Genomic DNA, 256,908 nt, shown 5'->3' with positions numbered 1-256,908 from the left:
TGGCCACTGAGACGACTGGAACCTTTCAAGGGTGACTCAGTCCCAGTCCAGATCCAAACTGAGGTGAGGGGGAAGGCTCACATCCATCCACTGGTTCATGGGCGGGACTCCCAGCCACCTAACCCAGGCCTCTCCATGCCATCTCAGTGCTTTGCTGGCTCAGGAGGGCGCTTTCCTGACATCTGTGGCAATCCGTGTGCATTCCCAGCCCCTTACATCTCTCGCCCTCGCTCTTACCATATAATTCAGCAAGCAGGAATTTCTCGCTTAAGCATTTCTTTCCAGTTCCTGTGTAGCAAGCAAGTCTCTGTGAAGGCTCTAGAGCCGCAGGCTGCCAGGGACAGCCGGTAATTCGATGGCATGGCTCCTTTGTAAATAGCATCCCCTGTAGTCTACGCGCTGTGTACGGCCCGCGGGGACCAGTTTCAGTGGCCTCACCCAAGAGATTGTGAAAAACTAAACAATAAAGTGGATGTTTTATTAAGTAAACTGAAGTCCACGGAGTGACTTCATGTAGCTGCCCATGGGCAAAGTTGGAGCAGCCCCTGGGCAAGCTGTCCACAGGAAAGCAGGGCAGAGCTGAGAGAATTGGGAAAACATTTCCAGTGACGTTATTCAGCATGGGCCTAACCCTGCTCCACGGGAGCAGAGATCCCACCCTACACCATGGGCACTGGAGGAGTTCAGCACCAGGGACAGAGCCCTCAGGAGAAGGCTGATCTAACCCTGTGCGCGCCAGGGCTGGTTCAATGCTTCTCAACTTTGCTGAGAACTCTCTTGCTCCTTCCCTTTGAGCTAATTCAGGCAGCAGCCTGTTCGCAACACCGCTGGGCACGGGGGTGAAGAGCAGGGACCATTTTTTCCCTGCTGTATTGGGGCAGCACCTAGCACATTGGCATCCTGGTGCATGAGGGGGGTGCCTCAGTATGACCACACTATGATTAAGCCCTTGGGGCATCTGTGGGGGTGCTGGCCAGGAGGAGCCCTTTTAATATCCCTTGTGCCATCTCTTCTGAGTTCCTTGGTCATTTTATCCCAGCTGTTCTCTTTGCCCATTGAGTCTGCGGTGGGGCATGAAGTCCTCGTAGACACTGAAGGCGACAGGGTGGGCTGGGAGTCCAACACCATGTGGACCGGTGTCAATACTGTGAAGTCACTGCCACCATCCCTGCCTCTCTGCCAGCGAGCACGTTGCTCACGGTTGCCTCGTAGCCTGGGCACCGCAGAACCCCAGAATTCCAAGTGCATCGAATCACAGAATCCTAGAGCTGGAAGAGACGTCAAGAGTCATCGAGTCCTTCCCCCTGCCCAAAGCAGGACCAACCCCAACTCAATCAACCCAGCCAGGGCTTTGTCAAGCCGAGACTTAAACACATCTAGGGATGGAGATTCCATCACCTCCCTAGGGAACCCATCCCAGTGCTTCCCCGCCCTCCTAGGCTAGGTCTACAATGAAGTCCTTTGTCGGAAAAATCTATGCAAATTGCACTCTGCAACTTGCGTAGCTTTTTCAGATCACTTTTCTGCCATTTGGCCCAGTCTAGAACGAGGCACACAGCGCTCTCCAAAAGAGCGCATTTGTTCTTCCACAAAAAAAAAGCAGAAGAGCAAACGTGTTCCTTGGACGCGGCGGAGTTCTTCTGGGATACCTAGTGAAATAGTTTTTCCTAATATCCAGCTCTCCCACTGCAACTTGAGCCCATTGCTCCTCATTCTGCCATCTGTCCCCACTGAGAACAGCCTCTCTCCATCCTCTTTGGAACCGCCCTTCAGGAAGTTGAAGGCTGCTATCAAATCCCCCCCCACTCTTCTCTTCTGCAGACTAAACAAACCCAACTCCCTCAGCCTCTCCTTGTAGGTCATGTGCTCCAGCCCCCCAATCATTTTGATTGCATACTTCACACATATCTCTCCTCTCCCACCCTGATTGGGTGGGTCCTTGGGATTTATACTAAACCCGGGAGCACCCATGCCCCTGCAAGCACAGATGGCGAAATGATATATTTTTCCCACCAAGGAGAGAAAAGCAGAGGTGAGGGCAATACCAGGACCACACTGGAGGATACAACACTTCATTCTCCTGGATCCAGAAACACCAAGCCTCCTGCAGCCACTGGACACTTCTGTAGTCCCTGGGCGCTCGGTCTGTGTGTTGTCTCATATGGCTGACTCAGACAGATCTGCCGTTTGCAGCGCTAAAGGATGAGGCTGCATGGTGGGACGGGGTGTGAAGAGGAGGGGGCAAGAAATGCCAGAGGTGACTGAATGGAACCAAGTTGTGGCCAGCGCAGGAAGAAATGGAGCAAGGTGGGAACAGGGACTTGCCTCCCAGGTCGCTTCCTAGTGTTTTCATTGTTCTTTGACTCCACCTAGCACCTATTATTGCCTGCACATCTGGCCTAGTTCCTCTCCTCCCATCCCCCCATTCGCCTCAGCTACAGCCCTGATGGTGTCCCCATCACACACAGAGTTGCTCTCACTATCTCCATCAGCATTGAACAAAGCACTAGGGGCCTGGGCCTGTTTCTGATTCTCTCTCTGACCTGTTATTTCATCAGAACCAGCCACATCTCTCTTTTCCCTGCCTGCCCACATTGCGTGCTTGGCCGACAAACCTCCCTCAGATTCTCCCTCTGCTGCCAGTCGCTGGAAGGCACTCATGGAGAGATGACAGGCTAAGGGGAAGAAATCAGTGGGCTGACAGGATTGCTTGCCACCTCCTCCAGGGCCCAGGTGTGAACCTGCCCTGGGCTAATTCCACTGTGCACAGCACCAAGGGACAGCGCTGTACTAAGACTCCAAAGGAAATGTGTCACTTGGTGCTTTAATTTTCTGGGCCACTTCCCATGGCCTTGTGCAATTTGCGTTTACCGCAGGGCTCTATTTACTGTGATCTTTCCACACTGAGCTGTCCACTGCACTACTAGTCTCCCAACCAGTTGGCTAGTCTCCATTCCTTCGTCACTATACAGCAACTAACTACCGCTCCATTCTGCAGAGCCTTTTATGGGCCTTCCTGGCCCCTTATTGGCTGCTTCCCATGCAGCCACTCTAGCCTGCTTGGAGGACCTCTCTACTGTCCCTTTTCTGGGGCAGAGTGTGGCAGGACTCCAGCAGGGGGCCTCAGGGCTTAGTCCACCCTGTCACAGCTTCCTACCAGGGGTCTGGTGCTGACTGTTTCAGAGTCAGAGCTACTGAATTGTAATTAACTAATTAAAGCAATTTTATTTACATAAAATGTTTACCCCACCCCTCTATTTAAAATATTCGAGGCGGCTTACAAATTTTTAAAAAATGCAATACAAATATATATACAAAGTCAAAAATACAAGACCTCAGAAGGACATAAAACCTGCTAAAAACATCTCAAGAGGAGGAATACACATGTAGCAATTACTGCTTGCCAGGAAAACACAGTGCTCCTGGAGAAAAGCTCTGGGTTCCCAGAGATGCTGTAACCTTCTGAATGCCATGCGGGGCACAGGCAGGAACTGGGGAGAGGAGGCAGCAGATACTTAGCTCAAAACTCAGAGCCATTGCCATCCGAACCCCATAGATGTCTGACTAGGACAAGGCCATGTGAATCTTCCTCCCACATAAGAACATAAGAACGGCCGTACTGGGTCAGACCAAAGGTCCATCTAGCCCAGTAGCCTGTCTGCCGACAGTGGCCAGCACCAGGTGCCCCAGAGAGGGTGGACCGAAGACAATGATCAAGCGATTTGTCTCCTGCCATCCCTCTCCAGCCTCTGACAAACAGAGGACAAGGACACCATTTTATCCCCTGGCTAATAGCCTTTTATGGACCTAACCTCCATGAAATTATCTAGCTTCTCTTTAAACTCTGTTATAGTCCTAGCCTTCACAGCCTCCTCTGGCAAGGAGTTCCACAGGTTGACTACACGCTGTGTGAAGAAGAACTTCCTTTTATTAGTTTTAAACCTGCTACCCATTATGTAGCCACCCAACATCCATTCCCCTTCTTCCTCAATTCAGCCTTCCCCTTTATCTCTCACCCAGTCCTCAGGGTCCGTGCGGGTGTCCCCCACGTGCTCATGTAGTTCGCTGTCCTTGGGCAGCAGTCTGTCCAGAGCAGCCTCCCCTTCACCCGGCAGAGCCGTGAGAACCTGCACTGAGCAGGTATCATCTCTATTTGTGGGCCGGCGGCTGGCCTGGCTCCAAAGCTTAGGTCCAAGTCTTCACCTGCAAGAAAACTCAGCCATGAGTGGCAGCTGGCGACCAGGGCAGGGCGGGATCTCGGCAGCACGACCCGTGTTAATGTGCCGAGGGCCGGTAAGTGGCTGGCTATTGATGAGGTGTCCAGCTAAAGAGTTAGTAAGACACTAAATCAGTCCATTGATCCCGCTGAGATCGATGGTGCTACAGATCTGATCACTGCAACGGGCAATTAACATCCTCCGGAATGAGCTGCCTTCATGTAACATCAAACGCTTCAACAGACAAATCCAATCGGCCCACTGAAGTGGCCCCTCCCCGCCGAGGGGCTCACGTCGGCACGGACCTCGCCGGTACCCGGTGTGGGCATGGGAATGCTGCTTTCGCTGCTGGGTGCACAAATAGCCCCCGTCTCACTCCAGTGCTAGGTCTCCCATTGCAACGGGTTGAGCTGGGATGCAGGGGGCAACCTTTGCTACCCTGGGAGAGGAATTCGTACAGAATTACCGTCAGAGCGAGTCCTGGAGAGGCCTGGGACTCGCCCCGCTGGAACGTCTCCAGGTGCTGCCTGTCCAGCAGAGCCAATGGCTGTGGGAGATCCTGGGGTCAGGGGAACTAGTGATGTAAGACTGGGTAGAACCCAAAGGACCATCCCTTTAGCCAGTGCAACGCGCCGGGCAGATCTTGGGGGGCAGGAATGTTTGGGAGCAGGATGGGAAGCATGTTTCACTTGCTGCCTTCGAATGCTAAGACCAACTTTGTGCCAAGCCCTTGATGGCACCAGGAGAGCCACCCCAAATAATCGCTACTGTGCTTACGCAGGCGGCATGCACCCCGCTCTGGGGCGAGGGAGGGAGTGTGTCCCAGCAGCCAGACAGCACTGTGGCAACAAGCCAAGCCACAGGCTATGCTGAGGTCAGATGGGCAGACGACCCCTAGCCAGACTCTACTCCCCCTGCCTGCAGAGGCAGCTCCTTGGTCTCAGAGAAGCTGGCCCTACCACGTAGGTGTGGGCGGGGAGGAGAACGCGGAGGGAATTATGTCCCTGAGGCTTTGCCCCAAGACCCCTAGAGGGTGTGACCCCACCCCAGAGAGCTGACAAACCACACCCACCTCCCCCCCCCCAGCTCAAGCTTCCAGAGAACCAAGGCTCAGCCGGGACCCATCCCCGTGCCCTGCACTCGCTCCTGCTGGGACACCGGGGCCGAGCAAATGGAGGAGCAGGCGCACAGGCACCACGGAGCAACAGGACGGCTGGCAGGGGTACAGCTGCCTGCTGGGTAGTCAGTTACGTGGGGATGGAGCCGCTTAGCTGTATGGCATGGCCAGGTCTACAGCCACAGTCTCAGTGCTGGCCCATGCCTGGTGCACAGGCCCAGCAGGCAGGCGTCCACGTTGGACACGCCATCTCCCACCCGGCCCCCTCTCAGGGTGGACAGGCCAGTGGCCAAGTGAGTCTGAACTCCCCTCTGAAGCCGGCACCCGTCGGCCCACTGGGGCCCACAGGGATGAAGCGAGCGTGCTAAACGTAGCCGTGTGGATGTAGTTGCACCTGGGCTGAGCTTGGGAGCTGCCACAAGCCTCCGCTGGCACTGCAGGAGCAGCCAAGCTATCTGGAGTCGGCGTCTGCCTGGCTGGGCGCCTCACTGCCCACAGACAAACCCACTGAGGCCAGAGAACAAGGGCAGGTGAGGCCTCTGGGGTAGGCTGGAACTGCCCCACAGATCAACGCATGCTGGGGTCTAGGCTAAGCAGCCTGCCGCCCTTCCTGGGATCCCTGCCTCGTCCCAACCACCAGGCTGGGAACCGGCAGGCAGCAGAGGAGGGAGGCAGGCCAGAAACAGCAGGCAAGGACATAGGCGGAGAGGGCAGGGCAGTCACAGCTGCAGGAGGCAGGCCTCTGTCTGGCTGCAAGAGGAGGGGGAAGGAGTTGCAGTGGGGGATTGGGACGGGGCGCTGGGTGCTTCTAGCACAGGCTCTGAACCCCAGGAGTCCCCGGGTTTCCAAACAGGGCTGCAGTGGCAATGGTCCCATGGCATTTGATCAAACACTGGCAGGGGGACCCTCGACCTACCTGACTTCTAACCTGCGCCTATTTTCTTACCCCTCCCAGCGACTGACCTTCCTCCCCTTCTCCTGTTTCTCCACCTGGCTCTCTTGTTCTGTTCTGGTCTGTCCTCCACCCGCCCCGATCTCGTCCCTTGCATCCCTCCGCCCAGAACTCATCCAACAGCCCCGCTACAACCATTGATCCAAGGCCTCTCCACTAGCACCCCCGCTCACTGGTTCCAGCAGAACTATCCTGCGTGACTAAGGGCGCCCGAGTGGCCGGGTGGTCAGGCTCTGCTTTGACTGTGGTGGTCCCCTCTCTGCCGTGTCTCCCCTTCGGCACAGGGAGAGAACCACCGACCGTTCTTCAGGAGGGCACGGACTCAGATTGCAACCCCACGTTAGCGGCAGTGCGGCAATTAGAACCTAGTACTCCGGAGTCTTACATCAGTGCCTGAGCCACCAGACCTGGGTATCTCCCTCAAAACGAGGCTGAAGTATTATCGAAATACTGCCTGATCGTTCAGCTGTTCACACACGTCTACTCCAAGGGCAGGCGCCAGGGTTGTACAAGAGGCTCGGGTGTCTCTCTTCGAGGTTAAGATTTCCCCTTCTAGTCCGTGTGGAGAAGTTCAGAGTGCGGGGAAAGTTGGAGAGGTCTCCTTGAGATCGCCAGCCTGGATCTTCCCCTCTCGCTCTCAAAAAAAAAATCAATAAATCTGAATCTAATCTACTAATAAAGGTTTAATGAGGACATAATGTTGATGGAACAGAACATTGTCACCGAATAATAGCTCCCAGCTGCTCCGTGGATGATCAGACAAAGCCTTGATCCTGTAACAATGGCCCTTCGCTAATAACTTCCTTTCTGTTAGGCCAAATGCTCAGAAGGATTTCATCTCCACTCCCGTTGAGGGGTGGCTGCAGCAGTGAGCCAGTTGTGCCTAATTTAATGCAACCACTGCCCCATTCCAGGGGACAATTTTCTAACTTGCCCAAAATGCTGGTAGGGAAAAACTTCGTGGTAAAGCAGCTCCCAGAGGATGTTGGTCAAGGTTAGAGCTCGGACCATCCTCACCTCAGCGACCTTGGCAATGGGTCTTAGCCCGGCGTTTGTGGACAGGGTATGCTCCATGCTGGCATACCGGGTTTTGCCTCTGCCAACGTGAAACAGCCGTTCAAAAAGCCTTTTGGAAAGTTCAACGGGTTTCTGACTGGCCGAGCGTCTGACCGTTCCTGAGTAAGGCTGATTCCCGGCGGCGTCCGACTGGCCCTTCTGGATGCCATGGGGTCAACGCAACGCACGTCGAGCTCGCCCTGCTGGCCAGGGCTGCTGCACAGTCTGTGCCACGCTCGCCAGAATGCAAAGTCAGCATCTGTCTTCGAGTACAGCATCTCGTGGACAACTTCAGCACCCGTCGACTCCAACATATTGATCAGGTGGGACTGGCCCAACTTGGGCTTGGCCGTGGTGGTGGGGGGAAGACTTTCAATCTCTCTTTGCAGCAGAGAGATTGAAAGGCCCCCCCCCCATCACCACCACAGCCGAGCCTCTAAGGGCCAGGACTCTTCCCCCGCCAAAGTCACCAGCAAAAGTCTAGTGTGTCTCATGTCACTGCAGCCCGGGCCCCGTGGAAACGGGGGTGCATCCCAATTCTCTTCTCCTGCGCCCCAGAGATCCTGCTCCTTGCTGCTCACTGCCAGACTTAACACCCCCCAGCGCAGCGCCCTTTCTTCGGCAGCGAGGGGAAATGAATTAACTGCCCACAGCTGGCTCAGCCCCTAGGGAGCCTCCCTGCCCCGGGTCGCAGGGCCAGGCTCGCCTCTGCAATCTGAGGGAGCCCAGGGGAAGCTGGGAGACGCATTCATTTCTCTGGCTGTGGCAGTCGGAGTTTAGCGGCCCAGCATCCGAGGCAGCTGGTGCTAAGCCAGAAAGCAGAGCAGCAAGGCCACTGGGAGCGTTATCGGCGCGCTGGGTCAGTTCATGCTAATAAACACCTACCCACGGGCCTGCTCGGCTCCTGCTGGGCCTTCGCCAGCCGGCGTTTCCACACCGCTGCTCTTCTTCCCCACACGGTGGCAGTGGAGTCTAGTGTTTCTCTGGAGCGGGACAGGGCGCATCTCAAAGGAGCAGCTGCGCCGAGGAGAGAAAACACTCGGGACCGGGGCCGTGCGGAGACGTAGCCTGCGGGCACTGGGGTGACACGGCCCAGTGGCCACGCCTGCACCTAGCTAATGCAGCTCAAGTAGCCCACAGGGCGACCCCCCCCATAGCAAAACCAACTGGCTCGCCGATCCCAAAGGGCGACCCTACAGCTTTGGCACAGCCCACCGTGGAAGCCCACAAGAAGCAGCCCCGAGAGGCCTCAGCATTGCAGGGGGAGCCGCCGGGAGGGCTCGACCCATGGCGTTCACAAGGACCTGGGCGTTTAACCTCGCCTGAGCCCCCTTCCTCAGCGCCCCTGCCTGTGCGGAGAGCTGGGTGGTCTCCGGGAGGAATGTGGGTCACTCCCAAGGGAGGATAAATAGTCCGCATTCCTCCCAGCACAAGGCCGCTGCGCTTCGGTCCGAAGGGCCTTCGCTAATAGGCCAACTAGCCCCCAGGATTTTATAGCTATTGTGCGCGGGATCCCAGTGGATTATGGTATGGGGGGGGGAGGAGGGGCATGGAATTAAGGGGGCCTGAGAGGGAAGGCCGCAGCCAGGATAAACCAGGGATTAAAGCCCACGGAGCAAGGCTTGCTGCAAACAAGCCTGCCTAGCCCTTTGCTCCGGCTGGAATCAGGCCCCCTCAGCCGAAAGCCCTCATGAGGACAGTGGAAGTTTTCTTTGAGGAACCCCGGTGAACTTTGAGGACTGTAGAAAAACCTTGGAGATGCAGGGGGCCAGGCGGGGGCTCCCTCCTCGCTGTGAGGCAAGATGCAGGGCCGGGGCGAGGGGGGGCTATCTATCATGCAAGATCACCGGTCACCCTTGCAAGGCCCAAAGCCCACGCCCGCGGGGGGCGAGCTCGCTCCACCTTCCATTCCCAGCAAGGGACTTATGTCTTTTCTCGGCTAGAGACACTTAAAGGGACTCGAGAGACTGGGCTCCTGCCACTGATGCTTTGTGAGACTTGTTCCCATTTCGCAGACTGCAAGAGGCGGGGACCAGGCCCTTGGGCCGAGATGTTTCAAGAATGACTCATGATTCTGGGCACTCGACTCGGGGACCTGCTTTTCCATGCATGATAAGTGGGTGTCCCCTTTGCTAAGCGCCCAACCTCACCAGCCTTCCCTCCAGGGCCTGATTCGGAGAGGCGCTGGGCACAGGCCTCCCGTGCGGAGACAAATCCGTCATGTTTCACCCCCAGCACCTTGCATGGGCCGTACCCGCCAACACCTCAGCGTGAGGACAGGGGGCAAGCAGAGACAGGGAGAGGAGAAGAGGAAGGTCCTGAGAGAGAAGAAAACAAGTCAAGCCGCACTGGGAAGGGGCGAGTAAGACCGAGTCGATGAAGGGAGGTCAGGCCTCAGAGCGTGGCGGGACACAGGACTTTGCTGGCACCCAGGATAATGACTGCGCCTTTCATCAGCCATGTCAGCTGGAAACAGCACCTTGCATGAAGTGATACTAATTGCACTGGGGCGTCCCCATAATTAACCTTTAACTGTATTGGACATTTTCCATAACGCCACAGCCTGGCCGGGCTGTCCTGGCGGGGGTTGCAGTAGGTCATGCAGAACGGCAGCGGCGCCCTCTGCTGGGAGAGCTCGGTGCTAATTACCCACGAGGCAGCTTCTGCTTAGCGGCACGCTTGCGTGTGTTCAGCTGGGGTTTAGCCCTGCGAAGGGCAGATGGGCGGTGGGGGGGGGGGTTGTTTGCATGTGGGGACACTGAGCCCCATCGGTGGAGCAGTATAGAGGGGCTATTGGAGAGTCAACTCCTGCCCCCCCCTCCAAACCCACATGGGCAGGGGGCTTTTTAACCAAGGTGCTGTCACAAGCTGCTCTTGCTTCCCAGGGCCTTGTGCTGGAGGAAAGGGAGGGAGAGGGAGGAAAAAGCAGAGAGAAAATATATTAATTACAGCCCCTGCCTCACCCCATGATGGGATTGTATCGCGCCGCTAAATAAGAGCATGAGTGCAGCATGCCATACAGTTTGCAACTAGATAAAAGGAGCGCAGGCTTTGCTGTTAATGTAGTCAGTAAATAAATAAAGGAGGGTTTAAGCTTAGTGTACAGCAATCAGTTTAGAACTACAGGATAATTAACACAGCAGGGGGCCGGAGTACTCTATAGTCAGGTTTAAATGAACGAGTTCACTTTCATTGAAGCAAACTTGCTCAGCTCCCTGGTGAGCCCAGAACACATTTAGAAGAGCCAGCAAAGGCGGCGGAGATCCGAGGCGCGTGCAGGCCTGCGGGCACATGCACACACGAAGGGGGGAAGAGAACCAGCACGCAGACGCGCAGGCTGGGCAGAGACATGCACACCGCATGTGCATGCTCCTCTCCCCCACCCCCTAGAACCGGCATGCACACACTTAGAGGACAGACACACACACACACACACACACAAAAGCCACACACCTTCTTCCCTTCTCTCCAGTGCCTTCCTCCCTCTCTTCCCCCTGCTATCTTCCTCTACCAGTCTCCCCTAGATTAGATCCGTTACCTCCAATTCATTTCTCACCTCCATCTCCCTGCCCTGAAAGGCCTGTTTTGCCTTGCCGTGGCTGTTTCCTTGCTTCTCTGTTTACTCTGTAAGTACCAGGATTCAGTTTATTCCGATACCAGATTACCCAGATTCCCGATAATCCTGTTGGATGGGAACCAGGTGGGTGCTGTTTGCTCCCTATTTGGGCAGAAGGGGCCAAACCTTTCACTGGCCCAAGGCTACTGCCCAACGGTGAGAATCCCCCATGGATTTCCTCTCCGCAGCCTGCTCTTGTGTTGACTTAAGTCTTGTGTGCTAGGGCGAGGGCAGACTATTCCCTGCCCCCAGGAGTCGTGCTGATGGGAAGAGTGCAGCAAAGTGGTTAGAGCCATCCAAGAGGCTAAGGGGACTGTTCCCAGCTCTGCCAGGCAGCCTTGGTGACGTCCCAAAGTCTGATTTCTGGGGCACCCATGTTCCAGGGCACCGCATCGGCTCCCTGAAATCCAGAGTTGCTGAGCATCTGCCTGGCCAATCAAAACTGATGGCAGCTCCTGAGCTGAAACCTCAGCCCTTGGGTGCATAGGCTTTCAGGATGCCCGGCTCGAACACCTGAAAGAGCGGCGGCTTCCTGCCTCAGTTTCCCCATGGTGTGGGAGGACCGAGGGCGGCACAGTTTTACAAAGCACTTCCAATCGCTTTCTAGCATGGCAGAGCCCCAACGGGTCTAATTTAAAAGGGAAAAAAGGCTCCAATGCACAGACTATTTGGGGTCTGATGGCCCTTCACACCAGAGCCTTTATGGCACTCAGGCAGCGTCCAGGGGACTTCTGAGGGCAGTTCTGTAACCCCCGACGGTTTCATGGGAGTGCTGTGAAGGGGCTTGCGTGTAAAGCAGCAACCGGCCCTGTCTGCTTATTTGCAGTTTTCTCTTAAAGCCTCCACTCTCGGAGTCCTGGGACTCTCTACGGCAGACAACACGTTTCTAGCCTTCAGGGTGCAGAGACAAGTGAGGCATGTGACTGCAGGGGACTCCTTAGGGCAAATCTTAGCAGCTCGACTTCCATTCCTTGAGTTAAAAGGGTCGTGATTTTGAACCATCTTGTGATTTCCAGTCCCAACTCATGCTAGTTGGTGACTTGGGGCTGTGAATACAGCTTGCACAGGGTGCATGAGATAACTGGAATACAGGAGCCAATGGACACTGTACATGCACCTGTGTTCTGTCTTCTGGTGGACCTCTTTGGGTCCACCCATTTATCCTTTCCAATTCAAAAGAAAATTTCTCTTGCAGTCCCGGGGATGGGCAGCTTCTTCCACTCTTCCTACTACCCAGCAGCACCTTGCTCCTCCCCAGAGCTGTGGCACGAGAAGCAGAGGAGTTTGGGGATTTTCTTTTGTTTTTAAAGCCAGCTGCCAACTTTCAGCACCAGGGGCCAGCTCTGTGCTACACACCAGCGGCTCTTGCATACTCTACAGCAAGCCAAAGTAAGAGGAAGAGGAATTCTGAGGTGGGGGAAGCGGGGGGGGCGGGGGTGTCGCCTCGCTCACTCTTTCCTGCTGGCTCATCCCGTCGAACAGGGCGCAAGTGACTGTTGCAATGCAGAGGTCTCGCCGCTTACCTGTCCTCCTCCCAAAGCAGGCAGGAACATCGCCTGTGTGTCCCGGCCACGTCCCCTGGACATGTGTGAGGTTGGTCCCAGTACTCCTTGCACAGTCCAGTGCATTCCCTCCTAGGGTTACCAGATGGTTTTAAAAAAAAACCAGACACACTTGATCTCAGATGGGGGGCGGGGGACCAACCAGGAGAGGAGCAGGGCTGGTCAGGAGGGGGTCGGGGGTAGTGGGGCTGGCTGGGGGAGGGGGAACCAGCTGGCGGGAAGCAGGTTAGGGGAGCAGGGCTGGCTGGAAGGAGGTTAGGGGAGCAGGGCTGGCTGGGGGGGAAACTCAAGGGGGAGGGAACAGGCCGGGGGGGAAGCTCAGGGGGGCAGGAACCAGCTGGCGGGGAGTCGGGCTGGCTGGAAGGAGGTTAGGGGAGCGGGGCTGGCTGGGGGGGAAGCTCAAGGGGGCGTGAACTGGCCGGGGGGGGAGGCTCAAGGGGGCGTGAACTGGCCGGGGGGGGAGGCTCAGGGGGGCGTGAACTGGCCGGAGGGGGAGGCTCAGGGGGGTGGGAACTGGCCGGCGGGGAGTGGGGCTGGCCCGAGCACACGCAGGCCCCAGGGCACTGCCTGTCCCACGCACGGTCCCGGTGGGGCGCACGGACGAGTCCGGCCCTGGCAATTCCAGCCCGCCCCGGCCCCGCCCCCCTCCTCTCTACTGCGTGGTTGCGTCCTGCCCGGTTGGTAGACACGCTGACGCAGCGTGAGCATGTCGAACAGCCAGGCAGTTCGCAACTACGTCCCGATACTCATGATAATAATAAAACGTAATTAGAGAAGACCGGACATTTCTACGTCTGGTATTTTCTCAATTTGTTTCCCGGACAGAAAGCTCAAATACCCGACTGTGTGGGTCGAAACCGGACACCTGGCGACCCTATTCCCTCCCCCAGCCCCAGACTGGGCCTGGCCACTGCCTGCACAGCCGCTGGGACTGTATAAATATGGCTGGGGGGATTTAATGACGAGCACAAAGCTTTTTCATGCTCATGCTGTCAGGGCCCCTTTTTATCCATTAGATCATATCTGGGTCAAAGAGCACATAAGGATGGGAAGCCCTCACTGTCACACAAAGCCTATTCAGCAGGGTCGCTATTCACTCACCTCTTCTCACCCATATCCATGGGGCACATGACCCACCCGGAGCACCTAAGCCTCTGCTTTGATGTCCGTTAGCAGAAAACTGCTATTAAATGTTGTTTTAAAGACGGAAATCTCCCTCCCCTCCCATCTGTCAAGAGAAAGCTCGGGCTGGAAGCGTGCATCGGAGATACGCACTTGGCCCGCTGGAAGGGGCTGCAGAGAAAGCTGAGCCAAGGCTGGAGGGGGTGGGGATTGCAAAAGAAACCCCCTCCCCATAGAAGCACGCACTAGCCCTTTGAGACAAACAAGTGTGCTTCGGCCGCCTTCCAGCACTCAAGAGACCCCAAAGGAACCACAATATCAGAGGTGACAAGCAATGGTCCCTCTCCTCTTTTCCATCCACGTGTGGATTTTTTTCCCCCCCATTCCAGTGCAGAATAAATTTGTATGGGCACCGAGGCGTGTGCAAATGTGCACCACCAGTAGACACACAAAACCAAGCTGTGGGCACGCTGCTCAGTAGCGGGGCCGTACCGGAATCTCTCCTGAGCAGCTACCCAAGCACCCAGCTCACAGGGAACCCGGGCGGCAAGGCATCAGCAGCGGCAGCTCCCATGGACGCAGCCCCGAAAACAAGCCGCCCATGGACCCAGGGCACAGGCTGTGCTGTGAGGGGAGGTTCCCCCCTCCCCTCCTACAGCCCTGGCCTCTTGGACCTACGAAGCTGAGCCCCCAGGGCCAGATGAAGGCGTGCGCCCATATGTTTTTAAATGGTCCTTCACCTTCATTTGCAAGGGAGGAGGGACAGTTAGCATTTCACCACACAGAAGTTCAGCAGCTTCTTTTTGCTCCTCCTCACCAACCTGGCCCGCATTGCAGCCGGCCTTCTGTCTAGGAGAGCGGGTAGCATCCACCCGGCTGCTCCGAGCCCTGTGGGACACGGCGATGGAGCAAAGGAGAGGGAAGTCAAGTCTTAGACGGTGAGCTCATTGGGGCAGGAACCCTCAGTGACTCTGGGGCAACCCTTGGCTCCATGGAGGCTGATGCTGGTGGAACCTGCTAGCTGCTCGTGATCCATGAGTGATGCTCAAGAACCTTAGAACCGAAGACCTGCTCTGTTTCAGTGCATTGGCAGGGGCTGATGCCTGGTGCAATTAGTACTGTTAATTGCCATGGTAACGTCACTGTTCAGGTAGTTACATCAGAGAATAACCTGCCAGCTCTGTTTTACTGTAAGATAAAACCACGGTGATTTTGATCACGAGTTGATCCTCGTTCTCCGACCTGGATGGGTGGTCAAGGTATCTCTATGGTTTGAACAGCTGCACCCGCTGTGTGTGGTAAGCCATCTTCTCTGCAGCTGTGGGGCATGCTTTCATAGCAATGGAGAGAAACATTAGGAATGGCTACCGTGTTAGCTGATGCACCAGGAATTCACCTTCCAAACTAAATGCTGGAGCTGCTACAGGTTGAGCGGAAGCTCCCAGATTCGGCAACAGGAAACGCACCCATTCTCTGCTCTGCCTTACTCTGTGTCTGACCCACCTGTGCTTTCTTCAAGGCTCTGGGCAAATTGTATGGGCCAAGACTTCTAACCCAATTTATGGCACCCATCGTGAAACACAAGGGGGTGTGCACAGAACATTGGGGAAAACCAGGCCCTTTTAAAAAGCATCTCATATTGGGCAGCCCCCAAAAAGGAGATCATTGGCAGCTCTGGAAAATCTTGGCTTAGGCAGTGAGAGAGACTCAGTTTTTCCACCCAGGAAATGGGAAGAAGTTTTAAGTGGCCACACACATAGTACAGTGAACATGTGGGTGACCAGAAATGAAATCGGAGACCCAACTATCATTTCTCTAATTGAGTTGTCTTGAAATGATTCATGGCGATTGTTATATCGGAAACACTTGGGTCAGGGAAGAGCCCTTAAGGTCATTCACATACTATCTCAGCTAGTTGAAAAGGGAGCTAGCAGTAGTTCCAGCTGCCAACTTTAGCTCTGTTTGAGGCTGACATCTGCTGGTATAAGGAAAAAACAAAAATCTCTCCTGCACTCTCTGGAAAGTGAAGGCCATTTGTATGGAAATCGCATCAGCCTTCCAATCCTGTCCCTTATTTCAGTCCTGTTCAATGGGGATCAGGTAAGGTTTTAGCTCATGCAATGGATTTCTCCTCTTCCTGGCCAGAGAAACATCCGAGTAAAGAATAGGAGGAGGAGACAGCAGGCAGAGACGACTGAATTAACTTTATTATTTTTTTCTAACTGCAGATTCAAGGTATACAACTGAACATTGCTATTTTTCTTATGAGACTTATAAATAAAAATACAAAAAATGTTCACTACAAAAAAATCTACTGTTAGTAGGATGTAAAAAATATTCTCTTTGCTATAGAAGGCACGAACTTCACTTAGTGACACATGGAGAGAAAAAAAACCTGCAGCAGTAAATTCTTTTTTTTTCTTTTTTTCTTTTCCTCTGTCAGAAACACTGAAGTTTAACAAAGAAATGCATCTGAATCTACACAGAATGAAGGCAGATGCGGAGAGCTGCAACTAGGAGACATCACAATTTTGGGATTTTTTTTTCCTTTTTACATTTTTCGCTAACTGCATCTGTGGCTAGAGAACAGACTCACAAGCAGTGCTGCAAAAGAAACGAACAGAACGAGAAAACAACAGATTTGTACAAAAAATAGTAACCAATAATCTGAAAAAAACCAACAACAACAAAAAAATTGGGCACCTTCTAAAATTAGGCTAACAGGAGGTGCTGAGGTAGACAGAACTATAACATCAATTAATTAAAAACACTATTTTTAATACAGAGCAATCTGACTGGCACTTGTGCTGTCACGACATAAAAGACAAGCAATGAAAACAAGCCTTCGTTTGCTTGGTCCAGCAGGGCAGTTGGTCCTCAGTGCTATAATATACATATATATAATTATATATATATATGGATAGAAGTCATGGAGCTTTACCATGGCTTCTTAGCCTTAGAAGATCATGCATACGTAACACTATGTGAAACAAATACTATGATGCACATCAAAAGTCTGGTACGCTGCATGGAAGGTTGTCATGGGACCAGAGACTTCTCATCAGCCACAATCATTGGAATGATATCTGAAAGTTGTATGTTGGAGGTGAATTTGCTGCCTTTTTTTTTTTCCAACCTCTTTTCTGTGCTATGGTTAAAGCAGTCTTGGAAGGACGGTCACAGAAGCAGATGTTCCAATGCACGGGTAGGGGAAGAGGGGACAAGGGGAGAACAAGACACGAGAAGAGTGAACAATTAATATGTTCTCATCTTGCCTGAGGAGTTTTCACTCCACAAAATTTCTGGCCTTTACATTTAGAACATCCCAGTGACCCGATTGGACACTTTTTGGGTCTGGTAGAAAACCAGCTGGTGGTGAAGTCAAAATGTGCCAACACCTAGGATGGGAGGAGGAGAGGGTCCTCCAGTGGAAAATAAATCAAGCTGGAAAATTAGTAGTTTGTTCCATTGTCCCATGACACGCCCCCTCCAGCCAGCAGTACCAATTTACTGCCAAAAGGTACCATATACTTGTAAGAAATCGCAGCAATTTTTTTTTCTTTTAAGTGTGAAAAAACTGTTTCCAGGCACAAAGATTCAACAAGCCTTTCTCCAGAGTTGCATCCTGGATCATACTAAATCAGCATCTATCCTGCTTCCCCTTCCCCACACAAAGCAGCAAAAGATATCATGCATGTATGCATTTATATATATATAATGCATAAAAAGGGTCTTAATGCTGTGAGTTGAGAGACAACACTGATATTATTCCCAAAATGATATCAGACACAGCCAGGTGTAAGTTCAAAATGGATGATGTGAACAGCGTAACGTGTGAGTGTACAACCAGCTTTCTGCTTTGCATCTGGAAAAACGTGTCGATAGAACCATGTAAGGCCGTTTCCATTCGAATTCACAAAGAACGATATACTGTAGTGAGCAGTGCTCATAATGGTAACCGAATTATCCAACTGACCAACAGCGCAAAGAAGCGATGTTGATCTGAAGGTGAAACTGCACGCTATACTACCCCCCACCCTGTAAGACTGCGCTCTCTAATGGAAGGGGTAGTGAAGGGAGAACACGGATAGATCCCTCCTAATTCTAGACCTGCTTATGTTTGCCTGAGCCCCATATTAAGCCTGTAGCCCTGTCTACTTGTGTGTGTGTGTGTGTGTGTGTGTTTGTGGTGTGCCACTGAGTCACTGGACACGCATCCCAACATTCAACAGCAAATAATATCTTTTAGATTGGCGGGTTGAGGAAGAATTTGCTTCTCTGCTGTGAACAGTAAACACAGATGATGGTTTCCCAGGAGTAGTGAAACTCCAAACAATAAAAAGAAATTATTGTTAAATCACCAACATCTACAGTCCTGCCTGTCCCACCCTCCCCCTTCCCTACACCTCGACTCTTAGCAGATGGAAGCAATCTGCACTTGACAAGCACGTTTGCATACATTTCCTGCATGTGATTTTGAAGCTGCATGAGTTTGATTTAGTACCATCCAAGGCTGCAACACTGGATTACAACAATACTGCATGATTTAATACACAACCGCACGCACAAAAAGCATACACACGCACACGCACGCACACGCACACACAATTCCTGTTCACATTACAAAAGGAAGGGCAAGGTCCTGTGGAAACCGACACAGGGACTAACAAATATTACAAAAATATTACACTTTGTAAATATCAGTTCAACCCTTTCAGCTCGGTGAATGGGGGCCAGGGTGGATGGGAAGAATGAGTTAATTTTGTGGAACACCTTAAACATTTTTGACATCAGTTTTAGTTTTGAGATAGAGATTATCTCATGGCCATCGCTGGCTAACGCAAAATTGATGCGTTAGTGCATATTTATTTCTCTGAGTTCTGCCCGAAGTGATTTTATACTCACATTTTTCACATTATAAACAAGACTCTACTGTTCTATTCACATATTCAAGTTTAACTCTTTCCTTTTCAAAGCACTAAATCTTCACTAAACCTTAAGTTACCTTGCTCCACTGTCACATGAAATTATTTCCCCCAGTTTTAAGGCCTTCAATTTTTTTCCCGACAGTTGAGACAAGGTAGGGGATAGGGTGGGCACAGCAGTATAATACCCCTCTTTTTTTCCCTTTACTTCCATCTACAAAATACTTCCCTAACTTTTTTTGTTTAATATAAATGCAGCTAAATTACAACATAATATACAATTGCAAGTAAAGCATGAGATGAAGATTGAAATGACATCACAAAGCGAACACAAATATTGCAAAATGTGCTTTTCATAACTGCAAAATAAAAACAAAAACCAAAACACAAGAGGTAGCTTTCAGAATCAACGACCCCAGCTCCGTCAAGGCCGGCCGTGAAAAAAATACCAATTTTGGTAATGATAATGCACAAAAAACACCGTAAAATTGCTTTTGCGGCTGCCATGGCACTTTTGCACTCTCATCGAGCACGCGATTCGTATACCGCACGTCACCGATCTGCGGCATGGCCTTTTGAACAACCTGTTCATTTATTAAAAAACCCAAAAAAACTCCAACCCAACAATAAAAGCTCATGAGGTCACAAAAAAAACGAGGTAATTTCAAGTAAAATGTGCTAAATAGAAATATTCAAAATTAAAACAAAGACAATAAAACCCCAAAGTCATACACAAAGAAAAGCCATCTTTTAACCATTCGCTCCTTCATAGCTTCCTGGACAGAGGGCTGGGCAAAAAAATTAATTTCTATGATCTTGTTTTGGAACGGGGGGGGGGAAACCAAAACCAAATGAATTTACCCATTCAGAGCAAAGCCTCTGCAGTCAGAACAAGGATGATTTCTAAAGGGCTCTTGCTTTAAAAAAAGAATACCATTGAATTGCTAGGCGTGGCATCAGCAGAGACAAAAAAGTGAGCGACCCAGCAGCATGATACATACAAAATCCGACACCTGAACTTGTGAATTACTCCCCATTCTTCAAAATCGGACAAATTTAGGTCAAACGGACAGGTAAGCATTTAGCCAGCCTGAGTCGCTGCGCCGCACTGCAAGCCAGGAGATATACTGCATGTGTTTGCAAGAGGAGCAGATACAAGCTCGGCCATCATTCCTTCAGACCCCTGACAATACCCAGGCACTAGGGGGCAGTTGAAGAGCATTTGAAGACACGCTTGTCCAATCGCTGGGATTTGACAAACCGGCTGGAAGATTTGCCCTTTCCATCTGGTTCTAACTCCTTCCCCTCAAGAACAAGCCAAAAAGAATGAAACACATGCACAGAAAGGTCTTTGGTCAGGAGAGAGGGTCGCAGCCTAGAGGCAATTTTTAGAGCCAAGTTGTAAGTTCTGGAACAGACTGGCTTCCGCCTAAAAAACCCAAGTAGCTTGGATTATAGTGGTATTCCCGGCAGCACTACTTGGCTGTCAGAGGAGTAGCGACCATTGATCAAAACATCCACTGCAACTTTCTGTGCATGAAGAAGAGGCTCAAGAGCTGTCAGCATCCCATCGGACTAAGTGACAACGCAACCACAACTTTGCTAATTGAGGAGCGTGATCGAGGGGGGGCTCTCTGACTGCATCCTCCACGCGAGGCTGAGAAGTCACCCTGCCTGTCCTATGCAGCAGGATAATTATATCCTAGTCTAACTCCCCAGCCTGCTTCCCACTACCAGGCATGCAGGCCATCCTGGGCACACTTCAATTCCATCACTGCAGTTATTTAGAATAGTTTCCTTCCAGGTGAATTTTTCTTCAAATTCATTTTCTCCAGAACAGGTTTAGTTTTGTTTTCAGATGTCATGAATAACCTGGAAACATTTCCAGGAATCTCGTTGCCATCGGAAACACGGCAGCCCAAGGGGCAGAGGGGGAAACACCTTCTAGCCGAGTCCAGATTTGTTTTACTTATGCCCATAGGGTGTGATATGGAACAGCCTTCCCTTAGCTGGAACGGAGCAGGGACCCAGCAGCCTTCTCCCTTGCATGTCAGAGCAGGGCAGAGTAACTCTGTGGCCAGGGACAAGCCTCCCACCCAGGAGGTAATGGGTGAGGCACCTGCATCCCCACCCCTCAGTCCTGGTGTTGCTGGCTGGGAGAGGAGGCCCAGCACATCTCAACCTGAGGGAAGGTGGACTTCCATCATGCGGCATGGTCTTTTCACAGGGAACGGGGGCACAGGAGGCCCATGGGCAGCATGGCACCCCCTGTGGCTATCTGGGCTGCATCCTGCCCCAGCTCTAGGATGGCCCAGGATGGCACATTCTATTGCTTTCTTCCCGGCTGCTCTCTGAGAACCATGCCCCGCCCTGAACTGCACTGTACCCACCGGGCACCTGCAGTCCACCTGGCACGGGTGCCCTGCTGGGAAGGCCTCCTCGCACTCAGGCCCTGAGGAAAATTCTGGTGGTGCCCTTCACTTCCGCCAAGCTGTGCCAGATGGACTAGGAATTCCGCATGCCCGACGGGAGACACCACGCAAGGGTGATCAGCATGTTCTGAAATTCAGGGTGTCTCCAGTTGGGCAGGCAGGAAAAAAAAACCCCAAACCTCACGGGGCTTCCCAAGCCACTAGCAACTGGAAACCTCGACGGCAACACGGCCTGCCACATCGTTAGCGCAACTAGCAAACTTCCAGTCACCCACCTGCCACGCTGCACATCATCTGCCCTGGCTAGGACGTATTTCTGGGTACCCCAAACAGGGACGTCTGAGCTAATTTGCAGGGGAACTCCCCGAGGGGGGTCTTAACGACAGGCATTATACTGCCACCGACTGGGGAGGTTGTTCAGGAGGCAGCTGAATGAAGGGAGGTGCCTGAGTACATGTCTACACCACAGTGGCTGCAACAGCACTGCCGTGCCGTCGTACAAGGGGTTTTCCCGCCATACTCAATCCATCTCTCTGAGAGACGAATCCTGCCAACCTAGCCACCTCCACACCTCAGGCCAGGTCCCTCTCCCCACAACATTCGGGGTGCAACGTTTTTCACAGCCCTACGCAACCTCGGGAGGCGGCCATTTGAAATGTACACAGGGCCTGAGCAAATTCAACGTACGTGGCAAAAATCAAGGGGGAGAAAGTCAAACCTGGAAAGGAAAACCTCCCACCATCTCAGACCCTAAAGCCTGCCCTGGACGGACCCTCCCCTTCCCCAGAGTGTCATTTCACCTGCTCTTTTCCGAAGCCCTTGGCGTGCGTAGTCACAAAACACTGTGAACATTTGGCTGTGGCTCGATTCGGAGGTGTTGTCTCACCGACTGCACGGAGAACACACAAAGTAAAAGAGGGAATCATTCCCCCCTCCCCCGTACAAACACCTCACAAGCCAGAAACAAAAGCGGAGAACCCTTTCAGTACACAACAGAATTAAAAGGCCATGGATGATGCATTTTTTTGCCCAGTCCTTCCTGACTTAAATCTCCCCCTCCTCCATGTCCCTTAAACATAGCAAAGGTAGAGATAGGTCTTCTCTATCCTCCAGTCGGTGGGGATCTCCTCTGGCTTGTGGCCCTTCATATGTTTCTGCATGGCAGACAGGCTAGGACAATACTCCAGGCAGATAGTGCACTGGTAGGGAGAAGCGCCGTTGTGGGTCCTGAGATGTTTGATCATGGCGGAGTAATCTCGGGACCGCTGGTGACACAGCTTGCATTCAAAAGGCTTTTCACCTGGCAGAAAGAGAGAGAGAGAACAGAAGAGTGAAGCAGCAGCCACGCCGACTTGTCTGCGATACTTCCACGGCCGCCCGCCGCTGCAGTATTAGCAGTGTTGTCTTCAAGTCGCCATTGTCAATTCCAAGTCGAGTCTCAAATCACTACAGTTCAAGTCTCAAGTCGAGTCTCGAGTCCCTAAAGTCACTTTCGAGTCAAGTCCCAAGTCAAGTCTCAAGTCTTAATTTAAAAAATGTCAAGTCACTTTTGTACAAGACATCAATATCGGCATTTTTGGACCAAGTCAATTTAACAAAATTAGGAACTCTCAAGTCAAGTCTCAAGTTTAGTCACCTCGACGACTTAAGTTGGACTCGAGTTCAAGTCGTGGGAATCGAGTCAACAACTCTGAGTATTAGGGCTGATTAGGCTGGAGTCGCGTGTCCGTTTCTGGGCGCCACGTATCAGGAAAGACGTGGCAAAACTGGAGAAGGGCCCGAGAAGAGCAACAAGAATGATGAAAGGTCTAGAGAACTTGAGCAATGAGGGAAGGCTGAAAGAGGCTTGTTTAGTCTGGAGAAGAGAAGACAGAAGGGAGGCTGTGGAATCTCCATTGTGAGAGATATTTAAGAACAGGTTAGGCAAACACCTGCCAGGGATCACGTCACTGGTGCTTGTCCTGCCGTGAGGGCAGGGGACTGGACATGATGACCTAGAATCATAGAGCTGGAAGCGACCTCAGGAGTCATCAAGTCCAACCCCCTCCCAAAGCAGGACCAACCCCAATTAAATCATCCCAGCCAAGGCTGTGTCAAGCCAGGACTTAAACACCTCTAGGGATGGAGATTCCACCCCCTCCCTAGGGAACCCATCCTAGTGCTTCCCCACCCTCCTAGGGAAATAGTTTTTCCTAATATCCAACCTAGACCTCCCCCACTGCAACTTGAGACCATTGCTCCTTGTTCTGCCATCCATCACCACTGAGAACAGCCTCTCTCCAGCCTCTTTGGAACCTCCCTTCAGGAATCATAGAATCATAGAATACTAGGACTGGAAGGGACCTCGAGAGGTCATCGAGTCCAGTTCCCTGCCCCCGTGGCAGGACCAAATACTGTCTAGACCATCCCTGATAGACATTTATCTAACCTGCTCTTAAATATCTCCAGTGATGGGGATTCCACAACCTCCCTGGGCAATTTATTCCATTGTTTGACCACCCTGACAGTTAGGAACTTTTTCCTAATGTCCAACCTAAACCTCCCTTGCTACAGTTTAAGCCCATTGCGTCTTGTTCTATCTTCAGAGGCCAAGATGAACAAGTTTTCTCCCTCCTCTTTATGACCCCCTTTTAGATACCTGAAAACTGCTCTCATGTCCCCCCTCAGTCTTCTCTTTTCTAAACTAAACAAATCCAATTTTTTCAGCCTTCCTTCCTAGGTCACGTTCTCTAAACCTTTAATCATTCTTGTTGCTCTTCTCTGCACCCTCTCCAATTTCTCCACATCCTTCTTGAAATGCGGTGCCCAGAACTGGACACAATACTCCAACTGAGGCCTAACTAGCACAGAGTAGAGCGGAAGAATGACTTCTCGTGTCTTGCTCACAACGCACCTGTTAATGCATCCCAGAATCATGTTTGCTTTGAAGGAAGTTGAAGGCTGCTATCAAATCCCCCCTCACTCTTCTCTTCTGCAGACTAAATAAGCCCAAATCCCTCAGTCTCTCCCGGTAGGTCAAGTTCTCCAGCCCCCTCATCATTTTGGTTGCCGTCTGCTGGACCGTCTCTAATGTGTCCACATCCTTTCTGTAGTAGGGGGCCCAGAACTGGACACAATATTCTCGAGGCCCCTTCCCATTCCAGCATTCTATGATCCTGGTAGGACATCTGGGATAGTGTATCACAATGAAGTGGCTGGTCCATGTGAGCAGCAAGAGCAGGGGGATCCCATTCCCACATAAGCAAGACCTCCATCCCACAGGGAGCTGCGGGAGTTTAGCACCTTGGAAGCCCAGCCAGCGATGTACAGTGCCTCGGACAAGATGGGGACACTCTAGTCACTGGAAGAGGCAGGGAGACGGAACTGGAAGGGACCCCCATTTTCAGCAGAGCCATCCTCATTTGCATTCCTGCACGAGGATAGAGGCCCACCTGCCCTATGCTGGCAGGTAGGTGCTAGGAGTGGCTAAACGAGGTCCCTCTTACTAGGCCGAATGCTAGCTCCAAGTGGGAGCTGAAGTTGAAGTTGAAGTTTCAGGGCAGCTGCAAGTCTGGACACTAGAGAGTTTTCTTCTCCCTTGGGGGTTTTCATCCAGCATTATGGGCTAGGCCTTGCGCATTAAACCCTTCCTTATTTCCCGCACCCAAAAGCTGCTGGACTCATGGGCATTTGCTGCGGAAAAGCTGCTCCAATTCCTTAGAAATCCAGGGTGGTTGCTGGGGAAGATGAATCACTGAATGCATCAGCATGTAACTATTGTAAATAGTGGATCAATATTTAGATCACTTTTGCTGTTCATTACTTCATTATTCGCTGTGTCTGTGCACAGAGCAAGTATCAATATCAGGAAGGCCAGGCAGTTAATTACTGCATCAAAACAAGCCCCTGAAATCTCAGCTCCAGCCTCGTATGCGACTCACAGGCTTTGGCGGAGATGGAATAACTGAAAAAGGAGGACAATTGAGCTGGAGCCGAGAGGAGTTTCTCAGTAGCACTGGGGAACGCAGCCGTTATCAGACCCAGGTCCATCTAGCCAGCATCCTGTCCCCAACGGGGTACAGCTCCAGCTGCTTGAGTGGAAGGTGAAAGAAATACTGCAGTGACAGGATACCTTGATGGGAGAAGTTACTTCCTGACCCCTATAAGTCAGAGTTGGGCTCATGTCCTGAAGCAGCTGCAGGTTTTAGCTCTCCCAAAATTTTTGTGCTTTAAAAAAAAAAAAAAAAATCTTTCACAAGGCATGGGTGTTTTGTTCATGTAAAGGCCCAATCTTTGGGGGAGGGGCGGCTGAACCTGCTAACCCCAGTATCTTGTGGCAATGAATTCCCCAGGTTTATAGCACACTGGGTCAGAATGCCTGCCCCATTCAGGTTGATTTAAAAACATGCAGTGGGGCTGGCTACAAAATGCATAACTAGAGCTTATATAGAATTTTTCATCTGTAAGTCTCCACGTGCTTCAAAGAGAATATCAACATCATTATCCCCCACTGCACAGAAGGGGGAACTGAGGCATAGAGAAACCAGTGGAAGTGCTGGGATTTAGAATCCTGCTCTCGAGTCCCAAATTCAGTGCCTTGTCCTCTAGGCCACACAGCCTGTAATGCCTGAAAATCATCTTTTTCCCCTCCCCATGGCCGGAGGCTATAACCAGGAAGGATGGCCCAGGATTCAGGGAACTCTCTGGAAGTGAGAGAGATCCAGGTTCAATTCTCCGCTTTCCAGCAGACTCCTGGAGTGACTGATTTAACCTCCGTACGTTTTAGCTCTCCGCAGAATGGGTCATTCCCTCGCACAGGCACAGTGAGAATAAACACCTTGAAGAATCCTAGAACACTAGAACTGGAAGGGACCTCAAGAGGTCATCTAGTCTGGCCCCCGGCCCACACAACAGGACCAACCACTGTCTAGACCATCCCTGATAGATGCTTGTCCAACCTGCTCTTAAATACCTCCAGAGATGGAGATTCCACAACCTCCCTAGGCAACTTATTCCTGTGTTTAAGCACCCTGAAAGTTTGGAAGTTTTTCATAATGCCCAATCTAACCCCCACCCTTGCTGCAATTTAAGTCTATTGCTTCTTGTCCTATCATCAGAGGCCAAGGAGGATAATTTTTCTCCCTCCTCCTTGTAGCATCCTTTTAGGTACTTGAAAACTGCTCTCATGTTCCCCTCAGTCTTCTCATTTCCAAACGAAACAAGCCCATTTTAATCATGTTTGTTGTTCTTCTCTGGATCCGTCAGGCAAGAGGCGGGGAAAGCTGAGGAAGAACTGTGAATGGAGCAAATGTGCAGTCACACTAACCACATGGTCCAATGACAGAGGCGAAAGAGGTCTGCGGTCCCTCTTCAGCGCCTTCTGAGCTGCCCCACATACAAGGCAGATGGTGGCTGGAAATGCACCATTTGACCGCTTCGGCATGGCAGCCAGGTCAGCGCCTGCGTACAGTAGACGCAGGAAGAGGGAGCAGCACTGCTTAGCTCCCTTTATTCTCTCTCCAGAGGGAGATGAGGGGAATTGTTACTAATTGGCCCAAATAATTTCAATAGGATAAGGAGCCTGCCCTATTCCTTCCCAGCCTGCCCGTGATGCCTGCACAGCTCTTGTTTGGCTGGGCCAGGGGAAGGAATCATTTGGAGAAGGGGCTGGTGGCTCAGGGGGATGGAGATGGGAGCGGTAGCAAAGAAGTGGAAAGTCTCAGGTGTATTTTCAATTGTCCCAACTTCGCCCGCCCCTCAGCTGTCAAACGCCCAGGCAAACCCTAGTGACTCCTACTGCACCTTTGGTCTCTACGGATCCGGGAGTGATACTTCAGCTAGACCCAGGCATCTCATCACCCTGCCCTGGCCTGGGGCCCAGCAGCTCCAACAGTACCCAGGGCCCGGCAGGAAGTGAAGATACCTTATTCGGCAGAAGCTGCAACTGCCAGCACAGAACTCGGTCAGGGCGCAGGAACGAATGCCCCGATTCCAGGGCAGAGAGCCACGTCTGAAAGCTGGGACATCCCACCACACCACTGTACTGGCTCTGGGGTCGACCCTCCCTCCCGAGCCCCTCCCTGCCACCCTGGCTGTTCCACAGAGGACACCCAGCTGAGCCTGGCTAGCGTGTGAGGCCGAAGGGGATCACAGCCCAGGCTGGCGTGGCTGCAGGCACGGCTCACTCACGCGCTGCAAAGGCTGCGAGGGATGCCCGGGAGGGGGTGGTACCTGTGTGCACCCTGTAGTGGGTCTCCAGCTGGTGCTTGAGGCTGAACTTCTTGCCACAGCCGTTGCACTCGTATGGTTTCTCTCCAGTGTGGATGCGCTTATGGCCTTTCAATGTGCTCTCGTCCCGGAAGCAGCTGCCACAGAATTCGCACTCGTAGGGGTGATCACCTGGAATGACACCAGTGCGTGGTTAGACCTGGGTGGGACCCCAGCACAGCCTCACGCAGCCCTTCCTCTACTGCCCCCCACACCTGACGTCTCACGTCCCTCGCCTCCCAGGAGATCAAGGGAAGGACTCGTCGGTGGTCACGTCGCACCCCATGATGTGCAGCTGGCTCATGGGTGGAACGCAACACTCGGCCAAGTAGCACAGCACCTTCGGACTGGAAGGGAAGAAGAATCCGCCATCCAGTTAGAACCTTACGGGGAGTAAGCATCCATGTGCCCACGTATGCAAAGCAGGGGGGTTAAACAACATTCCTTGCGTAGCTCAGTGCACCCTAAGGCCCAGGAGCATGAAAGACAAGAGACCACCTAAGGAATCTCCAATGCCACCTCCTGCAGTATGGTGCCATTACGAGGCTTCACTTTGGACTGTCTTTTTATTCGGTTTGTTCAGTACCTGGCTTCTGATGTGTAACACGGTCTCCTTCGCCCTACAGTCATACCAACCAGAATACCACCACCATCCAAAGGTCCCCATGGGGATCAGGGAGAGACAGTCCGTGCTGGGAGAGGTGTGAGGAAGAGGGGAGTAGTGGTAAGATCCAGCTGTTAATCCCACAATAGCCATGATTCGATGACTCCTGCTTGTTTGTTAGGATTTACTAGGAATTTACTGCCCCTGCTGTGGCTGACGGATTCCTTCAAGGTACTGTGGGTTTAGGGGGCAGAAGAGGACTGGGTCAGATGGACCAGTTCCAGGGAGCAGACCAAAGGGCTGTCTAGTACAGCAGGATTCCTCCCTAACTCCTCTCCACCCATCCCCATGTCTGTCCCTCGCCTTCCTCCACCCCCGGAAACAGCCTGTAAAACGCAGATGCCAGAACGCCGGCCGAGCCGCCCGCTGCCCTGTGCGCACAGGAGACCCTCGGCCTTGCTGACTGGGTTGGGGAGGTGCAAACGAGGTGACTGGCTTCACCACCTCGGGGCGGCAGGCAGAGGAGGGACGCTTGGCAGAGCGAGCCGCCTCTGACTGGCTCAAAGGAACAGCACCATGGCAGAGAAAGCAAAGGCTCTCCATCACAGACAAGCAGGCGACTGCTCTGCCAGCTACTTCCTCGGGCACTGTGCCCCATGAGCAGAGAGGGGGAAGCAAATTGGAGACCCCACTCACCCACCCACCCACCCATCCCTCCCTCAGCAGGCTGCTCTGAGGCATGAGAATGCCAGCAATGGAGAAAGGGGACTGAAAGCCGCCTGCCCTTTCCGCAACGGAAGGGTCTGTGGGTTCATTTGTCTGCCAGAGAGAGCACCAGACACGTATGTATCAGGGAGCAAACACAAACCACGTCCACCTCGGTCTCCAGATCTATTCTGCGATGCCACCCCGGGCCCAAGAACCCCGGGAGCTGGAGAGGTGTTTAAATACTCCAGACTGGGTGGCTGATAAATGAACTTCAGTGTCGCACGAAACTCAGAATTATTTGAATGAAAGGTGAGGGCTCCAGCTACTTATTTATTACAGAAGTGAAGGCAAGGACAATAAAGATAGATTGATTGCCCCAGACTTTGTTCATGAATATTTAAATATCCCTGATTTGTCTTGTCACTGTAATTACAATTTCTCTGTGCTGCATATCCTACAACCACAGTTTATGGTAAAGAATGGCCAACTGTATTTCACTTGTCCTACTGCAGATGTGCAGGGCTGCCAAGCGTGTAATGTTCCTCGCATTTCATACATTTTCTTCAGCTGCTGAAGGCTTAAGTCATCCACAATGACCTACGTTTTTTCATTATCCCCATGTCAAACTGCACTCGTGCTTGGGCATAAATTGTCCTTCTAGTTATATACTCAGATGGTTGTGCTTTCACTTCCTCTTTAAAATGATATTTCACTCTCTTTTCGCTTTAGACCCTCCCGAATTAAGACCTTCATCACATAAATTCCAATTTTACATTAGAGTTTCCAAATCTTTCAGGCAGCACTAACTGGCTTTTTTTGTAAAAGCATTGTGTATAATAACTCTGATCTCTCACATTATTTTCTGATTGCAGGAGACTAGCAGAGAGATCACAGGGTTTAAATGCATTTGATCCTTAAAAACCACTGCATACACACGGCTCAGGAGATGGCTCTGAGGCACGGATGGCAAATTCCCCTGTGGCAAAAAAGGGAGGTTTCCCTCTCTGAATGCTTTTTAAATGTTCATTTGTACACAGAAGCTGAGCCCAATCTGGTATAAATGGGAGTTGCTGCAATGAATCAAGCAGGATTTACTCTTCGTTATGATTTGGGCCACAATGCTCACTGGCATCAGTGTGCCAAGTCAGTCCATCTACAAAGGATCTGACAATTCTTGAATTTCTAAACCAGACTCAATATGTTTCACTATGACGACGATCTCCAGATGCACCGACACTAGGGTGATGGGTTCCATATATGCATCTATCTTCCATATATGCATCTATCTAGTAATATACATGGGAATGGTGGGGGGAAAAAAAGGGTGAATTCTGGGGATAGGAAAATGGGTCTTTGCTCTGAAAACATGCAGCCAGTTGGTGGAAACAGGCATAATTTGCTGATTTACATCAGCTGAGCATCTGATCTATTTAATGTTGTCTGACAGACGTGGGACGCACGGAGGTATTTACATTTCAGAATTACTGTTTCAAAATTCTATTCAGTGCCTTGCTTGAAAATGAAAGAGACTGGAGTATCTGGCCAGGCCCCATCTAAGGAATCCCAGAATTTGCATTTATTATATTAATTTTTAGAAGAATGTGTGAATGGAAACCGGGTGAATAATTCACGTTAAGACCCAGCCTCTAGTCTGAGTAGGGATTTATCCTCTCTCCTCCCCCCCCCCCCCGCCCTGCTGTTTTAAATGAAGTGTTAAACTCAGGAGCTAGTTTGACAGAATCTTAGTGAATTTCATTATCAACCCAATCACATGTTAAAGGAGTTTAAATACGGAATCTTGAGAGTCGGACCAAATAAAAGAACCAAGAGAAATATGCAGCACCTGGCCTGTAATCCCAGTCAGACCCACAGCCTTGCAGCATGCACAGAACTGGAAGCAGAACTTAAAAAAAAAATCTAATTTGTGGCATGTTGATTAACTTTGTAGGGCCCCTTAATGAGCTTGACATTAAGTGCAGGACAAACGGGACTAATTAAAGCCCCCTCTGGCCAGCTTTCTGCACCTGTGACCCTGGTTTTATATCGTTACCTGGCGTATTTGTTAGTCTACTGAACAACCAATCGCAGGGCTATAAAATGCCTTTTCTACACAGCTGAGAGTTTATTATATGATCAGCCGTGTAAATCAGGGATCCATCACTGCCAAGGACTCTGCTGGCCTGCACTACCAAACACAGCTGCTGATGCTAAACATGTAGCATTGGTGGCAAACGGGCTGGGAACAACGGAATATTAATGAAGTGAAGCACTGTGTGTGTGTGTGTGTGTGTGTACATACGCATGCGAGAGAGTGCGAGCGAGAGAGAGAGAGAGAGAGAGTCCACCCAAGACCATGCACCAGGGTTTATGAAAATCCAAGTATTAAATAATGTATTTTTTGCGCATCTTTAGTAAATAAGGGCATGTCTACACTAGGAAATTATTTTGAAAGAACTAACTTCAAAACAACAACTCCTGGAATAACAATTTTGAAATAAGCGTTATTCCCTGAGGAAAGCAGGAGAACAGATTTCGAAATAACCAGCCCGTGATTTCAAAGTGGGGCACTCCACTTATTATTTCTAAATAAAGGGGATGATTTTGAAATAACTCCCTAGTGTAGACCAGGGCTCAGAGGTCTGATTCAAAGGCAAAAAACCTTCTGGCCAGACCCTCAGCTGGCAAAATTGGAAGTTGATGGAATGATGCTACTTGGTACCAGCTATGGATTTTGCTTCACCTTTTCCATCTCGGGTGATGAAGGGCGATTATAGGGATGTTTTTGAAGGGAAAAGTAGTTTGGTTTCCTGATGTTCACAAGAGACGAGAAAAAGGAAGGAAAATGGCAAAAGACCCTGAGATAATTCACACTGCCTCTGGAAAATATTGTAAAAAAGATTTTTAATAAGAGATGTAGCAGATGCAAAAGGCCTGCTGCGTCATCACACTAGTATTAAACACCAGGCTTGCAACCTGTTGGCCAAGTGCCATACATATGTATTGCAAGAGAGAGCCCTCGTGCCAAAGTGTTGATTCTAAGTACCTGAGACAAAGAGTAGGAGGCTGTGTGTGTTAATTATCCCCATTTAACAGGAAGAGGGCCGAGGTCCTGAGAGATTAAGTTGCTGGCATAAGATCACCTGGGAAGCCTGTGGAGGAACTAGTAATGGAATGCAGACCTTCCGAATCCCCACCCAGAGTCAACCAAAAAACCGCACCATTCTCTCTCCATCATCTAGCCCTATTCTCCCTTATCAGTAGAGGATTAGTCCTTGAAAAATTGTTTCCCTGAATGGAGAGAAATGCTGCTAGATATAGTAAGGGCTGAATCTATTAGGTTTGGTTGAATTTAGAGTGGGCACTCCACGGTCCTGTGATTCTGTGTCACAGCCATCTGTGTATCGCCTGGAGGCTCCAAACCATTGCGTGGATTTTCCCCAGTACTCAACGTTGTGGTGGCAATGGGTAAAGTGCCCTAAGACTGGAATGCTGCTGTTGGATCTTCTTTAACCTTGAAAAAGATGTGCGAACGCACTCCTATTTAGAAAAAATGACCACGTTGTACATTAGAAGTACAATTTAAGCATTGACGAGGCTAATAAATGATTAATAGTCATTTCAATTAATGGATAAGCAATTATAGATTGAGAGAGAATCCAACAAGTCAGCAGATGGCTTGTTATACCCACATTTTATAACCCTCTAAACACTTTTTATTAATACGCTTTAACCATCTATAGGCTATGCCAAGATCTAGCATGGGTATATCATCTATTAACCATCATTTATTCATCCCTTATTCCATTTAAATGTGACCAAAACCCTTTGGCTATGTCTACACTGAAGGCTTCTTGCACAAGAAGCTTTTTGCGCAAGAGTTTTTGCACAAAAACGTCTTGCACAAGAGCACGTCCACACCTCAAAGCGCATTGCAAAAGTGATGTGCTTTTGCGTGAGAGCGTCCACACTGCATGGACGCTTTTGCACAAGAAAGCTCTGATGGCCATTCACAGAATGGCCATCAGAGCACCTGTGCTTTTTCCTTCTGGAGCATCCACTCTTGCCTTTTTGCACAGTAGCTGTAGTACGAAAGGGGTTATGCCTCGTAGAAGGAGGTTTACCTACACCAGCAAAAGCCCTCTGTTCTGCCGTTTTACTGATGATTTACTTGCGCAAAAGTGCATTTGAGGTGTGGACACTCTGCAGGTTTCTGCACAAAAACGGCCATTTTTGTACAACAACCTTGCCGTGAAGATGTAGCTTTTATGTCAAGCTTTCCTAATGGCAAAAGAGGCCGTTTTCAGAGGGGTCTTCACAGTGACTGTCCCTTACCCGAAATGAATGCATCTCCGGGGGCACCTGAACTCAGGAAGACCCAAATGAGATTTCTTACATCCTTGATTTGTCCTAACCAAAAGGTCAGCAAGGACCTAGTTGGAATTGGTCCTGCCTAGAGCAGGGGGCTGGACTTGATGACCTTCTGAGGTCTCTTCCAGTTCTATGATTCTATGACACTTTGAAGGGGAAGGGTCCCAGAGCCCAAACGCTTACACGGCGATTTTATACCGCACAGACTGAGAGCCACGTCAGCTGTTTACTGCAGAGTAGCCATACCCAGGGAATCTAGAATAGTCAGGGAGCAGTTGCTGATGCTCAGAATTTCTCTTCCTTCCTGGGCCCATAACTGTGTTGACTTTGAATTTCACAGCAGCCAACAGTTTTCAGGCTGACTCTGGTGGTGGGGTGTGTCAGCCCTCCTCTGCACTTGGGCTATGTCTACACTGGCATGATTTTCCGAAAATGCTTTTAACGGAAAACTTTTCCGTTAAAAGCATTTTCGAAAAAGCACGTCTAGATCGGCAGGATGCTTTTCCGCAAAAGCACTTTGTGCAGAAAAGCGTCCATGGCCAATCTAGACGCGCTTTTCCGCAAAAAAGCCCCAATCGCCATTTTCGCGATCGGGGCTTTTTTGAGGAAAACAGTACTATGCTGTTTACACTGGCCCTCTTGCGCAAATGATTTGCGCAAGAGGGCTTTTGCCCGAACGGGAGCAGCATAGTATTTCTGCAAGAACACTGACGATCTTACATGAGCTCGTCAGTGTTCTTGCGGAAATTCAAGCGGCCAGTGTAGACAGCTGGCAAGTTTTTCCACAAAATCAGATGATTTTGCAGAAAAACTTGCCAGTCTAGGCACAGTCTTGGAGTTTAGGTCTAACTTAACTGCATTAGGTTTATTTTGTAAACAACGAGTCCACCCCACCAAGCCCACCCCACTTACACGCCGCCTCCATTAAATTAAGGTTGAGAACTAGGGCTGGATAAGACACAGCATGATGGCCAAGGGGTCTAGGAATCATGTGATTCCAGTTGGGTCCAGCAGACCCAGCCCACGCAACCGAATAGATAGCCCTGTATTTGCCCAACAGCCAGAGCGTGTCAGCCTGTAACAGGCTAACGACTAAAGAGGAACCTGAACAATGGCCCTCAAATTGTCTATTTGCTGAAGAACTTCCATGGACGACACTATGTTTGGGTCTTCCAGAGTGACAAGCGATTTTGGGTGCCTGACTGGACACAGCCTATAGACTCCTGATTTTCAGCGGCTGGATGACTCAACAGATTCTGGAAAACAGGCCCCTTTTACAGCGTCTCAAGCTGGGGAGCCAAACCTCCAATAAGTTTTGAGGATCTCGGCCTTTTAACTCTACTTTGAAGGTTAGGGATAAGTAAGTATCCCCTTCTTGAAGGGGAGTCGCTTTTCATCTGTAGATGCAGGCTTTACAAATTACTGCCCTTACCGTTCTCACATCCTGGGAGTTTTCAAAGTTGGGACAAACTTAAGGTACCGCTGTCAGGATGCAAGGGCCGAAACACGTGTTCTAGGTACTCAAGTGCCTTCGGGGATGCTTAGCTGTAACAGGGATGCCCTTTCTTGAGCGCTCAGGTTTGAAATCGGATCCCTCTGTCTCTCCATAGATGCTACCACAGGCAGCCCACCTGTTTTATATCCCGTTTTTACCAGCTTTGGGTAGGAGGATTTGCCTAGTGGAGTCTAGCAAGCGGCTTATAAAAGTAGAAGCAGCAGCGGCGGGTACGGTGCATGATCTTCTAGCATTCAAAGAGGCATCTGTTCTGCACGTTGGGGTCTCGGACTCTGAATCCACCATACGGCCCAGTCACATCAGCAGTTTGTCCCACTGTTCTTCCCACCAATCCAAACTCGGCTGGAACATTTCCCGGTGCCGTTTAAATGCCACGTACACATAGCAGAGGTCACTATAATCCCATTAAGGCAGGGTACCAGGCCGATTATGTGCATCTAGTGCTGTAAGTCGATGCGGGACATTCACACCCCTGCTAATAAGGTCACGTGGCACGTTACACAAGATAGCCAACTTCCTGCACACTGCTTAAAGAGCCCAGGTGAGTTCTGCTGGGGAGCAGCGTTGCCTTGAATTTATATCTCAAAGAAATCAAAACAGAAACATCCCCCCTCCAACTGCCCCACCATTTCTCTGTATCGCTAAATCTCACGAGGAATCCTTCCTTAGACTTTCCTTTTCCTAGTCACAAGCCGAACCCACCAAGCCCTGGAATGCCTGCGTCCACTAGTATCAAAGGGTATGTCTACACTAGCCCCCTAGTTCGAACTAGGGAGGGTAATGTAGGCATTCGAAGTTGCAAATCAAGCCTGGGATTTAAATATCCCGCATTTGATTTGCATCTTCCCATTCAGTCGCCATTTTTGAAATTTACAAGTCCGGACTAACTGCCCGCATCTACACGCGGCAGGGACCCGGTAGTTCGAATTAAAGCCCTAGTTCGAACTACCTGTTATTCCTTGTGGAATGAGGTTTAACAGGTCGTTCGAACTAGGGCTTTAATTGGAACTATTGGGTCCCTGCCGCGTGTAGATGCGGGCAGTTAGTCCGGACTTGTAAATTAAAAAAAAAAAAAAAATGGCGACCGGATGGGAAGATGCAAATCAAGCACGGGATATTTAAATCCTGGGCTTGATTTACAACTTCGAATGCCTACATTACCCTCCCTAGTTCGAACTAGGGGGCTAGTGTAGACAGACCCCAAGGCAGTAAAATACAGTGAGAGCCTCGCCCAGCGCTGTATGAACCCAGCTAGGATCGTTTTGCTCTTGTCTTGCTCTAAGCTTCTTTCTTCTCCCTCCAATTTGTTTGTGGCATCCTCTTGCTGTAACCTAGAGTCTGTTCATGCTACAGCAGTTCAGCTACAGAGCCGAGGCTGTGTCGCTACCACGCAACAGCGTAGATACCTCTTGCATTGCCTGCAAGGATGTAAAGTCCTATTTCATTGGTTAACTGGTTAAAACATGATGTTTAACCGGTTAAGTGAGTAAAGAGGGCGAGGGGCTGTTCCAGCCCGGCCCTCTCTGTGGTGGGCCCAGGCGTGTTGTGATGGGCGCTGCTCCAGGCAGATGGTACCCGGATGACAGGTGGAGGGGGCAGGATTCGCTTCCTACCTCTGGCAGGCAGGGAGCTGCTTCAGCCCCCACTGGTTAACCGGAACCAGTAACCATCGCCCATTAAAGGTGATGCTCACCGGTTAACCAGTTAACCTTTCATACCCCTAATTGACAGGAGGCCTTTGCCACTGGTGTCGTTAAACCATCTCTCAGAGGTGATGGGCTGACAGAAGGATTCTTCTGCTGACCTAGCTACCTATGCACTGGGAGTTCGGTGAAGGGAGGTCAAAGAGGTTGTGAAGTTTTTCACAGCCCCGAGTAACACAGAGGGGTCCACCCAAGTGTAGACCTGCCCCACGGGTCTCTGGGGCAGGGATTAGCTTTTAGGAAGAGTGCGAGCAGTCTTGAGCATGCCTGGATGCCGATTCCTGACTGACATCCTCAGGGACCATCTAACACTGGCTGCCCAGCAACGACGCTAACTTACTTAGGGGAGGAAATTGGGAAAGGTGATGCTAAAGAGCAGCCAAAAAAACCACCCTGAGAGTTTTGTTAGGCGAGGGAACAGTCCCATCAAGGGAAGAAACAGAAGCTTCATCCTTGCACACAGGTAGGTCTACACTAGAGAACGAAATGGGGATGCACTTTAGGGAACAATCCTGTAGCATCCACCATTCCCTATGCAATGGCTCATCTTAAATCCGACAGATTGCATGAAACCCTTCCCCCTACAACCCTCGCAGGGGCCGGCAGCCACCTCCGGGAGCGTCCCAGGGCAGCTAGTGCCTGCCACGGTTTACCTGTATGTGAACGCAGGTGCCGCTTGAGGGCCGTATGGCTGGGGAAGGTGCGGTTGCACTCGCTGCAGATGTAGCTGCGCACTCCTGCGTGCACTTCCATGTGCTGCTGCAGGGCAGTCTGGGTCTGGAACCGCTTCCCGCACAGCAAGCAGAAGACGGCCATGTCAGTCCCTGGGGGAGGAAGGGAGAAATTCTGATCAGCAACCGTGCCAGCAGATTCCCCCTGCCCGCGCGACTGCCCCTTCCGGAGACGGGACGCTGCGCTGGTTGGGCCACGACGCCGATGCAATTTGGCCATTCCTTCTTCTTTGCAGCTGCCCGGTCCAGGCAACCCGCACAATCCAAGGACACGGTCCCAGGAGAGGACAGACTGGCGAGAGCGTGCCAGCTCCAAAGCTCAACCCGAGAGGAGTCACTGGCATGGCTCCCCAAAGACCAGTGCTTCCTGCAGCGCTTGCCTGTCATGTGGCACGTTAGCGCGTAACCTCTCGACAGCCAAAACAGTCTCCGTGCATTTCCCCTGCTGCGGGGGAGTAGATGAAATGGCTCAAGTGGACTGACAAAAAACTGGGGTGTCGCTCCCGTTCTGTCAAATGGGAATCACGGCTCACCAGTGTTCCCTCTAATCTTTCCACCCATGCGCAGAATAATATTTTCATATGCACCAAGGCATGTGTGAATGTGCACCACCAGTTGAAACAAACAAACAAACAAATAACCCCTAGCTATGGGTGCTCTGCTAATCAGCTGGGTGGCATCAGAATTTCTCCTGAGTGGCTGTACAAGCAGCATACAGGGAACACTGCTACACACCCATTCCTCATCGCAGCCCAATGCCTTCTCCAAACACACAGAGCCATTTAAAGGTCGATTTGAAACTCACTATTTTTATGCTCCCAACACAGACTCAGTGGAAACATGACATCTACAGTCCTACCAGGCACTGGAAACTCGTAACACATGGCAAAAACAATGTCAATGAATTTCCTTTGCTAGGAAACAATACAAGGCCGCATTTCCATTCTCTTTCTACAGCAGCCTGGCCTAAAACAAAGGAAGACTTCAACACGTTCCCATCTAGGCAGATACCAAAGTGCTCTACACAGTGCAGCAACTCCATGAAAGCTATCAAATGCAGTATCCAGACTAGATTATCACAGTAACCCTACCTGATTAAACTGGCTGAGAAGCAAATTAAAAAATAAAGGTTATGAATGTATATACGATGGCTTTCAAATTGAATCCGTTTAAATGGGAAGAAAATAACTTGGTAATGTGCATCTGGAATATGGAGGGCAAGAAGCAATTTTTTTGGCGGGGGGAAAATAGAAGAAGCACTTTGCTATTCTGAAAGTGCCTCATTGGTGATCATGGACCAAGACAGAAAAGTGCTTTTGGTTCATCTTTATCTGACACTAATCACGCTATAATCTTTACATGAAGATAAAAACGCTTCCTCCGAAAGAATCCTACGAGAGCCGCACGTGCTATGCAGGAAAAGTAGCTGGATGAAATGCAGCTAACTGAAAGGCAGGTGGGGCAGTACCGGTAAGTGGAAGGGGTGGCCAGAAGATGAGGACATGGACTCTTCCCTCTTGAGTGGATGAAACAGGTCTTGGAATGTTCTCCAGAACCCTTTTTATGGACCTGTCTCTTCTGGATGATACAGGCAGCCAGTGCTGTGAATGGTGATTTTCACAGGGCAAGCTGGTGTCACTGTCCTCGTGCTCTAGATGGAAGAGAGCGGGTAAGTGACACACCCATGGTCACATCAGCAGCAGAGTCAGAAGTAGATTCCTGCTCCATCCATTGGGCCATACCTCACGTAGAACAGATGTAGGCTCCGGGAACGGTGCAACTAGTTCAGGGGCTTATGGTGCGCTGGATACAGCCAGAAAGATTTCCATCTAGAGCCTGGCTCTGTACCAATAGGCTCTGCAGTCTCCCTCATCTGATGCCTCCTTTCCCCCGCAACTACAAAGTAGCTGTTTTTAATAATTTTCTGCAAACCTTCATGCTTGAAACACGTAGCCTATACACCTGTGACATCTAAACAGGAAGTTCTCCCAAGGCGCTGAGCATCTCTGCCCTTTTAAGCCCTGATGTGAGTTCTAGGCACACACTGTAAATGAAAACGGCTCAGAATTTTGCCCCAGATGCTAAAGCGTTGACTAGAATAGAACAGGGGTCTCCAACCTTTTTTAAGCAGGAGATCACTTTTTGAATTTAAGTGCAATCCAGGATCCACCTCAAACCCAAACACCCTGGCCCCGCCTCCATCCCGCCCCCTTCTCCAAGGCCCCGCCCCTGCTCACTCCATCCTCCCGCCCTTCCTCATCCTCACTCACTGTTACCAGGCTGGGGGCAGAGGGGTGAGGGGCAGGGTAGGGGGATGAGGACTCTGATCCTGAGCGAAAGGATCTGGAGTGGGGGAGGGGTTCTGAGCTGCGGTAGTTGAACAGCAAGGGGTTCAGGGTGCTGGCTCTGGGAGGGAGTTTGAGTGCCGGGGGACCCAGGGGGAGGGCATGGAGCAGGAGGGGTTCAGGACTGGGGCCAGGGTTCGGAATGCAGGCTCCAGCTGGGCACTGCTTACCACAGGTAGCTTTTGGGTGGTGGTGCAGGGGACCAAGGCAGGCTCACTCCTCCTCCCAAAGTAGCCAGCAAACTCTCTCCATCGCTGCCCTTCTGCTCTGTGGAGATGGGGCACAGGTGAAGGGAGGGGCGCCCTGACATCAGCACCCCCCTCTTCATCCTGTGCACTGTGCAGCAAGAAAGAGGCTACTGCAGGTGGGGGTGGGGGGCAGCTCCAAGACAGAGGGCAGGAGCAGCGTCGCAGTGCTGAGCGGGGCAGGTGAAGCGCTGGCACTTGAAAGCTTCCTGGCCAAATCTGTCAAGATCACCTGCCAAAGACTCCAAGATCCACCAGTAGATCCCAATCAACTGGTTGCTGATCACTGGAAGAGACTAACACTGACAACCCTCTGTAGTGCTTGGGATGCTTAAGAGAAATACAAACAGAAACTCAATCCTATGAACCACAGACAATTATAAAGTCGGCTGCATCAAGAGAAGAGCAGAAATGAAAAAAACCACCCAGATATTTACAGACTGCCAATAAAAAAGACTTTTGTGTTATTAAACAATTTGTTTTAGTTTATGCATAGCTGATTGTTCTGAACCTATGAGTCAGTGCAAATTGTATTGTGCCGGGAGATTAAGCCAATAAACGCTACCTTTTTGGAGACACATTAAAATGTGGGGACTATGGAAATAAAATTATCTAGAAAATTGTATTAGCAATTCATTAGCAGCAGCAAGATGTGCAAGGTAACCACGGAATGTGCATTGCCCTTAAACAATGAAAAGCACATTTTGCTTACGGTATGTGCCAGAAATGAACTCGGCAGGAAGACCGTTGCAAGGCAAGTAGTGTCAGGCAAGCCTTCTTGGGCAAAAAGGCCACTGCAGCTGCCTGTTAAAAAGTTAACATGCAGGGTGGGGTAGTATACTAGCGCATGCCCGTGCCAAAGCCACAAATCTGTTCTGATTCCTGGTCCAGATGGCTGGGTAGAGACAATCGAAATGGTCACAAAGCAGCAGGTTTCTCTGCCAGGCCTCAGACAGGGCTGGCTCGGCATCCGTAAGGGAGTGTGCTGGCAGGGGGGGGGGGGGTCCGAGAAAGCCAGTGTCTGAAAAAGTGAAGCCACATCAGCCACTGCAAGGACAGGAGCTCAGAGAGCAGGCCACTGTAGCGCTAAGAGTCGGCCATGGGTGTCAGAGCCAGGACTCCAACCTCTCAGGAAAACAAGCTGGGTAGCGCCATCGGAACAAGAGGAGCAGTGATGAACACACCGTGAAACAGCAGAGCCACCCTCCTTTGAGACTTGAGGATAATATGAATGATGCAGCATATGGCACCAGGCATTTTTCTAGCCCCTTTCACCTGTGGATCGCAAAGTACTCTGCTAATCCTAAACAGGCCACCCTTCTGTGACGGCGGGGAAAGAGAGGCACAAATATTCCCATATGACCATGGTCAAGTTGGGATTGGTCCTGCCTTGGGCAGGGGGCTGGACTTGAGCTCCTGAGGTCTCTTCCAGCTCTATGATTCTAAAATGCGAGATGCTGGCCATGTTGGAAACAAATAGATCTTCCCGATCTTTAGGGAGCATGCCCCTCCCAGAGCCAGGAACAGAATCCACAAGCTCTGTCTCTCCTTCCTTGCTTGAACCACACACTGCATTCAGTTAGTTATTTAAAAGACATCCAAAGTGAAAATAAGCCTTCCAAGTTATCTCACTAGCCACCCTATAAAAGTTTATCAGTGGCTCCTGGCAACAGGACCCCACCGTACACTTCTCCAAGCTTGACTGGAATGGCAGTGAAGGCAACAGCCATGCTAATTACTCATGAAACGTTGCGATTTCATTGGAGAGAAGTCATCCTTGTGCTTTTTTAAGGAAATCCTGCTTAAATTGAATGGATTTTTTTTTCAAAATCTAACTACAGGATGACAGGGAGAAGAAACTGAAGGGACATCATGTAGCTGTTAACGTTTTTGGTACTCATTTATACTCAATTTCCCTCAATTTTCTTTCAAAGAATGTTCTTCCAACAGCACAAAGCACCCAGCAAATACATGAAAATTAAAGGATGCCCAGGGTTAAAAGCTGTAGTTTTTAACCTTGCATTGTACTCGTTTATACTAAAACATTTCTGGAGTCTCCCACTAGTGGTTGATTTTCAGCACCCTGAGCTGGGAGAAATCTTGGCCCCACTGAAGTCAAAGTTTTTGTTGAAAACAACTGGGTCAGGATTACAGCTCTTCTATTAAAATCCCAAGTACTTTTTGTCTATACTTTTTGTTAGGTCATCTAGGGTATGCCTAGAGTTTTTTTCGAAAAAAGTGGCCTCTTTTTTAAAAAAAAAAAATCACCTACATCTAGACTGCCATCACGTTCTTTCAAAATTAAATCTAAAAAACGCGGTGGTTTTTTTCAAAATCGGTAAACCTACTTTTACCAGGAAGAATGCCTTTTTTTTTTGAAAGAGCTCTTTCAAAAAGAGGCGTTTTTTACCACAAACAGGGCTTTTGCAAGAGTGTCTCCAGATTGCTTGGGTGCAGTCTTTCGAAAAAGCGGCTTGCTTTTTCGAAACCCTTGTGGCTGTCTAGATGCTCTCTTTCGAAAGAAGCTTGTCGTCTAGCTGTACCCCTAGTGTCCTGCATGGCTGCTAAAGCATTGGTCCCTAGAGTATGTGTGTTTGCTTCCTTAATGCTTTGCCTGTCATATTATTTGAAGCAACCTAAAATCAGAAACTCTTTGCTATTGTGGCTTAAATTCAGGCAATTACTCCCTGACATGAAATGTAATTTTGCACAGGGGAAGGGGCATACGCACATGCTGCATTACCAGGCCTCAGGACACGGGGGCCTATCTTTCTGGAGTATGCCTCCCACCTCTGCTCACCAGAACAAAGACATTTTAAAAGTTTCCTACTTGTTATCCACCCAGCTTGTTCCAACATCCTCCCCGGCCCGCTGTACCCCTCTCTCACTGCTCCCACAGAGACCTGGCACTTGAGCAGCATCTGCCTGTGCTCTGTGAGGCACTAGTCTTGGATTCTTCCCAGAGGGAGGCGCTAAACTCTTCCACTGAAAACACTTAAAAAAAAAGAAAGATGCTGAGTCTTAGGTAAAGCCAGGGGGCTGTCAAAAAGGCCAAGGAGATTACAGTGCTCCCAGGTGACTTTCTGGCTCATGAATTACAACAAAATCGCTATGTTTACACCTGTGCCGCTTCCATGCCAATTAGATCTGTGAGGGAAATAACAGAGCGCATCAGGGAGCTGAACACAGCTGGAGACTATTTCAGGTGCAGCACCTTTCCCAGAACAAGGCACTTATTATCTTGAGCTCCGAGCCTTTGCTGAATCAAAGGAGGAGAATCTCTAAATATACAGTGTCCTTTTCAGTAACAGTACAACAGTTAGCACGTGCACTACAGAGCCACCGAAAGGGTCAACAGACCACTGAACGATCGGTTACGTGACTATAACCATCTGATCATAGCTGGTGTCCTAACCAGACGCTACCGGAGGGCTGGCTCCCCTCTCTGTGTGCAAAATAAGTCCCCTCTCACAGCCTGCATTCATGCTCCCAGGACACAGTCCTCATAAATAACGAGTCGTCCCCACGTTCATCAATAACCGTCACCACGTTCAAGGATGGGCCTGCATCCTCCCAGACGTGATATACAGGTGCACGCTGACTCACAAGGAGACAGGTGTGTGTCTGCATCTTAAGAGGATGTAAAAGCAGTTGAGGGAGGACTGCGGACATGCAGTTCCCCTTCCTCCCATCGATATGTGGCAATACGGTCTTTTACTTCGGATTTAAAACCCTTGATGAATTCGGTCCTTTCCCTCTTTTCAGCCCTTCTGAAGGAGTTGCAGCAAGACACTGACGAATTTCAGTAGATTTCTGCCATGCATTAATACCAGATAGTCTCTAACACATACTATACACATCTGGTAAGCTCTCCACGTTCAAGCTCCCTTTTTAATGTAAGCTTGCTACAGATGGCTCTCTCTTTCTAAGACTAAAAGTCTTCAAAGAACCTTACAGTTGTATAATCTTTAATGTAAACACAAGCAAGAAGGAGGTATGATATTCTCTCATATTCATTAGTCAGGGCACCAGTGAATCCTCAAGAAAGAGACCCCTTGTATTTTGGATTACATTAAGTGCCAACAGAATGATTACATTTCAAAACTCTAAATGGAAATGAATACGCCAGATTCCTGTCAGCATGTTCCTTCCAAGAAAGACAAGCGCACCCCGGCTGCCTCCTGTATTTGTTCTGCAGTGAGCAGATACAAGTGCATTTCATTATATAGCACCTCCAGCTACAGTAAACAAATTTGTCAGCTCACTAGCTCATTAAGGTGTGTGCCCTGCTACATGTGGGATTTATTGGTACTTGTACAATAATAGTTACATGAATGGATTTACTAATTTTGTCAATCACTTCCAGGGAGGAGGGGAAGGGAAAAAAAAAAGTTCTGGAGAAAGGACTTTGGGAGCGGAGGCAAAAAAACAAACAAAAGCTTGAATGGAACGTTCTTGGAACATTTGGACGTTGTAAGTCGCGTCAGCACAAAGGACCGATAGGAGAGTGCGCCTTTTTTGGATCTCTGCCACAAGCTCAAGTGACACGGTGGCCCGTGTGTGTGTGTGTGTGTGTGTGTGTGTGTGTGTGTGTGTGTGTGTATTAAAGTCTCACTTCTGCTGCCTTTGGCAGCGTCTATGTAAGGCAGGCAAAGGCTGCGTTTTGAATCCGATGCGGGGCGAGTTTATGAAGTGAAGAATGAACACGCACAAAGCGACTCCATCCACCAGTAGCCAAAGGCGGTTTCCCCCTCTCCGTTGCTTTTTTTTTTTTTTTTCCAGGGGGTCGGTGGTGGTGGGGAGGGAAAAATGCCAATCGGGCTGCTGACAAAACTCTCCGAAGTGTCCCCCAAACCCCTGCAAACAAAACAAAATGGGTCACGCAAAGTAAATCCCAAGAGGTATGCAGCCTTCTGGTCTGTAACTTTCAAAATGACAGCAGGATTGGGTCAGAGGTCACTGGGTCTGAGGCCCTAAGTACCACAGCCAGCTGTGGAGTGGAGGCCCCGAGCCGGCAGGACGCCTGCCCATATAAATCTGCCATAAGCAGCACCCGCTGAGGGGGAGAACAATGGCCTCCAGCAGGGGTGGAAGGGAGGACAAAGGAGCCAGGCCAGTGCGCAGGCCCGTAACAAATCCTCGATGGCACCACAGGGCCCTCATTTGTGAAACTAATTGGCCCCCGATTGAAAAATTGGACTAACTTCAACAGCAAGAGTGTTAGAGAGGAGCTGCCTTTTGGAAGCGGGGGGAAAGAAATCCCCACTCGGGGCGACGCACCCCGAAAATCCAGGAGGCTATTGGGCACATTCGCGAAGGGGGAAACGCACCCCCGTTTCGAGCGTACCCCACGTCCTTACCCATTAAATTATATCGGTGGGAAAGGAGGCTGGCACGCGCTCATACACACTGGGAAGGCACAGAGCTCACAGGGACTTGGGACTGTGTGATCAAAGGAGGTTCCTTACATGCTTGCTGGAGGGGTGACTTTCTGGAAAGAGAGAGCACCTGCAAGACAGAGTTTAAATCACACCCCTTCCGTCTCTACTCCTCCACCTCTGTGCCGCTGCGCTTAAAAGTTAACAGCCACTTCCCGGCTGCCTTTAAAGAATACTGAAGTTGGGGGAGTCATTCATGAAAACAGTGAAAGGAGGCTATAAATTAGGAGCAGAGGAGCCTGAAAACAGACGCAGGGGAAATTTTAAGTGAAGCATTAGGGAAGAAGAAATGTTTCTAACCAGGAGGTCACTTAGGCAATGGAATGGTTTGCAGAGAGAGGTCAAGGAGGTTCCTCATCGCTAGAGGTCTTCAAAGAGGCGGCTAGATATGACACAAGCAAAGGGTTTAAGTGCAGAAGACAATCCAGCACTAAAGCAGAGAGACACAAGAGAAGACCCAGGAGGTCCTGTCCAGACCTACTGACTATAATTCTAACAGGCAGGATGCAATCCATGTCTAGAGCAAGGGGAAAGGGGGAGGGGCGGTAAAAACTTGTTTTCAGTCCCGAGGCAGAACTGAAACACATTTTCCAATGGCGAAGGACAGCACTGTACGTAAAGGGCTCTCGTGTGGCTCGGCGGGGCTCTCTCCGCTGTCACTCAGCAAAAGCGCACAACAGGAAAGCGTTTGATATGAAAAACTGCTGTTGAACGACGGGTAAATCTGGAGGACGTGTGTGGAGGGTGGGTGACCGAGGAGCTGGCAACAATTCAGCTTCCTGAAAATACATTGCTGCATTGTCCCAAACCTACCTGCCCTTCCAGGCTGATTTGATTATTTACTTATGATGCACAAGCCCCCATGTTAGGGGTGATGAGCACTGTACTTTGATATTCCAGCAGGGCTGGAAGCCTCAGCAGAGACCAGGGCTACACTGTGCAGGAAGCTGCACATCCGCATTCTGAGAGCATCCTTGCCCCGAGTACTTTCCATGCTACTGAACCAGGTGAGAGAAAGGAAGTATTGTTATTCCCATTGTACAAGGGAGGCAAACAGACTGGGCCAAAGTCTACCTCAGTCTGTGGCATGGCAAAAGTTGCGCTCAGATTTCCAGCATCCCATTTCAGTGCCCCACTTCCTCCCTGCTTTGCCCTAAAGAGCCTAGCTTCCATGTTTCCTCCCTGGTACTATTTACATAACAAAAGAACAGAAGAACAGCAGGACTGGGTCAGACCGAAGATCCATCTAGCCCAGTATCTTGTCTTCCAACAGTGGTCAATGCCAGATGCCCCAGAGGGAGTGAACAGAACAGGGGATCATCAAGTGATCCCTCTTATGTCACCCATTTCCAGCCTCTGACAGACAGAGGCTAGGGACACTGTTCCTACCCATGCTGGCTAATAGCCATTGATGGACCTAACCTCCATGAATTTATCTAGTTCTTTTTTGAACCCTGTTAAATTCCTGGTCTTCACAACATCCTCTGGCAAGGAGTTCCACAGGTTGACTCTACGCTGTGTGAAGAAATACTTCCTTTTCTTTGTTTTAAACCTGTTACCTATTCATTTCATTTGGTGACCTCTAGTACTTATATTATGTGAACAAGTAAATAACTTTTCCTTATTCACTTTTTCCACATCAGTCATGATTTTATAGACCTCTATAGTATCCCCCCTTAATCTCCTCTTTTCTAAGCTGAAAAGTACCAGTCTCGCTAATCTCTCTTCATATGGGACCCGTTCCAAACCCCTCCTCATTTTTGTTGCGCTTTTCTGAACCTTTTCCAATGCCAAGATATCTTTTTTGAGATGAGGCGACCACATCTGTACGCAGCATTCAAGATGTGGGCATACCATGGTTTTCTAGAGTCAATAAGCTATTCTCTGTCTTATTGTCTATCCATTTTTAATGATTCCTATCATTCTATTTGCTTTTTTGATCACTGCTGTGCACTGAATGGATGTTTTCAGAGAACGATCCACAAGGACTCTGAGATCTCTCCAGGATTTCCATGGCACTGGCTTTAGTGAAGGCCTCTGATGCAAGGAATTTACAATCCACAGAGACCAAAGGAGGAGGGATGTGATAGAATAAACCGTAATGGTTCCTTCCCCCACTTGAAATGATTTTGAGAGTTTGTTTCATCCCTCCTCCCCCCACCACACACGCGCATGCGCGCACTGTCTCCCTGAGGCTGGTTGGGTGGATAATTACTTGAAGGGAGAGAACCACATTTTACAGGCCTCATGAAACAAGTGTGTTTTCAGGAGAAGTGAGCGCAGGCGGGTGGGCGGAGAGAGGGCTTGGGACATGGGGGTTGCATGGGGGAAGGCGCAGAGATCCTGGGGACACAAAAGGGGAACGGTTAGTCGCACGAGTTAGATATAAATAAGTAGTTTCCTTCCCTGACGCTGGCAGATGCTCAGGAGAGCGCGAGCGTGTGTGGATGAGTAGGGGCTAGCTGGCATCCCTCCAGAAAACAACAAGCTTTGTGTAAGGAAAGCTACGCAGTGGTGACACGAGGACTCAACCCAAGTGCTGTCTAGTTCCCACGTGATCAGCGGCTGCCCGCTCCAGTCCCCTCTGGAACTGCAACGCACCCTGCAGCACATTTTTCAGCATAACCCGCCCTCCGGTAGGTCACCGCCACGTTCTAACCCAGACTGGGCCAAACAGACCATGGCTGGCACTTGGGCCAAAGTTCCAACACAGCTTAGACACCTAATTCAGCAGTGCTGAGCTCCCTTCATGGTGCTCACGTCCACATTTCGGAAAGCGCTCACGATGGTGCACTCTGAGAAAAAAAATCAAGCCACTTGCTGTGCTGCCTCACTGAGCTGGTTTGAGAATCTGGCCCCTAGGACTGAAACACGTGGCCACGGGCAGTGAATTGGCTGAGCAGTGCCAGAAACAAAACACCAAAAGGCTGAGGAAAGTTATTTAAAAAGGCACCTATAATAATAATAATAATGGAGATTGCCGATCTCCTAGAACTGGAAGGGACCTTGCAAGGTCATCGAGTCCAGTCCCCTACCTTCACAGCAGGAGCAAGTACCCCTGATGAATTTTTGCCCCAAATCCCTAAATGGCCACTTACAACCCTGGGTTTAGCAGGCCAATGCTCAAACCACCGAGCTATCCCTCTGACCATAAACTACACCGAAGCCTCCGCCTGCCATGGTTTGGAAGCTAAAGGACAACAGGCGTTCGGAACCAAAATGCAACAGATGCACCTAAATAGCATCATTTACCACGGATGCTGGTACATTGTCGGTGCTGGTATCCAGAAGATCAAGACTGGAAGAGCAGTACTCCCTCAACTGTACATCAGGGATCACTGGGGACTGGCCGAGTGCACACGGACAGAGCACACTGGAATTCCGAGTTGAATTCTACACTTGCTTTTCAGTCCTCAAGTTTATTGTTAGTGGGGTCCCCTCCAAATCCCTCGCCTAGGACGACTTCGAATGCAAATAAAACCAAAATGCCACACAAAATGCAGCACTATTGTTTCCAAGCCACTTAGATATTTGAACGCTCCAGCACTGAAAGAAAAATCACCCCCAGATAAATAAGCCACCACACGGGGGGGGGGGGGGGGGGGGTGAGAGAGGAGGGGGAAGAGACAGAGACGAATTTATTCATTTCATTGACATTAATGGTGTTTCTCTCCTTTTTTCCAGGAAGATGATTACAAATTAAGCAGCATTTAAATGCTTTTTACTGTCAACAATTAAAAAGAGAGAATATGGAACAGAAAGTATAGTGGCCATTCATTTCCACGGTAACGGTGCTATCAGAGAACACCAAGGGGCCTTTCCTGTACTGTACGTTGCACAATGGCAAAAAGTATACCATTAATTTTGTAGGACATTCAAAAGCAAATTAAAATATAAAAAGCTCTAGGCACAAAGATAGATACCAAGAGAGAGGGCAGAATAGGTCAAGCTTGTGGAATTAAAGTCTTAGCAACAGTAGAGATTTAAGCATAGCCCTATTACACGACATTCAATAGCCACCTTCTCTCTTTTTTTTTTTAAAGGGGGGGGGGCGCTATGCACTGTTTTCTGAAAGCCTGCAGTAGTAAACAATTAATAGTGTGTGTGTGTAAATGTTGCAGACTTCAAAGACAAGCTATAGCCTGCCATTCAGATCAGATTTTGGATCAACTATTTGGAAGAGAGAGGTATCTGATGTGGGCAAGACTCTTAAGGAACAAGTGTTTTGAAAGCTGATTTTTAGTGGATTGATACATACTTTACAGAGGAAAAGCCTTTAAACCAGGGAAGAGATTTGTGGGGTGTAGGGTTAAAACTATTCTTTACTCTCCCAAAAGCAGCACTTTTCACTTATCTAATCAACAGGGATTTAAAGACAAACTCGGCATTTTTCAAATACACTTATGAATATTTCTCCCTTTCCAAACTCCTGGTGAAGAACATGCAATTTTTTTACAAGGTTAGTGAAAACTAGTAATCCACACTCTCTCCCTTTGCATCTGCAGAGAATGGAATAAAAATAAGATCTGTTTGGATACTGGCATATGGGAGGATGCAGGATTTAAAAAACAACAACACAGGAGCCATGTACATTTCTGTACGATAAAGTTTAATATGCAGGAGGTACGCCAAAGAAATAAAAGAGACACGTCCCCTTTAAAAGGAAATATAATTTACAGTGTGCAGCCAGGCGGTCCATAGTTTCAATCTCGTTTACTATAGAGAAAACTCTGCTAGCTGTTCTCTATCCCACAAATCCGATTTAATCAGACAAGCCAGCCAGCGTGGCATGAAGTAAAAACGGATAATTAGTAAACAGAGAGCTACTTCAGTGCTTCATTGGCATTCGAGCCGGGCTAGTGTGTCGCATTTAAAATGCAGTCTGATGAAGTTTACAAAATCAAACCATTTGTTACTCCTATTGAAGAGGCTTCAGGCCACTTGCAATTAAATTGGAATTAGTGCTCAGAATGAGATACAGCAAATTCATACTAAAAAGGGATCTGACTTTGAGACATTTGACTTCAAGCGCCCCCCCCACAACGCCGTATGTGTGTTTTGCAGAAGCACTTCTTCCTTACCTTCTATCTGCTGTAGCTCCCTTACTCCAATTCCCACCTCCTTCTACATTTGTCTGATGTGGTCTTGTAAACGGATGGGGGGCGGGGGGGACACTGCTGACCCTAAAGGCACAGCCAGGTGAAGTGTGTCTCATTAGCACGTCAAAATGGCCAGAGCCACCACAGAGCTTTGGACCCTCATCGGGGGTTCCCAACCACATGGTTCGAAGTGATCAAAACCGGCCAACGATGGCGACTCCAATTGCAAAAGGAATTGAAGGGAGAGGAGGGGCGGGATAAGCCAGGGTCCTGAGCAGGTTATGGTTTGGGAGATGGATAAGGTGGGAGGGGGCTGGCTCCATGCTCCCGGAAGGGGCGGGACTACAGGCAGAAGGGGCGGGGCTGGAGGCAGCCAGCCCTCCATGCTGCCGGGAGCGTGACACCTCCTCTCTCCCAGTCGCTCCGGCGGCAATTTAAAGAGCCCGGGACTCCAGCTGCCAACACAGTAGCAGCAGCCAGGAGCCCTGGGTCTCTCTGAATTGCCACGCCTTGCAGCAACAGCCTCCTACCCATTCCCCCCTCCTGTCGGTGGGCATGGAGAAGAGATATCATCTCTCCATGGGCTCTGCCTAGCTTTCATCAATGCAACAGCTAGGTTGCCAGTCTCTTCTGAAATCTGGCTGCCTCCGTTCAACCCACAATGATGCTTCTCTGGAGAGAATCTGGAGTATTGTGTCCATTTCTGGACCCCCCCACTACAGAAAGGCTGTGAACTCATTGGAGAGGTCTAGTGGGGAGCAACCAAAATGATGAGGGGCTGGAGCACATGACCTAAGAGGAGAGGCTGAGGGGTTTGGGTTTGTTTAGTCAGCGGAAGAGAAGAGTGAGGGGGGATTTGGGAGCAGCCTTCAACTTCCTGAAGGGAGGTTCCAAAGAGGATGGAGAGAGGCTGTTCTCAGTAGTGATGGATGGCAGAACAAGAAGCAATGGGCTCAAGTTATACTGTGGGAGGTCTAGGTTGGATATTAGAGGAAAACTATTTCCCTAGGCGGGTGGGGAAGCACTGGGATGGGTTCCCTAGGGAGGGGGTGGAATCTCCATCCCTAGAGATTTTTAAGTCCTGGCTTGACAAAGCCCTGGCTGGGTTGATTTTGTTGGGGTTGGTCCTTCTTTGGGCAGGGGGCTGGACTTGATGACTCCTGAGGTCTCTTCCTGCCCTAGGATTCTCCCAGCAGACCATGTAAGAAATGTACACGAGGGGAAAGGGTGTGAAAGTACACGCCTGCCTACAAGCCGAGACATGAAATGGCAGCATGGACCCTCCTGGAAAAAGCGAGAGTTTGATGGGTGGGGAGGCAGCTTATTTTGGATTTTGAGGCCCTATGGACCATGCTGACCAGGCACCAGTCATTAGGGGATAGATGCAAGAGGAAAACGTTACTATGAATACAACAAAGAACGTCTCCCAGGCTCAGCGAAAGTTGGGACTACGCAAGCCGGTGTTCCCTGCATTAGCCACTCTGACATCAAGTATCCCCCAGAGCAGGAGAAAGCCTGATGCATGCTGGGCTGGCCCCTTCAAGAGCAGGGTCTCTAGCTATGCAACGTGTGGGGCTTTCATCATGGAGCAGCTTTTCTCTCCTTATCAGCTACTGGTTCGTACATTTGGAAGCGGGTTTCGCTCCATAGCGGGCACTAGGGCCAGAGGACAGTCAATGGTTTTCCCCCTTCTCCTCCATCCCCCAAAACAACGAGGCTCAGCCTTTCTTTGAAGAGGCCTCCTTGCTTTCAGGTCCACAAACCCCACATCGCCTTACCTCTCTGGGTCTCTCAGCCAGCTGGAAGCTCCCAAGTCTGGAGTGAAAGGTGCAAACAGCGAGGGGATAGCGTGCTGCTCTTGGGATAGCCCCATGCATTTTAACCCCCCAGGTTGGACTTGAATTAGAGCTATCGACAAGCCCATTGTTAATTTTTTTCCACAGAGTGGGGGAAGCAAGAAGAGTCTAAAATGCAACAGTATCATATTCAACCCAGAAATTCTCCAATTTGCTGGGGATATTTCCCATGTTTATTTGTTCGGTGCGAATACCTTAGGAGTTTGCAATTTTTTACTTCTCCCCACAGGCTAAGCCTGCTCCTGCCATACCCAGGTCTTATAGCTGTCATCATTGTATTCTATTGCAAGGCCTTGCAAGTTTCCTAGGGCAAATTACTGGCCGTTTATATCTGAATTGTCCTCTTCATGCAACTTCAAGTCTGAATTAATATTAACAGCTTTTGTCTGTACTAGTTGCCTAGTGATTCCTTTAAAAAAAAAAAAAAAAAAAAAAAAAAAGCTGGCTGATCATCTATTTGATAAGCCTGTTTGTTCCAAACTCCAACAAATCACCATATAGCATCCAGGAGCCTTAATCAGCACTTTGGTAGGATGAAAAACCAAAAAAGCTTCTACAATATCATTTAAAAACAAAGGAAATGAAACCCTATAATACACAGTAAGCATGAGTGGCATTGAAATCCCTACAAAGTCATGGGTGGAACTGCTACTCAGTCCCAAGACTATAAACGCTTTTGTGAATAAAACAAAGGGTTCTACACATACACACACACACACAAAAAGGAGATTCTGGCCTATACTAGGGGCATGCTGCTTGAAGAGTGACTTTGAAAAACTCAGAGCAGTTTGAGACACAGTTAGCAAGATGCTATACACACAGCACTCACCAAAACACCTCAAAGTATTTTACCCATCTTCTGGAAGTATCATTTGCCCATAAATGGGGAAACCGAGGCACAAAGAGGCAAGGTGACTCACCCATGGTCCTACAGTGACTTTGCTGGTACAGTCTGGAATAGAATCCCATAGCTCCTGAATCCTGTTTTCTATCACTGCACTATGCCATCTCTTGTACACGGAGGTTACCTTTTTCCTGCCACACTAATAACCTAAACATGGTGAAATGGATTAAGCCAGATCTACATATGTACACCTCCCCACACCCTCTCTGGGGCAGGAACACTGTACAAGTTTTCAGCCCTGACTCAGTTTGTATGTCTAACCAAACTTTTTAAAACTGTTTCATAACAGAAATGCCAAATATGCACTCAACCACAGTTGGCACAAAACAAAGGCTACAACATAACCCTGTCAGGACAACAGACAAGATACCAGGGCCTTGCAATGCTTGATTTCAGAGAGGTTTAATTTATTTATTTTCACGTGGACTGCTACTATATAGAAAGCATCCCATGCACAACTTCTCTCCTCATTGCAATTGTACAATGCCCCAGTGGTTGCTTAGACGGAAAAGAGATATAGGAAAGTAAAAGTATTTTAGCAGTCTTAAGGCAATGCAACAGCTGGAAACAAGTAGCAAGAGCCAACACCATGTGTTCAACCAGATGTCCATCATGGACAACTAGTGGTCCACAGACCACAGCCTGGGAACCACTCAGCTGCAAAATAGCCCGTGTTTCAGACTGAACCCACAGCAGTTTATAGATGGTGAGAATGCTTATGGAGACACAGATGTTTTGCTTGAGGAGTTTACATAACTCTTAAATGACCTTAGTTTAGATTTTGCCTGGTGTGATGCTACCAGTCAAATTGGTAGGGTCTTGCTCCTGCCCCCATTTTATTAATCACTTTTCAATTTTGTAATAGTGATGGTGCTTACTAGGCTCATGGTAATGGGCATTTTACTTCTAGGTTGTCCCTACAATGCTGGACTACCAGGGCATGTCTAAACTACATCCCACTTTCGAAAGAGGGATGTAAATTAGACAGATCAAAATTGCAAATGAAGCCAGGATTTGAATTTTCCATGCTTCATTTGCATAATGGTGGCCACGCGTTTTCGAAAACGGGTCTTTCGAAAGTGAAAATACCGTCTAGATGTGGTTCTATAAAAAAAAAAAAAACAACCTTGTTTGAAAGATCCTGTACTCCTCAAAAGATGAGATTTACAGTATCTTTCGAAAAAGGCTGGTTTTTTTTTTTTGAAGGAACCAAGTCTAGACCACAGTTTCACTTTTGAAACACCTGTTTTTGAAAAAACGTGCGGCCGCCACTATGCAAATGAAGCGTGGGAAATTCAAATCCCGGCTTCATTTGCAATTTTGATCTGTTTAACTTACATCCCTCTTTCGAAAGAGTGATGTAGTCTAGACATAACCCCAGTGTCTGATCCAAAGCCTACTGAAGTCAATAGGTTTTCCTATTGACTTTGATAGATTATGGATCAGGACTAAGACGTTATCATTTAACGTTATGCCAAGCCAGTGTCTTAGATGAAATGATTTACTGCATCCCCCGATACTAAGGGGGAAGACGATCGCAGCCCATATTTAGCAAAGCACTTACACACATCTTCAAACCCAAAGTTAGGGGACTTGAGTGCTTGATCGCTTTGCTCAATCAGGGTCTTCACTGGTGAAATCCATTTGCATTTGCTGCCCTACTTCTTGGCAGTTTCAAAAGAAGGTGCCAAGGACTCCTCCAGCCTTGGAAACAACTCCCACTCCTAAAAGTTACCTTCCAAGAGACGCCAGAAGCAATACAGAGATGAGCGTGTCCATCACCTATGCTCCGATTGTTCCATGGAAATATGTGGGCCTTCAGTCCCTTGATCTCCATCTTTCCCCAGCACGGAGCTAAAGCCATAAAAAAAGGGCCTTGGCATTTAAAAAAATGTGAGCAATGGTGCGTTTTCTACCATGCTGCCATTACAGGAAATACAAGCGTATATCCAACAGAACAAGACGACAAATGTGTAGCCACGTAATTTTTTGCTGTTGAAACCGTACCCGGGCTGTCTAATGGGATGATCGTTCCCAGTCAGTGGCTCTTTAAAGCTGCCCCTGTACATCATAGGAAAGACTGTATTTTGCCCCAGACCTTTAGTAGATCTGCCCTGCTAAGTCTAAGAAGATTAACTTGATTTCAGTATCTGTTCCTGCGATTCGGTGAGCTATGATGAAGACAAGGACGACATCTATTAGTTGGCATCATCAAAGGCAGACCGTATGGAATGCGTGAGAGAGACCTACGCTAATTGCAGTTTTTCTGAAAACCACTTTTATTTATTTTTTATTAAATAGTGTGTCTTCCCAGCACTCAGGAAACACATCCTTTAACAATTCTCCCCTCTCATGTCACTGCAGTGCAACACTTCTGCATGAAACAATGACCCTATTGAGAGAGGATTGCTGTTTGTTAGTACTGGAAGCAGTGCTGAAATGCTAAAAGCACATTCTTTAAAAAAGGATACTGAATTTAAATAATCTTTCTAAGGCAGCACCACACCACCGTTCTGGAGTTGCTGAATAAACAAAGGACCGTGGGGCACACCAAGGCTATGTCTACACAGCAGCATTATTCCAAAATAACAGTTTGCGTCTACACACAAGCAGTTATTTCAATATAATGTTGAAATTATGTTGAGCTGGAGGACTGCTTACTCCGACTTCTGTAACCCTAACTCTGGAAGAGTGCTGTTGTGTAGATACAGCCACTCCCCGAGTTGAGCACTCCCCGAGTTGAGCACAGTCGAGTTACGACTGTTCGCACTTACGACCAAAGCTCCCATGGAGCGGTCATAAAGGCGGTCCCCGAGTTATGAACACGACCTGTGCTTACGAACAGCACGGTCGCGTGTAACTCAATGGGGTCCAAGTTACGAATGGATCGAGTTACAGCCAAGTGTTTGGTCCGTAACTTGGAGAGAGGCTGTAGCGCCAAAAGTCAAAATAAGCTACACAATTACTCAAAACCCCCAGGAGCAAGAGAACGGATTGATATCTAGTTTAGCTGAGCTCATGGCTGGGAGTCAGGAGATCCTGAGTTCTAATCCTGGTACAGCCACTGACTTGCTGGGGGATCATACACACACCACTTTACCTTTCTTGTCAGCTTCCCCACTCTTAAAGCAAAGATAAATAGGACGTCTGTACAATAATTTGGGCATTAGAAAGCATGGCACAAATGCTAAATAGCAGTATAATTATAACGCAGCGTTGTAGTTTTCAGTGACCTAGCCTCCAAGGACTGCAATGGCCTTTACAAACAAGAGTCAAGCTTCCAATGCAATTGACTCATTTGGGTACCGCCTTCATTAGCAGAACAGGAATGGAATGCGGAGAGCTCAAAGTGACTGGATTACGGTCAGAGTGGGAGTCGGCGGCAGAGCCAGGGGGATGGAACCCACATTTCAGTGGAGTGCTCCTGGACAAGAAAACCATCTTTCAATGTTCTCTTGGCAGACATACTTTGGTTCAGGTCCTTAGTGAAAATGGAATTTTGCCCAGACAAAGATAAGACATGTGACCAAGCAGGAACGTGTCTAATTTCCCAAGGGGGGGGAAACCCAACCAAACAAAAAACCATGCTTAAGGAGATGGGGAACGAACACACGATAAACCACGGATGATCCAATTCCTTGTATGCTAAATCACCAGTCATCCAAAACCAGTTTCAGAGCCTGCCTCTGGATTCAAAGACTGAGCGCTCCTACTAATTAACATCTTTATAGAAGGGGAATTCTCTCAAGGGGGCATTTGCCCGATTATTATTATTATTATTTACTTAGAGACGGCACCGCTTTCGTCCTAAGTTTAGCAGACTACAGAAAATTAATTCTTAAAAAGCAGCACGGACCACCTCCTATTTAGCTACTGATTTCCCTTCCTTTCTTGCTTGTTTGATGCTGTTAGCGAGTGCAGACGAGAGCCCCTCTGTGTAACAGACACTACCCAAGTGGAAACAACTCTCTTTCTACATCAGTCGCCGCTATGTTGCCCTGTTGGCTTTTTTCACTCAAATTATAGTTTAACTTCCATAGGGTGGTTGGGGGGCTCCTCCAGTGGTACAGATCATAAGATACCTACCTCTGTAGCCAGAGATCAACAGCTTGAGTCCTTCCCTTTCCCTGCTCCGGGACAGCCACCACCAGTTTGGTGATGGATGGACTAGGAGGTGGGGTGGGCCATCACCTGGTGAGCATAAGGGTGGTGGGCTTGAGTCCCCCCCTTCCCCACCAGCATCCATAAGAACATAAGAACGGCCATACTGGGTCAGACCAAAGGTCCATCTAGCCCAGTAGCTTGTCTGCCAACAGTGGCCACCACCAGGTGCCCCAGAGAGGGTGGACCGAAGACAATGATCAGTGATTTGTCTCCTGCCATCCCTCTCCAGCCTCTGACAAACAGAGGCCAGGGACACCATTTCTATCCCCTGGCTAATAGCCTTTTATGGACCTAACCTCCATGAAATTATTTAGCTTTTCTTTAAACTCTGTTATAGTCCTAGCCTTCACAGCCTCCGCTGGCAAGGAGTTCCACAGGTTGACAACACGCTGTGTGAAGAAGAAACTTTCTTTTATTAGTTTTAAACCTGCTACCCATTTGCTATCCCAAGTCCTACAAAGACTCAAGAGCTGGCTGGACAACCATCAAGATTTTTTTATTCTCAGGGGAGAGCAGAATTCCTATAATTTTTTAGGGTAAAATTTGTTTTTTTTCTACCTATGTTTTGACTAGTTCTTGTTGGGAGCAACCTCCACCAGAAACCAGGAAAGATGCCATTTGCAAGACCTATATTCAAGCACACCGTTATGGTTCTCGTTCTGTGGTCACCAATGTAAATGCCACTGCCACGGTGCTCTCCGCGAAGAATGGGAGAGAACGGGGCAAAGGGAAATTCTGGCTGAATATTAGGATAGTTTCTTGCCTGTGGGAGAAAAGTCTCCTTTGATAAAGCGGAGGTAAAAGCCTCATCTCAGAGGTCAGGCATTGCGTGGGAGAGTAAGGGGACCAGATGCACTAATATTTGTACGTGGCCATAGTAAACCAGTAGGTTTCTGAACCTCCTTAGGCAAGGCGCTGTAAATGCACATACAAATCTCCGATTCATTTTTAATCTCAATTTGCTCTCAGGCCACATCTGCGGGGAAAACTGACACTGCTGTGATCCATCTTCCAGCATTCGATTTTGCAGGTCTAGTAAAGGAGAGAGTGCTGAGTAAGGAGGCATTCAACTTTTCCTCCTCCCGCTGTCCATGGTTGCATAGCCGAGAAGCTATAACCAGATGCCCTAGTTGCAGGCAGGGTACGGTGTCCACAGGGTAGTTTAGACAGAACTACAGCCAGGATAAACTGGGGGGATTTGGTAGACTCGAGCACCTTAGAGTCCGTGAGGGAGACAAAATCCACCCTCAAACCTCAGGACTCCCAGCACAGAAAACGGAGAAAGGAGAAAATGATGTCTTTGTTAGAAGACTTTACAGCATAGATTTTGGAATCTGAATGGCCATTATTCCAGGAAGGTACTTGGTTATGTCATTATGTCATACGAGGCAAGCAATTGAACAAACATTCTTGTACTGGAAGTTTGCTTATGCCTGAGCTGATTAATTCCAAGGACCATCTGGACATTGGGAACAATGTGGTCCCATATCTGAATGACCGGGCACATTAGTCACACCCTCTTCACTCGACCTCTCAGTCCCTAATCTTCACACTTTCTCTCATTCTCTTTGAGTGAGGCAAAATGACCGGATCCGTTTCTCACCTCTCCTTTGGCTGGCGAAGTTCACAGGAGACAAAAGGCCCCGAGCCCCAGTGCATGTTGGTCAAAAACGACAGGCTGCATAAAAATGACATATGTGGCTTTCCTCCCACCTCCCATCCTCCACCTCAACGTCTGGTTTCAAGATCCCCAGCAAAATATCCCTTCGCACACATCCATGGAGCCCAAGTGATCGCTGTTCCTTCTTCCACCTTCTTGTAATGCAGCAAAGTAACACCCGCTCCAGAAGAGACTTTTACCTTCCCTACTCAGTTGTACCACACTGCTGAACTTGGGTGTTAAAGAATGTCTTACTTCCTTTATTACTGGCTGGGGGTGTCTTGTGTGCTTGCTTTTAAAACAGAACAAATGGAGTCGCAAGTGTTTGCAAGAATGGCCAGGTCCAAATAGGAAACCACATATAGTTTTAAGGTTTCACAAAACTTCATTGTCCCTTCCGGACAAAGCGTCTCCAATTCTAAATCCTTTGTTTGACATGCATTAGAAAGTCACTACTGCAAGCAGCTCTGCATCCCTCTGCTACCCATCATCATCATCATCATCAGTTTACTTCTACTTTATTACACTTTTCTGCAATTGCTCAAGGAAGAATTATTATGAGGGAGCAGAAGAAAAAAAATCAAGTGACTATTAGCAGCGGTAGCTTTATTGCAAGAGGCACAGAACTCATTCATTTCATGTTTTGCAGAATATAAAAGCACTGAAACATTTTAATTTTAAATTCTTATCATTGAATTTACTGCTTTTCTCTCGCAATGATTTGTGTCGCTTTTTAATTTTTACAGTCTCTACAGAAGCCAGATGCTACAGCCTAGGGCCAAAATAATAAAAACCCACTGCAGTCATGAGTTACAGAACAAAAAAGAAACGCGCAGTTGACAGAAGCTAATATCTCAATTTAACAGTGCTGCTTTGCTAATGATCCTTTGATATGTGTTTATTTAGAAAGGTCTGATCTTGACCTTGAAGGCAAACTAAACCACAAAGTCTTTATGAGAAAAAGAAAAAAAAGACTATTTATAGAACGGCTTTGTGTCAATCACTGAAGCAGCTGGACTCGAGGTGAAAAATCACTACGGAGGAGCAGGTTCATATTAAAAAGTGTTAATTTATGGATATGATTTTGGGGGTGAAAAATTAAATTTCCACTAAGGACAGGGTACATGTGCTTAGCCGCCTTGTGAGCGAGGCTAGAACACAAGACCAAAGGTTTGAAATAAGCTGCAATTTCTATTTGCAAACGATAACAGAGATTCGGTTCAAAACCATTATTCCAGATAAGCCCTAAACCACTTCTGTCCTTACTGCACAGAGCACTGCCTGCTTTTGAAGACAATAGCCTGTAAAAGATGAACCATGGGATACAAATGTGACTGATTTCAATGCCTGGAGCTGAAGGCTGCAAAAGAAGTGACACCACAAGCATGGCTACTCTTCAAGCCCAAAGGGGAGTTTGCAAGAACTCCTTCCACTCAATAGACTAGCCACGGCAGGCCAGACTTTGCCCTCTGAAATGCTCACAGAGCTGAAGCTAACTGCACTTGGGGCTGTACGTACACATCGAACACCACAAAGCCATGCAAGTCTTGTGTGCACCCTGCATCGGCCAGCTTGGCCTTTTCTGAACGTCCGGTAGATCTAGGCATAAGATGCCCACAGGCCTGCCTTCTGTGTGAGAAACAAGAAAGAACAAGACGCCAGCTACAAATCAACATGTTTGTTCTCCCTGGAAATTCTGCAGTCTCTCAGGTTTTTGTCTGGATGCCCATTGCTGTATCTGAAACACCAGATTGCAAGAGGTCTTCATTAGCAGGAAATCATTTGTATAGTGCCCAAAACACCCACCCCAAATATGCTAGGCACTTAATGTGACATTTCCTGGTTATAATATCAGAAAGCTCCGTTTGAAAGAGGATGCAGAATTAAGAACACTATGCTGGTCGGAAAAACCACAGGGCTTTCTAGCAGCGCAATAAAGGCTGGGAAACTGTTCCCTAGTGTGCTTTTCCTTCATCAGATTCTCACAGAAACACGTGTGCCCAAGATACAAAAGTAGGCTGGGGAAGGAATTCACACTGTGCTCCTTCACCACAGAAGTGGGTACCGAATCCCCCCGGTGCAAAGCCTCTTTGTATAACACGCAGCCTGAAAAAGGGACCCGGCCCTACTCCCGAAGGCATAACTGGGACTTTGGTGTGAGTGGAACTCAAGCATCAGAGGACACAACTGGACCCCCCAGAAGAAAATGGGGACATGGAGACGGAATCTGTCCTGTCCAGGCCACCAAAACCTTTGTGCTGGATGCGAGGGTCAGCCCTGGTGAAGGCGGGCAGTGCTTTCACTACTGCCTTTGCTGCCAAAGGGCGGGTGAAGGAGAAAGACACTTGTAGCACATCTCCATCTCAGCTAGTATCACCTGGTTTCCTTGCTGTGCTGCCGCCCCTTACACAATGTTATGCAGAACAAAGTAAGAGCAACTAGTCTGCACTACTCCATTTTCAGCGGATAAGGTTAATCTAGGTCTGTAATATGGAGTCAGGGAACATATTTAACGTGTATTTTTAATAGGATGTACACATACACACCCAGTAATTACACATTTCTCTCTCTCAGGAGACCAACCATCACACAAACCTCACGTGGTGAAATGAAAAGAAGATAAGCTTTTTTATGGCCCTGTTACATTTTAGTGCATCTTCACCATTCAACTGAGAAATAGGAGTTTCCCAAATCCCAAATGGCACGGAAAGTCTAAAAACCACACGGGGCATGGAGGAGCCATAAGCGTTCAAATTCCATTCATAGTTTAGGTCAAAGCAATGTCAATAAATGACATTTACAAAAAATTAACTGGACCCAATGCGCCCCTCCCCCGTCTTAGATATTTTGTTTTAGGAAGCTGGCAAAGGCGGTCAGCTACTCAAGATTTTACCAAGCAAAGGCCAAAAGCCCGGCAATGCTAAAGCATGTTTCCGTATTAGTCCCAATTAAAAATTCTTGTCCCATTTAGTTTAGAACCACCTGAAGAATTGTAGTAACAGTAAGACAACATGCCTGCAGAGACTGGGTTACTACTTTCTGGGGAATGATAAATGTCAGAAAGGAGTTTGCATGCTGGCACTGATAACCAATGCAAACTCGGAACTGAGGCTATTATAAAAGACTTCTGTCAAAGTTGACTAGAGAGTTCTCAACTGAAATAAATGTGTTCCAAGAGTCTCATCCGGCCACGTGGCTAAACAGGACAAGCTTAGTGATACTACACAATACTCACAAACTCATCTAAATGTAGATCATGAAGCACACTATTTCAACTTTTATAACAGGTATGAAAAACAATAGATCAACTGATCACAGGTTGGAGATGAAAGATTTTATCTCAGAGGAAGGACAATTCTTTTGTGCATGTAGTTCACTGAACACACACACTGGTGGCACAAAAGTGTTTCTGTTATTCGAGGACAGCCTTCCTTTGGGCAATATTAATGCAGAAGCATGGTCAAACCATGTCTCTTTATCTAGGTTTGTGTGTCCACAACTTAACAGGATAGTGATGAATCTCCCCTGTAAAATCCTGTTCCCAGTCTAGATAAAACAAAGTGTGAGGTGGGAACTAATGTAAACCAAAGCCATTATCACCTCTTATCAGATTCCAGGTCTAGACTCTGGCTCAGTAAAGTGTGACTTGGTGCAATACCCCACAGTTTAGCTATAGGCCCACTCATAAATTCAGCCTTCGCACCATCAGGATGAGAGACTTCTCCGGGGATCTGTACTGTTCTGGAATTACAAGTGATTTATTCAATAACAAGCATTCTCCTTGATGGACTGTCTAGTTTTAAAACAAAACATGCTCGTTTTTTAAGTATCAATATAAACACAAACTCTGCATGAAACTACTTAGGAAATATTTTTTACTACTGAGAAGTGGAAGAGAATAATTTGCCTGTCTTATTTCTCTGCACCATCTACCAAGACAGGAGAGGAGGATGGGCATAATTTGAGCTCAGCCCAAGAAGCACAGAGTGGGAAAGCAATGTTAGCCTCACCTGGACATTGTGGGTTTCTTCAAAGCCCTTTCGATCTGGTGTTTCTCTTGGGCAATATCTGGATACTGCTCCAGTTTCATTGCTTTTGATCTCCTGGTGGCTGAGAAAGGACAGCTGTCCATGTTGATTCCATTCCAGCTGTCAACACCTTTGGGTACCATTGCTCATCTCAAGAGGTGTTGCTTTGCCTATGAACTCTAGTTGAGGATGGGGGAAGGGGGAGAAGGGGGCATGGTGTAGCATTTCAATAGCTATGCAACTTCTGGTGAAGTTCCCAAAGATGCTACAGGCAACTGGTCATGAATGCATAACATCTCCTCTTCATCTTTGGTCTCACAGAATTCATTTGAGATATGAGAGCAGCTGACTTGGGCTACAGAACCTTCAATATGTTGGAGACTTAGGGGATTTTTTTTTAAATGGAGGTTAAGTCCATTAATGGCTTTTAGCCAGGATGGGTAGGAATGGTGTCCCTAGACTCTGTTTGTCAGAGGGTGGAGATGGATGGCAGGAGAGAGATCGCTTGATCATTCCCTGTTCAGTTCACTCCCTCTGGGGCATCCGGCATTGGTCACTGTTGGCAGACAGGAGACTGGGCTAGATGGACCTTTGGTCTGACCCAGTCTGGCCGTTCTTATGTTCTAAGTGTCTGGAGAATTTGGATTCACATTTTTTTGTAGTCCCAGCTAAAGGACATCTTGATGGGGGTCTGCTTTACAGGTAGTGCGTGTGCACAAAATCTCTAATCAGCTTTAACAATCATGGCTCTTTGTTAGAAAAAGATGCTGGAGGAGTGTTCTGATGGAAGTGGTTTGAGAGTGGGTAAAATGGAAGGGAAAAGGCCATCCTGTGTCATCTATGGCAATAGAAGTGTTCATTTTTAATTTAGAAGCAAGTGTCCTTTATTTTAAACAAGATATCACAGGTGAAGGCCTGGAATTTGTGCCAGTCTTGTTCACAACAATGCTGGCTGCTGGTTAAAGTCAAAATAGTATACATAAAAATCAAAATTACCACTTGTTTTTAAGAGCACTCAGACAGCTTAAAAGGTTATGCTTCCAAGAATTTCTGTGCTGAAATACAAGCCATGGATGAGCCGGGGAAGCTAATGACCCAATGGACCAAATTCAGTGATGAATCCTGGTCACATGTCACCTAAGATATGTGTTGCATGTATGCTAAGCAGTAGTAATGATACTAACTGGGCAGCACATCCAAATTCTCAAAAAAAAATCCCATGTATTTTATAATTTTAAGGCCTACAGAGCAACAAGAAAGTGATCAATAAATCTGATGCATGCAAACTTCATTATTTAAAAACAAACAAAAAAAACACTCTTCCCTTTCAACTAAATTTTTGTCAGCAAGGAGATTGGATTCCATGAACTGCTCTGAGTTGCATTAGAGAAGAACCAGAAAAAGTACATACAGAAAAAGGACTATCAAGACATCTAATCCATCCCTCCACCAATGCACTATTGTTCCATGTGGTATAATTTTCAAAGATGACCTTTGTCTGATGCTGAATGGCTCAAATAATGGAGTTCCATACCTTCTCTCAGGAGATCGTTCTTTGATGAAATTGGCATTTCTGCTAAGTAGTTTTCCAGTGAGCTACGGAAGCTCAGTTACATATTGTCACACTGCTCAGAGACAGTAACCATGAACGTCTCTGTGGCCCTCTATCAACTAGCAAAAGTAATTTGGTGAAACGATCTATTTACATCTTTCAGATTGGTCCTTTCAGCTTCGATTTCTGTTGAGCTTCTCAGACCTCCACCCAGTACGTCATCTCCCTTGTATAAGGATGTCCTGAACCGAACATCACTAGTATTTAGGTTATATCACAGTTACATGAAGCGCTAACATCACTTTTTCATCCATAGAACACATTCGTCCCTGCTCAACCAAAATCTAACTGTTGTGTCATTTTGGGCCATCATGTTACACTGAAAGCACCCTTCCAGTCAACTGCATGCTGCTGTTAATATGGCTTCTACCAATTAAGTATATCATGTAGAGCAAATTGGGAAAAACTATTTTCTATGAAAAATTTCCAATACAATTTTTTTTAAAATCTTTTATTTGGCTGAAATTTTCAGATTTTCTGCTGACTGAAAATGTGTTGGTTTTCAAGATGACAATTTTTCCCCCCCAAAATACTATTCAATATTTCAGTTAAAAACAACAAAAAAAAATTTTTAGTAAAAACATCAACAAGCTCTAATGTCTAATTACATTTTCCTCAGGGGAATTCGAAAATTGAAGTCTGTTCTTCCCTGCCCATTTCTAACTTGTCTGGAGTTTTGTATTTACAGCCTTTTAATAGGGATTGGAAAACCTTCCTGATTTAACACTTTCAGCCAATTACAAATGGTGCGACTCTCCTATTTGAAGTTGCATAAAATTAGGCCCCACTATCATGCCTTCGGCCTCTCACCACACACCTCAGCACAGTTTAGCTCAGCAATGGGCAACCTAGGCTAGTGAGTGGGACACACTTCTCCAACTGAATAGGCCGTAAGACCGTTGTAACCAAGTTGGCCTCCTGGGATAGGGTAGTATCGCTAACAATGCTTGCATACCTAGAATTTGCAAGAGGTGCCTACTGAACCGTAGCAGTTTTTGATTGGATGCGGAGGGAGTGCCTGGCTCTTACAACGTTGTGCGCAATCAGCACGCCCCTCACGTTACGTGCCTTTGCATTGTGTGCATGTCACCTTAGTAATACTGGTATGAAAAAAAATAACATGGACTGAATCTAGCAACCCTGCGCATGAGTCATGGTAACTAAATGTCTTGCTGGCCGCACACAGAGCCCAGATGGGCCTTCAGGTCTCAGACTGCCCACCACTGGGGTAGTTGGTTGTCATCTGTTTACAGTTCAGCAGCAGCGAGCGTCCAGCACACGCAACGTATCCGAGTTTGCTTGAATTTTTCCTTTGAAGAAAGATTTCCGGAGACCCCGTATGCACCAGCAGCAGACACGATTGTCTACATTCTGGGTCCTAGTGGCGCCCTAGGCACCTGAGGCGGCACCTGAGGCGGCTGCCTCAGTTTGCTCTGGAACCTGCTGCTGGCTGTTTCTGGGGAGCAGCAGTGCCAGGAGAGGCAGGCAGCTCTCTTAGTCCCCACCCTGAATGCACCACTGATCAGGAGTCACTCAAGGTAAGCCAATCCTGCCCCGGGCCTGATCCTCCCAAAGCCGGAGCCTCCTACTACACCCCAAAGCTCTCCTCAGAGTCCACGCTCAAGTCAAATAATGCTGGGCCATGAGCATCAACAATTTTCTTCAACTGGATCATGAGAAGAAAAAAAAGTCTGAAAACCCCTGGTGTAAAGATGTTACTTCCTGCCCGATGTGCTGTTAAGCAATGGGAGCATCCTACCCCAGGGATGAGAGCATATCAACGTCAGAGGACGTGATCTTTGCATGCAGTTCAATTCAATAAAGCACTTTGAGATCCTTTGGAGGGAAGAGGATCGTAATAACTTTTGCTTGAATCTTTTCCGCTAGCTGCAACGAACACACCCGAGGGGTGTCCGCTTCCCGCCTCAGCAAATAAGATTATGCGGTGAAAATGTTAAAGCACATTGCATTTGTTAGTGCTAAAGAGCTGAGCAGACTAATAGCATCCGAATTACAGATGAATTAATAATCTGTCTAAAAGTTTTTTCCAGTCCAAGTCCTGTCTTTTTGAAAGTGATTAAACAAGACCTTTCAGAAAAAATCATAAAGACATTAATTAGTAACGGAGGGGGGAGAGCTCTATTTTTTTTTTTGGAGGAGGGAAGCAAAAATCTGAGGACACAAAAGTAACTGTTAAGGTAAGTTAAACCTTGTCAAGATGAACTTTCCTGCTACTTTTAATTAAAAGTTCTTTAGATTTAAAAAGGACACTATTCAGAAAAAGCTGAAAAAAAATTTCATTGACACCAACCCGTCCCCCTCCCCTTTTTCCCAAGGAAAAGAAAAAAGCTGTTTTTGTGTGTCTGTTCACCCAGTCCTCACTGTACAAAAGGAAGCGGATTTGCAGCAAGACACATGAGATGACCCTTTGACCCTAAACTGCTGAAAAGTCCTCAATGGCATAAATACCAGATAATCAATCACATACCAGGAGGGCTGGTCTCGCTGCCCTTACCCCAGTGGCCGAGTTTATGAGAGATGCACTGTAAATGGACACCAGCTTCTTTCGGGAGGCCCCTTTCGGCATTCCAAGATCAAGCTGGAATATTTTACTGTGGACTGAGAGACCCTTGACCATCTAGTTTTACACATTTCATCGCTAATTTATAAAGGGCTTGCTTGGAACAGCTGTGTTTCAGGCACATTAGACAGTGCCTACTACCTAGTGACCACTGCCGCTCGCAGAGGGAAATGTAAAGATGTAGTTAACAGCCAGTGGACATTGTTAAAAACGAGTTAATAAAGTCAACGAGGGCTTGGTTATCTGAAGGTGGATAGCGTAACTTTCACACGCCCAAAATAAAACATATAATTAGAGGCTCGCTAGTATTTCAAGCTGCTAGTACTCTGACTCTGTGCTTTGGAAAACTGAAATCAAGATATCAATGAGCATCCTTTATTGTCAGAGAAAATGTAGTGTAATTACAGCAGGCAAAAAAAAAAAAAAATCAAGATATGGACACTTGTTCTCTTTGCTAGAGCAAATGCTATGAAATTATGACAAACTATTTAAAGCCTCCCAGAACACTGGAGCATCACCCACAGGAAGAAAAATATAATAAAAAGGAGGGTAAAAAAAAACCTAGTCTAATCTTTCCAGACCACCAAAACTTTTGTTTGTTTGGAGTGTGTTTGTTTTTTGAATCCTTGGCAAGTTCTAACACCAACTGTACAGAAGTTGGTTCTCTTATCTGTGCTCTGACAGCCATCTCAAATCTAAATAGAAGAGAGTACTGCTAAGTCTCTGAATGTAAGGTAACAATAGATTTTAAAGCTTTGGTTCGGGGAAAAAAAAGTTCTCCGAGATACTCAACTAGTTCAGCTAAATGGGGAGCCACTTGGCAACTAAATTTGATAATGCTTTTGTTTGAAGGTCAGAGGTTAAATATGTTCACACTAATCCCCTTCATCTAGAATTAAAGGACAAGAAAGATTTTTCTGTAGCTTAGCAAGAGGGGCTTTCTCATCAGAGTTTAAATAGTATTTGCACGGGAAAATTAAATGTAAATCATTGGTCATTTAAATATAAGTTCAGAGATCTTGTATATTTTTATTTGTTTGTTTATTTTTAGGTAAACATGTCTGATCAGGTGAGCCTCACTCTTGTTACAGTTCCTGACAACTTGATCTTTACAAACAAACTTGCTTTGAAGTTTATTTTAAAAAATGGTTTAAAAGCCACAGAGATTCCCAGTTTTAGGAATGTGTTTTCAGACTCAAATTTCAAGCAGAGTCACAGAACATTACTGTCAGACAAAGAGGCTCTGTGCTAGATAGTGAAGAACCAAAACACTCGCAAAACCCAAGAAATTCTGTGTTAAAAGGAAGAATAAAACTCTAACCTAATCTCACCCTGGTGCAAATACAGCACATGATACAATATAAATGTGTACTGTGCACTCAGACACCTGTAATACCTAAGACTCATGACAAACGGCTGAAATTCCCAGTTCTCCCCAGCTACTCAACAGGAGACCCAAAGATTTCCACCCCATAGGGATCTTGGTAACATTTCTGAATTAACCCTTGGGTGCAGAAGAGCAAAGTCAAACAGCAGGGTGAAGTACTAGAGGAGTAAATATTTTAAGTGTGAGAATATTATAGCCATGCGACTCTTGATGATCTTAATAGAATACGACAGAGTGCAATGCTTTGAAAAAGTTTGACCATTCATTCCTCGTCTGGGCAGCTCTCTACGTACCGTAGGTTGTTAGTATAGTTACATACTACAGGCACTTATGCAACCATATGAGTGGATGCTATCAGCTCGTCTAGTGTGGAAATATTGAAGGCCATCACAAAAGGTAATTTACCATACTTCAATAGGACAAGTTACATACTTTCCCCAAATCGGGTCCCATTGCATTGAGCACAAGAGTCAGGTTTCAGAAATTAAGGGATGACAAATTGCAACTCTGATATAGGCAAGTTGTTAACATTTTATCATCAGCTGTTGGTATGTAGCTTAACCCCACTAGAAACTCAAGTTCGGATAATCGCTGCCTGTGAAATCACATGTTGGGAAAGATGTCAGGGATGGTACTTGGTCCTGCTGTGAGGGCAGGGGACTGGACTCGACCTCTCAAGGTCCCTTCCATTTTTATGAGATAGGTATCTCTCCATATTTATTTTATTTTATTTTTTAGATGCATTTGGATTAGAAAAAATATGTTCTAAAGCCAATTAGAAGTGTTTTTTTTAAATGCACACTTGTTTTGCTAAAACTTAAAAAACAACAAATAGTCTGGTAGCACTTTAAAGACTAACAAAACATGTAGATGGCATCATGAGCTTTCATGGACACAACCCACTTCTTCAGATGACCAGGTTGTTTTGCTTTCCTTCCCGCAGATAAAAATGCCCCAAACACTTTCCCAAAATATGAACAGTGAAACCTTTGTTATCCGGCACTCTGTTAACCAGAAAACTTTGTTAACCCGCATTATCACATCTTCAGGTGCACAGGCCTGGCTTGGTTTACCATGATTGGCTTACCATGATTGGCTTAACAATTTTTTATTTAAGAAGTACTAATCATCTTTAACTCAAAATAGCAATGTGAGACCAACTGCCTTACACTACAAAACTACCAATATTAAAAACTTGAGTTTTACTATTATTGTCCATTGGTTTTTCCTAGGCTGATGGGACCCTCAGATAACCGGAATTTTTAGATAACCGGAACGCCCTAATCCCTGAGTGTGCCAGATAATACAGGTTTTACTGTATATTTAACAGCAAAAATGAACCGGCACCAAGACCATGTACTCATCCTTAGCGTGCTGAAAGCGCAAAGGGCTGAATTGTACCCTGAAGGAAGGGGAAAAAAGAGAGTGAGGTTAATAAAGGAAATGCCGATAGCAGCTTTGCTGTGACCCTGTTGGCCAGTGCCGCACATCTCTCGAACATTGCTCTTTTGCTGATCCATTTCAATCACTTCAAGCCATGAGGCCCTGATAGGATTTCTGCCCTAACACCTCAGAGTTACAAGCGTCAACTTCTCTCCTTGGGAGCATCACATCAGTGTCTAGATCTAGAATTTGTTTTGCTTTGGGGGGGAGGGGGGAGAGAGGGAGAGTAGAACTGATTATAGACTGGCCCGGCTTTGACTTAGGTTTCTATGTGGTAGCTTAGTAAATGGGTGAATCCACCCCGAACATAAATGGTAACTGAGCCTGGGGAACGGACTTGTCCCATCAGGTGCATCACATGACAGACTTAAGCTTGGTAGGAACACAGGTACCATACAGCAGCCACAAAGCATGGCTGAGCTGACAAAATATATTACTCCAATGTAAACCTGTTTAGGTTGTCAGCTTTGCAGAGCAGGGACTCAGTTTATGTCTAGACAGTGCCCAGTGTAACTGGGTCAGACTCTCAGATGGAGTTTTTAAGTACTACTGTAATTCACCCGATCAGGACAGAATTAAACTGAATGCACCCCTATGGAAAGAAGTCTGTAAAAATTAATATGCATCTCGAGTCCTGCAAGTCCCTCACAAGCATCCGTCTTTCAGACTGGCTTTGCTATAAACACACATGAATCCTTCAGCTCTGTTGCCTTAAGACAACACGCACTATATTTAAAAATAAGATTTTGCTGGCCGGGACTGCCTCAGGAGGAGTAGGTTTTCTTTTCACGAAGAGACTGCTAGGCATTTCATTTTTAAAACAAAGCCAAAGTACACAGCAAAACATTTCGGCCGTACATCATAAGGCTCTGATTATATACAGATGCTTTCAAGAGACCCTTGCTTCGGTACTTTCTGTTCTTCTGTAAACACATGGATGGCACAGCTTCAAGTACATTATGAAGATTCTGTTACACTAGGCAACACTTAAACTGCACTTGTTTAAACAGAATGCTGAATATGGCAAGGCCATGATTTAAAGGCAGGCTCCTGAATCCATACTTAGGCACTTAAATAAGTTTTCAAGCATTTTTCGTAAGAGCTGAGAGCTTACTGTCCTCAATAGGAGATGCGGGCCGCTCAGCCTCCGGCAAAAAAGGAGGCCACATAAGTACCTAAATATGGATTTAGGCTCCAGCTTTTGAAAAACTCAGGCCAGTTGCTTACGAAACAGACTGTGTTTGAAACGAAAGGTTCTAACAAAAACAGATCCCTCTTCCTGTGTACGCTCACATACAGCACACCAAGATCACAGGCTCCCAAAGTTGCATTTCAGTCAGGGACTTAGAAAACGTCATGGAAAAAACCTACCACCTCACACTCATTTTTCTCTTTAAAGGCTGCCCGTTTGTTAAACTGTCATTGTGAATTATGCTCCCAAATTACGAAGGCTTCCGATGGGAAGTTTAGCTGTCACCCTCATTGTTTTTATAGAAATAAACATTTACCCCCAAAAGCATCCCTTTGAAGAGGTTTGCTTAAGTATAGAGTGGTTGGGAGGAGAGAGGGCAAAAAAAAGAACAAATTCTCTAATATAAAATACGCTGTTATTTCTCTCTCATTTGTGCTGCTTTCAGTCCCTTCTACTAATAGACTTTGTACAAAAAAGTCTTTTGCTACTCATTATGTTGCTCACTACCAGACTAGTGCAGAACTGCTGGAATCTGAGATTGGAGTATGCAGCTCAGATCTGTGCAAAAAATAATACGGGGGAACTTAAGGGGGTTTTGAGTGTGTGGGGCTTCTGCAAACAGACTCTGCATTGTCACAAGAACAACCCTGCAAGACTCAGAAGTGGAATGGAAAGAGCCAGAAAAAAAATCACCCCATTGGGGACAAATTTGCACAGCTAAGAGGTTTCCAAAGTGTGGTCTGTATGGGTCACCCATGGTTTGCAGAGCACGGCTTGGTCACTTTGTTTGGTCTCCACTTTGCTCTTCACTGCAGACTCCACTTACTGAATGCAAGGTTGGTGCTGAATAAAATATCAGCCAGCCATAGCTAGGGTAAGAAGGGAGGCCGCTTGTTTCGTATGTGCGCCTAGAGCTGGCTTTTTGCGGGAGTTACTTTGTATGAAAAATTGCCTGTCACAAATCAGAAGATTTTTTTCTTCAAAATCTTCAATTTCTTTGATGAAAAATATCAGTTTTACAGCTCCTGCTTTTCTTTCCCTCTTCCTTCTTCCCATCCCCCTCCGTTGAGCTCCCAATAAATGTTAGGTTTTAAGGTATTTTTTCCCTCCCTTCTGAAAATTTCAGAAAAAAAAAACAACCACCAACTTTTCTAATGTTTGTTTAGCATGCTTACCATTATTCTATCAGCCCTGTCTGTAAGAGACTGGTTGCAAGCGAAAACGGGACCAGTACAATTGGCTCCTGCTGGGTGTTAGCGGCAGAAGCTAAACCTTGGGTTATACTGTTTGCCATCTGAGTGCAGGCAGAGGTCTCCTGCACAAATTCAGTTTCAGAGAGTCTCTCTATTTGTCAAGAAAAAGGCTTGGTAGAGATCGCCTCCGCTGTGCTATGAAATCTCCACGGGAGTGAGGCATTAAGGCACGTACTACTCAGTAATTTCACCGTCTGTGTCCCCAGTGGTTCTTTTGGGACCGCTCAGGATTGGACAGCCCTCATGAGATAGTAGGTAATCCCAGGCCACACTGGGGATCCGGCATTTAGGTTTGATATTACATGTCACAGCCCATGCCGGTTGGGCTGACATCCGATGTTGGTGGAACTGGATTGTGAATCTGAGGTTCAGGATTGTTCATAGGATACTCTAGAATGGCTGGGTTTAAAAACTGTTTTATCCCGCGAGAGAACTTCTGGTTTTGGATGCTACAGAACATCGATGGGCAACCGAGGCTGAGGAGTGGACCTCTATCTCAGTGGCCACAAAACTGTCATAAACAAGATGTCTCCTGGGATAAGATAGTTTTGGCAACTGAGTTTGCATGCCTAGAATTTACAGGGTGCCCCAACTGAACCACAGCAGTGTACGGTCAACAAGCAGATCTGAACCCGGAACCTCCAGGGCTTAGTGCAGGAGCCTCCATGGCCTGATCTAAAAGCCAGCTGGCTCTCAGCTCAGGCTATAGAGCAGACCCATTGCTCTCTTTCCGTAAGTGCTCTGAGTGCCACCCCAAGGGACAGTGAACCCCACCCAGGAGGTGTGTGGGTTACAGCAGCAGTTTGGATGCAGAAGGAGCACCCGGTTCTCACAATCAAGGCTGCGTGCAATCAGTATGTACCTCCCTTCACACGCATGCAGCTTTAGTAATACAGGTAGGGAAAAAAATTGCACAGATGGAAACCAGTGGAATCTGAGAACCCTGTGTGGGCATTCCCCACTGCTCCAGAATATACTTTTAATTCACTCCACGGAACCTTAAATTAATGGAGATCGCCTGTCTCCTAGAACTGGAAGGGACCTTGAAAGATCATCAAGTCCAGTCCCCTGCCTTCACAGCAGAACCAAGTACCCTCCCTGACAAATTTTTGCCCCAAATCCCCTCTGCAAGGATTGAACTCACAACCCTAGGTTTAACAGGCCAATGCTCAAACCACTAAGCTATCCCTCCCCCCTTGGGATACAATGTAACAATAAAATGGGCTAAATTAATAAAGCCACATTAAAAGAAGCTAAAATGAATTAATATTGCTTCCTTCAAAGGACTTTTCCATTCAAGAAACTGTGGGAGTTGCCAGAGGGATATTATTTTATTGGTAATATAGGTGGTCCAGTGCACATAAGCAAGCTGGGAAGCAGTTCGAGAGCTCCTAAACTAGCTGATCCAGAAAGCTCTTTCCCAGCTCTAATTTCTAGGATGCTGCACAATTTTACCATGAGGAAAAGGCAGTTTTCAACAGGGCAAAATGCTACAAGCAACATTTTGCCCAAGTAAATTATTTCACAACAGAGACTGGAATCTTTGTAAGGGACTGGGATAGTGTCAAATAAATTACGTGAAAGATTGATGGCTTTGCACTGAAACACTTTGGTGTATGGATTTTGGAATGTCTGTAGATCGGCAGCAATAATTTCAGACACTGGATGTTCTACTGATTCTGCCCAGCTCCTTAGATATTATTTTCTTCAGTTTTCCAGTGGATGTTTTGTAGGAGGGAACATGGAAGTAGAATTCAAGATTACACACACACATACGGTGCCCGCACACAGAGGCACAAACATACACAACCACCTATTTATTTCTCACCCCTCCCCCAGCAAGAAACCACAAAAATCAACCTCACAATTGTCTGTTCTTGTTTTTAGAGATATCTCTGTTATTGAAATAGAACAAGCTCCAGGAGAACCTCTGTGCCTATTTCAAATTTTTTCTTTTTTGTAACCTAGTAAACAACTCATGGGGAACATGTATGATTCAAGACATCAGGAAAGACATCCTCTGAACCATCACATGGTGGTGGTGGTGGGGGGGGGGGGGGGTAAAATTTCTTAATCGATGGTGGCATCCCACTTCATACCAGAAGTCCAGTTCATATGCTAAAGATTATCAATTCAGTCTAACCTCAGGCTCCCACAAAGGGAAATCAGTTTTTCCTCAGTCTAATTTATTGTGATCACTCTCCTATTTAACACCAGGATCAAAACATTTAGGCCCTGGATGTGGTCAATTCTTTACTTTCCTGTGGGAGTGCTGGAAGGATCAGGAATTTGGTATAAAAGAAAAGAAAATGGCACAGTGGCAAATATTTTCAGTTTTGCCAAACCCCAAGTTTTCAAAATCACATATCAGATGCCAAATCATCATAAATTCAGCTTAAAAGTCATTAGACTTCAAAAATATGTGGGGATTTTTAGTTGACTGATGGGTTTTGCACGTTTAGCGTTCATGCTTTCCAGATTTTTTCTTTTGCAACTCCATGGGTTGAAAATATGCTTCCCTCCACTTCTTTCTAATGATATCTGAAATTTCAGTATATCCACAGGAGGACTCCAGCTTTTTGAGGGTTTAGAACAACTCCCAGAATTTCAAAATTTGCAGTAAAATTGCAAGACTTGGCAACATGATTTTAAGCTTTCTTCATTGGCATAAAAAAAATCCAAAACGACAACAAGTTTGTTACCTTTGTCTGCAATTTTACCTTATTCTCCAATTCCTCTGTTCAGGGTGGGGTTTTATCTTTCCCATTATTAGTTCAATTGTGAAATCCCAACAATGAGAGTCAGAAGATAGGACCAATAATAAGGAATTAAAAAGCTGTAAAAACAGTAAAGAATTTTCATGAACATTTTCACAGGGAAAGAGGACATGGAAGTGTAGGATGGGGAGGAACTTCGAGACATTTTCTAGTCCAGTCCCCTGCCCTCAAGGCAGGACTAAGTGTTATCTAGACCATCCCTAACAGGTGTTTGTCTAATCTGGTCTTAAAAACCTCCAATAACGGATATTATACAACCTCTCTAAGGCTGTGTCTAGACCGCAGGGTTTTTTCGAAAAAACTTCACCTGCGTCTAGACTACAGCCACGTTCTTTCGAAATTAAATCGAAAGAACGCGGCTTTTCTTTCGATGGCGGTACTCCTCATTTTACGAGGAAGAACGCCTTTTTTTAAAAGTGCTCTTTCGAAAAAAGGCGTTCTTGAATGCAAACAGGGCTTTTTCGAAAGAGAGCATCCAGACTGCTTGGGTGCTCTCTTTCGAAAAAGCGGCTCGCTTTTTCGAAGGTACTGCTTGCAGTCTAGACGCTCTTTTTTGAAAGAGGCTTTTTCGAAAGTATCTTTTGAAAAAGCCTCTTTCGAAAGAGGCTTGCAGTCTAGACGTAGCCTAAGCAATTTATTCCAGTGCTTCACCGTCCTGGCAAATTGGAATTTTTCCTAATGTCCAACTTTAACCTCCCTGCCTGAAATTTAAGTCCATTGCTTCTTGTCCTCTCCTCAGAGGTTAAGAAAAAATGTTTCCTCCCTCCTCCTCCTCACAAGCATTTATATATTGCAAACTTTTCTCCCCTCTCAAACTTTCTCTTCTACAGACTAAACAAACCTATTTCCCCCCAGTCTTCCCTCATTAGTCACGTTTTCTAGATACTGAATCATTTTTATTGCTCTTCTCTGAACCTCCTCCAATTTCTCCACATCTTTCCTGAGACATGGTGCCCAGAACTAGATGCAATATTCTAACTGCGGCCTAATCAGCATACAGGAATTACTTTCTGTGTCTTGCTTAGAACATTCCTACTAATACAACCCAGAATATTAATCTCCCCTTCCAGCACTGACCACTCATTTAACCTGCGATCCGCTATGCCCACCAGACCCTTTTCTGCAGTGCTCCTTCCTAGGCAGCCACTGTATGGCTACGTCTACACTGGCATGATTTTCCGGAAATGCTTTTAACGGAAAAGTTTTCCGTTAAAAGCATTTTCAGAAAAGAGCATCTAGATTGGCACGGACACTTTTCCGCAAAAGCACTTTCTGCGGAAAAGTGTCTGTGGCCAATCTAGACGCGTTTTTGTGCAAAAAAGCCCCAATCGCCATTTTAGCCATTGGGGCTTTTTTGAGCAAAACAGCACTGTGCTGTCTACACTGGCCCTCTTGTGCAAATGATTTGCGCAAGAGGGCTTTTGCCCGAACGGGAGCAGCACAGTATTTCCACAAGAACACTGACAATCTTACATGAGATCGTCAGTGTTCTTGCAGAAATTCAAGCGGCCAGTGTAGACAGCTGGCAAGTTTTTCCGCAAAAGCAGATGATTTTGCGAAAAAACTTGCCAGTCTAGACACAGCCTATGTGTGCATTGGGCTGTTCCTTCCTAAGTGGAGTACTTTGCATTGGACCATATTGAATTTCATCCTGTTTACTTCAGACCATTTCTCCAGTTTGGTATCATCTGCCAACTTTGTCCAGTTTGGTATCATCTGGCAACTTTGTAGTTGTACTCTCTATGCCAATATTTAAATCATTGATGATGCTAGCAAATAGAAATGGACCAGAACTATTCCCTGCAGAACTCCATTCGATATGCCCTTAGAGACTGATCTCATTTTCAGTGGCATTCGTTAGGTTCAAATGACCAACTGCTGCTCAACTTTTTGGTCAAAACCAAAACACATTTAGTGAAAACCAAAACTTGTCTGCCACGGCCACAGAATGAGCAACTTGTAAACCAAGTAAGCAAACAACCCCCCGCCTAGAAGGGCCAAAACGGAAAGGGAGTAAGGCTTTCCTTAGCCATACCCCAAAATGTAGAGTCCAACTCATTGCAGCCTCGTAGAAGAGGGAGTGCTACCGATTCTCTAGAAATCCTGCTTTCTTTATAGCACCGTGGTCCTATATTCTCCAAGCATTCCTCTTACAAAGAGTGGGATGAATGAATTTTCCACAGCTGGCTCAATTCCGCTACCTGCATTCACTCACAGTAGGCACCTGTGTTCCTTCCTCCAGCCCCAAAAGATGGCCAACCCCTTTTCCTGCTGACCTCTGGGCTGGTTCTATGCATCGTCATACCCCTACGACACCCGATGGGAGAACGATTCAAGAACTCTGGCGTTGAACTCCAGGGTTCACATGGAATAGAACAAATGTCTGATCGAGGGAAGAATTCTGCCCAGTGGTTTCAGGGAAAAGTTTTCTGCTCTTACTGAAAAGCAAAAGGGTGTTGATTGCTCCCTTGGACATGTCTACATCTGAAATTGAAGCAATTACACAGCAACCGGGCCTATGCCGCACACACCAAAGCCTTCAAGAACAAATCTCAAATGTAACTGTTTCAGCCATAACTAGGATGGCCCTGATGATGATGGCAACAATGAAATGGGAATGTCTGATCCTAATTCAATCAGCCTCTGGTTAACGCGGGAGAAGCCAAAGTGCAACGTATTTCAATATCAAAAAAGTCACTACTAGAACAAGCTGGTGATAAAAAGAAAGAGCTTGGTCAATAAACTCTAAGGAGTCAATTTGTGCCTTCCATACCAACACAACTCAAAAGGAACTCCACTGACGTCTATGGTGTTTATACCATTGTAGGGGAGACAGAATGACGCCCCAAAGCCCACCTCTTTTACTGCTTCCAGTCCACTCACATATGCCTGGCTACCGTATCCATCCACATCCGATTCCGCACCTGCTGAGTCTTCACTCGTTTCCTTTTTGTTCATGTAACTAAAATGACTACAGGAAAGATAATTAGCCTTAAACATACTTAATACTACAGTACATTATCTCAATCTGTGGAGAAGAATGGTATCTGGTAGTATTTTCCTCATAAGCTTAATCAAGCTGCTGTCTTAAAACTCTCCAGAGTACTGTGAAACAGTAATAGGAAGTCATAGGCAGGCTGGAAAGATTTTATATTTGTATTGTTAAGGGAAACGTGCAGACTGTTTGCAGGCACTTTGAGAGGCATTGCTTTGCACGGGTAATGGTGCCATTTTAAAGAGCTCTGATACCAGTAGGACCAATGGTGCTGAGAACACATCCATCAGCCCGAGTCATGATGGGATCTTTGAAGTGCCTGATCTTTTAAAAAATATGAAATCTCTCTTCTTTCGTTTTTGCACACTTTGCATTTTCAGGGGACTGATCCAAAACCCTTACAAGTCAACCGGGGGAAAGGGCGGGGGGGGGGGGGGGGGGAGAGAGAAGGATGGAATGACTCCCATTGGGTTCGATAGGCTTTGGATTATGGATGTGAGTGTTTAACTGGTTAAGCAGTTCACTGCTCCAACCCCATGGGGAACTGCTGCAACAGGGGGAACTCCAGCCCAATGGCTGTGTCTAAACTGGCAAGTTTTTCCGCAAAATCATCTGCTTTTGCGGAAAAACTTGCCAGCTGTCTACACTGGCCGCTTGAATTTCCACAAGAACACTGACGATCTCATGTAAGATTATCAGTGTTCTTGCGGAAATACTGTGCTGCTCCCGTTCGGGCAAAAGCCCTCTTGTGCAAATCATTTGTGCAAGAGGGCCAGTGTAGATAGCACAGTGCTGTTTTGCGCAAAAAAGCCCCAATGGCTAAAATGGTGATCGGGGCTTTTTTGTGGAAAAGCGCGTCTAGATTGGCCACGGACGCTTTTCCACAAAAAGTGCTTTTGCGGAAAAGCGTCCTGCCAATCTAGACGCGCTTTTCCGAAAATGCTTTTAACGGAAAACTTTTCCATTAAAAGCATTTCCGGAAAATCATGCCAGTCTAGACGTAGCCAACATGTTTAACCAGTTAACCAATTAAACAGGATGTTAGATCCCTACTTCGGGGGAAGCCTTGAAAAAGGGAAAAAACCCAAGATGAGCCAAGAAAGGTAATTCATGCTTCCAGGTAACACTGGAGCTGGGACATTGAAGGAGGCTTTTGGTAGTATCACAAGTACCCCTCAAGAAACCTAGGGGGCCTGAAGAAAATCGATCACGAGCTTCCCAGCTGCATTTGGCAGATCTCCTAGAGCTTCAGAGCAGCATTTAAAGTGTTCAGTGCTTAAATGAGTATCTCAAGGTTTCTCGTCTCCCTTTCACGCAATCCCCTCGCTTCTGTCCACAGGTGCCAGAGATAGGCCCTAAACTTCTCCCTATCATTGCCCCTCTATTTTGTAGGTGGGGGGCCACACACCCCCCACTTTTAAGAGCCTCAGTTTAAAATGATGGGCCTAGGGTGCCCTTTATCCCTGGCCAGAGCTGGGGCTGTGTAACGCGGAGCCCCTTCCCTGCTGCCATGATTGGGCCACACTTCAGCATTACTGTGAACTGCCACAAAGGATCACAACACCCACAGCCTCTCCGCACACTTTGGCTGCCCTGTCAGTGCCCTGGCTCCTTGCTTTAGGTCTTCCTGTAAAATAACCAGACCCATCTGCCAGAGACCAGCACTCGAGACGGGTCAGCAGTCAAACAGGTTTTAAACAGAAACTACTCTAGCCTTGGCTCCTCTGTGAGAACAGGACGAAGAGCTTCCGAGAAAAACAGCCCAACCGAACTTGTTCATCTCACTGACAAAAGAACCAATAGCTAACGGACAACGTGCCATGTAACAACGAGATAAATCTCTCTGCACAAAGTACACTGATATATCATTGATTTGGACAGGGGCTAAGATGAAAATCTGTGGAAAGAACTGTAATGTCCCATTCACCCCAATAAATTTATCTGTTTGGGTTTTTTTTTTTCAGTTTTTTAAAAAACAGAGATGCTGGAATTTATTATTTGTCATCCTTTCCCATTTAGATGGCTTCTATCTATCAACATCTCCACTGAATAGAATGTGAATGGATAGACCTGAAGGGAGAAGAAAGGGTTTTCTCCTACCATCATAGGAGAGCATAGCTTTATATTGCCTTGCAATAGGAAGTTATGGAATCACCTGCCCTCATGGGAAATTTTCCCCCTAATTCCTCAGCAGCTAGATGTAGAGGTGATTGGGAATTGTAGGGCAAAATGGATTTTTTGGGGCAGAAAATGGAGAGCAGAGTAAACTAAACTTGTTTGTGGAAAAGCATTGGTCAGAAATTCCTATTTTGGTATTTCTAAAATGAAAACAAAAATTGGTCCAAAACATTGTTTCTCAGTTTTACATCAACAAATTATCTAAATAAAAAAATATGGATTGACTGATCCAATATTCCCATACTCCTTAAAAGTTTTGGAGTTTGTCCATTTGAGAGCTTAATGTTTTGGTCCTGGTTCAGGATAGGAAATAGTGTAATCTCAAAAATTTGTGTAGGGTGAGAAAACCATTTCCTGCCCAGCTCTGGTCTGCTGGCAGCTTATGCTGGGCAGGACAAGTTTTTCATGTCAACTCATACATGTTTCCTCCCTAGAATTCTGCTGCTGCTTTTCAATGCTGATCTAGAGTTCCCATTCATATTCCAAACAGAGCTGGGTTTTGCCCTGGTGGTGATGCGCATATGACATTTAAACCAACAAAATAATTTTTTTCAAAAGGCTAATTTTCTTTTCCAGAAAGATGTTTAATGTAACGTATCATTAGGTCTGACAAACTTCTATGTTCGGTTTTAACATCAATTGTTCTCACCCAGCAGATTTATTTTGAATATTGCAAACTAGCTTGACAAACCCCCTGATTTCCCCCCCTCCCTCAAAACCCCCTGATTTTCAGACTAACTTTTTATGAAGGGGGATGGAGGAAAAGAGAAGAACACACCAGAAAAATCAAGATTCGGTTTAAATCTTCTGGGAGCAGAATTGCACATAACACCAAGAAAACAAAAGGCAAAGTTATAAATACATGGGAGCCCATCTAATATTTGACTCCCAAATCCGTATTTAGGAGTCTCAATAGCATCCTGATTTGTCAGGACCACCAAGCACCCTGGATTCAGGGGGAAACTGGCTGGTACTCACCACCCTTGGAAACCTCCCCCCTCCAAAAAAAACCCAAAACCAAAAAAACCCAAGGCCACTTACATAGGCACCTAAAATTCAACATAGAAGCCTCACTTTTAGCCCCCAGCTTCAAAAAGACTTGGGCAAAATCCTCATGCATGTCAAGAAGATGGGTGGTCATTTGTATACCTTGTGCTATTCCACCCTGTGTTAAGTGGACATTGTGACACACTACAGCCTTCTGCAGGTTTCCAGCAGCTGGTTACAACCGATACACCTTTCCTGAATACCATGCAAGGATCCCCAGCAGGAAAGCCATATGCATTGTCAACTTCTCCCCCCCCCCCCACCCCCCTTTATACCTCCACTTACCACACTACTGTTTTGAATCTCTAAAATAATGTGACAAGTTAATGATGGCACAATTATCTAAATGTTTAACAGACATGTTATCTAAGTGAATCAGATTGAGATTCCATCCCGCTGACAATAAACATCAATGGCAGAGCAGAAAGTGATAGGCAAATTATCACAAACCCTGCAATTTCAATGCTATTAAATTTGGAGGAATAACAGCCCTGAGGCCTGTAAACTCTGAATAAAATAGACCCTTGTGTTTGTCCAACTATTAAATCAAAATGCTACCAACATCCCATGAATATCACCAAAATGATTTATAGCTTTTCTAGTTTCACTTACACCCTTGTTTTATTACATCTCTTCTGTCGTGTGTGCACGGATGTTTGATGTCACTACGAAGGAGCTCATTTCTGGGTAAAGAATGCCACTGGGCAGCCACCAACAATCAATAGTCAGAAAATGACAAGTGATCCTGTAGCACTTTAGAGGCTAACAAAAAAAATATTTAGATAGTACCACGAGCTTTCATGGGCACAACCCACTTCCTCAGATGAGTGGAGCAAGAGGCCCAGAGAGGCAGCACAGAAATCCCAGAATTTAAGTTTTTTAAGTTACAGACTAACACGGCTACCCCTCAGACTTTTAATCAATATCATGTTTATATAAAAAGAAGGCAGACTTAAAGTGCACACCAACTTCCCTTTAGAAAGGGTGAAATAAGTGCATTCACTATTAGTACCAAACATGTATTTACCAGTGATCTGGCATGGGCTGCGTGAACAGCAATGTAGTAAAATTCATAGGTAAAATAATATGGGTAAGTGCCAAAAGAACTTCATTGATTTTGATGCTTCAGTGTCATTTTCAAGTGTGACCTTAGCACCTAGGATGCTAAATCTCATTGATTTTCAATGCAGTTTAGGCACTGGAGTGTGTCTGGTTTTCACGATGTGACTTTGGCTTTTGAAAATTGTAGCCTTTATCTAAAGCACAGAAGATCGTGGATACATCTACATCTGAGTGGTCCGGTAGGAGTCCCAGCTAACATCTACATATCCACACGGGCTCGGCTCAAACTCATACCTAAAAAATAATTTTGTGGACCATCTGCCTACGCACGTAGTCAGGGTGTTAGGTGGGATTGGACTTGTTAGTTTGAGAAGCAGCCTGGGCCACCATGGACACATTGCTGTCCTTAGGCATTAGCTCCAGCCCCCACTGATCTTGTAGAGAAAATTGCTATCCTATGAGGAAGTTCAGAGGGTCCCAACCAATCTAGGGCCATGGAAGCATAAAGCAGATGAAACTCAGCATTGACAAATGCAAGGTAAGGCACTCTGGAGGGAATCATTTGAATTACTCATACATTTAATTTAAAACCTGGTAATGTGTAAGTACTCTGGGAAAGAGATCTGGTTGTCACTGTGGACAGCTCAATGAAAATTACGCCTCCTTTCAAGTGGCAGGTGAGAGCGCGCACAAAATTCTTAGGCTGGATGAAGAATACATGGTAAGTGTTATAACACCACAGTAGACACAGACTGTGTTTCCCCACCTGGAACGCTGTGTTCAGGTCCCTGCACCCTATTTGAAAAATAAGATCGGGCAAAAAAGAGAATGGGTATAGAGGATGAAAGTGATTCGAGTCCAGAAAAGATTTCTGTATGAATAATTGAAAGGACGAGGATTTAGACGAGGATGAGAAGGGACATGGCAGAACTATGCACAAGAAAGAAAGCAGATTGGATCAGGTACGGTCATTCAACTGTTCTGTTCATATCCCACCTGCAAGCAATGGTTCTACTGACCAGAGTGGAGCTGAGGCATGAATTTGTGCCTAGGAACAGGGCAAGGATGAAGGGACCCGAGAAGCACAAGAACAGGACGGCTGTAACTTGCAGATTGGGTTCTTGGTCCTGTCATTTCTTAATTGACCCAGACATTTGCACAACACCACTGCAGCCACATGAAAAGACAAGGTGGTTGAGATAATACATGAAGAGCTTCATGTAGCTCAAAAGCTTCTCCTTCATCCACAGAAGAAGACTTTCCCTCACCCTTGTGTCTCAAGGGGTTTATTGTGAATTTCTCCTTTCCCATCCTCCTCGGTTCAATGGGACAATATGATCATCAATAATTGTTAAAGGGTTCTCGTTAGAAGATCAAATGCAGATTTCCTCTTAGCTCACTTGTCACCACCCTGGTTAGAACACGCCCCCAGCCAGCAATAAGGAGCAAGTCCTGGCCCAGACCAAATATACCACAAGAGTGAAATGCCTTGTTGAGGTGTCCTTCAGACAGAACAGTAGAATTGGCAACATAAGCCAAAAAAAAAAAAAAAAAAAAATTAACTGCTTGCCATGCTGGAGGTGATAGATAGCACATGCTAAGAAAATAAATTCTATATTAGGCATAAAATATGCCTCTGTCATAACAGTGTGAAATTAGGTCAGAAGTAAATCTGTGCTAGCATAGATTTACAGCCCAAACATACCCACATGATGCGGGTGATGCAGCGTTTCTGCATCTGTAGCATTCTCATGTTAAACACCTTGGCACATTCATGGAAATGCTATACAATTCACCTCTGATATTTATAAAAGTCAGCAGCTATTATATTTTAGACTCAGCAGCTCACTCAAACCCACAGAATGCGTTACCATAATCCTACGCATGGGAACATGTGTGCAGTTTTTAAAGTTATTTTATTTGTCTTTTAAATTTTAGAACAGAAATGCCTAATTTTCCACATTTTCCCAGAGGCATGGAAGTATGCTTCCACTGCTCTATTAGAGAAGCCAAAACAGTTGCTACTTTTGCTGTTACTGTAGGATTCAGGCCAAGTAAAGTGAATATCCAGAAAGCACTTAATCCTGAATTAACTGTGCTACGCAGAACATACAGAAGTTTCTATGTTTATGGGGGGAGGGGGGAGCAGGAAAAAAAGTCACTCTGTTTCCAAAACAGAAGTTTCATTTTTCTGTCAAAGTTGAGAGGCTCAGTGTGATAGTTGTCAGAATAGCCTAAATTTAAAACAAGTTAGGTTAGCATGTAGGGTTGCCAGGTGTCAGGTATTGGCCCAAACAGTCCGGTATTTGCTGTCTCTGTCCATTAAAAAAAAAACAGAAAATATCAGACATGTAAAATGTCCAGTATTTTCTGTTCTTCTTGGATGGAAGGCCGCTTGGGACATTCCCCACCTGCCGCGTCTGGCGGGGGCAAGAGGAGTAGTGAGTTTGGGGATTTAAAGGCACAGCGCCTCTTTCTTTTTTGCTCAACCAATTTTTTTCCTGCCACATTCGGTATTTTTTTTTAAAGTATCTGTTCCTAGGAAGCAGTGAGCAATGTGAACGTATGTTAGGTAAGGTCGTTTTCCCGTATTTTTAATTGTTCCACTGAAAAGTTTTCAGGAGATTCCTTTATATCTTACCCATATCCTTTGTAAAAAATCTGATCTCAGATAACAGTGATGTAGTATCATCAGTATTTTGTACTTTCTTAAAAGTTGTAAAAACTAACCAATATATCATCGGCTTAGAACGGGTGGCCTCTCTTAACAAATTACACAGTCTCTCATTTCTCTCTAGAAAGAATCACAGTAGCATCCTTGCAGTGGGTGTGCCAGAGCAACTTCCAAAAGTAATTCAAACTTGGACCTCTGCAAAAGGAAGGTCTTTCACCACACTTGTCAAACAGCCAGCTGACAAGGACGAAGAAGGGACCTGAGAAATCTTCTCTGCACGAGTTATTTGCAAATCGAGTTTCTTTAATATAGCCCTTATAATTAATGTTTTTGTAGCAGAGGCAGCGCTATTTGAGAGCTGCTGAACAGCAGGAAGCTATCAATTTCTTGGTGAGTGTGGGTTCCTTTGGCCATAAAGCCCATTTCTGATGTGTAACTGAGATGCATGTGTTTACATCTTGAGGAGGTGATGATAAACCTGTTTAACTTGGGTCCCTGTGACCCAGGAGTCCTATTTCTGTTCCACCAGGCTAAGTTTTCATGTCACCATTTGAGCTTTGGCAGGAATGTAGCTCTCTTTGGCAGTCTTGCACATTCCAGTCCCAAGACTTTAAATCAAATATACTTAATCAGCTCACATTTTTCAAGGTTATTAGTGAAACCTAGTCACTGCCCTGTTTTAACTTTATTTTGATGGCACAGTCATCATTAAATACCATCTTACGAACACACATTCCTGATGCTGCCACTTCTTGTAAGATGCTATAAATGGCCTGATTTTTCAACTGCAGAGTCCTCGTTTATTTCATAGGAAAGGCAGAGGGCTCAGTTCTACAAAACAAACACAAATAATTAAGCCACGACAAGCTGCTAGAAGACATTTAATCATTATTGCACGAACTCAAGTGCGAGTGTCAGTTTATTTCTTCGACTCCATGGTCTTCCTCGTAACGGAGAAAATCTTGGGATCCACCCAAGCTCTCCAGACAGAGTGAGAGAGGTTCTCATATTTTAGCCCAATAGAACTGTCATTTGCAAGACACATCTTTATCCCCATTCCAGTTTCTTCACTCTCAGCTAGCTGGGCAAGTTAAGTACACAGAAAAAATGCACTAGAATCTTTGTCAAACAGGTCGCATCTCCTTATAACACGACAATTCTAGCACCGAAATGCTGGAATCATCAAAGACATGATCTGTTTAGCCCAGGATCCTACCCATGGTCAGATGCCGCAAAGGAAGATGCAAGAAATCCTGCAAACCATGCTACATTTCCTTCCATTTCTCATCTGTTAGAGCCAAGCTTATGGCCTGAAGCCCATGGTACTGGAGAGCAACATTCGTACATTAAAACTGGAAGTCATCTGAGAGTGAAATTAAATTCTAACTACAATTACAGTGTGATGTCTGGGTTCGGGGAGGCAGAGAGAATATTTAGACTGATTATTGACCTACGCCTTCTCTCCTAGCTAGGCCGATTTTTCCATTCCCCCGCCCTCCCCAAATAGCAGCCATCACCAAAGGCGTGGAGTGGGTCAAGTTTTTTATAATGTTGCTAACTGAAATCCAGGTCTGCATAACATGCAGTGGTCCACATACGAATATGTATTTGATAATCATTTCTAATTAGGGTTGCTAGGTGTCCAATTTTCACCCGGACAGTTCGGTATTCGGGTCCCCCGTCCGGTAAAAAACCCGAAAATATCGGATATGTGAAATGTTCAGTATTTCCTGTTTCCCTTGGATGGAAGATCAGCAGGGACAGTCTTCCCATCACGTGTGGCGGAGGTGGGGGAGTGAGGAGCCATTTAAAGGCGCAGCGACCTTTTTTTTTGCTCAACAACTTTGGTCTCCTGCGGTGTTGGTTTTTTTTTTTTTTTGGGCCATGTTCAGGATTTTTGTTGAAAGTATCTGGCAAGCCTATTTCTAATAACCAATCAAGTCAGACTCTCAGTATGCCAGGCGCTGTACAAACATGTGGTAACAGCACTGAATGTCCAGTCAGTATTTAATCCCACCTTTTGTGGGTAGAGCCTGTACGTTCCAAATCCTTTTTCTTCCTCTTCCTAATCCAGTTGCTTAACCCACATTATTATTTGTAAAAACCGATCCTAATTGGTTTGACTTTGAATAAGGAGGGCAATTATTTTAAAATTTATTAACTGCTGCTTGGCCAGTGAAGTTTCCAGATCAAATGACACGGTGAACCTATTCCTGTTCAGTGATGCAGCAATTTATATTACTGATCGGTCATTAAAAAGCTCTGGCACAAAACCGGTTGTGTTTTCCGAGCCAACATAGTGTCCATGTGTCAAATTTCAACCTCTGAGTATAAATTAAGACATTAATCGTATTTATCAGTTTATCGGTGATAAAAAGACTTGCTTGTACAAATTTAAGCTGTTCCTAAAACAGTACAGGGAAGTGGACACCCTCCCCCGCCTCTGCTTTTAGTTTTACTTTAGAGAACTGGGTGCAGACTCTGAAGCATAAATTAAATACATGCTCCTATCGGAGCTGCCTCGCGGTTAACTCAGAGGCACTCTAAGCAATCACAGTGTTTGCATTACGTATGCTGCTCAATATACAGCCCACAAAGAGTTCCCTGTATTTACCTGTTATTGTACCCAAACAAAACAAAACTGCAGAAGTGCAACAACAAAAAGAACCAGGATTAAAACAAACTGTTCACTCTGCGGTAGAACTACCATCATTTTGTCCACCACTACATTATTTAGCTAGGAAATAAAGGGTAAAATTAGCTTAAATTGGTTGCATACGAGTTGGAAGGTCCTCTCTCGGCATCCACACGCCTCATGTTGGGCAATGCATGCAAAAAAGCCTTAGCCACACATGGCATGCATCATTACTTGCCACCACTATTTATTTTGATAGGCCCTTTTGTGGTATTGTGTATTGTCCAACTGAACTGAGCTAGAAGGGAATTACAACAATACTGTCATATATACACTGGCATGTGTTAATTCCATGTACCACACAATGGTTGAAAACATGATGCAGTCTTCATAAATGGTTCTCTCCTTGCCTTTTTACTTGAACATCGTGTGCTAGTTAGACTCACAACATGCTTAGCTTGTGCTTCGAGATAGCAGATGGATTCTGGTTTTGAAGATACCAATTTGCCAGGAGCCAGGAAAGATGCCTATCAAAACAGGCAATTTATTAGGAATCAACCGAAAGCACAAAAAAGGAGAGTTTAGAGTTATCCATCCCATTTCACTCAGAGGCAGGCTCAGTATACATTGCAATAAAAAGTACCTAGGAGCTACTGGTAACAACAAGCATTCAGGGCTTAAAGCCATACAAGTCAATAACTGAATTTCCATATGACTAAGCAACCTCCCCCTACTTCCATACACAGCTCCCACAAATGCCTGCATCTCACTGTGCCCCCCCCCCCCCTCCGGTCAGGTATAATCGCTCAACGGCAGGCCATAATTTTGTCCTGGGGCCACACAGTTTCCAAGTATTTCAGAACAATGAGAAAAAGAAAAAATGCTGAGGGGTTCATCCCTGCCTCAGTTATCTATCAAGCCCGTGGTCCATCTGGCAGGAAAAGTATAGACTTGAGAGGGTGGTAAAATGGTTGGCCACTTCAGCAAAGGAAAAGGGAAGGGAAAAGCCATTCGTTTTCGGTCTCAATCTAGGTTCATAAATTTATATGGGAATATGTGTGAAAGAAAACCTCAGCAAAGAATCCCACACAAATCATTTACCCCGGAGAAAGAAATAGGAACTCCCTTCTACGAGCCATTCCCAGGAAGTTCTATCTCAGGGACCACTGTATTCAGAGGCACAAAGAGTCCCAGCTTTGCTCTTCAGACCTTCTGCCACAGACCAACCCCCCTAAAGAACCTGGCTTTTTTTCCTTTTGCATATATTTTAAGTCCAATATCAGAGAGTCTCGGTCTGCAATGCAGGCGTAGACTGCCAGTCAATCTACGGTGATGATCCAGTTGACATCTTGACATTAATTACCCATGTCCTATGCCAAGGAAACATGACCTCTATCGAGTCAAGATAAAAGACAATTAATTATTCACATAAATAGGATGAAAAAGGGCGCCGACTCGTCAATTCAGCCTGAGAATCTTCTGAAGCGCCAAAATCATTTAGGAATACCAGCCTATTGACTTTGAGTCAGACTCTTCAGTCACTTTTGAAAATAGCACCTAAGTATTTTTACTCCGCTTTAAAGCTGGTGGCTTGTTACGGAGATGCTCAGATTTCCTCCAAATCTTCTGGCTGAATCTTTAAATTCTGGATCCATATCATTACCCTGATCAAAAATAGCAAATCAACCACAGAAAAAAATAAAGGCGTAAATATCCAGTTTCAACAACACAGAAGCAAATTGTTTGTTAGCGATTGAGAAATGTCACGAAGCACCAGCATTTATTTCAACTCCTGTATTCAAAGCCCTACAACGAGAATGGTATTAGTAGCCCGGAAATAACAAGGATGTCCTTTCTCATGAGTTACTACAACACCATCCACACCTCTTGGTTTGGTTTTTGCTCGCAGGTGAGAAAGGTCCGGAAGACAAGTGTTGACACAGAAAATAAGTGCTTCCTGTCAGTTTCTATTTCTCTGGTGGTGGTAAAGCCTCCAAGCCGCACGCGCTCATAACAAGCTGTAAATGAGAATGTCTCCATCCTTTGTTAGAGACAACATGGGTGAGGTAATAACTTTTATTGGACCAACTTCAGTTGTTGAACGAGTCAAACTTTCAAGCTTACACAGAGCTCTTCAGTACCTCTTTCAGGCATGAAGAACAGCTCTATATAAGCATCAAGCTGGCCTCTTTCTCCAGCAAAGTTGGTCCAATAAAAATTATTATATCGCTCACCTGCTCTTTCTAATATCCTGATGCCAACCAGGTGATGCCACCATACCATCCTTTGGAATGTTGCTGTTCTTTTAAAAGGAAAAACAGATACCTAATATTCCCCAGAACAAACAGTTATGAAGGGTAGAATTAGCCCCTTTTTTCTGGTGTTTTCCAAGCATTTTTGAACTGGGGCAGGAGGTGGGGTAAGTGCGCAGTTGTATCATTTTAGGGGAAGTGAGCCAGCTTGGCAGGATGGAACCACTGAAGGTCACTAGGTGAAACAGCCTTTCACAGCTGGTAGACATGACCCTATAATGGATATATCAACATATTCTTCATGAAATAGGACCACGGGGACAGGACAGGACATGTGAAAAGACTGAAAGTTCTCCAACTTACTTCTGTATTCTGGCTGGGTTGATTGAGTTGAGGTTGGTCCTGCTTTGGGCAGGGGGCTGGACTTGATGACTCCTGAGGTCTCTTTCAGCCCTAGGATTCTATGATTACAAGAGGTTTTAACTTCCTGGCAACAGCAGCTCGGATTCCTCCTCTTAGATTCCAGTCAAACCATCTTAGATTTTTGAAAATCAAGCCCCCATGCAGCATTTTGATAGATAATTTTGTTTCATTTCCAGCATGGATAGCCGCCAACCCTTTTCTACACTAAGGTTTCGGGTCACTGCTGATAATACGATTTGATTGATGGACTAATATTCCCTGTTCTACCTGTTAGGTTAAACGGGTTCTGAACAGATTTTCTGTTTCCTTCAGAAAGTCATCTGAGTTTTCTGCTCTCAAATACTGTATATGGTAGTTAGCACAAGAAGAAAGAGCTTTCAAAGTAAGGAATGGAGGTGGAGGGGAGAGAGACCATTGGGTTTGGAAAAAATCACTGTTTGATCAAGATTTGTATAATGAAATAGGAGATCTCACTGCAAGTCTCAGCCAAATCGCACAAGTCAGATAGCTGGTTCTCCTCTTAGAGGGCTGTGTTAGACAGACATCAGTCAGGGATGGTCTAGATGGTACTGGGTCCTGCCATGTTAGGGGACTGGTCGCTATGACCACTTGAGGTCCCTCCCAGTTCTAGTGTTCTATGATTCTATATTTTCTGGAATGGCCATGATGGTGAAAATGCAGGTGCAAGGTTATACCATACAAACATTCAGAAATATCCAGCAGAACCATACTGTCTTCCCACCATCAAAGGGCACTGAGAAAAGAAACTTTGGGTAAGACCTCCCGAAGAGCTGTTGGGGACTTACATAAACCGGAGATGTTGGAAGACCCCATATATTCAATCTATCCCCTGCCTTAGCCAATGCTTGATTGTTCCCTGCCGTATGATATCTAGAGTTTCATCCAGCTTAGTTTTAAATGTTCTCTGACAACAAGGCATTTAGTTGAAGTTTCACTTCCTGACTTCAGACATGAGTGAAAAGGAAGTCAAAATAGTTGAGAGCAATCGTTTAATTTGCCTATTCAATGCCCCACCTCTTCACAGCCAAACAGAACCCTAGGAGCTGAAACAAACTCCGAAGCAGGGAGGGCTGTGTATATTAAGCAAAACTCACACAAAGGAAGAAGACAACTCTCAGACAACAGGAGTTGTCAGAAGGGAATGAAATATTTTGCTGGTAATAAAGAGAGGCAATCCTACACACCATCAGTGTCCTGCTGCAACCTGGATGACTGGAAAAAAAAAGTCTGTATTCTTCTGGAAAAACATTTCTCAATGTCCCAGAACAGTGCTTGAATGATACACAAGACACTCAGGCAATTTTGTCCAACCGGGACCAACCAGTAGTTCCCCTGCTGTTTCATTTCATACAAGAGAGTCGGGTAACTTCACCTCCACCTAATGAGTATAGTACCAGGGCAGGCCTAGCTCCCGATAGTGTATTCTTCAGCTTGGCAGAATTCCATTCTTATTTTTTATAGTCTCGAGAACATCAGTGTTTAACACAAATGCTTCTTACAAGTTTGATGTATTTAAATTTCAGCCATTGTGGAAAATGATGGAGGACCCGATAATCATTAAATGACAGTAGACACTGAGATCCAAACAATTAGCCAAAGTGTAAATACCTGCTTAAGGCAGTGTTCATTACATGTTTGTACACATTCGCATGGGACTCGGGCAAGTTCCCATGTCAGGATTTCTTACGTTGCCTACTTGTAAACATTGATTACCGGCAACAGAATTTTCTCCTTTGCTGGACTGGACACATACGTGCACAGAGAAATCAACATTTGCTGAAAACAAAAATCTAATCCCGCCAATCCTACATATTGTGCACAGGATTCTGAAAAGGTGTGAAATGTGGCTCCAGTCCCTCACCTTTGCAAGGATCACCTGTTAGAAACTGAACAGGAAAAGACAAAGGGGACAAAAACTTTCACCCCCCAGCCCTCCAGAAATGGTTAGGAACACACTCCTTTTCTCTTGGTAGAAAGGGCTGCGATTTTGGCTTCTGGCAGAAGGTGGCTTTGGGGAACAGTTCTGAGAGTTAAAAAAGTAGAAAGAATTAAAAACTGCATGAGAAGAGACGTCTCACTGTGTCAATGCGTGTGTGCGTGAACCCAAGGAGGAAGGGCATGACCACCTATCTCCAGTTGGAGCTAACCGACGAGGGCGCACCACCTCTATGTAACATTGATTCCCCTGTCTGGCTCTGCCCGGGATTCCTGGAAAGTCTGGCTTGTTTGAGCAGACGTCATAGTGCAGATCAACTACATTTTTTGAGGGTATTAAAAAAAAAAAAAAGTCAACATACCGGTGTGTGTCTGTCTGTGCGCCTCCAGGGCATCTTCCTTAGAGAACTGTGCACCGCACTGATCACAGACAAATGCTTTGGCACCCGCTGGAAGGAATGGGGGAGAAAAAAAGAACATATTATGAAAGTACCCAGGCATTGCGGACAGCTTCTGATGAGCCAACAGAAATACTATCTGTAAACATCTTTGTCAGAGAAGATACCGCAACAGCAACCATGTAATCTACAGCAGGTAGGACAGAGAGAGACAGACGACTGTAAAGTAACCTGCAAGAGTCTCTGTGCCAAGTAAAAGCGTGTCAAAATTTTCAAAATGCTGCAGTTAATGTGAATTTTGCTTCTAAGAAGCCAAACCAGAACCTGCACCCAAGATCGCTAACTAAAGCGCTATTCCTGGCAGTATTTGATAACACACTGCAGCTACATCTACACTGGCATGATTTTCCAGAAATGCTTTTAACGGAAAAGTCTTCCGTTAAAAACATTTTTGGAAAAGCACGTCTAGATTGGCAGGACGCTTTTCCGGAAAAGCACTTTTTGCGGAAAAGCGTCCATGGCCGATCTAGACGCGCTTTTCCGCAAAAAAGCCCCGATCGCCATTTTTGCGATTGGGGCTTTTTTGCGGAAAACAGCACTGTGCTGTCTACACTGGCCCTTTTGCACAAAAGTCTTTCGGAAAAAGACTTTTGCCTGAACGGGAGCTGCATAGTATTTCCGGAAAATCACTGACAATCTTACATGAGATCGTCAGTGCTTTTCCGGAAATTCAAGCGGCCAGTGTAGACAGCTGGCAAGTTTTTCCGGAAAAGCGGCTGATTTTCCAGAAAAACTTGCCAGTCTAGACACAGCCTACAAGTTATCCATGCTTGAGGACAGGATAGAACAATTCTTTCAAGGGTGGGGAATCTTTTTTGGGTCGGGGGTCACTGACCCCCAGGAAAAAAATAAGTCAGGGGCTGAAAAAGAGTGAGAAGCAACCCTGCCACTACACATTCCCCTCACACACCAGACCCTGGGGGAGGACCCAGGCTAGTACATTTTGTGGGTTCCCCAACACTGTGCGGTAGGACTAATAATGAGGGGTTCAGTGTAAGGGGGGCTGCCGGGAAGCAAGCTTAGGATGTAGGGGTTGGTGGGTCTGGGAGGGTGCAGGAGCAGAGTAGGGGTTCAGGTTTTTGGCGAGAGGGGGAGCTGTAGGTTGGATTGCCAGCTCCCCAATTCTGGGGGGTTCCCCACATGGCACCACTTTGTGCTCTTACTGTGAAAGGGATGCAAACTAGGATAACTCCCAAAAAACGGGATGCGAGAAGGAAGAAACTTTGTAGAACAGGAAATGCATTCAGTAAAAGGATCATTTTTTTAAAAACCTAATAAGATAACCCGTAGGCCCCAAATTATCCTGAATCTTTTCCAGCACCAAAAGAAAAAAAAAAACACAACAGGACAAAACACTTTGGTAGTTGCTGAGAAAAACAACCTAATAATAAAATACATGATTAATATTACATTGCTCTTTAAAATCAAAGAGTTGCTTTCCAACAAATTAGATATTTGTTTAAAAAAATCATTAGACATCAGTGACTTTCACTAGCGTTGTAACTGATCTAATTTTAATTGGTTTCCCTCGCACTCTCTGCCAATTGTAGCAGTTATTACTAGTATCTAAAGAAGAGAGGAAAGAAAGAACGCAGCTCTATCTGATAAGAAGCGTGGCAGAAACAACACAATTTAGTGAAAGGCACAGATATTTCTGTGACTATTAGAGAGATGTGGTATTTGTGGGAATTCTTAGAAAATTGCTATCAACATGCGCTGCATATTGTGGGTCAGAAGCTGTAGTTATAATGAGAAAAAACAGGATGTCTAACAGCAGATAAGTAACTTACAGATAAAAATAGATTAACAATACACACAATCTTCTAAGCATATGCTGTCAGGACAAAGGTGTGAATGCATTTGTTAGATTTTGAAGTTTGATTCATCTGCTAGAAGAAAACTAAACAAGGATTAAAGTATGACAGGGTAACCTTCAAACCGGTTGGATGGGCGTGGGGATGTGGGGAGGGACACCAGCTACCTCCCTTGTTCATGCATTTTGGTGACTTATCACAGGGATGCTTTCAAATGTAGCCGGGAAAGCTATGAGGCTGATTTCCAGGAATTCAGGTGGCATTTCTCATCCTGGTCCCAGCCCTCCAAATTAAATACAAAGGAAAATACGACATCCCTTCTCCTGCAAGAATGCAGGGCTTTTGAGAAAGGTGCAGACAAAACAGGTACAGAAAGACAAAGATACCATGAGATCCATTAAAGAAAGAATTCCTTTGCTTTTAAATTGTCTTAGTTACGGCTAGCTCCCGGGCAGAAATATTTGGCAGCAGCGAAATTAAAAGTGATAAATTTTCTCGCCAAGCTTTGATCGATAATAGAGGTCTCATCTGTTAATCAATAAGACAGTCTGCCTGTTTACTGTGCATATGTTGTTCTCTGCTGCCTTCAGTATGATGTCAAGTTTGCATTCAAAACAACTGAACTGTGCATAAACCACATGGGCTTTTCCCTAAAAAGAAGAAGAAAAAAAAAGCACTCGTGTGACATCATATAGCCAGGAACAGTTAGAAAGTCATCAGTAGGGACTTGCTTCTTTCGGCTACACATCTTTTTTTTTAAGCACATATATTTTTATGCAGGCAGATTATTTCTGAAGAGTTTCTTCATAGGCTAGGGCCGCAGTACAAAATGGATGTGGCCAACTTGACTTCCAGCCAAGCTGATGCTGCCCTAGTTCAAAGAGGAAGGAGATAAGGAGAACACACAAGGATGTGATGCCAGCTGTCCCTTCCATGCACTAACTAAGTATTGCTTTAATAACAAACACAGCTCTATTACCAGCATAATTGGAAAGGTCAGTTCTGTTACAGTCTGTCATGCCAGAGATTACTCAGAGAATGTTTTGTTCCCGGATCATTGACCCAAAAGGCCAGTACAGTTCCTATCGATACTGCACTTACACCCTTAGCCAAAGGCTGACATCTCGTTGAGTTGGGGTGGAACAGCCTGATTGCAGAAAAATGTCAGCTCAGTCTCAGGACATTTATTTCCCCCCCCCGAAACAGAAATAAGAAGTGACTAGTCCACATCTAACCGTGAGAATATGCTAATTTATGGCAGGTTTGGTTTCGTTTTGAGGAAAAAAAAGATGCTGCATTTGATGTACAGGAAAGCACAGGTCTGAAATGACTCACTTCTGTGCCTGCTCGGCTCTCCTGGCTGACCGCAGGACATGCGAAGCAGCAATACACGCCAGGAGGAAGAATGCAAACAAAGTTGGAACAGCATGGGACAACTTCCTGCCACACCTAGACAATGGATCAATTGATACCTGCTCTGGGCAGAAGGCCAGTTGGAATGGCGGGTGAGCCAAACGTGGAAGCAGGCACGCAGATCTAGAGTAGGGCTTTAGTAGCCTGATTGAGTGGCTCAACACCCCACAAACCCTCTGAACTCAGTGGCAGTTCAGGAGTGCTCAGTAACTCTGACAGCCAGGCCATTCATTTTATCAGCCACACGAGTTTGCCCTGGCTTACAAATACAGACAGTCCCTGTCACCGTTGTAGGCCTCCCTTACGGCTTCAATCAAGTGTTCTATCAGTTTAGTGTTGGCTACCTCCGTTGGAGGATTCTATCCTGAACGTGAAGGGCAGGGACATGCTCTTTGGTCTAATATAGGGGTGAGGAACTTCAGGCCTGGGGGCTCCCCCAACGTTGAGGAACCCAGTCTGGTGCCCCAGCCCCCCTGCTGCCCCACAGCAGGCTTTAAGCACACAAAATCTACTTGACTGGACCCCCTGGGCTCTGAAGAATGTGGGGAGTGTCTTTCTCCTCAGTCAGGGGCCACATCAGCGAGGGTTTGTGAGGGTTTGCATTTTTGGGGGGAGCTTCTCATTTGTGTGTGGACCTCGCCTGATTTTCAGTGGGTCAGTGGCCTCCGACCCATAAAAAGTTCCCCACCCCTGGTCTAATAGGTACTTCTAAATCCCTGGATTCTGTGACGCATAGAACACCTCGTTGGGATTTTGGGCGGTGCCTCTACTAAAAAAAAAAAAAAAAAAAGCTTCTTTGCTAGGCCATTGTACTGCACTCGTCAGGTTTAAATTAACGCAGCCCGGTTCTATGAATGCCTGGGAGAGCAAGAGGTGAAGTATGGGTAGGCCAAGGCATCTTGATAGAGGAAGCCACTGAACAACATGCAATGAAAGCAAAGTTTGGCCAAAGCCTTCAGAAACACCTGGAGTACAAAGCACATATCAAGCTGCACCTAGAACGGGGTGGGCAAAGGGGCCTCTGCAGGCCGCATCCAGCCCGCCAGTCTGGTGGATCCGGCCCATGGCCACCCTACTACTCCCTGGGAATGAGACCTGGGGACGGGGGAGCATGCGAAGACTCCTCCACCCTGGCCAAGTTGCTGTGGCTAGAGGGAAATGACGGCTGTTTTAAAACAGCTGGATATTCTCTCCAGGAGGGGAAGACGTCACGTGCTCCCTCACCCCAGGCCAATCAAGGTCCGTGGCCCACTTTTAAAAATGACTTAGATCTAGGGATGTAAGTGACTAGTTGAGCAGCTGACTATCTGATAAGTCTGGGCTTATCGGGTAGTCGAATTACTACTTAACTACTGGCTTCCCCCCTTTGCTGCCTCTATCAGAGGCAGCAAGTGGGGAGCAGGAGCCAGTGCTAGGGGGAGCCAGCTTAAAAGCTGTTCTTCCCAACACCGTCTCTGCTGGGGGGGGGGGTGGGCAGGGGAGGCAAAGGTGTAGCAGAGGACTTGGCATGAGCCAGGACTGAGCAGTCCTGGCTAACGCTGGATCCGAGATCGCTGCTTTTTAAACGCAGTAAGAGTCGCCAGGCTCGCACCCGGTCCCCTGCTGCAGTTCTGCCTGGTGGCTCTTACTACATTTAAAAAGCAGAGCCGCAGCCATCCGGGACTGCTCAGTCCCAGCTCATGCTGCCCTGGGGAGCTAACCCCCTTATCGACTACTCAATGGAAATTCCATCGACTACTTGATTAGCTTATTAACTGCTACTTAACATCCTTACCTAGAACACAGATTTAGTTGGTTAAGGAGCGAAAAATGTGAAAGCCACTTTAAATGACCCACATCAATGGGAGTTAAGTGCCTGAGTTATATTGCCACTTCTGGAAATTTTACTCACTGCACACAATGTGCAGTGAACGGTCACTGGGGCAACCAAACTCCACAGATGTGTCCAACTTCTTCAAACACCCTCAAGTCGGAGGCGCTATACCAGAAATTACATCAACCTGATACAGCGGCAAGTTTCACCAACGTGCCTCATCAGCAAAAGCGGCACAGTAAATAGGTCATCACTTAAGCACCTTCCAATGTTTTCTGCTTGTCCTGGACTCCATTAAAGCTTTAATGTTCACTGTGTGTGGCTGTGAACGTGCTGTATTTGCTGCATTCCCTGATCGAAGTTTAGTAATGCTGAGACTTTTGCTCAGGCGAGAGATAAAGTTTCCTGATTGGGTAGGTCCTTCTTTAGTTCATCGGGGTGAGGAATAGCTGGGTCAGGACACTATGTACAATTGCTAATGAAATCTGACCGGGAACTGACCACGGGGATGCTGTGTCACCAGGACACAAACAAACCCACACGAATGTGATGCCCAAGTCTGATTGCAGAGTCTCATTGGGCTAGACAAGAAAACAAGCTCACCAGAACCATCACAGCTTCAAAGGAGACTACAAGAAATACCCATCAAGACAAGATGGGAGACAGACAACACTAGAAAAATCACATTCATTTTTGCCACGTTGCACAATTTTTGCAAAGCAACAGAAAAATGTTCCCACCTAGGAGAAATTAGCTAATGTTCTTGGATGTGCCTGGGGTATAGCTCCTGCTACCCCCCCAAGCCATCCAAAACCCCATCAACAAAAATCACCAGATGCAACTTGAATGAGAAAGGTTGGGGAGGGGGGGAGAGGAATCTCCAAGACTAATATTATAAATGCAAAACAAGAAAATAAAGAGCTTGCCAGCATCTAATGGAGGGTTTGAAAAATTCCTTGAGATTTTAAAATAAACATCTTCAATGTTCTGATGAGATATGCATGCTTGGTTACATAAGGAAGTACAGAGTGTACCAAAACAGCATACCCAAAAAAAGCATAAGCTGTCAGAACAATAAGTACAGACATAGGGCATTTTACAACAGGCTATGCCGTACAGTTTTATTTACAGTACCTCTTATCAGTCAGGGAACAGTACGCTGCCTGCCAATTTCAAAAGGCCAGTACTGTGTGTTCTCTCACTCAAGTAGATGTGTACTCCAGGCAGGGAATTTTTTTTTAATCAACAAAACAAAAATTGATACAGAGCCAGAATTCCTGTAATGTACACATGCTCAGGCGTGGGGAGGGGGCAGAGAGGAGAAGAGAATGCAGTGATTGAGCATGTAAATAGTTCAAGGTTAATTTTACTATGTGAGTCACCAGGAAAAATGTCATCCAACATCTGAGCTTATTAAACAAGGTTGTTTTTTTGGGGGGAGGGGGAAGGGAGGGAATGGAGATATTTAATAAAGGGAGCTCTGGAAATGCCAAGGTTGAGAGAGTTATACATCAAAACGTAACGAGATACCTATCGAAAAGAGTAGTCCATTAAAATGTAAACATTGTTTGGGTATTTTTAGGAAGGGGTTTGCACTGCCTACAGTATATAGCTATCTTCAGATGCAGTACCCTACGGGACAGAACTTCCCGTGCTGCCAAGGGTCAGCTGTGTTGGACAGCATGCCTTGTAACTGGCAAAGCCAGCAGAGGCTCATATTTATATCTGTACAAGTACATTTATAGCTCCTGCCTAATAAAGGCCCACGTTGCACAGCACTGGCATGAACATACAACAGAGCTCCTGCTTTTTCCATGCAGCAGGATTCTGCAGAGTCACTACTGTCCTCTAGACTGGCTGCAGACCTCCATCTCATTCACCTCGGCTCTTCAATCAGCATTATTTTGTCACCCTGGATGTAGAAACCTCTAAGTCCCTTCTCTGCAGCCCCTAGAGACACTAGCTGTATTTCCCCAAAATAGCCCCCTGTGGTCACCAGTGCCCACAAACAATAAGCAAGAGACCAGTTTTTGGGACTGGTTCTGTTCAATATTTTCATCAGTGATTTAGAGAATAGCACAGAAAGTACAGGTTGGACCTCTCTAGTCTGGCACCTTTGGGACTGGACCGGTGCCAAACCAGATAATTTGCCAAATCACAGGAAGTCACTATTGTCTAGCAGCATTACCAACACTTCCAGGTAGGCTGTTAGAAGACATTTAGAGCTAAAGAACAGCATAAAACACTGATGGTGCGTCTAGACTGGCAAGATTTTGCGCAAAAGCATTTGCGCAAAAACTTGCCAGCTGTCTACACTGGCCGCTTGAATTTGTGCAAGAGCATTGACTTTGTAATGTACAAAATCAGTGCTTCTTGCGCAAATACTTTGACGCTCCCGCTCAGGGATAAGCCCCCTTGCGCAAGAATACTTGCGCAAGAGGGCCAGTGTAGACAGGCACCTAAAATGGCCATCGGAGCTTTCTTGCGCAAAAGCGCGTCTATACTGGGCACAGACGCTTTTGTGCAAAAGCACTTTTTGCGCAAAAGCATCCGTGTCAATCTAGACGCTCTTTTGCGGAAATACTTCTAATGGAAAAACTTTTCCGTTAGAAGTATTTCTGCAAAATCATGCCAGTCTAGACGCAGCCTGAAAGTCAGGACTGGTGGCCATAAACAAACTGTGGGAAACTTTGCCACACCCATGATAAGTGGACACCCAGCTAACAAAAATCATGCCAGACCAGGGTTGACGCCAGACCAAAGAGTGCCAGACTAGAGAAGTTCAACCTGTATGCTTATTAAGTTTGCAGATGATACCAAGCCGGGAAAGGCTGCAAGTGCTCTGGAGGAGAGGGTCATAATTCAAAGTGATCTAGACAAACCGGAGAAATGGTCTGAGGTAAATAGGATGCTCAGTAAGGACAAATGCAAAGTGCTCCACTTAGGGAGGAACAATCCGTTACACACATACAGAATGGGAAGTGACGGTCTAGGAAGGAGTACTGCAGAAAGCGATCTTGGGGTCATAGTGGACCACAAGCTAAGTATCAGTCAAGAGTGTGACACTGCTGGAAAAAAAAAGCAAGCATTATTTGAGGATACATTAACAGGAGTCTCATAAGCAAAACGTGAGACGTAATTCTTCCCCTTTACTCTGTGCTGATTAGGCCTCAATTGGAGTATTGTGTCCAGTTATGGGTACCACATTTCAGGAAAGATGTGGAGAAATTGTAGAAGGTCCAGAGAAGAGTAAACATAAATAATTCAAGATCTAGAAAACATGACCTATGAGGGAAGACTGAAGAACTGGTTTAGTCTGGAAAAGAGAACACAGAGAGGGGATATGATAGTAGCTTTCAAGTACCTAAAAGGGTGTTACAAGGGGGAGGGAGAAAAATTATTCTCCTTGGCCTCTGAAGATAGAACAAGAAGCAATGGGCTCACATTGCAGCAAGGGAGATTTAGGTTGGACATTAGAAAAAACTTCCTACCTGTCAGGGTGGTTGAACATTGGAATAAATTGCCTAGGGAGGTTGTACACACCATCACTGGAAACATTTCAGAGAAGGCTAGACAGACATCTCTCAGGGATGATCTAGACAATACTCGGTCCTGCTGGGAGGGCAGTATTCATTCGCACATGGCAAGAAGATCAAGCTGGAATTGCTGAACATGCTTGAAATGGAACATAGAAAAAATACATGGTCCAGAGTGCCAAGTTTTAAACCATACTCCAGCCCATTGGGGCAAACTCCAAGAGGAACCTGGCAGGCAGGGCTGTGTCAGCACCAATTGAATCTGTTCAGAACCAGACAGTTTCAAGACCTTAGCAAGACCACATTAAAGCCACTCCAGCAGGAAGGCAAGGCAGCAAGGAACAGTAAGCCTCAGCCACAACAAACCAAATGCAGCCTAGACTGTCAGCTTTTCACTTTTATAGGGTGACCAAAAAGGGACTGGCTCGGCTTTCCCTTTGAAACTTCTCCCCCCTCCCTTCCATTTTTTTCCCTTTTCTCCCTCCCCCCCCTTTCCGCCCTTCCCCCATTTAGTCTTGATTCTGGATATCCAACACTCTGGTCATCTGAAGAAGTGGGCTGTGCCCACAAAAGCTCATGATGCCGTCTACATGTGTCGTTAGTCTTTAAAGTGCTACCAGGCTATTTGTTGTTTAAGTTTTTACATAGAAAAAGCTCAGTCTTAAGATAGAGAGAATGTAGCTTCACAAATGACTTGCTTACTGGTTTCTTCCAAGACCTAGGAAATACAACAGAGGGTGGATTATGAAAACAACCAAAATGTGTCCCCACCAAAGACACTTGTTTCTCAATATTCTCATACAGAACTTCTTTGGGAACCAAGTCTAATGGTCTACCTACCAAATTACTGGGGAAATGTGGTAGTCTCTCTCCAGATAAGAAAGAGGGGGTTAGTCTACTCTTAATTTTACTGGCAAAGCTGTACAAAAGAAAGATGACACTGCCCCCAAGTCCTCCTCTGGTTGGGACCAAGAACAACATACCCAAGCTTCTCAGCTCATCTGGGGTTCTGCTCTGGAAAATGGTGAAGAGTTTTTGGGCAGCTTCTCCTGCCACTGAAACCAAAAACTTCCAAAGGCCTCACACCACTATTACATGGCTGCCAACCTTGAGGCCCGATTCCTCCTCCTACTTGCAAGAAAGGGGTATGCTCTTCCAGGCTTTTTGGGTTCTGCGTGGATGGGTTGTGCTCCCATGGGAGCTGGGCTTCTGGGGACAAGCATTGTAATCACAACTACGAGCCTAAGTGACTTTTTCATTCTTAAGGGGCCCCGTAAGAAACCAGATTCCCCAAACTAGTCCCTAAGGTTTTCTGTTTGCTGAATTCACTGCTGATGCACAATACTACTGCACATTAATGAAAAGCTACAGAGGTGCACAACTTTCCTCTCTCCAATCAACAGATTGTCAGGCAGTAGGACCCTTTGCGTTCCTCCAACAATATCGACATCCTCCTCCTCCAACTGCACGCTCTCCCAGTCCACACAGCCGCCAGGGTACGGGCAGTAAGGCAGATCACTTTGGACTGGCAGTGTCACTGAATTCCAGAATGTTCCGGGCAGAGCCAATGCCAATCTCATTAATTAACTAAACAGTCTCTTTGTGCCAGAATTCTTCAAATAGATTTTATTCAGTTTGGTTTTGGATGCTCCATCTTGGACCCAGATCTAGAACCTACACACATCCGTGTGAAGACGCCAAGTGAGGAAGGATTATGAAAGAGAAAGCACAAACACAACCAACAATCTGTCTCCCACTTATCTTCTAGATGATCCTGTGGGTTCTTATGTGAAAGCTGGATGCTACCCTGACATTCAACTCCTCCCTGCCTCTATGACTAATCTCAATGGGGTATGGGCTAGGGTTGCCAGGTGTCCAGTATTTACCTGGACAGTCCGGTATTTTCACCTCCTGTGAAAAATGCAGAGAATACTGGACACCTGAAATGTCCAGAATTTTCTGAATTTTTCCCCGGCCAGGAGGTGAAAATGCCAGGCACCTGGCAACCCTACAAACACTCAGCACCCGGCCTCTCCCCCCCACCCCCACGAGCCTCTCCCTCGGCCCCCAACACCCCCAGATCCCCATGCTTACCTGGTTCCCCAAGGCTGCTGGCACAAAATGGCTGCTGGCCAGAAGACCTAGGGGAAGCAATGCTTCTTCTGAGTCTTAGTGCTCAACCACTCCCCTGTTCCTATCCCTGCACTCACTCTTAAGGGGGACATGCTGTTTTAATGATGTTTTATTTTAAAACCATTTTTTTTTGGCTTAGTAAGTCCTTGGAGTACTTTTTTTTTTTTTTTTTTTTGTGCTCAACAATGTTGGTCTCCCCCCACTTTTTCCCCTTCAACAGAATTTTTTTCTGGTGTTTTTTTGGAGGGGAAGGGGAGGTCGATATTTTTGTTTCAACCATCTGGCAACCCTTCACAACATGATTGGGCATTTGACAGACTTTCCCAGCCTGCCTGGCTCCACGCCTTGTTCCTTCCCTTCCCTTCCACAGGAGAGGTGGCTGTGTCAGGGAGATACTCCCCAAATTAGCTGGTGACACATACGGGGCCAGGCCTTATAAGCTTGCGTGAGGCTCCACTGAATTCAACAGCTTTGTCAGCAGAGCGGAGATCAGGCCACTATCTGCGGCTTCAGGAAGGAAAAGGTGAAAAATGCCCACGGTGATTTTTGCTTAATCACACCAAGGGCACCCAAGAATTTCACCCCCTAAGTCCTTACTATTTTTAATTCATTCAAAAGAAAGAAACGATTCCTCCAGACTCCCCTGGGCATTCACACTGCAAAATGCAGAGACAATTGATCAACTGCCAGCTGTCTGGTTCAACTCTGACTTGAGAATAGAGCAAGCAGCAAAAGCCTTATCATTTGACTACATCTTCTGTAAAATATCCCAAGTCTCAAACGCAGCGAAAGGGTCCCGGCTCTGTGATACTGCTAGGATAGTGCTACACCTTCAGAAACCCTCAGCTGATCCGAAAACAAGAGCTTTTCTATTTTTAGTCATTATCAACCTAATAATACTTCCCAACACTCATTCAGTTTAATTACTTTATTGGAGGACAAGAAATAGGCTCTCCAGTTTTAACACTTCTGATGTTAGGAAGTAGTAAAATGTTCTAACTGGTTAAAAATGACACTAGTTTGCCTGCCTTTGGTGTTTCTGAAACCTTAATTGTGGCTCGGGCAGTGGATGTAAAGATCTTTGGCTGTTTCATAGCTTTGATTTCTACTCCCTTTCACCATAATTGAGGTGTTGCATTACAAGTACAGCAGTGGCATTTTCAGAGTAAAAAAACCCCAACAACCCATATGTATAGATATTCCTCAAAGCTTCACTTACAAGACAGAATTTTTCCCCATTGTGCTTAATGTCTGTGCTTAGCTTTTTTTATTGTTCTGTTTTGTTTAGCCAGGAGAATGGTCCGTGTGCTGTAACTGTTTTTACTGCGTTATGCCCTGAACGTTAAAGTGTACCTGACATCTAGAATGACATTCAAATTGGGGCTTGAAAACAGAAGTGTTTGAGATGTAATAGTGGACCTGGAAATTGTGGGTATGTAAGCGCGCTGTTGGTAACGAACTCACGCCCCTTTTCTGTGTGGCAGCACAAAGCATCTAGAGGTGTGTTTCCAACATACAACATGAAGATGAAACTGACTGTTCCTGCCTCAAACACCACATGTCACGTGCTCTCCCACCCTTTCCCTACTTGTACTAGATTTCATTTCGAGCCATAAAAGTTATCAAGACGACCGACTGAGCACATCTGTTCAAACAGGGTTTTATAAAAGGACCCCTTTAAACGCTGCAAGTCCACTCCACTGCTTAGGTGTTCAGCTACCTTCATAAACCTGCCTTTCCTACAAAGGCAGACAAGTAATGCCTCATTAACCTTCCCAACTAATTTTACAGTTTACTAAAACTCTGTTTTCCTGCACCCATTTAACCGTCCCTGACTGTGATAAACTTTTATGGGGATGACAGAGAGGAGAAAGATTGGCAACGAGATTAACAGAAAACTACATGTTTCCACATTAAAGTCTTGCAATTTTTTTCCACAGGGATTGGATAACAGGCACGGCCTTACAGAACAGAAGTGGTGGAAGCAACAACTTTGAGTCAAAAGCCTACCAGAAGTCTTCCTGTCTACAGGAATCTGTCTGCAAGAGGTTTCCTTAGTGCTCTGACAACGACAAGGCATATTCTACCCTGACTTACAGTGCTACTGCAGTGAAATCCCCAGCAGGTGAGTGAAGGGTGTAAGCCACAGATGAATCTGACCAGGAGTATTCCTGCGTGCCTGGTGTTCAAAGAATGGAATTCTCTCCAGATTTCTCACCCTCTCTGGTGTTACTTAATTCAGCCTGGTTCATCTCAGAGCCAAGGAGAAGTTCCTCTAATTTACTAAAAACCTCTGCTTAGTAGAAAGAGATTTTTCCAAAAGTCTTGCATGAAGTCTTGCTCAAGATACACATTGAAAGGCTTTGCAGTTTTCTGGTCAACTGCATCCAGTTACCATCCCCATCCTACTCCATCAGGATGAGGCGGGACAGCATCCAACTAGGGTTTGCATGCTGCCACAAAGTGCTTTACTGCTGCCGTAAAAACAGAGGGGAAAAAAGATAAAGGAACCGTACATGTTAAGCAAAATGCAGGACAATGTAGCATGTTAAGGTGACTCTGGCAAGATCACTAAAGCAGTCCAGAATTCTTGGAGGTCTGTCCTCTCAATGCACTGAAACCAGTATGCTTGTGATAAACTCTGAAGTAGGCTTTACACCAGAGTTTTCCTTATTCGGACACCACATTTGTTGGTGACAAGCCTGCCTTGAGGATTTGGCAGAGACATCCTTCAATGGTGCGCCTCACAAACCCAGGGGGAATTTTGAATGAATTGCTTAGGGTGTTTTCTGACTCCCATTAAAAGTCAATGGAAGGAGGATAGCTAGAAACCATCCACCACTATAGAAATAACTCCTGTGGGTTCTTACTTAAAACCCACCAACGGCCATTTGGAAACAGAACAGGGGTACCTCTTCTCCCAGACAAGGGAAAGCTGAGCTCTTCGCTGGGCTGTTTGGGAAATGACAGCTCTTAGACCCACTTCCTTTCATCGTGCCTGGAAGGCCCACAGAACCTGCAACCTACGTTTTCAATACTACACACGACAGCCACATAGGTGTTCCATTTTCATTGTAAAGCACAGCATATCACTTCTCTGAGTTTGAGCACGGGTTCAGACAACGCATTCCTCCAAAACAGTTAGCCCCATTTATTCTAAATCTAAACAAAAAGAGGCGATAACACTTTCTTCTCTGGCATTGTGTCTAGTGCAAGGAGACCAAGAGGAATCTAAATGACACAGTGAACACCGGATTCCCTTCCAGCTGTATTTCCACAACTTACCAGTGAGTGTTTCACATGTAACAAATATATTCTCACCCCCTGACAAAACACAAGAGATTAATATAGAATGTCAAATTTCTTGAAGTGCTGGACACAACAAGACTGTGAAGGGAAAATATGGATTTTTTTTTAAAAAAAATTGCTAAGTAAATTTATGCATTGTTATTGCTTTACTACCTAATTAATTCAGTAATTTCAAAAACAATTGTATTTATGTTCCATTTACCACATCAAAAGTACAAAGAAAAAAACCACACTGATGCTAAAATAATACCTCAAGGCATCTATTTTTAATCGGTTAAAAAAATGGGTTTCTATACAATCTCTTTTGGGCAGACCACCAACTCTAGGAGAGAGAAAACAGCCAAGCCCTCTATGAAGGCCTTCCTGGCTGCCGAAAACAGAGCTTGTCAAAAAAAAAAAAAAAAAAAAAAAAAAACACACACCACACAAATCCATAATGGCCTGAGGCTCCTCTCCAATCTATTTTCTGCTCAGCTGGTTTTAAATGAAGTTATTATGAGTCATTAAAACACCCGCAAGCCTGTGGAAGTCAGCCAATTACAATTTTAAATTTAGCCTGTTCTCTACCCCATTCTCTTGTTTTCTTCTTTTGCCCACATAAAGCCGCTGTGGGTTTTTTTTTTTTATGATTATTTTTTCCCCTTTCCCCTATTTCACCCAAAGTGGAAGAGACAGTTATAAAAATGTCTTGTATTTTGTGTCAAACACACACTCATGGGCCAAAAGAAGGAAACCAAGAGTAATCTCTATGATTGGGAAATGCAAAAGATTGGTTTTGGAGATGGTGGTGGTGGTGTGTGTGTGTTGGGCGGGGGGGTTGTATTAAAAAAAGTCAGCAGCGAATCTAAAATTTTTTTTTTAAAAAAACCCATAGGTTTTAGAAAGGTAAAGACAGGCTTCTAAATTGAGCATGAATGTCAGGGTAAGTCACCAAATATGATGAGCTCATTTCGTTTTTAAATCTGGAAGGTAATGGTCTGTGCTGTGCTATTAGAGCAAAGGAACAATTTTCAGCTTTCATGTAAACCTCATTGTACAATTGCCTGGGATATAAAAGCAGCCCCCACCCAACCCAAGTGGAGCTTGTTGAATGCCGTTTCCGCCATAATCACAGTGGTTTATGCTGCTTAAAGCAGGTTTATAAACATCTACTGTTATCTTTGGGACAATCTGGCTGACTAGCACATGCATTTCAAATCAGTCTAAATGCTCTTATTTGCTCTCAGAAGGTGGAAAAGGCTCATCGGGGAAGAAAAGTCGCATCCAGATTCAATGGGGGAGCACAGCACCCAGAAGGACACGTTGGCCATGGAGATAAAAAACCCTGCAGATACTGACCCATACCCAGCCCACCTACATGGCCCTCCCCTCTGCAAGGTAGAGTTTCCAACCCTTCCCACAAATAGCATTGTACAGTGGTAGTGCGTTTGGTTCCGCACAATTAGATCCGTAGCAAGTGGTTATAGATGTTTAGACAATTGTTAAAGCCTCCCGAATGGCTCGCATACAGGCAATTGGGATAACCATCTTGTCAGGCGGTGATGTTGATGGGGGCGTTTTCTGGGCACTGCCGGCGCTCCCACATTACCCCAGCAATGGCACAGTGCGCCCCCTACATTTCCAACAGCGTTGCTAATTTAGGGGAGCACGGACGTTTTCATCCCCTTGAGACACTTGAGGGCAGGGATAGGATCCAGAGTGACTTAGACAAATTGAACGATTGAGCCACAAGAAATCGGATGAGGTTCAACAAGGCAAGTGCAGAGTCCTGCCCTTGGGACGGAAGAATCCAAAGCATAGTTACAAGCTGGGGACCAACTAGCTAAGTAGCAGTTCTGCAGAAAAGAATCCACTGGGGGTTACAGTGGATGAGAAGCTGGATGAGTCAACAGTGTGCCCTTGTAGCCAAGAAGGCTAATGGCATATTAGGTTGCATTAAGAGGAGCATTGCCAGCAGATCCAGAGATGTCATTATTCCCCTTTATTCGGCTCTGGTGAGGCCACATCTGGAGTATTGTGTCCAGTTCTGGGCCCCCCACTACAAAAAGGATGTAGACGCATTGGAGAGGGTCTAGAGGAGGGCAACCAAAATGATGAGGGGGCTGGAGCATATGACCTATAAGGAGAGGCTGAGGGACTTGGGTCTGTTTAGTCTGCAGAAGCAAAGAGCGAGAGGGGATTTGAGAGCAGCCTTCAACTTCCTGAAGGGAGGTTCCAAAGAGGATGGACAGAGGCTGTTCTCAGTAGTGAGGGATGGCAGAACAAGGAGCAATGGTCTCAAGTTGCAGTGGGGGAGATCTAGGTTGGATATTAGGAAAAACTATTTCCCTAGGAGAGTGGTGAAGCACTAGGATGGGTTACCTAGGGAAGTAGTGGAGTCTCCATCCCTAGAGGTGTTTAAGGCTCGTCTTGACATAGCCCTGGCTGGGTTGATTTAACTGGGATTGGTCCTGCCTAGAGCAGGGGGCTGGACTTGATGACTTTCTGAGGTCTCTTCCAGCTCTATGGTTCTATGATCCCACAGTCCATGTCACAACACCTTGGCACGGACCTACGCCCTTTTCCAAATGCCCAGCAACCTCCCTCACGGGAAGTGAACGCTCCTTCGCCAGAGCAAGCTCTTTGCGCCTCCCCAATTCCCATCCATCGATTGATTTTACAAGATACGTCAGTTCTCAGACCGCCAGGCACAGCTCTGCAAACCCAGTGGGCTCTCTCGCTATAGTTATACATGTATAGTTATACAGCTAGTCCCCCCAGCTCCGTTTTCTAGTTGCATACAGGATGAACGCTCACACTAAGCAGTGTGCCTCTCCAGAGGGTCTTTACAGGTTCTCCACTCTCAGCTTCCAGAACAGGATTAAAAATATGTACATAAACCCAGAGAATATTTTGTTACTGGCCTCTATCCCCTTCCATGCTTCTGAGGCTACATCTAGACTTGAGTATCTTTTTCCGCTTCACTGTCGAAAGAGGCTTTTCCGAAATTTGACACGTCTACATGGTGCTCAGTTTTGGAAAAACCTGCTCTTTTGATACATCCCTTATCTCTCGTAGAATGTGAGTTACAAAGTTGGAGAAAAAGCACGTCCACTTTTTTGAAATTTTTTTTTCGGAAAAATGGACTCATTCCTTGGACGTGGCATCGCTTTTCCGGGATGCCTCCGGTATCCCGGAAAAGCAATGCCATCTAGGCGTAGCCTGAGATATCAACGTACTCCTGATCTCATACCAGGTTAACTGCATACAGGTTAACATCAGCAGGAGAGCAGGATCACTTACATTCTCCCAATGAGACTTTGGGTGTTGTGGACTAAAATTGGGGCTCCCTGAAGAAACACTCCTTTAGGAATTCCTGATTTTTGAGGGGTTGCCAACACCTCCTCCTTTCCCCCCCCCTCACAAACTCTTTGGGGGCAGCCAGTATACAGAACCCCTCATCCCCAGCCCAGCTAGCCTGGTTGTGAAGAGAAGGCTCATTTGGGGAGACACCTAGCTAAATATCTTTTTCCAAATGGTTCCCTACACCTTGCCAGTTAACGGCAGCATAAGGTATTTATTATATAGTAGAGTTTGTCTGAGTGTGTCTGTCTGCTCAAGAACTCTTCTTAAACGGTAAGAGTGTGGGCCACCAAATTCGGTACACAGCTTCCTTTTAACATAACTTAACTCAAGGTAAGGGTTTGGTTGTGCCAGGGAAATTGGGGTGTGCCTGGAATGGAATTGCTTCACAGAAAACCATACAGATAAGAAACAATCACCAGGCAGGTGAAAGGGGTTGGTTGCACCTTATCCCCAAGTCTGCCCCAGCCTCCCACCCCTCGGGTGCCTTTCAGGGAGGGTGGGGGAGGCTGAAGCCTCACCCCCACCCCCACCCCAATTTGTATGGGAACATTGCTGGCTGTTTCCCTAGGTCAGGAGGAAGTGCAGAAAACAAACAAAAAAATTGAGTTAAGGACCCAAGCAATGCCAGGTAAATCTTCTAGCATAGCTGTAATGTCATGTACCCAGTGCATTTGATTAGACCCTCGACAAGTTCTGCAGCTTTACACGTGGTGCACGGGGATTATGGGAAGAACTTGCAAGATGTTCAGCTGCAAACTCCACCCGACTGAAGGGAGTTCTTCCCAAAACCGGAAGATGGGTTTTGGTTTTAATGCCATGTGGGAGTGAAGCTTTTCAGAAGTGACCTGTTTACTACCAACCATGCCAGCAGAGAAACAGCACAAGGCATAGGTCACAGGAAGCACCACAACATTCCAAATCACATCCCAGCAGGCCAGGTGAGTCAAGCTGGGATGGAGGAAGAGGGGAGAGCCCCAGCTGCATGCCTGGGCTTTTTCCTTGAAACATTCTGATCCCAGGAAGGGTTCAGCTTTCGGAGACAGGCGGTGGAGGTGTGATGCGAGAGCTTTGTCATCATCCGGGGTGCAACAACTGAGAAAAGCATGGAGGTCAGGCGGCTAACCCTCCCCATCCGAATTTGCCTTTCTGCCTAGGTCCTTCGTCACAGCAAACTCCTACCTACTTGCAGGCAGGGTGAAGGTCAGCACTGAGAGACTGACCACTCCCAGGGTCCTGCGCGTTGGTTGGCTTGTGGTCAAAGCCAAATGCAATGCTAGAGCTGTAGGCTTGGAGTTTTGCATGGCTGGGTGTCACCTACACCATGGCTCCAGTCTCTCAATGTCTCAACTGATGGTCAGACAGCAAGAACAACAAAAATAGCTGAGCTTTTGTAAATTCAGGAGCATTCCATCCTTTGGGCCCTTTGGCTTCCTTCCTCTGAAAACATTCTCCCTTCAGCTCTCTAAAGGAAATCAGCCCCACCTGAAGGGGACAGCTCAGAATTCAAAGCCTATGCATACATGAGACAGAAAGGCATTTGACAAAGTACTAACCACGTCATATCAACTTCATTTGCCTGTTCCTCCTCCCTCAGCCCTCCCATTGCAGCTCATGAATTTGCAGGACTTTTTTGGGAATAAAAAAAAAATTCTGTTTATCAAAAAAGCGAGGTTATTACGCAATTTCCACTCCCCCCTTCAAGTAATGTTCTGACGGCCTCCTCTCCGAGGGGAAAAAATGACAAATCCAATCCAAAATTCAACAGCCTGTGTTCTGTTCAAAAAGCACACAGTGTACTGTACAGCCCATAAAACTCCAAACAGCCTCCAGACACTTCTGCAATCGTCCTCCATCAAAACACTTTGTCTTGCATACAAAAATAAGATACAGTGCTGAACAGAATACAAAATCAGCCCATTACAGTACAGGGAGGCTGCTACTTAGCAACAAGGGGGCTTTAAAGCAGCGATACTCTACAGGAAACAAAATCTGTCAAGCCTGTTGGGCAAATGATAAACATTAGCAGTATTAAAAAACACAAAAGCCATGTAAATGGATTGCACGCAAGATGGGGAAGGAATTTGAAGGATGCATCTTGGGTTGAGGAGGGGGGAGGATTTGATTGCCAGGTTCACCCCAAACTCAGATGCAGACTCCTGAGTATGTTTGTGTCCTTTTTTTCGGGAGGATGGGGAGGCTCAGGAATGGTTTCCAATACCGCAGCCTATGGTGAACTTTCCGAACTTTCCCATCTTGTATGCATGATGAGAAACCTGAGAGAAAATGGGTTACAGTGCGATGATCACATATAGTTAGCAGTATTAATGTGGACAGATGTGCATAAGATTTATTTGCTACAGAGCGTATTATGGTGTAATGGGTCCTGGCATTATACTCTATGCATAATGCTTAGCAGAACACCTTGAATAATAAAAAGCATCCAAAAAGAGGCGGGAGGAGTAGTGATGGTTGCAAAATAAATGTATTTCATCAGGTAAAGGGGAAAAATACCCTGGCTCTGGAACAACAGCAGGGGCTAGGATTCCAGCCAAAACGGGAGCTAAAAAGCAAACCATATTCTTCCAGTCTCAGCTTAGACTCTTGAGGCAGAAGAGGAAGGCAGGGAGGGGCTGGGGGGAGAAGAAATGTATTTTTCATCAGCCAGTGTATAATTTATAAACAGCATTAAACAGTTTTTGTTTTCTTTTTTTCCTCTCTCCTGTGTATGAGGGTTGGACAGCAGTCAAGCCTGCATTAATTTCTGCTTTGGGTACAGTGTGTTCTTGGATGCACATCTGCGAATGATCATAAACTCTCTGGAATGCTGGCAGAACATCCAGACCTGCCGGCAAGCCGATGACATCACTCTGGGAATAAATTTGGGATGCCAGCCAAAATTCAGAAAGGGAGGGGGGAAGGAGGAGTGTGTGGGGGGAGAGAGTGAACAATTCCCAAAGAATCTCAGCGCTTCCCTTTCTTTTTAACTTTGCACCGATGTACACACTGATTTCAGCAAATAGTAGTTTTAAAAAGCAGCGGCAAGAGAGGCAGTTTAGTTCCAAGATGAACTGTCTCCTCTCAGATACTTCATGAGAAAACGTCTTCTGTAGCTCAATGCTTAATAAGGAGATAAACGCTGAACATGAAGAGGAAGAAAAGTTTACATTTATTAGAGGCAGGTAGCAAATGAATGGACCACAGCTTTAGATCTCGGCTGATAAAGCCAGCTCTCTCAGATGCACGGCAGTTGTGGACACGCCAGCCGAGGGAGGGGGTACACACTCGGTGAGCACACAACACAGCCGGTGAAAGGAGGAGGTGACTAGTGAACCCTGGGGCATCTTAGCTCCATGCATTTTGCTGCTGCTTTTGTTGGAGCCTTTCTGCTCCTTCTTGCCAGGCCCCAGATTTCAGCTGTCAGGATGCGCCTTTGCTCGTCACACCAAGGGGCTGAAATCGGAAAGCCTGCATCACCTCACCTTCTTGTCATGCCGATGTATATCAGACGACAGGAAGAAGAGGCAGCTTCTTTGCTTCGGGGGTCAGAATCCTACAAGTGCCAGAGCAGAAGCAATCTGGGAAAGGATCCCAAAAAATCTCATCCTAGCTCTACACCACCCAGTCATGTGCTTCTCCCCATCCCCCAGAGGCCTCTAACCCTACTGCATGTATCCTCATGACCTTTGAACCCTCCCGCACCCCATAGCCAAATCAACTTGTCTTAGGGGCTAAGAAGCTAGGCTCAGATTTTGGCTGCCCTTAAACCATGTACAAAATAAAAATGTATACCCTCTCTCCCCGGGCAGAATCCCTGTGCTCCTTAAGGATGAGATGCCATGGAACTTTAGTGCCAGCTGTGGCATTGTGGGGCACGAATGGGATTTGGTTCAGGAGAACCAGACTGTGGCCAGACGAGCCTTTCCTTCACTGAAATCAACAAGCTGCCGAGGCCTGCTCAGAGGCCAACGCCTGCTGCACTTAGGAGTCACATAGGCACATAGCTCCCAACCAGCCACCTTTGTCTCCTTGGCACAACAGCGTCCTTAGCAACAAGCTGTCCAGAAATGCAACTCTCTGCCGTCTGTGCCACGTCGCGGACACCAACCTGCCAAGCAGCACAATGGAATAAACCAAGCACACACACAGCCACGCTCGGGGCATTCTGTTAAGATTGAGAATCTGTCAGCAGGGGTTACAAAAACTCCAAGGGACACCCGGGCTTTCAAAACAATGATCGCAAGGAATCCTACCTTTGCAGGCCAGTGTTCCTTGTGGTTGCTTGTTTGGAATTCCATAAAGGATTTGTGGATTAGAATGTGTACAGGTTTTTTTCTCCCTTGCACAACACACATTTTACAATGGGCGTGTCCTGAAGCAACCCCTATTGTAAACACTTTTTGAAACATTCCTCTTCGGAGCCCACTAAGGCCACGGCCGATCTTTTGCAGAAAATGGGCTTGATGATTCACTGTTCTGTTCATTCTGTTCACTGAGGGATAGCTCAGTGGTTTGAGCATTGGCCTGCTAAACCAAGGGTTGTGAGTTCAATCCTTGTGGGGGCCATTTAGGGGAAATCTGTTGGGGATGGTACTTGGTCCTGCTGTGAGGGCAAGGTCCCTTCCATCTCTATGAGATACGTATATCTCTGGGGCACCTGGCATTAGCCACCATCATATACTGGTCCAGACAGACCTTTGGCCTGCCCCAAGATGTGTCTACAGTAAGCAGCTTTTAGCAACAAGGCTGTATTGAGACAGTCTTGTCAATAAACGTTAGCTTGTGTGAATGCGGTTTGTTAGCACTTTTGCTGACAAAATACTTCCACCCCATGCAAGGGGATTTCATTTTGTCGGCAAGAGCACATAGAAACTACAAGGCACCAACAGCTGTTCTGGAACACCTAGAATTTGCCCTGGCAACATCCCCCTCCCTTCAGATCAACTAGGTGTAGGTGTGGTCTGAAGAAAAAATTAAAAGCTACAATGAATGAAGCTCCAAGCCGGCCACTTGCTCTCTGCAACCTGAGCATGCAGAGGTTTTTTGTGGATCAAGGCTATATACGCTCACTTAGAAAGAGATGCATTGAACATATCTATGCAGTTAGCAGTTGTTGGTTCAGAGAACTCCAACTCTGCTCATTAAAGCCAATGGAGCATGTAAACTGTATGTTTCAAATAGCTTGAGCTTCTCCCCCCGTTTCCACCTCCAGCCCTCTTTCTTTTTCCTGGGAGGAAAAAGATTTCAACTTCAATGTTTCCTAAGACCCGCCTGTAGTCAAGTCAGCCATCTTAACTGGATAGACACACATGCAATACTCATGCACACACACTATTCTATGAAAAAACACACCCTTATTTGCTTTTAAACAGACAACAATTATTTATAGGATTGGAGGGTGGCACTTTTCCAGACCACATCACCCTGTCTCTGCTGGTCACAATGTCACAACGGCCCCCATACACTTAAGCACTTTCGCTCAATGAGCCCGTGATCTTGTCCTGCGTGGCAAACACACCAGCAGTTTGCTATAGCCTGTCCACTCGTATAGGAATAGATAAGCCAAGTCCCAAAGAGCTCTGGGTTAAAAGAAAGCCATATGCAAAGGATGTAGGGAAAGGGACAAAAACAAGCATTAAAACCCCCCAAACAAACAGAACAGTAGCAAACTATCCCTTGCAGACATACTTGGTCATTGGTAGCAGGCATCACAGCTTTGATACAGGAAGAACAACGGCTTCATAGACCAAGTCAGTGAGAGCTTTCATAAAATTCTAAACCCAGAAGGGATCACTTAGACTTAGCTATGTAGCATTCCCCCCAGTGTGTCATGCACTGAGTTCATACACCTCGTATCAGAATCCCAGCACTTTTTAAAGGTTCTTTTTAGGAAGGCATTCCACAAGTCTCTTAATAAGAGAAGGAAAATGGGATAGATAGGCCAGACCTCAGAGACAAGCCTGCATCAAAAGACGAAAGAATAAGAAGAAGTGGACCAAACAGAGTGATCATTAGGACATGCTTTGCTGGGAGATGGAATTAGGCATAGCAGCCTTCGTGTCTATTTCAAATGTTTTCTTCTCCTTATGTAAAAGTGACAACGTGGGTCAAACACGTTCAGAACTGCCAACTCCTAGTGTTCACACATCATGTGATTTGCTTAAAAATCATGAGATTAAAAAAAAAATGCGCATTTGGATTTTGTTTGCCTTCCGGTGTTGGAATATTTAGAGATCACATTTTCCAGCTTTTCTCCACAACTATGAAGGGCTAGAAAACTTAAAAATAAATAAATCCGAGACTGTCAAGAACTCTTAATTTCATCAGCTGGAGCTTTGAGAAAGGCCACCAAGCATTGTGTGGGGCTTGTGATAACATTGGAAGGAGTAGTGTCAATGCAGATTCACCCCTCTTGTGCTTATCCTTGATAAATAAAACTGGTAGATACTGAACTGAGCACCAAAAACAAGGTCCCGAGCTATGTCTATTTATACCAGCCAAGGATCCAGCTCTACAGTCTCTCAGCTTCTCAGAGAAACCTAAAAATAGTTAGAAAGTTTTTTTCTTTCTTTCTCCCAATCTCCCACAGCTGCCTTAGAGCATTTCTCCTTTCCTTATGACCGGGAACCCCTCCACCCCCCAAAAAATGATTTCTCTCAGCACACCACCAGAACTGACAGCAGGTTATGTGAAAGACAACATGCATTGAACTGTATGTTATAAAACAAGCACAGATTCAGTGTTCATCCCTCCCCTCTGCACCTCCTCCTGACTCCCATCTCTCTCATTACAGTGCAATATGACCTCCGTTGGAGTCACAGAACAAGCCTGGGCAGAACAATCTTGTTAATTTGTTTTTGTTCCTTAATTAAACTGATCTTTGTCATCAGGTATCCCCCATAAATGTCTGATGAGTTGAACACATTCAAAGGGAAATGAAAACTTCAATTAAACCGAACATTTACTATTGCCATCCTCTGAGGGTCCCTCCGCTCCCCCAAAAGCCTAAGTCATAAGGGTCCCCTACAGAGCAAACTTCTAATTAAACAAATTGTCCAGTTTGACAATGAAAACAGATTTAGGAGCTTCATTTTAGCATGCCTGTCACTGAAAATATGACCTCATGTGGCTACAGTACAAGCCCATTTCATAGTGGGGGGAGGGAGAAGAAAGGAAAAAGAGAGCTATAAAGCGCTCGTGTTTTAATAAACAACAGTGCTGGAATGAAATGCGGTTGTTTTTGAGCGTTAGAACAGCTCCTTCTGCCTCCCCCGCCTGCCCGATTTCACCCAACCCCAGACAGATTAGAAAAAAAATTAATCTTGTATGATGACAAACTTGGCTCGACATTCACTGTACATACTGTACCCACAAGGCTGGCAGCCAGCCAGGGACTGGCGCGGGGCCAAAACTACAACAACAAACACAGGCAGCGCAAGCCAAAAAAAGGAGGCGGGGGGAAGGGAAAACACAGCTGAGATGCTAAGTGCAGTACACGCGGCCTGCCACAATGCCATGCATTAACCAGAGCCGCCGTCACACCCTGCATGGACAGCGTCTATTCATCACCAGACAGCCGGCACCATCGCCCCGGGCGCAGTAAGTGCAATCTGGATGAACTCTGGGAGCTTCGGGAATCTACCCCGACGGTAACGTTGCTCAGAATCCAACCCCATTCAAATCACACACGATCGGTGGAGCCAGTCCTGCAAAAACTCACTGTTGGGACTAGTATGTGCTACTGTGAGAAGAACAAAGGGAGGCAAGTGAGAATAAGGACCATCCCAAGTGAAGTGCAGGCAGGGCCTTGCCTTAAAAGAACATAAGAACGGCCAGACTGGGTCAGATCAAAGGTCCATCCAGCCCAGTATCCTCTCTGCCGACAGAGACCAATGCCAGGTGTCTCAGAGGGAGTGAACAGAACAGGTAATGATCAAGCCATCTCTCTCCTGCCATCTCTACCCTCTGACAAACAGAGTCTAGGGACACCACTCCTTACCCATCCTGGCTAATAGCCATTGATGGACTTAACCTCCATGAATGTATCTAGTTCTCTTTTAAACCCTGTTATAGTCCCAGCCTTCACAACCTCCCCAGGCAAGGAGTTCCACAGATTGACCGTGCGCTCTGTGAAGAAGACCTTCCTTTTATTTGTTTTAAGCCTGCTGCCTGTTAATTTCATTTGGTGACCCCTAGTTCTTATATTATGGGAACAAGTAAATAACTTTTCCTTATTCACTTTCTCCACACCGCTCATGATTTTATAGACCTCTGCTTTTATAAAAGCAGAAATAAAACAGGGATATTCTCATATAAAGTCTCTAGCCTGACCAGATCAATCTTTATGAAGCCAGTCACAGCTGACTTTCTCTGATATGTATGGAAGGAACACTGGCCTAGGGACGGGAAAAAGAAGAAAAAAGCAGCACTAGAGCTATTGCTGGGGGGGGCGGGGGGGGGGGGGAGAGAGAGCTCTCCAAGCAAAGGGATGCATTTCCATTTTGAATGCCAAACTCATGGATGTGCAAGGATCCAGATGTGCCCGATAAGCTCATACACTCAGTACTATCACACCATCGCACATCTGGATTTCAGAGTCCACCTGGGATGACAAGAGAGGGTGCAGAGGAGGAACAAGGAACTCGCTGGGGCAGAGTGCATCCTTTCGCTCGGCCTGTACAGCGCTTCGCCTAACGAGCGTTCTAGGTCTTACCGCCATAGTCCTCGTTGTGTGTGCCAGGTTACTGGGCAGTGGAATTCTGTGGAGCACCGGTATTCTGTGGTCCTGCCTTGAGGGCGGGGGGCTGGACTCGATGACCTCTTGAGGTCCCTTCCAGTCCTATTATTCTATGATTCTATGATTCCAGTCCCATCCATGCCCCTGACAGGGAGTGCTGAAGAGAGGTCCATAAAGAAAGGGGCAGGAGTGCCAGAGATCTAGGAAGAGAGCTACATACCAGTCACATGACGATTCCTGGCTCCAGTCTGTCACCCATCTCCCAAGAGCACACCACCCCCAATTTATGCCCGTTTCAGGGGGGAAGGCACTACGCTGAACCTCACTGCAGGACAGCAGAAAGGTCAGCTCGTTCACGGCCGGTCTCTCAAAGCTGGGACGCAGAGTAGGAGCTGCATCCTGAGGGGGATTCACCTTCTATTAGGTCAGGAGAATTGCTCATTTAGAAACTGCACCAGTCCCAAACTTGCATGGCTTGGATAAAAGGCCACCAGATCATCCCTCATTTACTCACCAGGAAAAGCCAGCCCTGTGTGTAGTAAGTTCTCTTGTGGAGTCCAGCTGCCCGCACTCCATCAACACAGAAGAATGGGGAAAGTCAGGCACAACAACTCTTAGCTCTGCCCAACCCCCTAAGTGAGGGGTGGGGGACGTTTTTGGGGTTGGGAAGGCCGCTGATCCACAGAAAAATCAGTCAGGGGCCGCACAAAAGTGAGAAGCAAAAGAGACACCTTAACGACACGGCCCCCAACTTGGAACCAGAAGGACACTCCCCACATTCCCCTCACACACCAGAGCTGGGGGGGGGGGCTAGTAGATTTTGTAAGGCCCCCCCAAGCTCTGGGATGGGACCCAAAAATGAGGGGTTCAGTGTGGGAGAGCAGGCTTCTGGGAAGAGGGCTTGAGATGCGGGGTCTGGGTGGGAGAGGGGGAACTGGGGGGTTGGGCTGGCCTGACTCTGGCCCACTTGGGGCTCCCAACTGTGGGGGGGAGAGGAGCTCCGAGCCTTGGGGGGCAGATAAAGGTAAGTTGCAGCCCCTGGGTCTGAGGCTCCCCACCCCTGCCCTAAGTGACCAGACCTGCTGGCATACTTCACTCATGGCCTGCTTCCCATATTCCAGCCACAGGCCTCCCCCCCTTAAGTAATGGCTGCCTCTTGTGTCAGGTTCATGCTGCTGGAATCACAGGCGAGAGCTTGCTGCCTTACACCCCATGTGCCAGGCCACCCTCCAAGTCTGGTTGTGTTTATTCTAGCCTCGTCAGGATCTCCAGTGTCCACGTGTTGCTGGAGTACGTCAGAGGAGACTCGGTGATCCATGCTCAGCTCTGCACGGGTCACCTACTAGGAGATATCTGTGCGCCCGTGGTTCCCACTTGAACCTTAACAGGATGGCAGAAGCAGCACCACCGTGCTTGAAGAGCAAGGACGGCAGAAACATTTCCGCGAGAGGCATGAACTTGAGTTAGAGAATGTTCCTGCTTTTGGGGTCTCACACGTGTGATCTTTCACTACCACAGCATTGGCTGGGACTAACACGTGGCATTTATCCAGCGCTTTACAGAAGCAAGGGGGGGGTCACTTTAGGGGTGGGGAAATGGACCATTTGTACTGTGTGTGTACAGCACCAAGCACAAGGAGCCTGGTCAAGGACTAGTTTGCACAGGCACAGAAATAAAACGAGCAGGAGGTCCAGTGACTTGACTAAGTCCACATCGGGAAGGAACAGCAGAGGAAGGATTAGAACTTACTGCCTTCTGACTCCCTCGCCCCCTCCCCTCATGTTTATTCCTACAGACCATAAGGCAGAAAGTAAATTAAGCCTTGTAAATTCACGTGGACCCTATGAGTCCAACTCCCCTGCCCCGTCCCAGCAGAGAGCCTCTGAGGCCAGATCAGCTGACCCAGGCTTGCCCCACAGAGCTAAAAATAGCAGTGCAGAACATCTACACTGCTGCTTTTAGCGCCCTGGCGCAAGCCCTGTAAGCGTGAATCACCTGACCTTGGCTCAGCCTCGCTGCTGAAGTGTGCTGGGTTTTTGGGAGCGCTGCAGGTTACGTCTACACAGCACAGTGGTCTCGGGGTTTCCAAGCATTTGTGAAGTTGGCTTTCCAACGGCTGGGGCCAGGTCTCAGAGCCGGAACGGGTCCCTATTGCACTACAGAAACCTTTGACTCAGGATTGCAACTTGACCTGCAAAATGACAGGCGACACAGGGGGACTTGGGCTTTGACCCACCTCCCTAGCAGCACTGCAGGGCCTTGGTCCCGAGCGTTTGCTGGCCCTAGCCAGACTGATTTGTGCGTGTGGACACAGGGCCGGCCCACAACATTCGGGTACCTGAGGCGGGGAGCTCAAATGAAGTTCCCGTGATCCCTTTTCTCCTGCCTGCCTGTTGTATCTCTCGTGCCCTCCTTCCTCCAGCACAGCACTCCCCCATCTCTGTACATCTAGTGCGGAGAGAATACAAATGCACCAGCAGCAGACAATTTTCTGCACTCTGGGTCTTAGGGACGCCCCCCCCCCCCCCCCACACACATCCTAGTCTGGCACCTGAGGCGGCCGCCTTAGTTCGCCTCATGGTAAAGCCGGCCCTGTGTGAACAAACTTCAAGTGATTTTCCCTTGAATGAATGAGATATGGAGTGGATCTGTATGCACACATTGCCTTTGAGGAAACAGATCCAAGGGTTGCCTGCACTTTTTTTTTTTAAATACAAAATCTAGTTGCATACAGGGCTGCTGGACCAATACAAATTTCAGACTCAATTAACTTGCCAAACACAATGTCTTCTCACAAGTTTAGCATTCCAACCTTTCTATATCTATTTAATTAAAGGGCCTGCATAATTCGAACCCAATAGTAAGATTCATTAGACAGGGTGTCTAATTCTGCAACAGTTTTACTAATGAAACTGCAGCGGGTGCCTGTACGTGGCAAATACAGTATTCTCACACACACAGAGAAGGGGGAAACCACTCCAGTATCATGACAGAAGTTGACGGAGGCAATCAAATAGTGCTCTGCCATGCAGTTGTCCAAGTTTGTTATCCCAGGCTCCTGAGGTACTGCAAATATCTCCCCAGTTAAAGAACTGAAACCAAAAGCTCTGAAAATTAAATTAACTGTCTCTGGAATGAAAAAGGGAAGAGATTCATAATGTACCACTCTACCATGGTTAAAATAACTCTCCCACTACAGACATGCACACACTTAAAATTTGTCAGGGAGTTTCAATAGATTTGGGTGAAAATGACAGAGGCAGCATTTGCCTCCTGGAGCATCAACGTTTCTAAACCTACCTGAGTGAGCCAGTAAGTGCATTCGGAGCCGCAAGCTATCCAAGAATCGTTTCCCACACAACTCACATCCATAAGTCTTCATACCACTGTGCAGCTTCCTAGAGAAAAACAGAGACGGATTAGCCCTCTTGCTTGTTTGGGGGAGGGGGAAGAGGGAAAGTTTATTTAAAATGTTAACACTGAGACCTTTTGAATATTTCATGAAATCTACACATTAGCCGTGAATTTTTTCATTAGCTCAGCAGGAACACAAATCAGACACACTCGCTCCCTACAAAGCCAGACAGCCACAGGGACAGATGGAAAAATGGGACTTCTACTGGCCAGCAGCAATAAGGAGGCTCAGCTGAATATTCAAACATCATGGCCTACTCTGCTAGAGAGGATGCTAAAATGGAAATAATTTCTTGGGTGTCCTTTGAGCAAAAGGAGGGTTGCTTCATCTGAGGAGTATGTGGAAGGTCTGCTTGAGTCTTCTTCCCAAAGCTCAATTTGCGTAAGTTCAGAAAGTTTCAAGTTCTGGTTAGGATGGCATTTGAGGAAGAAGGATGCTATGGAGTTTTGCTCTTCCTCTTTCCCCTAACTGGTTTGGTTACATGGCACCTATCCTACCGGTCTTTATCCAAACACAGAAACTCTACAAATCAACGCCAGTGACACCATGAATAAATTAAAGCTTAATGAGAAAGATTATTCGTGTGCAAATTTCTAGAGGAACTTCAAGTTTGTTTGGTAATAAAAGGATCAAAACGTTTACTAAGGCTGCCAAATTTCTAGTCACACAAAACCAAATGCCCTTGCCCCTTCCCTTCCCAGCCCACCCTGAGATACCACCTTGCTCCCACCCATTCCCTAAGGCCCTGTCCCCACCCCGTCCGTCCGTCTGCTGCTCACTCTTCCCACCCTCACTCACTTGCTCATTTTAATGAGGCTGGGGCAGGGTTCAAGAGGGGGTGAGGACTCTGGATGGGGGTATGAGTGCTCTGGGGAGGGACCAGGGATGAAAAGTTAGGGGCCTCTGAGAGGAGAGAGGGGGTCGGGATGTGGGAGGGGGTGAAAGTTCCGTCTAGGAGCATGGCCTCTGGGGTGAGTGGAGGGATGAGGGGTTTAGGCTACAGGAGGGGACTCAGGGCCTGGGGAAAGGGGCTGGAATGCAGGAGGGGGTGTGGGATGCCAGCTCCAGCAGAAGTCTGAGTATGGGCGGGCGGTGTTCAGGCGCTGGCAGCATTTACCTCGCAATGTGTGTGTGTGTGGGGGGGGGGTGGCTCCCCAGAGGCAGCAACATGTCCCGGCACAGGGGTGACTCTTCAGCATGCACACTGACCCGCCCCTCACCAGCACCGCCCCACAGCTCCCATTGACCATGATTCCTGGCCAACGGGAGCTGTGGAGCCAGCCCTCGGGGCAGGGCATGAGGCCCCCGTGGCCGCTCTTCACGCTTAGGAGCCAAGGGTCATGTTCCTGTTTCTCAGGAGCCATGCAGAGCCAGGTAGGAAGCCAGCAGGACCTACAACAATTGGGCTTCTAATGGGCCAGATGGCGGTGCTGACCAGAGCTAGCAAGATCCCTTTTCGACCAGGTGTTCCAGTCAAAAACTGGACACCTGGCAAATCTAACTCATCCCCTTCTAAAGCTCAGAGCTACAGCGCCACCCATCCCTACCCACACTTCGTGAAGGACATCCACTCGATCCTTTGGACTGAGGGGAAAGCGTCGCAGTACACACATCTGTGCTGTGTCTCCGTGCATCTCGCCCGCACGGGAGCAAGGGTAGCCATAGCCAAGCACTCACCAAAGCAGCCACGGCTCGGACGCAGATTAGAATCATGGCAGCTCTGGAAAGCAAGCTAACGCGGCTTGCTGCCGCAGTTCCACAAGCAGTGCCAGAGGGCAAGAGCGAGGTGGCCAGGGATGTGCTGAGAAGAGCTGGATGTGGGGAGTGCTGATAAACACACAGCCACGTCTCAACTCTTCTGGCTGAACGCTGCGCAAGCAGGGCACGCCACAAATCTCCTGGCTAAGGACCAAAGGGAAAAAAGAGCATGGCAAAGGATAAAACTCTCTCACTCATGCTTTGTCCCATCTGTCCAGCTCTTGGGAGAAAGTCCTGCAAGATTGCAATGGGACTGGTCCTGAGAGGAGCATCCTCAACTCCCATGATCTCAGTGGGAGCAAAGGGAGGGTGCGGAGTCTCTTGCAAGTTCCCACCCAGACCAAGGGCAGAGCTAGGTCTGTTCTCCCAGAATTGAAGCAGCAGATGCTCATTGCAGAGTTTCTATTTAGTGTTTTACCATTTGAATTTTGCTTAAAATGTAGTCAGCTGGGTTAGTGACGGGGGGCTCTGCACAAGGCTCTCATTTGCTCCTGGGGCAGCCTCCGCATAGGTGGGCATTCCAGAGGGAAAACCAAGGACTAGTGGGCGAATTAAAGCCCGTACTAAATTGAACCAAGCTTGCAGAGTCTGGGGAAGCGGGTCCAACACCAAGGTCGCAAAGAAAGCACGGCCTAGCTCAAAACCCAAACCCAAGCTGGTAGGATGTTCAATATTCATCAAGAAGCCACCCCGTTGACGAGCGCTCAGTACGTCCCTGTGCACTCTATGGGTGTGTCTAGACTACATGCCTCCATCGACAGAGGCATGTAGATTAGACAGATCGGCATAGGGAAATGAAGCCGCGATTAAAATAATCGCGGCTTCATTTAAATTTAAATGGCTGCCCCACTCTGCCAATCAGTTGTTTGTCGGCAGATCGGGGCAGTCTGGACGCGCCGTGGTCAACAAGGAAGACTTTGTCGATTGGCGGAAGTATGCCTCGTGAAACCAGGTTTACCTGCGCCGGTCGACAAAGGCTTCCTTGTCGACTGCGGCGTGTCCAGACTGCCCCAATCTGCTGACAAACAGCTGATCGGCAGAGCACAGCAGCCATTTAAATTTAAATGAAGCTGCGATTATTTTAATCACGGCTTCATTTCCCTTTTTCGAATAAACTAATCTCCATGCCTCCATCGACGGTGGCATGTAGTTTAGACATACCCTATCAGATTAAATAATGATGTGCAGAGCAGGACGGCAGCATGGCCTATGCCATAAAATCAGGTTATACTTCAATCCCAAGGGTTATGTCAAAACCACATGCTCTATGGTAGCAAGGGCATGTGACTATGCTAAGCTCAGAAGTCTATGGACAGTCATGACCCTGATAAGAGGATATAATATCCTAACAAACAGGACCCTCCTTTCCGCTAATCTCACACTGCCATAGCCAAAGAATTCTTTCAATCCGTTTTCTTTTGTTCACTCGCCACCTTCAAAATCCACACACATTGACGCTGCAAGGAAGAGATCCAAAGCTAACTCGCAATCATCTATTGTGGAGCCAACTCAACTCAAACATTAAACAGAAAACATCTTAAATGAACAATCTTCACTTGGATAATTTCACCGTGTCAGGGGTTGGAAAAATGTGTTGTTAGGGGACACGCAAGCTTTGTAGTTGACACAAGCACTAAAAGCTGCCAAACCAAGTTTGCTGCATTTTTCTAAGAGTGATGCATCCCTGTACTCGGATCCTTAAAAGAGTCGGTAACAAAAGCACCCGCAGCTTTCAAAGTAAGATTCTGTAACCAGAAGCCCTTTGCTCATGGTTTCAGAAGATGATCCAGTCAAACAACCTGCTCAACCTTTTGATCAGATTAATTATTTATCACCACTTTTTTATGTAGGGATGTAAAATGCCAGTTAAAAAGTCAGCTATGAGGTTAACCAAATGGTTAACCAGTTAACTGACCAAGCAGGATCCTAGGCCCGAGGCTGGGGCTGCCACCAGTGGCCTGCTGCCGTCGGCAACAGGAGACTCCCAGCTCTGAGGCTGGAGTTGCTGCCAGCTCCCAACTGCTCTGGGGAAGCCTGCCACCTATGGCAGGCCACGGGCTGCTCCAGGGCATCGGTTACCGATACCTGGTAAGTGGCCATCTTTCAAAATAGCCATTGTTTCTACAGAGCTGAAAAGGAAGATGGTGGCCAGTCTACCCTGTAAGCCAGGGCTACTCAACCTTGGAAGCCCTGGGGGCCACAATGATACTCTCAGCTCGTGCCGAGGGCTGCAACTTAAGTGTGGTTGCAGATATGTGCAAATAGCTTCTTTCCCACAATGCCCCAGCACTCCTGGCACTTCCTCCCTGGGGGCTAGAAACGCCGACACTCTGTACCTGTCTGTTCCAGCCAGCCTGTCCGCTTGCATCTTTCAATGCTCACTCTGCCGGGAGACACCCCACCATTGTAGGGTGTGTTCCCAGTGGAGGCCACATTCAAAGGATCCCATCCGCAGGCCGTGTGTTGAGCCCCGCGTCAACCCAAACTGCACCACAGGCCGCAAACAAACGGGCCGTGGGCTGCATGTGGCCCATGGGCCACATGTCGAGTAGCCCTGCTGCAAGCTGTCAGTTATGTGGCCTCAGGAGAAAATCTGAGGCTGCTCAGATGGTTAGGGGAGTGCTCACAACTACATTTTTGCTTCTACTGGTGGTGCACATTCACACATGCCTCAGTGCACCTAAAAATTAGTCCTCACATGAATGAAAAAAATCCACACCTATGCAGAAAAGATTAGAGGGAAGACTGATGGTGGCCCCTGACAACATCAGGTTTAAGGCTGAGACAACGCATCTTCACACCAGTCAAAATAACACAACCTCCCCCCCCTTTTTGTGTAGTGTTTAGGGTTGCTAGGTGTCCGGTATTTACCCGGACAGTCTGGTATTTTTGCCTCCTGTCTGGTAAAAAAAATTCAGAGAATACCGGACACCTGAGACATCCGGTATTTTCTGTATTTGTCCCCGGCCAGGAGGCAAAAATACCAGGCACCTGGTAACCCTACAAACACTCAGCGTGCGCCCCCCTCCTGCCCCTGAACCACCTCCCGGCCCTCTGGCCCCATGCTTACCTGGTTCCCCAAGGCTGCCGGCACAAAATGGCTGCCAACCAAAAGACCTAGGGCAAGCAATGCTTCCCCTGGGTTTTAGTGCTCAACTACTACCCTGTTCCTATCCCTGCACTCACTCTTAAAGGGGACATGCTGTTTTAATGGGGTTTTATTTTAATTTTTTTGTAGCTTAAGTCTTTGGAGTCCTTTTTTGTCCTCAACAACTTTGATCTCCCCCTCCCTTTTCTCCCCCCTTCAACAGAATTTTTTCCTCAGTGTTTTTTTTTCCTGGGGGTGGGGGCGAGGTGAAGGGGGTTCGGTATTTTTGTTTCAACCATTTGGCAACCCTAGTAGTGTTTATGTATGCAACTTATTAGCTTAAACAAAAATTGCCAGACAAACGTCACGTTAAAATGAGGACGTATCACTAATTGACAAGTAAAAACATTTACAGGGACATGGAGATTCAACCACATTTTCCATTTTTGTTAATTGTTTTGCTTTCCCAGACCTTAACTCTACTCTACTCTCTAGTGGTAGGAGGAACAATTAAACATGGGGAAAAAAAATTAGTGTGTCTTTAAAAATTAGCCATCTAACCTAGGACCATTCAACATCATTATGAGCTGATCATTGCTGTACAATTACCACATGGGGTTACTACCAGGCAATTCTACTAACGTTGGGTGCTGGGGAAGGAAGATCCATGAATCTTAGCCTTCCTTACAGCCCATATATAGAGGGGGACAAACGACGAATACTGAAAGTATGGCAAGTCTTCACGGCAAACCAACCATTGTTGCAAACTGCCCCCCGCCCTCGGACCCTCCCCCACTCACCAAAACCTCCTCCACCCAAAGAACTATTCCATCCTGCCATGTCTCAGGCCCCCAGCTGTATGAGATTCTATCAAGCTCCCCATGCACAGCTAGCGGTAAGTAAGCACGTAGGCATGCACAGTGCAAATGCTACTTTCAGGGGAACGCCTAAAGACAGCCTAGGCTCAGACTGCCATGAGCTTGAAACAAAGATATCATGTTCAATTTAGATCTCTCCCAAGGAGGACACAAACCCTGCACACACAAATGCACACTCTTGCATGCATCGCAAGTTGTCACTCTGCCGAGTAGCACTCCACTGGTCAAACATCCATTTGAATCAATCAGACTGAATTAAGGGGTGCCCCATGGTCCTTAATGCCGTTCACTTATACTCAGTGACTTCAGTGCCACACAATGGGGTCCCGGCAGGCTTAATCATAGAACCGTAGAACTGGAAGAGACCTCAGAAGGTCATCAAGTCCAGCCCCCTGCTCTAGGCAGGACCAATTCCAACTAAATCAACCCAGCCAGGGCTTTGTCAAGCCGAGACTTAAACACCTCTAGGGCTTACTGCCGCCTTTCCCGACACAGCTCTGGACTGGGTTATAGAAACCTGCGTTCAGCTCCCAGCTGAGTAGGGTTGCTGGTACTGACCTCACATGTGCTGCTTTGAGATCTACAGCGAAAAAGCACCATGCGAGAGCTAGAGGTTACAGTATACCTTAGAGTCAGGGCTACTCTACACACAGCCCATAGGCCACCTGCGGCCCATTTGTGGTTTACGCAGGGCTCAACATGCAGCCCGTGGGTGGGAGCCAAATAGAAAAAAGCAGTCAATATAATGGTCTTCTGTTGATATGTGTTTTAGTAGTTAAATTCCTGGTCTGTCATAGCTCATTAAAAGTGCTGTCCTATAGGTGGAAATCGGGTAAATTTCGCATTTTATTAATATCAGCAGGACTGACTTAAATGGGGCCTGTGTGTTGTGTAGTCTTGCCTTAATCTTTGTATTCATGTCCGTCAGTGTGAAAGAATCAATTTGCATATATATTTGCATGCACATGAAACCACACTTAGGTCACAGCCCTCGGCATGTGCTGTGAGTATCATTGTGGCCCCTGGGCCCTCCAAGGTTGAGTAGCACTGCCCTAAAAAGACACATTAGTTGCCAACACAAACAAGAGAACCTTAACTGCGGAAGAAAGGGGAAATTTTTCCCTCAATGTTCCAAACAACCCACTTCGCTTAAAACAAATAAACAAACAAAAAAAACAACAACGGTTTTTTTGGTCAACAAAAACTCTCTCTCTCTCTGACCCCTAGACTGGAACGTCAAGATAGGATGGAGCTGAACACAGGGTGCCTGGACACAACAGAAGCATTAACTGGATCAGAGATACCAACATGTAAGCCAGGTCCAAGGGAGCAAGGTTGGTTGGGACAACGTGCGAGATGGGATAGTGCATGTGTCTATGGGAGTATAGTGAGCAAGAGAGAGAACAGCAGTGAACACACGTCATTAGCATCTGGAGCCACAAACCAGCCACACACCTTTCCTGCTCAGTAAAAGACGTGTGACGCACCAACAGCTTTTTCTCCCCCCCTTTTTTTGTACAATTGCTTATGACATGGAGCTATTTGACCAGATATTAACGATCCTCTGGTTTTCTCAGATATTTACACTTGCGAGCCATAGAGCTCCATGATTAGTCATTAATAAGCATTATCAAAGGCGTTTACAGCATCGTTTACTTGTTTAATATAGCACTTGATGTTCTCCATAAAGTAAATAGAGCCATAAAAGGGGGAAGAAATTTCAGATTTTAAAGAATAAAAGCACAAGTCGTAATTAGACAACTTAAAGCATTAGAAAGAAAAAGAAAACTTTCCTAACCCTTTCACTGCCACAGAACCATTGCACGGTTTTATTCATCTGTGGTCATGCACGGTACGGATGTGGTGAGCAAGGCATGCCAGGAGAACATATTTTGTACACTGAACAGTACCCTCCTTTCAGTGATAAATGATTTGTCTGAGGGGTAGCTCTGCACCGGGATTAGAACGCTGTGTTCCCAAAGTTTTTAAGACAGTTTGGACAATACCAATAGAAAAATACTTGAATGTGAGGGATCATGGGATTGCCAGAAAACCAGACACTTGCAGCCACGTTGCCTTGTGCTAGAGCTCTGTTAAACCTCCAACTTGCAGGTATGGGCCAAGTCAAGATCTCTCAGTAAACATCAAAGTTTGGAATGGGTTCCCTAGCGAAGTAGTGGAGTCTCCATCCCTAGAGGTGTTTAAGTCGTGGCTTGACAAAGCCCTGGCTGGGTTGATTTAGTTGAGATTGGTCCTGCCTTGAGCAGGGGGCTGGACTTGATGACCTTCTGAGGTCTCTTCCAGCTCTATGGTTCCATGATTCTATGATAAGGTGTTTCTAGACGTGTAGAGGAGTAGAGGGCTCCTTTTAGAGTCAGTACCGATGCCTGGGCACGGTACTAGTGGACACGGTACGGCTGAAGGGGAGGTCTTTGTCACGAGGCATAGTAATTAACTCTTGACCATGTGTGTTGTGCAAAGGCCCCTCTTAACTGAGTCAGGATGTTATCTAAGCTGGCTTTCAACTAGGGATGGGAATGGGTAACCGGTTCTCCAGTAAGCATCACCTTTACTGGGTGATTCTTACCGGTTAATGGTTAACTGGTGCCTGGGAGCAGCCCCCTAACCATGCACTGCCACAGGCAAAAGGCTGTTTCAGCCCTCTTGGGCCCATGCATGGGGCCAGAAGCCAGCAGCCCTGCATGGGGCCAGCAGCTGGGGGTTGCTTCAGCCAGGCCCCCACCCAGAATCCTGCTTAGTCATTTAACCGGTTCAACATTAGGTTAACCCAATGTTTGGCTGGTTATCTTATTAAATGGGATTTTGCATCCCTGCTTTCAACCAGGGTTACCGCTTGACACCTATTTTAAAGCCCACCCATGGTTTCCCTTGGCAGCAGTCTTCTTTAAATCTTCACAATCAATTATGCCACGCATGCGGTGAAAACCGCTGCTGTCTTCCATCTCCGATTGGGCTGCCCTTCATCATCCTATAGAAGTATCCCTTCGCAAACAACCTGATCCTCCAAGACCCTGCATGTCCTCACCCACGGTACAATCATTGGGGAATGAAAGAGCTGAGGGCTGTCTTTACCTGAGTGGACCAAGCTGACTGGACTGGTTTGGGGGTCTAGGCCAGAATCTAACCATCATGTTTCTCTCAATCATTTTTTGACCTCCCCCCATCCCAGTTTCTGAGTAGATACACTTGGCTTGTACGTTGGGCTGGATGTTAGTCAGGCTTTGGAGCAGAGCAATTCGTTCTGGTCCTTGTAAAATTCGTTCTGGTTCTTGTAACTGTAAAGCCAGACAATAGTAATTCGAAGCTAACCACAATCCCAGTAAAGTGTTTGCAGATAAGACTTCCCTCTCCCCCGGCCCCACCCCCGCCAGAAAAAGAGTGGTGAATAGGGTGTCAGAAACGACAAAAGAACACATTAATCTTACTAGTGCAGCAGCTCACACAGAAATCTACATGGCAATCAAACTTCAGCTTTGATATTTCCGGCCGTTATGTAACCTGCTCATTGTTTCAAAATGCTCGAGTTCTCACTAAGTAATTTATTTGAAATATCTTTATCGAGAAATTTCACCTGAGCACAAAAGTTTTTTCATTTGGTGTCTACTTATTGAACGATCTTATCGCGCGCAATCTTATACAGTCTCTTTCAACAAGGTCTTAAAAGCACTTTATCTTCTAGGTTCCTGGTAGCAAAATATGATTGAAATGTTCTATTTATGCTCACTGGATTAAGGAGATGTTGCAAAACTGCACAAAAACCTGGCAGATGTAAGCAAGGTATTACAGCCGCTCAGGCTGTTAAGATCTGAGAGAGGAGATCAATACATGTTCTTGCACTCTTACTGAAGTTGTACCTTTAAAAATGGGAGAGGGAAATATTAAGAACATTAAAATAGATCTCTCCTCACTGATATTGTCCAAATTCAAATATAAAAAGAGAGACTGAGTTTTATTATGGCAGCTTGATGCTTAAATTAAATTCCAACTATTCTGTTTGTCCCGAGATGTCCCTATAAGTAAATTAAAGTAAACAAAAGGATATTCTGGGATTAAAAGGAACAGCAATCTAGAAAGGTCTTTCTTTCCATACAATCATGCTATGCTTTTTTATATCGAACCACTAGTCAATACATACAGCATGCAAAGTTACTTTCCTGTGCAACATTAAATGTGCACATCTCAAAGTATACAATTTGTTGCTGCAATGGCAGAATAAGCAAAGGCCTTATAATAAATTCCTGCTAAAAGCCAAGATTAAGGGCACTATAATGTCTGAAAATCCAGCTTTTTTTTTTTTTTTTAAACCTGCAGGACATTATGCTACAGTGAGTAGTCTCAGCCTTGGACTATATCTAAAGAATGGCAAATGGCGGTAGACAATTGAATTTCCTCTTAGAAATGAGGTTTGCTTCAAAGGAGAGAAGAATGGAGGGAAATGGATACGGATTTTTCCCTAACACCTTATGCCCTCTACTCCAGGATTAAAGCTTCCATTTCACTCCCCCTTGATCATCAGGAAGGGGCAGCTAAAGATCTAAACCTCGATTGTTGTCACATGGACGTAATGCCCACAGAAGGGTTAATTTGGTTGAACGGGGCTTTGAGAAGTAGCGGAAAGATAATACCATGTGCTCAAAGTTCAGCCAGCCAATGAGAGTTTGTCCTGGTGACATCATTGTTCTAACCTGTCTTTTCATTGGCTGAGCATGCTGTGCCTTCACTGGTGTCCTGTTGGAGAGTCCTGAGGGATGATGTTTCTCTGGAAGGTTAAAGAAGCTTCTCTCTTCCAGTTCTTTGTAAACGTTTATTTTCCGGCCTCTCCACTGGATTCAATTATTAGTCCTTGAAATATTATAGCCCTCAGAGTTCATCCAAGTCCCAGAGGAACCGCATTTCTGAGAACCTCTAAGACAAGAGAACATCATGGCCTTTCCAGCCTTCTAATGTTCCCCGCCCTCTGTGCATGGCCTGCTGGGGACAATCGTTTTTTCTGTGTCAAGGGGTAACCATTTTATCAGTTCCGTACCTTCCAAAGCCGTCTAATGCATTTCAGAGTGTGTCAGTGCTACAGACTAGGTCTCTAACTCTCCACAGCAGGACACCCTGCTGCAGATGAGGAGGCCAGCCGCTAATGTACTTCTTCAGCCAATGCAATTCATTTACAGAGACTGTCAGGTAGCTTTCCCTCTGCCAGTGGGAAGGGTCCCATGTTGGCTTGGATTGGTCATACCCTCTAAGGGCTGGAGGCCTGCAAAGAAAAGCAAGGCGAGGAAAATGAGATTTCTCTTTTAGCACTGAGAGTTGGGGAAGTTGACCAATTCTGTCCTCCAATACTTGTAGGGCAACTTCTCATCATGGCAACTGCTTACAGACCATCATTAGGACATCTATGGAACCTCAGTCATTCTAAATCAGTGTTTGAGGCAACCTTTCTTTTTCCCCCTCAGCAAAAAATCCTTGGGCTACATCTACACTGGCATGATTTTGCGCAAATACTTTTAACGCAAGAGTTTTTGCATTAAAGCATTTGCGCAAGAGAGCGTCTACACTGGCATGTGCCTTTGCGCAAGGTATGTGTTTTTGTGCAAAAGCATCCGTGCCAGTGTAGACACTCTCTTGCACAAGAAAGCTCCAATGGCCGTTTTAGCCATCGGGCTTTCTTGCGCAAGAAATTAACATTGCCTGTCTACACTGGCCTCTTGCGCAAGTATTCTTGCACAAGAGGGCTTATCCCTGAGCGGGAGCATCAGAGTATTTGTGCAAGAAGCACTGATTTTATACATTAGAACGTCAGTGTTCTTGCGCAAGTACTCGCGACCAGTGTAGACAGGTGGCAAGATTTTGCGCAAAAGCATTCGCTTTTGCATAAAATCTTGCCAATGTAGACACAGCCTTGGTATTTTGCATAAAAAAATTGTTTGGTATTCCTTGGTCTTAAAAAGTTTAAGAAACACTGTTCTAAATGGCATGTACCATCTGGGGGTGGCGGGGAGGGAATGTGGAACAGGCCAAGTAAATAAAGTGAATCTGTTGGAAAAAGTCTCACCATCATAAGGCACCTGTCTTCATAGGAGAACATTTCAAAGAGTTTGGGGGAGGGGAGGTAAGAAAAGATATTCTCTTGAATTATGATGTATTAAAAATGCACATTTAAATACAAACCAGCTTGGAGCTAAAACTTTCAGGCCATCAGATATTATTCAAGCATGTTTTGGCTTTCTAAATAAACTTTTTTCAAATTCCAGTCTTCTTCAAAGTAAGGAAATGAAAAAAATTAACACACGACCTTGTTTATGGAGAGGAAACACAAAGCTTTGATTACGCGACTGTCTTTGTTGGAACGCCTAAGAGCCAGGAAGCGTACAGTACCTTGAGGAGCAGCTATAGATCACCCAAAGCTAAACTGTTGAAGGAAGAGCCCTTCCCTAAGAAAGAACCACAAAGACGGGTTTGCCAATGCGTTCCCCTATACTTACAAAAATGCAGCAATATTCCTTTCCAAACAGGCGTTGGAAAGAACAAACAAACAAAAGCTGGAATGGAAGTAGGCCCCTTACAAGCTGTAAGTAATTAAAAAGGCCTGTAAATGCCCTGCAAAAAGCACTTCAAAGAGACAGTAATTCCAGCAATGGCTAGTCAAGAGTGTGTGGTGTAAAAATTATGAGTTTTCCCAACAGGGTGCTTTGTGTGAAAAGGACAGGATTGGTGGCAAGCAATTCTGCACCGCTCAGGAGATTTTTATGTTCAGTTGCGTACAATGGGCATGTGCAGGCATTTATCAATATGTACTTTATCCACGTGTACACAGGAACAGCGCATGGAGAGGGGAAATAAACTACCAAAGGCAAAGCCTTTCTTCATGATGGGCTTTGTTCCAGCTACATGGCAGCGAATTCACTGTATCTAGGCTCCTGCCTAATACACAAGCTAGTCCACAGAGTCAGTACTGGTCACAATCTGACTACTGCGGGAGCTGGGGAAGAGAAATCCAAAAGCTCTTTGGATTCAGCAAGCACCCAAGTCGCACTGTAAACTTATGCAAGCGACACAAGAGACGTGGTGAACGGCCGCATGCATTTTTGCATTGGTTATTTCATACAATCTGTTTGCATTATGGCCTTACCGATTTTTTTAAATTTTTTCCTACGGGAATCATTTTTATATTGCTCAGCCTTCATTCTGTTATTTCCCAGTCACATAATAGATAAACCTTTATCCTTCCAATAATTTCTCACTCTGCCCCTCTAAGAGGGAAGATGGGATAAGTGTACAGTCCTAATATGTAAAAATCCCAAAGAGCAAGCAGCTTAATTCTGCCATAAACAAATCCCCATTCTGTTCAGTTTACAATCCTACTCTAACTCTGCCTGCTTAAAAACATACATAAAAATGTCTTTTACTATATTTATTTAATGAGTTTTCATTCCCCGGCTCAGCCTACCTTCCCTTCTTTAAATGAGGGGGACAAAAGCATGCCTCTTAACAGAAGTAATAAACTAAACCAGGGTAACCTTCCCAAGCTGACTGCAACTTTGTAGGAAGCCCTCTCCACCCCCAATATGCCTCCCTCGCCCCCAGTAATCCCTACCATTCCCAACAAGATGTATGGATTTTGGACATTTGATTACTTTTAAGTATATATTTTCCCCTGAAATAGACTGAATACAATGGTTAGGAAATTTGACAGAAAGCTATTCTGAGCCATTTATTGCCTTAATACGCACCTTTGTCCAACAGGCAGTTTTGACAAGAGCGATAAATTCCAAATTTATGTCAACAGAGCATATGTTGAACACCTCATTTCTGAGCTAAAGCGGCATGCTGCCCCATAAATCACAGTTCTGTTTGAAATGAAAGTAGATTACAGGCCTGTGTTATTGAGCAGTTAGAGCTATAGTCATATAAATCAGAACTTTTAACTCTAGGCGATCCGTTGTGCAATTAACTAAAGGGTACTTTGTCATTTCAAGGCTTGTGCACAGACTTGGCAGAGCGCACAGCTACTGAGGAAAGGCAAAAAAAGTTATTGGCAACTAACAGCTTGAACACCACAGAGTTTTGCTAAATACCTGTTGAACCAGTTAGTGCTAAGAACGAACGACCAAATAGAACACCCAAACGTTTGCTACAGAAATTTGATGTCATAGAAACCAAACCATACAAACTGTCATTTTTCAGTGCACGTCTCATTTTATGTTCTTTACAATGTCAAGCAGCATTATTTGAACTCAATAAATAAGGATAACTAGACCTTCACAACAAGGTCAACCACTCCCAATACTCAACAGAACAGAAAGTAGCCTTACAATGCACTCTCTCAATATAGCACCTTTCATCAAACAGGTATTTAGGGCTAATGGTTAAGTCTCTTCGTTATTTAGATATTAGTTGGTGTAGCAACGGCGTCCGACAGTTTGAAGAGAGTTCTGTTACATTCAGCACTAGCCTTTCTACCGTGCCAACCACCGACGCAGCCACATCACAGGACAGATCAGTACTAGAAACCCTCTTCCTGCTTCCCTGCTTCATGGTGTTAATGAAATGCCTGTTGCAACACTTGGAGCCAATAAAGAACTTTGATGGGCAATACCAAGACTGGCTGACTAAATCTGACTTCTCAAGATTGAGCCTGCTTTTAAGTTTTTGCCTCCATTTTCCCCCCTTCCAAACTGGTTACACCTGACATAAAAAGTATTGAATATTGTCCACTTAAAGCAGCTTGACAACATCCCTAGCATTCTGACTTCTCAAGACACAATGTTGGTTTAGCATGGTGGGAGAGTTGCACTGATCTATTAGACTTCAGCATGAGAAGGCAAACCTGCATAGAAACTCTTTATAACTAAACAATTCCAACCTGTGGAACGTCTTGCCTGAGGAGGTTGTGAAGGTCAGGACTAACAGGGTTCGAAGAAGAGCTAGATAAATGCAGAGGTGAGTTCCATCAATGGCTATTAGACAGGATGGGTAGGAATGGTGTCCCTAGCCTCTGTTTGTCTGGAAACAGTTGACAAGAGAGGCATCACGTGCTGATTACCTGTTATGTTCCCTCCCTCTGGGACATCTGGCATTGGCCACTGTCAGCTAGATGGACCTTTGGTCTGACTCAGTATGACCGTTGTTATGCGCCACAAGGGAATGCTACTTCCTACCACTATAAAAAGGCATTTCCATACACAACGGAAAAATTGGTAAACTCACAGTGCAAGTCAATGGAAGTTGGGCACCAATCCGCCTTGAAGAGTTATTCAACATGTGGCAGGTTTGTGATGCAAGCCATAGAAGCAACTAGTACGATCTAATCATTTGTGTGTCTCATAAGAAGACACAATTACTGGAATCCAACATTTGACTTCAGGCCAAAACTAAAGTAAAGTGGGTCAAATAAGACTAGCCTCAAGATATTTCTCAAGGATAACTACACAAGTGGGGCAAGAGAGGTCAAACAGCACCAGGAGAGGAATGGCGTTAAATGTATTGGACATAACCCAAGAGAAAACCGAGGTGATAATTCACACAACTTGTCACTTTCATCCACGTCTCCAGGTCTTCTTTCTGGGAGATGGTCACCTGTGGGCAGCAGCTGGTCTTTATCGCTCTTTTCACATTGCATGTGAACAATGAAGTGATTTCCATTAATTTATAAACCATGGTTTTCTTTTATAGCCTGGCCCATCATTAAAGATCTTCTCACTGAATAAATTACTAAACCAGACTTTGTCTAAAACATAAAATGTATTCGATATGGAAGAAAAGCAGCAAAAGGCACCGTTAGCATGTCTGGGCTCCAGACCCATTATTGCATGCAAACAGAACCAGGACAAGGAATTGATAGTGCTGGCCAGAACACCATACCCAAATACTGCATTTTCTGAGGAAAGGGTACAACACATTTATGTCAATCATCCAAGTGTCAAATTTCTTGTATAATGCTTTCCACATACATCTCAGTAGAGACCACTTCTTCACTCGCAGCAGAAACTACCCTTAGAAAATAAGAATGGCCAGACTGGGTCAGACCAAAGGTCCATCTAGGCCCAGTCTTCTGACAGTGGCCAATGCCAAGTGTCCCAGAGGGAGTGAACAGAACAGAGACTCAAGTGAGCCATCCCCGGTCACCCATTCCCAGCTTCTAACAGAGGCTTGAGACACCATTCCTACCCCGCTTGACTATTAGCCATTGATGGACCTATCTTCCATAAATTTATGTCGTTCTTTTTTGAAACTTGTTAAAGTCCTGGTTTTCATAACATCCTCTAGCAAGGAGTTCCACAGGTTGACTGTGTGTTGTGGGAAGAAATACTTCCTTTTGTTTATTTTCAACCTGCTACTTACTAATTTCATCTGGTAACCCTTTGACAGAAAAGAACTTCAGTTGCTTTCCATAACACACAATTTCATTAATACCCAAACTGTCACTTTTGCATGACTTTAGGCTCTTCGCACATGAGTTGCAAACATTTGGAAGTGTCACTGCTTAGGAAATTTTCAGGTGTAGTCATAAAATTTAGTAGTCCCTTGAACACTCAGGCTGTGTCTAGACTGGCCAGTTTTTCCAGAAAATCAGCCGCTTTTCCGGAAAAAACTTGCCAGCTGTCTACACTGGATGCTTGAATTTCCACAAGAACACTGACTTCCTACTGTAAGAAATCAGTGCTTTTTGCGGAAGTACTATGCTGCTCCCATTCGGGCAAAAGTCCCTTTTGCGCAAAACTTTTGCGCAAAAGGGCCAGTGTAGACAGCTGAGATTTGTTTTGTGCAAAAAAGCCCCAATCGCGAAAATGGCGATCGGGGCTTTTTTGCACAAAAGCGCGTCTAGATTGGCCATGGATGCTTTTCCACAAAAAGTGCTTTTGCGGAAAAGCATCCGTGCCAATCTAGACGCTCTTTTCCGAAAATGCTTTTAACGGAAACTTTTCCGTTAAAAGCATTTTCGGAAAAGAGCGTCTAGATTAACGGAAACTTTTCTGTTAAAAGCATTTCCAGAAAATCATGCCAGTCTAGACGTAGCCTCAAGCTATAAACCTTTGCAGAGTACAAACATATCTTTGCTGGAATGGATAAACAGAAATGGAAGACTGAAGACACCTAAAGAAACAAATTTGTCAACATTTTCCAAAAGTCATCAAATACAGCAAACGGCCGATTGTTAGTTGATGTCTCCATGCTCAAAATTCATGACCAATAGGAGGACTCTTCAGATAAGCATGGGAATTTGTGGGTATCTTATCACTCAAGCCACATGTGGATATCGGCCACGGTTTGAAGAAGCAAGGGAAAGATGGCTTCTCACTGCAGCTCTGCATTTCCCTAGCAGGCCCTCATTCCTTAATAATAAAACAGTGCCTCATAACGGGGTGAAACCCCAAACATTTTTCTACTAAAGGAACTAGGGAGACAAGGGAAAATTAGACTTCTACAGACACTAGGTTTCCTTGCTGAAGCAAAGGTCGTTAGAAGATTTTTCCAGTGGGCGTGCCTCACTGGACTATATGGACTTTCACTTAATAGCCAAGGGATCACAAAGAGACTTGTTGTTCTCAATTGAGCCTGGCCACATGCTTGAAAGAGAAGTGCAGAGTTCAATTTGTTTGAAGAAGATAGAGAGGTGACTAGACCATAAACTCCTCATGGGCAGAAAAGGTCAGGTACTAAGAGACCCTTTAGTCTAGCATGGAAAGGCAGAACAAGCAACAATGGCTGAAAGCTAAAGGCAGAAAAGTTTATATTAGAAACATGGCCCTATTTTGGGGTGGTCCCTCTCCAAAAGCAAAGGTCAAACAAACTACCAAGGAACTGGTGGATTCTCCATCTCTTGAATTCTTCAAAGCAAGGGATGCACCATTCTGGAAGATATGTGGAAGAGAAATACAAGAAACTGTACTCAGTGCAGGTGTGACTGGGTAAAATTCAGCCGTGTTAGTCTGGTGCAGCTGAAACAAAAAACAGGACTGTGTAGCACTTTAAAGACTAACAAGATGGTTTAATAGGTGATGAGCTTTTGTGGGCCAGACCCACTCCTCACTTGATCTGAAGAAGTGGGTCTGGCCCACGAAAGCTCATCACCTATTAAACCATCTTGTTAGTCTTTAAAGTGCTACACAGTCCTGTTTTTTGTTTGGGTAAAATTCAGTAGCCTGTGCCATATAAGTCAGCCGATGAGCTAATGGTCTACTGCCTTTATAATCCATGAATCTAGGTAGCTTCACTGGAACAGTCAAGGAGAGATTGATGCACCTCAAAGACTTGCATCAAAATACCCACAACTTATTTTCAGGTTATTTATCCTAGAGCCTCGAATGACCTCGTAACCAATTTCAAATCTAACTGTCAAAATCCCCTGTCAGCTGTTGTCACTTCCTTCTTCTTTACTGATAGCCCTGAAAACTCAACCTGGAATAGGAGTCAAGCTAGCTTCTGTCGTGCATCAAGTTTCTGCCCATCAGAGCAGAGTTACATTAGCTGACACAATAGAAAAAAGAATTTCACAATCTGAGAGCTGTACTGGAGTTCCAGATGGAGTAAAACATACATCGTAGTTACTAATCTGTTCTCTGCTGGCTTCAGATCTATTGATTAACAAGGTGCCAATTTTACCAAATCACTTTTCAGACTAAAGCTGTACTTGAAAACACTATCAGCAGTAATCCCATAATGTCAAGCAGCTTTGTGTTTCAACTTTACCTTTGCTCCATGCTCTGCTTTGATGAACAAGGTAGGTATGAACTCTGGGAGATAGGATGGAGTTGGCTGGTGCCCAACATTCATAAAAGACATAGCTATTTGTCAAAGACACTTTTACAAAATTATGTAACACTTCCAAAAAAAGAGCAGGAACTTTTGGGTGAGGCAATTGTGAGAAACAAGTGCTAACCAGGTGTGCTTCCTTACTACCAGGGTATCAAGACTGGAATGTGAAATGAAAGGTGATTTGAGGGGAAAATATCTATAAAGAGAGCTAATAGCTTTACAGCTTAAAAAAACCACTCTTTATTAATCATATGATATGTCCATTTAGTTAGAGTTTGAGAAAACCAGAGGACAAGCACCTAAAAATATATTACAGCTTTAGTGAGCAACGGAATGCGAGAAGACTCAGAGATGGCTTTTCTTTCCTACGTTATGACAGTTCCATTTCAATGTTGCTTGGAATACTTCACTGCCATGGGTTCCTCCAGTCTCACAGCAGATATTAGGGTCTGCTTTCTGCATTAGGGCAACTTGAATCCACAGCCTACAGTTACCGCTGTGTTGGGACTCTTTCATGCCAAGTACAAAAGCAATGATGTTACCTCAGAATTAATGTAGCACAGCCAACAAACAAGGCCAGGCCTTTCATTGATGATGCAAAGAGAAGTTGGGACTAATACCCAAAAGAAAGAGACTCACTGGAATGGGCCATTTTCACTCCATTTCAGGAAGAGCAAAGAGACTGATTTTTCTGACTACCCCGGGTATCGAAACAAATATGCATCTAATTCTCAGGCACTTCTAAGACTCCTAAATTCCCAGTGCCGTATGCAGTCAAGGAATGTAAAATCCTGTTTAATCGGTTAACTAGTTAAAAATTACATTTAACCAGTTAACTGTTTAACCAGGAGCAGCCAGGGGACTGCTCCAATCCAGCTGGGCTACTGGATAACTGATGACTTGTAAGCATCACCTGCAGGGCCAGCCCGAGCCATTCTTGTACCCCAGGCAGCGGGCGCATGGCACATGCGCGGCCCCGCCCCCAGGCAGCAACCTATGGGGAGCACCTGATGCAGCATCCCTTACCACTTCAATCAGGCACCCCCCATAGGTTGACACCCTAGGCAGCTGCCCGGCTAGCCCTCCCATAATCCGGCCCAGATCACCTTGAAAGGGTGATGCTTACCTGTTAACCACTGACATCCCTAATGCAGCCATGTGCATTTTTTTTTTTAAGTCCACGTTTCTTTCACATGGCTTTTTTAGCCCCCATTTCCATGAGCAGAGCCAGCAGATCACGACACTTGTGATCATGGCTCGCCCAACATGAATGGGAAAACACCACAGGTAAATGGGTTCTCACTAGTTGTGCTGTTTTGTGGTCGAAGGGAAGTTTATTAGTGAAAGGCAGAATTCTCTAAATCCTTAGGGAGGGAATTTCTATGTCTAAATCCAATTAATTTGACATTAGGTAGCTTTAAAAAAAAATCACCTGACCCCAAATGCTCTGATAAAGACCTCCAGAGACTGAACACTCAACTCAACATTTGGCTGGAAAAAAAAGGGTCAATGTTGTTGTTTTTTAAAAATCCTGAATCCACCCCCAGATTCCCATGATTTAAAAACAAAAGGGACATCAAATGAAAGTGAAATGCCACATCAAGAAATGACCAATGGAAATCCCTTTGTTTCGTGTTCATAAAGACAGTGAGCAACGTGGTTAAAAAATGCTTAAGAGACTTAGAAAGCTGAACCCTGCTTTCAAAAAGTGATTTGGGTGCTTAGGTTACGACATATTTCTGCCCATTTGAAAAAAATGTGACTTAGTCACTTCTGATGATTTTACCCAGCAGTATATTAACAGACTGTACAATTAATTACCACAAAGTATCATGGTTACTGAAGCTCAGAAGAATTCAGACGAGGATTAGGTATTTCTCCATGGGCACATTAGATAGAAAAAAATATATCTTTTTACAAAGTGACACTGAATTTTTGTATTCAGATCACCAGCTATTGTAGAGGTTAGACTGAAATTACCCTATGAGTACAATCGTCTCCTTCTAATACAGTGAGTTTTGGCTTCAGTCAGATTAGATGGAGCATCAGTCTAAATTCAACATGTAATTACAGTTTTTCTACCAACCAAGAAGAATACCTGAAGCAGGTAGATATCAATACCATGGTATTAGTGTCAGATATTGGATCAAAAAGTGACTTCAGAGCCCAGCCTCCTCCCCCAGATATGTATGGAGAAGAAGCTGACTGTGTTAGTTTCTGCAGTTCTTCATGTTTGCTTCTTCTTTTGAAATATGTTCACAAAAACATTAAAAAAAAACCCCTTCCTGCGCTGTATCAATCACTCCTTGAGCCAGAAAGACAATTCTTATTCGATTTCTAACACGCTAGCAATTTTTTCTCATTTTTCCTTGCTGTTGAATTTGAAGCTTGGGGGGGGAGAGGGGGAGGAGAAAAGCTGACCCAGAACATGCCTCCAGAGTGAAAAATATATGGCTCTGTTCTGCTGTAATGCAAGCAAGAGTTGGAGACCAAAACCAAAAGCTTTCCAAGGTTTGCAAATCATTCTTTTCTCTGTACCTATTTTGGCAGCCAACAAAAACACAATGGGGAAAAACATAAGGCAGACAAAACTAAGATCTCAGAAGGCCTCACACATTAAATTCAAAGGGGAAAACATGTATTAATATTAAGGAACTTGCATGGATCCAAAAAAGGGTACAAAATGAAATCTGATGTCCCACAAATTCCACAGCATGCGTACACATGTCCCCTTGCCTGGGCATCACAACTCTTACGGATCCAAGTCCCGCACACCATGCAGTACTAAACATTACTGGTAAAATATTTACTGTCTGAATACTGTACGTTAAGTGAAATAAATATTTTGCCAGGGTTATAGGGCCCTCCAAGGACCATGTGTGATGCGAGAGCTGGTATAACTTGAGCTAAAGTGGCTATATTGGAATTTTAATAGATTCGCAAGGAAATCTTTCCTGGAATGAAGGAATGCGAGCATCTACAACACACATGATGTTACTACTACAGGTTCTAGGTTCTTCTAGAGTGAGCACAAATACTTAGTGAATCTAATGCTAGATGATTTTGTAGTGACTGAAAACCAGATTTGCAGATCAACATGGAAGTAAGGAGACAAAAGTTCGTGATAGAACACTGAAGCTGCCCAAGGGGGAGAGGTAGATATGTTGGAGGGCAGGGACAGGGTCCAGACTGACCTAGACAGATTAGAGGATTGGGCCAAAAGAAATCTGATGAGATTCGACAAGGACAAGTGTAGAGTCCTGCACTGGGGATGGAAGAATCCCAAGCATTGTTACAGGCTGGGGACCGAATGGCTAAGTAGCAGGTCGGCAGAAAAGGACCTGGGGGTTACAGTGGATGAGAAGCTGGATATGAGTCAACAGTGTGCCCTTGTAGCCAAGAAGGCGAATGGCATATTAGGGTGCATTAGGAGGAGCTTTGCCAGCAGATCTAGAGAAGTGATTATTCCCCTTTATATGGCTCTGGTGAGGCCACATCTGGAGTATTGTTCTGCCCTCCCCCCCCCCCGCCCCCACTATAGAAAGGATGTGGATGCACTGGAGAGGGTCCAGCAGGGGGCAACCAAAATGATTTGGGGGCTGGAGCACATGATCTACAAAGAGAGGCTGAGGGATTTGGGCTTATTTAGTCTGCAGAAGAGAAGAGTGAGGGGGGATTTGAGAACAGCCTTCAACTTCCTGAAAGGAGGTTCCAAAGAGGATGGAGAGAGGCTGTTCTCAGTGGTGGCAGATGCAGAACAAGGAGCAATGGTCTCAAGTTGCAGTGGTGGAGATCTAGGTTGGATATTAGGAAAAACTATTTCCCTAGGAGGGTGGGGCAGCACTCGAATGGATTCCCTAGGGAGGTGGTGGAATCTCTATATCTAATAGTTTTTAAGTCTCGGCTTGACAAAGCTCTGGCTGGGATGATTTAGTTGGGATTGGTCCGGCTTTGGGTAGGGGGGCTGGACTTGACTTCCTGAGGGCTCTTCCAGCCTTAAGATTCTAAGTCAGATGTCAGGGTCTTGAGCAAATTCACAAAGCCCTTCTTTCTTGAAAGGCCTGGGAGCAGACCTGTGACCTAAGGAAACCACTTGCCATTATTGGATATTTCAGTCCACGGACCCACAAGTCGCGACTTTCAAAGTGGTTTCTGAATCTCTCATACCTAAGTACAATGGGCTATAGGTAAAACCTCCCGTCCCCACCCTCCCCTGCTTCAACCAGAGATGCTCTCCTCAATCTACTCACCTGGAGAGACCGGTGCAGCATAGCTGTTAGCACTGCACCATCTTTAGGATGCTTTTCCCCCCCCTCAAACTTGCCTAAGTAAAAATTAGCCCCCCAAACCGGAAGGTGCTGGCTCTGATGTCCAGCAGCAGAACAGGTGTTCATCTCTGGAAGCCAGCTACCTTTCCACATGCAATTACGCCGATGCCATAATGATTGGACAGTGACCTGGTCTTGCAAAGGAGTCAGAGGCAAAACAAACAAACCTTCTCCGGTATCTGAAGATACAAGGAGGAGACTAAACCCTCCGGTCAGTTAGTCCATCCCCTGCATCCCATCATGTGTACTTCAACTCAACGGCTACAAAACCACTTTAAACAATACAGGTACAGCCCTAAGCAGCAACAGACTTCCAGGTTTCTCTGTACAACTGAGGAAGGTTAGAGCTGCGGGTCTGGAAAAGACTTGGACACCCTTTCAGACTAACTCTCTAAGCACCAACTGAACTGCGATGCCCCCACATCACGTGTAATAGCAGCATATTGGGCTGACAAGCTAATGAGACCATTTCTCACTACAATAGGCAGTTCATAAACTTCCCGAGACATTAAAAGCTTGCACATTTGGAGGGTAAGTTTTTGTGCAGATGTAAAAATAAAAGAAAGGAGGGGGGCTATTGTGATTTTTGAGAGAGATCTGGAAGGTTACCAGCCTTAGGAGTTGCAGCACTATAAAAAGATTCAGACACTAAGTATTTCCTTTCCTATAAAATATTCATTGCAGTACGCGAGAGCCAAGTAGCAGAAACCTCAAGCATTGCTAACTTTGTACTGCAGTAATAACAGAGTTTTATAGGAACCTTCTGATTTTATTTATATCAGGCTATAAATATGTTGTTCCATCCGATACAGAACTGCGGGCATGTACGTACCCTTCTCAAACTCTGCAGCACACAGACAAAATGTAAGTGAAAAAAGTGAAATTGGTTTGGTTTAGCATTTTGAACGGAAGTGGACAAAATGATCTGCAAAAAAAAATAAAAAATAAAATAAAATAAAATCATTGCTTTGGGAAAAAGCACATAGGGAAAAGGCCTCATTATCCCTTATAAAGTTTTGTGTGAGCTCAACATATAAACAATAGCTCCCTTAGGTTAAGCTCACTTAACACAATAAAACAAACCAATTGTCAGTTTAGATCTCAGACAGAGTGAACATTTGAGAACACCTAGTCTGTTTCCAAGACCCAAGAAGCAGCAGCTTAAATATATATATTTTAAAAGCTTTTTCCTGAATAGAGTTATTTCACTTTCCAGATTTGTATTCATTGTTGCTTAAGAAGAGGAGAGAAATTACATGCCAGACGTGTCACACACAAAGTATTGTGTGTGGCATTACACTGCTGTGACTGTTTTCTGCTTATATCCCTTTTAAAATTTCTCAAGAATCTACTTAGCTACCATTTTGAGAGGCAGTTTTTTTAAGGAGCCACACACACTGTGCTCTCCTGTCCCATGGAAAAGTTTTACTCTTGATCTCACTGTTCTCTGATTACTCTTAACCCAAATTAAAAATAACCCCGTCTGAAAGGATGTGGATCAGGGCTGGGTAACCTAGCGTAGCGAGTGGGCTGCACGCATGGCCCTCCATCTCAGCGGGCTGCACGATGGTCATAACCAAAATGGCCTCCTGGAATATGGTAGCTCTGCTAAGTGCACTTGCGTGCCTAGAATTTGCGGCGTGCGCCAACTGAACCATAGAGGCACTTTGATTGGCTGCAGAGGGAGCACATGGAGCTCGCAGTCAATGTCATGTGCAATATGTATGCGCCTCACATAACGTGCCCTTGCTTTACGGACGTGGCACTTTAGTAATAGGGGTAGAATCCCTCCCACACACAAGGATGGAAACCGGTGGAATCTGGCAACCCTGCGCATGAGCAACGGTAGACCAAGTCTCTCTCAGGTCACACAGAAACCCAGTGGGCCGGATGCTTCTCTTGAATAGAATCAAGTTTGTATGGAAAGTTGACCATTTTTTCCCCCTAGCCATAAGGCATCACCAGTTCTTAACAGTTCTCTTAGCAGAAAGGCCAACAACCAGCGCAGGTGAGCAGCACATGGGTATACATGGGAGGGGACACAATCTGTTTCATGGCAGGGTTGGTCTAATCCAGGGCAGACTGGCCCGGCGGGGTACCAGGAATTTCCCGGTGGGCTGTCGTACCCACTATGATGGGCCGTTTTTGCCCTGCACTCCGAGTGGCTCTGCGTCCGCGCTGTATGCCGCGCACGGAGCCTGACCCGCGGCTTGTGCTGCGTGCCGGATGTGACGCAGGGAAAAGGGACGGGGTTTGAAGGGCACCAGAGATGGCCCAAGCTACGGGCTGTCCAGGCTACCGCTGGGGGCGCCGCCGGACCACGCGGGGCTGGGCCGCGCATGTGCCGTGCTCTTGGGGGTGGGGCCGCACCTGCACCGCACACCCAGGGGTGGGGCCGCGTGCCCGGGGCCCAGGACACACAAATGGCTTGGGCCGGCCCTGAGGGACATGCGGGGGTGACGGCATGGGGAGGGCCGTTCTCAGGCCGATTTTGCTTGTCGGTCCACTCCCGGTCTGATCTACACTCATGCATTCCAGTTCCAAATAAGTCATACAGGCAGATTTTTGAGGTATTGTCCAGTACGTGAACACAGATCCGCCTGCTTTGGTTCATTTGCCTGAATTTTACATATTCTGAGCAATGGTTTGTTCCAGTTAGCTTGCCAGGAGCCATGATCTGAATGAATGAGAAGCGAAGGCAGGCAGACATGTTGCAGATTCTTACCGTAGGATGCTCTCTAACTTTCCAAGCCAAGCTGCAGTTTTCCAAGCCATCTTTGGGCTATGTCATTAAGAGATACTTGATTTTCTCTCTCTCACACACACACGCACCTTTCCTGCCTGGGTAAATCAATATGAAAATCAATTCATCCACTGATATATTTTATCAAGATACATGCGGCGATGCCACATCTCATTTACAGTGTAGATCTTGTGGAAACCCAAGGTCACTAGATAGAACACAGTCTACAGAAAACATTATATATTGGCTGCAAATAGAAAAGTGAATGAAACAGGGAGGAGAGACAGTAAAGGAGCCCAGGGATGCAACAATTATTGTCCTGGGAAAGCTGAGCATCGGTGCGGCTTGCCAAGCCTGTTTAAATGTGAAACCCTTAGATTTGGAATTAGAGAGTATTTTCCTCAGACCGCTCCAAAACAAAGAGGGGGGAGGGGAATTTGGTACACAACCTGCAGAATGCAAAGCATGTCAGAGAGAGGAAAGAGAACCAAGAGCACAAGCAATTGCACACAAAAAACAAGGTAAAAGGATGTTTCTAGTTCATGAAAAGGAGACTGAGTGCACAGATCTCAGGTAAAAACATGATATTTGTATCAGAGAAGGGGCATTTATTTTCTTAAGCAATTTACTGAAACACATGGTGACGAACTAGGACCCTTCTTGAACAGATCAGACTATGTATCCGATATGCCTTGTAACTGCACAGTCACTGCGGCCTTCTTGCCTCTAAAACACAGCCAAATAAAATAGCATGAAGACCAATAAACTGAGTTGGGACTCAGCTGTTTGATTTAAAAAAAAAAAAAAAAGCTAACTAATGCTTACGGAAGTCAGGATTTTGCCAATGAGGTCTAAAGCTTATATTTTAAAGAGTAAAAAATAGCTGTCCGATCAAAGCAGTAACATTTTGTGACTAGAGGTTGTGTGATATTTATATTTGCAACTAAAACACTACCCCCTCAACTTATGAGGCAGTCATGTTTGCCAAGCCAATACCTTCCTTTTACAAATCTTCAAAAAAGATTATTCTGCCCCACCCACTTAGAGAAAAACCACCAAATCTTAAATATCCTTGGTTCCACTGTCGGAAAACAGTCCTGACTCCTATCACACTCGTAAAGGACAGGCAAACGTTCCAATTTATGGACATCTGCAGGTAGTATATACAGGCCACAATTTCCACCCCAATTCACTAAACCCACTTCCTGAGAAATTGCGTGTGTTTTGGCCTGTTGACTGTAATATCAACCAGAGAAAAAAGGACAAAACTGGCAAGAGCAAATAGGACTGCATAGATTTTGTCTTAATTTATTCAAATGCCTCAGATTCAGATCAGCTTTCTTTGTTCAATATTCATTATTGTTCACATGCCTTGAAATGAGAATTTTGAGCACTTTGAGGAATGTATTAAAGGGAACAAGCCACTTTTGCGGTAAAGCTTGTAGAGCTGAAAAACTCTTTTGTAGTTTTGTGCAGCCAGCAGTCAACCCAGATACATTCCCACACCTTCTCTGGAGAGCACACCCTAGGAGAACTACACACGCTACTTTGTAGTCATGGAAGACCACAGAAGCTCTGCATAACATCAGGACCCTGTCTCAGTTCTACATCGGTACCAGTAAGCCCCTCATTTAAACAGATCCGCATATGAATTATGAGCTAAGACAACATTTTTCAGCGTCATTGTGAAACACGGAGCAAGTCAGAGATACCAGAAAAAAAACAACCTCTTTGCCAGAGAGCATTTTACCATGCAATATCTGGAAACTCACATGGGGTTGTGCAATGCAAGCCAGGAGTTAATATAAAAATGCAACTACTCAGTTGGGGTAAAGGAAGAGGAGGGATGGTCAATCAAACTGGAACTGATCTCAGGATATTGGCAAATGTGTCCCAAGGGCTGTTCGCACCATCACCCAAAGATCAGGTTGCCACCTTTATGCCTCCTTTCCATTTTTCCTGTACCCAAGTGTGAAGACATTTCATAAAAGCACCTTCAGCCTCTGCCATCATGGTTTGAAACATCAGCTCTGCCCTGCTCCAAATCAGAAGGTTGAAACATCATCCTGCAGCGGCACCATTAGCAAAATAAATCTCGGTCTGATGCTAAGATAACAACAACGGTTTGGAGGGTCCATTTGCATAAAACCAAGCCTAAGTTTCCGACGTTGGAATCCTCGCCGAAATGTCATTTCACTCAAACATAACAGAGTTTTAGGCACAGATAGCCACGTTGCCTGATCATCATAAAACGTATGCTCACTCATCAGGAAGAGGAAGAATAATCCTGCTCTTCCTCTACAGAGATAACGGTCATGCAGTGTGCAGCATTCTGAGCCCAAGGACAACCCTGGGCCAAACTTGGCCACAAGTTTCAGCACAATATAGCCAGGTAAAACAGAGGGACGGTTTTATGGTCTGCACATAAAGATGTGCCGGTTGTTTGTTTTGCAATTAGCCCTCTACTTCCTCAACAGTACGATGCCATGTGCACTGTGGAACATCTCCTACACATTGTATTTCAGGTAAGACACGACCTTTGTGTTACCTTATTAAGTTACAAAAAAGGTACCATACCTAGAATCATAGAACACTAGAACTGGAAGGGACCTTGAGAGGTCATGAGTCCAGTCCCCTGCCCTGACAGCAGGACCAAGCACCATCTAGATTGGCCCTGATAGATGTCTGTCTAGCCTGCTCTTAAATGTCTCCAGAGATGGAGATTCCACAACCTCCCTAGGCAATTTATTCCAGTGTTTAACCACCCTAACAGTTAGGAAGTTTTTCCTAATGTTCAACCTAAACCTCCCTTGATGCAGTTTAAGCCCATTGATTCTTGTCCTATCATCAGAGGCCAAAGAGAACAATTTTCCTCCCTGTGACACCCCTTTTAGATACCTGAAAACTGCTATCATGCCCTCTCTCAGTCTTTTCTTTCCCAAACTAAACAATCCCAAATCCTTCAGCTTTCCCTCATAAGTCTTGTTTTCTAGACCTTTAATCATTTTTGTTGCTCTTCTCTGGACCTTCTCCAATTTCTCCACATCTTTCTGGAAACATGGTACACTGAACTGGATACAATACTCCAACTGAAGTCTAATCACAGCAGAGTAGAACGGAAGAATGACTTCTCATGTCTTGCTCACAACACTCCCCTCAATGCATCCCAGAATCATGTTTGCTTTTTTTTTTTTTTGCAACAGTGTCATACTGCTGACTCAATATTTACTAACCGAAATTGCTTTTGGTCAATATTAATAGTCCCCAATCTTCCAAGTTTGGAAGGTTGGTTCTTTGGGGTAGTTAGTAGAAAATACCACGCAAGCACCCCCGAAAAAGTTTCAATGCTAGACTCAGAGGCCCCCAAACACCACCAATTTGCCTCTTGAGACTTTTCTACTCCAGTATTCAATATTCCTGTCTAGTTGCAATGTTCTTTTTTAAAACCTAGTTCGCCAACATCAATTCTTTGTTTCGCCATTCATCTTCTGAATGGACCCAAGGCAGGCTGACATTCCAGCTGCTAGAAACAGGCACTAAAGGGGTTAATGTAGAGGTATCACAACTTGCCAAGATGTTTTCTTCAGTGAAACCTCTGGGCTATGGAAGTGGGGATTTCAGCAATGCTTAAGTGCTAATGCATTTTATCAGCAGCTGGAGGTGCAAGCACCAACGGGTTAATGTATTCTGATTTGTACAGCCCGACTTAAAATAACCAGCACTAATTTAGAAGACCAGAATCATCATCTATATTCTTTGGGCATCTAAGGACACTAATGTACTAAAAACCAAAAAAGAATAGTGTTTGCTTTCAGAGGTTACATTGACCCCGCAGGGCTGAGTTTATCCTAACACTTGTTTTGACTAGTAAATTGAGCAAACATGACATGGATGTCATAGGTGTCAAAGATGGAGCTGGAGGAACTTATTTTTAAAAATAAAATTTTTAAAAAACCAAACAAAAACAAAGTGACCTGAATACATCTGCTGAGGCCATGGAGCGATTATTCATATGTTTTGATTCCTAATTCAGAAATAATAAGTGGTTCATGGATTCCAAGTTTAAAAATATATTCATCATCTGGTTTCCTTAGCAGCATGTATTCCATTGGTGCATTAACACATTCCACAAATTGCGAGCTGAGTGCTGGGTCTGTCTATTTATTAGTTCAGCCGTAAGTGATGGGAGTGCAGGAACCGGTACAGTTCCTTAAAAGTGTTAAACAAAGCCAAGCAGAGAAGTACCTATTTACTAATTCTACCAGCCTGGAAATAGATTTGATAAAAAAAACACCACACACACACACACACACACACACACACACACACCCCTCAAAAAACCAACCAACCGATACCCCCCAAAAACAAACAAAACACCACCCCCAAAAAACCAAACCCCCAAACAAACAAACAAAACTCCACACACAACACACCACCTCACACCCTAAATTCAGCCACAAGCGGAGACAAATAGCAAAGATCTATTTCTGCTAGACACCACAGCAGCAGCTTACAAACAAAATAATCCGCAAGGATGTTGGAAGGGCTGTTTGGAGAAATTGAGGATATTAAAAATATTCCAGAGCAGCGGGAAATACCTTAATATCTGATCTTCAAAGTTAAAATTTGCTTTCTTTAAGTTTGGGGGAAAAAAGTCATCTATATGAAATCTTAACGTCGGAAAATGTTCAGTGTTTTCACGGCTAGGACATTCTTGCAAATGAAAAGACTATCTTTTCGTCACAGACTTCATTGCAGAGAAATCTAATAGCTGCCACTGGCTCCTTGTTCTTCTCAAATTTTTGGCAGCTCCCTTACATTTTGGGCCTTTTAACACACACCCCACAACCCATCAGCCTGAGGCCTATCAGGACATGTGAGGGGGGGGGGGGGAAATGTAACTTTTATAGAAACCTTTGTTATTTTTCCTTAAACCAACTTCAACCCACTGTGTTCAGACCCAACCATTCTTGCTTGCAAGAAGATGCTGGTTAAACAGCAACGTATCTAATGCTACCTCAGAGTCAAAAGTTTGCCAGTCTTCCTCAATGAAGCACACTGGGCCAGATCCTAAAGTGACTAAACTGGCAAAATACCGAAGCAATGACTTTACCAGAGCTATTGCCATGAGCTAATTGACGCAGCGGGGGAGTTGGCCTGGTAAAGTTGGACAAGGGTCTTATTTTCTTAGCCAGCTGTAAAACCATGAACTTCTCAGGTCCTTTATGGACATGATACCAAGAGTTGTAAGATGCTGCGGAAGAGTCACAGTGAGTGTTTGCTCCAGGTACCACGCCAAAACTTCCATTTGAGGCTGTGCAACCATGATCCCCCATTGTTCTGTCTGGCGTCCATTTTCCAACTCAGGGAATGGCTTGACACCAAGGGTACGTCTAGTCTACAAGACTTATCAAAAGCCTCTTTCGAAAGAGAGCGTCTAGACTGCAACCACTTCCTTCGAAAAAGCAAGCTGCTTTTTCAAAAGAGAGCACTCAGGCAGTCTGCATGCTCTCTTATGAAAAAGCCCTGTTTGCATTCAAGAACGCCTTTTTTGGAAAGAGCACTTTCGAAAAAAAGGCGTTCTTCCTCGTAAAATGAGGTTTACCGTGGTCAAAAAACCCGCCACGTTCTTTCAATTTACTTTTGAAAGAACGCGGCTGCAGTCTAGACACAGGGGAAGTTTTTTCGAAAAAAAGGCCACATTTTTCGAAAAAAACTCTGTAGTCTGGACACCCCTCTAGAGTCCCCAGTCAGATGCATATAGGGATAGAAACGTAATATATGGACACATACAGCTCATTTGTTGATCAGGTGTAAAAAACTTGCCCAGAGAAGGACAACAATGCTCACGAGCCTTTCAGTACGCATTGCAAGACACCTTCTCAAGCTCTGAGCATGGAAGAGAGAGGGGAGCAGTCTGCAGAAGAAAGGTTCGGGGGCACTTGAGAAATGCTGGGTGCAGCATTCAATAAAGATGGCACAAGGAGTTAAGGGAATGAGGAATCCACAAAAATAGACGCAAGAAGAAGAGAACAGAAGCTGGCAATAATACCCTGGAATACAGTCGAGCATGTAAGTCACCTGCTTTCTGGCAGGTTCAGAAACGCATGTAAAAGTCCCTCTAAAATACAAATGATGATGAGAAGTGTCCAATGTTTCTAACTGAGGCTATGTCTACACTGCACCTCTCTTGTGCAAAATCCTATGCAAATGAAGCACAGATTAGCATATTGCCATGCTTCGTTTGCATAATTAGGGGCTATTTTTGCGCAAACCCCCCCCCCCCCTGCGCAAGAGCTGTTCTTCCTAATTTTTTTCAGGCAAACGCCTCTCGCGCAAAAACGGCTCCTAATTAATTATGCAAATGAAGTGTGGCATATGCTAATCATGCTTCATTTGTATAGGATTTTGTGCAAGAGAGGTTCACAAAAAAGTGTAGACATAGGCTGAGACTGGGACTGCACAGCACAGGACGCCTTACAAACCCATCAGACAAGACAAACCCTACCCCCCGCAGCTGACAACCTAACCAGAGGAGACCATCAGTAACGGGGTTGCTCAGGAACTATGGGGCAGAGCCAGAAATTGAACCTGGGTCCCTTGAGTCTGAGTGCTCAGGATACGACCTTTCTTCCACCTTTTGGTAGAGCTAGGCAGAAATAAGGCGAGACAAGATCTCCCGAGTCAGAACCTGACCCGTTTCCCTGCCCTCCTTTATCAGTGGCTCTTCCATAAGCGAGAAACGTCCTTCACGGAAGAGCAATGTGAGGAGGGGTTGTGTGGGGACTTCAGCAACCAGATCCTTCCGTGGCAAGGTCATGGGTACTTTGCACCTCTGCATTCTCACGGCAGGCTCTGTAACCTCCCTTGCGCCTTCCCTTAGCCCACGTGGGAAAACAAAGCCCATTTGCCTCCTATCACAGACACAATGCACTGTACCACCTGAGCAGCTGCAAATATTTTGGATACACACACAGACCACTCTCCCCGCTCCTCAACCCATCCGCGTCTCCCGGCGGCACATTCCCCGCTATCCTGCTCTTGCATTTTATTTTGTTATTAACCTCTATTTACTGCTGAAATGATTCATCTTTTTCCACATTGTAAACCTGCTTGGGCGATTTGTCCCTCTCCACCAAGCTCATTTCTGGTCACTTGTACAGCATGAAATAAACCCATCAAAAGCTCAGAAGCGCTGTCATGTGAGAGGGACGTGTGTTTTCCCAGCTACTCTCATCTCATTAAGACTATTATGATTCCTTCCCTCCCCCCCCCTTCCCTTATACACAGTTTATAATTATTTTCTATCCCCTGGCTCCCTTCCCCCGTTGCAGTCAGGTGCGTAACTTTAAAACGGTATCCACATGCATTCCAAAATAAGGAGCAAATGAGTTTCATCAAATGCACAGCCCAGATCCTGAGCAGTTTATAAGTTAATCAAATATGCAATAGATTCAACAAACTAATTTCAAGAACACACCTGGGGTCCTCTGATAACGTCAGTTGTGTCTATACAGTGCAAGGATTAAAATTTCATAGAGTCATGATTTCATTAGTCACTAAACTACAAAAGGATTAATTAACAGCAAGGGAAAGAGCTCACAGGGTGAATACAGTCTTAAGGAAAATATCTATCTCCACTCTCCAGATGTCAGCACAGACATGAATAACGTACTTTGATGAGAACATTTCTTCATTATTAGGGACTCCAAAATATTGTTTCTGTAGCTAGAATTAAAATGTGTCGACTTTCAATTTCTAAATAATCTCTAGTAATCTAAAAATGCAATTGAATGTGGGGTTCCCCCCCCAACCTTCCAAACAGACACAGAACACACGACCTCTCCACCTGCCATCCTCAGGAAGCTGTTGTGAGCACAACACTAAGCTCTCTTCCCAAAGGGCAGCTTCAGAACAAATATTGTTAGAGAATCATAACTAGGCACAACTTCAGATCAGCTTGATAAAAAGCATTTGAAATAAGGATGTAAAACGATGGCGTCAATAAGGAGAAACAGAAAAGAAAAATCCAAAGTAAGTAGCACCATTTGGAAGCCATAGGCATTAGTGTGGTATTAGGTAGAGCAATTTCAATTCACTGCTTCCGTGGTACCTCATCTTCCAATCTTGAAACCCAAACTCCTATATCTTAGAACTCGAGTTGGTCTCGGGCATTTGGGCTTCCCACAACAGCTAGACAAGCAATGCAAAGCAAGTGGGAGAGCCTATAGATTTAGATGAAAGCTAAAACCAACACACACATACACACACACCCCCCCCCAACCAGACTCACAAAATAGGCTCTGGAACAGCATTTAAAATATAGCCTTGACTGATCAGAGATTCAACCTACAACCCAAGTCTCAGGATATCTTAGAGATTGGTGACCATTGTATGTGAGTGGGGAGAAAGGGGTCTTGGAACATGCCAAGCTAAGAATGAGAGGGGAAGGAGGTGACAGACTATGGTTGAGGAGAGAAAGATAATTGGTTTTCTATAGACAGATACAGAGAAGCAAGTCTGAGGCTATGTCTAGTGTACGGAGTTTTTCCAGGATACTAGAGGTCCAGGGAACGCATCTGCTCTTCCGATATTTTTTGCAGAAGAGCAGACACACTCTTTCGGAAACTATGAGGAAGAAGGGCTCTTCCAAAAGACGAGGTTTTTCTGAAATTTGGCCCAGTGTAGACGGGCCAAATTTCAGAAAAGTCTCTTCCAACAAAATGATCGGAAAAAGGTACGCAAATTGCAGAGTGCAATTTGTGTACCTTTTTCTGATGAAAAGCGGCAGTCTAGACTTAGCGGGAGCATGGCCCAAGTCTCACAACAAATCCCTCAGTGCTTCCACACAGCATGTGAGTGCGTTAAAAGAATGCCACGAGTACATGAAAGATTTCCATGCTGTAAAAAGAACAGAAGCGCTGAAGTACTGCCAGCAGTGTCATCATGCATCCTACTTACAAGTATTTCAGGTTAAACATGTCTGGTTATAATCCCAATGGTCAAAGCCTTTTCTTTTCCTCCTTGTGCACCCAAAATATCACGGTTTTCAGCAGACCAGAATGACTCAACTTCTTTAAAAAACGCATTAGGCAAATTCAGCTCCTCCCCTTGCTCCACTGGGCCCAGAAGGATTCACTGGCCTCAAGAATGTTCCTTTTGCATGGCTCACATGGCCCCGTTTCACTGGATAGGTCAATTTAGTTCACAGGTACTAAATTACTAACCACTGCCCATGGACTATTAATAGTACATCCTGGATTATACTGAAGAGGATGACAAGCCACATGATTAAAGTATCAACAAGTTCTTGCATGCCGGCCTTATCCAAATTTCTTAGTCTAGGACTAGGGCTTGGGGAAGCAAGGAGGGTCAACAAGGGATGATTTAGCTGCCCTCCTTGGAGTAAGAGACGGTGGCTTCTCTTAGAGCCGCCAACTTCCTTATCACTCCAAAACGGGTTCAGAAAGATGATTTCCTGGGTTTATGATATACCAAGTCTCAAGGTTTAGATTTCAACAGGAGAGTCATCAAACTTCCAGAAGATATTTCCCATCTGATTACATAAGGCAGCAACAGGTCCCATTTGGGAGCTGATGTGCGTAAAAGCAACACACTTATAAACATGGTCTCACATTTCGTAAGTGCCAAAAGTGCTGACGCACGGCACCGTTCGCTAGGGTTGCCAGATGGTTTCAACAAAAATACTGGACACACTTGACATTACATCACAATCTACATTACATCTTATTTAGAAAATGCCGGACATTTATATTTTCTCAGTTTGAACAGAAAGCTCAAATACTGGACTGTCCAGTTCAAAACCAGACACCTGGCAAAACCTACTGTTAGCACCGTATTATACAAGTTGTTCAAGTGCTCTCCTTCAGAAGAATTATTTAGGCCACGCGCCTCTTCTTCCCAGTGTAAGGATCGGATCATCTGGTGCACTGTGTATCCTAGACCCATGCGGATGTGCACATACATTCAGGCTTGGTTTTATTTACTTATTTAAAAATCTGCAGGAAAAGTGAACACTCCTTTCAACCCCGAGTTTGGGAGAAGAAAAGGCTTTATTTTGTCATAACCACTGTGAACGCTTCCAAGCCCAGGAGCCCAGCTTTCCCGTTGCCAAGCCTGAGGCTAACCAAGCTAGAGTCTTTTGGCTGAGTCTCTCAGCGCTAAAATAAGACATCACATTGGTTGAAAAAAGCAGTAGGGCACTACAGTAACACCCTCTGAAGGATATTCCAGCCACCCCCATAGAGTCTCTCTGTGCCACCCGATGAAACAAGAATGAACTCAGGTATGCCCTTAAGCAGTAAATGAGGGTATGTCTACACTACAGCGTTATTTCGAAATATCTTATTGCGAAATAACATGTCTACACACAAAATGCATTTCGAAATAGCTTCTTGCTCTTTCGAAATAGCGCATCCACGCTAATTGGACTCCGAATCGCATTTAAGACCAGCCAGAACTAGTTCCAGCAGGGCATCAGGTCAGAAGTTACCTTGTGGCCAGGGCGGCCAGCAGAGCACCCTGCGAAGGACTGGAGGCCCCCTATTTCGAAATAAGCATCTACACAACACTTATTTCGAAATGGCAATTTTGAAATTGGCACTATTCCTTGTGGGATGAGGTTTACCAATTTCGAAATAAGCCCTCCGCTATTTCAAATCAATTTCGCAATAGCAATTGGCTTGTGTAGATGCTAGGAAAGTTACTTCAAAATAACTTTGCTGTGTAGACATACCCTAAATGAGTAAAAGAGTAATATAGGAGTTAAGTTTGGCAAAGACAACATTCAAACTGAATACTATGGAGTAGGACCCTGATTCAGCAAAGCACTTAAGCACTTGCAAAGTACCCTCAAACTTTTTGTTGAATCGGTACCGTAAAGTAGTATCTCACATACCCGGCCAACATTTATCCTTGGCACATGGTACTAGTTGATACTAGAGGAGATGGAACTGCCTCACAAATGGTTAGCCCAGTCACCTGATGGGTTCTTGAGAAGTATATGCAAGGTTTGCATCCTTGGGCAACAGTTCCATGCAGGGGGCTGAAAAGAAAATGAAAGGAAACGCTCTTCCCTCTGCTCAAATCGCTGGGGATTTACTCAGAAGCCTTATTGTGGCAGGCTTCCCATGAAAATATGTATTTCTCCTTCCCAACCTTAGGACGGAAAGCAGGAAGTGAGAGAAAAATGTACCTCTTCAAACAGAAATAGATAACCATGTGCTTATGATTGCTGGATAGTTGTGTCGTAATGTTGGGCACAGAGGCAACATACAATACTTCCCTTCACGCATAGGGTTTAAACCTCTCCTGAAAACATGTACACACCAACACAGGAAACAAGCCATTGCTTACATTTTTATAGTGCAAGTGGGCATCAGCATCTTCCCACACACACACCCCACTTCTCCCTGGGAAGATAAATTAGCAAGCTGTCAGCAAAGGACAGCCAAAGCAGTTGTGTTTCTGTAAAGGGGCAGTGGAAGTGTCTTTGATTAATGAAACCTTAATACTTGGCTGTTAGACAGCCTTTCTTCAGACAGCCCCAGGAAGATAGATCCCTTCAGACAGACTTAAAATATCACGATTTCCAAGGATCCCAGGGAAAGATTTCTCATAAGTGGAGCTTGTTTTTACTACTGGAGGAATTAATTTTTCTCTCTCCTCTCCTCTGCACATTACACTTCAGGCTTCTGTACAGAAAAGCGAAGGAATGTAACATAAGTCCTTCCTAAGGGCAAGAATGCTGTTGTCATCTCACTAAAAGCCATGCCTGCCGATGTGCTGAGAGTCTGCTTCAAGTCTTGACAATGCATCAAAGAAATACTTTTGGAGGGTTAAGAAAACAGGCAGAAAAAAAAAATCTAAAGAAAAACTCACCTTTAGGACTCTGGCTCAGACTGACCAATACACTTAATGCATGCATTTCATGAGGCTTTCCTTGTGCTATCACACACAATGACTCATTCATTCAGAAATTGGGTAGAGAAAGATGCTGAAAATTGTGCTCTTCAGGTAATATCCTGGTGTTTGGGAACAAACAAACTTTGATGCGTTTGTTGGGTCATTCCTGACACTCAAAAAACAAAACAAAACAAAAAAAAAAAGTAAAGAAGAAAGGGTGTGACCAGCACTAACTGAGACCACAGAACATGCTTATAAAGAACTCTCTCCTAGTGCAACTCTATCCACAGATTTCAGAGGGACAGGCATGTTAGTCTGTTCCAAAAAAAAAAAAAAAAACCCCACACACACCCAACCACAAACAAGTACTGTAGTCCAGTGGCACTTGAAAGCTTTTTATCCACAGGGCTGAGTAGAAGCAGAGTCCCAAGCTGTGTCAATGCACAACTCCTGTTCTAGTGAGCCTGCCAATCGGAGGACCGGTGTTCCAAATAATTTCATTTTGTAAAACAGATCCCAGAGTTTAAGCATCATTCAAATAAAACTAAAAACATTCTGACCTTTTTTGGACATGACACTTCAAATCAATAGAGAACCACTAAATTTATAAGCAACAAAACCCCATTTCACCCTGCTAATGATACCACCAATTTGAAAATAAAGCATCGGCAGGGTTCTTCTTTGCTGAGAAATATGGAGACTTTCTGGGGCTAATTTGGACTTGAAAAAGGTTGACGCTATAAAGAAAAAAAAAGGGAAGGGAGAGTCTGCCTATCATCTTAAAGATTGTTCTGTTCCCAATCCTCAAGACAGCATGTACTCCTCTCCCTCAGCCCTGGCAACTACACTTGAACTAACATCGTTCCCTCATCAACTTCAAGGACTGATAAAGAGCTAATTTCCAATTAGAAGCGGGGAGGGGAATTTATATACTTTGTCAACCAAGGCGATTAAGGTTTCTGAACTGCACTGGATCAATGGCCGCTCACCATGGCCATAGCAGGAGATGGCAGCTAGTGGTATTCACACAGAAAGCCAGAGGGGTTAGAAACCAGCAGGCCGCAGAGTCAAATTCAAATTTTGGGCTACCTGAAGGCGGCACCAAGGTTCATACTAGCATGCTTCCAATTGACATCAAAGGGTTGTGTTGAAGGCTAGCACTGGGCAGCTGATCTGAGGGCACGTCTTGTGTGGCATGTGCATTAGCAAGTAACAGCCATGTTCGAATACGTATATGTCTGTCCATCTCCACATTAATACTAGTGAGGCTATTTTAGCACAGGACTCAGTCACTACAGAAACTGCTGGTTACGATAAGCATAGGTCACTCTCCCGGCAAAGTAATCATTTGAGGAGGAGGAGTCACCAAGACCACATGAAACAGCCTCGGTGCCATTGCAATCCGTGGGATAGAAAAACAAAGACGAAGGATTCAATGTGACAAACTTGTGTGTTTCGATAGTCATCCCTTGGCTGGCATTACTGCGAACAGGAGAACCTCATCCAAAGAGCTTAGGGAAAGAGAAAGCCAAACAGATTTTCTACCAACTAGATGAGTAGGAGTCACTTAGTGACAAGGGAGGGGGCAGAGAGAAGCCACACAACCAACTCCAATTGCCTTAGCTATCTTCTCCAAATAGCCTACAAATTAGAAATACAGGCCAAGGTTTTCAGCTATAGGAACTTCAAGTTACGTAGGAATCTAACTGGCGTGACTTTCAGCTGTGATGAGCACCCAGAGACATCATTGGAGCTGCTGGGCTCTGAGCATGCTTCAAAAAAAATCAGCAGCTAGCTGGAAGCTAAATTTCAGACGGTGATTTCTGAAAATCTCAGCAACGTATGGTGAAGGCTTTGGGTGCCAGCAGCCTCCGATCCACAAAGTTCCTCTTTTTCCAAACAAGACACTGGATCCCAAAAGAAACAAAAATTGCTTGTTACCAACATTGGTGAAAATATTTTACTTAAAAACAACACATAGGAAAGGTAGGGAGGAAAAAAAGCACATGTGATTCATATAAGTGACTGGCATCAGTAGAGGGGAAAGCTAGGACTTCAGGCTAAGTCCATTAGAAAGTCATCTGATAAAGTGAGGCTTTTCTAAGTAACAGTTTTAGGAAAAGACTGTCAAGGCAGGAGGTGTCAAAATCGCTTGTGTAAACTAACTCCCAGAGGAGTTTGCAATATTACATGGTACACGGTGGTCTCTGCATCTCATTCATAATGTTTGGTTTGGCTTCAGTTCTAAAACCACAAAAACATCTGTATAGAAGGAAGCAACCGATTCAGTGAAATCAGTCTGGAAACCGAACATATTTAGAGGAATTGCATGAAAGAACAATACAGTTAATGTTGTCCTGGAAGCACACACTGTGGTTAGTGGCTGGAGCCTGTTCCTTTCACTTCCACACCAATGGGCAGAGGGGGTGGGCAGCAGAAATAATTTAAGGAATATACCCAATTATAAGGCCTGGCTTTAATTTTAAACCTAGTGCTTAAATACCAGAAGTCTTGCCTTAAGCTCTCTGAAAAACTACAGTGCAATTAGTTTCACTCAACGTAAAACATACAGTTTTTTTTAAAAAAAAAAAAACCAACTGTGTGTGTCTATATAGATAGATAGAGAGAGAGAGAGAGAGAGAGAGAGAGAGAGAGAGAGAGAGAGAGAGACACACACACACACACACACACACACACACACACACACACACACACGCATGGAAAAGGGGGGAAAAAAAAGCTATTCTCAACTTCCCCCTTCGGAAAAGCCTTCAACCAAATGTACATCTGCACCTAATGGGGGGAAAAAAAGATTTCTAGCAAGTCCTTCCATTTTGTGACCTTCTTTAAAGAGGTTTCCTCACGATTAATTAATTTATGAATAGTTTCACCCCCTCTCTCCTCAACATGCACAACAGGTTCCATGCAAATTCTGGAGCTTTTAAATTATACTGTTAATGAAAGCAAATAAAGGCAGTTAAAAGGCAATTTGCTCAATTGGTGTTAATATTTAAGCACAGCATGTGTAAAAACAAGATCACAGAATTCAGTTTTTCCTCAAGAAAACTTTTAGCTCCAACTTTTCTGCAGAAAAGATCAAATGCATTAAGCATTTTTTTCTGGTTTTTCCCTCCTCCTTTTAAATCCCTCTCAGCATTAGGTAATGAGGCTTTTTATTAAGTAAATTTTTCACATTAGCCTCATCGGTTTCTATTGCATAGAATTTCCAGTCTATAAAATGAAATCAACTTAATCATGGATAGATTAGCTACTGCATCCTGGAGGCAAACAAAATTGTTTACCTCTTCTCGCCCCGGATCAGTTTCACTGCAGGGTTAGAAGACTTTGGTTATTAAAAGTTCTGTTTTACCACTTTGGCACTGTGATACACTTTATTACCTGATTTTCTCTTATTCAGATGTTAGCAGGGAAGCCTGTAAATTAGCTAGAAATTCATTTACCTCACCATCTCATCGGCTTCCAGCATATCCCATCTGTAATCTAGCAAGGGTCCCGAATTTCCCTTTCTGATCCACATCGCACATCTCCATTGCATATTCTGCTTTTGTTTTTAAATCCATTTTTTCTACTCCCCCAGATACCTAAGCGTGAGCAGCCTATTTCTTCATTGTTTTTTACCTCACACATTTCCCTTCCTGAAGGAGTTTTTCATCCCCTTATAGAAACTAAAAAACCCTTCCTTCCAGGCTCATCCCTGAAAAATATGCACCACCTATGCCCCTTTTTCCAATGTATTTATATTCTAACCTTCCACTCCTATGGTGTGCAAAGACCGCTTTGCAATTTGCCTTCTATCCTTTATTACAACATTGGTGGAAAAATGAAGTCCGTTGTCTGAACACCTCATCTTCCCAAGCCACCCGAGAGTCAGCAAGTTACGGTTGCAAAGAAACCTTTCCACTGGCAACTAATGCTGTGCTGCCTTACCAAGCTATTGCTCTGCAAGATGAGTAAAACACTAGTGTCATCTCAGCGGGGTGTTGTCCCTGAAGCCGGAGCTTATGAGGTACAATTTAGTTACCTGTTTTCCTACCCATTAGAGTGGAAAATCATCCAACTCATCTGGAACCGGAGATGGAGTCTGGGGAGAAGTCCATATCAAGCCCACAATTCTTCCTTAAAGAAATGAGAGATTTTCCCCTCTCTGAAATATACACCAAACCCTGAAAATCAAATTTTGTTAAGCCTTTTTCACCAGCCGCTAGACTACTAAAAGGGCCCTTGCAAACATATACACAGGGCTGAACAACAGTCTATTAGCTGTATTTTGGGCTGTGCTTTTCCCATACTGGGTCTAATGAACCAGAGACTCTTATTTAAAAATTGAGGGATCCACGAATCTATATCAACTGGAAATCAGCAAGTTCCACGGAACTATGAAACACTCCTCATGTATCTAGGTGCTTATACAGCACTCCTTATTAACAGCAAACCTGACACCATTTGTGTTCCTTTGAAGTAGGGAAGCATTGGGATATCCCTCTGTAAACCAGGGAAAGTAACACATGAAAAAAAATGAGTTGATCTGTACAAAGTTACAAGGCAAGTCAGTGGGGGAGTCATCAACAAAACCCAAGAGCTTTTATTTACTACTGTAAGCTAGTAGACAACATTTCTTCTCCAATTTTGCTCACTGCATTATTTACTAATGAAAACTAGTATTTATAAAAGAAATGAGACAGGTTTCGTTTGCTGCCATCAACACAGTCAATAACCTTAACTCTGCCCAACGCTCTGGCGGCACTTCTTTAAGCAAAAGAAGCAAGACTAATTGGCCAGTTGTTTTACATGAGCGTAACGCTGCTCCTGAGAACTCGGGCTGCAAAGCGGGAGTCAGGCAGGATGAAAACAAAAACAGGATAAGAAATATACAGCCAAGAAAGTACTGAACGCTCTCTTCAGACATTGTGTCTGATAAATCAACAGGATCCAAAAGCATTTAATAATATTGATCATTAATAAGGCCAAACTAATGTTAACAGTACGAAGATCAGAATGCAATTTCCCATCCAGTGTCATCTGGGGACTACGCCCAGTTTTGTTGGTTTAACTGAAGATGCATAGTTGCCCCTTTTCCTCTGCCATTTATCCCCCCCCCATACAAGCATGCGCGCGCGCACACACACACACACACACACACACACACACACACACACACACACACACACACACACACACACATACACTCACTCTGAGAGCAGACAAGGCCATTCATGTTTGTCCTGTTTGTCAAGAATACCAAAGAAAATCCATTTGGGGAGGTCGTTTTTCCCCCTTGAACCGTTTCCACTCGATTAACGGGAACTACGGAAGAAAGGATGTTTATGTTAGCCTCATTTCCAGGCCTTCCCCCGTCCTGAGGGAATACATTCCTGACCAAAGCCATGGCACAAGGTATGCAAACCATCTGAGCACGAGGAGAACACAAGACTAGCGTGTGCTGAGGAAGAGAGGCTCCTCTGGACAAGGAGTCGCCTGCAGGGCACAATAAGCCGCACAAAAGTGGAGTGTCCAGAAATGCCAACACAAACCTCCTTGGAGAAGTGCTGAGAGGAAGCGGGGAAGTGGCATAAAGTAGAAGTGAAACATTTATTGAGAAATGGAGCCAAGAACTTTACCTTCAGAAGGAAAAAGATGATGAAGCCATGTACACAAAAAGGGGATAAAAGTCTCCTCATGATACACACTCAATTTGCATGTGTACACACTCCAGAAAAGAGAACACCCGGAAACGTGGGATCAGTTATCTTACCCTTGTGTGTTCATATAAAAAAAAGGGGGCATTTAAATCTATTAATACTTCCTTTATTTATAGAGGTACGCCGATCGTTACATTTACACAACGTTGCTACAGTTACTCAGACGACTTCGCATCCTGCCTACAAAACATCCCAGTCACTGCACGTCATCCCAGCCACATGTAAAATGAACACCCAAACATGCCAGGAATGCTGCCGATGGCAGGGTAAGCAGGCTTTTATACAAATGAAAAGACAAGCAAAATGACGTGTCAATCAAAGCTATAGAAAGACCATATAATGTTAATGGGCTATAGAGTATTCAATGTTATTACTGTTTTCTACACATGCATATCTGCTCCTGCAAGGTTTCTTCTGTTCTGGTATATTGTCTGTCCTTTCCAGTCAGAATCATTTGACCGCCAGCTACACAAATTCCTCTTTCTTCTCTCCTCCACCCCCAAAATCTAACCCCTTGAGGTCATCTACTCAGACCCTGGGATTCAGGATTTTACAACAAGACATCTCTGAATCCATGCTCTGCGCGGCGTGTCTCATAGGTATTAGGTAGGAGCAGGTTTTGTTCTGAACTGTCCACTTTGTGAAAGGCACAGAGACTCCTCTGACTCAGCATCATTTCCAAACACGGACTCTCCGAAGCTGAACAAGAATTCCCTTTCTCCCAGCATGCACATTTAAAAAGAAATAAGCCACTGCGAAAACACACACTCTCCTGAAGTGCAACACAAAAACAAGTCACCACCCAAACAAACCCCCACAGGATTTGTAGTAAAATGTTCTGTTTTAGTTGGGTGTTGGAAAAAAAATATCAGCAAAACGTTTTCATCCGTTTTAGTGTGTGTGGTGGGGGAGGAGAGGGGAATCTAGGCTAGACACAAAGGAGTGATCAGATGCAAAGGTTATACTGTATATATAAAGTGAAAAAAACATTCTTAATCTCAAACTTCTTAATTCCCTTGCACAACCTACAAACATGTCTTTGCCAGTGACGAAAATAGAAGCTGTCACCTCTTACTATTTAAATGGCAACAGTACAGAGTGCTAGTTTTCAGGTTCCTACAATGCAATTACAAGGCCATAAAACATGCAAATATTTACCTATTAGTTATGTTTCAAGTTAAAAAATAATAGAGGGATGGTTCTCAAGACAGAAGCTGACTGTGAATAAGAACTTGATTTCCAATGGTTGGAAATATTTTGTACACTCTGCTGCTCCCTCTGTACCCCTTTGTCAGGTCCAAGGTCTTCAAGCTAAAGCGTGCACCAAAAGACCATCTGTAGCTACCGTCTTTACAGAGAAGTTTAAATAGAAGGATGAATGAACACAGGAATTAATGAATGATAAAGCCGTATGGCCTCAAGCAGCCTCCCACACTTGCATGTGGTATTCATACCCTCCCAGCCTTCTGCGACAATGAGAGGTTTCTAAGCTACAAAAAAAAGGCAGATTTTTTTTAAAACAAAACCAGCAACTCGTCACAAAGTTCCCACAAGATTACCCTGCTCACGTTATTTGGAAAAAGGCACATCTTGATCCAGAATTAATTTTTATTTGTTTATTTTAAGGAAAGCAATGTTTCCCAGAGCCAGCTGCAAATATGAAGCAGCAATAGACTGAAATCCAAAAGGCTTCGTTTGGAGTTTTAGAAATCACTAATAATGTATTTGTTTTAGTTAAGATCAAATATTTCCAAAAAGAAACATAGGGCAGAATTTGCATGTTTTTACTGGTAGATGTGTGTCTGCAAGGAATGCAGGCCCTCAAAGGAGAAATTTGAATAACACAGAATGAAAAAAACATGACATAATTACTACACGTTATATATTAGCTGCATACACCTACCCACCAGAAGTCTTTCCTATAAAGTGTTTTTAAAAGACTCTCCCTCCCCTCAATTCCTTTTACTTGAAGGCTAGAGAATGAAAACTTAAGGGAAAAGTGCTAACTTACATATCACGGGCACCATTTTAATCACAATGGAAGAAAAATGTGGGACTAATTAAGCAGTGGATCCAGGTCTTTGGAGTACAAGATGTAAAGTCTCAGCTGGCAATTCACTTGGGTTTCACTCCAGGGTCCGGCACTGAATGACTCGCTTTCAGTCCCAAAGATGTTAACTTCTGCTCATCTACTCTATCTTTGGGAGAGTTCGTCTGGCCCTTCATGCATTCCTCCTGAACGGTAAGACCTAGGACCACCAAGTTTGGTGCAGAGCTTCCTCTTATCATTGAAAGCAAAGGCAGGGTTTGGTTGTGCCAAGACAATGGGATGTGCCTGGAATGGGATTGTTTCCTCTCAAAACCACACAGAAAAGAGACACAATCATCAGGTGAAAGGGATTGGCTGGGAGCATGTTGTCCCTTTAGTCCCCGTCTGGGACTGCCTCAGGCCCAAGGTTCCCACACCGCAGGGCCTTTTGGCAGGGGGCTGCTGCTACTCCCCCCCAATTTAAAACAGGGACATTGCTGGCTGTTCCCTTTTGTCAGGGAGTGCGAGGATAGTGCACACTTTGCAGCATTCCTCACTCTGGTTGGGGATTGCAGGGGGCAGATGAACCTGGACCTGCCCCAACTGGAATATGTGTATCTTTCCCCTGACTGAGCCTGTTGGAGCTGCAGCAGCCACAGAGACCTGGGGTAGTCCTCTCTCCCCCCTGGGGAAACTGGTATATTGCAGCCTCATCTCAGCCCACCCCAGAGCAATGACTTAAATGAAGCATGTGCATTAAAAACAAACAAAAAATACCAAAACGTATTCGCTTAAGGCCCAGAGCAATGCTTGGTAAATCTTCTAATAGACTATTTGCCAAGAGCAAGAAGAGCATCCTTGAGGGAACGCCAATACAGCAAATTAACAGAGTTTTTTTTTTTTAAATATGAGTTTTGTTTGAATACTTACAAATGCTAAGCTACAGAAAGGAGATGGCTAAGATACCGTATCTCTTCCAGTATCTGCATTAGCAGGGCTGGGTGGGTTACAGATAAGCAGACATCACCCACTTCCCCCCTTTTCCAACATCCATTTGGTGCAGATTAAAACATGCCCATTAAAAGCCAACAAACCTTAAAAAGCCCTAGTGGGTATTTTAAGCAAGACGTCGCGTGCGGGGGCGGGGGCATCATGTCTCTTAGAAAAGCAGCAGCATAAAGAGCATGGAGGCTGGGGTGGAGGCTCAGAATTTACCCAGGAGTACAGTGCTGACTGGTGATTCACAGCTGGACGTTGCGTTTGCGCTGCTCTGTGAATGTTAACAGCACCAAGGTGTTGCTCCCCTTCCTTGCCAGAAGTGTTTTGAATAATAATTAAAAGCAAGAATGACAACTGTTTCTCAAGGTTACACATAAACATAATCATAATAATCAAGAGTTCCAGTGAATTCTCATGCGGAATAGTGTAGCCCCAAAGAGTTCATTGACATTACTCGGGATTTTGGCTGGAGAGCAGGGACTCAGTGGCAGATTGTCCACTCTCATTCCTGCGTGTGATGAATGACATCACAGTGCTACACTGGTAGCCAACGTGATAAAGTACTAGAGCAGTGGTTCCCAATCCTTTTGAGACTGAGGACCAGTAAACCCATTCACAAGCTTTTGGAGGACTGGTAACATTTATTTGCATAGTTGCTTATTCATTAAGCAAATGACGAATATGCAAATAACTTGTGTCACTGGCAGGTTGTTCCGCCTCCATTCTGCCCCAATCCTGGCCGCTTTATTGGCCAGCGCCAGCTCCCCTGGCTGCATCCGGCGTCAGGCGTTCTGCATCGGTGCTTACGGCGCCCGGCCTTCTCCCTGGGTCATAGCCCCACCGCCCGAGAGCATACCCAGCAGAGATGCCGTGGTGGCGGTCTCTCCCCCAAGAGGGTCACGTCACCGCACTTGGCAGTGCGGGGTGCTGCTACCCCGTCACATAAATTAATAGGATTGCACACAATTTTTCTAAGGACCGGTACTGGGCCGCGGACCACACTTCGGGAAACGCTGGACTAAAGGGTCAAGCTACAAATTACGTGTTTTTCAGAACTTTATCCCAGCCCCATCCAAGTATCCATCGCAAACAATGCGGAACCCCTTACTCTAGAATGCAGGCCCCGTAAGAAAGCGATGATGCAATACTATGGGCTCGGTGGGAAAGATTAGAAAGTGGGAGACAGAAAGACTCTGGGAGCACCACTTGCCAAGAGCAAAAACTACAAGTCCAAAAGCGCCACCCTAAATTGAGGATCAAAATCTTTTATTTGTTCCTCTTCTTCTTCCAGGGATTTGTTTTCTCTCTAAAGAGACCCTTTGCAGCTGATGGTTAGCCCGTACATGAAAAAGCATTATGCAATATTAGAATGCTACTTTTATTTTAAGAGTCATCATGTGTAAAGCATTAGTGTTTTTGAAATTGCATTCTTGAGTTAATTAAATAGACAATCTTTTACACATAAAAAGTGGAGGAAAGCAATTAAAAGCTAAACCAAGAAAAGCTGCCTTTTCAGAGTGGTGGACTACCCCCTCGCTTTGCATTAACTTCTCCTGAACACAAGCATCTCGAGAGTGCCACTGTCCACATGGGACATTTACAGTACCCAGGAGATCCATCAGAGTAGTATTTGTCTTCCTTAGTTTGCCTATGAGACTTCGGGCATGTCTTCACTGCCATGCAGTGATTGATCCAGCAGGGGTCAATTTACCACATCTACACTCGACACGATAAAAACCAGTGAGCACTCTCCTGTCAAGTCCTGTACTTCACCAGAACGAAAAGTGTAGGTGGAGTCAATTGAAAAAAAGTCAGTTGTCCACTGATCACGGTGAAGTTACTGCAGTATGTAGACCTAAGTGCGTCGGCTCCAGCTACGTTATTTGCATTGCTGAAGTTGCGTAACAGATTGAAGACCTGGGGTAGCATGTAGACTAGGCCTTAGCATAACAAAACCATCCTCACCTGGGCAGAGTTTTACAAACAAACCAGGAAGAGACAGAGGTCTGTAGCTTTAGAATTACTCACCGGCAACTAAATCCCATGAAGGGAGCCCGGCAGAAATCAAGCATAGCCAAGCAAGTGGAACTTCAGCTTCCATCCCCAGCCTGGCCCATGGTAGGGAGGTAAGAGGTACGCCGGCAGGGTATGTGAGGTCACCCCCTGATCTCGAACCACAGCTACGCCTGGGTAGAGCACCAGAGTCCAAGGTGGGAGCAGCAGTCTGTTAGACTCTGAACCCCTTTCCTTTTGGCTCAGGACTTTGGGCCTGCATTGATGCCCAGACAAGTACAAGAAAAGCTAAGAGGTGTGTTTGTTTTGGAGCAAAGGGGGAGAAGGAAACTTCTGCATGATGTCTGAACAGGGTCTTTTTGGCGCCGCGGTGTTATTTAGCTTCCTCTTCCCAGAGAGCTGCCCTCCCTGCTGTTTCGTGTCCATTCCCGCAAAAGCATGGTCCTGTTCAGCCACTAGCTTAGTAGAAGCCACTGTTAGGATCCAGTCCTCTCCTTATTGATAGTAGGGAGTGAAGGACAAGAGGCTGGAGGGACCAGGCAGGTCTGGCCCTACCATGAGGCAAACTGAGGGGGCCGTCTAAGGTGCCAGATGGTGGGGGGGGGTGCCACTAGGATCCAGAGGGTAGAAAATTCTGTCTGCTGCTGGTGCCTATGTAGGTAGCAGGGCAGTCCCATGAGAGGAGTAGAACAGGAAGGAGGCAGAATTGAGACCTTCCAAAGTTTTGACCCAAGTGAGCAGGGAACGGGGGCGTCATTTGAGCTCCCCGCCTCAGGTGCCAAAATGTCGTGGGCTGGCTCTGGGTCCAGGGTAGGAACGTTTACAGGTAACCGGTTAATCAGTTACCCAGTAAGCAGCACCCTTCGTGGGCGATGCTTAACAGGTATCCAGGTAACGGTGAACTGCCGGCAGCACCATGTGGGGCCAGAAGCAGCTGGGCTGGAGCAGTCTCTGCTTGTGGGGAGGAGAAGGGCCGCACCAGCCTGGCCACACGTCACAGCGGGTGGGAGGAGAGCACTCCATTCCAGCCAGGCAGGAGCGGCCTCCCCCTCCAGCCCCATTTAATCAGTTAACCCATTTAACTTAATGTTTAACCAGTTAACTAATTAAATGGGGTTTTACATCCCTCGTCCAGGAATGGAGCCATGCCAGGGTCCAAGGTGCCTTCATGGCACTCGCATGCCCAGGAGCAACAGGTGTAATCAAACCAAGACAGGGTCGTTAGCCCTCCGAAGGGCACCCAGGAGTTCCAGTGTCTGGCTCCGCACAAGGCCGACGAAGGCGGACAGCCTCTGTGCTTGACATGGGACCCCAGACAAAGGGGAACCCTGGTGGGTCATGTCGCTGAAGGCCTGGTGTGAGAGTAGGAAAAGAGCAACCTGAAGAAATCAGAAGAGCGCAGGAAATCCATAGCGCAACCACACCTGCCCTTGGATGCTGAAGGAGGAACTTGCTCATTTCAAGACAGGATGGGTCTCGTCTACCTCAGACTACTCTGCCCTTTCCGTGGTTAGAAGGACTCTTCCATAGATGGTTTCTCTTTTGCCCCTGCAGTGCATGCACTGTGTCCATCCCCTAACAAGGGCCCACCATCACCGTCATGGGTGTAGGGCAAGCTGCCCCATTCCCGTGGCTGCCTAAGTGTACCATCTCAGGCTCCTGACTTTACCTCTCCCCGGGTCAAGTTCTGTGACTGGACACCTGGAGGGAGATTAGGCTGCACTTTTCTGGCGAAGAAGCATGGCTTCACAACCGAACCATTTGCGGCACAACACCAGTTTGTTCCCAGAGCTGATCAGTTCCATGCACTGAAAGAGGAAGGGGTGTGTGTGTGTGTTAAAAACAGTATGTCATTAAAAAGGACTCTCCTAATGCATACAAAGAAAAGGGATGAATTCTGGTTTCATTGGCAACTTGAATTCTGGCTTTTCCTAAAAGGAGTGCTTGATTTTACAACCTTACCTTTCTTTTAACACCCATTTTTGAATGTAGTATACACACATATTATACTATATATAATACATACACACAATTCATGAGTCAAGGAGACTTGTTTCTGCAAAAACAAGCTAAACTAACTTATGTAAAAAGGACTTTGGGGGTTCACTCCTTAACCAAGTTTTTAAAAATATATAGAGCGTAATTTATCTCATACTAATGACTGTTCAGAGGTTTTTGTACGTGGAATTGTTTGCCTTCATTTAAGTCTCACATGTTGCCTGTGTTCTTCCAGTTTTCAGTATTAGAGGGAGGGGCAGAGAAAGGAGAGGGAAAAAATACTAATATCCCTGAATCATGCTTTTCATAAAGGAGGGCTGACAATCCAAATGACTGAAAGAAACATTGAGAGTGACTGCTGTGTACCTCAAGAGTAAGACTAGAAAGAAAACCTTGAAGAGGGAAACAAATTTGATGCTTCCAGCTATTTTTTTTTTTTTTTTGGCCAAATGTTATATCCAAAAAAGAATGCAGTGAAAAATGGCCAGCAGCCAGGAATTCTGCTTTTCAGGATTTCTGATTGCTATTATAGTGATGATTTTACTGAGCAAACGCCAGCTAACGAAGCAAGACCGTTGCGGATTTAAAGAGGAAGACGACTACAGAGTAGGAGAAATGGAGACAGCCATTGTTTAACTAATTGCTCACTGGCACATTACCAAAGACTCCGTTTTTTCCACTGAAAGGTACACCACCATCCAATTGTATAGTTCTCTCTACATCCTTTGTGCAATAGAAGTTCTGTAGGACCATAAACTACATTGACATCTCTCTGGGTATGTCTACACTACTCCGCTAGTTCGAACTAGCGGGGTAATGTAGGCATACCGCACTTGCAAATGAAGCCCGGGGTTTGAATTTCCCGGGCTTCATTTGCATAAACCGGGCGCCGCCATTTTTAAATCCCGGCTGGTTCGAACCCCGTGCCGCGTGTAGCCGCGCGGCACGGGGTTCGAACCAGCCGGGATTTAAAAATGGCGGCGCCCGGCTTATGCAAATGAAGCCCGGGAAATTCAAATCCCGGGCTTCATTTGCAAGTGCGGTATGCCTACATTACCCCGCTAGTTCGAACTAGCGGGGTAGTGTAGACATACCCTCAGTCTTTACCTCACGTCACTATTTCGGCCCTACCTACGGTTTTACCAACAGAAGAGAAGTAGTTTTCACAAGGACACATTGTGCTAATGAGCTCAAGCCTCATCTTCACTCGGAGGAAGATTGCTGCTGCCACGCTCGATTTTCTGCAGTTCGATTTAGCAAGTCTAGTTACGACTCGCTAAATCGAACTCAGAGGGTGCCTCTGCCAGCGCCCAGTACTCCTGCTCTCACAAGGAGTAAGGGAAGCGTACGGGAGCATTTGCTCCCATCGGCCTCTTGCTTTGGGGATGACACCAAACTCTGCTTAAGCTGACTCCAGCTGCGTATTCTACCTTAAGCGGAGCAGCTGGGTCTAGACTAGACCTGGCCTCGGAATACGAGACATACTGGAAACAGGTGACTCCTCTGCTTCCTGACCATAAGCAGGTTTGGTTCCTTGAGAGGAACATCTCTCTCAGGATCTGACCAAAACCTACTGAAATCAATGTTTAGACTCTCAGTAACCTTGGTTGATTTAGGATCAGGCCTTCAGTAAAACTTTTCATCTTGCCTCATTATTTTTTTAAAGTTATTTGCTGAGAGCTACAGTAAAACCTGTGTTATCCGGCATGCTCAGGGATTATGGCATTCCAGTTATCTAAAAATTCCAGTTATCTGAGGGTCCCATCAACCTAGGAAAAACCAAAGGACAGTAATAGTAAAACGCAGGTTTTTAATATTGGTAATTTTGTAGAGTGAGGCAGTTGGTCTCACATTTCTATTTTGAGTTCAAGATGATCAGTACTTCTTAATTTTTTATTTAAGCCAATCATGGTAAACCAAGCCAGGCCTGTGTGCCTGAAGTTGTGACAGTATTGTGGCTGCAGGCAATGCTGGCTAACAAAGTTTTCTGGTTAACAGAGTGCCTGATAAAGGTTTCACTGTACTACTGAATATGAAGCTTTAGAGGGGTAGCTGTGTTAGTCTGAATCTGGAAAAACGTAAAGAATGAAGAGTCTAGCAGCACCTTAGACTAACAAAACATGTAGATGGTAGCATGAGCTATCATGAATATGAAGACAGAGATTCCACTATCCCATCATAGATGCATCTGTAACCACATGGTTTGTGCTGAAGCCTCTGGAACACAAAGGATTTAGGATGGGTTAAACGTTACCTTTATTTCTCATCAGCTCTCCAAAGAATCTGATAAGCCTTGAAAAAACATCCTGTGAGTAGCAAACACAGCCCGAGGCTAACATCAACAGGTACCGGAGAATTGGTCACAAACAAGTTCTGCTTTCCTCAGCGTAAATTGACATTATATGAGGTTATAAAATCAACTAGCAAAAACTTCCACTCAAAGGTGCCTTAAAAAACAAACAAACAAAAAGACATTGTGAAAAGTTTTATTCTTTTGGAACATACGTTCAGTCACCTGTCACATTGGCAGTCAACGGTGTTTCCAGAACAGGTTATACTTGCTGACTCTCTAAAGACTCTTTGTACCCTCATCGCAGAAGCATTGATGAGGTAAGAGTCTGCTTTTCCACCATTGCCTCAGGTGTTCTTCCAACCTTCTCTCAACTTCATAGCAAAGCTGATGAAAGGATGACTACTCCCTTGAACCACAACAGACCACTGCATTCACGTCAGGTCTTAGGTACGAAGTTCATTCCATGACAATTACGCTAGTTTATTGGATGGGATTCTGTGGTCACACACAGTTTCTGGAGCACTGACGCTGTAACTACAAAAGGTGCCTTTTTAATGCTGTAATGTTTAATAGGCAGGAGGTTTAAAAGAAACAAAACAAAAAAATTTTTCCCCACTCAGGGCACAGTCAACCTCTGGAACTCCTTGCCACAGGAGGTAGTGAAGGCGAGGACTTTAACAGGGTTCAAAAAAGAGCTAGATAGATTCATGGCGGTTAAGTCCATCAATGGCTATTAGCCAGGGTGGGTAGGAATGGTGTCGCTAGCCTCTGTTTCTCTGGAGGTAGGTGACAGGGGAGGGATCACGTGAGGATTACCTGTTGTGTTCCCTCCCTCTGGGGCATCTGGTATTGGCCACTGTCAGCAGACGGGATACTGGGCTGGATGGACCATTGGTCTGACTCAGTACGGCCGTTATGTAACCCTCAAAATCCTGTTTGTGACATCTTTTTAAGAGGCCACCAAGACAGTCCTCACTAAATGGGTTTGAAAACCAGTGGTAGGGTGAAGTTATATACTGAGAAATTGAGTTGAACTACTCATTTCCAGTTATTCCAACAACGCACAGCCGGTATTTTAAAACTCCCAAATATTCTACTCCCTCAGAAAAAATACTCCAAACTTCAGTAGTACGTGGTGGGAATCTATCTAGCAGCTCCCTCTTCCCTGGTTATTAACGTAATTAAAAAGTCACACATGAACACACACCCGCAAAATCAATATTATACATACACACAAATCTGATTTACACAAAGGCATTCACTTGCTAACAAGGGTGTGAAAACGAGCATAAGTTATCTTAATGCAATAAAAACCTGACCTTCAGTTTAGAAAAGAGGTAAAGTTCACTATTGATTGGACCCACTATAATCTATTTATAATTACTATTCTCTCCGACTTAATCTTGTAAGAGGTCAACAGTTTTAGAAAAATCTTGCAAGTCATGTCATTGCTCTCCCAACTTCATATCTGGGTCAAACAGTCAATTACTTTCGACTGCTAATTTTAGATTTCAAAAATAAAATGAGTAATTAAATTTGATGTCACCTTTTGATCCCGAGATTAAATGGCAGACGAGAAAGGAGCTGCCCAATTTCACTGACTTCATTTTAGTGCATCATTACAGAACCCTACAAGGTGCCCACTCTTAACATTTCACCCTATGAAATAAGCCAGTCGCTTCCTAACCCCGGATATGCCCGGGGCAGTCCTTTCTGTGTCCAAACCCATCATTCTGAGCCACTCTTAACATGCGTCAAGTGCCAACCCACACTCTACATGAAGCTAAAGAGCTGATTAGGCATCAGCCTTCTACAAAACAGCAAGGGCAAGATTTTGAAACAACTGCATAGACTGGGCAACTGAGTAGGCACTGAGCCACAAGTGACACTAAGCACTCAGCACCTCTGGAAATTGGCCACATTGCCTAAATATGCTCATCAGAGGCTAATTTGAGGTAGCCCCGGTTGAAATCTTTGTCTTAGTATGGAACGTGCCAGCCACAAAATTCACTTTTAAAGGGGCATTTGCCAGACAAAAACGAAAGGAAAAAGGCTCAATATATTGGCACAGGCTTTTGGGGCTCATTTCAACAGGGAAGACGGTCCGACTAGACCACCAGTGCATCTAGTGCATCCGCTCTCCTGCTGTCGCAGCCTGGGATAGGCCTGCATGGGCTGCTTCCCCAGTAAAGGGACTTCAAAAGCTTGTGGCAGTCTCTGGCCACACACGGGTAATTTAGATTCCCACAATTCAGCAAGAGCGCGCTCGAGATCTTAGCCACCGCTCCTTCCAGGAAAGAGCAGCCCACGCACAGAACAGGATCTCTTAGACTCTCCCTCTGAACAGCAGCTTCTGCTCATGGTTGCCAGAACCTGGTTTTGACTAGGATGATGGACCAAGAGAGAGGGAGGAGCTATCTTACATTCCAATATCACCTCCGGAAGGGAGACACGAGAGACGTACATGTCCCTGGTCACAGTTTCTACTTAACCTGCTAGCGGACAAAGCACAGTCTCTGCAGTGCTTCATCACTCCAAGTAGGCTCCACATTAGTAGCCACAGTTCTCGTGCACATGGTCTTATGATGGGGATTTCACAAACTGAGTTGCAAAGATGTTTACACGGCCTTGGAATTCCACTAAATGCCAACCGTTAAGGGTTTAGAGCTACACAAAATGAATTGTTAAAAAATTGAAACACCCAACAATTTATTTTACATTGTCCTAAAATCATCATAATATTGCCACATGCTTGTGTCTATTAGAACGGATTTCTCACCCACACATGAAAGTTTTCAGGTTTTCATTTTAAAACATGAACATTTCAAGCTCCCCTACCCCCAACTTCTGCTACACACCAGAATCTTCCAATTGTCCATTTGAGTACCACATTCCAGGAAAGATATGGAGAAATTGGACATGGTCCAGAGAAGAGCAACAAAAATGAAAAAAGGTCGAGAAAAATGACCTATGAGGAAAGACTGAAAGAACTGGGTTTGTTTTGTTTGGAAAGTAGAAGACTGAGAAGGGACATGATAGCAGTTTTCGAATACCTAAAAGTAGGAGGAGGGAGAAAAATCGTTCTTCTTAACTGGTGATGATAGGACAAGAAGCAATGGGCTTAAATTGCAGCAAAGGAGGTTTAGGTTGAACTCTAGGAAAAACTTCCTGCCTGTCAGGGTGGTTAAACACTGGAATAAATTGTCTAGGAAGGTTGTGGAATCTCCATCCCTGGAGATATTTAAGAGCAGGTTAGACAGACATCTATTGGGGTGATCTAGACAGTGCTTGGTCCTGCCGTAACGGCAGGGGAGTGGACTTGATAACCCCTTTAGGTCTCTTCCAATTCTAGTATTCTAAGTATACACAGGATTGGGGCCTTGGGTTGGGAGCGATTTAAGGCAGGAAATCTGCCTTTGTCTTGTAAAAAGGCTGGCCGATGTTTGACGTGCTAGGAATAACAGGCATCCTCCTACACCTAGGTGTTAGTTAATGATTAAGTTATTCTAGTAATAAGACAAGTTACAAGATATTCATTTTATCCAATAAAATGTAATGCAATTCTCAGATATTTGTGTAAGTTCTCTCTCTCTCTCTCTCTCACACACACACACACACACACACACACACACACACACACACACACACACACACACACACACACATACACTCACACACTTCAGAAACAAGGGAGAGGCTCTCAGACTTATTTTGAAAAGATGACAAATGGAGATAAGGGAAAATCGTAAGATTCAGCTCCATCTTTCATTCGGCTAGACTATCTTTCACCCAGCTTGGCTGTACAGTATAATCAAATATAATCACTCACAATATTTCACCGTTTATATTTTTTGGACAAAGAGAGGCTGCCATTGCTGAGACAGGAGTGTTCAAAGAACGCAAGGCTACACTTAGAAAACAAAAAAATCAATAGCTGTTGTTGCACCCTTCCCTGTAAGATCATGACTCCAGTTTAGGAGGCTGCAAGCTTCTGAAATGTAGCCTTACCAAACAGAACATTGCTCGACTGTTCCAGAGGCAGGTGTCATAAACAAGCAGGCACATGGCAAACATATTGATTTCCTGAACCTTATCGCACGGCAACCAGTGCTCAGTTACCAAGCTACTTTAATATGTAATTTACTGCAAGAACAGAGAACTAGACTAAGGATGCCTGAAATATTTACTGTAGAATCAACGGGAAGGTTGGCTGCATATGGGCGGCTTGTTGCTATATATTGTAAGCAAATATGAAAGCAGATACTACGTTCATTGCTTCTAGCAGTCATTAGTATTTCCAAACGGTTAAAAAAAGCCCTCTTTCTCTGCAATGAACTGTTTACACAGATGCTATTAATCTTCTGCAACTGTTTACACTATGAAAATATAGTCTCAGCTGCCTGATTTCTCCATTGCCTTCATTTAAATTCAGATGCTTAATTTCTGTCAAACACAGCCCATGGAAATTACCTCCATCTATTTCTTGTGCTAAACTGGCCTTCAGTCACTCAAAAGTCCACCTGGATTTGAAATGAAAAGGAAAAAAGAAACAGAAAGAGCAGGGAATGATGCTGCATTTGGAATCCTTCTCTGACATGTCCCAGGCCCGGTCTCCGTGGAAGAGTTGTGAAAATGAAGACTTAAGAAATCTTGGAATTATATACCCCCATAACTGCAATCAAAGACACTGCTAGCCTAGGCCTATGTACATTATGCTGATGGCCACCTGAACAACATTAGCAGAACTGATGTGGCCATCAGAAGAGGTGGATTCCAAAATGCTGTGCTTCTCCCCCCCCACCCCGCACAAGAGTGAATCTGGATTATTAAGGACTCAGGTACCAATTCTTTAGTAGGCAGACTGAGCTTAAAACACATCACAATAGCAGTTCAAGCTTTAAGAAGTTGAGTCATTGTCCCACAGTGTAAAAGTCATCTCCATCCGCACTGGATTCACCCAGAATTAAAAAGAGGAGATATGTAGCAATTTGTCAAGTTATCAAAATAAAGCACATGAATGCTGCCGCAGCAAAAAGCCAGCCAGAGATAACATTACAGAAGTACTTGTGTAATGTCTCTCTAGAGTTCACTTGAGTTCAGCATCAGAAGCAATGCAGGGAAGGATCTGTAGGCTATGATAAATCTAAGTTAAATGGAAGAATTAACATGTTTTAACAGAGCAAGGCCTGGAACAACAGTGCGAAAACGCTAAACTACAGTTGGCATTCTACGCCTACTGGGAAATTCATCATAGAAATGTAGGGCAAGAAGGAACCTCAAGAAATCAGGAAGTCCAAACCCCTGCAGCGGGGCAGGGCCAAACAAACAAACAGACTATCCCTGACAGGAATTTGTCCAACCTGTTCTTAAAAACTTCCCCAACCTCCCTTGGAAACTGGTTCCAGATCTTAGCTGTCGCTAGAGCTAGACAGTTTTCCTAATATCTAACTTAAGTTCCCCTTGTTTCAGTTCAGCTCACTACTTCTATTTAATTCTAACAGAAACACTAGTGGATTGGAACTAAAAGTTTTGCAGTGTGAAAAGCAGTGTGTAGACTCTACTGGTTTTTCCATCAATCCCCACAAAGAATCAATATTTCAAAATGTTGTGAATTAATGTGCAGTATTAAGTGTTTGTATCTTTTATTTCTTTACTGAAAATAAAATCATCTGCAAATATTTATGCATAAAGCCTAGTACATTTTATCAGCAATGTGCCTCTGAAATCTGGAACTAGATTAAAAGGGGTTTGAGAAGGGCACATAAGATATAAATAAAATGGATGCAACTTTACATTCCTTTGAGAATATTTTAGTGTTTAACATTAACAACATTCTTTAGTTGTTCAAGCCATTAGGCGTTTACATTTTCATACTATAAAGTATTTTAAAAAATCCTTTTTATACAGTGTCTAAGTAGATCTTTTGGAATTTACAAGATAAATACTTGTAATTTGATTCTTATCTTCTCCAAATCCAATTCTAAGCCAATTCTGTGTAAAGGACACTAATAATAGCCTACGGGGAAAGAAAAGGTAACCTATCAGTGAGAATACGCTTGAAACATTTAAAAGTGCATGGGACAGTGAAAAGTAAGATAGATTCCAACTCTACTCTTGTAAGCACAATAATTTGTAAAGTGAAAATTATTCTCTTGCCCATTAAACATGCATTTTGTAATCTTATCAATGCTGCACTGAACATATTCTAGTTAGTTGTACGTACTGCTTGTGATCGTTTTGTTTAAGCCTACTGATCCTTTTAAGACTGCCCAATCTTTCTGAGAGCAAGGCTAAGAAAAGACAAAGAAAATCTGGGTAATCAGATCTTTATGCTAAAGAAAGATTGTTTTCTTCCTATGCACACCTTACACCCGTACCCTTCTTAAACAAAAAGTTAGTTATGTCAAGCTAGTAGTATTTCAGTTCAAAAAGGAAAATACCTTTCATGGCAGTAGTTCTCTTTCAGAATAATTGTTCTAGAAATATTTATAACACAGGGCAATTACAGCATATAGGTCAAGAGGAACTCTGCCATCCAATTCTGTAGGTGATGTGAGCTTTGCTGCCTGCTTCTCTAATGGTAAGTAATACTGTACCATGTATGGTGCAAACACTTCTCTTTAGGCTTGGCAGTATTAGGCTTCTATTGGTACAAGTGCTCAACTTTGATTTCATCAGACACAAACCAATGTTTAGTTGTTTCCATTGGTCATCGAAATGTGCCGATAGGCAAAGAGACATATACTGCGTGAGAACTTAGTAGAACTTAAGGATATTTACTTGGTACATTTTACAATGTGTTTTAACAATTATAAAGCTAACTTGCTGGAATGTGAACCTCTATTGTCTCCTGAATTAAACAATTGTCGGGCACACCCATAATTTCCTACAACTGTGAAAATTTCAATAAATAGTAACTGGCGGGAAATGCACATCATTTTGCACAGCTACAAAGAAAAAAAGAAAAAAATTGAAACCATCTATATTATCAGTCTTGATTATAAAAAAAAACTAAACAATTTTGCCAAGTTTTCCTGCCTTCACTAAGCTAGCGCAAAAGGAAAGTCTTATGGTGAAGCTAGACAAGGATTCGAAAAAACAAGATTCAACGCCTGGTTTCTGCCACAGATTTTTTTCTGCAACCTCAAGCAACTCATGTAAAGTCACCTTTTCAAAAGCTCTGCAAACCTTAAGAGCCAAAAGTCCTAATTTCAAAAGCACCCGATTTCCATGGCGCAGAAACAGGACCAAAGTGATTTTGAAAATTTTCCCTCAATTGCTCAGCTTCAGCACTTCCAACTGCAAGTCAGGATTAAAATATACTTGCAGGCTCTGAAACCTGTGTTTTGGATGAAGGATCAGGTCTTTTAGTTGGGGGGGAGGGGAGGAGAGAGGGGATTTCTCATCTGTATTTACAGCAGTTGGTACAGTGAGGCTCTGAGCCGAAATGAGGCACCTCAGTACAACTAAAACACGGATAAGTAGCTCAAATTGGTAGTTTATTTTCGGGAAAGCCGCATTCTGTGTTGTTTGTATTAGATCTCTGAGTGCCATGTGGCATCCAGACTGGTCACTGAAGAACCACGTACGGTGAAAGCGGGAGACTGAACATTTCCAAAGCCATGGGCATCTTTGCTTTCAGCTGGGCCCATCTCAGCCTTTACACTCCACTTGTAATTACCATTCTGCCCAAAGGCCAGCCAAATGAGAAGGCAAAACACACTGCAAGGGATCCACATTCAGGCTGAGCAGTGCAGAATGAGTGGACTCCAGGGGTGACCGTCACCGCACCACAGACATGATGACAAGGGCCGGCTTGAGACATTCCTGCGCCCCACCTGATGGCAGCACTAGGGGCGCCATGCGGCCCCCAACCCCAGGTGTGCGGCACCTGATGGCAGCTCTAAGGGGTGCCACACGGCCGGGCGCATGGCGCCCCTCACAGCTGCCATCTGGCGCCCCCCCATAGGTTGGCACCCCGGGCAGCTACCTGGCTAGCCCCCTCTTAATCCGGCCCTGATGATGACAGAGGCGCTAAAAGTCAGCATTCACCGGAGCAAGAAGTAGAGTGCATATGCCATTTTTCTTTTTACGGTACAGCAATTCATTCAGGAAACAGAACTCGCCTTTTCTGGTCACCATGGTCTACAGCCAACACCTTTTTGCCTTCTACGCAACCGGGACAGAGGAGACTACGAACGCCAGTCCCCATCCAAGCACAGGTTTACACTGAAATTAATACACAACTCCCTGGGTTGCCAGCCACTTCCGCTTTCCTCTGCTACCTAGAACAGAGCCTGCGTTCAAAAGAACACGACATTTTAGGTCAGTTGGGAGTACACCGTCTGTCGAAAGCACCCCACATTTCTATAAAAACAAGACAGACCTCGTTAAGCTGGCAGCTCTTAAAAGAAAAGCGGCCCAGTGCAGCAGGGCAGGGAGATGTGGGTTGTGCTCACTCGCTGACAGCTTTAACTTAAAAACACAGAGGTTTTTTCTTTTTTTTGAGGGGGGGGGGTTAAAACAGGGTTACACAAATAATTCTGGGTGCAGGCAAACAATTTCTGCCATAAGAAAATGTACCACAGCCAAAACACTATGGTCTGGAAAGGGAGTAGAAACTATACCATCGGTTCAGTGAAACGCTGGGGAGAGAGTCCTCAAGATGATAAATAATATACCGATTAGTTTGACGTATGGCACTATCGCCCCTCTCTCGGTTAATTGCCATCCCCTCACATGTGCGAGGACAGGACTTAGGAACCCCAGTGAAGGATCAGCGCCATTGTACAGACGAATGAAGGGATGGTACCTGCCTCTGAGATTTTACAATTAAAATCCCCCAGACATTTCAGTATGTACTTGGCTTTAAAGCACATAAACAAACTATTTGAAGGAACAGGACACAAACCATGGTTCATTCGGAATCTGTGCATTTTCAGGATTGGGGCCTACTTGAAAAATGTGTGCTCAACACCTCCCAAAATCTGTATTCCATCCTGTCTCCCTAGCCACTCCAAACACAAATATGAATACTGCAGGGAATTTCCAGAAGCTCAGCAAGTGATTTAGGAGCAGAAGCCTCAATGAGGTTCAGTTGCACCCGCACTCCTAAGTCATATTGGCACATTGAAAATGTTCCCATTACAGTAGGTCTGTAAGTACACTTGTAATTAACCTGCCCAATGGGTAAGTGACCACAACTAAAACCAGCATAGGAACGGGAATACAAAGTAAATGAGGGTGATTTGGCACAGTAGATAAGTGATTTGAAACAGACTAACATTTTTTTTTTTGAAGGAAGAAAATATTTTGCTGAGGTGAACTCGCCCCGTGTCCAAAGAATTAAGCTACTGTCATTTGATACCAGACTGAAATATGTTTACTCTATATGCAATATAGGTCATTTTCTATTGGAGGAAAGATTCTATCTTACACACGCTTCAAATCAATAGGCAGAGATCTCGTGAGAAAGAGACAAGAGTGCCAGTAAAATACCACTAATAGCACATTACCAGAGACCATAGGAAGAAACTAATTAAAATGCAATACGGGACTAGACAACTGCAAACAAACTTTCCCACTTTCAAATGAAACAACAGATAAATAAGAGATCTCTTTGGTTTCTGTTGATTGCAGCATTTGTAGGTCTGTCACAAGCTAATCATTAATTAGTTAAAAGACAAACTAAATTGGATATTTTACATTTAACCCATTAGATAATTTACTAACAAACTAAAAAGTTCATAAATAGGAATACTTACATTATATCAACTCTACAACCATACACAAAAACACCTCCCCCGCCAAAAATCTCTCTTATTCCCCCCAAAATATCTTATTTGTTTTTCTGCAGCTTAAAAAAAAAATACAATTCTCTCTCTAAGAAAATACCACAATTTTGCTCACTACATTTAACAAATGGACCATTTTTAATTTGGGCCAATAAAGCAAGTTAGTTTGGGAAGAGCCAGAGCAGTGACCATTGCACAACATTATCTGAACATTATGGCACCTATAAAATAATAAAAATCCTGCCCTAATGACGCTGCCGAGCCAGGATGCGGAAAAAGGTCCAGGAAGAATTAAAGGGATTTGACAATCTAAACAGGGTCTTGTTTCAAGTGCTGAGGGCTGTAACTTTATGCACCTCGGTTTTGCCCAGCGCCATGCTATTCTTTGCAGAACGGCTGTCGGGACTACAAGCAAACAGAAGGCTTTTAAAGCAAGGATGAACAACAAGAACAACACTATACGGACTGGAATCAATAACGGTGAAAATTCCACTCCTCCTACGTAGAGCCCACGCAAGCAGATGGCATGTATAGGAGTCCACGGAGCAGGATGGAAGTCAGCCTTAAGAATGGCCATCCTGGATTAGGGATGTGAACGAATCACCTGTTAACGGGTTACCCAGTAAGGTGATGCTTACTGGGTAACGGTTAACCAGTACCTGGTAGCAGGAGAGCCATCCCACTGGGTACCCACGTGGGGCCAGCGGAGCCACCAGGCTCCCATGCGGGACCAGCAGAGCACTCCTGCCCATACCCCACAGGCTGGAGTAGCCCCTGTACAAGGAGTGTACAAAAACAAGGGAGTTGGAGCACCCAGCCCTCCCTTCCCAGCTTCCGGCAGTCGGAGGTTTAGGGAGTCCCAGAGAATGGAGTTGCATCCCTGACCATCTTGGCTACTAACTCACGATGGACCGAACCTCTGTGAACTTATCCCATGGTTTTTTTACCCCCGTTATCCTTCTGGCCCTCAACATGCCGTAGTAATGAGCTACACAGGTTTCCTGCCACCTTTAAGTCACCCGTTTTTTGTTCTGGGAGGACAGGGCAGACAACACTTCTCTAATCACGTTTTTTTCCACATCATTGGTGAGTTCATAGACATCTCTCATCTCCTGCCTTACTCTTTCAGCCAATGGGATGCTAGTACCTCTACTCTACTACCCTCCCCACCCCCCCACAAAAGGAAAATGCAAGAGTCTAGGACACTGCACAGAGACTCAGCATAGCCAGAAATGGAACCCAGATTGCCTGACCTAACCCCCCGGTATAGACACAGGTAGGTCAATGGGTCAGTGTTTCTATGGGTCACCTAGCTACTGCCTCATGGGTGGGGTCACATTACCTATAGTAATGGAAAAAACCACTCCGTCACTGTAGGAAACATGCTATGGCACCACAGTTGTGTTGTTGTATCACCTATCGGGTAGACAAGGCCGAAATGAAGTTAAAGCAGGGAATGGAGGGGGGAAAGGGGGTGGAGCACACGAGTCCTACAAAGAACTATTTTAACATTTAGAGCAGGAGAGAGTTGGTTTGTTTTAAACTAAGTAGTCCAGCCTCATCGCTCCAGATCAGCTACTCAGATGGTGAAATTCAGCATCGCTCTCTGAACTCTATGGAGATACCAAGCAAGAATCCAGCTCTCTGTGTCTTAATCTCTAAGGGTATGTCTATACTAGCCACCCTAGTTCGAAATTGACTACATTAGCCACCCTTTCGAACTGGCAAATGAAGCCCGGGATTAAAATATCCCGGGCTTTATTTGCATGTTCCCAGGTACTGCCATTTTTAAATGCCCGGTAGTTCAAACTCCCTGCCTGAGGCTACACGCGGCACGGGCTAGGTAGTTCGAACTAAAGCCCCTAATTCTGACTACCATTACTCCTCCTGCAATGAGGAGTAACGGTAGTCTGAATTAGGGGCTTTAGTTCAAACTTCCTAGCCTGTGCCGCGTGTAGCTGTGGGCAGGGAGTTCGAACTACCGGGCATTTAAAAATGGCGGCGCCCGGGAACATGCAAATAAAGCCCGGGATTAAAATATCCCCTGCTTTATTTGCAAGTTCGAATGACTACATTAGCCACCCTAGTTCGAACTAGGGTGGCTAGTGTAGACATACCCTAAGGTTATAGCTACACTGCAACGCTATTTCGGGATACTAGAATATCCAGAAATAGCTATCCCCCATCTTCACAGCAAGCCTATTAGTTTGGGCTTGCTAGTCTGACATCCTGTAAACCTCATTCTGAGGAGTAAGGAATATTTCAGAACAGCACTTTATTTCAAAATTTGGCGCTATGTAGACAGCACCAAGAGTATGTCTACACTACCCCGCTAGTTCGAACTAGCGGAGTAATGTAGGCATACCACACTTGCAAATGAAGCCCGGGATTTGAATTTCCTGGGCTTCATTTGCATAAGCCTTGCGCCGCCATTTTTAAATCCCTGCTGGTTCGAACCCCGTGCCGCGCGGCTACACACGGCACGAACTAGGTAGTTCGGACTAGGCTTCCTAGTTCGAACTACCGTTACTCCTCATTCCACGAGGGGTAATGGTAGTTCGAACTAAGAAGCCTAGTCCGAACTACCTAGTTTGTGCCGCGTGTAGCCGCGCGACACGGGGTTCGAACCAGCAGGGATTTAAAAATGGCGGCGCCCGGCTTATGCAAATGAAGCCCGGGAAATTCAAATCCCGGGCTTCATTTGCAAGTGCGGTTTGCCTACATTACCCTGCTAGTTTGAACTAGCGGGGTAGTGTAGACATACCCCTAGTGACAAAATAGGCTATTCTGAAATAGCATTGAAAAAAGATATGCAATTTGCATAGCTCAAATTGCATATCTTATTTCAAGTTATGGTGCCATGTGGATGCACCCCAAGACCCAAACCTGGGGAACAGAAAAAAAAAAACTTTATATTGAACCTTTAAGACCAGAAATCTCAGGGAGTATCATCCAGCAGCAGCTTTAAAGAAGAGGGTTTTTTAAAAAATGAATGCATGCAAACATTGAGTACTTCAATTACTCCAATCCACCAATTGCAGCCTAAGCAAGCCCCACTCATAAAAGTGCGATAAACCTCACATATTTGTGAACGAAAATGGTAAATTGAGGCTTTGACTGACTTTTGAGAATTATGGGGTTAAGGGGGAAAAAAGGAAAAATATGTCTATATAGAGAGAAGGCAAGTTAACAGTGAAAATACTGAAAGCAGCTGAAGCACGAGGGACAAATGAACCCAATGCATTTAAAAAAAATGTAACACACCTATATACAATATACACCCAGCCATGAGCCATAAATTAGCTTAAAGAGCCAGCAGAAGATGTCTAAACAAACATAAAACCTTCCCAAGGCCTCACACTATTGCCCTCCCCTCCCCCCGTTCCCGTCAAGCCTGGCTGCAATTTACAATAAGTCCCTTTAGTCCACTGTAATGCCCCAACCTTTGTACACTGTGCACTCAAGCCCCATGAAGGCCTGACTGAGCAAACACAGTACCCTTTCAATATGGCCTCTCGGGGCTCCTGCTTCACTCTGCCAATGAAAGGGACTACTGTAAATAAGAGAGGCCTCCTTGACCTGGCCATTGTCATCTCCCCAGACCCCTGCATCCACTCTACTGTAACAGAGCCGGCTCTTCACAAAGACCTCACTGATGTCTTCTCTGCCTCCGAGGGGTACACCCACTGGGACTGAGTTTCAGATGAAGTGGGGGAAGGGGCGGTGGGGAGAAGAGTCAGGGGTTTTAAAACTCGTTGAGCGGGAGGTGGGTATTTTTAAAATAGAGACTTGCCGGTTAGAGGCCAGCTCCGTGAACTTTAGAAGCATTCCCATTCGCAGCCAAAGCACCCACTGCTCATCTCTGCTACCCGTCATCCAGAGATCGTTCTGATAGGTCTCCAATTTTATATATATATATAGCCTCCCAGTTATTTGTATGTAAACATGCTTGGAGCCCAACCCATCAGACATGGAAATCGTCTCTCTTAAAGAGACAAGTCTGCCACATAGCCTGACCAAACAGAGAAAACAAAGAAAACCAACAGAGGCGCACAGTACATCCACCCGGGTGGCCAAAGCAACTAAGGAAGTTGGGGCAATTTAAAATAAAGTAGTTGCTTTGCTGTATTTGCCTCTGCAATCTCAGAAACAAGATTGCGGATTTTTTTTTGCATAAAAAAATGCGTGTGTACACACACACACACACACACACACACACTTACACTTTTCAGTTATTATACACCCTGTCCTGGAAAGATTTAGTCCTTTGATGTATATGAAATGCTGCTCACAGGGAAGTCAGCCAAGACGCTGAACCAAAACTCTGAGCTACTAAGATCCTTAACATTTACAAGACTGGCAGGATAAGGTTTTATTGTTCCACACGAAGACCAGGAGAGTGAACCTTTCAAACTGACGGTAATTAGCAGGGAGACACACACACACGGTTCCAAATAAACACTCCTCTACTGCCACCTTTAAAGGGGGGAAAAAAGAGAGTCAAATTCTAAGAAACAGAACAGTGTCCAAGTTGCAACAGTCAAATGCACCTTTTGAAAGCAGGTTCTGCAGAAGAAGCTGTGGGTAACAGTTTCCACAGCTTGAAACCCTGGACCAAAAAAACAAAACAACAACTAAATACGTAACCCACACAGAAGCCACCACTTACGTTACAGCTGCTCAGTTTTTGCCAGTAGAGCACAGGGCTAATGAGATCTTTCCATCATCAGCCCCTGGTTGGAGGAGCTTTCTACATTTGGATGCAGTAACTAGTTCTCAATTGAAATTTGTCCTACAGGGTCTTCATTTAAGACCACTTGTTTCCCTTCTATTGTGAAAGATTTTTAAAAAAAAGCAATTTAACCAAAATTCATGAAATGTGTTCCAAGGGCAAATTTATTTACAAAGGAAGGGTTTGCCGGTTACAACCTTGATTTATTTCAGAGCAGGGAGGGCAAGAGACAGGAAACAGCCTAAAAAATGAAGAGCCAATTATCCATAGAAAACTAAAGTACCAGACGCTTGTTCCAAACCTATCCACACTTGTGAAATATACCAATCCCTAACGGTGCAATCAAAACCTCAGGAGGGCCCGAGCACAAGCTGAAATTTGTTAACATGAGGATGCAAGTAAAGTAACACCCAGGATTTAGAGCTACTTTTTTAAAAAAAAGTTAGATAAGATTGTCTTGTTTTGTACAGATTTATACGTGTCAGTCTACAACATTGTGTGCCAGTTTTAGTGCTCACTTCAGACAATCAGTTGCCCAGGTTCTTAGCATTTTTATTAGTTGGACTACATGCACCAAAAAGCTAAATACACTGAGAATTGGAAAGAATTTATTATCTCATTCTCTAGCTGACGTAGCAGATTAAGCATGGCCTTTCCTGGTACGCTCTAACTGGTAAATTGGGGTTTACAACGACAACTAGCATTTCCTGCACTGTTTTCTCACCCTCCCCCGTACCCATAAGGTATGTCTACTCTACAGCTAGAAGGCATAAAGATATGTTCACACCGTGCACTAACAATAGAAGTGTAGTTACAGCCAGACTATGACTCTGGTCTTGGAAGGGATTGTTCTCAGGACAGCTAGCCTCTCCTACTGCTGTGGTCATCCTCCTTTTTTTTAAGTTTGCTGGCTTGATCACAGCTAGCATGGGTACATCCGCTCCATCTAGAAGTCGCTCCATCCAGCTCCAGTGCAGACAGATCCTCAGTGTTAAACCAATGTTAGGAAGAGCCAAAGCAAAGGTAAATTAATTGGGATAGGACATCTATTCTCCCCTACTCTGGTCTGAACCAGGGGTTCTAGTCCACAGGGCCAGGGGTCGAGGTTGCTGCACTGAGGGGTGCAGTCCCCACCTTTTCTAAAAGGAGGCAGGCTCTGTCGTGGACAGACACGGGAATGGATATGGGAGCCACATGGACATGGATCTAGTGCCTCGAAATTCTCATCGGAGGACACTCAGTGGAAGAGCGAGCACCATGCCAGCCGGCTGGAAGAGAAGCCACTGAACGGCTGCCCCGGAGAAAGCGTGCGGAGGATAGAATCGCGGAACTTCCCAGACTCTGCATGCTTTGGGGTTTCTTCTGTGTGTTCCTTCAGCATCTAGCACCACGGGGTGGAGCAGGACAGCAAAAGCATTTACAGCCAGGCAGGCAAGCCTCCTATGCTGGCTTGCGTGTTACATGTTGGCATCTCGCTCTTCTCCCCGCCCGCCTCACCGTGTTACCGACGAAACTGCCCCAGCTGAGAATTCACAGCCACCGCTTCGCACTCACTGGCGCTGCCTTGGTTTGACCATGTGCAACAGCAGTGGCTCATGCTACAATTTCTCACTGCGGCAGCACGGCTGGGTGTCCCCGAAAGGCTCGACACCAAGGCTCAAGGCCTCACTGTGAGGCCCTCCACCTGCGGTGTGAATCATCTCTGTGGTGAGCAGCAGCGTACTTCTTTCAAGGCTCTCTGGCCACAGGAAGTGAGGTAGCGGCCTGGGACAGATGCGACAGGAAGGAAGCATCTACCCAGCAGCATGCAGGTGCTTCACATTAGTACTTTGCTGTAAGGCCATCCCAGCCGGAAAGGCCTTTGCTTCAGTTTGCAACCCCTATTGACGCAGGCTCCAGAATGGCTTCGCCAGCTTTGGAAGGGCAGCCACCTCTGGGGTGGAAAGTGGCAGCTGTTTCTACAGCCGCCAGCTTAGGACTGAGAATGAATCACGACAGGTGGACTCTCAGGAAACAAAATAAACCTGGACACGGAATCAACTCCCTTATTGTTGGGAGCATTGCTATAGGGGTCTTTAAAAGACCAGGAGCAGACAGGACCTCAAGCTTGACATAGACTCAGCCACACCGCCGGCTGGTGTGTCACAACATCGCTCCATTGGCAGTACAGCTGCTAAATATCTGGCCCATGGAAGCCTCTGTAACCCAAAGGGCTGTTTTCCAAAACGAGTCTGTTGTTACCTTTTTCTGACATCCACCACTCGCTGGGCAGATGGCTTTGCAGTAAGGGGGGGGTGGATGCTCATCACCACACAAGACCTGCACATACACAACATGGCATGGAGGCCACAGAGCTGTTACCACACACACAAAACCAGGAGCCCAAAGAGCCAGCACCAAGACCAGGATACTCTGCCCCACCTGCTGCCACCCACATGGATACCTGGCGTATGAATTTTGTTGTGGGGAGGAGGGAAAATTCATCCATTTGCATGGACAGGTTCGCAAATGGAATGGGAGTAGCAGGGAGGGAGGAGGCAAAAGTTCCATTTGTTTCTTGCCCTTGGCCAGGTTTTCCTGATGGTTGTGACCAAGCAAGTAAACATGGGGTCCGATACACAAATACTATGGTAAGTAATGTGTGTGTGTGTGTGTGTGGGTGGGTGGGTGGGTGGGTGTGTGCACACGCGCTGGTTTTATGACCCCTCTGCACACACGTATCAAGGAGGGCATCTCTTGCACCAGGCTCCTCCACTTGGCAACAGAAGGGGCTAATGAGAAGGCCGCTTTCCCCCTCTCAGATGGAAAAGGGTTCTACTCAGCTGCTCCAGGTCCCTTGGCTTAGATGGCTCAGCTTCACCGCTGCTTACGGGCCAGGTGTCAGTCCTGTAGCACATCCTAAAGCAAGTGCCATGGCTGCATAAAAAGAAGGTGGGTCGGATTCTGGCGTTTTCATTACAGTGCACTGCGTCCGCCTACAACCTGCTACACTGCGTCCGCCTACAACCTGCTATGGTGCCTGGGGCATCTTTGAGCCTCACGATTTAAATGAGGCGCAAAAGGTGAGTCTGCCGACTGCATCGGGCATGGCAAACTCTGTCTGAGGCGCCAAGTGCTAACAGAAGCCAATGGGAGTTTCGGGAGGCAGTCCCTAAGGTCAGACGCTGACATGCACAAACCTACATTGCCACACAAACACCCCTTCTCTCTGCCCCTAGGCACCTCTCATCTGACTGCCCTCTTTGCCGTTTCCCCCCCATTCCTGGAGTCAAACTTGTACTTGAGCGGGACAGCCCCTCCGCGGACATCCCCCAAACTTCCACATTTCACTTTTCTGGGGAAGCTTTTAATACCACAGATCTCACAACTCAACCGCTGGCTTCTGAGTCAGACCTGTCTGCATTAAGATTCTAAGTTCCTCAGAGCCAAGGACTTTCCCTAGCATCCTCTACAGCAGTGTCTCTCAACCCTTTTTTATGAAGTACCCCTTTTTCAAGAAAAAAAAAATTGTAAGGACCCCCAGGACCTACAGTTTTCACACACAATTTTTTTCCTACCTTTGCAACACATTTGTTTAAACAACTTCATCGCAGCTGGGTAGGCACTGAAATTTTGGGGGTGTAAAAAGTACAAAAATAATAAAACGTGAAACACAAAAATTCAGTTTTCTCCAAGTTTCAGTTATGTTGACGTACCCCCCAGACTTGTCTCGAGCACACCTAAGGGCACTCCTACTCTGAGTTGAGAAACGCTGCTCTACAGTACCGTGTCAATGATAAGAGCTCCTTTCCTCTCCCCCTCCACCTAGGTTTCTCTCCCCGCCATATGGCGCTCTCACCTCAGAAAGGTCTATCACTTCACGTGGCTAGTGCTCAGTTCCTCACATCCTCCACCCCCACAAGACCCGTGAACCGTGATGCTCACACCAACCCATCCTTACGTTCGTGTCAGAGCAGGCTGCAGCAGCTTTCACCACTCTAAATAATGCATTTGCCAACCCTGATTAATGCAAGAAAAGGATGATACACATTTCTCGGTTGCTTTAAGTTACATCTGGTTAGACACAGAGAGGAGCAGCCTCTAGCTAAAGGGTCAGATAAGCTAAAAATCAATAGAAGCAACTGCCTCTGAATCCTTTAAATCAAAAACCCCCATTCCAGACTCTCCCGAGAGCTAGAGTAAATAGAGGAGCTCAGGCAGCAAGACTGGGAACCCCCCCCCCCCCCATCTGACCACACCGACCCATGACTCCGCTCAGGCACCCACGCAAAAACAGAAAGGGGGAAGGGGATGCAGTGAGAGCTGTGCTTTACACTCAGCATGGGATACCAAGCACGTCAAGCAATGGCACCCAAGTTTTGTTTCGCTAACAGCTGCACTGGTGAGCAGGTGCACAAGCCAATTGCACAAGATGCAGCCAGACTGAAGCCTCCCACATCTTTAAATGGAGAGTTGCTTTGACCTCAACTCAGGCTTAGGGATCAATGTAAGGATGTGAATGGTTAACCGGCTGGAGCCGCCCGTGTCTGTGGCGGGGGAGGGGGAACTCTGGCCCCACCCACTACCCGCCTCTTTTTTTAAATCGGTTAACCAATTACTTGGTTAACCAATTAAACATTATGTTGGTTAACCAATTAAACAGGCTTTCACATCTATAAGGCATACCAAGGTGCGAGTGGCCACATTCTCTGCTTCGTCACACCGGCGTTACGGAAAGAGACATCATTTTCTGAAACATCTTGACACAAAACAAGACCTGCAACGTCAAAAGCTTTTTTTTTTTTTTTTAAACAGTACAAAAAACCCAGACAAATATTGCCTTTTAATTTCAGATCTTCTCCTTGCTCCATCCCCTTTCGGGGGAGCATGGGAAGAGGAAAAAGAGAAAGGGGAGAAATCCCAAACTAAAGTTGTGAAAACCCTTGACTTTTTCATTGAAAAACTGGAAGATTTTGACCAAGATGAAAATTTTCCTTTAGATGAATATAGAGGCATTTTCTATGGAGAGGGAGGAGTTAAAGTTATAATGAAAACTTTTCAATCCATTTTATTTCATGCCCATGATTCCAATGGAGTCACACCCCTGTAATGGAGCACACAATCAGATTCCAGGTGGGCCTGCACTCTCAATGAAGCCGTAGCTGACTTTATTTAGACTTTGTTGCCCATGCTCTGGTTAACCCGGGTTTCAAAGCAAAAAAAAAAAAAAAAAAAAAAATTAAAGTCACTGAATAGAGCTAATTGAATTTCTCTGAGCTACAGATCCCACTTCCCCTCCCCCGCACCAAAAACTGGGTTTTTCCCCCCAAAAAACGGGTTTTCCCCCCAAAAACCGCTTTCCCCACACAGTTGAAATGTTTCAATTGTCATCATTTATTCTCCTTAAAACAATCAAAACTGTTTCAATAAAAAAAAAATATATGTATATAGAAAAAAGTGGGGTGAAGATTTGAAAAGGGGGTTCAGGTTCTACACTCTTCCAAACAAATTACTTCACAACATTTTATGATTTCCCTCTCTCCCTCCCGCCCCCACTTTTGCCTCCAGTCCAAAGAGCCAATAACCTCCCTCCTCGGTCTCTGGACTGAGCGACATAGCTTTAGTCTGACTGAAGCCAAGAGAGTTTTATGCAACTGTCAAGCATCATTGGTCAGCACTGACAAAAATCTACAGCAAGTTTAAAATGCTTTCTTAAAAAAGAATCCAACCCAGTGCCCATGAAATGCGGTGTTATCACCGTTTCCTACAGCCAACCACAAGCGTGTAGACACACAGCAATAAAAGGCTATGGAAATACATTTCAAAATAATGTTCTGGGCACATGTGGAGGGGCTGGCTCCTTTGTTGAGGTTAGCAGTTACAAGAGAGCTGGGGAAGGAGGACTGGCAAATAGACAATGAGCCGATATTACACAATGCCTCTGCCTTATCTCTCCTACGCAAAGTCAGTTTGCATGTGTTGCGTAGCCTACTACAACCACAGCCTATACCCAGCAATAGATAAGATATCCGTCACTGATGTTAGCTACCTAACCCCGCTTCGCATCAAACTCCTGCAGCAATGCTAACCTGAATTTAAACAATTCATGAACTCTTAAAAAAAAAAAAAAAAACGTAGAGAGAGAGATAAAAATCACACTAGCCTGTTTGAGTCTCTTCCTTTGCTACCGATGGCAGATTTCTACTGATCCAGCACAGAGCTGAAACAGAGCTGGCTCTCACGTGATGGAGGGGGAATATGGGCAGCGGTTTGCAGAATGAGATCTTGAACTACACCAGCGCCTCCGCAGGTCTCCCTCGCCTGTCCTATGACATTTTCAGGAGAGCCCGAGCTGCACCCTTCCTCCCACCCCACGCAGGGAAGAGGATGCCATTGTACTAGGTGCTGTATGAATCAATAGCAGGAGTCCCCTGCTCAGCCACTTCCAGGCTAAAGAGCCAACTTGGAGAAAGGATGCATATTATCCCCATTCAATAGATGGGAAACTGAGGCACGGAGTAATCAAGTGACATGCCCAAGGTCACCCAGGAACTGATGCACACAGCTGGGAATGAAAGACAGCTCACGGGAGCCCCAGTCGCGGACCGTAACCTTAAGGCCCTTCTTGTCCAGGAAAGGTGCTGACAGTAACTTCCTCTACCAAGCAGCGTTATTGCTCAGGACTTTTGTGGCAATGACAGGCATCACTTTGCCAGCATCCCAAAGGAGCATTCTGGACGGCTCTTTGAAGTCGCTGGAGTGTCTATTTTAGGGTGGCACCATTTTCATTCATGGCCAGAGGAAATTCCAGCACTCGTGTATTAGTGTTCATGCAATCCAAACAGATCTTTCATCACTACGCACATGAGAGCCCATCAACCATAAAAACTCGTGTTTTCATTCTGCTGTTTCCAGGAAAGGATGATGATGGGTAACAATTTGAGATTCTTAAGGGCCACATGTCACAGCACTCAGGACTTAATCTGGAAACCAACCGGAAGCCTTAGCCCTGTAAAAGGAGTCCAGTTTATATTGTAAGTGTTTCTCAACCAGTGGTACGAGTACCCTTAAGGGGTACTCGAGAGAAGTCTGGGGGGTACGTTAACACAACTGAAATTTGGTGAAAACTGAATTTTTGTTTTCAGTTTTACAGAGCTTTATTATTTGTGTACTTTTTACACCCAAAAATTTCATCACCCACCCAGCTACAATTAAGTTGTTTCAACAAATGTGTAGAAAAAATGGTAGAAAAAAAGTGTGTGTCTGAAAACTGTAGGTATTGAGGAGTGTGTGTGTGTGTGTGTGTGTGTGTGTGTATAAAAATTTTTAAAAGGGGTACTTCTTTTTTTTCTTTTTTTAAATAAAGGTTGAGAAACAATGTTGTAAGAGACCTGCAACCTGAGTTTGCCATCCCATTCATTTTTTTCAGGTGCATCTATTTCCACAAAGAGTGATTTACAAAAAATGCATCATCTGTGCTGTGGTTAAACCTGACTTCTCTGATATTTACAGTTCACAGGGTTGGCTTGGCTGCTCCCAAATTAGCACAACCTGTCCTTAAATGCCATATAAAAAGTCACATAGTAAGCACTTTGCTTTTATTTAGATCAATGATTTAAATGAGAATGAATCATACTTCCTCCTTAGCACTCCTCACCATACATTATTTATAGTAAACCATATTGGGAAAGAGAGAACAGTGTGTCGAATATGGGTCATTGCAAATACAGGTGCCCAAGAGCTCCAACAATTCTTGTTGGCATACGCGCAGGACAAACTGCATTCTGAGAGTTGCAGAAGTTCTGGGAACAAAGGACACAAATTGGAATTAAAATTCAAAGGATTCTAACCCAATGACATAATGTACATTTGAGCGCATGGAGTGTTTGTGTTTGCATTTTCGTGTACTTAAAGAAAAACCAAAATATTTGCGTACTGTTATTTTAAAAACGTTAGGGTAAAAACCTGGCCTTACTAAAGTCAATGGCAAAATTCCCCAGGGATGCCAGAATTGCATATTTTTCATCCTGGGCCTAACAAATTTGAAAGCTAACTATACCCAATGGTCCCCTAGATCCCAGATCCACACACACAGATAGTCTTTGTACAGCTCTCACTGCAACTCATCTTGGTGTAAAAGAGAAAAAAAGTTGTGCAAGTTGCTTCACCAGGCTAGGGAGAAGAGAAGCCTTTTTATCCACAACATACAGGCCGCTAGACCTAATGCAGTGTGTAGAATGCTCCCCGCACACAGTCACCTGTGCTGCTATTTGCTGTCTCCAGCAGGTCTCAAGGAGTGGACTTTGTGGCATTTCACATTTGCTTCATAGTAAAATAAACGCTCCGGGAGATACCATTGCTCTTTAAATAGCACTCAAAGGTCTGCAAACATGATGGCACAGCTATCAGAGGGCCACTCCTAGACAGTCCCTAGTATCTAACTTTAACCGTTTATTTGTTCTCTTTAATATCTCCTTCCTGGGCAAGTAATACAAGCAGTTTGGTGTTTTCCCCCTACCCCACGCTCATTGCATTTCTGACTCCATTATAGGTCAAATAAACAGGAGCGCTGCAGATCACCCCTTTGTGTTTTATGAAGGCACATATCTGTATTTACAGCTGCAAACAATTTATTGAAGATAATTACATGCAAACCACTAAAAAAAAAAAAAAAAAAAAAAAAAAACCAGGAAAAATAAATCTTTCTACCATACAACTACTTCCTTGTCAATACAGGCAAAAAGGCCAACATAAAACTTTGGTAACATTGAAAGGGGGAAAAAAAAAAAAAAAAAAACAGTTCAACTGTTTTATGATTACAACCATTGTTTAAACAAAGTACCTGCTTTCTGCCGTCAGGTGCTTTGTACATCTTTGTATCAATCTTAAATAACATCTCCTCCCCACCTGCCCCCGCCTCTTCCCCAGCAGTTTATCTTTGTATATTGGAGAAACTGGTGTTTAGCTATATACGAAGAACAGATTATTTGATAAACAGACCACAGGGTTATCAGTTGAACTGATATACACAGATAAACAGCAAATCTCCTATGCTAACATAGGTATGAATGCAGTGCGACTTGTATTTACCCTCACTAGACACATTTAGGCCAAACTTGCATACTATCGCTTGTTTTAAGCGGAAATATTTTTCAGACGTATATATTTCACACATCGGTTAAACAAATGTGCAAAAACTTAATTACATTAAAAGGGGCAGTGAACACTAAACGACAATAGTGAGACACAAATTATGGTTGAATCACTTAAAAAAAAAAAGTCAGTTAACACGACAGCGAAAATTACAGAGATTACACCACACTCCATCCACAATACAAAAGCTGGACCCGAAAAGACAACAAGCTTGAGTCGACAATTCATGGTCACGTAAACAGGCATCAATAGAACTATATGGTTTGATTCCTAGCCAGTGCTTGAATCCCTGGATAATGGGAACTTTAGAAATGTCTTGAAAAAGATAAGTACTGTCTAGTTTAGATAAATATTTTGAATATCCTATAATTATTCTTAGCATAAAAGAGCAGACTCCTCTATTGAATTGAAACTACCTCGTATAACAAGTTAAAATGTATTGAACATTTGGATAGAAGTATTTTATTCCTCGTGATGGATTTTATTTTTTAATCCATCCTAACATACTTGGGTGGGTGGGTACATGCCTCTTTATATTTATTTGTTGTTTCAGTTGGTTTTCCAACTATTATACTTGTTGGATGACTGACTTGAGTTTATTATTGTACAACTGTTAACCTTTTAATAATTAAAGCAAATACATTTCTGACAAGAAAATAAGCCTTGGTTTTGTGTTTACTCATCAACTAATCTCAGTTAAAAAGGAATTACTGGAACCTAAACCGCTACCCTAGTTAAAAGGCTAAGTTGGATTGTTTTACTCTAACACAACGTTTTGCTCAACTATAACAAATACCATGCACACCCAATAACTTTGTCTGTATTTATTAAAGTATAATAATAATTTTTTTGGCTAAAATAAAAATTCCAGCTTTTTGCAAGCTTTCGTCTGTGAAAGTTCCTTATTACGTGCCTGTGTGGTTTATTCAAACGATGAGGCACATACCTGGAAATAGTTTTAAAGCTCTTAAAAAAAGGACCTACAGGATCTTTGAAAAAAGGTTAGCGAAGGTATATTTGAGGTTACGTGCTTTAGCTTTCCCTAATTCCAATTTCTAGATTTATTTCTTTTCCATAACAGCCATATTTCCATTGCTTCAAAAATGTAAGTTCGTCCAACTATATATTTTTTTAAAGACCTTACACGGCTTCAAACTATCACAGTGACAACTGCAAAACAAGTTGTTCAGTCTTATAAACAATTCGTATATACAGTACTAGGAGCCTTTTGTATGAGAAAACCAAATGTTGAAAGAATTGGGACAGACATTCAAAGCCAACCTTAGATCTTCTGACGACAACTTGCACGCTAAGGTAGGGGAGCAACCAATGCCAAACGAAGAATTAAACCTACCATAAAGCACTTAGCTGCCTAACACCAGACCAGGGGGAAAAATTGTAAGAAGAATGACACAATCCAGGACTACCCAGAATGAAAGAATGAATGGAATAGGCTAATTTACACAGGAAGTGAGCACTTACCAGACCCTTCATCCTAACACACAAAACCCTCTGCCATATCTGGAAGCAATTACATCCAGTTAACATGATCTGCCTGCCACTAAAATTAACTGCAAAACAGAAATATTTTTCACTTTTGCAACAGGAGATGCCATGGCCCTGTGTTTGGCTGCCGGGAAATATTTAGTAATTACTCATTTAAAGTCTCTCTTGAAGCTGTCAAGGGAGGGGGGGCAGAAAGAGAGTAAAATTGTTGGTAATTATGAACTAAAAGGAAAATGCAGATCATTTTACTATATACAAGGAAAACATATACACAGCGCACAGGGTAACTAACTAAGCCTGTATTAACCACACACATATAAAGTTTCTCATATACTTAGTCAAAAGTTTCACGCTTCCAGAGTTAGTGTGTGGCATTCTGCCCTATTCCACGCAAAGAAGAAAAACTCATTTGCATTAATCTCCCCCAACAAATACCACTCAATTTCTGAAGACCATTTTCACACACAATCGATGAGTTTTCCTTCACCAAATATTAGTTTCACGTTCAAGTCAGCCACTATCAATATGCAGTAAATCTTACTGACCTCTCCTAAAGGTAATGAAACAAGACAACTTCGGAAAACATAAACCTTTCCTAACTGGATGATGTTTGGTTTAAAATTTAACGTCCTGGCTCTGAAGTCAGCAGACCTCTGTATGGATTGCCCAGGTAGAGTAGCTTCATGAGCAAGCAGCAAACAATTTTAGAAAGGTGAAAATGCTGCCTAGGCATCCATCATATCCTCATCACTGTGCACATCCATTAATGTAGAGATGTCTTTGTTGTACCTTCAGATATTTGCTTAAATAAAAAAGAGCATCACACACACAAAAAACCTCACCAAAATTATTTTTCTAAATAAAAATATTTTTATTTATTCCATCAAGACACTTTATTGTAGCATTGCCATTTGAAGACTAATGAGTCTCTAAGAATAGGAATTTTTTTGTTAAGGAAAAATTTGACTGCTTTGCTGGCAGCATTACGTGGGCTATATTCTCCCTCCAAGCATCTCTGAGTCTTAAACTGCAAGAGACTTGAAAGTTTCATGAGGAAAGAACAATACTGTAGTATTTCTCTGCAAAATCCCCTCCCAGAAAAATGGCAGATATTGTTGTTCCCAGCAAGATGAATTTTAGATTTCTCCTTTCAAGAGTTATCAATCCCTCCACCCCACTGAACAAAGCAGAGAGCGATGCCTGATTGAACAAAATACAACACTTAAAAAGAACTCTTCCCTCTGTGCGCTATGTATGGAAATGGTTAACTCTCCCCCCCCCCTCCACTGTATAAATCAAAAGTTCAAGGCTGCAACATACCACAATAGATTCCCTCTTTACATATGACAAGAACCAGAGAAAGCCTGAAATCCCAAGCATCCTGAACGGGGTCTCCGCTGGCGCTCACAGGTTACATGATCGGGGTCAGCGCTGTGGACCTTAACTGCAACATTCATTTCCTGAACAGGGCAAGTTCTCTTACCCATAAAGCTAATAAGAACTTCCTCGCATGGCAAGCTCAAACTGACAGAGCTACTTGTCAATGACCACGCAGTAGGAGAATGCTGGTTTCTATTAGCATGTTATGATGCCAGGTGCCACTAATAAGGTCCATCAGCAAGGAACAAGAGCCTGCTAAGTTGTCTTTCAAACTCTGGAAATAATCAGTGTCCAAGGTTGGGAGGGGGGCTTTTTGGTGGGGAGAGAAAGGGCAGTTGTCCAGACTGCAGGAGAGTTTCTGACACACATTCCTGACGGTTTATCATTTAAAATAAAATGACACAAAACCAAACACACACACAAAAATCACCCCACCACAACTGCTGTATCAGGCTACCGACATTAACACTAATAACATCTCACAAAGCATTTGGGATGTGATTTATCACATTTATTACTTTAATGGTATACTGCATCTGTTTCTCGCTGTGACATGTTGCACAGTGCCAATGCGTCTAATGGCATTAATATTACAGTAGTCAGCTAATCCACTCAAAAGATAAATGGAGGTGAGTCTGACAATGAAAGAGCCAAAAAGCAGCTATACGTCCCTATCGAACGGCTTTCACGACAGACTTAATGTTACAGCTCCGTATTAAGAAAAAGATCAACAAGTTAAGGGCATTAAAATTGCAAGCTCTTAGAAATTGCATAGATGTTTTTAGCTAGCATTGTGGTTTTAGGAAAGTATGTTAGAGTATTATTATTACTTATTCTACCGTGGTGGGGTAACCCCCACACCTACTGGGTGTGGTGTCCTGTCTCATATAGTGGCATTCAGATCACTTACAGAAAGGATGAGTGTGGGCTATAGCTCTATAGCTGAGAGTCAGCTGACTTCCCCCGCCTCCCCCCAAACTATAGAACCTCATGCACTAAGCTCCAGAGGTCCCAGGTACAGTTCTCCCTATCGGTGCCACATCATTGGACCGGGCAGGGTCCAATGATGCGGTGTGTGGTACAAACACAGACCAGACAGTTCCTGCCCACAAAGAGCTTACAGGCTAGTGATTTTATCATTAAACACACTGGCCTGAGTCTATGCCCTCCATGACAGCAAAAGTCAACGAGCGATACAAAAGGAAAGGTGCACGATGGCACTCAGGCTATGTCTACACTACAGGGTTTTTGCACAAAAACAGTCAGCTCTTTTTCACAAAACTCTTTCCGCGCCTCAAGCACATTTTTGCACAAGAAAATTGACAGTAAAATGGCAGAACAGAGGGTATTTTGCCATGTAGGTTTACCTCTTTCTATGAGGAATAACTCCTTTTGGCGCAAGAGCTCTTGCACAAAAAGGTGTGTGTGGATGCTCAACAAGGGTTTCTTGCACAAGACACCCCTATCGGAAAAAGCACAGGTGCTCGGATGGCCATTTTGTGAAGGGCAATCAGAACTTTCTTGTGCAAGAGCGTCCATGCAGTCTGGATGCTCTCTTGTGCAAAAGCACATCGCTCTTGCAATGCACTTTTGAGGTGTGGACGTGCTTTTGTGCAAGAAGTTTTTGTGGAAGATCTCTTCCGCAAAAAGCTTCTTGTGCAAAAAGCCTGTCGTGTAGACAAAGCCTAGAAACACAGATTCACTGAGCATACGTCTGAAATATCCCCAAATGCCTATAACATTGACACTAAGGTCTCTTCTCTCCAAAGGACTTCCCCACAATATTCACAGCCTCTGTACAAAACAGCACCTCAAAACATGCTTCGGCAATGGGAATGCACATATAAAAACAAACTGGTTATGCTCTGCAGCTGCATCTCCTGCACCATATTCTGGGATGTCCAAATGGACTTGGGATTCTGTGCTGCAACCGGAGACAGATCACGGAGGAGGGGAGCAGTTACTTGTTCTGGCACCCTCCCCAATCTCAGTCCTGGCACCACTGGCAGTAACAGCTGTTGTTATTCAGTAAACAGCTTGAAGGAGCATCAGCCCTTAAGTGCCCCAATTGGGTACCCAATGCCAGTGGGCGTGTTGAAAAGTTCCATGTTACACCAGGAACAGACCTCGTGAATCCAGACTCTGCTGTGCGCTGTTCCAACCACTAAGCAACTCTGCCTCCATCAGATTATCATTCATTTATATAATTGGTGTAAAAACGGCATTCATTCTCACTCTACTCTGGCTTGTTAAAGAGAGCTGCCTTTTCCTCCCAGGATCCCCATGTTATACAATGTTGTGCATGAAATACAGCCACATTGGGATCTTTAGAGCTACCAATCAGGATCAAGGGGCTGTTCTTTTGGGCACTGAACAAAAAAAAAAAAAAAAAAAAAAAAAGCTCTAACCCTCCAAACACTTACACCAGACTAGTCCTACTGAACCCAATGCAACTACTTACTTAAAGTCTCGGCTTGACAAAGCCTTGGCTGGGTTGATCTAGTTGGGATTGGTCCTGCCTAGAGCAAGGGGCTGGACTTGATGACCTCCTGAGGTCTCTTTCAGCTCTATGGTTCTATGATACTGATGAGTATAAGAGTTAAGCACTTGTTTAAATATTTGCCAAACTGGGAAGAAAGAAATAGTTCCTGAACTGAAAAGCATGCAATCCAACAACAACGGGTAGAGGCCAATACCTCACAAGTAATTAAGTTTATGGATCTTATCTGGTACATGAAGTTTGTTCCCCTGTTTAAAGAAATCCAATTTTAAATAAAAGATTAAAAGCCACCATAAGTATCAGCAAGTTTAAATATTTTGACTTCAAGATAGAAACAAACTGCAGAAGTTCAATTTAGTATAACGGTGATTTTCAAAATTTCACGAGGGGCTTTTCAAATACAAAAAGAAATATCTTTTTGACTATATCTATTAGAAATGTCGCTTCTAATTGCAGAAATACAGCTTTTTTCACCCTGCAATTAGAAGCGACAATCAATACCAACATTAGATTAAGTTTGAACTTTACTTGTCTCCCAAGGAAATCTTTTATTTAAAAAAAAAAAAAAGAATAAAGTTGGAAACTCAATAGACACTCAATTAGTCAGAATCCTAAGCTCAGTAAAGAAAATATGGATTTTAAAACAGCCTAAATGTTCAAACCAAAATTCAGTTGGGACCCAAACCTTGATGACTGTGATGATCCTGCTTCCAAAAGGTCACAATGAACTGTTCTATATTAATACACTGTATAATCTCCTCGGATGGCAGCTTTGTCAAGAAAGGGTGTGTCGATAAGCCACTAGATTGGGACCCAGGAGACTTGCATTTAATTCTTTAGTATGTTGGACACTCTGCATGACCTGAGACAAGTCACATCCTCAGTGCTCAGTTTCCTGAGTAAAAACGGAGCTAACGATAATTCTTCTCTCTCACCTCTGTCCGATGGGTTTAGACTGTGAGCACTTCAGCAAAGGAACGGTCCCTTATTGAATGCTAGGACTTGGAGCCACTATCATAGTACAAATACATAGCAACTAGCTGAAAGGAATGATGTTTACTGCCCACATCACTCACCTGCACATCCTTATACCAATGAAAAATGGTAGGAAATACACAACGGAGAGGTAAAAACTAAGGCTATTTCAGCTGAACGTGACAGATCTTTGGGACCTATTTGGTTCCTTAATATGCTCTTGCTACTACTAGGGGAAACCAGTATTGCTCCTACAGTAGTTGTGAGACACATATGGTCTCCTGCAGGCATTTGCATCCTTCAGAAATAATCCTACCCACACAAAAGTTACTGTTTCCAGATGCAATTGTCTCAGCCTTGAATATTCAGTTGCCTCCTTGACCACTTTAAAAGGGCATCAGTCTTGGCTCACAAACACAGCATGGGCAAATGGAAATATTCACTAACCAAGCCAGTGCAGAAGACCCTTCTGTGTTTAAGATGAGTCTTTGTATAACCAATCTTCAGAAGGGGTGGGATGGAACAAACGAAGCCATTGACATTTAGCGGTAGCTGACATCTGGGCTAAAAATGAACCTGCCGACACCTCACAAAAGTTCACATCAAGTTTAAGACACACACACACAAACATACAACGGCTGCAGATCAGCGTGGGGACTAAACAACCCTGCCGCAGCAGCTTCGGCCTGGCCAAGACACGGCTCTCTCTGAAGCAGATAGCTTCAAGCTGCCCCGGGCATGGTCCTCTCCTTTTCTGGATGGAAGTACAGGATAGTGCACATGCAAGACTTCAGGCAGAGACATGAATGGCAGGTTAACATAGTTCATTCAGACAAAATTCTTCACACGGCTTCTCTACTCTGGGTGTGATCTCCATGGGGCTCTCGCCAGACCCTAAAAAACCTGGGATCTGTTTTTTACTGGAGCAGCTCCAGTCGGTAATAGACTAACCAAGACTCATGCATTGCATCTAACCCCACTCTAGAGTTCCAAAGTCTCAGAGGGGTCTCTGTGTTAGTCTGTAACATTAAAAACAATGAGAAGGCCAAAAAGATAGCCCAGTGAGTTTATCTGGTGTGGTGGTTTTTAAAATCTGGTTATTAGCCGAGATAGGGCCACACTAGGCTCTGCCAGCCCCTGACTAAGACTCCAATTGGCAGAAGTGGAGACTGGACGAAAAAGGACGGATCGCTCCATTGCGTGGTTCTGATTGTTCCCTCTGACCTCTGTCAGAAAGGCAGGACACTGGGCTGGACGTACCATTGGTCTGACCCAGTCTGGTTTGTTACTATAGGTCTGAAAATTGGCTCACGTGTATTTAGCTTGCAGTGGTAACTTTACTGACAAGTTAAACCCAAACTAGGTTGCAATCACATTAAGACTGTCCATGCAGGGTCTTGTTTCAGCAACACCAGTCTAACACAGCTACGTCTCTACTACTATTCTACATGCAGGGTTCGGCACTGGTTAAGCCAAATCTGTTTAAAAACTACACGTAAGCAAGGGCAAACTTTGTGAAGAGGTCAGACCTACGACCTTATTCCGCCACAAAATATAGCCAAGTGCATTACACATATTTAATAATTTAAACTGAGCTGCAGTTGGAGCGCAATCTCATGATGCAGACACCTGGTTGAAAACATTTACGCTCTCACTCAAAACATTTAGTCATTCTCAATAGATCTCCTAATCATTCATGTGAATTAGGGAGGTTCTAACCTTACAATGAGACCCGGCGACAGTGGAGGATTATTGATCAGCAATGGGAACTCTAGAGCAGATTCAGCATTGAAGTTCTCAATTTAATCTCAGCGAAGCTGACCTCTCCGAGAGTTTCTAAAATAGTTTCTGCGGTACGTGCAAGAGCATCAATTGCTATTCTTTGTACTTTAGAAAGGAGAAAGGAAGACATTTAAGAACATGGCAGATAGCCATGTTAAAACCCTCTCCGGCCATGCACTGCAGCTGCTTTTCAATGACATTTAGCCTGCATCATTTTAGAGTAAGCACAATAGGCCAGATCCTCAACTAGGGTACGTCAATGTAGTCCTGTCTCCAATTTACACCCGCAGAGGACCCAGCCCCAGGTAACTATTTAAAAAGAAAGCGCGCACACTCCAATTGATTATATCTGTGTTCTAGAACGGCAACACAGGAAGTTCCTGTTTACATACCATCCGAGTATACCAAAAAAATAAAATCCTTTTTGCCACTGGAAAGGGCTGGCATGCTACTCTCACCCGTGAGTTTAAACAGAGCTGGCATCACAATGCGCACACCCTCCATCACAAACGGCACTAAGATGACGTCTCAAGAGCCTGACAAATCCAGGCGAGGGTGGAAATCCCAGGGTGGGGGCCAGCCTGTACTTAAAATGGATCCAGTTGACCCAGCAGTTGTGGTTCGGAGGCAAATAATCCTCCATCACTTATGGGAGGCACAAGAGTTCAGAGCCGAGGGGCTTTCTTTCTTGCAACGTGCACAAGCAAGGAAACCAACTGCCAGAGCCTCCTGTGTATATTATGGACATTAAAAGCTAATTACACTCGTTGGCTCATTCGAATACTGGAAGCGGCTTGGTCTGGATCCCTCAGTGAGATTCTGCTGGCATCCAGGATCTACATTCTGCTCACAAACGGGATGGTCATTTACTCCTGTGCAACGACGGCTTTGCGTGCACTTTTGTCGTCCCTGCGGAAGGGAGGGGCTGCAACATGGCTTGGACATGTGAAGGTCATGCACCCCCCCCCCCCCACTAGGCCAGTCCCTGCGCCCTGCACAGAGTGACAGCCAAATGCCAGAGCGAGTCGGGGTGCTGGAACAATTTTTAGAGTGGGGGCTGCTGAATTCAGCTAGAAACCCCGTATATAATGGCAACTACTTCGCACCCGGGGTGGGGAAGAGGGGAGGCTGCAGCACCACCTCCCCCACGCTCCTAGTTTCAGCACCTATGAGGTCAGGCTGCTGCTCTTACAGCTTAGGAAAAGGAAAGGAAGAGCCTAGACCCTCACATGCTCACTGGCAGACTCTTACAGCCACCGCGAGCCCTACCAGCCTACAGGGCTCTGTGCAAACAAGGCTTCTGTCTGTGCATGAGTGGACTTGGATCAGGCCTACTAGATTCACTAAAGGCTAGGTTCTGCTTTTTTGCAGTAGGTGTAACCCTGGAGAAACTCTGCAGACTTCAGTGGAGTAACTGTGGACATTCCCTAGGTGCCAGCTCTGATCACCGACACCAAAGGCGTCGTCTGACACGCATCCGAGAAACAAGAAGGCAACTCCGAGAAGCAAGAAGGCAACTGTTTCATAAGCAGCCTCTCAGTGGGTGATCAGCAGCAGGAGATGGATGCTGAGGGTAAAATGAACAATCCACAAGGCCGAGAGAATCCCAAAGCAGGTCGTGAGAATTCTACATGCCCCATCCCCATGTTACAAACACAGACAGCACACACAGCGCCCTGGCATCTGAACGCACGTTCACTCGCTAGACCATGGAACAAGAAAAGCACAGCCTGCTGTCTGAGCCGAGGACCACACCTCTTTTCAACCCACGGACATGGGCATTTTAGGGCACTGGTAATAAGAGAGAGAGCCTGGCGTATCTGGGCTATTGGTTCACATCTGGCAGGGTAGGGACCATAACTCATCATCTTGGGGGAGGCGCAGAGTCGTTCTCAACAGACAAGTGACCCCAATACACTCCTATCCCCAGACCCTCCCCTGTTTAGTTTGCAACTTGCCAGCGCTTTGCCCCGTGAAGAAGGCAGTGCATTCGCGCCTGTGCACCACAAATGGCCCACTTTTTGGCTTCTTAAACAGGAACTGAAGAGTGAGTCCTCTTCACAGGGGTGAATTACACCCAGATGACACTCGTTTTCCTCTGCTTAGTGCTGTCTGGTTTGCCCTCAATTCAACTACAAAAAATACACCCCAAACCGGCTGACTGTGACAAACCGGCTGACTGTCGCTCCCTGTAAGGAGAGACTCAGCACACTCACCTGTGCTGCTCCACCGTCTCGTTGTCGGGCAGCTCTGCCCCGCAAACGCTGCACTGCTCCCCGATGGCTCGGTTTTCAGTTTTCATGCCGGCCGCCAATTCCCCCAGCTTGCTGAAGAGCTCCCTTTGAATAAAGCCTTGAGGCAGGAGCCCGCCGTACGCGCTGAAGTCCATGGACACGGCCAGAGCGGGCTGCATGTGAAGCGCCGGCGGCATGGAGGACGGCAGGCTGAGCAGAGAGTCCGTTTTGTGATTTGGTAGCACTGAATAAATACTCAGGTGTTTCTCAGTGGGAGAGATTGAGTGCTCCGGGCCGACGGGCGCTCCTGGGCCCAACTCGGGGGGCTGCTCCGCGTTCTCATCCCGGGCATAATGCAGTTCGCGGGCACTTGTGATAACACTGCTACGGGTGGGAGTTCCAGGCCCTTCCTTGCCTTTGTCATCCGACTTGTCCCCGCCAGAAGTGCCGGACTCTGCCGTCCGGGGGCTTTCGTGGCTAGAAGCCTCCTCCACTTGCATCACTTCTGTTTTCACGTCGGAGAGGCCCGGCTGTCGGCCGGCCATGGAGTGCAAGTCCTCGGAGGCGTGCTGCTGCAGCGCACCTTGCAGTAACGACTGCCCAATGGTCATCAAACTGTCCACAGCCGCCTTGGTGGGGCTCATGGCAGAGAGACCGAAGGAAGTCGAGACAGACGGGCTCTGGTCCACCATGGCCCCCGTTAAACTCTGGCTGGCCATGCTGGCGTAGGTACTCTCCTCACTGGAATGCTTGGAGATAAATAGGTTTTTGATGTACCTAGATTTCCTATCCTCCTCCTCTTCGGTGCCACCTTCCGCCATGTTAACTTCGGTGTCATTGTCATCGGAAGCCTGAATGGTCTCGAGGATCTTCAGACACTGCTCTTCCAGGTACTCTATTTCTAGGATCTCGGCTGCGTACAGAAGATCATCCAGGTCTTCAACTTTAGCCTGGAGGGTGGCGGTGTAAGCGTATTCCAGAATCTGCTGAAAGGTCTTTGGTGAAAGGAAGTCCAAGGTGTAATGCTGGCTGTTACGGTGGAACAGGATCTCAAACATTTTACTAGTGCAAGCCAACACGGTCCGGTGAGCGTGGAACTCCTGATTGTCCACCATGATGACCACATCACACAGAGTCCCTGCCAGGCGCATTTGGTTGGCTTTGTGCAGAAGTCCCGTGGGGTGGCTGGGGTTCTGGAGCTGTATCAGACCCATTTTAGTCAAATCCATAGCGCTCCGGAGGTGTAGTCATTAGGGTGTCTGTCTTTGCTCAGTCTGGGACTAGCTTTGGGTGCCCGTTGTCTGTGAAAACAAAAGGGGGGGGGGGGAGAACCATTTAGTTTTGTTAGCAAGTTGCACACAAAGTTTCTGCAGCTGAGTTTTGGAGCCTGGAAACTCTGGCAGTTAAAGATCGCCAAACCATCATCAACCAATGGGGGGGGGGGGGGGGGGGGGGCAGGCCTCCAAGCTGCAGCCTTCATTGGCCTTGTCCAGGCAGCTCACCTGGTGGATAAACTGGGTCACCCTTCCAGGCAACTTTGTCAGAGGGAAACAATGAAAGGGGGGAGGGGACACCTCTTCTTCCTGGGAGCTAAAGGGGGTATCTAGCCTCCCCCCCCAAAGAAATCACACCCACAAACCTTGTTTTGGCTGATCCTCCCCCCATCCGGAGTCCTACCCACACCTCTTTCCGAGGGGCCCCTACCCCAAATACATTCACCCCCCAAGGGGCCACTCCACACCCCCCTGTGCTCCCGGGGAGGAGGGGATCTGTGGCCCTCCCCTCTGCCCCCGAGAAGGGGGGGATCTGTGCCCTTGCGACTCGCTCCCTCCCCCACCCTAGCGGCGTGCCCCCCACCTTCAGCCCAGGGCTGGTCGGTGCCCGGCTCCCCAGCTCGCAGCGGGCGCTCGAAGCTAGAAACCAGAGGGGTCCCCGCCCCAGCCGCGCGGCCCCCTTTGTCCCCGGGCAAACTTCTCGGGCAGCCAGCGGGGAAGGGGGAGCCCCGGATACACCCCCGAGAGCGGTTCCCCTCCCCACCCCGAACCGCTCCGCAGGGGGCTTCCAACCCCGGCTCCCCCTGCTCCTAGGGCGGGGGGCCCTCTCGCACCTGGCCGTGGGCAGCACCATGCTGGAGCGGAGAGGGGCCCGGAGAGCCCCGCAAAAGCAGCCGAGATTCGCTGCCCATCGCGCCGGAGAACAAAGGGTTAATCGGTGAACTATTCCAAATCCCTGATCGGCTCGGGCCAAGTTGCAGCAGCTTGTGTCCCTCGGCCCCCCACCCCAGCGGGACCCCGCCGCCCCCCACCCCACCCCAGCGGGACCCCCGCCGCCCCCCACCCCAGCGGGGACCCCGCCGCCCCCCACCCCACCCCAGCGGGACCCCCGCCGCCCCCCACCCCACCCCAGCGGGACCCCCGCCTCCCCCCACCCCACCCGGACCCCCGCCGCCCCCCACCCCACCCCAGCGGGACCCCCTCCGCCCCCCACCCCACCCGGACCCCCGCCGCCCCCCACCCCACAGCCTCTGGGGTACTGCCTCTGAAATCCCCAACTTCTCTCGTACAAGACAGCAGCCCCCCCAGCGCTCCCCCCACCCCGTTAGCCCGGGTACGGCTGGTGCCCGGCTCCCCAGCAAAATATCAACAAACTTCACCCCCCCCGCAAAAATCAATCTAATCACCCGGGCGCGCGGGGAGGGAGACGAGCCACATTCGGGGCGGCGGGGGCCGGGCTGCAAACGGAGAGTTTCCCCCTCGCCTCCCCACTCACACGCCGCCCGGGGATTGGATCCAGCCGGGCAGCGCCGGGCTCTGGCTAATCAGCCTCCAATGCAGATCAGCCTGCATGGCATCGAGCACCGCGGCCGGGGCTGGGTCCGCTGAGGGCTCCCGCACGGCCGGGGCGGAAAGCCAGCTCCGCCGGGAAGAGGCGAGGTGTGCGGGACCGCCAGCCGCAGCCTGGATCTCCCCCGCCCCGCGCCCCCCGAGCGGGCAGCTCAGGAAGTTAGTGGGACGAGGCGCCCCCGGTGCACGGAACCAGGCGCCCCAAATTCATCAGGTGCCAAGCCCGGGATGAGCGCAGCCGGGCGACAACGTGCTTTGTAGCCCGCACCGAGGCGGGGTCTCATTAAGAGCCCGGCCACCGCACTTTGCTAATTGCAGCCTCCCGGCTCGGAGGGGGGAGATCGCGCCCCCGGGGGAAGGGAGCGGAGGGGCCCTGGCGGACACTTTCCCCGCACGAGCCCCCCACATGGACCGGCGCTGCAAAACTAAAGCCATCAACCAAAATCAGGGCGCTCCCCCGACCCCCGGCTCACCCACCCCGGCCCCGAAAGGAGCCTCCTCTCTCGGAACGCATCGGGGCGGCCGAACCGCTCCCCCCTCCCCCCGCAAGCAGCAAATAAATAACGGGGGGGGGGGGGTTACATGTTTCTCTCCGCCGGAACATCACAACAACCGCTGCGCTTCCTCCTGCCAGCGCCCCCCCGACCCACAGCCCCCCCCCCGCCCATTGCAACCCCCCCCCGCCCATTGCAACCCCCCCCCCCGTGTCCCCTCGCCCCCACCTTCCCCCGAGGGAGAACCGGCCAGGCGCAGCGCTGACAGGCGAGCCCGCGTATCTCCGCGCATCGCTCCTGCCCGGGCATCCGAGCGAGCAGCCCCCCGACACCCCCGCCCCGCGGAGCAAGTTGCTGCAAGCCGCCCCCCTCGGCACTCACGGGCTAGTGCATGGCAGGCGCCTCCCCGCCGCCGTGCGGGACCGGGGCTGGCTAGGGCAGCCGCGGCGGCATGTGGCAGTTCGCAGTGCCCGCTCTCATCCTGCCCCGCTGCTCTCTGCTCGCAGGTTAGCAAATCAACACCGCGCGGACTGACGCGCCGGCTGGCGCCCCGCGTCAGGGCCGCTCCCACCCCGGCGAAGCCCGGGCCGGGCACCATCTTTACTGCTGGCACGGGGCTGGTGCCCACACCGCTCTCCCGCACCCGGCTCCCGCCCCGAGCCTCCCGCCAGGCTCTGCCCCCCACCCCCTCCCTCCGCGGCGCGCCCTGGCTGCCGGGGGGTCTCCGCTTCCCAGGCGCGGGGAGCCGCCCGCCTGACCCGGGGAGATGCTGGAGCGGAAAACTTCCCACGCCTCCCGGGCCAGGAGGTTCTCCAAGGGGGGCACCCACCCTGGGAGCGCAGCGGGACTCGGGACGCTCCAGGGACCCCGCTGGCGCCTCTGGAGCTGGAGTGGGAACGGGAGCGAGTCCCGGCCCTTCCACACTGCGCTGGGGGGGGGTACTAACAGGTTCACACCTGGCAGCAGGGGAGGGAAGAGTTACCCCCCCCCCCCCCACGCCGGACCCCTCAGGGCGCCAGCTCGGGAGAAGCGATTTTCGGGCACCTCGAGCATCCTCCGGACTGAGTCCCTGCCTCGCGCCAGGCAGCTGTGTCGAGGTCCCGGTCTGGCGCCGCCCGTTCCCACGCGGCTGGCGGGGGCAGGAGGCTCGGGGCCCCAGCGCTATCGCTGCACGGCGGGACGGGTAGGCTGGGCTGGGGCTCGCGCAAGGCGCAGGACACCGGGCTCCGAGCGTAAAGACGCGCAAAGCTCCGGCCCGCGGCAGGACCCGGCCAGAGCTCCGAGCCATCCGAATTAGACTCCGGATTGGGAGGGAGACGGGTGGGAACGAGCTTCGCCGAGCATCCCTCCTTCGCCAGCCCATGAGCCCGCCCGGCCTTGGCCCGGCCTCCACAAGGCAGCGGCGCTAGGACACGCTCCAAGCGTCGCTCAGCTCGTCCTGCCCAGGGCGGGGGAGCTGCAAACGGGCCGAGGCCCCGATCCTGCTGAGTCGGGGCCGCTCCCGGGGGCAGAAGCAGCCGCGCTGAGGGGGGGGGGGGGGAAGCTGCGGGTACTAAGTAGCCAGGGGGCACCCCGCGTAGCCAGGGGCGAGCCGCTCTGCAGGAGCGCGGGGGGAGGGGTGCAGCAAGAGGAAAGCGGGGGTCTGTTGTAGCCCCGTCGCTTCCCGGGTTGCTCCGCCAAGCCCCGGGCAGAGGCGAGCAGCCCCCAGGAGTTGGGGGCGGGGGGAGAGGGGAAAAACCCTTGGTCCCGCTCCTGCCCCAGCCCAAGGGAAGTCACCGAAAAGTTGCATGGAGGGGAGGGGGGGAGCGCGGGGTTGGCCCGGCGGCCGGCTTTGGGGACCGGCCGCAGGGGCTGGGGAGGGAGGGGGCGCGGATCCCGCGGGCTGCTGGACAGCGCTTGGCTCCGCTGGCCTCTGCCAACAACAAACATGGAGGAGCAGGAGGCTGCCTTGGGGAATCAATGAACCGGAGCCAATGCCTGCGACCCGGCTCGGAGCGGCCCCGCGGGGATCGGAGCGCGCCGGGCCAGCACCTGCTGCACCCTGCGCGCCAGCCGGCCTGGGCCGGGGGGACGGGGCGGGCGAGGGGCGCTAGGGGAGCAGCGCGCAGACCGTGTCCCCAGCGGGTCTGGGTGGTGGGGCTCGGGAGGGGTCGTTCGCCCCCAGCCCAGCCCCTCCGCCGGCTGCGTCCCGGCACCTGCCTGAGAGCCAGCCCCCGCCTCCCCGCGATCGCCTTCGCCTCCCCCTCGCCTCTGCCCCGCAGGGGATCCACGCACCCGGCTGGGCCCCTGACCGCCCCGCGGCTCGTTCAGGGCGGGAGCCAAGGGGCTCAGCCACCCACCCGCCCGCGGAGCCGGGTTCCAATTCGCCCCCGGCCAACGCGGCACCCGCTTCGGAGCTCAGGCTCCCAGTCCTTCCCCCCGGTGCACACACGCTCCGCTTTCAGGAACGCACCCCAGCGCCGGGGCTGCAGCAGCGAGGGGGGTAAGACCCCCGCGTGCTCATCATGAAATCCGTACATCGGAAAAGAACCCCGCCTAACCAGCGTGCGGGTGTCGCTGGCTGAGCCACGCTACACAAGAGACGTTTTCAACTTGTTGAACTTCTAATGTGACAACTGCGTCGAGGCGAGCGATAAGGCGGCGGTGCGGACGTCTGCTGCCAGCCTCGCTCACCATGGCTTTAACTCGCGGCAGGCTCGCCCTAGGAAGCATCCGATCTTCCCCAGCGGAGAAATACACAATTAACCCCCGATCCTAATCTTCAATTAGGCCTCAGGCCGGAGAAAGCCACTTGAAACAAGACAAAGCCAGACGAGCCCCCAGATTCCTGGTACAAAAAAAAAAAAATCTCCCTTGCTTAATAAACTCAGCGCTTTGAACGCCCAGCCTCTTGCTAGCAAGTGTTGCAGGGAGAAGGGTGCCTGAGTTTGAGAGATGGAGAAAGTAACAAAGACAAGCCATGGGCATGGTGCCAAATTTTGGCTGGAAAGTGCCAAATATTAGGTACCCGCCAGTTTGATATGGGCTGTTTTGCCCAGATAAAGACACTATTCCAAACAAGCACCGTGTATAGAAAGGGCAGGAACTGATGACGTGAGTTGCAACTTACAACTCAGGAAAGTTGTAAATTGTAAACGCTAGTAACTTGAACAATTCAATTCACTCTTTTTTCCTCTTTTTTTTCTCCCTTCCCCCTTATTTATTCTTGGATCTGGACTTCTAATACTCCAGTCACCTGAAGAAGTGTGTTGTACCCACAAAACCTCATGATACCATCTACCCATTTTGTTAGTTGCCAAGGTGCTGCTAGACTATTCATTGTTTTTTAAGTTTTTCCAGTTAGGGACTAATTCAGCTATCCCTCAGAAGCTTATAATAAAATGGTTCTTCTTTAAGCTGCCACAGGACTCCTTGTTGTATAAGAATGGCAGTGAAACTCCAGGGACAAAGATTTGCTGCAAAAAAAAATCTTTTTTTTTAATAGAAAGAGAGAAATGAACAGCATAATATCATTATCTCACAGACACTAACCGTCTCCCCTTGCCCCCGCCCCTCTGTTCTAAAATCTGATTTGTCAATTTTATATGTGTTCACTTTTTTTTATTGTATCACTTTGGTATATATGGTCGTGCCAATTTTCTTCCACAAATTGATCTGAGGAAGTGGGTCTGGCCCACGAAAGCTCATCATCTAATAAACCATCTTGTTAGTCATTAAAGTGCTACATTGTCCTGTCTTTTGTTTCAACCAAACTTCTTGTTCATAATGCTACTCTTTGGAATGGAGATATAGGAATAGTGCAATTCATAAACTCCAGAATAGTAGGGTGCCAAAGTTCAACACATTTTAAAAGCCAGGCCTCCTTATATAAAAGGGGAGAGTGCCTGAAATAAATGAGACAAGATTCGTTTCCAGGGGACATCAAAATATTGCTCAGTAATGGGAATGCTTCCTTCTCCCTTTGCATGGTACAAGTAGTGTGGGACCCAATATTGTCTGCTAAAATAGCAAGTAAGAATAGTATTAGTACAAAGATACCCTGAGGGATAAAGCAGTGTGAATGTAATCTAAAGAGAATGTTATAGGAAGTGTGTTTATAATTATAATGGGATTTAATGTACTTTGGGACCAGATGATAGCAGTCATTTAACAAGAACAGCCTAATAACAGAGGCCCTATAATGAAAGAGACAGCACTGAGGGTTATTACATAAGCATTACAGTGTGGCATTCTCAGTAGCATAGTTAAAGATAAGGCATCAACTAAACCCCATATTTCAGGGGTTATAACTCTGCCATTTTACCTGGCAGCAAAATGAAATTTCACTTGCTGGCTGCCAGTCTGCATGCATATGACCCCCTCTCCCTTTTAAATTCCTTAAATCTGCACAGCCATTGCGTCTTTTGTTTTGCTTTGTAAAGTAGAAAAAAATCCATGGTGGAGGGAGAGGAGCAGTTGCAGGTGTCTGTTTATCCTGCTCTAACTTTTAAGAGGCTTGATTTCAGAACTGAAATTTCGCAGACAGCTAGGGGTACATTTCTAGTGTAGCTTGCATGAAATTAAGCCGCATGAGTCCCATTAGCAATAATAGATCTCCCAGGGCTACATTCCCAGGCAGCATGCTGAAAATTACCCCCCTCCCTCCCCAGTCCTTCCTGGGAACTGGTGCATTTCACTTTTCTTTTTTAAAAAATAATGTAAAAGCTATTGAGTTGTTTAAAAGACTTAATTCCTATCACTGTTTTTCAAAGGATACTGGATTGATGACCCTACAAATGACGTTCTCATTCATCTGCAGACTAGGTATAGCTCAGACCACAGTGCACTTAAATACTCCCCCAGTGTCAAGCTGTGCCTTAATAGTTCTATTACATTGGTTCTCCAGTCAGGACCAAGTCCTGATTGTCCAGTCAGGACCAAGCCCTCATGCTAGTAGATGTTGTACAAATACACATTTAAACATGGTCGTTGTTCCATAGCTCTGACCGTGCAAACACATATGCACATGCATACGCTTTACTCGCCTGACTAGTTCCCCTTGACTAGTAACTGCAAAGGGACTAGTTATTTAACTTCATGAATGCGCATTCTTATTTTCATCATCTGTACTGCAGTAGAGTCTAAGGTCCTTTGGTACTAGATGCCATACGAACACAGAAGATAGTACCTGGCCAAGAACATACAATCTAATAAGTAACTGTTAGATCTTTCCCTTGGGAATTAGCTTGCACATTCCCTGGGAGGGGACTTTTCAGTGGGGGGTGAAAAGAAAGTTCTGATTCGGTCCCAAGTTTCTTTGCTGAAGCTGTCAATAAAGGCAACAAATTGGTGAATGATGTCAATGGTGAGAGCAACTTTTCTGTGGGCACCTGGTTCAAACCCTTTTCCACATGGACTCCTGAACAGTCTGACAGTCTAACATCACCTTGCATGCCATGCACTTCTTTCCGTGGTTATATCATGCATGGAGGCTCTTCAAGGCACTTTCTTTGCCTACAGACGTTTCGTCTCCATGTTGCCTGCAAAAGACATCACCAGATAGAGTGGGACAGAAAACTGGAGTGAAATTTGTTTTCTCTTCCCCCATCAGAATGCATTGAAATAGAAGCATTCTGCTGAGACTGTTTGGTTCTGACAAAGTGGAACATAGGGGCCTGTTTTTATGCCTGAATGCTGAGGAGCCATGTGGATGAACTGCCTTCGAGCTGTGTATCCCATGGCTGGGCATCCAGGGTCCATGGCACCAACCCCTTCCAGAGAATCTCCATTTTTGCTTTCATTCCAAATTGGAACAAAGTCTAGTTGCCAAATGTCACCCCCCAGCCCGCCCACCCTTCCCAAACTAGAACCATCTTTCACAGCTTGGGTTAGGAAATATCTAGCTGGCAAACTCTTTGGTGGCATTGATTGTCTCTCACCATTTCTGTCTCAGCACTAGCAGACCTCCAGACCGCCCTGGGATATAGACAATATGTCAGGTCTGTGCATTACAGTCTCTTGCGGGCTCCATTCAGCTGAAATTCGATTTACACGGTCACCACATCTGAAGACGTCTTTGGAATTAGCCAACTCGGTAACAGAGTCTGATCCTGATCCAAACCGTGCACTCCCTCACATCTGCATCTGTCAGCTCTACCTCTCTCTCCCCGTCTACCCACAACCCTTTTCCTGTCCACCCCCGACACACACTCAGTGCTGTGAGCCATCACAGTAAAGGTTGCTGTGTTCACTACCCATATTTTGGCCTCCTGGTGTATGCAAATAGTGTAAAGAAACCACTTATTGCTTGAAGCCATGGACCATACTAAAAATTTAAACCAATATTTATCAATACGTTAGCTTTGTTCTAACAGCCTGGTCAATAACATCTGTCGCTTGACAAGAACAAGAACAACAGAGTTCTCCTCAGAAAACAGTCCGTCTGCCTTCAGAATGTACATCCTCCTCCACACACATAGACTGAGTTCCAGAGCTGACATACCTTAGAGATCAGTGACCATAAAGGAAGTGAAAAGCAGAGCAATTCTGAAAGGTATGAAATAAGGAAGATGGAAAAAAAGAAAGAAAAAGATTTGCTTTTGACCTTCAAGTCAGCCCCTTGTCCTTCAGCAAGGCCATATATACAGTATGCAGAGAAAATGTTAGAATAGCAGATTCAACCACCAGTAACCCTCCTCTTGCCTCCCTCTCACCCCCCAGGTTCTTGTTTTAATTAAGATAAAGGTTTATTTTCTCCTCCAAATCAAGTCAAATACAAGACTTGGAAGTTCTGACCCCCATAAGCAAAAGAAGCTTCAGGAGGTAGCCAAGTTAGTCTGTATGGCTACGTCTAGACTGGCATGATTTTCCGGAAATGCTTTTAACGGAAAAGTTTTCCGTTAAAAGCATTTTCAGAAAAGAGCGTCTAGATTGGCACGGATGCTTTTCCGCAAAAGCACTTTTTGCAGAAATGCATCCGTGCCAATCTAGACGTGCTTTTCCGCAAAAAAGCCCCGATCGCCATTTTCGCGATCAGGGCTTTTTTGTGGAAAACAAATCTCAGCTGTCTACACTGGCCCTTTTGCCCGAATGGGAGCAGCATAGTACTTCCGCAAAAAGTACTGATTTCTTACAGTAGGAAGTCAGTGCTTTTGTGGAAATTCAAGCCGCCAGTGTAGACAGCTGGCAAGTTTTTCCGGAAAAGCGGCTGATTTTCTGGAAAAACTGGCCAGTCTAGGCACAGCCGAGGGGTATGTCTAGACTGCATCCCTCTGTCGGCAGAGGGATACAGATTAGGCAGGTCGACATTGCAAATGAGTCAGGGATTTAAATATCCTATGTCTAATTTGCATAAAAATGGCCACCGCTTTTTGCAGACTCAGCACTTTTGTCGGCAAAAAGAGGCAGTCTAGAGGGGGATCTGTCGAGAAAGAAAGCCTTTTTTGACAGATCCCTTATGCCTCCTGCAAAGAGGTGTATAGGATATGTCGAAAAAGGCTTTCTTTCTCGACAGATCCCCCTCTGGACTGCCGCTTTCTGCCGACAACGTGCTGAATCGGTAAAACGCGGTGGACATTTTTATGCAAATTAGGTGCAGGATATTTAAATCCCTGCCTCATTTGCAGTGTCGACCTGCCTAATCTGCATCTAGACATACCCTACAGGATAAACTTAAAAAACTACAAATGCAGTGAGCCCTCGCTACTTCGCGGTTCGACCATCGCGGATTCACGACTTCGCGGACTTTTTTTATATCCGTATCATATCGTGCTTGCCTATTGTCTTTATACTTTCATATCATTCGTCATTACAGATGGCTTTTGTGCAGCATTAAAGAATGATATGGAATTACAATACAGTATAGGCTAATCACAGGGGAAACTTTGTAGGGGGTGGGGGGACCTATCGGTTTCTATTTACAGTACGTAAATATGGTGTCCCTACTTCGCGGATTTTCAGCTATCCCGGTCGGGTTTGGAACCTATCTACCGCGATAAACGAGGGTTCACTGTGGTCTGGTAGCACTTTATAGACTAACAAAACATATAGCTGGTATCACGAGCTTTCGTAGGCACAGCCCATTTCTTCAGATGACTGGAGTTCAAGCAAAAGGGACAATCTACCTGGCAGGTGGGTGTCTTGAAACCAATAGAAAACAGGAGTGTATATGAGATTCTAAAAGGTTCATATTTTTACTTATGGAGTGTCATAGAGAAGCAAATACAGACCACACCAGCATGTGATGAGTGCTTCTGTAACAGAAGTGCTCTTACCACCTCCTCTATGCACAGTTTTCCTGCACTAAAATCCAGAAGACCTGGAGTTCTCTTGTCACAATTGAGACTCCTTAAAGGGACACTTCAGTACAGCTTGCAGGAAAGCCAGCCCCATAGGACTAGAGAAACTGAAGGTCTGCTTAACAAAGCTCTAGTCCAGGGGTGGACAATACTTTTTGCCCAGGGGCCACTTCAAAATTTTTTGAAGTAGTCCTGGGCCACCCGGAAGGCCTATCCCACCCCCAGACTATGATTGGTCTGGGGGTGGGATAGCCCCTTTGCCCCCCCTTCCCACTAGGCACCCGTGCCCTGGAGGAGGCTTGGCATGCTCCCCCACCCCCAGGCCAACCAGGGCCTGGGGAGCAGCAGGGCCTCTGCAGGCCGGATCCACCTGCTTGGTAGGCCAGATCCGGCCTGAGGGGGCCCTTTTGCCCACCCCTGCTCTAATCCATAACTAACACCAGGTATCAAGGAGCTAACCCCAAACGCCTCCGCTGGATTGAATCCAGCAACAAGCACCTGTGCCACTCTCATTCCAACAGCTTTTCGAAGAGGCTGCCAGCGCTGTTCCCACCTTTGGAGGATAAGCCCAATATAAAACCAAAGAGCTCCGCAAATATGTCAGTGCCCACATCTTTAATGATCTGTCACAGAAGTGCTAGCTAGTAGAGCAAACGGGTATCAATTGAAGAGCCTAGCCTTCGGGCCGTAGGGCTGCCTTTCTGCGCGCACACACACACACACACACACACACACAAAAACTTAGCAAGGGCTAGTGTAAGCGCCACCAGGAGGATTTGAACCTGCGGCCTCTGGAGCCTCTACCCTCTGAGCTAAAAAGCCAGCTGGCTCCCAACCCATGCTGTAAAGGTCTCTCGGTTTTAACTGTTGCTGTGGTCGAGGTACCACTTGCATGGCTCAGTAACCACACTAGAGCTATGTCTACACTGGTGCAATCTTGCACCAGAGATATGCAGATGAGGCTAAGCGTGGAATATCTCAGTGCCTCATTTGCATACCTAATGAGCCTCCATTTTTGCGGAAGAGGCTCTTGCGCTAGAAGGAGCTGTCTATACTGCCCCTTTTTGTGCAAGAAAAACCCTCTTGCGCAATGCTGCTACGCTGATTATTTTCAGGAATAATGGCATTGCGCAAGAGGGCTTGTCTTGCGCAAGAAGGGGCCATGTAGACAACTCATAGCGCAAGAGCCTCTTCCACAAAAATGGCAGATCATTAGGTATGCAAATGAGGCTTGGCGATATTCCATGCTTAGCCTCATTTGCATACTTCTGGCGCAACAACCCGCCAGTGTAGACATAGCCTAGGTGTGTGGGTTACACTAGTCTTGGGTTTGGGGACTATCCCCTACATTCAAAGAGTTGCCTTGTTTCCTTCTTGTGTCCCGTCCCTCCCCTGCCCCAAATTCATGGTTCTCTAACCTCTTCCCCGATCTCCAATTTACTCATTTTTAAACATATAACCTTTGCCTTACAGAGTTACATGTTTATTAGAAAAGAACCAGCACATTAAACAAAGCCAGGCTGGGCTTGTCCTGTTAAATAGCAGCCATGCCCAAATGACTCTCCTTGTGCCATTACTCCAAGCGATTGAAGCAATTTTTTCCTCCGCCATGAGCTTAAGTTGTAAATCTCTCAACCAGACACAGAGGCAATGATGTGCTGCCGATGGTGATTATTATTAGCCGTTACTATTAAACTTTGAAGACTTCCAGGATTTCACTAGACGATCTTCACAGCAATGTAGCATTACGAAAAAAATTCATTCTCCTGACCCAAGGAACATTTCAAACTACCTCTTGTGTTACCAGTGCAATGGAGAGAGTCATTTTCTGAGCTGCCGGATGGCTGAAGTTGGGGAGATATTTTCAATTGCTTAGGGAACAGCAATGTAATGTATTTTACAGACACATGAAGGGAAGGTCTCTGAACTAACTGCCAACCATAACACTCCACATATCCCTGATGGATAAAAATATCCTCACGTAAGCAAAGGGATTGTGTAGATGCTCCCAAAAGGGTCTAACCAGGTGTAGCGGGATGGAATGAAGAAAGGTGAACCGAATATTAGGAAGAGCCCCCCCAGAAAAGGAGATTTAAACTGTGTGATAGTCTCTCAGATAACACAGGGTAAAGCCACCATTCAAGATACTTGAGACTAAACTGTAAAAAGCAAGATTGCTTGCGCTTTCTGAAATACATTCTAACAGCAGAGTCCTGAACTTGCTAGTGAATTAACTAGATGACCTAAAAGATCTCCCACTTCCCTCATTTAACTGATAACCGGTAGATATTGCAAAGGCCTAGAAGAGGATGTTGGGCCAGGGTGTTCAACACTCGAGATCAGACACCGTGGACAGTTATGGAAATGTTGCTCTTTGAGAGCAGTAGACTCTCTAGCCCAAGAAACGACACAGGAGGGAATCACCCTCTTCAAGGGCAGACAACAGAATTCTGCTCTTCTCAAGGGCAAAACAAAATCGAGACCGTAGCTTGCTTTAGCTAAGGTCCCCAAGGCTACGTTTACACGGCAGCACTATTTCGGGGTACTGGAGGGATCCCGAAATAGCTATTCCATGTCTTTTATGCACACCCGTAATTTCAAAATATAACGGGCTTGCTATTCCGACGTCCCAGTTACCCTCATTCCACAAGGACGTTTCGGAATAGCCATTTATTTCTAAAGAAGTGCTGTGGAGACGGCGCCACATTTCAAAATAAACTACACAATTTGCATAGCTCAAATGGCACATCTTATTTTGAGCTACAGGTGCAGGGCAGACGCCATCCCAAAGGAGCAGCGAACTTCCAGCTTAACCCTTCTATCTCCTCCTAGGCACCCTGATGTCATTTGTTAGATTCAGCCCACAGTACCATCCTTCTCATATGAGTAGGTAGAATAATTAATTCACTTGTCCTGCCCCAGCCCTCAGGCAAGCAGCTGTGTTCTTTCCACTAGCCGGAATTAACCACTTCCTTTCCAGCCTTCAGGGTACCATGAACTATCACATACAGACTCTTTTCTTCCAGCCCTTCGCTGGTATTATACCCTGCTTCCCACCCTAGTTTCTTGGTGAGTGAAAAAAAATGCCTGCATACCCACTTGCTAGTTTTACAATATTTCAGGGGGGAGGGGAGATGAAAGTAGAAAGAGTAAAGCTGCATTTTTTTATATATAGGGATAAGCGACAGATAGTAAAAAGCTGAATCAGTTGCACTGCAAAATCTTTAGTGCTTTCGAGTTAACACCAGGCTGCACAGGGAGCTGAACAGGAGCAGGAATTCTATAAATTAGGGCCAATGGTTTGTCCCGTGAAATCATGACGGCTTTTATGCGGCATGGAGCTGTTCATTGCTTGCTGCTGAAGGTCTATGTGGAGAGTGGTTTAAAATGTTATCAGCCGAGCTTGAGGGGAGGTATAAAGGCTATTTTGAGTCGCATTCTGAAATCCATGGCTTTTGGATCACGTTTGTGATTTTAGAGCCGATCAGGCCTTTTTTGTAGCACTTCCCTTGATAGCTCAGCAAACTTGTCCCCAAGGGGAGCACTTTGCAGGGTTGGGGGTCTTAGCTTGTATCAGCGCTGATGTAATATTGCTGGTATTTATGCAAAGTTCTCTTATGGCACATGTGCTAGGTTAGTTCTGAGATCTGAGCCTAATTCACAAGCGAACATGGAGCAGTAAGACAAGCTGGCAGTTTACGAGAAGATGATTAAATGTGTTAGACTTTGTTTAAAAAAAAAACCCAAAGCTGTTTTTGGAAGAAAACATTTTGTTTTTACAGGACCCTGGAAGGCTGCTAAATGTGCATTAACAGAATGCTAAAGTTCATGTGAAATCCATTGGTTAGTATGACTTTCCAGTGGAGCTGTTCAGACACTGGCCCCAGGCATAACCTAGCAGCCTGCAGGATTGGGAGAATCATGAAGAGTTCGCTTATTGCGGCATGGGCTTATAAGGCCGAAGTGTAAAGCTGCTTTCGGAGAACCGCAGGATAGGATAAAAAGTGGTTGGTTCCCACACATTTCTCTTGGTTTCCTGTATTCCAGGTTATCTGAAATTACAATCCATGTATTCCAGGTTATCTGGAATTACAATCCATATTAAAGTAAGTAGCACCCATAGTTACAGCAACAAAATTGTAACTGAGCTACTAGAACCGTGCTGGAGTTTTCCGCTATTACTCCAGGGAAAGGTGACTATTTAAATACAACAGCTTGAATGGATGGGCATATACCCTAAAAGAGCACCCACACAATTGTATTATAGTAATCCTGGTCCTTTATCTCTTTGGATAAACTCTCTTTGGATTTTTTACATTCACTCACTGCATCACTTTTAAAGTTAGGGCCCTATCCTTAATGCCCCCCCCCAAAAAAAACCCCAAACACATAATCCCACAAAAGAAACAGGGCAACAAAAGTGCAGAAAGTTTATGCGCATGTTGAAGGGTTTGCAGAATCAGCCCTTATACTACAAATCCAGGGATGGGGTGGAAGTGGGGGAGTAAAATCATATACATGAGGAGTAACGTCACACACCTGATGGAGTCCAGTCGGATTCCATGAGATTATCCAGATGCAGGAGTGTTTGTTGGGTTGAGATTCTGACTCTTTGGGGTAAGGAACACAATGGCCAAGATGTTCAAAAGTGAGTCGTGATTTTGGGGCCACAGCTCAAAGGGCCCTGATTCTCAGAAGAGAGGGGTCTCAATGCCTTCTAAAAAAATTACCCCCCTCCCCAAGGTGTCTCAGATCAGACCCCTAAATAGCAATAGGTTTGGGTGTGTCTAAATTCCAGATCTTCAGAAGCATTTAGGTGCTTACCTCCCATTGATTCCAATAGGAACTGGGTGGGGCCAAGGTCACTTCTGTAAATCTCAGCTCTTTGCATCTGTGTTGCAGAAGGACGGCCTGCGCAACAGTATAAATAAGGCAATACAATACATGGAAATGGAATACAGAGGTTAGAACATTCCTTTGCCAGCTTTCAGAGAGCAAAGGGATACAAAAAGCTACCGGCACATGATACATTAGTATTTGCATAATTTCTTGGGGTTGCCAATTTTGGTGCCTTCTCTCCATTCCTCCCTTTGTCCACACACTATAAACTAGGCCAACTGTAAGACAATAAGTCTAATTAGTGACCTATGGCTCTAAGCCTGCAAACACTAGGAGGATCATTGTGAGTTGTGACTCAGGGCTATGACAGCTGAGACCAGCCTGCCCACATTCCATGATTAATCCCCCAGCACAAAAGGGAATGCATCTACAGTGACTCAGCTAAGAAGAGCAAACTTTATAGGGCTTCAATACGGGCAGCCAGGCTCGGAACGGTCGTATTTATATTTTCCCACCAACAATCCAAGGTCTAGTTTGTAATTAAATTTGAAAAAAAGTTTCCAGCAAGCGGCGTATGACCTAATCATTTGTACTGTACCTATTTTTAGAGTTACCCTTTGTACGCAGTCAAGATAGCTGAAGTCAGAAGCCGCAACGTGTAACTCTTGAAGTCTTAATAAGCAGGGGGGTTGCCCTGGTTTAATTTACTGTGTAATTATTTTCCCTCTTTTTTCCCTTTTCTTAACCTAAAATATTTGACATCGTACATGGGACGGGGAGGAAAACGTGCTTAGATTTTAAATGCCAGACCTAGCGGTACAGTACAGAGGGGCTGTGCATATGCTCTCTGCAGCTCATCTTAAAAGAGCTTTTACACAGAATAGACTCAATTAGGGACTCCACAAAAGCACTTCACAGGCAGCCCAGGTTTGCTTCAAGTGTAACTGCCCGCCAGTCATGGCTCTCATCATTTAATAGATGGGCTTGAGGGCACCCCCTTGTATTTTACATTTCTCTTTACAATGAATTTAATTCTGGGGAAAGGCCTGACAGTTCCAGGAGACCAAAGGCGTCAAGGATTCGGAGCCTTTCCCCCACCCACACTAAGTACCAATTCCTCATTCCCCTCCAGCATGGTGATGCCGGTCCTGAAGAGAGCAACTCTGGAGGCAAAGAGGGAGTGTTCACCCTCAGTTCAGTCTGTGGCCACAAAAGGAGACCCATAAGCAGGAAACACCTGCCAACAACAAATCACACCAAGGCTAACTCCTCTCCAACTGGTCACCCACCAGCGAACTACCCCTGCAGGCTAAGATTTAAACTTGGACCATCCTGTGCTCTTATCTGGCATCTAGTCCTGTTGTCTTTGTGCACCTCCTAACCTTCAACAGTTTCAAAAGCACCTGAGTACCAGATCCTCAAAGGTCTCAAAGTTCCTAACTTCCAATGAGTGCATCAAAAATTTTGGAATCTAAGTACTATTGACGATTTGAGCCATACGCGCATTTGAAAATTTTATCCAAGTGTCTTGCCTTAGGTCCCCAAAGAAATCAGTGGAAGAGAATTGAACGCCGCTCTCCCAGCTAGTACTCTAACCACTGAACCAGCCTTATCCTATTTCCAAACTCATGGGTCGTCCAACCCCCTTCCCAAACATGAGCCATTCTTTTCCTCCTCGAGGCCAAAAATAGTCCACATCCGTGGAACACTTGTGTTTGTTTACTGCTGCTTCACATGCAATACACACACAGCTGGGGAAATTTGTTCTATCAGAATGGGCTCCGAATTGCTGGATTTCTTGCATAAGAAAACATCTAGGTGACTGAGTCAGCCAGAACAAAAACCTGGGCAGCATATAAAGTGTTTCGCTCAGTGCATGCAGCTGTGTTTTAATCAAAGGATTTTTTTTCCCTTTCAAGATTATTCTGAAAGCCCATCTAGAGCATACGGAACTCCAGAGCTCCTGACAGAGTTGGAATAGGAGTTTACCTCCTGACATTACAGTTTGGATTCAGGGTTAGATATTAACTGATTTTATTTTCTTAATAATTGCCAGGAGATACAACAAACCCTTAGTATCTTATCTAGTTAGACATTCCTAAGTGACTGAAACCTTAGATAACACTTGTAAATCAAGACATTTGCAAACTACCCTATTTTTTAAAGAGCTTTTTATGAATCCAGTTTGAAGGCTGGAAGGAATTGGGACATTCCAAATCAGTCACAACATATTTGTCTGTGCACTTAGCAGCAGCCTTTTGCAAGTGGGTCAGTGTTTGCGGTGGAGGGGGCAGAGTGAAGGAACGCACTCCAAAAAATGCCCTTGGAAATTTGACTTTCATGCCGAAGAGAAAGTTAGTGAGTTCCATGTTTGACATCCAAGTAAATTCAATGGCTGACTGGAGTGGGGAATAGACAGAAGGAAAGCTTTCTTGCAGATCGTTCCTGGATAAGAATGATTTTCTGAGGGCCAGATTTTCAAAAATATATAGCGCCTAAAAATACTCCAGCCCAGAAATCCCGATATAAGTGTTTCCTTCAAGAATCTGACCCAGAGTCTGGTTGGTCTGTAGCCAACCATTTCTGGTGCCATAGATGCTTAATTCAATCATAACTTGGGCAAAACACCACTCTCCTTCGCCATTTGACAGGTCTTTTTCAGTAACAGGGTCCTTGTCACGCGGCCTTTGTGACATAGAATCATAGAACACTAGAACTGGAAGGGACCTCGAGAGGTCATCGAGTCCAGTCCCCTGCCCTCACAGCAGGACCCAGAACTGTCTAGACCATCCCTGACAGATGCCTATCTTAAATATCTCCAGAGATGGAGATTCCACAACCTCTCTAGACAATTTATTCCAGTGTTTAACCAATCTGACAGGAAGTTTTTCCTAATGTCCAACCTAAACCTCCCTTGCTGCAGTTTAAGCTCATTGCTTCTTGTCCTATCCTCAGAGGCCAAGGAGAACAATTTTTCTCCCTCCTACTTGTGACATCAAAGCCTAACTATGAAAAAGCACATGATGTCACCAGATTAACATTAGGTCTTCCCCAGGGCATGAAGGAAATGGCCCAGATGAGAAGGGGAGCAAACTCTTTACAATAAAAATGGCCTAACTTTTCCCAGGTGATTGGGAGCTCAATTTTAGGAAGCCACACTTGTGAAACCGCTAGAGGTACAATGTTTAGAAGGTCGGTGCTCACATTTTTGGGGGGAAAATTTAGACCAATGTGTCTGATAACCATGAAACAGAGCAAGGCTGGGATTTAGTGAGAGGGATATACAGTTTCTGGGGGACTTCCCCCCAGTTTTAAATCTCCATTTTAAATTAACCACCCCTCCTTGGGATGGGAAAGTGACTGCAGAATACTGTCCTAAATACCACGCCATCTGAGCTCGCATCTGAAAGCACTGAAGAACCGCAGACTCCAGGCACTGGTTTGTCCATCTACCTCTGAGGCCGAGTACAATCCAAAAGCCAAAGCTCTTTGTGAGCAGCTCCTTTAGGAGCCCTGCTCATTATGAGAGCTTAGGGGGGGAGGGAGAAGGGGGAAGAGCAATGTGTGGAGAATAATTGGTTGCAGACCGGCTGCCTGCGTTGATGCGGGCAACAGAACACACAATCAAAATGAGCCTGGAGAGGTAGAGAATGAGAGAGGCAGATCCAGCAAAGATCAGATGGAACCTGGCTGGGATGAATTGAGAAGACGCAGGGAGAGAAAAGCAGCCCTGATATTCGCAGGCCACGAAGGAGGGAACCGGGCAGAAGGCCTTTTATGAAGGCGGAATTGCAACCGGCATCACAAGGGACAGGCTGAGCCTAGCATGAAAGGCGGTTGAAAATGACCAGCTGGGGCTAGGCTCAGAGGGTGGAAAGCGTAAACCCTGACTCCAAATCAGGCGGCAACAGGGAGCCCCATGGCTCCAGGGCTTGCCAGCGAGCTGCGCAGTAAGAGGCCCAGGATGACCGTGAATACCAATTTTCCGCAGCTGACTGGTTTCTAGTGGCTGGCGTGAAACACAAGGAGGACGAGATTGTGAACAGCACAGAGGCTGTCTTTTCAGGACATGTTCCGGCAAAATGGGTCCCCTCCCCCGCGACTAGGAGGCTCTAAGTGCTGTCTAACTTCAGTCCTGTTCCTAATGGAGAAGTATCGGTATCACAGCTGGCACCCTCAGGAGAACTCGGCAGAGAGGCTAAGGGATAAGTCAGGTTTGCCGAGTGGTCCACTGAAAGGGTATGGGTCGGGTTCTCTTGTTATAGCTCACTGGGCTGTATTGGAGATCAACAGAAGACCCCAGTCTCCAGGGCTGTCCAGCCAACATCTGCACATTAAAAGGGTTTTCACTTTGGAGACAGGGGAGAAGGGGAAAGGAAGGCCTGACCCAACAGCTGTAGGGGGTCTTCTGAAGAATCAACATCCAGGAAAGCTCCCATTCAGTAACACCTCTGTAACACCTATGCTGTTAGCACCAGCTTGGGCTCTGGCCTACTGCTTTCATGCTAAAGTGACTAAATCAAGGAGCCCAACTATAATATCTGCTTAGACGCTCACTTTATTTACTTCCTTGCTTTAAAAGTCACATTAAAAGGCTTCACTTTGATCCACCTTCCTAAGCCCAGCACCATCTCCTTCTCAAAGCCAGTAGCCTGGCTTGTGCTAAAACCCAAGTCACGCGCAGAACAAAGAATAACGAGAAATACTTGCTGCTCTCTTTGCAATCTGCTGCGAGAACTCACACAAGACGCACTAGGGCCTATTTCTCAGCAACTTCTGCTGACCTCTAGTGGTTGTTGACAACAAATCAGCCAACTCATGCCCTGGTAGCAAGACCTTAGTGTGTCTTTTTTTGCTCTTAAGTGCTTGCATGCTCCTTCCTTGGGCTCCTGCAGATTCCATCTGGATGGAGCGCAAAGGGGTGCTCAGACCTACAGGTCCGGTCATGAAAATGCACCAATCCAGCCTTAATCCACAGTCCTCCATAATGGTATCTAATAATGCAAGAGTACACCAGTGGTTTATTTACTAAACACCGAAATGGGACGGGGAAGCCACAGAAAAGTTTCAAAGTTAACCAGAGTCATTATGATGTCATAACTGAGTCGGCAAATGATAACCCAAGCCACAGAAAGAATATACACCGAAGGGGAGGAAATCCATCTAGGATAATATTTTGAAGAGTGCCCAAGGGAGGGAATGGCTGAATTTCACTGGCTTTCAAGGAGATGCGTCTCTCCAGTGCCCCAGTTGCTTTGGAAAATGGGACGCCAATGCATTTAGGTGCCTAACCCCTCAGGTGAGCTAATGCCAATGTGAGTCACATACCTACCTATTTTGGAGTCTAAGTGCTTTTGAAAGGTGTGGTTCTGCTGTTATTCCACAGGATTATAAAAGGCCTGACCGAAATGCTCTGCAGGGGCATTGTTCACTAATCCCCATCAATGAATAGAGGACAGCAGTTGTAGTAGGTTACACCTGGTACCCTGCTGAAGAGAGGATGGGTATCACTCTTGTCTCAGAGTGTGTCTAGACTACAGGGTTTTGTCGACAAAAGTGGACTTTTGTCGACAAAGCTATACCTGCGTCTACACTACCGCTGAGTTCTGTCGACATAATGTTGACAGAACTCAGCAGTTGTGTCGACGGCGGTAAACCTCATTCTACGAGGAATAACGCCTTTTGTCGACAGAGTTCTGTCGACAGAAGGCATTATTGCAGCCACGTTGTCCTTTGCATCTACACTCTCATGTCAACAAAGCGGCTTGCTACACCAATTGAGCCACGTCATTTGCGTAGCTTATTTCAAAATTGGGAGCGTTTACACAGCACTTATTTCGAGATAGAGCACTCTTCTTCCGACTTCCCTTACTCCTCGTACAATGAGGGTGACAGGAATCGGAGTAAGAAGTCCTCCAGCTTGACAGTATTTTGACATTATTTCGAAATAACTGCCAGCAGTGTAGACGTGGATTAAGTTATTTCAAAATAATGTTGCTGTGTAGACGTACTCTAACAGGTTTCGGGGCACAGGGCTAAAGTGCCAGGCCCAGTGTAGTGAAAGCATCCACTTCAGCTCATCTTGAGGCTATCTGCAATGTTGCTGAAAATCATCTCCTGCAAGTGGGAGTCTTCTGTCCTTGCTTAGCTCTGCAACCTTTTCTTGCCCCACCACCCCTTTTTCAAGTTCCATGTGAGGCCACCAAACTGTTAACTGATTTAGGATTTGGAAGGGGCTTCATTGCATTAGAGAGGGAGCAAATTCCACTCGTCTGAGGTCAGTGCTATAGAAAAGAGAAGTTCAGTAAAGCTGTCAGATTTTCCATAGCAAGGGCAGTCAGCCATTGGCCCAGGGTACCAAGGGAGGTGGTGCATTCATCGTGGCTTGGCATCAGGATAGGATGTTTTTCCAAAAGATACATTCTAGTTCATCACGGTGCAGGAGGCAGACATCACAGTGTGAGAGCCTAGGTCTGTGTTATGCGGAGGTCAGGACCAGATGAGTTTACTGGTCCCATCTGACCTTAAAAATCAATGCAATCTAAACCCTTGCCCATCAAAATTCATGCTCCTTTCTTTCAGTGTGCTGTGGGCTGTTTATTTTCACTCCCAAAGGCACCCAAACACCCTGAATGCCCCACTTGGTGGGTAACAGGTAACTTCTAGTAGGGCACCAGGAAGGAAATAGAAAAACATTCAGAAACAATGAGCAAGGAAATCAGCAAGAAAAAGCAAAATATCCGCAAGAGAGCTTTGGCCCCTTGAGGCTTAAGGACTAAAGCATCCGTTCATGAACAGAAGCTGCTGCTTACTCACACTTACTTGGCTATGAAACAATGGTTCCTGTTCACTGGAATAAGGGGTGAGCATGCTCTGTATATCCAAGATATGTCTAGAATGCTTATCACCTTATCTAAGTGCAGCTCCCCTTATCTCATTGAGCTGGGATCTAATCAGACACGATAGCTCAAGATAGTTGGGGCTTGTTGCAACTTGCCCAAGACACCTCCCAGTAAAACCCTGCTGTCACAGAAGGTACGTTGGTGAATTATGTAGAACATTTTTTTGGGGAGGGGGGTTCATTGCTTAAACCAAACGCCCCAGACTGGTAAGGTGAGTGGGCTGCTAGATATGCCATTTCCAGATGAAATAGGAAGCTGATCTTCTGAGCGGCTGGGGTCCAGTAAAGGTGTCATGGCACCTTCTGCAAGAAGAGAGATCTTAGGCCAGAACAGTACAATTCAGGTTACGTATGCTCAGAAGTCTGTTAGCACTATTGTGTTCACTCCTCCTGGATGACCAGTACTATATCAACATGGACAAACACCTGTCAGGGTTGGTCTAGACGGTGCTTGGTCCTGCCATGAGTGTAAGGGACTAGACTCAGTGACCTCTCAAGATCCCTCCCAGACTTATGGTTCTATGACGAGTTCTTATTAAGCATTGCTGGTGGGTGCCACATTTGCTTTGTCCATGCCATGTGACATCAGTCCTGTTCCACTCACTCATGGCAGTGCCTGCTTTTTGGGGGGCGGGGTGCTGGGAACCTATTGAATTACGGACATCTGCTGGATCCAGGTCTTTCCACGGACATCCCTGGGAGCTGGATTAGGCTGTGCCATAGAAGAGGAGTTATGGCAACTGCGAGAGGGACATAATCCAGGCAGGAGGAGAGAATTCCCCAGCCCCCAAAGAGCTGAGTGCTTAGCAAGAGGAGACAGCTCCAGCAATAATCACTTTTCAGAAATTCTATGGACAGTGAGCTACGCACTGGGGACAACAGACCTGCTGGGCGCCAGGACAAAGTGTGTGTGGGGAGGAGGGGGAAAAGGGGGTGGCTCCCTGCTCCTGGAAGGGGTGGGGCCTTGAGCAAAAGGGATGGGGCTGGGGCAGCGAGCCCTCAGCGCCACCTGGAGCATGTTGTGTTGGCTGCTGACCCTATCCCACCGCCAGGCTTAAGAGCCACCTGATGCTCCAGCGGTGATTCAAAGGGCCCAGCGCTTCGGCCACTACCACTCCTGAAGTAGCAGCATGCCCTTTTGAATTGCCGGATCTGGGGAAACTGCCCTCTGGCATCTCCCCTCTCCCGTCGGCAGGCCTGGCTATACAGAAGTCAAGATTAGAGGATCACAGTGGCCCTTTCTGGCCTTGGACTCTACAAATGGCAAGTCTCCGCCTGGAATTTCCAGGTGTCTCTGGTGTCGCAGAAGGTGCCCTTGCTTCTGCTCCTAACCAAGTGCGGCGTTTACATTAGGCACGTCCTGAGAAGTACGGAAATAAACCCAGATCAAAATCAGCGGGCGTACCTCTCAGCACAAGGCTGCACGCCGGGGTTACCTGGGACGGCAAAAACACCCTATTTTTTCCATCAGTCCCAATGGCTCCCTTGCTGCAAGCGGCCGGTCTGAGCGGGACACGGTGCCGTGGGCAGGAGTGACGCTGTTTGGACCAGTGTGTGATGATGTCCTTTCCTGGATTGGTACCTTCTGACCATCTGTCAGAGAGGGGAGCTATTGCCTGGGGGATGGACCAGATAATCACAGCTGCTAGCAAGTAATAGTTACGGAGGTTATCACCCTGTCTGGTAAATCTGGGAATACTCAAGGCAGAGAAAGATCTAATTTTATCTGAAAAAACAACAAGGAGTCCAGTGGCACCTTAAAGACTAACACGTTTATTAGGGTATGAGAGCGTTAGCTTTCGGGAGCTACAGCCCACTTCCTCAGATGCGGAAGGAAGGAAGAAAGATGGGAGTGTGGATTTTCATCCTTACTATCATACCTTAAATTTCACTTTATAAGAACATAAGAACGGCCGTACTGGGTCAGACCAAAGGTCCATCTAGCCCAGTAGCCTGTCTGCCGACAGTGGCCAGGACCAAGTGCCCCAGAGGGGGTGGACCGAAGACAATGATCAAGCGATTTGTCTCCTGCCATCCTTCTCCAGCCTCTGACAAACAGAGTCCAGGGACACCATTTCTATCCCCTGGCTAATAGCCTTTTATGGACCTAACCTCCATGAAATTACCTAGCTTCTCTTTAAACTCTGTTATAGTCCTAGCCTTCACAGCCTCCTCTGGCAAGGAGTTCCATGGATTGACTACGCGCTGTGTGAAGAAGAACTTTCTTTCATTAGTTTTAAGCCTGCTTGCCATTAATTTCATTTGGTGTCCTCTAGTTCTTCTATTATGGGAACTAATAAATAACTTTTCTTTATTCACCCTCTCCACACCGCTCATGATTTTATAGACCTCTATCATATCCCCCGTCAGTCTCCTCTTTTCTAAACTGAACTGAAAAGACCCAGTCTCTTTAGCCTCTCCTCAGATGGGACCCGTTCCAAACCCCTAATCATTTTAGTTGCCCTTTTCTGAACCCTTTCCAAGGCCAAAATATCTTTTTTTGAGGTGAGGAGACCACATCTGTACACAGGGTTCAAGATGTGGGTATAACATACATTATTTGCACCCTCCTTCCAATGCTGTTTTTCCACCCGAGAGCACATCAGATTCCCAGACTGACCGTCCTGGAGGGCTGCCATAGACTAGGTGCATCAGGACAAACTTCCCCTTCACATCATCCCCTGTGTTTGTGTCACTGCACAGGCAAAGAGGGAGCGCCTATAATGAAGCAAGAGGGAATTGTGACTCTCCAGTCCTTAGCTTTTCTGATGAGACAGCCAACAGCCATGGCAGGTTTTGTGACACTGATACTAGCAACTGAACCGGGAGCTTTTTCCCCATAAGGCCATGGAGCAGCTGTCAGGTTGTAAGTCTATCTTTCTCTCCTAGGCTAGGTCAGAGCTGATCCATTGGCGGAAAGGCTAGATGCTTTCTGTTCCATTTCCAAGGCCCCAAGCCAGCGGTTGCCTCTTGGATGTTTGGGTGCAGACAGTTCAGAACTTTACAGATCCTGCCAAGCTGTGGCTATCCTCCTCCAAAGTGCTTCATTCGGAGGCCACGAGTCCTTTGGTGGGAAGAAAGGTTGGACTACAGCGAATTGGAACTGCATCTTACAAACAAACATTCCAACCCACAGCAAAGCCTTGTGTCAAAGGTAGTTTTGCACATGCACGCCCCCCTCCCCGCCAAAGTGTGTTTGAGTTCCTCAAAACTAGGGTGATCCAGAATTGAGATTTAAAGCAATCGAGATACATATTTAAACCAGGTTCCAATTAATAAATTCTGCCTCCCGGGCCATGAATCTGCATGAAGCAAAAGATAGCACATGCACAAAGTACATGCTATGAAGAGGATGAAGGAAAGGAGAACAAAAGACGCTGATTACAAAATCAAACACTTCTCTTTTAAGATCATCTCTCTCCCCCTTGGCTTCTGCAGAGAGCTTACAAAATCGCTTTCCTCCTCAACGTAGGAAGGACTTCCACCGATCTCCAGGAAGACACAAAGAGACAAGGGCTTGTGGGAGAAGACTTTCTCAGCCTGTGGCTGGGAAGCATTTGAAGTTTAGTAAATCTCCAATTTTCCGCAAGTTTGAGACCTGGATCCTCCTGGTTTGTTTCTCTTAAACAGTTTCCTAGCAAGAGGGAGGAGAAATAAATGGGGGAGAGGAAGGGAGAAGAGAGAGAGCCTTTCCTGCTGCCAATATTGACATAGCTATTATGGGCATGTATAAAACTCCCATTTGTGTTATGCAAGTGTTATATTCTTTGAATACTTCTGTCTGGAGGAATTCTTTATTTCGTGATAGAAGAAAAATGTTTTCATATTCTCTCCTGCCATTCAGACCTGCAACCCAGCGAGCCCTTTTGCCCTTGAGAGCCATAACATTATTTGTTAACATTTTTATGATGCCAAATGGTCTGTGCTAGAACGGGTGCCATTCTTTAGCTGGGAAACCATATGGCATGCCGAGTAATAAATAAGGTATTGTGATAGTTAATGAACCTAATTGCTAGCAAAGACTTTAATACAAAGAATGTGCTGCTGAGAATTTAGCACCACATTAGAGATGCAGCCGAGCTCCTCTGACTTCTGAGGCTTAATTTAAGTTCTATATTGCAAACTCCCGAAAATAATTCCAAACCCTCCTGCTGGAAAAGCAACCTGCTGGTAGACTGTGATTATACTGAATTACTAAAATCGCAATCAATTTTATACACACAGTTAACCCTTGCTGGGGAGTTCTCTCAAGGATTCGATATTAAGCCACTTAAAGATACATTGGGTGCGAACATTATTGTCATTGTCACACACGTTTCTTTCTCACAGACAGCTCCCTAATGCCAGGAGCATCCGCTTTTAAAAACCGCCCCAGGTCTGAGCGAGCTTGACTAGCGGCAGAACGAGGAGAGGCATGCGTGGAAAAGCAACAATTCGGAACTCTTGCTGTTAATTTTCCCCTGTAACTCACAGTTATTAACTAGGAAAGATCAAATTGCAGTAGCCAAATAACCAACCGGGGCATAAAAATCAAATATTGAGCAGGTGACCAGATTCTTAGGACATGCTTCCTTACGTTAAAGAGTCAGTACAAGCCACATGACGGTGGAGAACGTTTCAGCCTGTCACAGCCCCGTGGAAGCGAAGGTCTCCTCCTCTCACAAGCATTGCTGACATTCAGAGCATCATAAGAACGGCCACACTGGGTCAGACCAAAGGTCCATCTAGCCCAGTGTCCTGTCTGGCAACAGCGGCCAGTGTCAGGTGCCCAAGAGGGAGTGAACAGAACAGGGAATCCGCACGTGATCCCTCTAATCACTGCGGGTTCCATTTTTTTAAACACAGGTAGCTAAGTTGCAGCCTCGGCCCCTCCCGTGTGACTCTGTTGTGCCTGCAGATGGGCATTTGTGATTGCAAAAAGAGCACCTGTGTATGGGGCAGGCACCTGCCATGACCTGCGCTGCCTTTCAGAAGTGGGATTTTGTAGAGCTATAGCCAGATGCTCTGTGTGTCAACACTGATTCGTCTCCTACTGAAGCCAATGAAAGACAAGACAGCCCAGGGTTATAATAGTTAAGATTTACAAATATAAATAAACAAGGAGCAAAACCACTCCAGTTTTAGGGCAGGAGCCAATTGCTACCTGATGGGGTTCGGAAGAGATGTCCCTTAGAGACGGGTTGCCCCATAACTGTAGGGCAACCGGTGGACTGCCAGCTCCTGATGGACAAGTTGCCATGGCGTCTCCAGGCAAGGTGATGAAGGCTGGCTTCCCCGTCCACGTCTGTCTCCCTTCAGGCGCAGGCGATGGAGTCTCAAGTCCAGGAGCTGGCTTACTTCTGGGTTTCTCTCCCGCGAGCCAGGATACGAGAGGAGAGCCACCCCCAACACGCCTATTTTTCTGGTTTCCTGCCAGCTGAGTGTTCCTCTGAGCCAGGACCTTGGCAGCGCCCTGTGACGGGTGCGCCTATCTGGCCCAAAGCAGGGAGGTCAGCACTAGTCTCCCCCATCCCTGCTTTGACCGACTAGTCAGGCAGCCGACTGTGGCGAGCCCCTCCCTGGATCTATTTGCTGTAGCCTACAAAGCCCCTCTGTGTTACCTGATGTGTACCAGGGTGGTACATGAGCTCCCTGGGCTCTCTGTGTTCAGGCGTGCCCACATCAGACATGGCGTCGGGAGCAACCTAGCCCAGGGATGTTATTCCATCACTGCTCACAGGATGCTCACTTTGCCTGGGGGAGGAGGTTGGCAGCTGTGCGTGGGGTAGGGGGGACAGTAAAGGACAGAGGGGTGCTCATTTTGACATGTGGCCCATGCAGACTGGTGGCTTGGGATGTGTTTGTTCTCTCAAGGGACAGATACAACCCTGAGAGATGCTGCATACTAGGGATGCCCGTCAGGACCTGGACACCTTCCCGGTGAAGACCTGGGAGTTTCCCTTTACCGGCAATTGACCAGTAAGGCTTCATTCCCCTTCCAGGAGCAGCTATTCATTGGCCTCTCCATAAGCAGCCCTGGTTGAGTCCATGGAATGTTATCATTTCGGATGATCTTCCACCGCTACGCCCGAGCCATGATGTTTGATTTCTGTGGCACGCCCTGCCAACCGTTAGCAAAATCCGCTTGCGTTTGGCCTCCCTCTTTAGCCAGCGTGGTACGTCCAGAGTTTCTACTTCTGCAAGACATGGGCTGGGATTCAACTGTCTGGCACATCCCACTATGATCTCAAGAGCTGCCTCATCTCTGGGACACACCAGCAGAAAAGGGGAAGCCATGATTTATTACCCCTTACAATCACTCCTAGACGCAATAACATCGGTAAGAGCTGGAACTTGTGAGTGAGAGAATTTAAGAAGTGAGAGCAATGGAAATATTTCCTTGGTGTATGTGGCACCCATGAAAATGAATAACAGCAGCTGCCACTTCCTCTAGATATGAACAGACAACCAGAACATGGTCTGATGACTTTTTATGAAGGGGTTTGTTCATGGTTAATACCCCCAGAGGGTTTAGGGGGCTATATACGTAAGGGATATATCCATGAGGTAGGAAAATATTATTACTAGAGATGATTGACATTTTTCTGATAATTTTTTTCTATAAATGGGCATTCCTCAAAATGGCAAAAAATAATTTTCTACAACAAAATCTGGGTTGTGGGTGAAAACTGAAAATATTTTGATTTTTGGCAATTGATTCCCTTTGACTTTTTGGAAACCATCAATGAATTTTTCCCCTTGCCTGTGAAAAATTTCATTGGGGGACACATTCATCTGAGGAATCTCACTCATATCATTGTGTGCGCGCGCTCTCTATGCTAACGAGTGACATATCTGTTTTGGGGAGGCAGTGACTTACGATGGATGCTCACAGGAGCTCCTCTTGTCTCTAGCCCTTACCAGCCATGTTGTTCCAGCTCAATGCTGGGTTCTGAATAACAGTAACAAAATTAAGAATTCAGCATGGAATGAAGCCGCAAACAGCTGACAAGTCAGACTAGTGCTTATTAGACTAATTGTGTTCATCTTACTGCTGTCTCATCCTCCCAGCTCCTCATTCGTCTGACTCATTTACTTGTTGCATGTCGTCACACGCCTGGTTGTGAGTTGTCTGGTGCAGCGCCTGTTTTTGTATCCTTTGAACAGTCCCGGGCACAGTAGGGCCCTAACACTTTCTTGAACTCCCTCTGTATTATCTACTCTACATCTGAGAGAGTCTGTGTGTCCGCCCAGGCCTCTGTGTGTCCTCCCGTGCATCTGTTTGTTCAAGAACTCCTCCTGAAAGGCAAGAGCTAGAACCACCACATTTGGTAGGCAGCTTCCTCGTGTCATAACTTAAATCAAGGGCAAGGTTTTGTTGTGCCAGGACAATGGGATGTGCCTGGAATGGGATGGGTTCTCAGAAAATCAGACAGAAAAGAGACAGATTCACCAGGCAGGTGAAAGGGGCTTGCAGGGGGTGCCTCTCCCCTGGGACTGCCCCAGCCCCGAGTCTTCTACCCCCCAGGAACCTTTTAAGGAGGGTGGAGGGGTTGAAGTTTCCCTCCTCCCCAATTCATTTGGGGACATTTATGGCTATCCCCCTTCATCAGGGAGTGAGAGGACAGTGCAGTTTGTGCATCCTCCGGCTGGGGAGCACAGGGAGCAGAGGCACCTGGACCTGTCTCAACAGGGGGACATGCACCCCTCCCCTGGAAGCGCATGCTGGTCATTTAAAGGTGCTTCTCACCTGGCCCCAAGCAGCGGTGGTGAGAGGGGGCGGGGTCATGCTCTCTCCCCTCAATCAGCCAAATTTGAATAAAAGTTTTCTTCTGTTATACACAGGCTTGCTGCTTGCAAGAGGGGAAGGATTGCCTCTGAGAGGTACCCAGGGTGAGGTTTAGTTTTCCCAGATTCCTGGGTAAGAACTGGAGCTGGTTCTCTTTTGTAATGTTATGAAAATCCCTAGATACTGAACGCCTGAAAAAAGAAGATTAATTGGGGGAAGGACCCAACAGTATACTGCATACTGAGCCCCTCCTCCCCAGAGCAATGATTTAAATGAAGCATGCGCATTTTCAGGATAGTTTCCAAAACAGAAAAATTAACTGAGTAAAGGACCTGAGCAATGCCCGGTAAATCTGAGGTTTATAATAAAATTGGGAGACCGGATGATAGGGTAGGCAGACCATTCTGGGGTCATTTCTCAGGTGGACCACAGATTCCCTTTTCTGACCGTGAGCAAGTCTCTGCTCCCTGCGGTGCCTCGGTTTCCCCATGTGTAAAAACGAGACACCAACAGAGACTTACCTTGTAGGGCGGGCTGTGCTGTGAAGTTCCATGCACAAATGCTGGAGAGCTTACAGACAGGTCAGAAAGCGATGAGTGCTACTGAAATCCAAAGCAACACACATGGACCTAACACAAGAATTCAAGACCCCCCAGACGTTCCAAAGTTTGCTATTCAGGCTTCAATCAGGCAAATCTGGCCAAGCTGTCCCCTAGGTCTGGAAGCATCTGAGCCACCCCGATCCAGCTCTAGTCTCCATCGTGGGCTTCTTTCCTTGTGCTGAGCACATAGTATCCAAGGAATAATGCCCAGGCTTTGCCGTCCCAGTCAGTTATTTCACAGTGAGCTGATGTGTCATTCATGCTAGTTCTCCACATTTTTAAACCTTTCTGGAAAGAATCCTAGAACACTAGAACTGGAAGGGACCTCGAGAGGTCGTCGAGTCCAGTCCCCTGCCCTCATGGCAGGACCCAGAACTGTCTAGACTATTCCTCACGGGTGTCTATCTAACCTATTCTTAAATATCTCCAGAGATGGCGATTCCACAACCTCCCTAGGCAACTTATTCCAGTGTTTAACCATCCTGACACCGGCCCATCCCCACTACCGCTATTTCAAAATAACTATTTCGGGATTCGCGTCTCTCCAGATGAAAAGCAGAGTACAGATTTCAAAGTAAGCAGCCCATTATTTTGAAAGAACAGGCGTGGTAGCATGGACTTTCCACTTATAAATTCGACTGAAGGGGGTTATTTCAAAAGAAAGCCCTAATATAGAGCTGGGTCTACTGATCGACTTTCATAGAATTATGGAATCAGGAGGAACCTCAAGAGGCCATCAAGTCCAGTCACCTGCACTCATGGGTAGGGCCCTATCAAACTCACAGCCATGCAAAACATGTTCCGGACGATTAAATATGGTGTCCTCCCATGAAATCTGGCCTTTTGCGTGCTTTTACTCTGTGCTATGCTGAGTTCATGGGAGGAGACCCGTGTTCCTCAGATTGGGAGTCCTGACCCAAAAGGGAGTTGCAAGGGGATGACACGATTGTTTTAGGAGAGTCACAGTATTCCGTAGAGCTAACAGCCACTGCAGGCCCTGAGGCAAGGTATGTGTTTCGGGGGGAGAGGGCCCTGCTCTGCGCCCCCAGAAGGTGTGGGGCTGACTGCGAAAGGGCATGGCCAACAGCCCTTAGCGGCTCCCAAATCGTGGGTGCACCCCTCCTTCAGCTCGTAGGGTATGTCTAGACTACATGCCTCTGCCAACTGAGGCATGTAAATTAGACATACTGACATAGTCAGTGAAGTGGGGATCTAAATATCCCCCGCTTCATTAGACTAAAATGGCTGCCACATTGTGCCGGCTCAGCTGTTTGTCGGCACAAAGTGGTAGTCAAGACGGGGATCGGTCATCAAGGAAAGCCTTTGCCAACTGATCCTGTAAACCTCATTGCATGAGGCATAAGGGATCGGTTGGCAAAGGCGTTCCTTGCCGACCGATCCCCGTCTAGACTGCCGTTTTGTGCCGACAAACAGCTGAGCCGGCACAACGCGGCGGCCATTTTTATTCTAATGAAGTGGGGGATATTTAAATCCCTACTTCATTGACTATGTCGGTATGTCTAATTTACATGCCTCTGTCGGCAGAGGCATGTAGTCTAGACATCCCCTTAGAGCCATGCGGAGTGGTGCTCAGATGCTCCAGTGACAATTCAAAGGGGCCAAGGTTTCCGGACACTGCTGCAGTAGTAGTGGAAGGACCTCCAGGCTCCTTTGACGTGGCCCAGTGGCCCCCTTGGCCCCTCCCCCTTGTTGGCAGGTCTGACCATATTGCCCCCCTTATTTCTGTGCTGCCTTCAGTGCTGGGCACCTGGAGAGCGGTGGCTGTGATGCTGGCCAGGTGCCCAGCGCTGAAGGAGCACAGTGCCGGCACCAGCAAAGAAGGGTGATAATTTCATACCCATGTCGCCTTCACTTCTGTGCTGCTGTCAGTGCTGGGTACCCAGAAAGCGGCAGCTGCTGACTAAGGATCCAGCTCTGCAAGCAGCCGTGGAGAAATAAAGGAGGTAACACCACACCAGGCCAGCCTTACTTCTGGGCTGATGCTGGCAGGAGCTTTGCCTTCACAGCTCCTGGCCAGCAGCCGCTGCTCTCCAGCTGCCCAGCTCTGCCGCTAACAGCAGTGTAGAAGTAAGGGTAGCTGCACCACAACCGTCCCATTGCCACCATAATCTTGTGACCCGCACACAACTCCTTCTGCTCAGGACACCTACAATTACAACACCATGACAGTGCAGATTGAAATGTCTGAAATCATGACATTTACCATTTAAAAAAATCCTGTGACTGTGTGAATGACCAAAATGGACTGTGAATTCGGTAGGGCCCTACCTACAGGGACCACTTTGTTATCATGGGCCATTCACTCACGTGCTCTGTAAAATAAACACAACCATGACCTAGGGCTGTCTTGGAAGCTTCGTTAATGCCTGTTTGCAAAGGACTTTGGGGACCTGGGGGAAAAGTGCTAACTCGTTTATAATTTTTATGTATGCCACAACCTTAGTGCACGTGAAACAGATTTAGCGCATTTTCTAATTATGGAGTTTTACTAGATGGAAGGAGGCCGGGGCCAGACCCAGCAGTAGTGTCAAATGAGCAAAGTGCCAAGATAAAGAGTCACATAGTGTGGGCTTAATACTGTACATAAATACACTTTACAATCGCAGGAAGGCTCTGTACTAAAAGGAAACCATTGGAATATTTTATAGGGATGCAGATCGAGTGAAAAGACTGTGAATAAATAAAAAGGAAGATAATTATTTGATGGAGTTCTCTTAGGATATGCCACAGCAGGGAATACTTACAGAGAATACATATTACTAGAGAGACACAGCTATTCAAGCATCAAACTAACCTATAAATTGTCGCAGAAGAAAATTGGAGGAGAGGAATAGATGGGGTTTTGGGCACTGGTCTCATTATTAACACTGGGTTTTGCTTTCTACCTTGCTCGCCGCAGTCGCCTGCACCCAAGGAGTTGCAGTCCCTGAGAAAAGGGAAGAGACTGAGTCTCATAAATGTCTTCCAGAAATTATGACTGAACCACTACAGTAAAAAGATGGTGTCATTTATCTCTCAGCCATCTGCGCGGGATCGTTTGGCCTGGTAGCAGCAGCCTGCTCCCAAGAAGTTTTATATCTTGAGCACTTCATGCCCCCACTCACTCCTCCAGTGCAAGTGTATGGTCTTGTTAACACCCTCCCTGTACTCCCACCCTGTTGGCATGGGGCCCTCAATTTGCTGCTTTGGGGTGTCTCCATTTTTGGGGGCTCTTCTTGCAACATTGTTTGGGACTCATTTCCGGAGGGGCCAGACACTCATGACTCCAACTGAAGCTATCAGGACCCAGGACTGTTCCATATCTCTGCCGGTCAGGTGACAAAAATGGAGGCAGCTGACATCAGAAGCTGCCCTGGGAAATATAAGACTTTATTCATTTAAGAAAAAATGGATTTTAAGGCATTGCTGTCTGATTCTGGCAGAGAGAAAAGAGACAGGATGACTCAGTAGTTGTAGGAAAAGGGCTTGGTGCTTGCACATCTTCAGGAGTGAGATGGTGGAGAACCGAGATCCTGTTTCGATGCAAGAGGTCTCCTCCATCTTTGTCCTGGCCACCAGGAGGAAGGATGTGTTTGCACGAGAAAGAGAGGAAGATGAAAAACTGTGGCAGTCCTACTGATCTTCTGCCATTGGGGTTTTTTTTTTTCACCTAAACTAAAAGCAAACTAACAAAACCTTCCCATCAGAAGCCGATTTGCTGACAGATCATATGGCCAAGCGTACGGGCCAACATATGACAGATCGTACGGCCCAATACACAGGCACTGTCAGATCCGATCAGACCAATGGTCCATAGAGGCTAGCTAGAATCATGTATCTGGCAGTGGCTAGTACCTCATGTTTAAAGGAAAATCTTTAACCCCATAATGGACAATTCTTCAGGACCAGGTTCCTATTCAAAATTCTTTCTTAACACAGAATCACAGATGGAACAGTTTTGCGGGTGTCATCTCAGCTGTTTCTCAATGAGAACAATGCAGGATTGTTTCCCGCTGTTTATTTTCTATTGCTTTATCCATAGACTCAAACTTAGCTACGGAGTTGGTCTCCATAAGTCAGAATCTAGGGTATAAACTGATGTATCTATTGACAGCATTCTACCTGTTAGCCAAGGATGTCAAGGCAGGTCACAAAGACTAATTATTTAAGCTTCATAGAGCCCCCTAGAAATGTGAGTATCATTCTCCCCAGTTTAAAAACAGGGGAAATAAGGAATACAGAAGCCAACTGACTTGCCGAAAGTCAGGGTGTGTCTAGATCAGTGGTTCTCAATCGTGGGCCATATGGGGACCCCAGGGACCATGCCCTACCTCTAGGGGGCCACATGGAAAAAACGGAACATTAGGTAAATTATGTACCTTTTTTGGCAACTAACAGCGGCTATGAGGGGGGCCACAGAGGTAAACGAGGCTCAGAAGGGGGCGATGAGCAAAAAAAGTATGAGAAACACTGGTCTAGACTACAGGGTTTTTTCGAAAACAGTGGCCTTTTTTCGAAAAAACTTCCCCTGCGTCTGGACTGCTGTCACGTTCTTTCGAAAGTAAATCAAAAGAATGTGGCAGTTTTCTTGACCACAGAAAACCTCCTTTTATGAGGAAGAACGCCCTTTGTCGAAAGCGCTCTTTCGAAAAAAGGTGCTATGTAATGCAAACTGTGCTTTCTTGAAAGAGGGCATTTGGACTGCCTGGGTGCTCTCTTTCGAAAAAGCAGCCTGCTTTTTCAAGCGTACTGGTTGCAGTCTAGATGCTCTTTTTTGAAAGAGACTTTTTCTAAAATATCTTTCGAAAAAGCCTCTTTCGAAAGAGGCTTGCAGTCTAGACGTAGCCTCACAGAGCTTCTCAGAGACAGGCCTGAAAACAGAACCCAGGAATCCTGCCTTCCCATTTTACTACCCTGCCCACCATCCAGCTCCCATTTGGCCCAAAGACATGAACCTATAAAATAAATGGTTTTTAATAATCAATGTAATAAGTCAAGTGTCTTTATCTTATTAGCCAGCTTGTTTAGCAGCCAACTGCAGCTTCAAGTAAAACACAGTACCTAGTTCATAAAATCTAAAAGTTAAATGGAACTAGACAGAGTATTCATTATGCATTAACCAGTTATTAAACATATCAATGCAGAAAGACTCCAGCACTAAGCAATAGATCTCGCTATAAATGTTTGTCATAATTGGTAGGCACGTCATTAACAAAACACAGCCATTCTCTTTTTAAATGCCAAATTGAATCCTTTATTTCAGCATACAACCACCAAACTCTCACACTGCCTTTCTATGTGTCTTTATTTTGCTGGGAAACTGTAGGATGTAAAGCCCCTATTCTTATCTGGGGGAGGGGGGGGCAGGGGGATCTAACGTATCAAGCAGAACTAATGTGGCTGAGAAGTTTCTAAACATGTTGAATGAATGTAACAGTAACACAACAGGCGTTCATTAACCTTTCCCCTCCCGGACTAGTCAAAAATTGAGAAAATAATACTGATAGTATATCTTAGATGGGGAAACCTTAGCCAAAGCTGAAAAATACAATATTACCATTCTGAAGGCTAATTCAGGGATCCTATAAAAACATCATACACAAAATCGAAACCATGCAAATCCAAAGTCATTAGCTCACAGTGATTTGTTTTACAGCTTTTAAAATAAGTGCTGTTTCTCTAGTTTCTTTTCCATTATTTTTGGCAATTCTGCAGCTCTTTGTCCCGCCTCTTCTTCAACTTCCCTTTTCTCTCCTGAGGATGCTCGCGGGGCCCAGTAGGGGCTCTCCGACCGGGAGAGAGGAACATATCCTCATTCTGTAAAGAGAGTCACTCATTCCCTTTCAGAAGAGACAGGGAAATTACTGCATAGGTCTGTATCCTGCTTCCATAAACTCCCATAGGAAGTTCTGCGGGCTTCGTCAGAATGAAAGCCGCGCTTCTGCCTACACATGGTCATAAGTCTAATTTGTGAGCATGTGCAGATGCATTTGCAGGACTGGTGCTTAGTTACGCTTCCCCCAGATGCAACCTTCAGTTCTGGCACCCAGACAAGCAATACGCAGAGTCATCCGAGAAAGTCTGTTGAGAGAGGGTTGCCTTCATGGCACGTCCTTGTTCTTAGGTGGGTTTGGTCATTATTCCCTTTGATTAATGTTGGATGCATTTCCTACTTTTGACATTTTTAATAATTAAATATGGAGTCTGGAAAATCAAGATGGTGCATGGAACCCAACTCCATCTTGGTGCCTTTGCTGCCAGAGCCAGAATTCTAAGGGGCTGACGGCTGTCTGGAACCCCTTAGATCCATAGGACCCTCAGGGGTTCTCATGGCACTGAGCGTATATCAGGAACTGCAGAGAGTCACACAGTTGCTGTCTGCCTCCAAGACAGTGAAGCCCAGTCTCTTTGTGTGGGCATCGGAGCAGGACTTGATGACAGATTCTACCACTGGCCAGGACTTTAAAAACTTACTTACCTGATTTCTTCTCACTCTGGAATTCATCAAGGACTGAGATAGAGACGTTATCGTCAGCCTGGGTCCATTGTGCTCCTGCTTTGGCAGCGCTGATCCAAATCCCACGGTGCTCCAGAGATCTTGAGACATTTCATCTTCAGCGCTGGTGTCCTGCATGACGACCAAAGAGAGTAATTCAATGTGGGGCAATTTGTTTGTATATCACAGTTTGACCATGAGAATGGGTTCTTAGGGTCTGGGTTTCATACCCACTTCCTGGAATCTACTCAGTGAGTTGTTACAGTGGTTTCCCCAGGAAACTCCTTCCAGTTGGATCTTTTCTTTAATAAATCACCTTTTGGTTGTCACTTATTCTCTCTATCCCGTGTTTCAATACAACACAGAAAGGAGGTACACAGGTGTCTGGTCTTCCAGAGAGTAGATACCGAAAGGGTATCAAGAACTTGCACGGGGTTGATTTTGGGTTAGAATCATAGAGCTGGAAGAGACCTCAGGAGGTCATCAAGTCCAGCCCCCTGCCCAAGGCAGGAGCAACCCCAACTAAATCAAAATAGCCAGGGTTTTGTCAATCTGAGACTTAAAACATGTAGGGATGGAGATTCTACCACCTCTCTGAGGAATCCATCCCAGTGCTTCACCACCCTCCTAGTGAAATAGTTTTTCCTAATATCCAACCTAGACCTCCTGCATGGTAACATGAGCCCATTGCTCCTTGGTCTGCCGTCCGGCACTATTGAGAACAACCTCTCTCCATCCTCTTTGGAACCTCCCTTCAGGGAGTTGAAGGCTGCTCTTAAATCTCCCCTCACTCTTCTGTTCTGCAGACTAAACAAACCCAGATCCCTCAGCCTCTCCTAATAGGTCATGTGTTCTAGCCCCCTAATCATTTTGGTTGCTCTCCACAGGACCCTTTCCAACGTGTCCACATCAGGGTTGCCAACCCACAGAAATTTCATTTACGGACAAAATGGGAAAAATGTATGGACAGACACATTTTTTATGGACATAATTTTTATACTATATTAAGATGACAAATGGCCAAAAACAAAAAGTAATCGTTGTCATTAATACATCACAAGAACAACATGCTATTTAACTCATTTTCATTTAGTTAAACATTGAGCTAAATAAACAACTAAAACATCCAATTTCCGTTGCTGCGCAGTAAAATGACTGAAGCAGCACAGAAGAAATTTAATTGCTATAGAATAATTGCTGTTTTTTGAAATTTTGTTGCACTTTTATGAAATTTATGGATACCTACATTTTTTTACAGACTTTACGGACATGTCCAATTTTGGCTCATTTTTTCACAGACTGGCTGTAAATGTACTGATGGTTGGCGACCCTGGTTCACATCCTTTCTATAGTGGGGGGCCCAGAACTGGACACAATACTCCAGATGTGCCCTGGTTACACTGTGGTCCTGCAGAATACAGCTCACCCCACCACAGGTCTCTGCTGGTAGGTCGCTGTTCTATGCATGGTCCACGGCACACTTTAGTTCTTCCCTTTCCAGTATGGTAAGTTCCAAAAGAAATCACACACGAAAAAAACCTCAGTTCAAAACAGGGTCATAATGGACCTTGCTCCATTTAGTCTTCATGTGGACAAGCACTCAGCTCCTTTTACAACCTCTTTAGGCAGTTAAAGAAGTGTTGGTTCTCTTTCCCAGGACAGGCCTAGTGATTATTTAGATGACAGATATGGAGCCTCGTGTCAATTTATTTTAAACCTCGGCCATTGCTTCAAGAATCTTGCTACAGAGGGAAGGTGGCACTGAGGGCAGGCTGCCTTTTAGGTTAACCCCAGCTGCCACGTCAAGGGCACCCTGGGGCTCCTTCCCCTCCCCCTCTCAATCCCAAGCACCCCTCGCAGGAGCTGGCATCCGTTACTGTCATTATCCGATTCCCCTCTAATTCCACAGAATTCATGGGACCCAGGAGGTGAGCGTAACCCTCCTGCTCTCATCACCCGCATCCCCGCTCCTGACTGACTTTGACATTTGAAGACTTGGGAACAGAGATAGGCGCCGGCAAACGGTCTCATAAACTATCCGATACGGCGATGTCTGCCGGTTTGCATATCAGACGTGCTTCCCCTCCTCAAGCAAAGCCAGGGCGCCTCACTGCATGCAGCACTCTGCCTTTCCCCTCACCCGTTCCTGCTCCCCATATCTCCCCGGGCTGGCGGGAGATTCACCAGGGGCTACTAGCCAGAATGGGCAGGGAGTGCGTCCCTAGCCTCTATTGGTCAGAAGCTGGGAATGCGGGACAGGGGCAGGATCATGTGAGGATTTCCTGTTGTGTTCACTCCCTCTGGGGCACTGGTATTGGCCACTGCCGACAGACTGGATACTGGGCTAGATGGAGCTTTGGTCTGATCCACTCTGGCCGTTCATATGAGGGAGGAAAGGGGAGCATTAGACCTGAGTAGAAGCGGAGTGGCAGCTTTTAAAAGCACAATAGGATGGAGATTTCCACAGGCCCAACGTGTCGTTGACTTTCAATAGGCACTGGTGAGCTAAGTGCCCGCTGTGCCGTGGGCGTTCTCCACAGAGAGTCACAAACCACAGAACGTTCCCACCAGACTCTTCCAGTTTCAGCCAAGGGAAACTTTGAGACTTCCCAAGAATTTCCACCCAGCATTCACACTACACAACACTGTGCTTTAATTCCCTTGCCGACATCTCGGGCCACGTGGCTGGTTCAAAGCCCGAGAGCGCTGTGTGAAATAAAATAGATTTGTCGGGATGAAGATGGGATGAAATTACCATGTGGGGAGAGAGTAACCGAAAACTTCCAACAATATACCGTGCCTTTCTTGCAATCCTGGATTAAACAGGCTAGCAAGTTAGCAGTTTTAAACACTCTTGCTCTGTTTTATTCCTCTGTGAGCCCCTCCCTCCTTTCTTTCTCTCTCTCAAACACCCAAACATGCAACCCTACACACACAACCACTGCCCCTTCTCCACACACAATACGTGAAATCAAGCTGCAGCTCAACAACACACAGAGGGCCTCATTTCATCCCATATCCATATTCTGTACCTGAGGACCACTCTGTTGACTTCAGACCACTTGCTTCTGATGTACACCAGAGTAACCAAGTGCGAAGTCAGACCCTTTTTCACATGTCTTCTTCCCAGTGACTTAATTTAAAAAAGCAAGCCAACAAAAAAAATGGCAAAATAATTTCTGCTGTTAATGAAACCCACCAACGTCAGATTAGCTAAAGAGAAGCAACTGGCCAGTAGAAGCCAAATTCTCAGCTGATATAAATTGACATTGCTTTTCTTGACATCTGTGAATACATAAGAACATAAGAACGGCCGTACTGGGTCAGACCAAAGGTCCATCTAGCCCGGTATCCTGTCTGCCAACAGTGGCCAGCACCAGGTGCCCCAGAAAGGGTGGACCAAAGACAATGATCAAGCGATTTGTCTCCTGCCATCCTTCTCCAGCCTCTGACAAACAGAAGCCAGGGGCACCCTTTTTATCCCCTGGCTAATAGCCTTTTATGGACCTAACCTCCTAATCAATGCCAATTGGCCCCATCTGGGGATTTGTCCCTTAAAACGGACATTTCACCAGTCTTTCTAAATCCACGGATTGCTGTCAGTCTCCAGGACTTTTTATCTCAGTGCTTTCCAGGACATCTAACCAAAGGCTAATGTCACTGTTGGTCACATGAGCATTTCTCTGCTTCGCAAGTTAGCAGAAAAGCAACAATACATGAACACACTTGAAAGCACTTAACATGCCATGTTTCTGACCACTGCGCCGCTCTAGCAGCTCTGTCTGCAGATCAGGCTGCTGTGCAGATTTGCATGGACTAATTGTGTTGGGAGAGCTGCAAGGACGAATCCTGTTAAACAAAGCAGCCGGCACGTGGCAATGTCTTAGTGCGGTTGTGTCATGTATTGTTGTATGAAAGGCACTGGTACAAGTCGTTCTGGCTCTCCTAAGTATGTCTAGACTACAGGGCTTTATCGACAGAAGCTTTGTCGACAGATACTGTCGACAAAGCTTCTGTCGACAAAGAGCATCTAGACTACAACCAGTTCTGTCGACAAAGCAAGCCGCTTTGTCGACATAACAGTGTGGACGCAAAGGACAGTGTAGCTGCAGTAATGCCTTCTATCGACAGAACTCTGTCGACAAAAGACGTTATTCCTCGAAGAATGAGGTTTACATACATCGACAAAACTGCTGAGTTTTGTCGACGTTATATCGACATAACTCAAAGGCAGTGTGGACACAGGTATAGTTTTGTTGACAAAAGTCCACTTTTGTCGACAAAACCCTGTAGTCTAGACACACCCCTAGAGGCTGGATGAATATTTGCGTATACGTTGATGTGCTGGAGCCGAGAGTGAGTAATGCACTCCTGTTGTGTTGGCTGAGCCACGGTCCTGAGACATCCCAATGAAAGGAGAAGGTCTATGATGCCACTTGTCTTTACAGAATGCTCCCTTGGGAAGATGGAACTCGCTTTCTCTTTGCAAAATATGGCACGCATAGTCCCGGCCTCAGAAACCACACCACACTCACTGCATTTTGCTGCAGGTGATGTTCAGTAAGTGTTGGGGTATCTCGGAATACTGAGATTTCTACCTGACCTTCTGCCACGGAGCTAAAAAGAGGGAGGGTGTTCTCCTATTCTCTATTTCTTTTCTAAGGCCTGCTCTACCAGTGGTTCAGTGCTTGGTCTAAGTGCGCTGTTGCGGCCCCCAAATAGTCAAAAGCAAGCTGAGGTTTCATCTGGAGCAAATGGAATTGGTGGGGGTTCTTGTCAACACCCAGGGTACATCTATACTGCATGGCTATTTCGAGATACTGGAGGTATTCCGAAATAGCTACCTGGCATCTAGACAAGCCGCAGTATTTTTTGAAATGACAGGAGCGCTATTTCACCATTCTGGTAAACCTTGTTGCACAAGGGATGGGGATGGCTCGAAATAGCGAGTTATTTGAAATTTGGCGCTGTGCAGACACACCAAATTTCAAATTTCAAAACAGTTTCAAAATAAGATATGGAATTTGCATAGCACAAATAGTGTATCTTATTTCGAGTTTAGGGTGCTGGGTAGAAGCACCCTCAGAGATGCACCTCCGCTGCTTGCTTTAGAGCATGCACCAGGGACCCCTGAACATACCCCTCACCACACAACCGTCACTGCTGGCCTGTACCCCAAGCCTCACAGCATGGCCTTTACAGTAACGGAGAGCTGAACTTTGGAATCAGCTGATCCAAGGACACTTGTACCATATTAAAGGGGTTTCTGCAAAATGGTTCCAGGAGCTTCCTCCACTCTCAAATGCAGAGCCTGTCACCTCTTCTGTGTGCTCGGTCCCTGGTAGCAACAAGAACAGGACTCAGCGTTTCCTTCCAAAATTATTCTTATTGAGACATGATACCCTGCTGGGTCTTTGGCAGTGGAGGAGATCCAACCCAGCACATCTGGATCTAAGTCTGTGAGCCTCTGCTGCATCGAAACCCAGTTCTATGAAGCTAAAAGGCTGGACAGATCCTTTATCCTTAGTGTGTGTCTACACAGGGATTAAAAAACCCCAGGTTGGCCCTGGTCAGCTGATGCTAGTTTCAGGGGCTGAGGCTTTGGGACTGAAAACCTGCAGTGTAGACCTTTCGGTCCCTAGCGTCTACACAGCAATTTTTAGCTCCACAGCCTGAACCTGGGTCAGCTGATCTGGCCAGCAGTGACCACAGGGCAGGGCTTTTATCACAGTGTAGACCTACCCTTTCGTGGCCCTGCCACCAGAGGGACGGAGAGTGGGTTACACTAACAAAGCCTTTGCCAAAGCAGAGAATTGCTTCACCGCATCTGCTACCCTCCAACTCATTCCTGATGCTTCGGGAGAAGAGTATAAATCGTTGGCCTGTTGGGTATTGCTGCAAACTCCCTCATGAACCTGCAGTGACAAGCTTCAGAGAGAGATTGCCCCTACCCCCCATTCCTCAAGCACAGCTACAACTGTCATTAACCATCGTAAAAACCACCATGCTGCCAACACCGGCTTTATACCTGTGCCCTCGCGCTGGCTGACAACACCCCTGCACAATCTCACTCGCAGGTCAGATCATCAGTAGGCGTCACTATCTGAGACATCAGCTATGGGACCGGATTAATTAGTACAAGCCCTTTGTATGACAGTAATGCCCAGAGACTGCAGAGGAAATCAGAGCCCTTACAGTCGCCGTAGGTTAGACAAAGAGGAGGAGGAGAAACAGACGCAAACAGAAGCAAAGTGACTCACCCAAAGTGACACAAAAAGTCAGTGGCGGAGTTGGGAATAGACAGCAGATCTCTTAGGGCTTGTTTACATGGGGAGCTAAACCAGTTCAGTGTCCTAGCCACAAGGGCACACTGCTTCTCCTTCACTTATCTATAGAGCCCCGCAAATCCGCGCCTATCTGCTTGATATCTGTGGGTATGGATGCCGATATCCATAGCTTATTTTGCAGATACAGATGCGGATGGATATACCAATTTCGCATCCACTCAGGGCTCTGTCTATCTAGCTACATTTTAAAGGTTGCCTGTCCCAGCATTATTTACAGCAACTAGGGCTGTGGAATGGTGATTACATGCAGCACAACCAAAATTTTTGGAGTTACCCCTCTGACCCTAATCTCATCAGTCAACTGTACACATTTCCTGATCAGTGCATCAGTAGCACAGCCAAACAGGGCTGTGCCCATTTCTCAAGGCTCCATACTGTTTGGCCAAGCAAAGCCAGAGATAGGGTATGAATCATATTGAGATTTATAGGGAAAGCTCCATTGATGAAACTTCTCAGTGCCATTGCAGAGAAGTTTCAGAATCAAGTACTGTACAGATGAAAATCTTATTTATGTGCGAAAATATATCTGCAGAGGGAGCAATAAACAAGGAGACAAAATATGATGATTTGCAGTAAACATTGTAAAGTTTTATATTCCTGAAAATTAGGAATAAAAGATATAAGCATTTAAACCAGAGTGGATAAAAGGGGTTTCCACAGGAACATAAAACAGTCTAATCATTGTTAATTGCTCGTTTCTGGATACAACCGTGACAGATTCAAATAAATTCCCCAAACCCCCTGCTCCTCCCCACACCTTTAACACCATCACTGCAGAGCAGGAAAGGAGAGGTGAGAGCGCATACATGGGACACAGGCAGACAGAACAAGAATACAACTCTTTTGTTTCCGGATTCTGTGTATTATAGGGAAAAGGAGACAGCTTTTGTTCCCAGGGAAAATAAATCAAGAGTAAGTTATGATCATCCTATAGGTCAGTGTTTCTCAACCAGTGGTATGAGTCCTCTCAGGGGTACTCGAGAGAAATCTTGGGGGTACGTCAACACAACTGAAATTTGGAGAAAACTGAATTTTTGTTTTAAGTTTTACGGCGTTTTATTATTTTTGTACTTTTTACACCCAAAAATTTCATTGCCTGCCTGGCTATGATTAAGTTGTTTAAACAAATGTGTTGCAATGGTAGAAAAAAAATTGCATGTCTGAAAACTGTAGGAACTGGGGGTATTTATCATGATTGTTATTTTTTTTAAAGGGGTACTTTATAAAAAAGGTTGAGAAACACTGCGGTAGGTAACACTGGGGGGCAAGGTATCTGCACTGAGACTGAAAAGTGACCTAAAAAAAGGGGGGGGGTTGTTTCCTTATGATGGAGAGAGAAGGTCTGGAATAATTGGGTTTTTTTAATTGATTTTTTTGTTTCGGTCTTAGAAATGCTAGAAATACTGATCTTGGAACCAGTGGAGAAGGAGCAGGTTTAGGACATTAGATACACCAAGGCAGAAGAAACTTGATTAGACAGGATAGAGATTTTTTTTTTTGTTCAGATTAAATTACAATTCAGTGGGCCTGATTCTCAACTACTCTATCCATATCCTTGGTGTGGGACTGGGGTAGGAAAGATAGAGCAAAGGGTGGACCAAGGTGGCTTTAAGATACAGTGGTTTCTCAGTGGCTGGTCCAAGACTTTACTGTGAACTTCCATAGGAGCTAAGGACCATCACAAATCTGACCACAATCCACTTCTGAGGGCCAGCCACATGGCGGTGACTGTGTCTTTTCTAACACAATATGCAGTTAAACAGAATAGAAAACAATTTGTACTGAGAGTACCTGGGGGCCTTCCAGAGGTCTACCTGGTCTCCAGGTAAGAATCATTAACCATTCCTGTCCCTTAAATCAGAAGCTGAGAAAGCTCAGCTGGTCTGATTCTTCACCGCTTTGTACCCGGTTTTATGGACACCTGGGTAAACAACGTTAAGCATAAAAGAGCAGAATAGGAGCCATTTACAGCCACTCCTCTAACGTCAAAACTTCCACAAAGTGCAAGGTTGCCTCTTCTGAACCTAGAGGCACTGTTAAATCAGAAAAAGATTTGCAATTTGTGGTAGGCATATTGCATATCTTTTTTCAATTTACTTTCGAAAGAGGCTTTTCCGAAATGTGGTGCATCTACACAGTGCCAAATTGCGAAAGAAAGTGCTCTTTCAAGCCATCTCTTACTCCTCGTAGAACATGGCTTACAGGGATGGTGAAAAAGCACGTCTGTTCTTTCAAAATGTTTGAAATAGACGTAGCCTGAGGGAGGATCCACTAGCATTACCACCAGTGCAGAATCAGGTCCAACTTCCTCATCTGACACAACCATGCAGCAAAACCAGGAAAGACCAGCTTTTGGTAATTTAATGTTGGTAAATGTAAAGCAATGCACATTGGAAAAAAGAATCCCAATTATGCATACAATATGATGGGGACTAATTTAGCTACAACTATTCAAGAGAGAGATCGTGGAGTCATTGTGGTAGTTCTCTGAAAACATCCACTCATTAGGCAGCGGCACTCAAATAAGCAAACAGAATGTCAGGAACCATGAAAAAAGGGATAGAGAATAAGACAGAGAATATGTTATTGCCTCTATATAAAACCATGGTACACCCACATCTTGAATACTGCATACAGAGTGGTTGCCTCATCTCATAAATGATATATTGGCATTGGAAAAGGTTCAGAAAAGGGCAACAAAAATGATTAGGGGTTTGGAACAGGTCCCATATGAAGAGAGATTAAAAAGACTGGGACTTTTCATCTTAGAAATGAAGAGACTAAGGGGGGGGGGGGAGGAGGATATGATAGAGGTCTATAAAATCATGACTGGTGTGGAAAAAGTGAAGGAAAATTTATTTACTTGTTTCCATAACATAAGAACTAGAGGTCACCAAATGAAATGAACAGATAGCAGGTTTAAAACAAATAAAAGGAAGTTTTTTTTCACTCAGCACACGGTCAACCTGTGGAACTCCTTGCCAGAGGAGGTTGTGACATCCAGGACTTTAACAGGGTTCAAGAAAGAACTAGATAAATTCATGGAGGTTAGGTCCATTACTTGCTCTGCCAGAGGCCGGAAATGGGTGATGGGAGAGGCATTACTTGAAGATTCCCTGTTCTGTTCACTCCCTCTGGGGCATCTGGCATTGGCCATTGTCCGCAGACAGGATACTAGGCTAGATGGTCTGACCCAGGATGGCTGTTCTTATGTTCTCTGGTAAAATCAACAGGCTTTCCTTATCCTTTTTAAAGCAGCATAAGAGAGCACACACCATAGCAGCTGGAAAGCCTTCTATCAAACTTTTTTTTCCCTGACAGAGCACAGCTTTTTAATAAAATGGGAATTTTTTAGAAAAAAAACCCTGGGCTTATTACAAAAGGATTTTAGTTGCCAAAAACTGGAGGGGGGAGGGGAGTAATATGACATGATAAAGAACTGACAATTTTCAACAGAAAAATCTCAATTTCTTCACGAGAAAGAAGTCATTTCCTAACCAGTTCTAGCGCACAACCATAATTTCCACCTTTGCAAAGTCACCTTTAAACTAGACGTGGTCTCGTATTGCAAATTGCCACACTGTGCAAACTCCCCAAATGGCAGAGTTAAAACATGAATCACCTCACCAACACTTACGGAAGGATGCCATGGAGTTCTTCAGAAGCCCACAAGCAGCTGTTTGAAAATGTCCTTTGTGAAATGAAATGCACGG

At 46.1% G+C, this 256,908-nt stretch overlaps 1 protein-coding gene and 3 long non-coding RNA genes across 12 annotated transcripts; 1 reads left to right on the top strand and 3 right to left on the bottom strand.

Annotated features, from left to right (window-relative positions):
• Positions 1-15,826: 15,826 nt before the first annotated feature.
• On the bottom strand, positions 15,827-214,833 carry ZBTB16 (zinc finger and BTB domain containing 16). 9 transcript variants are annotated; one of them, XM_075909813.1, is made up of 7 exons: positions 214,640-214,833; positions 208,612-209,930; positions 121,937-122,034; positions 92,444-92,530; positions 36,798-36,968; positions 27,210-27,377; positions 15,827-22,299 (listed from the first exon to the last, which is right to left on the bottom strand). In XM_075909813.1, exons 2-7 carry the CDS (start codon positions 209,856-209,858, stop codon positions 22,070-22,072), a joined length of 2,001 nt encoding a protein of 666 aa, XP_075765928.1. In that variant the 5' UTR covers positions 209,859-209,930; positions 214,640-214,833; the 3' UTR covers positions 15,827-22,069. The 9 variants fall into 9 exon arrangements, with proteins under 9 accessions (XP_075765928.1, XP_075765924.1, XP_075765930.1 ...); XM_075909809.1 differs by lacking the exon at positions 214,640-214,833 and adding an exon at positions 213,011-213,151; XM_075909815.1 differs by lacking the exon at positions 214,640-214,833 and adding an exon at positions 212,923-212,947.
• LOC142820560 (uncharacterized) lies at positions 103,401-121,928 on the bottom strand. Its single transcript, XR_012897787.1, has 2 exons — positions 114,153-121,928; positions 103,401-113,452 (listed from the first exon to the last, which is right to left on the bottom strand). It is a non-coding gene; the product is annotated as an uncharacterized LOC142820560 (long non-coding RNA).
• Positions 214,834-224,129: 9,296 nt separating the features above from the next.
• LOC142820558 (uncharacterized) lies at positions 224,130-227,723 on the bottom strand. Its single transcript, XR_012897785.1, has 3 exons — positions 227,633-227,723; positions 225,067-225,153; positions 224,130-224,294 (listed from the first exon to the last, which is right to left on the bottom strand). It is a non-coding gene; the product is annotated as an uncharacterized LOC142820558 (long non-coding RNA).
• Positions 224,165-238,369, top strand: LOC142820559 (uncharacterized). The gene is made up of 3 exons (XR_012897786.1): positions 224,165-224,289; positions 224,321-230,380; positions 237,964-238,369. It is a non-coding gene; the product is annotated as an uncharacterized LOC142820559 (long non-coding RNA).
• The last annotated feature ends 18,539 nt before the right edge of the window (positions 238,370-256,908 follow it).

This window comes from Pelodiscus sinensis, chromosome 26 (assembly GCF_049634645.1).
Source record: "Pelodiscus sinensis isolate JC-2024 chromosome 26, ASM4963464v1, whole genome shotgun sequence".
In the NCBI taxonomy this organism is placed as follows: Eukaryota; Metazoa; Chordata; order Testudines; family Trionychidae; genus Pelodiscus; species Pelodiscus sinensis.
Note: the sequence above shows the minus strand (reverse complement) of the source record. Positions and strands in the feature narration are given on the sequence as shown.

What these genes read in the sequence shown, in the direction of transcription:
- ZBTB16 (XM_075909813.1), bottom strand. Translation starts at nt 209,858, where the DNA reads ATGGATTTGACTAAAATGGGTCTGATACAGCTCCAGAACCCCAGCCAC. An exon ending in GCACCTGCGTTCACATACAG is followed by an intron (nt 27,378 to 36,797) that starts GTAAACCGTGGC and finishes GTGTCATTCCAG; the next exon opens with GTGATCACCCCTACGAGTGC. An exon ending in CCACTACAGGGTGCACACAG is followed by an intron (nt 22,300 to 27,209) that starts GTACCACCCCCT and finishes TCTTTCTGCCAG; the next exon opens with GTGAAAAGCCTTTTGAATGC.